A 288,358-nucleotide genomic window follows, 5' to 3' on the forward strand; every position below is an offset into this window, starting at 1 on the left:
GAAAGCAGATTAGTGCTTGCTAGGAGTTGAGGACAGAAGGGAATGAGGAGTGACTGCTAATGGGTTCAGGATTTCTCCTGGAGTCATGAAATAGTTTACAATTAGCTGGTGCTTATAGCTGCACAACTCTGTGAATATACTAAAACCATGCAACTGTATACTTTTAAAGGGTAAATTTAATACTACATGAGTTATTTCTCAATAAAACTATTATTGGTGGGATGTGCCTGGGTGGCTCAGTTGGTTAACGGTCTGACAGCTCAGAGCCTGCAGCGCGCTTTGGATTCTGTGTGTCTCTCTCTGTCCCACCCTCACTCGTGCTCTCTCTCTCTCTCTCTCTCTCAAAAATAAATACGGATTACAAAAATTAAAAAATATAAAGCTATTATTGGAAAACGAACACAATAATGAGAATGTTCTATCTGCTCCAGATTTTTATTTATTTTATTTAAAAAAATTTTTTTTAACGTTTATTTATTTTTGAGACAGAGAGAGACAGAGCATGAACGGGGGAGGGGCAGAGAGAGGGAGACACAGAATCTGAAACAGGCTCCAGGCTCTGAGCTGTCAGCAGAGAGCCCGATACGGGGCTCGAACTCATGGACTGCGAGATCGTGACCTGAGTCGAAGTCGGCCGCTTCGCCTGGGTGGCGACTGAGCCACCCAGGCGCCCCTGCTCCAGATTTTTAATCAGGGGCTTAATCTTTGAAGTCACAACACAACTCTGCTGCCTAGAACTTTCTTATCCTCCATTTTAATCAATTATACAATCATACAAATGTTGGAACATTTAAAAGATCTTTCTCAATTAACCCCTTCCTCACCTTATAGATAAGAAATCTGAGCTCCAAGAAGGACAAATGACTTAAACAAGGTTATGTAACTGGTAGTGGTGCCAGGGAGACCTCGCTCTCAGTCCAATCACACGTCTTTTTTTCTTAGTTGAATTGACATCTTCCTTCCTGAAACTCCCAGTTTTTTTTTTTTTTATTTAAAGAACAAAAATACATTAAAAAGAAGATCCATTTATCTTTCACATTAAGTCCTATAACTATTACTAGATTGTAAGAAATGTTTTTAAAAGGCTAAAAAAAATAAACAACTGCATCTTTCTGTTTCTTAGTGAAAAAGATAATTATTAGTATTTAAAGGTTTTACTCCTCAAAAATAATACTACATGAGAATGCATAGTAATAGCGATAGCAACAAAGACCATTCCTTCCCCCAGGAAATGGAAATAGACACTTAGTCAAAATACTACATATCTGGAAACTTGCATCTGATCCTTCAGAGAGAGGTCAAATGTAATCCACAAGAAAACGTCTTTCAGAATATCATATTCTGAAGTTCCCTCTTGGGACCCATTTTTTGTGGCCTTTGTCATAGCCAATGGCAGATATAGGTACAATAAGGTAAATTTTTATGTACTTATTCACTCAGGAGATTTTCTATGACAGTGAAATTTCCTTTGAAGTTCATATTTGTTCTTTTCACAACAAGCAGGACCTTTAAAAAAATTTTTTTTAAACATTAAAAATTGTTAATGTTTATTTACTTTTGAGGGAGAGAGAGAGAGAGAGAGAGAGCGAGCAGGGGAGGGGCAGAGAGAGGAGGAGACACAGAATCTGAAGCAGGCTCCAGGCTCCGAGCTGTCAACATAGAGCCTGACGTGGGGCTCTAACCCACGAACTGTGAGATCATGACCTGAGCCAAGTTGGACTCTTAACCGACTGAGCCACCAAGGCACCCCCAAGCAGGGCCTTTTAAATGGAAGAATTTTTCATTTGTTTCCACACATAAAACAAAACCAAAACCAAAACATACTAAGTTCCACTGATGATATATATATATATATATATATATATATATATATATATATATATATTTTTTTTTTTTTTTTTGCATTTTTAATGCATTATTCAGTGTTGACCTTCAAAAGCTCATTGTACAAAACATCATCATACAACTTACAGCCAGAGGGTTAACTCAGTGATTGTGTAGTGTACCATTTCCCCAACTGGCGTCCACATGTAGGCTGAGGATGGCACTTTTGAAAGGGAGTGTGGGGAGCTAAGGACGCAGAATTGGAGGAGAAAGATGGCCATAATGACAGATACTGCTACACACTCAATTTAATTTAGGAAATTCTGGGCCCGCATAAACAGGCTTATGCCAGGATTTCTCAGAGCTTCTAACATGCTAGTGTTGACTATATCGACCATACAAACTAGTTTGCTCGGACAGCTCCAGTTTGGAACTGCTGTTGATTGATGTTTCAGCATCAATAGCACTGTCTTTCCTTTCTGCCATCCCACCTATGGTTCTCTCAGTCGGGGAGTGTGAATACAGTGCAAAGATTTTCTTCAACTTATATGACCAAGGAAATACCTGTATCTACATTCCTATATCCATCTCTTAGAACAAGTGCACAGAACACACAGTTCAGGAAAAGCTGATCCACTCATTCTCATTTGATAGGCTGAGGAAACTAGGGACAGAGAATTGAAGAGACTCAGCTACAGAACGGCAGGATGGAGCTAAAGCCTAGACTGCCTGGCCCCTTTCTCTGATACACTTTCCTACATCACAGGTTGCTATACCAGAACACTCTTAACATGAAGTTTAAATATCCCATTATTAGATAGCAAGTATTACATATTTTCTCCTAATACAAAAGCAAGTCACCCAATTTCACATGTTATTTTTTTTTTTAATCGTAACTATAGAATGAACCAAAGGTGCAGCCAATGAGAAAACAGTACCTCGTAGTCAACTCTCCAAGCCTGTAAGCCAAGTTCACTTATTTCCTACTCTCTGCTTTCCCTCCACTGACTCTGGCAAATATGAGGTGACCGATTTCTTCATATCTTCAAAGATTCACTGGTCTCATAGGTGTGTCTGTGGGGGATAATTTTATCAACTACCAGACTTGCCGGTACAAAGTACTCTGTATAATGTTTTAATCCTATTTATGGTCCCAAGTGTGCTCTAACTAAGGATACTACTTTCTTGGGCCATTTGGTACCTATGACAACTCTAAAGAGTTTAAAATTACAACAAAATCCCTTTATTTTTTCTGAGTCTCTACTTGCTTACTAACAAAAGCTATCTTCTGATTCTGGCTGCACCACAAGATACGGCCTTAAGTGAAAATCATGCAAAGAATTCTATCTTTAAAAATCAGTTATTCACACTTTGGGTCACACATGGCCACTGCTATTTCTAGCTAACTGTTATATATTGTAGGTAACTTAGGTACTTGTTTTAGAGAAGAGGAAGTGAATGATTGTATAAACTTTAAAAATAAAGTTATTTCTTATTAGCTAAGAAGTATAAATTTTCTGCAGGGAGAAATAAATAAAAAATACTAGTTAAAATGAGGTTTAAACTCAGGAAATTCATTTCACTTCTATACAGTATATCATTTTGGTCATTATCAAGAAAAGGGAGTTAATATTAATCTTAGACAAGATAACTAATCAAACAGATGAAAATAAAATCATAAGGTGATTAAGGCAGGAGAGCATTTCCAGAGAGAATCTATTCTTGGATGTGTGGGTGGAGACAGGAGGTTACGGGGCAAAACAGCCTTTTCTCATAACCAGATTGGAAGTTGTGATGCAGTGTGGAGCTTTGACTTTTGGGACAGAACACTCTCTTCTATGATGAAGAAAAGGATTGCCTACAATCATTTACCACCTGAAGTAATGAACTTACTCACATCTAACTACTGTACTCAGAACCACCTTTAAAAAAAAAAAAAAAAAGAATACAGATATTGATCACATCAAACGTTTTCATTGAGAAGTTGACACAGACACCCATATGGTTTATCATGGATGGTCTCAGAAGCTTTCCTGGGTGTGAGAAACAGAACTACAGGCCTTTTTGTATAAGTTCCTGTATATCTTGTCCATGCTGTTCTCAAAGAGGGGTCGGTGGGATTTTCCTTTATAAGACGCTGCCCTGTTGGACCAGTATTCACCGTCATCCAAATGGAGAGTGTCATGTGGCCGCTGAAATGAGCTATAAAAAGGATATAAAGTATTAAAACTGGTGAAACGCAATGAGAGGTAGTATTATATAAATCAAATATTTACTGAGTACTTTACAGGTGTGTGATACTCTGGGCTATGAGAAATAAAAGACAATAAGGTCTGTGGCTTCAAAGAGTGACCTATTTGTATGAAACTATTACAATACAATAAAATGAAAATTGTGCATAAGAGACAGAGTTGCAAAGAATTCAGAGGAGAGAGATAGGTGTGGTGTGGTAAAAGTAGAGTGCAGATGCTGTGGTGTGGCCAGTCATGAGAGCACCTGGCCTCTAAAGTCAGGCACACCTAAAACTGAGGAACAGCTCAATCCTTTATAAGCTGGGGGACCTTGGGCAATTTATTTAATCATCCAGAGTCTAGGCTTCCTTTATTTTTGCAGTATTCGTTTAAAAATCAAAGATAACATGTGCAAAGTGCACAGTGCAGCACTTACTTTGCACATGGAAGTTATTAAGTATGAGGCACTAAACTACTAAGTACTTTATAGATATTTATCTAACAACCTTAGGAAATGCTGAAGTTGGTAACTGTGGAAACTAAGATTCAGTGAAGTCAAGTTACTTGCCTATGACCACTCAGCTAGTAACTGGCAGAACAGAAAGGAATATCATGTCTGTGGCCCTACGGCCCCTTCCACTATGGCATACTGCTACTGTCTTCAAGGAGGAGTAGAAAATTACCCTAAATATGAACCATTTTTGGAAAATGGAAAACAAGGTGGAAGAGTCTGTATTTGAAGTGATGAGGATCCAATCTTGAGGGTCTTGAAGAAAAAAGAATAGATAGGAAGCTATGAAATAGACCAGGACTAGGCTAGTTTTAATAAGAATAGAGAAGAAAAAGCCACTGTTTTCGAAGGTTTGATAGTGCTTTTTAAAACATACCAAAGTTACAATTTTACTCTCATAAACATTAAGTTCTGGGCTTAACATATTATTTGCTAGGAATAAAATGCTGACTTTTTCAAGGACTGAGTTTATTTTTTAATAAACAATTTACCTACTTCAATAAATTAATTAATTGTTATAGATAAGACTCTCAGGCATGTTAGAGATTGTGACATTTGTGTCATATAAAACTGTATGTTCTGGGGTGCCTGAACTGGGGCTCAGTCAGTTAAGCATCTGACTTCGGCTCAGGTCATGATTTCATGTTTCATGAGTTCGAGCCCCGCGTCAGGCTCTGTGTTGACAGCTCAGAGCCTGGAGCCTGCTTCAGATTTCGTGTCTCCCTCTCTCTCTGCCCCTCCCCCACTCATGCTCACTCTCTTTCTCTCTCAAAAATAAATAAAACATTTTAAAAAATAAAAAAAAATTTTAAAACCTCTATGTTCTGGTTATTAAATGCCACAGATATATTTTCTTCATAGATTTGGAATCTCAGTTCAAACAATTTCTTCCTTGACTTAACAGTCCAATGATGTTACTTCTATTGTCAACTGTGAAACAGGAAATCTTAGGGCTATATATCTACAAGAAGAATTGGCTATTCTACCTGAATAGCACCAGGTTCTAACACAGGAACACAAAGTGACCACGAAAAAAGGCATGGAGTAACCGGGTTATCATTTTTGCAACTTGACACGGTGTCAGTGAGGATGTAAAGTCATGAGAACATTTACACATTTACTTTGGAAGAGTTTGGCATGACCCTATAAGGTTGAATATGCAACTTCAAGCCAGTAATACCACTCCTGGCTACCCCAGTGAAATTCTTGCACATGTGTACCATGAGACATGTGCAAACTTGTTCATAACAACATTTTTTGTAACAAAGCTAAGAACTGGAAGCAACCTTAAATACCCATCTACATTAGAACACATGTGCATACCATGGTATATGCATACAATGGTACGGTATGCAGCAGAGAAAATAGGGAAAATTAATGATCTATAGCTACACGCATCAGTTGGGATGAAACTGAAAAACCAACTGAGTGGGGGAAAAAAGCAAATTTCAAACAATTACAGTTGTACTTACATTTATATAAAGTTTAAAACAAGAAAAATTAAACAACTTATTGCCTAAGGATAGATTCATGTGTGGTATAACTACAAAGGAAAAAAAAGAAGGATTAACAGAAAAGCTACACTAACAGTTACCTCCATGGAAAGAGAAGCAATTGGTTGGGAGCATAAGGTGGCCTTGTAGGTATGGACTGTGTTCTATAAAGCTGGATGGTGAGTAAATGGGTATTCATTTATTATTATTACTATTATTATTTATGATGCACAAACCTTAAATATATTTCTCGGTTACAGTTACTATACAAGTTCTTAAAAATTCACTTCTGTGAACCATGACAATAGGTTTCTCTACTTCCTGATGGCTTTGCTAAAATGAAATTCCACCTCATATCTCCTAGTAACACTTACTAGGTCTTGTGAAACTTTCTTTATACTTGGTGTAAAAAATTTCATGCTGGAAAATTTTGAAAGTGATATAGTCTCTGGGATAACAAAGGCATTTTAAAACATGATTATGATTACTTCTATCTTGTCCATTCAGTTAATGAGGGGTAATTAAGACAATTTTTAATAATGTCAGTATAATATTTAAAATTTTTCAGAAGGCTTTAGCCAAGTCTTAGTGCTATTGCTTTGATACAGAGACCACATTTCTTTCATTAGCTCTGCTCAAGAAATAGTCTACCCACTGAATACAATTTCTGATTTCATACATTTTTCACCAAGCCTAATTCCTGTTGTCACTTACAACTAACTTTTTTTTTTTTTTTGACAGTTTGAGTCAAGTGATAAAGAAATCACACACACAAATATGTTACTGGAAACATTTCTGCATCTCTTGTGCCTCTGCAACTGTACCTCCCAGCCTAGGCCCCCACATTTGCCTGTGTTCCCTCAGACTATGTTAGGGGTCCCACCAGGTTTTGTTCTGTTTGCTCGGTTTTTCTTTGTTGTTGTTTATTTGTTGTTTTGTTTTGCAACAAGTCATGAGCTAATTAAAATTTCACAAAATGCAGGTCTGTCCCTTATCTCCTTGTCCACAAACATCAACTTTACCACATGCTGAAGGCCAGATAATAACGTTTTTTTCCAAGCTCTGCATTGTGGTTAGCAGCCAGGCTAGCTCACTACAGAAAACCCACTCAACAGAAATTTGAATTTCCGACACACACCGCTACCTGGCTCTCAGAGGGGTAAGCAGAGGTAGGACCTGCTAACTTTAAAAATCATTGTGTAGACTATTTCTGAGATTGTAGACCAAATTCCTACCCCGATCATAAATTACTATATTTAATGTTATCTGGCATAGATCTGCAACAGCGGTGGTTCCATTAGACAATACTTTTTTTTTTCATGTCTCAAAGTTGCCTTAAAGTATCACCTCAGTGGCTTGCAATGAATAAATAAAATTCAGAAAGCTTTTTAGAAGCAAATGTGAACCCGATAAGGGTTTGTAAAGAAGAGCTAAAGCAGCCAAAATACACATTCTAATGCTTTTTGATCTTGTAAAATTTGGCAGGGAGTTTATTTCTATTTAAAACCGCAAAATTTTCAATTTAGTAAACAATATTGTGATTGTATGGAGAGAATGTGGGAATTAGTTCAGTTTGGGAGTCTGAACTGCAAAACATACATATGAACACATAATAGGGCCTAATACGGTCCACAGGTGCAAAGAGTACCAGAATCCTAAAGATGATATTTACTTCCAGACATGAAAGCATTAGCTCTCTAATGAACTATCAACATACTGAGTCAATTCTGATTTTCCATTACTGGGTACATTAATAAGTTTAAAATGTATAAGTGACACTAAAAAGTTTTATTATAGTAGTAGGCTTTTAAAAACTATACTTCTCTATTTTACCATGAGTATCTTCAGCATTCATTCATTCGAAGCATTTAGTGAGTTCCTACTAAACTCTAAAAAGTACTGCATTAATGCTATAGTAAAATGGTTACTTTCAAAGTAGCGATGATATTTTATTAGTGGAGTGCATTTTGTTTTTATTAACTTACTCTTGCTACTTAAGTAGAAGCCCTGTATTTAATTATGACAATACCATTAAGAAAAAAAAGACAAAAAACAACAGACCAGGATAATCCAAGAACTGGGCAGTTTCAAATCCTAAGTGTTGACAGAGCCTAGTTTATATGTCAAGAACAGAAAGGTCTTAGGTAGTTTAACATGAACTAGGAGACAAAGGACATTACTAATTTTTTGCTTAGAGAAGGGTAAACTCACTTGAAACCCTGATGTTTTCTACGTCAGTATCAAATGAAGACCAAGCGTATACTATTCTACACATAGTCTTCATAAAAAGTATCTATAAGGTGATATTCACTGAAAAGAAGGTCAAAGGTAAGATGGACATGCTACCCCCAAAATATTAATTCTAAGAAATAAATGGAAGGTCATGAGAATTATAAAATTTGCCATTTATACTCAGAGAACCAGTGCTGAAAGTGACTTTAGGGGCCCCTGGGTGGCTCAGTTGGTTAAGCGTCCAACTTCTCAGGTCATGATCTCACGGCTCGTGAGTTCGAGCCCCACGCCAGGCTCTGTGCTGACAGCTCAGAGCCTGGAGCCTGCTTCGGATTCTGTGTCTCCCTCTTTCTTTGCCCCTGCCCTGCTCATGCTCTGTCTCCCTCTGTCTCTCAAAAATAAATAGACGTTAAAAAAATTAAATAAATAAAAGAAGTATACTCAAATTTATTGAAGACTAATTACTTATAGGTCACTTATTTCTCTCCATGACTAAGAATGTGTAGAAATGAGCCACTGACAACAAATAAAGTCTGACAGCTTTCACTACTATTAATTCCTCTGTTGATTCCTTATCTAGAGATGTTATTAAATATCACAATCAAAAAATGACTTTACTTAAATAATAGTTTTAGCAATGTAACTGATCACTTTAATTAAGAACCCTATCTTAATATTTGAACTATTTTTCTAAGTTCAGCTCCTACTACACGTCAGAAACCTTGACGGGCAGTCAAAACCAAAGATAAGTAACATATCTGTGCCCTCAAGGAGCTCACATTTAATAAAAGAAGGCAAGATAAACACATAATGAAATAGTTATCATGAGAAAAATATTGCTAATTGAAATGAAATATATGAGAAGTAGTGGCAGCATAAGGAGAAAATGCCTAACAGTCTGCTGAGGTCATGAAAGATACCTCAGAAAAGAGAAAGACTTGACCTTAGTCCTAGAGAATAAGTAGGCATTCACTAGATAAAGAAGAGAGAGGTTACTCCAGGCATCATATTATATAACAGAATCAAGGCATAAAACAGCCTGGAATATCATGAAATGCCAGGCATATCTGGACAGGTAAGAATAAAATAAGATTTAACTGTTAGAAGTAAAACAGAATTTTGTCCTAGAGGGAATAATGAGCCTATAATGGAGGGATACAGAAGGGATTTCTACTATGAGTGGGAAATTGAATCAAGATTACTCTAAAGTCTTAGCCTCAAGTATTATTTTTTCCCAACTATTATTTTTAATAATATGTGTATAGGATACAAGTGGTCTTTATTTAAACACAAAATACAGTATTTTAAACTGATATTTTAAGTCATCCCTCTGGTTTCATGAATACAGGTTAAATTCAGTATCATTATCATGTCCATAGAGAATGTCTCACTTGTTTTTATTATTCTTTTCTGAATTCCTCCCCATACTTTGAGTAAAAAGAACTAGACATAGAGTTGATCTAATGTAGACAGAGTACACCTGTAATACTTTAGGATATTTGCATGCTTTGCCCTGGTTAAATAAAATAATGAACATATTTTTTACTCCTAAATTATCATTAAAGCTTAAACATCTGCAATTCAAGCATAATATGAAATACTACTTATTATGGCTCTCAGACCTAACTTGGGATTGCTGTTAGTGATCTATTCCATGTCATCATTCGGTCAGCCGTCCACCTATCTCACCTTATCTAGTTAAGACCATAATTACCTACTTGTTTATGAGAATGTCATAAAATCACAATTCTTACTGAAAGTTATATTTAATGTATTACTTTCTTATGACTTATTTAAAAACATTAAATTAGTCTGCCAAGAATTGCTAGTCACAAAACCATTCTAGTTGTTTAGTAGTATTCTTTAAGGGGGCAACAAGTTGAACTCTGGGCATGCCGTGGCATCAATATTAAGTCCAATTACCAAGGTCATATTTTTGTTTTAAAAAATGAATACAGGGGCGCCTGGGTGGCTCAGTCTGTTAAGCGTCTGACTTCGGCTCAGGTCATGATCTCACAGTTCGTGGGTTTGAGCCCCACGTCGGGCTGTGTGCTGACAGCTGGGAGCCTGGAGCCTGCTTCAGATTCTGTGTCTCCCTTGCTCTCTGCCCTCCCCGACCCGTGCTCTGTCTCTCTGTCTCTCAAAAATAAACATTAAAAAAATAAATAAACATTAAAAAAAAGTTTTTTAGATGAATACAACACTGCCCTGTCCTAATCATCAGAAACTTTTCTAGACCCCTAAGCTACAAATTTTACCCTTTGAAAAATCACATAAATATGCGGCACCCCTAATATTTCTGAATATAACAGAACTTCTAGACAAAAAGAAATTTTAAAGAAAAAGAAAAATTAAATTTCAAGTATTTAATGAAAAAGGATTTTATGATACTTGACTTAATAACACAAGATCCAATGAATTCAAATTAGATCAAGCAACATTTTCTCACTTGAAAATGAAAGCTTGTTCTTAGTTATTTAAGAGATTTTAAGTCTGTATATTATTTAGATTTTTTTCTTCCACTTGTTAACACTAAAGATAACTTTTTGGCTATCTATTACATCTTAGTAGATGCATCAGATTAATCAGAAAGTGACCAATAGGGGAGAGATGAAAACTACCATCAAGCCTGTATTATTTAAAAACATATAGTCAACTGATGGTTACCAGAGGGGAGGTGCTAGAGGGGATGGGTTAAATAGATGATGGGTTAAAGCAGTGCACTTGTGATGAACACTGGGTGTTATGTGGAAGTGTTCAATCACTATATTGTACACCTGAAACTAATATTACACAGTATGTTAACTGACTGGAATCTAAATAAAAACTTAAGGGGCGCCTGGGTGGCGCAGTCGGTTAAGCGTCTGACTTCAGCCAGGTCACAATCTCGCGGTCCGGGAGCTCGAGCCCCGCATCAGGCTCTGGGCTGATGGCTCAGAGCCTGGAGCCTGTTTCCGATTCTGTGTCTCCCTCTCTCTCTGCCCCTCCCCCGTTCATGCTCTGTCTCTCTCTGTCCCAAAAATAAATAAACGTTGAAAAAAAAATTAAAAAAAAAAACAACTTAAAATATATACACATAGTCAAAATTTACTCAGTTCTGTCACAAATAATTTCACAATTAAAACATTATATTGAGCATATTTCTGCTGTTAGTATCCTGAAAAATATGCAGAAGTAAATAGAAAACAGCTTATATCAATAGCTAGTTCCATAAAAGAAAAATATGGTTAAAAATGTCAGGCGATAGTCATAAAAGGCCAATTCATATTCTAACCATGAACTTAAAATTATTTTTATGCTTACTTCTCTCTTTTTGTGATCAACCCCCATCTATATGAAACATCACTTATGCCTGGTCTTTAATTAGGATTAATGTCCAAATAAAATAGTGATGACAGAAGTACACAACAAATATGGAGAATTTTCAACATCCTGAAAACTGAAGAAATTTTAAATATACATAGCAGGTACTAAAAAACATCCCAGGACCTTGGGAACTGGCAAGGCTACCATTGCAAATGTCTAAAATTTTCTAAAAGACAGGTAATATGCAAAAGAGAAGGAAGCTGGCACGGTAGTAGATTGTTTCCAAAATCTAGCTCCAAATTCCAAAGAACTTAAAGTAAAAGGTCACCTAACAACTCCCTGATAAGAGATTTCTTCAATATGAATTTCATACTCAAAGATGATGGAAGACATAGGACAATGAGCATGTATAGGCTGATGTGTACAAGATAACAGCACTCCAATTTCCCATTATGCTTTTCCTGCAGAAAACACTGAATCTCTGCTATACTCCATGGATGATAATCACAATATATATCAGATCACAACATAAAGTATTGAGTCCTGGGCATAATTTTTAAGCAAAACATGAAAGAAATTATTTTTATCTGTCAATATTCTCTATTTCATGAATCCCTATCATTATATATCCCTTTAATTCTTTTTGTAACATGATTTTATTATTATTATTTTATTTTTATTGTAAGTAGGTTCCACACCCAGCATGGGGCTTGAACTCATGACCCTGAGATCAAGGGAGGCATGCTCTACAGACCGAGACAGCCAGGTGCCCCTCCCTTTAATTATTTAGACATGATTTCCTTTAGTTCTTTGAACATAGCTACTAAATCCAATATCTGGGCCTCTTCAAAGTCAGTTTATAGTAACTTGTCCTTCAATTGTATGGGTTAGATTTTTCTATTTCTTACATGTCTCATAATTTTTTGATGAAAACAACATTTTAGATAAAAGTTGCAACAACTCTGGATTTTGACCTTACCAGGGTTTTGTTTTTGATTATTTGCTGCGTGTCCTGTCTGGATTAAGGCTTGAAATCTGTTTCCCTTGCCCTGTGTAGTTTCTGGTGTTCCTTGCTACTTTTCTTTTTTTAAAAAAATTATTGTTTCAACTTTTAAGCCTGGCCTCATAGGAACTGCCCTTGGGTCAGCATAGCTTGGTGACCAGCAAATGATTGGTCAGAAGGGCTTCCATCCTGGGGCACCTGGGTGGCTCAGTCAGTTGAGCCTCTGACTTTGGCTCAGGTTGTGATCTCCCTGTTCCCAGGTTCGAGCCCTGTGTCAGGCTCTGTGCTGACAGCTCAGAGCCTGGAGCCTGTTTCAGATTTTGTGTTTCCCTCTTTGTCTCTGCCCCTCTGCCACTAGTGCTCTGTCTCTCTCTCTCTCTCAAAAATAAACATGAAAGAGAGAAAGAAAGAAAGAAAGAAAGAAAGAAAGAAAGAAAGAAAAAAAGAAAGAAAGAAAGAAAGAAAGAAAGAAAGAAAGAAAGAAAGAAAGAAAGAAAGAAAGAAAAAGAAAGAAAGGCTTCTATCTTTTTGCCAATGGATCTATGTGTGGCTTGGAACATACATTCAAAATTTATCCAGTTTACAAGCTTGCCCTGGGTATTACTTTCTGTCTTCAAAAGGGCTCATATTTAGCTGTGGACTAGTGGCTCCCTAAGGCCCCTCCAGTTTCTCCTGAACATATTTGCAGCCTTATACATGCACATAATGTTCCAGACTACCAGGGATAATTACAACTTTATCAAGACCAATCTGGCTACCTGGTCCCTGGATCTTTGATGTCTGTCCCCACAAGTAGTCAGACCTCAAGTCTTCTCTTATTGTTTGCCAGTGGGATAATTATTGTTTATTAACCTCCTTGCATATGGGATTTCCCATGCTCTGCTTCATACAGTTAGTCTCTCTGGCAGCAGAGATGCTGGTCTTTCAGCATGACTGCCCCAAGGAGCTAGGGACTGGGAGTTCCAGGCAAAATGCCACTGAGTCCTACTGCCCTTATTGAGACTCAGTAGATTTTCTTGATAAATGCTTCTCAATTTGTTATATATGCCTTTGGTCAATTTCCAGAGTCCTAAAATTGTTGTTTTTGACAATTCTGTCTAGTTGTTGTCTAGTTGAATTGGGGAAAGGATTTGCTGAGCTCCTCACTTAGCCGTTCCAAGGGTCCATGCTGACTTCCTCTCAACCTCTGTGTCAATGTGTGTCTGCAAAGGGGTGATATTAAGCCAAGACCCCCAAACTTCCTCTTGATATCTGCTGATGGAAGCCTTAAGGCAAGCAAATGGGTGATTACTTTGTGGGTTCTCTCATCTTTGAGATGGAAAGTAGAATGAGAGGGACACCTTAGCCTAATATATATAATATGATTGAGGGATAAAACCAAAATAATACCCTGATTGTTTCAGTAGCTTCTGGAGCTAATATCACATATGTTCTTATAAAAGACCTTGAAGGCCTGATAACTCTGTCCTTTCCTATCAGTCTAAATATATATATATATATATATATATATATATGTATACACACACACACACACACACATATATATATATATATATATATATATATATATATATATATGAGAAGTAACAAGGAATATAAAGAAATCTCCAAAATGTGTAAACAGAACTTTTCTGATACTCTGCTTAACTCTTTCTTGAAAGGTACCAAAACAATCTCAGGTATTCAAAAGCTTAGCCATTAACATTGCTTGGTGAATTGGAAAAAGAACCAACACTGAGGTTTACAGCAAACTTTAAATAGACCACTGTTTTTCAAAATGTGGTCCTTACACAAGCTGCATTAGAAGCATCTATGACATTTCTTAAAATGTAGATTTCTAGGTCTCACCTCTATAGGTAAGGAATCAGAATCTATGGGGTATAAAGAAGAAATCTATATTTTAAAGAGGCAACCCAGGTAAATATTATGCATACAAAAGCATGAAAATCAGGTACTTTTCTTTATCAACCCTATCCATTCTTACCCAAATTAGAATTAAATATATGGATTAAGAACCAAAATTGGGATGCTAAATACATATAGTAGTAATCTAGAGCATAGAACTTTAAGTAAATAATAATAACAAAAGATAAAAATTCTTCTTCCTCAAGGTGTGGACTTTCTTGGATCTTCTTTTTCCTGTTTGGATTGGTTCTCCAAACTCACCTATAATATACTACTTCCCTTGATGAGATGTCCAGGTTGCCTCTTGGTTGGGAGGCAGTAGCTTTGGGAAAGGAGTTCACATTTATATTCTGTGTAATGGGCAAAAGAAGTCCTCACATGTTCACAGAATGTTTAGCCTAACTTACCAGGGTAAAAATCAGAAACTTCAGTCCAAAACTCAAATTAGCAATAAAACATATTCCATTATCTGGAGCTTGTTTCTTATACTGGCTTTTCAGGAAACTCAGGAAGGTAGAAGCCATATGGTAATCAGTGGTATAGCACCAAAGGATTCAGAGAACCTTCAGTTACATAAACTCACAATTTACATTCAATTTTTAATAGCACATTCTATGGCAACTGACATAGAGATTTAAAAAATCTTCATGAAATTTGCTACCATAATCTTGCAAAAATTTTACTATTACTAACACTTCTGAAATATTAGGCTAGAAGAACAACTTTTCTTAGGTTATTAAAAAAAAAAAGCTTAGTCATTTCCCAAAATTATGGAAACTATTGTTTGAATGAGAATGTGCTTGAAAATAAGTCCTGGATATGTGGGTTTGCAGGACAGACAAATATACTATAAATCTTAAATAAAATGGAAAATATCACCCTTAATAAAATATATTTGTTTTCCTTGAAAAGTTGCAGTAATGCAATCATTAAAGTATTTTGTTGTTGTCATTAAAGAGAGAGCACGCGTGCAAGCAAGGCAGGGGCAGAGGGAGAGAGAATCCGAAGCAGGTTCCATGCTCAGCACAGAGCCAGACATGGGGTTCAATCCCACGACCCCAGGATCATGACCTGAGCCAAAATCAAGAGCTGGAAGCTCAATTGACCTAACCACTCAGCCTCCCCAGTAATTTAAGTATTTTAATAAGTTTTATGTAGGTAAACATAAAAATAAATAATAATTATCAATTTATGTCTAAATTTCCCACAAATCCAGCAGATTAAAAAGCAGGTTATTTTTATAGAAACTGTGAGAAAGATCTCTACATGCTGCATTAGTCCAGCTCATACCTATACTCTGGGTCACTGTCATAGGCAGAGTCTCTGTATAAAAGACCTCTTTTCAGCTCCAGTTCATCTTCTTTCTCTGGGTCTCTCTCATCCTGAAAAATTTAAAGATTTCCATTAATTCATTTTGCAACTAAAATGATCTCTATGTTTCTTTGGGAAATGCTCTCCCTCTCCCCCATTATAAGAAATGAATTGAATGCTTGGATTTCTTAAAAAGAAACAAAAGGGGAGGTGAGAATTTGTTATTCTGTTCAATAAAACAAATATGATTTTATTCTATTTATGCTAATATGGCTTATCAAAGACTAGACATTGGTAGATATTTCTTGCATCAGTAAATGAACAGGAATGGGTACTGTGTCAAGATATGTAGTAAGATATGTAGCAATGTCTTACATATTGTCATGTGAACTCCTAAAAGATTGCACCTGCACTCTGAAGAATAAGTACCTGGGAAACTTATGTAGATGTAAGCATTCTAACACGTACCTACTATTCATAAGCCAAAATGCACTAACAAGCCACAAGAATAAAAATGAAAGTCAAGGCAGTTAGAATCAAAATACATAGCTACTGGGGCACCTGAGTGGTTCAGTCGGTTAGGCGTCCAACTTCGGCTCATGTCATGATCTCACAGTTTTTGAGTTCAAGCCCTGCATAGGCTCTCTGCTGTCAGTGCAGAGCCTGCTTTGGATCCTCTGTCCCCTTCTCTCTCCCCAACTCCCACCTGCTCCTGCTGTCTGTCTCTCTCAAAAAATAAATAAACATTAAAATAATAAATTTTAAAAAAAGACATCGGGTTTTGAATCCCAGCTGAGCACCCAGGAGGCACAGGAGAACTGTGGAGCAGGGCAGGCTCACCATTGGCACTACTCTGCACGGGCTGCCTGAATAGCATGGTTTGAGACTCCCAGTCCAGGGAGGAGAGATTGGGGTGTCACCAATACCAACACAGCAGGGCTTCAAGAACAGGACAGTGGCCCCCAGTGGAGGTGGGACCCACTAACACCAAACCCCACCCCTCCATGCCTGGTAACTGCTTATCTACTGGAGCAGGACTGACACTGACTGAACTAGACAGTCTCTCATCCAGACCAGCACAGTCGCCAATACCAGGTACCAATAGACAAGTGTCCTATAGTTTTATATATTAGTCTGTTTTTTTTTTTAATTTTTAAATTTTTCTCTTTTCTTTCCTACTCTTCTCTTTTCCCTTCTTTTTCTTTCTACCCTCCTCTTTCTTTCTTTTTTTTTCCCCTTTGGAATTGGACATAGTTTCTGGTCAAGTCTTACTTTACATATATATTTTTTTTTCTTTCTTTTCTTTCTCTTTCTTTCTTCTTTCTTTCTTTCTTTCTTTCTTTCTTTCTTTCTTTCTTTCTTTCTTTCTTTCTTTCTTTCCCTTTCCTGGTTGTTTGTTTCATCAGGCATTTTTACTCTATTCTTTTTATACCTTTTCTGTAACTCCTTCTTCTTTATTTCCCTATCTCTCACTGGATTAAGCCTTCTAGTTTTTCTAATTCTCTGACTGGTCTTTTTTTCTCTTCACCCTCTTCATTTCTGTCTTTGTATGAGATAAGGTTCCCCCCATTTCCTTTTTTCCAAGGTTACTTCAATGAACAAATCAAAGCACAGCTGGTGGAAGGTCCAAACAATCCACCACTATGAGCAGTGGGACAGAGCAGCCAAATTTGCAACAATAAAGTCCATGCCAACACATTCCAAAAACACTTCCTGAAAGCCAGGTGCTGGACGGTGTATGACCCCTTTTTAATACAGCAGGACTCGCAGGTGCAGGACACATAACAAGCTATTAAAACATGTAAAAGACAGAAACCTAGCCAAAATGATAAAACAGAAGAATTCTCTGCAAAAGAAATTCCAGGAAGAAATGACAGCCAGGGAATTGCTCAAAAAAGACATAAACAATATGTCTGAACAAGAATTTAGAATAAAAGTCATAAGACTAATAGATGGGCTTGGAAAAAAAAAAAGCATAGAAGAAAGAAGAGATCTACTGCTGCAGAGATCAAAGACCTAAGAAATAGTCATGATGAATTAAGAAATGTTGTAAATGAGATACAAATAAACTAGATGCAGTGACAGCAAGGATGGAAGAAGTAGAGGACAGAATAGGTGAAATAGAAGATAATATTGTGGAAAATGATGAAGCTGAAAAAAAGAGGGAAAGGAAATTACTAGACCATGAGGAAAGAATTAGAGACCTAAGTGATTCAATGAAACGAAATAATATCTGTATCATAGGAGTTCCAGAGAAGAGAGAGAGAAAGGGGCAGAAGGTTTATTTGAACAAATTATAGCTAAAAACTTCCCTAATCTGGGGAAGGAAACAGGCATCCAACTCCAAGAGGCACAAAGAACTCCCTTCAATATCAGTGAAAACAGGTCAACAGTATAACATAATATAGTGAAATTGACAAAATACAGAGAATTCTGAAAGCAGCTAGGGACAAACAGGCCTTAACCTACAAGGGTAGACACATAAGGGTAGAAGCAGACCTGTCCACTGAAACTTGGCAGGCCAGAAGGAAGTGGCAGGAAATATTCAATGTGCTGAATAGGAAAACTATGCAGCCAAGAATCCTTCATCCAGCAAGGCTGTCATTCAGAATAGAAGGAGAGATAAAGGCTTTCCCAGACAAACAAAAACTAGAGGAGTTCATGACCACTAAACCACCCCTGCAGGAGATCCTAAGGGGGGGTACTCTGTGAGTGGAAAGCAGCAAAGACTATAAAGGTCCAGAGATATCACCACAAACACAAAATGTACAGATAACACAATGGGACTAAATCCGTATCTTTCAATAATCACTCTGAATGTAAATGGACTAAATGCCCCAATCAAAAGACATGGAGTATCAGAATGGATAAAAAAACAATATCCATCTATATGCTGCCTACAAGAAATTCATTTAAGACCTGAGGACACCTGCAGATTGAAAGTGATGGGATGGAGAACCATCTACCATGCTACTGGATGTTAAAAGCAAGCTGGAGTAGCCATACTTATATCAGACAAAGACTATAACAAGAGATGAAGAAGGGCATTATATCATTAAGGGGTCTATCCACCAAGAGCAGCTAGCAATTGTAAATGTTTATGCCCCCAACGTGAGAGAACACAAAAATATAAATCAATTCATCACAAACATAAATAAATGTATAGATAATAATACTGTGATTGTAGGGGACTTTAATACTCCACTGACAACAATGGACAGATCATCTAAGCAGAAAAACAATAAGAAAACAATGGCTCTGAGTGACACATTGGGCCAGATGGACTTAACAGATATATTCAAAACTTTTCAACCAAAAGCAGAATATACATTCTTCTTGAGTGCACATGGAACATTCTCCAAAACAGATAACATACTCGGTCACAAAACAGCTCTCAACAAATATAAAAGGATTGAGATCATACCATTCATATTTTCAACCACAATGCTATGAAACTTGAAATCAACCAAAAGAAAAAATTTGGAAAGCCCCCAAATACATGGAGGTTAAAGAACATCCTACTAAAGAATGAATGGCTCAACCAGGATATTAAAGAAATTAAAAAATATATGGAAGCAAACGCAAATGAAAATACAATAGTCCAAACTCTTTGGGATGCAGCAAAGGCAGTCCTAAGAGGAAAATACATTGCAACTTAGGCCTATATTAAGAGGCAAGAAAGGTCCCAAATATATAACCTAACCCCACACCTAAAGAAACTAGAAAGGAACTAGCAGCAAAGAAACCCCAAAGCCAGCAGAAGAAGAGAAATAATAGAGATCAGAGCAGAAATAAACAATATAGAATCCAAAAACAAAACAAAACAAAACAAAAAAAAAAAAAACATAAAACAGTAGAACAGATCAATGAATCTAAAAGCTGGTTTTTTGAAAGAATAAACAAAATTGATAAACTCCTAGCCAGACTTAACAAAAAGAAAAGAGAGAGGACCCAAATAAATAAAATCACAAATGAAAGAGATCACAACTAACACCACAGAAATACAATTATTAGAGAATACTATGAAAAATATATAGTTATATGTTGCTATAGTCAACAAATTAGACAATCTGGAAGAAATGGACAAATTCCTAGATACCCACACACTACCAAAACTCAAAAGGGAATAAATAGAAAATTTGAACAGACTCTCCCCGCTTCCCTCAACCAGAGAAGAAATTGAATCGCTTATCAAAAATCTCCCAACAAAGAGTCTTGGGCCAGATGGCTTCCCAGGGGAATTCTACCAGACATTTAAAGCAGAATCAATACCTATTCTTCTCAGGCTGTTCCAAAAAAACAGAAATGGAAGGCTTCCAGACTCATTCTATGAAGGCAGCAAGCATTACCTTGATTCCCAAACCAGAAAAAGACCCTATTAAAAAGGGGAATAACAGGCCAATATCCCTGATGAACATGGATGCAAAAATTCTTAACAAGATACTAGCAAATTGAATTCAACAGTATATTAAAAGAATTACTCACCATGATCAAGTGGGATTCATTCCTGGGCTGCAGGGCTGGTATAATATTCACAAATCAATCAATGTGATATATCACATTAATAGAAGAAAGGATAAGAACCATATGATTCTGTCAATAGATGCAGAAAAAGCATTGACAAAATACACACGCTTTGTTAATAAAAACCCTCATGAAAGTCGGGATAGAAAGAACACACTTTAACATCATAAAAGCCATATATAAAAGACCCACAGCTAATATCATCCTCAATGAGGAAAAAAGAAGAACTTTCCTCCTGAGATCAGGAACATGATAGGGGATGTCCACTCTCACTACTGTTGTTTAACATAGCATTGGAAGTCCTATCCTCAGTAATCAGACAATAAAACAAGATAAAAAGACATCTAAATTGGCAAAGAAGTCAAACTTTCACTTTTCACAGATAAGACGATACTCTACATGGAAAACCCAAGTCTCCACCAAAAAAATGCTAGAACTGATACATGAATTCAGCAGAGTTGTAGGATATAAAATCAATGTATAGAAATCGGTTGCATTTCTATACAACAATAACGAAGCAACAGAAACATATCAAGGAATCAATCCCACTTGCAATTGCACAAAGAACCATAAAATACCTAGGAATAAACCTAACCAAAGAGGGAAAATATCTGGATGCTGAAAACTATAGAAAGCTTATGAAAGAAATTGAAGAAGACACAAAGAAATGTTTTTCATCCCAGGCTCATGGAATGAAAGAACAAATATTGTTAAAATGTCTAGACTACCCAAAGCAATCTACACATTCAATGCAATCCTAATCAAAATAGCACCAGCATTATTCACAGAGCTAGAACAAACAATCCTAAACTTTGTATGGAACCAGAAAAGACTCAAAATAGCGAAAGTAATGTTAAAAAAGAAAACCAAAGCTGGAGGTGTCACCATCCTGGACTTTAGCCTGTATTACAAAGCTGTAATCATCAAGACAGTATGGTATTGGCACAAAAACAGACACATAGACAATGGATTAGAGAACCCAGAAAAGAACCCACAAACATATAGTCAACTAATCTACTGCATGAGCCAATTCTTTAAAATTCCTCTTTGTCTCTCCATATATGCACATATGTATATACATATGTATATATATGTCTACACACACACACACACACACGCGCGCGCGCACACACACACACACACACACACAATGTTCTGTTGTTTCTGTTTCCCTGGAGAATCCTGATTCATACACTATGAGAATGAGAAACTCCTACAACATACTAGTTCGGAGACTTCAGTACTTTACTTCCACCATGGAGAGAACAGTCAAGACAGAAGATCAACAAAGAAATAGAAGACTTGAATCAACTAGACTTAACATTTATAAACACGCTACCAGAGAATAGCAGAATATACATTTTTCTCAAGTACACATGAAAAATTCTTCAGCAGAGACCTTACATTAAACCATAAAGTGAGTTTCAATGAATTTAAAAGGGCTTAAATCATACAAAGTATGTTATCTAGCCATAGTGAAATAAAATTAGCAAATTAAAATCTTTATTGAAAACTCTCCTATAAAGATGGGCTTATTTAAAATAGTTAAGATATGGGGCATGTAGGTGGCTCAGTCGGATAAGCATCCGACTTTGGCTCAGGTCATGATCTCACAGTTTGTGGGTTTGAGCCCCACTTCGGGCTCTGTGCTGACAGACAGCTCAGAGTCTGAAGCCTGCTTCAGATTCTGTGTCTCCCTCTCTCTCTGTCCCTCCCCGCTTGTGTGCTCTCTCTCAAAAATAAATAAACACTAAATAAATAAATAAAAGAAAATATTTAAGAAATAATCTCACACAAACTCTTCTAGAGAATGATTAGGAATATTTCCCAAATCATTTTTATGAGGCCAGCCAAAACTTAAGGAAGACATTACAAGAAAGGAAACTTACAGACCAATCACAATCACTAACTTAGATGTAAAAATACTCGGTAAAGCATTAGCAAATTGAAACCAGGGATATATATATTTTAAAAAGTTATGACCAAGAGTTTTGTTCCAAACATACAAGCATGGTTTAACACTTGAATAATCAAGTAAGCAATTTACCACATTTAAATAAACCCAATTTTTTAAAACCTTTATTTATTTTGACAGAGAGACAGAAAATGAGCTGGGGAGGCGCAGAGAGAGAGAAGGAGACAGAGAATACCCAGCAGGCTCTGCTGAGAACGAGGAGCCCAATACGGGGCTCGATCCCCACCATGACCTGAGTTGAAATCAAGAGTCGGATGCTTAACCGACTGAGCCACCCAGATGCCCCTTACAACATTAAATAAAGAGGAATAGCATATAATGACTCCCACAGATGCAGTGTCATAAAATCCATATACTTACAGTAAAAAAAAATTTTTTTAACTTACAGAAAACAAAGAATAGAAGGAACTTCTGTAATGTGGCAAAGAATACCCACAAAAAATGTACAGCATGCTTCATACTTAATGTTTAATTATAAAAAGCTTCCTCTTTGGCTGGCAAACAAGAAAGGATGCCCTGTATCACCACTCCTGTTTGATATTGCTTTGGAAACGCTAGATAGTGTAATAAGGCAAGAAAAAGAAATAAAAAGCATTAAGACTAAAGAGGGAGAAATAAAAATGTCACCATTTACATTATATATATACACACACACATAAAAAACAAAAACTACTGTCTATTAACATTAATATGTGAATGTAAGGTCACTGGATACAAGATTGTTGTATAAAAATATAATATAGTCATTATACCAAGAACGAATGGAAGATACAATTTTAAAGTATACAACTTATAATAGTATTAAAGTATCAAACATCTAAGAACAAATCTACCAAAAGAAATATAAGAATTCTAAAACTACAACATAATCAGGAGAAATTTAATATCTAAATTAATTTAAAAAGACACCACGATTGGAAGACTCAACATTGGTAAAATGTCAGTTCTCCCCTAGTGAAAGCACACATTCAATAAAATCCTGGCCAAAATCATAGCATGTTTTTTAAAACAGACCAGCTGATTTTGGAATGCAAATGGAAATTCAAAGAACAAGGAACAGTAAGCAAGAACACAGCTGAAAAACCTATGCTTTAGATATCAAAAGTTATCATAAACTTATAGCAATTGAGAGAATATGATGTTAGTACAAAATGAGTCAAATGAACACAACAGAAGAAAATCCAGAAACAGAAGCACATATATACAGTCCTAATGGAATAGAATAGAATCCAGGACCATCTCCATGTAAACAGGGTAAGGAAAAAATGGTCATTTGAAAAAAAGATGATGGACCATAAACATAGGGGAAAAAATAAACCTTCATCCAAATCTCACACTATACATACAAATCAAATCCACATGCATTATAGATCTAATGTAAAAGGCAACATAACAAAAGATTTTTTAAATAGGGAAATATATTCAGAATCATAGTTGGCCTAAGTTTTCCTATATGAATGTAAAGAAAGCACTAATCAAAATACCAACCAAAAGGAGAGGAAAATTGGGTTACATTAAATTAAGAAATTCTATCCACATAAGGACTCTTACTAAGAAAACTAACATACATGTCACAGACTGGAATATATTCATAACATAGCACATGCCCATCAGAAAATGTCCAGGAATTAAAAGACTTTAAGAGGTATATGGTACACAGACAACAAGTCTAACATGTGCTTTTTGAGAAGCACTACAAAGGCCAAACTGGATAAAAACAAGAGACAATCACAGCTAAGTGCATAATAGTAAACTGTTGAAAAGAAATGACAAAGAAAAAAATCTTAAGGGAATTCTAGGAAGATGTTAGTGACAATGTGTGGTATGCAGAATAATGGTTCCCAAAGATGTCCATGCCTTAATTCTCAGAATCAGTGAACATATTACCCTATATAACAGTAGGGAATTTTGCAGATTTGATTAAGGTTAAGGATCTTGAGAAAGGAAGATTACATCAGATCATCTATGTGGACCCAATCTAATCAAATGAGTTCTTAAAAGCAGAAAAATCTTTCATGGTTATGGTCATACAGAGGGAGATGTGATTAAGAATAAGGGTAAAGGATGGGATGCCTGGGTGGCTCAGTAGGTTAACATCCAACTCTTGATTCTGGCTTAGGTCATGATCTCACGGTTCGTAGGATCAAGCCCCATGTCAGGCTCTGTGCTATCAGCATGGAGACTGCTTGGGATTCTCTGTCTCCCTCTCTCTATCTCTCCCCTGCTCTTTCACTCTTTCTCAAAAATAAATAAATAAATATTAAGGAAAAAAAAAGAATATAGCCATTTGCTGGCTTTGCAAATGGAGGAAATGGCCGCATACCAAGGAATACGAGTGGTCACCAGAAATTGATCCTTCCTTGGAAACTCCATAAAGAAAACAGCTCTGCTGATACCTTGATTTTAGCCCAGTGAGACCCATGTCAGGTCTATAGAAATGTAAGATAATCAATTTGAACTACTAAGTTTGTGGCAATTTGTTATGGTAGCAATAAAAAAATAATAGCACAAATCCCCTCGTAAAAACATACAGAAATGGTTTTGGGGTTAGATGGAATAATTCATGACAGACAAATACTCATGCTGAAAACTAGAAAAGACAGAAAAAGGGGCTCCTGGGTGGTTCAGTCAGTTAAGCGTCCAACTTCGGCTCAGGTCATGATCTCATGGTTAGTGGGTTCGAGCCCCGGGTCAGGCTCTGTGCTGACAGCTATGAGCCTGAAGCCTGCTTCAGATTCTGTGTCTCCCTCTGTCTCTGCCCCTCCCCTGCTTGTGCTCTGTCTCTTTCTCTCTCAAAAATAAACATTAAATTTTTTTTAAAACAAGACAGAAAAAAATAAAAATTTATGTTTTAAGTTATTAGAAAGGTACAGAAAAAAAGAAGGCTAGTGATACATTTCAGAGGAGAGAAACTTTCAAACGTGGACTGATGATCTGCACTTCCATTTTTCTTCAAAGCATTTGCACATCCTGAGCATGGGCTAGATGCTGAGAACCAGGACTTAGATTAGATTAGAACAAGGGTCAATGCTGTGATGCAGAAAAACCAATAACATTTTTGATGGTTGTACGAGAGTGGAATGATGTAACTAGAGTATTACGAGGCCTTAGATGCACAATCAGTTTCTCAATTATGACATTTATTGATTTATGAAGCTGTGTAAAACTAGAGGGTATGAAGTTAACCCCAAAATATTGGAAAAGTAGAGTGAATGTTCCTACAGTTTCATGGTACTTAAGAGAGAAAGACCGACCAGAGTTAGAGGCCCTAAAACACAAGCAGCAAAACCCTGGAGATAGTATGAACACTTAAGAACCTGTAACTGTTTTTAAACTGGAAACACTTGACAATCTGGGACTAGCTAGGCTAAAAAAAAAAATCTGGTCTTGGCTCAGGCAAAGGCTATTTCTGGGGATGGAGCATCCAGCAGAACTTTTTGTAAATCACATCAAGCTCAAGAAGTAAAATTGAGAACTGGAAGAACCTCAAACACAGAAGTGTCTTGTCACAGTATTTGCCAAATTATGAAGCTATGCCAGGTTGGGAGCAATAAGCTAATCCAAAAATGACGGAAAAGTGAAAGATCCATGCCATACATTTAGATGGTAATTAAAAGACAAATATCTGTCAGGAAAGAAAACAACATCATCTATCCTGAGGGCACCTGACTTCTGGGAGGAGCTAGAACCAGTCACAGAGCTGGTGCTGGCAGACAGACATCTTGGTGACTATGTAGAGCTGATGTTACAAACACAGAGATGAGAGGGGACTCAAATACATTAATATTTTCTGATGGTTCCTGGTATCGAAGTACAAGGCACTGAGCCTAAACTTTCTGAGAAGCAGGACACAAATTGCCTCAGTTTTTTGGTACTGAGAAGACAAAGACCTGAAAAACTCCAACTTGAAAGCACCATAGGCTAATGACCAAAAACAAGGGCTGCTGAAGTGAGATTTAGCAAAAGTTTGATTAAGGATAAACTGAGATTTCCCAAAACATCAATATTGCCTCAACCCAGTTTGATCTCTTTTGAACAAGTTTAGCCCTGATGTTCCCTGCCTAGGAAAGGAAAGAGGGAACCCTCTCATCACCTGGAAAGATCTTAAGTTCTTTTAAAAATTGGGGCACCTGGGTGGCTTAGTCAATTGAGTGTCCGACTTGGGCTCAGGTCATGATCTCACAGTTTGTGTCTTCGAGCCCCGCGACGGGCTCTGTGCTGACAGCTCAGATCCTGGAACCTGTTTCTGATTCTGTGTCTCCCTCTCTCTCTGCTCCTCCCCTGCTCACACTCTATCTCTCTTTCTCTTAAAAATAAATAAATGTCAAAAAGATTTTAAAAAATGTCTAGAATTTAATTATGAAATAAATGGTACAGTCACGACAGTACAACTGGTAAGCAAGGGTAAAAAAGACAAAGAAAGCAGATCACAAATATAATCCAGGTACTGGAATTAGGAGATTAAGCACTTTAAAGTAACCTTGATCAGTATGTTCAAGAAAATAGATAAAAAACTGGACAAAATAGACACAAAGGTTAAGGATTTCCAAAAACACTGACATTTATAAAAATTAATCAGAAAGACATTTGATATCTAAACATAAATAGTAGAAATAAAGAATTTAGTAGTTGGGTTTAACAATGTATTGGAAACAGTAGAAGACAAGATCAATGAACTAGAATGCATGTTTCTAGGAAATGTTAATAAAAGAGAAAATAAAATGACAAATACAGAAAGAAGTGCAAGAAACTGAGGGAGATAATCAAAAGGTCTAACAGATGTAACTGGACCAAGAAGTAAGGAATAAAGGTATAGCACATTTGAAGAAATAAAGGGCTAGAATTTCCAAAATTAATTTAAGTCATGAATTTAGATTCAAGAAACTCTGATCAGGGTTAATACATAAACCAAATCTTTCAAAACCAAGGACAAGAGAAAATACTAAAAGAGGCCACAAATAAAAGACATTACTTTCAAGGAAGCAAGAGTAAGACTGACAACAGACTTCTCAAGGAAATAATGGAAGTCGTAAGATAACAAAATGATATTTTTATATTTATTTATTCATTCATTCATTTATTCATTTATTTATTTATTTAGTAGGCGTCATGCCCAGTGTGGAGCCCAATTCAGGGCTTGAACTCACGACCCCGAGATCAACACCTAAGCGGAAATCAAGAGTCAGACGCTTAGCTTCTGAGCCACCCAGGTGCCCCACAAAATGTTATTTTTAAAGTAAGGGAAGAAAAACATCTGCCCACATATACATCTATGCCCAGTGAAGAAAAATCCAACATAGATTTAGTAGATATGTAAATAAACAAATAAGTACTAAAAAGAAGTAAATAAAAATGAGAAAATTCTCCAACAGCAGGCCCATACAAAAAGCCCTAAGGGGAATTCTTAGGGCAAATGGGAAATGATTCAAAATGAAAACAGAATTCAAAACTAAAATGCAACCAAAAAAGGATGAATATGTAGGAAAATGTAAGTGAAGATTTCTATACAAAATAATAGTATCAACGCACTGTGGAATCTAAAATACATATAGATAAAATGTATCACAACAATAACTTTAAAGAAGCAAGGGATTTAAATGGAGTGTAAATGTTCTAAAATTATCAAAAAACTGGTAAAGAAAAATTGTATGAGATTACAATAGAGGATACAAGTATTTAATATATATACATATATTTTGAAAGAATAGTAAGCAAATATATACCCTATGAGTTAAAAGAAGGAGAAAAGGGAATAAAAATATCTTAGTTAAGGGAGACATGCAGGAGATTTCAAAATAAACATGAACAGATCTGTCAGATAGAAAAATAGTAAGATAATGATACAAACCCAACAATATCAGTAATTAAATGATAACATAATAATTAAATGATAAAGGGAAAGACTGACTACTATAAAACCCAACTATAAAAGACACACATCTTCAATATAAGGATACAGAAAGGGTGACTGTAAAAGAGTGAAAAACACCAATTAACATTAACCAAAAGAAAGTTGATAGGACTATAATAATATCAGACTAACTACATTTGAAGGCAAGAAGCTTTCCTAGAGGTAAAGACATTTCACAGTAATAATAGGTCAATTAACCAGAACAAAAAACACAATTTAACCTGTATGCATCCAAAACAGTTTCAGCATATGCAAAGCAAAACCATACTGCGTTACCAATTCATACCCTCTGGAATACCTATAATGGGAAAATAAAACCCAGAAAATACAGTGTGTTAACAAGGATGTAGAAAACCAGAACTCTCAACCATACTGAGACACTTTGAAAAACTCTTTGGCAGCATCTTCTACAGAAGAATACACATTCCGTAGGACCCAGCAATTCCATTTTAGGTATATATCCAACAGGAATACATATATATGTTCATCAAGGAACATATACAGTAATGGTGATAGCAGCACTATTAGTATTAGCCTCAAAAAGTAGAATTAACTGATAAATTTTGCTACTCTTATTGGAATACTATAAGGCAAGGGGTAGCAAACTATTAAGGACCAAATAGCATTTATGTTCAGCTTTGCAAGTTATGTGCTCTTTGTCATAATTACTCCCCTCTGCTGTTGCAGCTTGAGAACAGCCATAAATAATACATAAGTAAATGGGTCTATCTATGTTCCAATTAAACTTTATTTAAAATTTAAAAGTCTGGAATTCACCAGTGGGCCATAGTTTGCTGACTCCCGCTATACAGTAATAAAAATGAAACACATGCATGTCACAAACATAATAATCAGCCAAAGAGACCAAATATAAAAGAATATATACCATATGATTCCACTTCTGAAATGTTCAAAAACACATAAAACTAGCCTATATGTTGTTAGATATTAGAATAGTAGGTTTCGTAGTGACTGAGAAGAGGCACCAGAGGCATTTCTGGGGGGCTGGTAATGTCATGTCTCTGACCTGGATGCTATTCACCCACGAGGGTTCACTTTTTATTTTTTATTTATTTATTTATTTATTTTTTAGAGCATGTATCAGAATTTTATTCCATTTTAAGGCTGAATAATATTCCATTGTTAGGACATTTTTTGATTATTCCTTTTTTTTTTCCATATATGAAATTTATTGTCAAATTGGTTTCCATACAACACCCAGTGCTCATCTGAAAAGATGCCCTCTTCAATACCCATCACCCACCCTTCCCTGCCTCCCACCCCCCATCAACCCTCAGTTTCTTCTCAGTTTTTAAGAGTCTCTTATGCTTTGGCTTTCTCCCACTCAAACCTCTTTTTCTTTTTTCCTTCCCCTCCCCCATGGATTTCTGTTAAGTTTCTCAGGGTCCACATAAGAGTGAAAACATATGGTATCTGTCTTTCTCTGTATGGCTTATTTCACTTAGCATAACACTCTCCAGTTCCATCCACGTTGCTACAAAGGGCCATATTTCATTCTTTCTCATTGCCACGTAGTACTCCATTGTGTTTTTTAAAGACTCACTGTGCCACAAAACTTAGAATTAAAGTACATTATACTGAAATAAAATTTTAAAAATTACCTAGAAGAGCAGTACTAAAAATATCCATGGGAAACATCTGCAACAAAATTAAGGGACAAGATATTCCCATGAACCCAAAATATCAGGAGACATGCATAAATCTCCAGTAGATAATAGAGATGGTAACACCATCTGTTGAAATCAGAGGAAAGCATTGAGGCATCTGATAAACCAAATAACTTCAAAGTAACAAAACGGAGTATTCACTCAAAAGGCTGGTGGGCCAATTTAAGAACAGAAACTGAAATTGGAAGAGGTTTTCTCACTTTCATAGTGATGAGTACAAAGGATTTACAATAAATTCTGAAGGAGCTGGAGCAGTGAGATCCATTAACTCTCAAAACTAACACTCCAAAGTCACCTTCCAAGATAAAACTTTACATTGAGTATAAACATTTGGAAAAAGAATACACATTGAACAGGGGAATAAAAGCAAAGGAAAGAAAAATTCTATATAAAAGTTGGGAAGAAAAAGAAAGCCAGGAAATCTCAGAAACTAAGCTGCCATGCTTATTCTAGAATAAATGATGAGACAGAAAAAAGAGCTCTCAAACTACATATTTAGAAAAGTTAATCTAAATCATGTATCTCTTTCTAAAAGTTCAAAATAATCATTATAAATGGTTTAAATTTCATAAAAAGCTTTGAGGGGGGTGGGGGGAGGCCAAATAAGATGCCCTCAATGAAAACATGCCAGAAGACATGTTCACAAAACAGATGGCAGGAAAATGTATTACCTGTATCCTCATAACTTGACAATTTGTCTTCCCAAGAGTAAATGATCTTATGAGAGAAAAAGACAGAAGCTTCAATGTCTTTTTGATCTAGCCTCAGAAGTCATACACTGTTATTTTTGCAACAGTCTATTGTTTACACAGATTAGCCCCATTCATGTGTGGTGGGAGGTAACTACACAGGGGTGGGAATACTAGTAGGCAAAAAATCACTGGTAGCCATCTAAAAGGTTTATTATAACCCAGAAGTAAAAGAACAAAGCTAAAAGTCCTTAAAAATAGTATATTTTAAGAAATCAGAAAAAAAATTTAATGAGATGATAAAAGTCAGAAAAATAAGAAATTAAAGAAAAATAAGTTTGGAAAGGAAAAGTAAACTAGAAGATATATAAAAGTGAATGAATAATAATGTCATAAGAGAAAATGATGAAAAGGAAAAAATCATTTGATTTTAAGAAAAATAAAAGTATGAAAAGAATTTGAGACAGGGAAAAATACATATCATTTGCAAATAAGATCCAACATACATATAATGGAAGTTCCAGAAAGAAAGGCAAAAGAAAGAAAGAAAGAAAGAAAGAAAGAAAGAAAGAAAGAAAGGAAGAAAGAAAAAGAGGAGGAGAGGAGAGGATACAGGAGAGGAGAAGGAAACAGAATATATACAAAAAGTTATCATTTAAGAGGATGTTCATAAAAATATTGAAAATATAACAAAAGACACATGATGTACAATGGAAAAAAATCAATCCAGAATAATCAACACCATCATGTATGCTGCTATTATCACTAAACTTTAAAAATGAAGGAAAAAAAAACCCTGAATTTCCAGGCTAAAAATCCAAGTCACTCACAAAGGAAAGAAAATTGGATTTTAAGTAGATTTGGACAACAAGATTCTGTATCACAATCAATAACATATTTATAATAAAGAAAATGTAAGCCAAGGATTTTTATATCTAGCCAAAGTAACTTTGAGGCATAAAGACTACAAACAAAATATTATCATGCAACTCAGGTGACATTTATCCCATGAGCCTTTCCTTAGTAATCTATTAGAGAATGAGTTTCAGACAACTAATTGGAGAAGACACTGCCATAAAAGAGTAAACATTAAGTATTTAGATGTAGAACTCTAAATGAAATATATAAAGGAGAGAACATAGTATATAATGGAATATACATATATATATATATAATATAATGGAATGTGCTCTGAAAATGTAGATGAGTACAGTTGTGAAAAAGTGGAAAGCAGAAAATGTGGAAGGCATATGTAAAAAAATTCTTTAACTGTCTTCAATAATTATATCTTTGATGGTAATTTGCTATTTTTGTTCTGAGATCATTTTGTTAACAAAGTAAATAAGGACTTGGGTTAGATTCTAATTTTATTACCTTGAATGCATCTGAATTCATGACTCCTGGATTCCGGGATAAAGTCTAAATATCTTAGCCTGCCTTTCCATGATTTGGCCCAACAAGGACCTTCTGCTCTACCTAGATTATTCCTTACAATTTCCACATGGAGTTTTGTCTAAAAACATGCATTTCTGTACAGGACAGCCTGATAAGATTAAGTCACATTTACTCTTATTTTTCACTCTTATTTCTGCTATTTAAAGCATCTAGGCATTGGAATGGCTACACAGAGTGAGCAAGTGAGAGAGAATATGAATGAATCAGGAATTATGTGCCTGATGATGAAAGACATAGCATGACTCCACCTTTGCTTATATTTAAAAGGGATTTTTCAATAACTACATATTGGCATTTGTACTCAATGTGGCAATCACTGTGTTTAATTGTAATGTTTACTTTATTCAATGTACCTACTGAGGTGGTTGGGTATTAATTTACTGTTTTCTACTTATCCTACCTATCCTATATTCTGTGTTTCCCTCTATTACCTTATTTCTGTCAAAAGGCACTAGAGTCTGGAATTTTTAGATACACTAGCAAAAGGACTGGGGTCTTTGTTGAAGTGATCTTACATTTTCTTGAATAAATGTGAAAATCAAAATGGTGGGTGTTCGCTACCTTTTTAACTAGATTTTATTTTCAACTGAATCTTTCCTGATTAGACTTTCATTAGCTTGTTTGAAATAAGTTCTCTTGGGGCGCCTGGGTGGCACAGTCGGTTAAGCGTCCGACTTCAGCCAGGTCACGATCTCACGGTCCGTGAGTTCGAGCCCTGCGTCAGGCTCTGGGCTGATGGCTCAGAGCCTGGAGCCTGTTTCCGATTCTGTGTCTCCCTCTCTCTCTGCCCCTCCCCCGTTCATGCTCTGTCTCTCTCTGTCCCAAAAATAAATAAACGTTGGAAAAAAAAAAGTCTAAAAAAAAAGAAATAAGTTCTCTTAATTTTTTAATGATTACCAAACTTCCAACACATTATGTTTTACCTCTCCTCTGTACTAGTCAAATGTTTAGTGATTCATAAAGGACTTTTTCACGGTCTCAGAAGAGGTTGATATTTAAATAAAATCTTTGTGAAGTAAAAAAACAAAAACAAAAAAACACACCCTTTTTTTGTAAATTGTAAAATTCTTTGTGAAGTAAAAAATAAATTTTAAAAACCCTGATATTTACTTTTAAGATGGTATATCTTTGTCTATGAGTATCCTTCAAGTAGGACCAAACTGTGTTTTGATCTGACCTGTGTCCAGAGTGTGGCCACAATGTCTACATCTAGTATGTTGGTGTTTATTTGTTTCTGAACATGTATTCTGTTGACAGATCTTATATTTGCATATTTTACATGCTTATGTTTGGGCATATTATCGAACTAATGTGTGTCAGATTGTATTCTGTGTGTTTATTTCTGTAGATCTTAGTGGTTAAGATCAAAGACTATTACTATTAATCTAGATTCAAATCTCGGTTCCAATCATCTTAAATGGCTACATGACCTTATACAAGTCACTTAACTTTTCTGAGCCTCAGCTCATCTTTAAAATAGTAATTACTTTGTAAGATTATTGTGATGATAAAATGGAATAACACATACAGAGTGCCTGGGACGTAGTGAACATTTAATAAACAGTTATTCCGGGGCGCCTGGGTGGCGCAGTCGGTTAAGCGTCCGACTTCAGCCAGGTCACGATCTGGCGGTCTGTGAGTTCGAGCCCCGCGTCAGGCTCTGGGCGGATGGCTCGGAGCCTGGAGCCTGTTTCCGGTTCTGTGTCTCCCTCTCTCTCTGCCCCTCCCCCGGTCATGCTCTGTCTCTCTCTGTCCCAAAAATAAATAAAAACGTTGAGAAAAAAAATTAAAAAAAAAAAATAAACAGTTATTCCTAAGTAATCAATTTATTTCTCTCTGGAAGAACAATGGCATTATTTATTTATGCTTTTTATTCTTATACTTAATCATATAGTGTGCCACAGGTTTTTTTACTTTTATATTTATTTATTGGTTTATTAAATAATCATTGGATTGTATAAGTTCCTTATGGGCAGGAAATCTGATTTCATGAAAAAGACCCCCAGTGCTGTGCATAGTGCCAGACACACAGCATGCCAGTATTTGGTGGAAAAAGCTCAATTATACCATATGAATTAACACAGGCGGAAAAATATGACTAATTTTAAGAGCTTGTGTTCAGGCCACTCTTAGTGTAAAGCAATTTAAGATATTGACATTAGTGCCCAGTTTAAGCCAACATGAGCAACTTTACTGCATATATATTGTTTTTGTTTAAAGGCATTAGGAAGCTGCTTAAACAGTGGTATGAACAGTGCCACTAGTACTTCTGAGAGAAGAGGTGAACTGAAGGTCTGCAGCTCTGCAGCTGGTGTTTTCCTGGGGGCATTTGTGTTCTGAGCATAGAACAAAAATGTTGGGAATCGATGCTTTGTTCAACCACAGGTCCACTCCTGGAGCACAAAGAAACCAGCAGGATTTTGGCAGTCTTACTATGCTAGATGTACAAAACTAAAAGCCTGAGAGGCCAAAATCCATTGAGACATGATGGGTGCAAAACCAAGCTAACTGTTCCCTCAAGACACTAGCAGAATGTGTGAAACAGTGCAGGATAAAAGGACAAAAAGCTAAGCAGAAAGTGTTTGAAAAGCAAAAGAGATTTTCTGCTGTCTTGCCTAAGAAGAATTATACATAGTACCCTTTGAGAGGGAAGGGCCTATAATCACACTAGTTCTCAGTTAAAAGCCCAAAGAGCTGAAATTAAGAACTTAAAACAATTGACCCTTGAACATGGGTTTGAGCCGTCCGTGTAGGTCCACTTATAATGCAGATTTTTTACAGTACTGTAAATATATTTTCTCTTCCTTATGATTTTTTTTTGTTTTCTTAGTTAAGTTTCAGGGGGGTCAAAAAAGTTATATGTAGATTTCTGACTGTGTGAAGGGGGTGTGGTGCCTCTAACCCCCACATTGTTCAAGGATCAACCATAGTTTAACTTTTTATTTTTGAATATTTAGATATACAAAACAGTTGAAAGATAAAAGAGATCTTATACACAGGAACTTCACCCCTCACCCAGGTTGTCTTAATGTTAACATCTTATGTAACCACCATTCATTTCGCAAAACTAAGACATTAACATTGGTACAGTAATTATCTAAACTGAAATTTTATTTGCGTTGCACCAGTTTTGCCAGTGACGCACTTCTGTTCCAGGATCCAATACAGGATATCATGTTGCTTTTAGTCATTATTTCTCTATACTCTCTTCTAATCCATGACAAGTTTCTGTCCTTCCTCGTTTCTCATGACCTTGACAGTTTGGAAGAGTACTGGTCAGGAATTTTGTAGGAAGTTTCTCAATTTGATTTTGTCTGATGTTTTTTCATGTTTAGGCCAGGGTTATGGGTTTTGAGGAACAACCCTTCACATTACCTGATATCAAGGAATACAGGATATCAGCATGAGTTAATGATTACTGATGTTAAACTTGATCACTTTGTAAAGGTGGTGTCTTCCAGATATCTCCAAGTTACACTTTCTTTCTATTTTAAAAACAAATCATTAAGTTTAGCCCACCCTCAAAGGAAGAGGAATTAAGCTCCACCTCCTAGAGGGGGCAGTATCCTCAATTATTATTTACAAATCTTCTGTAAGGAAGATGTGTCCATTTTCATCCTTGGTCATTCATTGTTTCGCTTATGTCAATATATACTCATGGATATTTATTTTATTCTTTGGGTCATAATCCAAATATTGGTATTTATTTTGTTGCTCAAATTATTCTGACAACGGCCACAGGGACTTAAGATTGGCTCCTGTGTTCTTCTTATATGCCCCTATTCTCCTCACTCACTCCCCTCAGCCTTTTCTTTTTTAAGCAATTCCTCACTTCCCATACTACAAGATGTTCCATCCTAATCTTGTGTTTTCCCTGTCCTAGCCCCAGAATCAGCTATTTCTCTAAGAGTCCTGATAACTTTTATTGAGTGTAGGTATTTAGAAACCAAGATCTGGAAGCTGGGTGTGCTCACTGCTATTGGATTGTCACTCCTTTTAGGCCCTTTTGGAGGGCAAAACTAGGAACCATGGATGTGTATTAACCCAAATATACAATCAGCTCTGTATTTCTGAACCAATCTCTCTATATATATTAAAATAAATATGAATTAAACTGTTATTTTAGACAACAAATAACATCATGCAGTTCATTCCACCCCTCACCCACCTTGTTTCTTTGTCACTTATTTTCTGACACTGAAAAACCTGGCTGTCTTTATCTATGATATATTTACTTACTTGTCCAACTGTCATATATATATGTAAAGTCTTTTCATAATTGCTAATCCAATACCCTGTATAAAACACACTTATCTAGTAAAATGGGGGTTAACAAACTTCAACTCCCAGGCTAATTCTGACCCTTTGTCTGTTTTGGTAAGGCCTTAAGATAAAAGTAATTTTTACCTTTAAAATTTTTTTTTAAATGTAAATCCAAGTTAGTTAACATATAGTGTAATAATGGTTTCAGGAGAAGAATTTAGTGATCCATCACTTACATATAATACCTAATGCTCATCCCAACAAGTGCCCTCCTTAGTGCCCATTACCCATTTAGCCCATACCCCTACCCAACACCCCTCCAGCAACCTTCAGTTTGTTCTCTGTATTGAAGTCTCTTATGGTTTGCCTCCCTCTCTCTTTTTATCTTATTCTTCCTTCCCTTCCCCTATGTTCACCTTGTTTCTTAAATTCCACATGAATGAAATCATATGATATCTATCTTTCTCCAACTGACTTTTTTCACTTAACATAATACATTCTAGTTCCATCCAGGTTGTTGCAGATGGCAAGATTTCATTCTTTTTGATCGCCGAGTAATAGGCCGTTGTATATATATACCAAATCTTCATCCACTCATCAGTTGATGGACATTTGGGCTCTTTGCATTATTTGACTATTATTGATAGTCCTGCTATAAACATTGGGGTGCATGTGCCCCTTTGAATCAGCACTCCTGTATCCTTTGGACAAATTCCTAGTAGTGCAATTGCTAGATAACAGGGTAGTTCTAGTTAATTTTTTGAGGAACCTCCATACTATTCTCCAGAGTGGCTGCAGCAGTTTGCATTCCTACCAGCAGTGCAAAAAGTATTTCCTTTTCTCCACATCCCTGCCAATATCTATTGTTTCCTGAATTGTTCATTTTAGCCACGCTGACAGGTGTGAGATGGTAACTCACTGTGATTTTGATTTGTTATTTCCCTGATGATGAGTGATGTCAACACATTTTCATGTGTCTGTCTGCCATATGGATGTCTTCTTTGTCTGTTCATGTCTTCTGCCCATTGCTTCACTGGATTATTTGTTTTTTGGGTGTTGAGTTGGATTAAGTTCTTTATAGATTTTCAATATTAACTCTTTATCCAATGTCACTTGCAAATATTGTCTCCCATTCTGTTGGTTGCCTTTTAGTTGATTATTTCCTTCACTATGCAGAAGACTTCAATCTTGATGAAGTCCCAATAGTTAATGCTTGCTTTTGTTTCTCTTGCCTCTGGAGACATGTCTAATAAGAAGATGCTGTGGCCGAGGTCACAGAGGTTGTTGCCTGTTTTCCCCTCTAGGATTTTGATGGCTTCCTGTCTTAAATTTAGGTCTTTCATCCATTTTGAGTTTGTTTTTGTGTATGGTATAAGAAAGTGGCCTAGGGGCGCCTGGGTGGCGCAGTCGGTTAAGCGTCAGACTTCAGCCAGGTCACGATCTCACGGTCCGTGAGTTCGAGCCCTGCGTCAGGCTCTGGGCTGATGGCTCGGAGCCTGGAGCCTGTTTCCGATTCTGTGTCTCCCTCTCTCTCTGCCCCTCCCCCGTTCATGCTCTGTCTCTCTCTGTCCCAAAAATAAATAAACGTTGAAAAAAAAAATTAAAAAAAAAAAAAGAAAGTGGCCCAGGTTCATTCTTCTGCATGTTGCTGTCCAGTTTTCCTAACACCATTTACTAAATAGATTTTTTTTTTCCACTGGATATTCTTTCCTGCTTTGTCAAAGATTAGTTGGCCATACATTTATGGGTCCATTTCCGGGTTCTCTATTCTGTTCCATTCATCTATGTGTCTTTTCTTATGCCAGTACCATAGTGTCTTGATGATTATAGCTTTGGAATACAGCTTGAAGTCTGGAATTGTGATGCCTCCAGTTTTGGTTTTCTTTTTCAACACTACGTTGGCTATTCAGGGTCTTTTCTGGTCCCATACAAATTTTAGAATTTTTGTGCTAGCTCTGTGAAGAATGCTGGTGCTATTTTTATAGAGATTGCATTGAATGTGTAGATTGCTTTGGGTAGTATTGACATTTTAACAGTATTTGTTCTTCCAATCCGTAAGCATGGAATGTCTTTCCATTTCTTTATCTTCTTCAATTTCTTTCATAAGCTTTGTATAGTTTTGAGTACAGATCTTTTACCTCTTTGGTTAGGCTTATTCCTAGGTTATTTTTTTTTTTTAAAAAAGGTTTTTTTAACGTTTATTTATTATTGAGAGACAGAAAGAGACAGAGCATGAGCATGGGAAGGGCAGAGAGAGGAGACACAGAATCTGAAGGAGGCTCCAGGCTCTGAGCTGTCAGCACAGAGCTCAACATGGGGCTCAAACCCAACAAACCCCAAGATCATGACCTGAGCCAAAGTCAGATGCTTAACCAACTGAGCCACCCAGGTGCCCCTCCTAGGTTATTTTATGGGGTTTTTTTTTGGTGCAATTGTAAATGGGACCAATTCCTTGATTTCTCTTGCTGCTGCTTAATTACTGGTGTATATAAATGCAACCGATTTCTGTACACTGATTTTATATCCTGCAACTTTGCTGAATTTATGTATCAGTTCTAACAATTTTTGGTGTAGTCTTTTGGGTTTTCTATGTAGATTATCATGTTGTCTGGGAAGAGTGAAAGTTTGACTTCTTCCTGGCCAGTCTGTATGCCTTTTATTTCTTTTTGTTGTCTGATTGCTGAGGCCAGGACTTCCATAACTATGTGAACAACACTGGTGAGAGTAGACAACCCTGTCGTGTTCCTGACCTTAGCAGGAAAGCTCTCAGTTTTTCCCCATTGAGGGTGATATTAGCTGTCAGTATTTTGTATATGGCCCTTATGATCTAGAGGTATATTCCTTCTATCCCTACTTTCTTAATTTTTACCTTTTTAAATGGGAGGGGGAGAGGTTTCATGAATATCATATAAAATTCACATTTTAGTGCACATCGATAGAGTTTTACTGAAATACAGACACATTCACCTGTTTACCTATTGCCTATGTGTGCTTTAGTGCTACAACAGCAGAACTGAGTCGTGTGACAGGGACCCTATGGTACCAAAAATATTTACTCTCTGGCTCTTTGCAGAAAATGTTTGCAAATCCCTGCAAAAGAATATAGTAATTAGTTCTTTTTATCTGTAGCCTCACAGCTTTTTTATTTAGCAAACTGAATTTAAGACTCTCCATGTTGTATGAATTTATAGCTCACTCTTTTTTATTGCTGAGTTATATTCCCCATTGAGTGGCTGTACCATAGTTTGTTCATCATTTGCTTTTGAGGAGCATATAGATTGTTTCTAATTTGGGATAATTATGAATAAATTTTCTATAAACATTCACATATAGGTCTTTGTGTGAATGTAAGTTTTCAGTTAATTTGGGTAGACACTTTAAAGTAGGATTGCTAGGTCATATAAGTGTATTTAACCTTATACAAAACTGCCAAACTATCCTGTAGCTGTATCATTGGACATTCCCACTAGCACTGAATGAGAATTCCTGTTGCTCCATATCCTTGACAGCATTTACTAGTCTAAGTTTTTTTGGGTTTTTGCTTCAGTTTAACAATTCTAATAGATGGTAGTGGTATCTCACTGCAGTTTTAATTTGCATTTTAAGTAATGTTTAAAAAACTTATTTTGAGAGAAAGAGGGCACATTAGTGGGGAAAGGGCAGAAAGAGAGGGGGAGAATCCAATCTGACAGTGCAGAGCCCAATTTGGGGCTCAATCCCATGAACTGTGAGATAACGACCAGAGATGAAACCAAAAGTCCAAAACATAACCTACTGAGCCACCCAGGCACCCTTTAATTTGTATTTCTATGATTATCGAGCATCTTTTCATATGTTTATTTAGTGAAATGTATGTTCAGATATATTGACCATTTTAAATTGAGTTCTTTATTTTCTTATTATGGAGTTTGAAGAAGATTTTTTTTTTTAATTCTGGATGCAAGTCCTTAATCATAGATGTGATTTGAAAATATTTTTATCTAGACTGTGGCTTGTCATTCTATTCTCTTTAACAGTAACTTTCACAAACCAAACATTTTTAATTTTAATGGAGTTTAATTTATCAATTTTTTTAATGGGTGTGTTTGGAGTCATATCTTAAAAGTAATTTCCAAATATTAATAATTAGATTTTCTACCATGTTTTAGGTTTCTGATCTATTTTCAAATGTGTATTTTTATAATCCAGAACCACGCATTGAAAAGACAACAAATGCAAAGTCTCTGTTTTACTGACTTTGCACTTTTGCCAAAACTCAGTTGACAATATTTATGCGGATCTTCTTCTGGTGTATGTATTCTGTTCTTTTGACATGTGTGTCTACTATTTAGTCAATACCATACTGTCTTCACTGTTGTGCTTTACAGTAAGTCTTTTTTAAAATTTTTTTAATGTTTTTTTTTTTCCCCAAGAGAGACAGAGCATGAGCAGGGGAGGGGCAGAAAGAGAGGGAGACACAGAATCTGAAGCAGACTCCAGGCTCTGAGCTGTCAGCACAAAGCCCAATGCAAGGCTCAAATTCACAAACTGTGAGATCATGACCTGAGTTGAAGTCTAATGCTCAACCAACTGAGCCACCCAGGCGCCCCTGCTTTACAGTAAGTCTTAGAATTAGGTAGTGGGTCCTCCAATTTTGTTCTTCTTCAGAACTGTTTTTGGTTTTTCAATTTCCTTTGCCCTTCTATATACAATTTAGAATCAGCTTGTCAATTTCTATTAAAAAGTCTGATAAGGTTTTGATTATGATTGAACTGAATCCAGAGATCAAATTGGGGAAAACTGACATCTTCATTTTGAGTTCTCCAATCTGTGAACATGGGCTATATCTCCACTTAGTTCTATCTTCTTTGATTGCTGTCAACAGCATTATGTAGTTTTCAGAATGCAAACACTGAACATATTTTGTTAGAATTATACATAAACACTTAAATTTTAATGCTATTGTAAGTGGTATGGATTTTCTAATTTAAAATACCAATTATTCATTGCTGGTATATAGGGAAAAAATGGGCTTTCTTTCTATTTTGTGATCTTGCTAAACTTACTTTTTAATTCTGGGAGCTTTCCTGGAGATCCTGTGGAATTTCCTGCAAAACCATATCCTCTGCAAACATAAGGGTTTTTTTCTTACTTTCCAACCTATATCCATTTCATTTCCTTTTCCTTCCTGCATTGTCTAAGACTCCCATTATGATGTTAAATGAATGGTAAGAGAGGGCATCCTTGTTTCTGAATTTAGGGGAAAATATTCAGTCTTTCATCCATAAGCATAACGTTAGTTGTAGGTTTTCAAAGATGCTCTTTATTAGGTTGAGGAAGTTCCCTTCTACCTCAACTTTACTGAGACTTTTTATCAAGAACAGAGCTGGATTTTGTTGGATACTTTTTCTGTGCTTATTGAAATGACATACAGAAGAAATAAGCTTTTTCTTATCTACCCTGTCAATAGGATGAATTTATATTGCATTTCTAGAATGAGACCACTTGATTACAATGTACTTTCATTTTTATATACTGCTAGATTTGATCTGCTAATACGTTGTTGAGGATATCTGCATATATGTTCATGAAGATTTTGGTCTATATTTTTCTTTTCTTATTATGTCATCGACACTAGGGTAAATGTTGACCTCATAAAATGACTTAGGAAGTTTTCCTCCTTCTACTTTCTGTCTCATAAGACTAGTATTATGTTTTCCTTAAAGGTTTGGTAGAATTCACCAGAGAAACCACCTGGGCCTGGTGTTTTCTTTTATGTAAGATTCTTAACTTCAAATTCAATTTCAAATTCAAATTCAATTTGAATCTCAATATTCAATTCAATTTCAATTCAATTAAATTCAAATTCAATTTGAATCTCAATAACTATTGAGATTATCTATTTCTTCTGAGTTAGTTTTGGTATTTTATGCCTCTCAAAAAATTCTTGAAAGTTAATGTCTTTAAAAAAGTTTCAAGGGGCGCCTGGGTGGCGCAGTCGGTTAAGCGTCTGACTTCAGCCAGGTCACGATCTCGCAGTCCGTGAGTTCGAGCCCCGCGTCGGGCTCTGGGCTGATGGCTCAGAGCCTGGAGCCTGTTTCTGATTCTGTGTCTCCCTCTCTCTCTGCCCCTCCCCCGTTCATGCTCTGTGTCTCTCTGTCCCAAAAATAAATAAACATTGAAAAAAAAAAAATTAAAAAAAAAAAAGTTTCAAATAGTTTTAACATCAATGTAACCACAGAAGACAGGATTACCAAACTAGAGGATGTTTCTTTTTTTTTAATTTTTTTTTTTTAATGTTTGTTTATGTTTGAGAGACAGAGAGAGACAGAGTGTGAGCAGGTGAGGGGCAGAGAGAGAGGGAGACACAGAATCTGAAGCAGGCTCCAGGCTCCAAGCTGTCAGCACAGAGCCCGACACGGGGCTCGGACTCACGAACTGTGAGATCATGACATGAGCGAAGTCGGACGTTTAACCAACTGAGCCACCCAGATGCCCCACTAGAGGACATTTCTAAAGAAAATATCAAACTAGAGAGAGAGAGAGAGGAAAAGAAAAAAGAATTAAAAATATCAAAATAAGCATAAGATATATATGAGATACAGTCTAAAAATCTTATATAACTGGGAGTCCAGAGGAACGGGAAACAGATAATGGGGCAGAAGCAATGTTGAAAGAAATAATGGCTACAGGTTTTCTAAAACTGATGAAAAATATCAACCTCCAAATTTAGGAAGCTCTGAAAACTTAACATAGATTAACCCAAGAATACCACATCTAGGTATATAATGGTAAAATTACTAAACACAAAGTGGAAGAGTGAATTTTAAATATAACGGGAGTAGGAGGAGAAATACCTACATTACTTCAAAAGCGTAGGAGCTGACTTTTCAAGACATAAAAGAAGCCAGATGATGATGGAATAGCTTCTTTAAAATGACAAAGAGGGTTGCCTGGGTGGCTCAGTGGGTTTGGATCCTGGAGCCTGCTTTGGATTCTGTGTCTCCCTGTCTCTCTCTTTGCCTCTCCCCCACTCACGCTGTCTCTCTCTGAAAAATAAACATTAAAAAAATAAATAAAAAAATAAAAGAGAAGAAAATAACTACCAACCTAGAGTTTTATATCCAGTAAAACCATCCCACATAAAAGTGAAAACAAGATGTTTTCAAACAAAATCAGAATTCACAGCCAGGAGAATGTCATGAAAGAAGTATTAAAGGACGCTCTTCAGGCAGAAGGAAAATGACTCTAGAATCCATATGGGAACATGGAATTGCAGGAAAGAATGAAGAATAATAGAACAGATAAATAAGTGATTAGTATGAATAAACATCATATAAACAAAATTAATGTCTTGTGTGTTTTATACATGTAGAATTAAAGTACAAAATTAAAATGCAAAAATATGAAAAAAAGGGGACGGGTTAAATGTTTTTAGGCCCCAATACTGGTAGGGAGGTCAACAAAAAATAATTTGTCAAGTGTGCAAGCTGAAATCTCCAGGGCAGCCAATAATAGAAGAGTTAGAAAATGAATTAACAAGTTAATAAAAAGGAAAATAAGTTATAAAAATGTTTGCTAATTCCAACCAAAGACAATCAATCTACATAAAAATCCTAGATTTTAATTCTTCAAAAACAAAAACAAAACGTGCTACTCACAATATATACACTTTAAATACAATGATAAAAAGAAAAAAATAAAAAAATATATACCATTCATAGACTAGCCAAAATAAAGCCATTCTAACTATACAAATATCAGATAAAACGTACTACCCTCAAGCAAGGAGACGAATAGGGGCATTCACAATAAAAGGTTCATATCACAGTCTGAAGTCTATATCCAACCAATGACACAGCTTCAAAATATATAAAATTAATAAAACTAGAAAGAAATGTGGAGGCTTAAACCTTTCTTGGGATTTGAGATCTATCTACCATGATACAGAAAAAATAATTTTAACCAGAACATACATTTAAATGTGAAAAAAAACCAAAAACCCATTAGAGGAAAACATAGGAGAAAGTCTCGAAGTACACAAAATTTCTAAAAATGCTGATCAACAAATTAAAAATAATGAAATAGATTCATTAGGATCAAGAATTTTTTTTTTATCAAAGATGTCACTAAGAAAATAAAAAGATGAGGCATAGAGTGAGAAAAGACAAGAATTCATATCAAGGATCTATGTGGAACTCTGAACAAAAAACCAAAAGGAGACAATTCAGTACAAAAATTCACAAATAACCTGAACAAGCCTTCACAAAAGAGAATATCCAATGGCCAATAAACATATACATTAGTCATCAGGAAATAGCAAATTAAAACCATTATATGATAAACTACCTCTTACCAAATGCCAAAAGGAAAACTCACATAAGCACATACACACACACGTCAATCAAGTAGCAGTGAGGATGTACAGCAAGTACAACTCTCACACACAGGTAGTTAAAATCACTTGAAAAATTCTTTTGACAGCACCTTCTAGGGCTGAGTGTACACATAGCCCATGACTGGGCAATTCCAAATAAGAATACATACTCAACACAATGATACCTTCATTGCATCATTGTATTCTATATACGCATCAAGGTACACATACAATGCTTATAACAGCTTTATAAGAGCCCAAACCAGAAACAACCCAAATGTCCATTAACAGAGGAATGAATAAATCAACAGTAGTAGCTTCATAAAATAAAATACTGTATAGCAGCAAAAGTGAAGAACTGTTTCTAAATATAACAAGATGTCTGTAGCGCACGATAGTCTGAATTGCAAAATCAAAGTGAAACAAGTCAGAGAAAAAAAGTACATACTGAAGGATGTCACTTATATAAAGATTAAAACACATAAGACTAATCTTGCCATTAGACCTTAGGATAATGTTTACCCTTGAAGTGGCAGCAGCTGAGAGGAAATGCGAGAGAGAGGAAATGTCAGATTCCCAACATGACACTCATGATAAATGATTGTTTTTTAAACTGCTGAAACAAAAAAATCACAAAAAGAATGCACTGTAATTATTTCCCAGCTGCCCGTCATATATATGTTTATTTGCCTTACCTCAGAAAATATTCTCATATTGATGGTCTCTAATATTAAACCCAGTAAACCTGCCTGGCTCTTTTCCTCTTTTAAATAACATAAAAATCAGCTGGGAAGCTTCTTCAAAATAATTATTTCTCACCCCACCTCCCCTCATTCTACCATTTAGAATACAATCTATTTGCAAGAAATGGGATTGTTTTATACTGGGCCATAAAACAAGAGACCCCATACTTGGAAGGCAATGAAATAATTATCACAAAGTCACTACTTACTACGAGATGTGATCAATAACACTGTTTAGAGTTCAGATGATGTCAAACATTTTGCACAATGACTCAGGTCAAGAGGAAGTTAGAGATGTTGCCTTTAGCAAAACCACTGACTTCCACCAAATGGAGGTTGTATCTTTTTTTCTTCTCTTTCAGTGATTAACTATTACAGGCTTAAGCATCTGGAGTGGTTCTCTTGCCCAATTAGAAAAGGCCTTCAAGAGGAAATTTTAGAAACTAACATATAAACGTCTTTGATGAGCCTGATGTGATTTCAAGACATTTTTTACCCGGTCATGGATCTCATCGCAGTTTGAAGGTGAACACCAATCAGAATGGAATCTGTAGGCATAAAAAACAAAGGTGACTTGTAGCCAGAGGGAGAGAAAGATATCTGTCCAAATGCCAGACACCAAAAGCCATTGTTTTTTCTTATCCCGGTATGATGACACAGAAAGATTTAAATAGCATATTTTCTTCTTTGACCAAAGATGAGAAGCAGATGTAAAATCAGGCACTGATTCTCGACGGAAATATTTCGCCTTCACAATATGTGCAATAAGCAGTAATAATAACGTTTGATGTGAATTAGGGAGAGCACACCTAAGTAGTTAATCATTTTAATGATTTCCATACACAATTCTTTAGAGCTTTATCTCTAAATAAAGATACAGATTTTCAGATTAGAACAATAATTCCATGTATAGTGCCTTTAAAATTAGTTCTTATTTTCCAGTAATTTAATCACACTCTCTTAAATTATGTGGATAAAATGCCTTTATGTATACAGAGCAATAAAACTAATTTTATGAAACGAAACAAAATGTTCAAATAGATGAAAATATTATTTAGAATACAATCATGTTCTTACTCCTTCAGAAGATAGGGGGGTATCAAAATTGAAGGATTCCCTCTCAGCACAGGTATCAATCACTTCTCTAGTCTCTCCTATAAATGTGCTTTTTAAGTGAATATTGTAAAAGGAAAGGAAAATGAGACTTTTATGAAAATCTGAGTTTTGGAGTTAAAGAAGAAATAAAACAACCATTCCTCTTTCTTATTCCCACTCAAACTCAAAACTGGCATTCGTATTCTGAAGTTACTTTATTTTATACAAGTAATAATGAAAATTTCCAGGTCCATCTGATTATAATTCATCTATACGAAGTGTTATTGATAATTCTTTCATAAAGGAATGGGTACTAAAATGCTACTAGATTGCTTACATCTTTGCCTTTTTCCCTCCTAGCTTATTCTTACAAAGTTACAATTTTATATATTTACACAAGGTATAAACTCTTTAGCAGGATAAATGATTTATATAACCTGTTTTAAAGAATGTAATCACTAATGGATGATCAACTATATCTAAATTTTCATCTCCCATATTTGTAAAAGGAAGTGTTATTGAAGCTACACAAATATATGGCAAACGTTGTTATATTTGCTACATATGCAACACATCTTGAAAATCTGAGATCCAAATGTGCAGTTCCAAGAGGGTGTCTTCAGTGTGCTATGAGAGGGTCCACTAGTCTGTGCTGTGGTATAAGAAATGATTGCCTAACAATCTTTAACTTCATTTACAAAATTCAAAACGGTAAGCATGATTAAAAAGAGTATCAGCTCCTTTTTAATTAAATTTGCTAGTATTTCTTAGTCTGTTTTTAGTAATAACTTTACAGCCTAATACAAATTATAAGTCATAATATTAATATTTATACTTTGAGGAGAAAGCTGTTTCTGAAATGTAAGACTTATAATAAAGATTGAAACCATTTTATGTGTGTTAACTCTACTGAAGATATTTTTTAAATGGGCTTCAAGCAAAAGGCACCTTCACTATAAATAAAGAAATTTATTTGTTTACAGTCACTAATAAGAGTTTTATTTTTGAGAGAGAGAGAAACAGAGAGAGAGAGTATACGGCACGCAGGGGATGGGCACAGAAAAAGGGAGAGAAAGAATCCCAAGCAGGCTCTGCACTGACAGCATAGAGCCTGACACAGGGCTTGATCCCACGAACTGTAAGATCATGACCTGAGCCAAAATGAAGAGTCAGACACTTAACTGACAGAGCTACCCAGGAGCCCCACTAATAGTTTTTGAAAGTCTGTTTATTCATATACATGATTTAGGAGTCAACACTTCACAGAAATCTTAAAGGAAAACTTATTTCGTCTTAATGAATATTTAACCCAGATAACTTCTATAGCTTTATGTTTTGTCATGCTCCCAATTTTGCCTGGGACATACAATCTATTTTTACATCAGTTTAAATTGTTTATTGATTCTGTTGGATTTTATAAATGCCCTGTAAGTATACTGTTCAGTAATCTAAAAGAGCCATTATCAGAGAATGTCTTATATTTAAAGGTGTGGTACTGAGTGTGCTAAAAAGAACAAAATGTTTTTGTTCCTAGTAATATGTCTTAAAGACATTTTATTTTCCTTTATAACCAAATCTAAATCTTTTGCAAAACATACACTCAAAGTAGAAGTGTTCCACCTTAGCAAAAGTAAAAAAGTTTATCTACCCTAAAGAGTACCCCAATAAAGTTTTATTACTTTACTTAGATGAATTTAAAACTGAATTGCTACTATATTATTTTAAAAGCACCTCAACCTTGCTCTAGTCATGTAGGTAATGTTTAATATTAGAACCACTCATTTCCTTCTAGCAAAGACCTTACTGCATCTACTACCAAGCATCAGAATAGATGTGTTAAATGCCACTTGCTACTGGAAGCCATCACCTGCACTGGGATATGAAAAAGGGACAGTTGAGTTTAGCTGTCTTCAGTGAAGAATTTTTGAATACAGCCTCAGTGAAGAATTTGTCAACTTGGAAAAACAGACTTCAAAAGCCGGGATGAAATTAGACCTCAGGATACAATTACACAAGACTAAAATTTATATTGTACTACAGTGGTAGACAACTGGAGAGTTCTGCAAAATCTGTGAAAAAGCAGGAAAATAAAACAATATTCATAAAAACATTTCCAAGGAGATATAGATAAAAAATGTCTTGAAAACCTACAGAGATGGCAAAGAACCTAATCAACAAAACCACAAGTGCTTAATTCTGAAAGTCAGCAAAAAGAGAGTATCTGAACATCTGACCACTGGAGCAGATGTGGAAATTAAAGTCCCCTGGCAACTGCGACACAGGTTACCAGACTTCAGCAGAAAAATCTCTCTTCAAGACTTTCTCTGGAACTTTTTTTTTTTCAACGTTTATTTATTTTTGGGACAGAGAGAGACAGAGCATGAACGGGGGAGGGGCAGAGAGAGAGGGAGACACAGAATCAGAAACAGGCTCCAGGCTCTGAGCCATCAGCACAGAGCCCAACGCGGGGCTCGAACATTCGGACCGCGAGATCGTGACCTGGCTGAAGTCGGACGCTTAACCGTCTGCGCCACCCAGGCGCCCCTCTCTGGAACTTTTAAAGCCTATAGAAACATAGGTACATATCTCTCTATATAAACATGGAGATATATCTTTTTATCTATCCATCTGTCTGTGAACTCGATGATCCCACAGGCATCATTCCAAAGATTAGAGGCAACATTAAGCAAAATTCCCTATCTCAGGGTCTCCAGCAGACCTCCATACATCCATTTGAACGTTTATAGGGCTAATGGGGAAAGAAATCTATCTGTTTAGAATAGGGACTTTTTTTCTTTCAGAATAAGGATGTTTTAATACAGCTTCCAAACTGATACACTCTTGCTCAAACCATCAGTTTTGAGATGAACTTTTGACAGACTATACAGTTAGTGTAAATTTTATCAGTTAATGTCTGGTGGTCATAATATGCTATACAAACTGGGTGTGCTACTTCAGATTTTTGACACCACCTAAAGATAGATTTCATTTCCATGTTGTTGACAGAATGTGTGGCTTTCAAATATCTTTTCTTTTTTTTTTTAATATGAAATTCATTGTCAAATTGGTTTCCATACAACACCCAGTGCTGATCACAACAGGTGTCCTCCTCAATGCCCATCACCCATTTTCCCCTCCCTCCCACCCCCATCAACCTTTAGTTTATTCTCAGTTTTTGAGTCTCTTACGGTTTGCCTCCCTCCCTCTCTTATTTTTTTCTTCACTTCTCCTCCCCCATGATCTTCTGTTAAGTTGCAAGGACCATGAGGCATTCAAATTTCTATAAAAGTTTTAAACTACCTAGGGTAGGGTTGTTTGTTGTTTTTTTTTCAATTTATGACAACTGTTTTCTATGTTACTATTAGTGAGTGAGGCAACGAATTTCCAATTTGAATTCAACAACAACAAAAACAGATAAAGAGGAATTATTTCTTTCACATTCAAATTATAACAAGTATCTAACTTCAGTTGCCAAAGCTTTTTTAGAGGGAGGGCTGGAATTTTTACATGATTAAAATTCTCTTGGGGAGTTGGGGAGAGGTTATTTGAGGAAAATAAATACCATATACCAACAATATATAGCAGCATCATTATCACTAAAAGGAAAGTATAACCTATGCTATTTTTATACATAAGCCATGCCTATAATGTTAAATCCCTATGGATTTATTGAAAATAAACCATCATGCACTATTTTTCACTTTTAAAAACCATAGTATTGAATTAGGGTTAAAGTGATCCTAATTAATAAACCCATTAATAGTTAATAACTCACTTCAAGAGGACTGGGCTCGGGAGAAATATCTAATGCTATGTAATACGTACTATATTCTAAACAAAAACAAGTAAGCCTTTTAAAATCAAATTATACTTGTACAAATAATCAGTTCACATACATTATTTCTGCCTTCTCTTTTCTAATGATGGTTATTAAAAAAATCAGTACAGTAGGAAAGACTAAGTATTACCTTTCCCTGAGAGAAGCTCGATTAAGCACAGGACTTGGAGAATGCTTCGGCATTGTTGAGGGTGCTGAATGGACTAGTAGGGTCCTTGCTGAATTCTGGGGCTTGCTACATGACCTTGAGCTTAAATACTCATCACACCTTTCCAAGGAGTCATCGTAGTCTCTCCCATGGGGTGTCCTGATAACCTGTTTAAAAAATTATATTTGTATACACATAATAAATGTCCTATACATTTATTACATACATACACACATATACACACCACCTTAGAACATTTATAAGAATTAAAAAAAAAAAACCAAACACGTATAATGCCACAGCCATATATGAAGGTAAATTTTAGAATGTAGCAGTAATCGTTACCACCATAAGAATAAATATTAGGGGCACCTGGGTGGCTCAGTCAGTTAAGCGCCTGACTTCGACTCAGGTCATGATCTTGCATCTCACAGTCTGTGAGTTCAAGTGCCGCATCAGGCTCTGTGACAGCTCAGAGCCTGGAGCCTGCTTCAGATTCTGTGTCTCCCTCTCTCTCTGCCCCTCCCCCACTCATGCTCTGTCTTTCTCAAAAATATATAAACATTAAAAAAAAAAACATTAAATACATCTAGATTGTTCATTCCACGTCTAAAATTTACAATTTTCAATTCCAAAGGCTTTTGAGTAGTGGTAGGGTAAAGATAGGGGTGTATATATAAAACAAAGGACAATACACAGAAACTAATGACAGCCTAGTTTAGCTATCAGGCCAATCAGAACAGATTTCTACCCTAATACTCATTCATTGATTCATTTGTTCTGAGGACAGACAAATGAATGAATCAGGATAAAAACATTATATAACTACCTTTATATGAGGAACTTATATTCTAGTAAAGTTTACATACTACTATGGAGAGGGAGTTTTAAACACACACCCTAAGATAAATAGGTAAAATACATAGTATGTTAAAGGATGGTGAATATCATAAGAAGAAAATAAAGCAGGAAAGGAGATAAGAGGTACTGATGGGTGGTGTGGGAGGGGTATATAGGGAAGGAGATGCAATTTTATTTTATTTCATTTCACTTTATTTTATTTTTTTATTTATTTGAGAGAGAGAGAGCATGAGAGAGAGCAGGGGAGGGACAGAAAAAGAGGGAAAGAGAGAATCCCAGCAAGTTCCACATTGCCAGTGCGAAGAACGAAAAAGGGCTCGATTTCATGAAATGAACGTGAGATCATGACCTGAGCCAAAATCAAGAATCAGACACTTAACCTATTGAGCCACCCAGGCATCCCAGGAGCTGCAATTTGAAATAAGGTAATCAAGGGGGACCTCACGGAGAAAGAGAATATCTTAGTAAAGACCTAAGGAGTAAAGGCCTGAAGATCTTACTAAAGACCACAAGACCTAAGTCATGGGGACATCTGTGGGAAGATCATTCCAGGAGAGAAAAATAAACACAAAGATCCTGTGGGATGGGGTGGAAAGCACGCCTGATGTATTAGAAATAGCAACTGGGTGGCTCAGGTAGTTAAGCATCCAACTTCGGCTCAGGTCATGATCTCACAATTCATGAGTTTGAGTCCCACGTTGGGCGCTGTGCTGACAGCTCAGAGCCTGGAGCCTGGAGCCTGTCTTCGAATTCTATGTCTCCCTCTCTCTCTGTCCTTCCCCTGCTTATACTGTCTCTCTCTCTCTCAAAAAATAAATGAAAAAAAAAAACACTTAAAGAATTAAAAAAAAAAAAAAGAAATAGCAAGGAAACCAATAGGGCTGAACTAAATAGTAGGTAATGAGGTCAAAAAGGTAGTTTTAAGGATTTAGGATTCTATGCTGTAACTTTTTTTTTTTTTAAATAAGATCTCACTGGCTACTTTGTTAAGAACTGTCTATAGAGTGGCAGAGACAGGGAAATCAGCTAGGAAATGATTATAACAAAATATGGAAAAGGATGCTGGCTTGAATAAGAATGATACCAATGGAGGTGAAAAGTGATCAGATTGAAAAGGCATTTGAAAGATAGGGCCAACAGGATTCGCTAATGGACTGGATGTCAAAGATAACACCAGTTTTTTGGCCTAATCAACCAGAAGAATTGGGTTTATATGATTTAGTTACACCCTTCCAACTGGAAGGATAGAAGAGTAAATATTAGGAGCCTGTTTCTGCACATGTTGAGCTGCTTATACCTATTAATTTATTAATCACCCAACACATTAGAGTAGAATTCAGGAGAAGAGTCAAGGATAAAGATATAAATGGTATTTAAAGATAGGGCACTAGGTGATATCACCAAGGAAGTGAGCATAAGTAGAAAGAAGAATACATCTGAAGACAGAGCCCTGGGGAATACTCCACTACTGAAAGGCTGAGAAGATAGCAAGGAAACATCAGACTTAGGAGTGAGCAGGGAAGAAGGGGAAGAAACAGGAGAATGTGTGGTCAGTTGAAGAATGCATTTCAAGTAAGGGGAGTAACTAACTAAGTTAAATATGCTGATAAATCAAATTGGAAAAGACTGAGAATGGAACTTTGGATTTTAGCAATTGGAGAGTCATTAGTAACATCAACAAGAGTAGCACTGATGGAGTGATGGGAGTGATAATCTGGAGTTGAGTTCAAGAGAGAATGAGAGAGAGAAATTGCACTCATTTAATAAATATTTAATCTCCAGTCATTATTTTAAGTGTTGGGACTACAACAGTGAACACAACTAAGTCCCTGCCTTTATGAGCAAATGTTCTAGCAGTACTATTTGCTAAATATCTGGGCTTTAAGAAAGATACCTTATCTTTCTCAGACTTATTTCCCTCATATGTAGAGTTAATAATCACTATCTTATAGATTTTCCATAATTTAAAGTATGTTATAGAACATCTAGGTGTGTGAATTAGTTATACAATAAATATAAGTCATTTATTATTAAAACACCAGTCCAACACAACTTTTTGCTTCAACACTACCACAATTTTCACTGCTTTCCAGAATTAGAGCAACATATGGTGACTCAGCAATCAGCTAAGAGAACCAAGCTTTCATCCCAGAACCAAATAGCACATGGTTCAAACGGCTCAGTTACAGTACCAAATAACTGACCAAGAAATATATGATCTAGATTGAATAAAAATTGGAAATTATTTCAATGTTAGTTGTTCACATAAAGTAAAAGCACAGTGAATGTCAAAAACAAGATCAAAGATGTCCGTAGTCAACAAATGTTAAGCATACATGTGAAGAGACTGATAGGAAAGAAAAAAAGTGCTGTAATGCTGTTTCTAGAATTCTATCCAAATATGAGTCTCTTGGCTTATGGTACAGATTATTTTCTCTTCATTAACTTCAATGCCAACTGAGTCATGCTGGTTAGCAGACCACTTCATTTTTCCTTCCCCCCTTTTTTTTTTTTACTAAATTTTCTCCCCAAACTAGTCAGCAATATTTTAAACACAGCCATGTTCCTCTATTTATAAGAATATTCACTGACAATCTCTTGCACCACGTTAGCTAATACTCATATCTAGAAAGGTATAGGGGTTTGAACTTACAATCCAGATGAGATGGGGCATAAACACAAAGATAACTGACAACAAGATAACCTGCATCAAATACATCATAATGACAACACAGAAAGATATTCAAAGATTTTGGTCTAAATGGTGGAAGTCTCATGGAGAAGGTGGGACTGGAATCAAGGCCATTAGTAGAGAAAAGGAGAAAGAGCAGTCAGAATGGGGGAAAAGGCACAAGGAAAGAGGACCACAGACGACAATAACTTGGCTATCTCTATAGGAAACTAATAGGAGAGACAGTATCTTAGAGGTGGAAAGGAGCACATTGTAGAGAAACTTAAGTGCTGTAACTCAATACTATTCAACATTTTCTAAGCATATTCTATGTATCAAGTACTAAACAAGGGAGGAGACAACAATCACAAATAAATGTAACAGAAGACCTCAAAGAAGTTATAATCCATGAGGGCAGACATGAAAAAACAAGTAATGATAAAATAATGAGGAAGGAAATTAGAACTGAATAGATATAATAAGTGTGCCATGGGACCACAGCTAGGATATATTCTTTCCATGGAATTACAGCAAATATTTGTTTGGTAAAGTTTTATATCTGCATGGGGGACTAAAGGTATAATGAGGGAGTAAGTCTTGGATAAGAATCCATTTCAAACTTTCAATCTTAAGCCTTAGCTTAAGACATTTCCATAGCTCTTGTGAGTTTTCCATAGGTTACTTATTTACTTCAAAACCACATGGAATATTATCTCTTTGGCTCATTACAGAAGAGTTCCATCTCTTGGACAATTCTTCAAGAACACTGGCTTACAGTCCAAAGACCTGGGTTCAAATCCCTACCAATTATGTGACCCTGAGTGGGTCATTTCTTTCCAAGCTTTAGTTTCCTTATATACAAACTGGGGAAATAATCTTGCAGATTTGCCACAAAAATGTGGTAAAATTGTGAAAACACAAAGCAGAGGGCTTAGTTTATGAAGAATAATAGTTATTTCCTCTGTTTACAGTAATCTTCATATTTCAGCAAAAAGATTTTTTTTCTTTTTCTTTTTACATTTATGGAAATCTTTAAATGTCTGTTCTAAGATCTCTAGTATGTAACAATTCCAATATTACAAATGTTAAAATGTATCGAGATAAAAAATCTAGTATTTTTAAACCACTCTAAAACTGTTACAAGTAGAAAAGTTTCATACACAAAATTCATTGTAATTCCATATATGCAATTATACAAATGACACACTTCTCAAATTTGTGATATATAATGGTTTGGTTATACCATACTTATGAAATAAGATTCCTGAAAAGTTGTTTACATGATAAGCTGATAAGTCATATTTATGGCCATAAAATTTTATGGGAACTTCAAGGTCCAATTAATAGAAGGAATAATTAACTACTGAGTATAATGGGAAACAGGAAATCACTTATCCAACAAGTACCTGTTGAACTGACTTAATGCCTGGTATAAACACCACGCTCTAAAACTTCTTCTTGGTCATGGAGCATAAAATTTAAGAAACAAATACAAATAATTCTAATGGAATTAGCTGGGAAGTAGTTGAGACTAAGGATTGTAGGGGGAAAGTGCAGTATAGGTACTACTTTTAGGATGATAAGAAGAAAGTATGGTTCTCATTCAAAAGAGAGAGAAGCAATTTCTCAGTTTTGCCAAGAACATTCCTTAGTGAATCCTATTTCAAGTGAATAATCAATTCCTATCTTACCCAGTTTAAAAATCCATATGCTCAGCTATCTGGATTGGTTTTAGAAAGATATACTTTCTTTACACTGGAGAGAATTCAAGAAATTCCAAAATAATGCAATGAAAATCGTAAGTAATTCCTAAATAGATCAATCCTTGTGTGTATGTGTGTGTATGGAGGGTTCCCTTCTTAGACCACTGTTCTATGCATTTATATAAATAACTTGTTTAATCGCCACAACAACCTTATGAAATATTTTGATTCTGTCCACTTCATAGGAGAGGAAACTGAAGCAAAGTTAAATAGCTATTAAGTGAGGGGGTCTCAGGCTAGTGACACATGAGAGATCTACGGCAGATCTCTCAAGTGGAAAACTCCAGAGCCCAAGCCTCCCAGGATGCCTGAAAGAAAGTCTCACAGAAGATGGTCTCACAATCTGATTTACTAACAACCAAATTACAGACCTCAGGAACAAACTGACAAACTGTTCTCAAAGAAGAAAGAAAGCATACCCAATTAATTTTATGATGTGATCATAATAAAGCTACCAAACCACTCATGGAAAGTAGAAGGGTAATTACAGACCACCCTCACTAGAAACCATATGTGGGAAAGGGTTAAATAAAGTATTAACAAATTAAATTCAGTAATGTTAAAAATATATATATAACATGACCAAGTTGGGTTTATTCAAAGAATACAAAGATAGGTGAGCATTGGAAAATCTATTAATTCACTACGAAAAATATCAGTATCAAATCAATAGATGCTGAAAAAAATCCATTTGATAATATTCAACATCCATTCATAATTTAAAAATATTCTCTGCAAACAAGAAATCTCAAAAGGAACTTAGTTAACTTGCAAAAGGATATTTAACAAAAATCTACTGCAAATAACATTCATAGGTGTGAAACCTCAGACATGATCCTATCTATCAAAGACAGGATCAAGACAAGAAAACACTGTATTAGGCTATGCTGCGGTAGCAAATTAAATTTGAAATCAGTGGCTTAACATAATAAAGGTTCATTTTTCCCCGTGCTTTATGGTAACAGAGGTTAGCAAGAAAAATTACACTTCACAAAAACTGTCTAAGGACTGTTTTGATGAGACACACTGAGCAACTTACAGCTGTATGATCTAGAACGTGAGGCCTCATTGTCACTGAAACAAGAGAGGGTTCAGATCAATTCATCTATGCTTCACCCTGGAAGGGATCCACATAATTTTCATTCATAGCCCATCGGCTAGAGTAGGTCCTAAATAACTGCAAAAGGGCTTGAAAAGCTGGAAGAGGATACAAACAGCCAATAAGCAGTAACTGTCCCTGCCACGTCCCCTATCACCACTTTTATTCACACTGTACTGAAGATATTAGAAAATTAAGACAAAGAAATATTTCGAATGGCATAAATAAAATTCATTTCGCAAATGACAGTTTCTTCTATTAAAAAATTCAAGAATATCTATGACAAAAATGTTATACAAAATCAGCTTCAAACCTATATATCAGTAAAACACACAAAAAATGTAGTTTACAGTACATTCCTATTTACAGTAGGAACCAAAACTATAAGGTTTCTAGGAATAAATCTAACTATGTGTAACAGATTAATGGAAAAGCATACATATCTTTACTGAGACACGTGAGAACTGAGACCACCTGCATTCACATGGCTTAAATATCACATCTAAGAACTGAGACCCACCTACCTCAATGTGACTTTACCACGAGTTCAAGGAAATTCTTGCCCAAGAAAACAATGCTACAAACCAGTAAATACCATCATTTGCTTCAGGACATTCCCATAAATCATTTACCTGAACAAACGGTCTGCTCAATCATCAGTCAGCTCCCTTCTTGAAACAACAGATTCTTAATCTGGGCAAATAATTCCCTTCTCGGAAGAAAAGATCACCCAACTGGACAAATCCTTCCTTATCAAATCAAGTGTTTACTTATCAAGACTCGCTTTAAGAACCCAATCTTTGTGTTCATTAATCCCAAACTTTTATATCACAAACTTTGTCAATTAGATTCCCTCATTAAAAGCCCTACCTTAAAACACTGGAGCTCAGACCCCAAAACCCTATACATATCTGCCCCTAACCTTCTCCTTTCAGAGACACTACTCAGACTGTCCAAGTGGTGGCGCTACCTTAAAGCATTATGTCAGAAACTCAGCTCTGCTTGGTATCAACACATTATTTAGTTATTCTGGTGGTTTTGGTGAGTTGGCAGTTGACAATCCTAACAGTCTACTAAGATATAAATAGACACCCACATGCTGCCACAGCTAAAACCTCCAACTTAGAAACTGTACTCTTCTGAGACTTTGTGAGCTTCCCTACTGTGAGTCTCTGACTGCAGTAGTAAGGTGAATGAACTTTGGTGTTGAGTCTGGACTCTGATTTCCTTTTGTTAAACTTCCCAAGTGCTTAGTTAGTTCGTCTCCTGGGATGCAGAACCTTTTACTAATCTTGTCATTATATGATCGGATTGGAAAATTTGGATCCCGGTGGATGTCTGTCTTTTTATCAACAATACTAATATATCTCTATCTTTGTGACTTTTTGTTGTGAGTCTGTGAGAAGAAGATCATAGGAAAATGAAAAAATGTCGAGCTACCAAATCCATCCTCAAGTTAGGCCCATGGATGAACAGGCTCTGAAATTCTCATCACACCACAATCCTCATAATAAAAACTCTGCCGTGGGTCACTTGTCAAAGTATCATGAAAACTTCTTCAGTGTTTCCTTGTTCTCTCCATGGGAAAAAACTGCTGTAGAAGAGATTGCTTCCAAACCTTCCATCCTCCTAGAAGTGCAGACTTGTCAGGTCTCCCATTTGAGACAACCGCTAGGTTGGGGCACAAGACACAAAGCACGCAAGCAGCACACGGACCAACATTACCAGACTTGTATATTGGTTTCCATTTAGGTCCATGTCCCCTCCAAGTTAGATTCAAGCTTCTTACACCTATTCACACTGTAATTTTAAGTCATACAGTTACTATTCTAAGCAACATAATTTCACCAATGTCTATGCAAAGAAATACCTCTGCTGTCAGGGCAGCAGGGTATTCACAAAGCTCACCTGGCAGGATTCAGCACTGTTGCAGACTGAGAACTGCTCTTTACCCTCTAGTTTTCCCTTGTTCAAGTCAGGGCACCCAGGTCCCCACCTATCCTGCTCCTCCTCTAACAAAGTAGATCAGAAATGGCATTCAGGTAGGGTGGGAATGTGAGATAGGGAAGAGATCATGCCAATTCACAGGTCACCGGATCATAAGAAGTCCTATCTACATCTGATGGACTGGCCTGTCCATCACCCCAAGATCCTGGCCTTCAAGCTACATTCAAGTGACTTCAGGGAACTCTGAGTGGTCTTTCTTGAGGAGGACATGATTATGTTCTATGTGAGGGAAGAAAGGTATGCAAAGATATTTGGGGGTCAGAGGGGCAGACTGTGTCAGATATGGTTAGCTGTCCACTAAAATTTGTGTCCCCTCTTATGAAGCATAAGATTAGTGGGAATTGGCTGCCTACCCAGGATCCCTACTTACTAGCTACTCTCCTCCCTGTGCTTCTAGATATGGCCATGTGACCAGTTCTTGTCAATGGAACATAAGAAGTGACTTAGAGCACTTCCAGGCTTTTAAGAAACAGATGCACTGGACTGTTAATGAGAAATAAAACTTACGTTGTGTTAAAACATTGTAATAGTAAAGTTTCAGAACATCTGGCATTACCCTAATACATTGAGTGAGTTAAAATCCAGAAGTAGAGGGGCGCCTGGGTGGCGCAGTCGGTTAAGCGTCCGACTTCAGCCAGGTCACGATCTCGCGGTCCGTGAGTTCGAGCCCCGCGTCAGGCTCTGGGCGGATGGCTCGGAGCCTGGAGCCTGTTTCTGATTCTGTGTCTCCCTCTCTCTCTGCCCCTCCCCCGTTCATGCTCTGTCTCTCTCTGTCCCAGAAATAAATAAACGTTGAAAAAAAAATTAAAAAAAAAAATCCAGAAGTAGAAATGTAGACATGACCTAGATAAGAAAGACAGTGATGACATAATGGGAACACAAGGAGTAGGAGCAGCCAGATTATAGGCAATACAAAAATCTAAGCAGAAAACTCTGACTTTGATGTGATATTCATTCATAAATTCAAACACGAGTTAAGTATCCACCAGATACCACACACCTAGCTACCAAAACATGAAATTACTTTCACGAGTTTAGGAAGACATATAAAATCCATATTCTGCCAAATGAAAGAGGCACCCAGTGTAATAAGGCAATGCTAAGGCATGTGAGGATGTTAAAAGTGATGTTAAGGCTACCAGAAATCAACCATATATCCCACGTGTATTTCACAATTTTGCCTAAAGCAAGGTCTGCTTCTTCAGTTCCACAAAGGTGATTTCCTATCTCTTTTTAAAAAAAATTTTTTTTCAACGTTTATTTATTTTTGAGACAGAGAGAGACAGAGCATGAACGGGGGAGGGTCAGAGAGAGAGGGAGACACAGAATCTGAAAACAGGCTCCAGGCTCTGAGCTGTCAGCACGGAGCCCGACGCGGGGCTCGAACTCACGGACCGTGAGATCGTGACCTGAGCCGAAGTCGGATGCTTAACCGACTGAGCCACCCAGGTGCCCCCCCATCTCTTTTAAAGAAACAGAAGGACTCTTCAGTTTTGAGAGTTCTCATAAAATTCATTGTCTCCAAGTAGTTTAGGAGTAATGGATAAAGAAATGGAAGCAATGTTCACTTGAATGTCTAACAGTGAAAGGAGGGAGAGAGGATGATAAAGACACAGGGATGCAGACTGAGCTCTTTCTCAGATTTGCAAAATTTGTTTTCTGTCATTTAAGACGGGGGTAAAAATTCCTGTTCAATTTATAAGTCTGCATATAATCCAATTATATAATAAATATGAAAAGCTTTAAAATTGGAACCCATTATACAAATTTGAGTTGTTTTTTATTATTATGCTTTATGGTCAAAATAAATAAATGCAAAGGTGTTAACATGATTAAGAAGGCAGAGTAGAAGGAAAAACAAAGTGGAGATTAACAGGAAGACTGAAGTAGAGATGAAGAGAACTGAGAAAAATTCCATCCACAACTGACATTTTCTTTGACGAAGTAGAATATGAAGTCATGTATAGAAAATGAGAAGTAGAACTTAGAAAGTCTAGACTATGTTACAGAATCAACAAGAGAACAAAATGATCAGGCAGCACTGAAGGCCAAACTGAAGCTAGAAAGGATGTATTTTTAAAGGCCCAAGTAAAATGGGTTCTATAAAGCTTTCCAGAAATATTCTGTTATTAGATATACAGCCATTCATTTATTCAGATACTGATTATACATGGCATCATTGATTTTTCAACCTTTAGTCCAAAAGCCCCTGCATAGGACAGAACTGTGTCTCCCCAAAATTCCTATGTCAAAGCTCTAACTCCCACTGCGACTGCATTTGAAGTAAGGAATTAAGTAAGGTTCAATGAGGTCACATAGGTGAGGTTCTAATCTGAAAGGACTGGCGCTCTCATAAGGAGACCCCAGACTTTGTGCTCACATGTGCACACACACTCTCACTCTCTCTGCTATGTGAGGATGCAGTGAAAAGCAGCTTTCTGCAAGCTAGGAAGAGAGCTCTCACAAGATACCAGAATGCCTGGCACCCTGAGCTCTTCTACTGTCCAGCCTCCAGAACTGTGAGAAAACAAATTTCTGTTGTTTAAGGCACCCAGTCTATGGTATTTATTACGGTAGCCCAAACTAAGACAGCCCTCATGTTAAAAATGAATACTTTGTATTGCCGTCTTTTATACACCGAAATTAAACGTATTAAAAATGTAACTTACAGGGGCACCTGGGTGGCTCAGTCGGTTGAGCGACCGACTTCAGCTCAGGTCATGATCTCACGGTTTGTGAGTTTGAGCCCCGCGTTGGGCTCTGTGCTGACAGCTCAGAGCCTGGAGTCTGCTTCTGATTCTGTGTCTCCCTCTCTCTCTGCCCCTCCCTCACTCGTGCTCTGTCTCTGTCTCAGAAATAAATAAACATTAAAAAAAAATTTTTTTTTTAAATGTAACTTATGGAGTGCCTGGGTAGCTCAGTTGGTTTGATTTCGGCTTAGGTCTGATCTCATAGTTTGTGAGTTCAAGCCCCACATCAGGCCCTGTGCAGACAGTGTGGAGCCTACTTGGGATTCTGCCTCCCTCTCTCTCTGCCCCTCCCCTGCTTGCTCTCTCTCTCTCTCTCTCTCTCAAAAATAAATAAAACTAAACTTAAAAATATTTTTAAAAATTAAAAAAATAAAAATGTAACTTCTTACATACCCACTTTCCAAAAAAATAAATCAATGAATTGTCTTAATTGTAGTATAGAGAAATTAATGGAACATGACTTAATTTTTTTAATGTTTATTTATTTTTGAGAGACAGAGTGAGAGTGGGGGAGGGGCAGAGAGAGAGGGAGACACAGAATCCGAAGCAGGCTCCAGGCTCTGAGCTGTCAGCACAGAGCCTGACGGGGTGCTCCAACTCACAAACCGTGAGATCATGACCTGAGCTGAAGTCCGGTGCTTAACCAATGGAGCCTCCCAGGCACCCCTATGGAACATGGCTTAAAATACACACTTCAATACATAAATGCCAAGTATGACTATTCTAAAAAATATAAAGGATGTTTGCAATCACTTACATAAATAAGTTTGAAGTTGAAAAAAAAATTCTTTTTAACATTTATTTATTATTGAGAGACAGAGAGAGACAGAGCATGAGTGGGGCAGAGAGAGGAGGAGACACAGAATCTGAAGGAGGCTCCAGGCTCTGAGCTGTCAGCACAGAGCCCGACGTGGGGCTCAAGCTCACAAACCCAGAGAGATCATGACCCGAGCCGAAGTCAGACACTCAACCGACTGAGCCACCCAGGCGCCCCAATAAGTTTGAAGTTTTAAAATGTAAGTAGATCATGGGGAGCCTGGGTGGCTCAGTCGGTTGAGCATCCAACTCTTGACTTTGGCTCAGGTCAGGATCTCACAGTTCGTGAGTTCAAGCCCTGCATCGGGCTCTGTACTGCAAGCTTGGTATTCTCTGTTTCCTTCTCTCTCTCTCTGCCCCTACCCTGCTCACGCTCTCTCTCTCTCTCTCTCTCTCAAAAATAAATGAACATTTAAAAAGATATAAATAAAATGTAAGAAGATCATAAGCCATTCCATACAAGAAAACCAGGAAAATAAATAAGCTGCTGTATACTTCATCATGGTATAATACTACACCATATATTTTTAACAAAACAAAGTATAATCTTTATAATATATTTGTATTCCTACAATATATGCTGTATCTCAAAACAATGTAAAGGTACTTTTGTTTTATGTAGAGTTAGACTGGTTCTGATAATTATGAACATGTTTTTCACCTCCATTATGGATGGTGAAACAGCTGAAAGCCATGTAGGACATAAGAATTCCTCATTGTTTGGAACAGTCCCATTATTGGTAGAATACCTCATGTCCCTGATCATTAAATATATTTTTAACAAAACAAAGTATAATCTTTATAATATATTTGTATTCCTACAATATATGCTGTATCTCAAAACAATGTAAAGGTACTTTTGTTTTATGTAGAGTTAGACTGGTTCTGATAATTATGAACATGTTTTTCACCTCCATTATGGATGGTGAAACAGCTGAAAGCCATGTAGGACATAAGAATTCCTCATTGTTTGGAACAGTCCCATTATTGGTAGAATACCTCATGTCCCTGATCATTAAATATTAAGACTACTTCCCCTCAATGACTGTAATAACAGTCCCTGTTAATGTCTAAAATGCCACCTTGAGAGTAGTACAATGTCTACTGAGAACCAGTGTATTAAATGAATGCCTATTATACACAGGCACATGGAAGTACACATAGGGGAAAGAAGCAGCCAATGATTCAGGTGGAATAATGGTAGAACAGAGGAGACATGAAACTAAAAGAACGTGAGTGTTTATGAGAACAGCTGGTTATAATGCATTCAGGGTAAAGAGAGTTGAGTTTGGCCAAAAGAATATACAATGACCAAGCAACTACAAATATTAAAAAGGGAAGCAGCAGATTTAAAAGATAAAGAAAAGTAGGAAAAATAGAAAATAAGGATGTTAAAAAGCCAATATCCCTCAGTATACACCTTCCACTCAAACGAGACTAGTAGTTTCTCTTTTCTCCCAGGACACTGCACTTATTCCAAATCCCAAGATGTTTTCGCATTGCTTTCCTTCTCTTGCCTATGCAAAATATATTTCTCAACAGAATTTAGGCAAAGTTCCATTTTTCTAGAAATTTTTTTGCAAGCACTCCCACATTTATGACATTTTTCCTTGTAGAAATCCAAGTGCTCTACTACCTGAATATTTATTAACCAGCTACTATGTGCCTATAAGAAGAGCCTTTATTCTTTCCATAGAGAAGATAGCAGTGCTCAAGACTATATATACATTTCTATGAAAATCTACCCCTTGAATACAAAAATAATCCTGTGACCTTACTTACCACCCACTGCCTTACAAGGGTAGTATGAATGATCAATTTCTACTCTAACCCTAAAAGTAAAGAATCCAGAGGTGAAAGTGGGACAGAATTAAGAAGTTCAGTTCTTTCAAAGAATTCATTTGGAAAAGAAGATTGCAAACATATACACCCATCTTTAAATGGACCAGCCAACATACAGCTTACTTTATAAGCCAACATGTAGTTACTTTAGGATAAATACTGGTAACCTGTAACTTTATCCCTGTCTCTTCATTCTGTATTTTTATATATTTGGTTTGTTTATTTTTATATATTTGGTTTGTTTATTTTCTGTTAATAATCCACTCACACAATACACATTTTTAGGAATCCACACCATACATCAGATAATATGCTAGGTACTAGCAATTATCGATAAGCTAGATCAATAAGGTCCCTATCGTCCTGGAACTCAGAGATTAGTAAAACAAGCGGATTTTAAACAAAGATGCAAATAAAGATGAAAATAAATATATAATTATAAATCGTGAAGCATAACTTGAAGGAAATGTACAAAGACAGGCTTATCCCTTAAGTAGGCCAACTAAAGTGACTTCCCTGAGCTCCATGCAAGACAATGAATATTATACTTTTTGACTTACATGTGTGTGCACATACACATATATAACACACATCAGTGTGCATGTACATGAGTGTGTGTGTGTGTGTGTGTGTGTGTGTGTGTGTGTGTTTGAATATATTCCACATAACAGAGCAGGTCTGCATCAGGTGAATTATGCCAAGCCATACTCCTCTAGTGGCAGCCTTAAACAAGGGCACAACTATATATAAATGCTATACAAAGGGCAGTTCCATCAATACAAATGCTATTATATTCATAGTCATACTAGTGGTTCTCAAATGCCAAAATTTGGATTGATGGCCAAGAGAACTGCATCAAAACCACGTGGAAACTTGTCAAAAATAAAAAAATTTCCCACTCTCCATTGTCAATAATTTCAATTTAGTACCTAGAATGAATTTTTATAAAGTTCCATCTACATAATTATGATACTGTTAGATGTGAGTCTTTAGTCAGACAGTGCCTTGACTCATTACTTAACTGTTCCATAGTTCTTTTATCATGCTCAAAGCCTGGCAAAGTACTCAAACTATGCTATTCAGTGCCAGTAAGCACAAAATAAATTATTTTCAAATAAATAAGCAAAGATATTGTAAGGAAAGTTATGATTTTTTTGTTCTTGTTGTTTTCTCAAATACAATGACACGCCTTATCAAGAAACTTTCACTTAGGAAGAGAAACGACAAACTCTGAGACAATGCTTCTCAAAATGGAGGACACAAACTACGAGTGGTATAGCAGATAATTTAATATGGTACCCCAAGTGATTTTAGATGATATACAAGATTATTTTACATGGCACATGGACATACACTAAATTACACTGAATTACAAAGAAAAAAAATGTATTATCTTTTCAATTCTCTTTCAGTTAGTTATTGTTGTGTCTTCCACACCTATCACTGCTTATCTCATTTTAAGAAATAGAGAACATGCCTCCAAGCCTTTGGAAAACAACTGTTATCTAGCCTGAACTTAGTAACATTGTTTTGTTCATTGTATCCTTTAGGACTATCATCCATTTAAAACATAGGATACTGATTTTTCATTTATAGTAGTGAGATAAATACAAAAGTGAATTTAAAGAGAATAGCATAAATTGCATGCAGATCCTGTAAAAATTATAAGGATGCTCTATAGATGACTGAAGTTTAGAAACAGTACTGTGTGGGGCGCCTGGGTGGCTCAGTTGGTTAAGTGGCCGACTTCGGCTCAGGTCATTATCTCGCGGTCCGTGAGTTCGAGCCCCACATCGGGCTCTGTGCTGACAGCTCAGAGCCTGGAGCCTGTTTCAGATTCTCTGTCTCCCTCTCTCTCTCTCTCTCTGACCCTCCCCCATACATGCTCTGTCTCTCTCTGTCTCAAAAATAAATAAACATTAAAAAAAAATTAAAAAAAAAAAGAAACAGTACTGTGTGAGGTATTACTAAAAGTTACAATCAATTTCTCTATGTCTCTCTCACACACATATATACATATACATACACAAACACATTCAATAAGTAATTAATCTAAATGAATAATCAAAAGCCACAAACTGTTACAGGAAGATAGTCAATGAAAAGTCTATTCTACCACTTAACAATGTAGCCAAAATAATGATATTCCATGATATGACAATTACTGTTTGTATATTTCCTCGACGAAATGATTATGATAATCTCTGACTACACATATAAATAATGTACATATGCTTTTAGGTGAAGCCAGGAGAATTACCATTCAGTAATTTATACTACATACCTTATAATCCTTGGGTCGGTAGCAACCAAGATGAGAATGATCTGTAAAAGGGTGTATCAAAGAATTAAACAATAAATATTTCATACTAAAAAGAAGAAAATTTGGGTTCATTTTTGGTTTTTGCAATTCTATGTCTATGATTATAATTTCATACAGCAGTTTTCAGAAATACCTTAAAGTCCATTAACAACGTTTTATAAGTAAAGATGATATAACACAAGTTAAAATCTGTGTCAGTTCTTGGGGCACCTGGGTGGCTCCTACAGTTAGGCACCTGACTCGATTTTAGCTTGGGTCATGATCTCACAGTTTGTGGGATCAAGCCCCACATGGGGCTCTGTGCTGGCAGCATGGAGTCTGCTTGGGATTCTCACTCCCTCTCTCTCTGCCCCTCCTCTGCTTGTGCATGCTTGTGCTCTCTCTCTCTCAAAATAAATAAACTTTATTTTAAAAATCTGTATCAGTTCTTCAATAATTAAGTGATTTCACAAATACTATTTTCATTAGAGTAAGATATATCAGAATATAGACCGGAATAATTTTTTTGTTGCTAATCCAATTTGCCTATATGAAATGGATAATCTTAATTGATAAACCAGTTTATGACAAAATATAATTTGAATGTATATATTTGATAGATATCATCAAACTGTATGTGAGTCCATGCTTGATTTGAGTGAGTATAATGGAAACAGGACCAGCTTCAGAGTGTGGTAGCTCATGTGGTAGCATAAGTGTATAGACCTTGTTGACAAATAGATCTGCATTATGGTCCAGTCCCCAGCACCTCTTGTATAACTTCAGCCTCATTATTCAACCTTTCTAAGTCTCAGATTCCTCAGCTATCTCATCATAATTTGCTTTAAATATTATATTAGAGATCACATGTAAGGCATTAAAATAAATGTTAGCTACTATTATTAACACCATCATCAACATCATTACTGTCAAATTCTAAGTCAACAAGCCCAGCTGCAATTTCTGACTCTACCACTTATCGAACATATTGCCTTGATCAAGTTATAGAATTAATCTGTGTTTCTTTCCTCATTTTAAAAGTATGAAGATGGGGCGCCTGGGTGGCTCAGTCGGTTGAGCGTCTGACTTCGGCTCAGGTCATGATCTCGCGGTCCGTGAGTTCGAGCCCCCCGTCGGGCTCTGTGCTGAAAGCTCAGAGCCTGGATCCTGCTTCAGATTCTGTGTCTCCCTCTCTCTCTCTGACCCTCCCCCCACTCATGCTCTGTCTCTGTCTCAAAAATAAACGTTAAAAAAAATTTTTTTTTTAAAAAGTATGAAGACAATGGCTACTTTGCTTCACAGAGTCATAGTAATGATTAAATTATACAGCTTATAAAAGTTTCTAGCACAGTATCTGTAACAAACTGGATTATAAAACTATTCTAAATCTCTCCCAGGGTAAGGACCACTATATTACACATGCAGATTTTGGGTTTTTACTCATTACTTAAAGAAGTCAACATTTAACTACTATAATCTCTATATATTGACATTCAAGCACATCATGACCACTACTTCTCATACATTCTAGTCAAAAGCACTCTAACATTCTATATTTTACTTTCCCATGCCATCATATAAAAAAAAAAAGACTATATAGAGACCTAGTCTATATTCAGTCAATTAATCACCTATCTTTTACGGCACAAGATCTTGTTTGTTTTCCAAGTGTCCTGAATCAGCATAGAGAATAGCTGAAACATCAATGTCTTTCACACAAGGCCAACTTCACCATGTAATTCAGTAAGACTCAACTTACTTCAAGAGCTTTTCAAAATTACAAATAAAATAAATCCCATCTCAACTCCTCTTCCATAAAGTCTAATAATGTACAGCATGGCCACAGGAGCAGGAGAAATAAAAGAATAAGGACATAATGAACCTAATTCTCCACACATGTTAACTTTGAAAATTAAGGTAATAATTTCTGTACTTAGTATATGTTCTTTCTTGCAGCTAATGCAATATGAAAAGTATCAGCGTATTAAAACATTTATAAACTTACCCTAATACGACAGATTTGTAATTTTTTTATTTTTAGAAATCAAGCTGTTACTGAGGTTCCCAATGTTTGCTCTAAATCACTCTTACCAATAATTACTCACTAACTATCTTCTAAAAGCAGAAGATAAAGGACATAAAAAGTCATGGCCCACAGTCCTAAAATGCTTGTACTTTACTTGGGTTAAGTTATACAAAGTTGAATAACAGCATCGTATAAGAAGAGGTGAAGTCAGAATGGTACAAGCAATTAATGCAATTAGTAAGTCCTATCAGAGATAAATCTCTCAAAACTAAAGCAATCAGAAAAAAATTCCTAAAGTACAAGAAAGCTAACCTGGACCTTAATGCATGGGCCACACTTAAGAAAACTATGAAGAAAAATTAAAAGCTAATTCAGATTAGTGTGTGTAATGTGATGTGTGTGTGTGATCTTGACCAACTTTGACTTTACTTCTTTAAACCTCTTCATCTGTAAAATAATAGTTTCTAACATTCTTGAGGTTATCTTAACTAACCAATAAAATAGTAGTACTTAAAATAGAGGCCAGCAGAAAATACACATGCAATAAATGTTAACTATTATTTGATTCTCTAATAACCTCATGAAATAGGTGTTATGAACTAAATCCTCCCAAAATTGATATTTTGAAGCCCTAACCCCCAAGGTGATGGTATGTGGAGATGGGACTTTTGGGTAGTCATTAGGATTAGACTGGTCACAAAGGTAGGTCCCTCATGGTAGAAAGAGTGCCCTTATAAGAAGAGACACCAGAGGGCTTGCGTACATGCATGTGCTTGCTTAAGCAAGCTTTGTGCTTGCTTTATTTATTTATCTGCATGTGCAGAGCTTGCAACTCTGTATCAGCTAATTCCTTCTATCAACTTAATTCTTGAGCCCCATTCTGATGGTTACTGCCAACATGTGTTCCCTATGAGTCAATCCCTATCTTGGCAACCTGTATACTATCCTACGTTGAAGGGTACTATCATCTTCCTTTTTCCTAATTTCAAGGAATTGAACTCCATTCTGGTAGTTAGTGCTACTCTATTGCAAAACATTCCTGTTGGCAAATATGTGTACCTATGAACCTTCAAAGAGCATGCCCCTGGAGTCCTTTATCAGCAATTACCCTACTGTTATCCCAATGCCCACACAACACCCTAAGGTTGGCTTCTGCTCTCCTGTGAATCTTCATGGAGCACACAGCCATGCATTTGCTATATGCCAGTCTCTATTACTGGAAGCAAAGCTAAGAAGTCCAGCTTTATAAAATAAAACCAGCATTTAATATCCCTCAGGGGATCCAACCTTCTAAAAAGGAAAGACACATAACATGTGTTTTCTATCTCTGGTTCACTTGTGATACATTGACCGGAAACTGTTTACTCTGACCTCTGATGTTCTCATCTTTCTTACTACTAATTTTGTCTGAAGTCTCAGTAGCAAAAGTCTCAGACTTTCCCCCTCACTATTTTTTTCTTGTCTGAAGTTTAGCAAACAGCAAACTTATCAGTGATTGGAAGGGTGATGGTCATCAAAAAAAATAAATAAATACCTAATAAGCACATGAAGAAAACATTAAATGCCATTAGTTAAATATAAATTACAATTGCAGTGAGACAAAGGGAATAACAAGTGTTGTCAAAGATGTGGAGAAATTGGACCATCATACACTGCCGGTGGGAATGGAAAATGGTACAGTCATGTTGGAAAACAGCTGGCCATTTCTTAAAAAGTTAAACACAAATTTACCAGATGAACTGGCAATTCCATTCCTAGGTATCTATTCCAAAGAAACAGAATGATGTATCTATGCAAAGACTTCAATGCAAACGTTCAAAATAGCATCCTCCATAATAGCCAAAAAGTGGAAACAATCCAGGGACTCAGGTTGGGAATATACATTTACTGCCAATGGGTATGAGGAAACTCTTTTGGATGATTAAAATATTCTAAAAATGGATTGTGGAGATTTTACAATGGTGCAAATTCAAAATCCTTCAGTTTTGTGCTCAAAACAGCTGAATTTTATGATATATAAGGTATAGCTTACTAAAGCTGTTAAAGATGTTTAATAAATAATAGAGAAATGAAGAAACTAAAAAAGGAGTTCCCAAAAATGACACAGTTCAGATGCCCACTAGTCTATGGGAGGAGGAGGCACACATGTAATTAAAGACAAAACAAAATATTTTGTTAATAAGTATAAACATGATGATGATATGCTATTTTACTCAGAACAGTAAAATGTTACCATTTATTGCTATTTATTCAAATTATGACATATTAGGATTTGGAATGTAATTTCCAATTTATTTTACAAACAAAAACCATCAAACATAGGGATTAGTGAAAGCTCATAAAGGATTACAATTTTAGGTAGAAATGAAACTCAGAAAAGAATCTTCAAATGAAGGTAATAAGAGAAGTTTCCTCCAAGGAGGAGACAGAATCTAACGGCTTTTCAAATTCCAAGCAAATAAAAAAGGGACCAGGATGATGCCTTCAATTTCCTTTTCAAAAACATCAATGATTGGATAAAGCTTAGAAACATTCTTGCAGCACAAGACATGTTGCATCTCTTCAAAGGGACTGCACAAATTACAATTAGAATGATCCACTATGGAAATGCCAAAGAAAGAAAAAATGTGCTTGAAAAATGTATCTTAAAAACAAAACAAAACTGAGTGGAAGTAGAGAAAGTAGTAGGAGGGTGGGAGGAAGGAAGTTGTGGTGAGAAGCCCTGGACCCCAGACTGACCAGGGCTGTTCTGGAACTCTTTAATAAGCCACTTAACCTGTCCAGGCCTCTCTGTCATTTTTCTTGATCAAATATAGTTAAATTCATCCTCACGCAATTATTATGATGACTAAAATAGTCAATGGTGGTGAAATGGTATCCTATAAAAACTTAAAAAATTTTAGGCAAGATGATTTGGCAAGAAAATGTTTAAGAATTTCCATTAAAGTAATATTAGTCATTAGTGAAAATTCACTCTTTCTTAAGAGACTCTATCATAAGAAATTCCCACATGTATTTATTTATTTTTTAATTTTTTTTTCCAACGTTTTTATTTATTTTTGGGACAGAGAGAGACAGAGCATGAACGGGGGAGGGGCAGAGAGAGAGAGGGAGACACAGAATTGGAAACAGGCTCCAGGCTCCGAGCCATCAGCCCAGAGCCTGACGCGGGGCTCGAACTCACGGACCGCGAGATCGTGACCTGGCTGAAGTCGGATGCTCAACCGACTGCGCCACCCAGGCGCCCCTCCCACATGTATTTAAATAGTCAATGAGACCCCAAAACACAACCACTCAATTGTCAGAAAGGGGGAAAAAAGGCAGTCAAAAGAATAGGGACTTTAAAGTAGAGAAATGAAATGGAAAAACCCTTTCTTTAAAAGACAAGTAATAAATGTACAAAGAATAGAATTTTTAAAAATCACTGTTTGGCAAACTTTCCAGTAATAAATTATTTCAAGCAAGAATCATCAGTATATGCTACAGGGGTCAAAGTTGAGGAATAACAGGATATAATAGTCTCAGAGTATCTCCCCACTAATTACAAAGAGAAGAAATAGCACCTTTGTGACAGAGAAATCTAGCAGACCCCATCTTAATTAAGAAAGCAAATGAATATCACCAGTAACAAAGCAATGTGACATACTTCCTGGCATGTTGCACGCATCGCTTCTGTTGTATTCTCGGGGGAATGAATAACCTAAATCTAATCATGAGGAAAAATCAAACAAACCCAAACTGAGAGACATTCTATCAAATAACTGTCCTGAACTCTTCAAAATTATCAATGTCAAACACAAAAAAAGATTAAAGAATTGATCCATTTTAAAGAAAACTAAAGACACACGGCGACTTAAGGCCATGCGTGATGTGGAATTTCTTTTGCTATAAAGATATTAGGACAAGCGGCCAAATGTGATTTAGGTTTATAGATTAGCCTATTATTATTATTATTATTATTATTATTATTATTATATCACTGTTAATTTTCTGCTTTTCATAATTGCATCACATAAGATAATATCTGTATTAGTCTCCTCGGGCTGCCATAACAAAATGCCACAGACCAAAGGGATTACACAACAGACATCTATCTCTCCGTTCTGGAGGCTGGAAGTCTGAAATCCAGGTGCCAGTGCAGTCAGGTTCCATGAAGAGCTCTGGCTCTGGCTTGAAGGTAGCCATCTACCTACTGCCTGTGTCCTCACAAGGCAGAGAGAAAAAGCAAGATCTCTGGTTTCTCTTCTTATAAGGGCATTGATCCTATCATGAGAGCCCCAACCTCCTAACCTTATCTAACTGTAATTACCTTCCAAAGGCCCTATCTCCAAATACCAGCACATTTAGGGTTAGAGTTTCAGCATAAAAATCTTGGAGGGACACAATTCTGTCCATAGCAATGTACTTGTCAAAAGAAAGTTAATACACAAACATACATACAGATATGGAGGCAGGGAGGGGAAGGAGATAGAGAGGAAGAGGGAAAGCAAATATTAGCATTTGAGGATTCTAAAAGGTATAATGGGGATCTTTTTATTATTTCAACTTTTCTTTAAGTCTGAAATTATGTCTAAATAGAAAGCTAAAGGAAAAAATGTGGACCTCACTAATGACCTCTCTGATTGTACTTCACATAGGTAGCTGGCTGCGTCGATCAAAAGTTACTGAAACTTTAACAGTTCTGCTGGCAAATATATTATAATTGTCAAGAGACATCAGACGCTTCAGTGCATTCTAAAAACATCTTCCAAAGAAACATCTACATTGGAGTTATTTTCGATTTTCTTAAACCTTATTTTCCATGGCCATAAATTTCTTCCAAGAGGGGAAACAAAGTATAACATCTGTTCCTAATTTCATATAATCTGCTACCATGGTAATAAAAGACTTATTGATTACCACATCTATCTCCCTGTTAACGCTAAAAAAGCTAAATAAATGAGCACAAATTCTGCATGTTCTCAGAGAAGAATGTTTCATTTCAACATTAAAAAGGGAAAGAGAGAGAGAGATTGCACACTACAGTTTAGAAACAGAAAGAGATGGGAGCTCACTATAAGTTATGATTGTGTTTTTTTTTCACTCTGTCTCATTTTTCTTTTTCTATGCCTTCCTCAGTGTGTAATGAATTCACTTAAAGGCTGCTGGGGAATGTTGCTGACCGACCAGTCAATGACTATAGATATGACACTCAAATATCCCTAATTATAAAATACTATTTAATCTTCTTCCTAAAAGTCATCTTCATTATCACATTGAACTTAAGTAGTAATTTATCTAACCCTTAGAACCAGGGCCTACAATAAAAAAGATTCTTATAAATTAAACATAAAAGACATTATCTCTTCATAAATATAATAATAAATAATTATTATATTGACAGCTGAAATTTACTAAGGCCTGTGTGCTAGGGCATTTTACATGGTCACATTTACTGGGTTATCTTCACTTTTTTTTTTTTTAATGTTTTTATTTATTTATTTTTGGGAGGACAGAGAGACACAGCATGAGCCAGGGAGGGGCAAAGAGAAAGGGAGACACAGATTCTGAAGCAGGCTCCAGGTTCTGAGCTGTCAGCAGAGAGCCCAATGCAGGGCTCAAACCCACAAACCGTGAGATCATGGCCTGAGCCAAAGTCAGATGCTTAACCGACTGAGCCACCCAGGCGCCCCTCTTCATTCTTTAATATACTGATTATCAAAGTAGTTAAAATGATTTGTTCAAGAATGCCCAATCTATAAATAAGTGACAGAGCAAGTATTCAAATATATGTATAATTTTATGTCTAAAACCCATAACCTTGAACTTTTTACTATGGTGCTTTCCAAATCTTTTCTACAAACTAAGGGGTATATGTTAAGGTAGGAAAATAGTTCCGTAGTCAAATAATTTTAGAAATTGTTGAGCAAAACAAAATCAAGTTGTTTTTTTTTCCACTAAAAGGTATTACTCTTTAATATGCTACTCTGTATGTTGAATCTCAAAGAGAGAGATTAGTTTATGGCAGCACAAAAATTCTATTATTTTCAAAGTACCTATATAGGTGTCCCACAAGTTGTAAAAAAAGTAGCATATGCCTTACTACCTAATAATACAGCAAAGATTCTATTTTAGTTCACTGATGTCAAGTTAAAGGCTTGACTGTAGCCAAGGCAAGTAAAGCAATGAAGAGAAATAACTTTTAGCTCACCATTGTGCATCCTGGACCATCCATCTCTTTCACAGTCTCTGCCAGGAGAACCAAATAAAGCATCAGCCCTGGGACTTGGAGGGTCGACCTAGAAGAAGAAGGATTTAATAAAGTCAAAAAGAACTTAAATGTTCTTCCAGTCTCATGGCACCAGAAAATCAACTCAAGTACATAGACTGTTAGTCATCAGGTTAATGTGATAGTGCCTATTATGGTTCAGGCATATCCCAAAGACAGAGCTTAGTTGAGTATTTTGCTGTTCATGTTTAAATAAAATTGAAATTAAACTTCAGAAATCTCTAATTATATACTGAGTCTACTTTCAAATGAACAGATTTATAGTTAAAATGCCCACTACCCCATTGTGTAGGTGGCTTTCCATTACAAAGTTACAAAAAGAGGAATCTATTTTGCCACATCTAAAAATTTGCCACATTTGCTACTTATATAGATGTTGAATCCAAACAGTGTCATTATTTGGCTGTGTTCAGAGCCCAGCATGCGCAGTGCTTCATAGCCTACAGTTAATAACAGTTAAGCATGTTTTCTAATGAAGAATACAAAAGTCAGAGTGATGTAAATAATAAAAAAGATAGCTCTATTCATCAAAATTAAAAACTTAGTACATTAAAAGGACGATATTAAGAGAGTGAAAAGCAACCCTTGGAATAAAAATAACTTGCAAATAATTATCTATTAAAGCATTAATATCCAAAATATATGAAGAAACTTCTACAACTTAAAAAAAAACCCTCAATTAAAAAGTGAGCAGAGAACTTAAATACACATTTCTCCAAAAGATATACAAATGACCAATAAACACAAGAAAAAATGTTCGATATCACTAATCATTAGGGAAATGCAAATCAAAATCATAGTGAAAGATACTACTTCATGATATAAACGTACTTAACACCACTGAGTTATACTTGAGTTTTAACTATGGTGCTTCCCAAATCTTTTCCACAAACTAGGGAGTATATGTTAAGGTCGGAATACAGTTTCACTTAATCACTTAAAAATGATTAAAATAGTAAATTTTATATTGTATCTTACCATAATCTAAAAAAAATTAATTTTTAAAAAGGAGAGTGAAAAGACAAATATTTATAAATTATATAAGTATCTAGAATCCTAATATATAAAGAAAATTTACAATTCAACAACAAAAAGATAAACAACTCAATTAAAAATGGACAAAGGACCTGAATGAATGTTTCTCCAAAGGAAATACAGAAATGCCTAACAAGCACATGAAAAGATGCTCAAGATCATTACTTATGAGGAAATGCAAATCAAAACCACAATGAGAAAAAAAAAAACCCCACAATGAGAGACCACTCCACACCCCCCTAGGATGGCTGTAATAAAAAGAAAACAAAACAAAATAATAAGTGTTAGTGAGAAGGTGGATAAAGTAAAGCCTGAAACACTGCTGGGGACAAGGTAAAATGGGACCGCCACTGTGGAAAACAGTTTGACAATTTCTCAACAAGTTAGAAACATGCATAGCACATACCACGTGACCCAGTAATTCCACTCCTAGGTATTAAAACAATAGGCACTAAAACAGGTACTCAAGTTGAAACTTGTGTATTAACATGCCTAGAAGCACTATGCACATAACCCAAAGGTGAAAAAAGCCCATCCATCAACAGATGACCGGATAAACAAAATGCGGTACATGTCCATACGATGAAATATTAGTCGACCAAAAAAGGATCAAGTACTGATACATGCTATACCATGAATGAAAGAAAACACTGTGCTAAATGGAAAAAGCCAGACAGAAAAGTCTACATTTTGTAGGATTCCACTTAGGTGAAATGACAGAAGAGGAAAATCCACTTCCTGATAGAAAGTAGATTAATGGCTGCCAGGGGCTGAGGAAAGGGAGAAATGGTGAGTGAATACTTAATGAGTACAGGGTTTCTGTTTGGGATGATGAAAAAGTTCTGGAACTAGATAGGAGTGACAGTTGCACAATATGAATGCATTTAATGACACTAAATCATATACTTTAAAATGGTTGAAATGGTAAATTTTATGTTACAAGTATTTGACCACAACAGAAAAAAAAAGATCCTATTCTGTATAAATGAAAAAGAAAATAATTCCATTTAACTTTTCTGGAATGGTTGTGCCAGTTAGTTGGGGAGCGTGTTAGTTGCTTTCTTGAAACTGCCCCTTACTCTTCATGACTATTTTTCACACAATGTATGTAAAACTAGAATGTCTTTCCTAAAAGTATTAACTTTTTACATGTGCATGTGTGAAATTAAAATGTTATCAATTTGTTAAATGCTTTTATTTATTTATTTATTTATTTATTTATTTATTTATTTATTTATTTATTTTAATGTTTTATTTTTGAGAGAGAGAGAGACAGAGACAGAGACAGAGTGTGAGCAGGGGAGGGGCAGAGAGAGAGGGAGACACAGAATCCGAAGCAGGCTCCAGGCTCTAAGCTGTCAGCACGTGGGACTCGAATCCATGAACTGTAACATCATGACGTGAACTGAAGCCATCAGATAGTTAAAAATTTTTTTTTTAATTTTTTTTTAACGTTTTATTTATTTTTGAGACAGAGAGAGACAGAGCATGAACGGGGGAGGGGCAGAGAGAGAGGGAGACACAGAATCTGAAGCAGGCTCCAGGCTCTGAGCTGTCAGCACAGAGCCCGACGCGGGGCTCGAACTCACGGACGGTGAGAATGTGACCTGAGCCGAAGTCGGCCGCTCAACCGACTGAGCCACCCAGGTGCCCCTCCTTCAGATTAGAATTTAATATATCCTTTCTTTTCAAAATAATTTACAACTGTAAGCAGTCATAAAATTAAAGGTTTTCTGAAACTGCCATCAAACAAGCAAATGAATCTTATCTGGATATTGTTTGAAAAATAACAAAAAATGTGACCAGAACCTATAAACAAATTCTATAGAAATAAGACAAATGTAATCACAATCATCTCAATAAAATATTTGCATTTAAAAGTAACCATTGTAAAATTTAAAAAATCTGTTACATTGGGGCGCCTGGGTGGCTCAGTTGGTTGAGCGCCCGACTTCAGCTCAGGTCATAATCTCATGGTTCGTGGGTTCGAGCCCCACATCAGGCTCTGTGCTGACAGCTCAGAGCCTGGAGCCTGCTTAGGATTCTGTGTCTCCCTCTCTCTCTCTGTCCCTCCCCCACTCATGCTCTGTCTCTGTCTCAAAAATAAATATAAACATTAAAAAAATTTTTTTTAAATCTGTTAGTTTAAAAGAATAAAGGATTCATAGTCAAAATATAAAAATGGAATGAAATGTTGCTTAAATGTAATTAATTTTTTTTAGATGTCACACAAAAAAACTAACCTTTCAGGTGGTGTACTTTTAAAAAACCCATTAGACCATCAAAGGAGCATATTTACATATTTACTAGAATTAAAAAAATGAATTAAAGTCAGAAATAATTTTAGGCACACTGAGGTGGCTCAGACGGTTAAGCGTCCAACTCTTGATTTTGGCTCAGGTCATGACTTCACGATTCTTGAGTCCGAGCCCTGTATCAGACTCTTGTGCTGACAGTGCAGAGACTGCGTGGGATTCTCCCTCTCCTCCCCCTCACTCTTCCTCTCTGCCCCTTCCCTGTTCGTGCTCTCTCTCTCCCTCTCTCAAAAATTAATAAATAAACATTTTTAAAGAAAAGAGATAACTTTATATATAATCCCAAAAGGCATTTTGCTTCTACAGGCACTTAAAGCTTAATGTTCATTACTATTATTAGATATAATTATGAGTAATTTTTATTAATTTGTAGGTCTTTGTTAAAGAAACACTTTTAAGATAAAAATTCTTTGCAAAAATTCAAGAAACTATGAGAATTCTAAGAAGGTCCTTTATTACATATTCTGAAATATTACAGACTCTTAAAATTAGCCAAAGTCTACTTAACTATCACATGAACACAAGTTCTAAGCTTAAACCATATCAAAAGGCTTCTGTGTGGAAAGATTAGAACTATACAACCCTAAGTTAACTCTCTTCACTTTCAAAGGCCTTCCCATCCTCATCAAATAATGATTTGCTTCAAAGATCCATTATATAAGGTTTATCCAAGGGACATAATATCAAAGGGAACTTACTTGCCATTATAATTTTCAAAAAGGCTAGAAAAAGGGAGTCTTCTTTTTTCATAAAGAAAAGTTGGTCCTCTTTTAACACCCTCCTCTGCCATTCTAGTCCTAATGTCAATTATATCTAAGTTCAATTTGTAGAGTTATTACACTGTCCAGTGTATAAGAAGAAAGGAAATGGGTACTTAAAAGACTTAACATGGCATTCATAATGGAACTTGATCTCTGTCAGGTTTAAAGACTGACAAAAGAATGTTCTTTTACTCTAAGCTAATTTTCCATTTTAGATTGCTAGGCTAACAGTTCAGGAAAAAAAAAATTATTAATAGAAGGTAGAAGTGAAAGAAGTTTCAAGAATAATATTTTAGTGAAAGAATAGATTAGATCAGTTTCCAATGGAAATGTTTAAGAGAACACATACATGTCTAATCACAAATGGAGGTTTATCTGTTTCTTTTTTGAATTCATAGGGTCCCAGATTTAAATGGGCCAGCCGCCGCCTGGTGTCTTCAGATAGCTCACACATGCGTCTTTTTGTGTAGGGAGATGGAGAGTGTGATTTTGAAGAAATTGTAGGCTGTTCGTAGTTTTTTGCATTTATGCAATATTTATTTCTCTCAGGTGACTTGGATTTTTTCTTCTGTGATCTTGATGTTCTGCTTTGCAGTCTGCCGTGTGATTTTTCAACTGGAGCCGTATGGTAAATAAATTTATCCTAAACATACAAAATAAAAGTTAACTTAGGCAGAAGACATATGTAGAAATATATGTAGATATATCTATCTATATATAAACTACAGGTAGGAAAAAATTTTTTAAATTAATTTAAAGCACACATAATCTATCAAAGCCAACTAGATTAGTCTTTCCTATCTATCCTAGATAACTCTTTGTCTAGTAGTTAATAAAGTATATGGTATTAAGTCTAGCAAGTCCAATATTTAATCATTTGAAAAATCTAAGAAACAAGGTCAGAAAAATTAGTTTTCAGTATATTAAAAAAAGAATGTAAACATTGGTTTACCATTTATAATTAAAAGTATCCAAGTAACTGACTATAGAGTTTAAGAGGACTCTCTTTAGTAATGTTACAAATACGCATGGCTAATTAGTTGCTTATGACATCTTTATGGAGAAAACATAAGTTTCACTTATACTGCTATGAGTATATACATATGTATAATGTAAACATCTGAAAAAGAGCTTTATACATGTTTTCATGAAATGTATTGTTTGGATTATACAAGGTGATTAGTATTTTAAGATCTCTTTCAAACCAAAACTTTACAATTTAATGACCAATAGTCATTCCATCTTAATTCTGATTCCATATTTTTATAAATGTAAGAAGACATGAAAGACACATATAAATGTTAATGACTAGTATTCTGCTAGTAAAATTGGTTAGCAGTCTAAGTTTTTAAAAACAAATGTTATATTTCCAAACTTTTTTGTGTTATTAGGATAACATTTCATTTAGTCCCTGCCTTACAAGTGCCTTAAAATTTGGATTACTAGTAAATAACATAAGACCTCTTGACTCATTATCTAGAATTATAAGATTTCCAATATTAGAGAAAATGGACAGTGAGAGAATCTTTGTATTTCTAACTTTAATCATTTTAAAAACCTATCAATCCTACCTCCCTCTCTACTTTCTCAACCCCTCCCTTCCCTGCTCGTTAAGGGTATTTATTCTAAGAAAATACAAATGTGACATAGAAGGGAAGAGTCAAATATTTTTAAAAAGTAAACAGGAAAAAAAAAAGTAAACATGGGTTTCATACAAACCAGCACCATCCGATTATTTCTTCATCTTCCTTCTGCAGCTATTAATATGCTCCCACCTTCTCCCACCTTGTTCAATGACTTCAACAAGTCATTCAGAATTTTTCTACCTTATCACATTTCATCCATCTCTATGACATCACACTGATGCACAGAAGCAGGAATGTTAGCACAGGCAAGGACCTTTGAGGTTTAATAAAATGTTCAAGTAGTGAAGATTTCCAAGACCTTGGACTGAGACTTCTGTTTCTCAGCTTTAAATACTTTTACTCACCTCATCTTAGATTTCGTCATTGTGCAGATCCACTGCATTCCAAACTCTGAAATCCCTTGCTGACCAAAACTACTTTTCCTCATGGTACTTCTTTTATTCTCGCTGAATATGCTACTTGCCCTCATCACCTCCTCACTCCCTGGACTCTTTTCTTCAAATCTTCACACATTTTTAATATCTCTTACCTCCAGACACAGATGAACCACAATCATCTCTTTCAACAGTGCTATAAAGTTGCTTTGATTATACCAAATCTAAAATAACTAACCTCATCTTTCTTGGTTACAGTTTTCGAATGTTGAATACTAGCAGAGGAAGTTATAAACTAAGATATATCTAGTACAGACACATGCTGTCTAACCCTATCCAATCCTTAATGCATCCTGTTCCTTCCCAGTAGAGCTGAAAATAGTGGTTGTTATATGCTGTTAACACAGTGGGTCCCTCTGACCAACAGGGTAATAGCATGTGACATAAGGAGAGTCTTGAAAAGTGCTCAAGTCTTTTACTCCTCTTTGACAACCATCCTGCCTCCATGTGAATGAGCCAAAATTAGGCTACTAGAAGACGAAAGTATTGTGGCCACCATTCCGGCTAAAATCAAGCCAATTACCAGGAATATAAAGTCCTTCCCAGACCAGAAACTCAGCCAACTGCCAGACATGAGTGAAGCTATCCTAGATCAGTCAGCCCCAGCCTTGCCAGTTCAAACCAAAAGAACCACTCAACCAATACACAGAACTGTGAGAAACATTTCATTTTAAGCCACCAAGTTAGCGTTGCTTTTTACACAGCAAAACCTACCCGATATAGCAGACTAACACACATATTAATAAAACTACTACTGACATTTAACTAATTCATAATAAAGCCTACCTTTAGTAAGTAAAAAGTGTAAGTAGAAAACTAGTTTTATTTCAGAAATTCACAATAATATGCTTAATTTTTTCAATCCATTCAACTGGTGACAAAACATCAATTTGAAAATAATGTGCCAAAAGGAATAGAGATCATTACAAGTATTTGTAAACTTAAATAATTTTATAGTTTCTTTCACTCATTCTCTCTTAAAAACCAAAATGGTTTGTCTTATTCTTATGTTTGAACCTGCAAATGCTGCTTTACAGCCATTAACATTTTAATTTTAACCAATATTCAGTTTTTAAAAAGTAGATTTATCACATTTTCAAATAAGGGCAAGTAAGATTAAAATCCTGGCTGATAACATTCAAAATTTTAATGTGTAAGTATAGACTCTGTTGTGCCTACCAATGTTTTCTATCTTGTATTTTACCTATTGTCTTCCCTCCCAATTATCTTTAAAAAAAACTTCAGTAACAGTCACCAAATTAATTAGTTATATGTTATGTGCCAGACACACTGCATATATTCTCTAATTTAATATTTAAGGCAGCCTGATGAGGAACTTGAACCCAGATCTGATTCTGAGGCATATTTTCTTAAACAATGTCTGACACTGAAGCCTATCATATTATATCTGTTCAATAAATAACAAATGACAAACACTGAAATAGCAAGTTAAAAAAATAGCAAGTTAGAAAATGGCAAGTTAAAAAACTTCACGGAGGAAAACGTTAATTCCTAAGTCTGATGAAAGTCCTAATGGGGGGATAATTTTACATTTAGAAAGGACTCTTCACCAAGCTGTACACTTAGAACGTGTGTACCTTTCTGAGCATATGCTCTACTTCATACTTTTCTACCCACCCACCAGAAGGGCAGACCCCGATGAGGAGAGAAAAAATTTGTCTGAGTCCGGGTAAAACATTTTTAACAATTTACAAAAATGCACAGTACATATCTCAAAACAAGTCAGTAACATCTCTGCATCTGGCAAGCATAGGTTGTTAGATCTCTACTAGCTGCATTTCAGCTTGCATTTCAAAGACAAATAACTATAGCCATACTATGTATCTTGTCAAACAACGTAAGAATGAGCCCCTTAATAATTTCATATAAACCATGCTTTACCTTCTTAGCTTACGTCACAGTTATCATCCTTAGCAAATTTACTCTAAAACTGAGAGTACAGTAAATTAACACTCCGCTCTTGCCACCATGGGCCCAGTCCTGCCTCGTTTGGATCCTCAGGGCTTTATATGCTCCTGGCTCCTCATCCATCACAGGCTGTTCATTGTTACCTAATCATAATGCAACTGCATATGAGTGATGCCTAGACATTATTAGATAATTTGTGGACAAGGCAGTAAGATGATCTTGGGGACTCAGTGAAAAGTTAGACTGGAATGAAATACCAGGTCCATATAACTTAGTTGACTAAAGGCAGTTTTTACAAATACACAAGGTACTTAGGGTGAAGTGTCCAAGCTTCCCTTAGTCTGATACCATCAGTGTGGCCACCAAACTGAGCAAGAATCATTTAAGGAATGAGAGAGACTCAGGAAACCATACTTAGTAAACACCAATATCCCCGCATGAAAACCTCTGGTCACATTTGCTAAAAAGAATCCTCTGAACTTTTTGCAGTCATCTGTAACTCCTATAAGATTTATAGAAGCCTCCCATCTAGCTCTCTGTAAGGCTTCTTGATCTCAACATCTTTCTGGCAGACTGATTTCTTTGCATTAAAAAAAAAAAAGGCCCATGGCATTACAAATGATAATTGCATCGTGGCACCGCCTATCGTGTGTACCAAACTCTTCACTCTCACATTTAAGATGCAACTGAACTGCTAAATACCTTTGATAATTGTTTTGCTTACACTCCAGATTGACCCAAAAAAATGAAATGAGCTACGGTCAAAATGAAAGCATAATTCTCTCCAAATGCCCATAACTATCAACAAATAAGTTAAACCATTAAATAATTTAAATAAATGATTTGAAGGGCGCCTGGGTGGCTCAGTGGGTTAAGTGTCTGACTTTGGCTCAGGTCACGATCTCACGGTTTGTGAGTTCGAGCCCCGTGTCAGGCTCTGTGCTGACAGCTTGGCGGAGCCCAGAGCCTGCTTTGTATTCTGTGTGTGTCTCTCTCTCTCTGGCCCTCCCCTGCTCACACTTTGTCTCTGTCTCTCAAAAGAAATGAATAAACGTTTAAAAAAAAATTTATAAATAAATAAATAAATAAATAAATAAATAAAAGATTTGAACCTGAGTGCGGCACTTCCTTGAGCTTATCAGACATTCAGTTATCACTGAGGTCGTAGAAAATTCCAGCTTTGGAGCAATTCCCTGAGTAAAAAAATTATAATAAAAAAAGGTATTATTAATTATTTCAATTTCTGAAAAAATAGAACTATTAGTGATAAAACCATGACCTGAAGTAACAAACACTTATCAAGACTTAGCCGCTTCATTTGTTAGTTTGACCTTCCTACTAAGACTAAAGACAACACAGTGATGCTAAATGTTAGCAAGTAACAGTTTCATTGCTGATGATTCCCTTACAAGTGATTATATTACCTTTATGTAAAACATAATGCTTTTTCCATTTTCCAGTATTTCCCTGTCAAATTATTCTAAGATTTTTAAACTATGATACAATAATACTAAAGTCAGAAATATATAAAAACACTTAATGGATTTGAGCTCTTTTTACTGTTACAAATTAACTTACTTAACTACACAATCAAGAAGTACTTTGGTGGCGCTTAGGTGGGTTAGTTGGTTAAGCATCTGACCTTGATTTCGGCTCAGGTCGTGACCTCATTGTTCGTGAGATGCAGCCCCGCACTGGGGCTCTGAGCTATTAGCTTGCAATGCTTGGGATTCTCCCTCTCCTCTATCTCTCTGCCCCTCCCTCCTCCTCCTCCTGCTTGTGCTCTCTCTCTCTTTTTCAAAATAAATAAACTTAAAAAAAATACTTTGGACACTCTCCTCATGTTAAAAAAAATTACACCTTGTAGATATGCAGTTCTTGAAACAGAAGAAAGATAAGTCTCTACCAACTCCGCCAACATTTCTCCCCTTAATGTATGAGTTACATTCAGATCTATGAATGAATCTGGCTTCTATTGCTCGCAACATTTCAAACATCAGCTTTAACGCTGTTTTGAAATAAGTGGAGACAAATGGTAAAATTCAAAGGAACAGTCACAAAGCACCTGCCGAAATATTTGGAAGCACACAAATCACACATTCACCAAAACATGAAAAGATATTGTGTATGCCCAGTGCAACTTCATTCTAATGTAGAAGTCAGATATTCGTCCTCTACAAACCCAGCCTTTGACCTACTAACTTGAGAATTTCAAACATCACACATTACAGAAAAGGTAAATATGAGTTGCCTGACAATTAACCAAATGATTGTTTTTCTGCAATTCTCTTTTATTAATGATGCCCACCATGCCTATTTATTAGTTATCTATTGCTACACAGCATATTACTTAGTAGTTTATAACGAAATGTACATGCTTATTATTTCACATACTTTCTATGGGTCAGGAATCTGGCAGAAGCTGAACTGGGTGGTTCTTGGCTCAAAATCTCTCATGAGATTGCAGTCAAGATGTTTGGGCTGCCGTTATCTGAAGGTTTACCGGGGGCAAGAGGATCTGCTTCCTAAGAAGGCTCATTCACACAGCTGTTGGCTGGAGGCCTCAGTTCTTTTCTAGTTTTTAGCAAGAGGACTCAGCTCCTCAACACATAAACATCCTGAGTGTCTTCATGACACGGCAGCTAACTTCTCCCAAAGCAAAGCAAGGAGAAAGCCACAATTGTTATTATGACTTACTCACCTAACTCTAACACTGTCACATCTATCTCATTGTATTCATTACAGCCCTGAAGTACAGCCCACACTCAAGGACAAAGGAGTTAGACTTCCTTTTCAGCGGAGGAATGTCAAACATTTGTGGACATATTTTATTTCATTTTTTAAAAAATTTTTAAATGTTTGTTTATTTTTGAGAAAGAGAGAGAGAAAGAGAGACAAAGCGAGCGGGGAAGGGGCAGAGAGAGGAGACACAGAGTCAGAAGCAGGCTCCAGGCTCTCAGCTATCAGCATGGAGCACGACACAGGGCTCAAACTCACAAATGGTGAGATCACGACCTGAGCCAAAGTCAGACACTTAACCAACTGAGCCACCCAGGCGCCCCTTATTTCATTTTTAATGTTTTTATTTATTTTTGAGAGAAAGAGAGACAGAGTGTGAGCAGGGGAGGGACACAGAAGGAGGGAGACACAGAATCTGAAGCAGGATCCAGGCTCTGAGCTATCAGCACAGAGCCCGATGTGGGGCTCAAACCCACAAACCATGAGATCATGACCTGAACCGAAGTCAGATGCCACCCAGGTGCCCCATGGTGGACTTATTTTAAAACCACCAGTCTACCCTCTGACCACAAGTTACTTAGACTCCTTTCATGTGTAAACTAAACTCATGCCCTATAAAGAAAAAAGAAAAAAAGAAAAGGGAAAGAAAGAAAGCAAAGCAAAGCAAAGTCTCATCCTTTTACAACTTCAGCTTGAAATCCAGGATGTTGGCATCTAAGTCAAGTCCTTATTCAACCTCCACAGATGTGGTCCTTTAAGAGCAGTTCTGACAATACAGTCCCTCACAGTTGGAAGACTTGTGAACCAAAGAGACAAGATGTCTGCCCCACATATACCCAAAATACACATGTACAGCAGGCATAGGATAACCACTACAGATATTCTTATTCACAAAAGGAGAAAACAAGAGGCAAACAGGAATCACTGGTCCATTGAAATTCTAAAATCCAGCCAGGAAAATGTTAGAAGTTCCTTGATTAGAAGTTTAGCCCTGTTCCTGATCAGAAATAACTATTCTCTGGGCTCCTCTGGGCTCTTGCTTCCATCCTCTAAATTATCATTCCTTCCCAATGAGAGGTAGACCATATGTTAGAGCTGCACAGTGTTCTGAGTGTGAGTCCTGTCAACAGAATTCTGGGGGTCCAATTTTCATTTTGTGAGGTCTCTCTGCATTGCAGACCAAGCTGGCGGTATTTCCAACAATATAATGCTCTTTATTTTTTTTTTTAATTTTTTAACATTTATTTATTTTTGAGACAGAGAGAGAGAGCATGAACAGGGGAGGGTCAGAGAAAGAGGGAGACACAGAATCCGAAACAGGCTCCAGGCTCTGAGCTGTCAGCAAAGAGCCCAACGCGGGGCTCGAACCCACGGACCGCGAGATCATGACCTGAGCCAGAGTCGGACGCTTAACCGACTGAGCCACCCAGGCACCCCAATATAATGCTCTTTAAAAACATGTGTGGTGGGGCGCCTGGGTGGCGCAGTCGGTTAAGCGTCCGACTTCAGCCAGGTCACGATCTCGCGGTCCGTGAGTTCGAGCCCCGCGTCAGGCTCTGGGCTGATTGATGGCTCAGAGCCTGGAGCCTGTTTCCGATTCCGTGTCTCCCTCTCTCTCTGCCCCTCCCCCGTTCATGCTCTGTCTCTCTCTGTCCCAAAAATAAATAAACGTTGAAAAAATAAATAAATAAAAAAATAAACACATGTGTGGTTCTCCTATAAATCTTATTGCAGTTCACTCCATTAGACCAAAGCTGCACGCTTCTCTCCACTGGGCTTCTGCTGAGACTGCCCTTACGCATCTTCAAAAAAACCTGATATTTGATTAAATTATTTTCTAAGACAACATCTTGGATCTTTCTGAGATTTTAATGAAGGATTATATAGTCACACCCTAGGTTTCACCATCAGACCACAATTTCCCAAAAGTGCCTGGAATGATTTTTGCTCAGAAGTCAACCCTTAATTTTAGCATTATCTGCCATTGGGAAAAGTGGGGAATCTTCAGAAACAGTAAGTTCCAACTCCTTTTTGCTAAACAGCCTTTCCTTTTGCTTATCTCTCTCCTCTCATACTTTGCTATAAAGCAGCAAGAGAAAACTAAGCAGACCCTCTAACAATCTATCTGAAAGTCTTAGACCACTCATTTCCTTAAATATTTCTCTACATTACTGCAGATGACTATATGGCTAAATTTTCTGCCATTACATCACAAAGATTCCTCTTTTTATTTATTATTTATTATTTATTTTTAATTTTTTTAATGTTTATTTATTTTTGAGAGAGAGAGTATGAGCAGGGCAGGGGCAGAGACAAAGAGTGAGACACAGAATCTAAAGCAGGCTCCAGGCTCCAAGCTTTCAGCACAGAGCCTGATGCGGGGCTCAAACTCAAGAACGGTGAGATAATGACCTGAGCCAAAGTCAGATGCTTAGCCAACAGCCACCCAGATGCCCCAATAAAGATTCCTTTTAACCCTAATTCCAATAACATTTACCTTACTTTCTGCAAACACGCATCTGACAGTTTCTTCAAGACCTTTCAAGCTTTTACAAACATTCTAGCAAAGCCTTCCCAGCTTCTGCCCTCTCTGTACAGTTGCTTGAGTATCTTCACACATGGCAGTTGGCTTAGCCCAAAGTAAGCGATACAAGGGTGAGTGCAAGAAGAAAGCCACAATGCATTTAAAGACCTGGTCTCCAAGGTCCAATACTGTCACTTCACCACATTTTATCTGTTAGAGTCACTAAGTATAGTCTGTAGAATTAGCTCCACCTTTGGAAGAGAGAAGTATCAAATCATTTGTGGACGTATTTTATAACTACCATAGCCTGGATTGCAACTTATCACTTTACCCTTCCCCATATATTGCTGGTCACATAGTAAATACTCAGTGTTTTAGCCATTATTTTCACTGATCATTCAAAACCATTGTGTATCAGCTGGGGTTCTCTGGGAAAACAGAACTAATAGGAGAGGGAGGGAGAGAAAGAGAGAGAGAGTGCGCAAGATTTATTTTAAGGAATTGGCTCATGTAATTATGAGAGTGGCAAGTCCAAAATCCAGAGGGCAATCCAGAGGCTAGCAACTCAGACAAAAGTTGATATCACAGTCTTGTGTGTGAAATCTGTATGCAAGCTAGCCGGGTAAAATTTAGGTTGTATCTCTACCTTATAGTTTTCAGGCAGAATCCCTTATTGTTTGGGAAACCTTAGGTTTTGCTCTTCAGGCCTTCAACTAATTGGATGAGATCCACCTACATTGTCAATGGTAATCTCCTATACTTAAAGTCAACTGTTTGTAAACATTAATTACATCTACAAAATACTTTCACGGTAACATCTAGACTAGAGTTTGACGAAACAACTGGGCACCAAACCTAACCAAGTTGATGCCTAAAATTAATAATGACTCCATGTCAAATGTCAGTTCCTCTATGATGTCTATAAGATGTAATTCATTCATTCAATTCAATCAAGAGGCATTTGAGTACCTATTCCATGCAAAGTATTGTGTGAACGCTTAAATTTAAAGAAGAGAAAGCCACAGATCCTGTTTCTATGGAGTTCACAGTCTCCATAGGAGACTATCATCATCATCACCACTGTCATGATCTCCACAGCCATCATCATATCACTAACATTTATTGAGTGTTCTCTGTGCCAGGTACTGCTACAACCATTTACAAGGTTTCATTAATCCACCCAACAGCCTTATGATATCTTAATATTATAGTGCTTTGCTCAAATTTAGTCAGGTAGTCTGTGAGAGTGCCAGGATTTAATCTCAGATGTGATTGAATTCTTGCCACAGCAATGGGTTCAGGAAGACAGCCTAAGACTCAGACAGATGTCATAAGAATTCTGAGGAAGGGTACACTGTTGTCTGCCAGGACAACAAACTACTGATTGGAGTGTTTTATCCACTCACATTTAAAAACACTGGATACGACTAGATTTATATCTGCCGTTTTGCTGTTCAGTTTATACACATACCATGTATCTTTTGATTCTTCCATTCATTCTAGGGGTCTCACCTGTATATACATAGCTTAGTGGTCATCCTATGAACCTGTAAGGGTTCCACTCTGTTGATTACCTGTGTGTGGCTTGGGGAATACATTCAAAGACACAGCCAGATCTGTAGTTTCTACCGAGTTTCACTTTTTGCTGGGCTCGCACTGTCTCTCGTTTGCATATGCATAGTTTCACAGTCAGCCAGGAATGAGTGGAGAGCTGACCTCAGCCCTCCCTTACTTCTCTGTGAAATTGCTCCCTTACTTCTGTGAACCTTCTGGCAGATGGCTGCTCAATCTAACTGGAACAGCCTTCGGCCTATCAAAACTATGTGGTTTCTTCATCCATTTGCATCCAAATCCACCACATTTAGTTGGTGAAAACACACTGTTTGCCCTTAGGATTCTGACACCAATTCCCATGTGTGGGTTTTCCAACATCAGCAAGCAATTCTCTGTGACACCAGATAGGGGTCCTATAATTTAACTCAGTTCTAACACTACATGGGGATAGTATCAGATCCCACAGGTTAAGGATCAGTCCTACGAGACTGTACCTACCCCACTTCAGATGTCATCCTAACTCTAGGTTGTCGCCTGTGTTTCTGACCAATCAGCTATAATTTGGAGGTCTCCATGCCCTTCTCCCCTGGTTCAATTAATTGGCTAGAGAAGCTCACAAAACACAGGAAAACAGTTTACTGTTTACCAATTTATTATAAATGAATATGATAAAGGATACAGCTGAACATCCAGATGGAAGAGATTCATAGAGCAAAGTAGGTGGGAAGGGACATGGAGCTCCCATGCCCTCTCTAGGCACAGAACTCTCGCAGCACCTGCCTCAGACGTTCACCTAAGAGCTCTCTAAACCAAACCCCTGTGGGTTTTTGTGGAGGCTTCAGTACTATATCCACAATTGATTAATTACTGGCCATTGGTGTTTTAATGCAATCTCCAGCCTCATATACCCTCCCCACAGGTCAGGGTGCTGGAAGTTCCAACCCTCTAACACATGTTTGTTCTCCCTGGCAATTAACCCTATCTATCTAGGCTATCTAGGGGCCTTTCAAAAGTTACCTCAAAAACATAACAAAACAAGTAAAACACCTTTATTGCTCCTACCACTTAGAAAATTCCAAGGGTTTTGGAAGTTCTGTGCCAGAAAAAGGATAAAACCAAATATATATTTCTTAGATCAATGAAACAGAATAGAGAACCCAGAAATGGACCCACAAATGTATGGCCAACTAATCTTTCACAAAACAGGAAAGAATATCCAATGGAATAAAGACAGTCTCTTTAGCAAGTGGTGTTGGGAAAACTGTACAGCAACATGCAGAAAAATGAACCTGGACCACTTTCTTACACCATACAAAAATAAACTCAAAATAGATGAAAGACCTAAACGTAAGACAGGAAGCCATCAAAATTCTAGAGGAGAAAGTAGGTTAACAACCTCTCTGACCTCGTCCATAGAAACTTCTTACTTGACATATCTCCAGAAGCAAGGGAAACAAAAACAAAAAATGAACTATTGGGACCATCATCTGGACAGTGAAGGAAACAACACAAAACTAAAAGGCAACCAACAGAATGGGAGAAGATATTTGCAAATGACATTTCACATAAAGGGTTAGTATCCAATATCTATAAAGAACGTATCAAACTCAATACCCCAAAAATAAATAATCCAGTGAAGAAATGGGCAAAAGACAAGAATAGACACTTTTCCAAAGAAGACATCCAGATGGCCAACCGACACATGAAAAAATACTCAACATCACTCATCATCAGGGAAATACAAATTAAAACCACAATGAGGTATCACCTCATACCAGTTAGAATGGCTAAAATTAACAACTCAGGCAACAAGAGATGCTGGCGAGGATGCGGAGAAAGAGGATCTCTTTTGCACTGCCAGTGGGAATGCAAACTAGTGCAGCCACTCTGGAAAACGGTATGGAGGTTCCTCAAAAAGTTAAAAATAGAACTACCCTACGACCCAGCAACTGCACTACTAGGTATTTATCCAAGGGATACAGGTGTGCTGTTTCAAAGGGGCACATGTACCCCAATGTTTATAGCAGCGCTATTGACAATAGCCAAAATATGGAAAGAGCCCAAATGTCCATCGACAGATGAATGGATAAAGAAGATGTGTTATAAAAAAAAAAAAAAAGAAGAAGATGTGGTATGTATATATACAATGGAGTATTACTCAGCAATCAAAAAGAATGAAATCTTGCCATTTGCAACTATGTGGATGGAACTAGAGGGTATTATGCTAAGCGAAATAAGTCAGAGAAAGACAAATATCATATGACTTCACTCATATGAGGAATTTAAAATACAAAACAGATGAACATAAGGGAAGGGAAGCAAAAATAATATAAAAGCAAGGAGAGGGACAAAACATAAGAGACTCTTAAATATGGAGAACAAACAGAGGGTTACTGGAGGGGTTTGGAGGGGCAATGTGCTAAATGGGTAAGGGGCATTATGGAGGACACTTATTGGGAAGAGCACTGGGTGTTATACATAGGGAGGAATCACTGGAATCTACTCCTGAAATCATCATTGCACTATATGCTAACTGACTTGGATATAAATTAAAAATAAATAAATATTTTTTAAAAATTACAACATCACAGTCTTACTGCCCAAACCTGATTCCGACCCCTCTGGCAGCAGAGCTGTTGATTTTTCTGCCCAACCCCAGGACTGGTGAAGGCACAATTTCTCACTGGCCAATTAGGGTATGGAAGCTGTCTCAGGCAAGAAGGCCACATGTTCCTGCCATTTTTATCCAAATCTTTAGCCATTATTTAAGTATAAACACTTAATCTGTCTTTTTTTTTTAATTCCAGTTAGTTAACATACAGTGTAATATTAGTTTCAGGTGTACAATACAGTGATTCAACACTTGCTTATAACCTTAAACAGGCTTAATCTGTCTTAATTGCCAGTTTTCAGTGTCCTAAAACTGGTGCTTATGACAATTTTGTCCAGTTTTATACTTATTTTGTATGGAGAGAGGAATAGTCAACCTCTTCACACCACCATTACCAGAAGTAATTATATGTATGTGTATACATATATATGTGTGTGTGTGTGTGTGTGTGTGTGTGTGTGTGTGTGCGCGTGTGTGTATTTTTTGTCTTAGTAATCCAACATCTGAATGTATGTAAAAGTAACCCAAAGTAAATGAAGAAGATACCTATTAACGGTCCATACTTTTATGTTTATATTGTCAATTTGGTATAATATAGCCTTTTAAATTTCTTTCAAAACACCATAATTTTTTTTAAATGTTTATTTACTTTTGAGAGAGAGAAAGACAGAGCATGCATAGGGGAGGGGCAGAGAGAGAGGGAGACAGAATCTGAGGCAGGCTCCAGACTGCATGCTGTCAGTACAGAGCCTGACATGGGGCTTGAACTCACCAACCATGAGATAATGACCTGAGCTGAAGTCAGATGTTTAACCAACTGAGCCACCCAGGTGCCCTCAAAACACCATAATGTTAAAATCAGATTTTTTTTTCATTGCAGGCTTCCATACATTTGCTGAAACACTCTTTGAAGGTTTTTATAATAGAAGATAGCTAACTGACACTGAAAATATCTCAAAGGAAGTATATTTTCATAGATTTACTAGTCAACTTTTACACTTCCAGCACGCTGAAGTTGCTATTTCCAAGGACAGAGCGTATCATAAATCTAGACCTACAGGGAAAACTATTTAATTCACCATATTGGCTCAAATATCACCCCATTTCCCTTACTCAAACAACTTAAACATTTTATAAAATTAGTAAAAAAATGTTTGCCCAAATTATTTGAACCTATACATCTTTTGCTTTTTTCTTCTTTGAAATAGCAGGGTCTTCTCTCAGCTTCTCTAAGTGGAAGACATTTTCAGGGATAAAAATATGTGTAAATCACCCAACAAAAGTTGAACGGAGTTGGAGGAAAGGATGGAAGAATTGGCTATCACATTGTAGCTTTCACATTTAGTTATATGAATATATATTTCCATGACATGAACATACAACAATCTATCCAAACTCCTACTAATGAACATTTAAATTATTGCAATTTTTCACTATTATGAACCATGCTATCAGTGAACACCCCTAGAAAATCTCTTAGTATACCAGACAGAATACATCCCCCAGGTACACACCAGAAGGCAACAGGCTATGAGAATCTTTGCCTTTATTAGATGATTCTGAACTGTGGTAGTTTTCACACTTCTGATAGTGTCAGATTTTATTAAATTTTACCAATCTTATGGCTACAAAAATGAAATCATACGGTTTTTTTCATTTGGATTTCCCCATATGCTGATGAGATTCAGCACCTTTTCAAATGTTTATTAGTCATTCTTCTGAGGGAATAATAAAAGAGAAAAGAGAGATAGGGAATGTGGGGAGGCAGGACGCAGGTGGCAGAAGGAAAAAAGAGAAATCTGAATAATACAAGGCAAAATAACACTTGTTAATTCTAGATGAAAGATGCATAGGTTCTGTTATATCATTTTCATTCAGATTTATGTTTAAAATAACATCATAATTTCATTAAAAATTATGTTTTGAACCAAATTAAACTTTGAATCAGTTCTTCACATTTCAGGTATTAAAGGCTATATGGTGCTTTTAACAGTGATCCCATATCACAAATTGATTCCGAAAATAGTAAGCACTTACTCGAAGGCCAGAAATCCTCCTCATGGTAACCTGGCGGTTTGAATCATGGTGTCCAGAAATTTGGTTTGGACCCGGGAACATGAAATCTCGTGTATTTTCATCATATGTAGACAGTGTTTCACCCACTACAAAAAAGATATACTATGACTCAAACTATAACAAAATATTCTATTCAGAAGCAAAATCATCAGGTACAAAAATATATAGTGCCTGATGCTTTACTGAAATATCTGCTTCATGTCATGTTTGTTTGTTTTCCTATGAAAGGAAAATTTAAAGCAAGTTATGTTAAATGGATTCCTTATTCAGAAATGTAGTACATAATGACATTCTCCTTTCCCTTTATAGAAGGGAGATGTTCATGTAAATTTTATGAGTACCTACATGTTTCTAGAGAAAAAAAGTCCTTGTAAACCTATCAAGTTGGTATGACATTTATACAAACCTGAAACTTAATTACTATCTCCACAAATTTTTTCTACCTTCCATTCCTTTCTACCTGACATTATAAGACATTACGGTACATGTTGGAAAAAAATGTAGACATTCTCTAGAATTTATGGTTACCTGAATTATGTATATATGTAATATTCAAAATCTTTAAGATTACTAATTTTCATTAACATATAGTTCTCCATTTTTCACATAAAATAATTATTTAAGGTAGATTTTTCCTATAATCATAGAAGTAAATAACAAAAATCAAGCCAGTCTCCATATTTTAATTCTACCTATCCCAGAGATTTGTAGTATTTACTAAACAGTTAAGGTTTTATTCCCCTCCATTCCTAGTAACAGTCAACACACAAAAAAAGGATAATTACTTTATCAACAAAAAAATAGAGTTTGGGAAAAATCACAAAAACTCAGAAGTCAGTTTTTATGAATGTCCCAAAATATGCTAGAATGATAGCATGTAATTTTCCATTTTCCATTATTACTATTTATTCAATCTTAGAACAATATGTTCAAATACTATTTATGTCAATCTTTCTGAATATAGTATTTTCATCTATTGACATTTTACATTTATGGACCAATACTAGAAACTCAACATTGTTCTTAATTTGGGAAGGAGGGGAAAAGATGGTATTTTTAAGAAGCATTCTTTTAAATGGGTTTGCACATCAATTACCTTATCAAAATATAATACAGTACCTGGTGGAACTAGTTGAATCAACTCAAACAATGCAGTATCATCTGAAAGTTTAAAGAAAAATTTCCTTAGACAAATTAATAATAAACAAAAATTAGTTACTCTAATCACAAGTCTCTAAAAGTCAAAGTAATTGCCAGGTAGACTACATATATGTTTATATCTTAGTATACTGTGTGTGAAAATATATATATACGTATACATATGTATACATATGCATAAATATACATATGTATATATACATATATACATATGTATATGTATACATATGTATATATGTATATATACATACATATGTATATGTATACATATGTATATATATGTGTGTGTGTGTGTATATATATATACATACATATATATTTTGGTTGCCATGTCTCTTAGGGCTTTACTATTCTATAGTGGAGATTAACCCTTCAACCTCTCTGGAGTTTTTCTGATTTTTTTTAATTTTATTTTTTTAGAGCAGTTTTAGGTTTACAACAAAACTAGAGAGGGAAGTACAGAGATTTCCCATATATCTCTGTCCCCACACATGCACAGCCTCCCTACTATCAACCTCACTCACAGGAATGGCACGTTTTTGTTTTGTTTTGTTTTGTTTTTACCAAGGATAAACCCCCATAGTTCCATCATAATCACCCAAAGTCCATAGTTTACCTTAGGGTTCAGTCTTGGTGATGTATACTCTGTGGGTTTGGACAAATGTATAATGACATATTCCATCGTTATAGTATCACCCATAGTATTTTCACTTCCCTGATTTTCCTCTGTGCTCTTGCCTATTCATCTCTCTGTTCCACTTCAATTTGCCTCCACAAGCAACCACTGATCTTTTCATTGTCTCCAGTTTTGCCTTTTCCAGAATGTCATGTAGTTAGAATCATATAGCATTCAGGTTTTTCCCATTGGCTTCTTTCACTCAGTAACACACATTTCAGGGTCCTTCATGTTATTGATGGCTTGATAGCTCATTTCTTTTTCTTAAATGTTTATTTATTTATTTATTTTTTTGGTCGGGGTGGGGGAGGTGGCACAGCAAGAGAAAGAGACAATCCCAAGCAGGTTCCATGATCTCAGCACAGAGTCCAATGCAGGGCTCAAACTCACACACTGTGAGATCATGACCTGAGCCGAAATCAAGAATGGGACACTTAACCAACTGAGCTACCCAGGTGCCCTGATAGCTCATTTCTTTTAAGTGTTGAATAATATTCATTGTCTGGATATACCACACTTTATTTATCCATTCATCTACTAGGGAGCATCTTGGTTGCTTCCAAGTTTTGACAGTTATAAAAAAAGGCTTCTATAAACAAGCTTGTGGAGAAAGGAGTTCAGGTGGTGGAGGAGCAGGGAGACCTTCAGCTTGTCTCGTCCCTCAAATAAAGCAAGTTATCGAATAACTCTGAACACCCAAGAAATCAATCAGAGGTCTGAGAGAACAAAAAGTGCAAATCTACAGGTAGAAAAATGACCACCTTCTGGAAGGAGAGAGTTTAGTTGGGGGAGACATAGCTGTGGGTACAGAGGCTGTGAGGGAGCCTGCTTACAGAGGCTACTGCAAAGTATTATAAGCAGCAGAGTACAAAATCTGAACTTTTAGAAGTCCACTACCATGTGGGATGTGCCTGGATTAAAGGTGCTCAGGTGACAAACCAGGGCAGAATCCCAGGAGTGACAGCATGGTCTGAGGATCCGCTGAGTCACAAGAAAGACGGGTCAGGCCAACCTGCTGCACTGTTCCCAAGCATAGGAGTGGGGACTCGGGCTGAGGGCAGTGAGCTAAGGCAGGGTGCTGGCTTTCTGCTCTGTTTTGACATAAACTCTGAACCACTGCGGGGTCTGTGACTGCTTTCCTCACACTGGATGGCAAAGGGCAAAAGCATAGCAAGATGCTCCCCCAGGGGAACAGCTTGGGTCCCTGTGCAGGATTCCCTAAAATTTGTGTAGTTTTGAAACTTAGTCGTGTGCCTGAGATAAAAAAGCTCAGATCAGGCAGGGTGAACGCATGGTTCTCATGAAAACCAGGTACACAAGAGGGGTGACTACTCTTCTGTGAGGGTTTGTTGAAGAGTGGGAGGTGTGAACTTTCAGCTCCAGGGCTAGGGAGCTGTGCATCCTGTCCATCTGAACTGAAGCAAAACAGCGCCACCTAGTGGAGGATGGAGCCACGTACACAAAGCACAACCCCCTCCTTTTCACCCCGTCCCGGCCCATTTTCCCTGAAACAAGTCAGCCTGAAAATCAGCACAGAAGGTCGGTCCCCCAGAAGACTAGCACAAACAACTCAACACCAAGTCTATTGATCATAGAATGTTGCAAAGCTTCAGCTCTAGGGGAAACGGGATCTAACTTCCTTTTTACTTTCATCCCTTTTTATTATTATTAATTTTCTCAAGTATCTTCTTAGTTTTTCTCAAGTTCTTTTTTCTGTTATCTATTTTCTCTATTCTATTCTATTTTATATTACTTATACTTTTGGATCTAGATTCTTTTTTTAAAATATTTATTTATTTTTGAGAGAGAGAGAGAGACAGAGCACGAGAGGGAGAAGGGCAAAGAGAGAGGGAGACACAAAATTCAAAGCAGGCTCCAGGCTCTGAGCTGTCATCACAGAGCCTGATGTGGCTCTCAAACCTAACCCATGGACCGTGAGATCGTGACCTGAAGTCAGACACTTAACCAACTGAGCCACCCAGGCACCCCTAGATCTAGATTCTTTTAACAAGCAGAACAAAACACACCACGGATCTAGTTTTTTGATTTTGGTTTTTGTTTTTTTGTCTTGGTTTTTTTTTCTTTCTTCTATTCTTTTCTGGACAAAATGATGAGACAGAAAAATTCACTCCAAAAGAAAGAACAGGAAGTAGAACTCACAGCCAGGATTTAATCAGTACAGATATAAGTAAGATGTCTGAACTAGAATTTAAAACAATGATTATGAGAAATAAATAAATAAATAAATAAATAAGTAAAACAATGATTATGAGGATACTAGCTGAGCTTGAAAAAAGCATACAAGACACCAGAGAATCCCTTTGCAGAGATGAAAGAACTAAAATCTAGTCAGGCTAAAATAAAAAATGGTAAAACCAAGATGCAAACCCAAATGAAGGCCATAAAAATGGGGATGGACGAAGCAGAGGAGCAGAGTAATATAGAAGGTAAAATTATGGAAAATAATGAAGATGAAAAGAGGGAAAGAAAAGTAATGGATCACAAAGGTATACTCAGGGAATTCAGCAACTTAGTAAAATGTGACAAAATTCATACAGAAGGAATCCCAGAACATGAAGAGAGAGAAAAGGTGGCAGAAGGTTTATTCATAAAAATTATAGCTGAAGATTTCCCTAATCTGAGGAAAGACACAGACATCAAAATCCAAAAAGCACAGAGAACTCCCATTAAATTCCATAAAAGCCAACCATTGCCAAGGCATACAGTCAAATTCACAAAATACACAGACAAGGAAAGAATCCCAAAAGGAGCAAGGGAAAAAAGTCCGTAACCTACAAGGGAAGAAAAATCAGGTTCACAGCAGATCTATCTACAGAAATTTGGCAGGCCAGAAAGGAGTGGCAGGATATATTCAACGTGCTGAATTGGAAAAATATGCAGCCAAAAATTCTTTATCCGGCAAGGCTGTCATTCAGAATAGAAGGAGAGATAAAGAGTTTCCCAGACCAACAAAAACTAAAGAGGTTTGTGACCACTAAACCAACACAGCAAGAAATTTTAAGGGGGACTCTTTGAGTGGAGGAAAAAGACCAAAAGCAACAAAGATAAGAAAAGACCAGGGGCGCCTGGGTGGCTCAGTCAGTTAAGTGTCCTACTTCGGCTCAGGTCATGATATCATGGTCCGTGAGTTCAAGCCCCACGTCGAGCTCTGTGTTGACAGCTCAGAGCCTGGAGCCTGCTTCAGATTCTGTGTCTCCCTCTCTCTCTGACTTCCCCCGTTCATGCTCTGTCTCTCTCTGTCTCAAAAATCAATAAACATTAAAAAACATTAAAAAACATTAAAAAAGAGAAGACCAGAGAATGCCACCAGAAACACCAATTCTATAGGTAACACAATGGCACTAAATTCATACCTTTCCATAATCACTTTGAATGTAAAAGTTCTAAGTCAAAAGACCTAGGGTAACAGAATGGATAAAAACACAAGATCCATGTGTGTGTGTGTGTGTGTGTGTGTGTGTGTGTGTGTGTGTGTATACATACATATATATTCCCCCTAAGCAGAAAACCAACAAGGAAATGATGTCTTTGAATGGCACACTGGACCAGACAGACTTAACATATATTTGGAACATTCCATCCTAGGGGCATGTGGGTGGCTCAGTCAGTTAAGCATCTGACTCTTGATTTCAGCTCAGGTCATGATCTCATAGTTCATGGTATCAAGCCCTGTATCAGGCTCGGTGCTGACAGCATGGAGCCTAGCAGGCTCCTAGCAGGGATTCTCTCTCACCATCTCTACCCCTCCCCCATTCATATTCTCTCTCTCTCTCTCTCTCTCTCTCTCTCTCTCTCTCTGTCTCTCTCAAAATAAATAAATAAACTTTAAAAAATAAAGAACATTCCATCCTAAAGAAGCAGAATACCTATTATTTTCTAGTGCCCATGGAACATTCTCCAGAATAGATCACATTCTGGGTCAGAAATCAGCCCTCAACAAGTACAAAAAGATTGAGATCGTACCATGCATATTTTCAGATCACAACACTATGAAACTTGAAATCTACCACAAGAAAAAAAATTGGAAAGCCCTCAAATACATGATGGTTAAAGAACATCTTATTAAACAATGAACAGGTTAACCAGGAAATTAAAGAAGAAATAAAGAAATATATGGAAGCAAACAAAAATGAAAACATGACAGTCCAAAACCTTTGGAATACAGCAAAGGCAGTCCTAAGAGGGAAGTATATTGCAATTTAGGCCTATCTCAAGAAGCAAGAAAGGTCTCAAATATACAACCTAACCTTTTACCTAAAGGGGCTAGAAAAGGAACAGCAAATAAAGCCCTAGTCAGCAGAAGAAGGGAACTAATAAAGATTAGAGCAAAAATAAATGATATGGAGAGCCTTTCCCCTACAGTAGGAATGAGACAAAGATGTCCACTCTCATGATTACTATTTAACACAGTACTGAAGTCTTAGCCTCAGCAATCAGACAACAAAAAGAAATGAACAGCATCCAAATTGGCAAGGAAGGAGTCAAATTTTCACTATCTGAAGAAAACATAATATTCTGTGTAGAAACCTGAGCAATTCCTATCAAAATAACACCAGCATTCTTCACAGAGCTAGAACAAACAAACCTAAAATTTGCATGGAACCAGAAAAGCCCCTGAATAGCCAAAGTAATCTTGAAAAAGAAAACCAAAGCATCACAATCCTGGACTTCAAGCTGTAATTATCAAGACAGTATGGCACTGGCACAAAAACAGACACGCATATCAATGGAACAGAACAGACAACCCAGAAATGGACCCACAAACGTATGGCCAACTAATCTTTGACAAAGCAGGAAAGAATATCCAGTGGAATAAAGACAATCTCTTCAGCAAGTGGTCCTGGGAAAACTGGACAGCGACATGCAGAAAAATGAACCTGGACCACTTTCTTATACCATACACAAAAATAAACTCAAAATGGAAGAAAGACCTAAATGTAAGACAGGAAGCCATGAAAATCCTAGAGGGGAAAACAGGCAAAAACCTCTTTGACCTTGGCCACAGCAACTTCTTACTCAACACGTCTCTGGAGGCAAGGGAAACACAAGCAAAAATGAACTATTGGGACCTCATCAAAATTAAAAGCTTCTGCACAGCAAAGGAAACAATCAGCAAAACTAAAAGCCAACCAACAGAATTGGAGAAGATCTTTGCAAATGACATATCAAATAAAGGGTTAGGATCCAAAATCTATAAAGAACGTATCAAACTCAAAACCCAAAACACAAATAATCCAGTGAAGGAATGGGCAAAAGACATGAACAGGCACTTTTCCAAAGAAGACGTCCCAATGGCTAACAGACACATGAAAAAATGCTCAACATCACTCATCATCAGAGAAATACAAATGAAAACCACAATGAGGTATCACCTCACACCTGTCACAATGGCTAACATTAACAACTCAGGCAACAACAGATGTTGGCGAGGATGCAGAGAAAGAGGATCTCTTTTGCACTGCTGGTGGGAATGCAAACTAGTGCAGCCACTCTGGAAAACAGTATGGAGGTTCCTCGAAAAGTTAAAAATAGAACTACCCTACGACCCAGCAATTGCACTACTAGGTATTTATCCAAGGGATACAGGTGTGCTGTTTTGAAGGGGAACATGCACCCCAATGTTTATAGCAGTGCTATTGACAATAGCCAAAGTATGGAAAGAGCTCAAATGTCCATCGACAGATGAATGGATAAAGAAGATGTGGTATGGTACATATATATAATGGAGTATTACTTGGCAATCAAAAAGAATGAAATCTTGCCATTTGCAACTATGTGGATGGAACTAGAAGGTATTATGCTAAGTGAAATTAGTCAGAGAAAGACAAATATCATATGACTTCACTCATATGAGGAAGTTAAGATACAAAATAGATAAATACAAGGGAAGGGAAGCAAAAATAATATAGAAGCAGGGAGGGGAACAAAACATATGAGACTCTTAAATACAGAGAACAGAGGGCTGCTGGAGGGATTGTGGGGGGGTGGGCTAAATGGATGAGGGACATTAGGAATTTATAAATAAAAATAAACATTAAAAATTTTTTAAAAATTAAAAATAAATAAAACTAAAAAAAAAAAAGAAAGAAACCTGAAAGACTCCACCAATAAATTGCCAGAACTGATACATGAATTCAGCAAAGTCGCAGGGAATAAACCAATGCAGATATCTGTTGCATTTTTATACATCAATAATGAAGCAACAGAAAAAGAAATCAAGGGCTCTATCCCATTTACAATTGCACCAAAAAACATAAAATACCTAGGAATAAACCTAACTAAACAGGTAAAAGATCTGTACTCTGAAAACTAGAGAGCACTTATGAAAGAAATTGAGAGGACTTAAAGAAATGGAAAAGCATCCCATGCACATGGATCAGAAGAACAAACATTGTTAAAATGTCTATATTATCCAAAGCAATCTACATATTCAATACAATCCCTATCAAAATACCACAAGTATTTTTGCAGAGCTAGAACAAACAATCTTAAAATTTGTACGGAATCACAGAAGACCCTGAATAGCCAAAGCAATCCAGAAAAAGTAAAGCAAAGCTAGAGGCATCATGGTTCTAGGCTTCAAGCTATATTACAAAGCTGTAGTCATCAAAACAGTATGGTACTAGCACAAACACAGACACTTAGACAAATGGAACAGAATAGAAAACCCAAAAATGGACCCACAACTATATGGTCAACTAATCTTTGACAAAGCAGCAAAGAATGTCTAGTGGAAAAAAGACAGTCTCTTCCACAAATGGTGTTAGGAGAACTGAACAGCAAAGTGCAGAAGAATGAACCTGGGCCACTTTCTTACACCACACAAAATAAATTCAAAATGGATGAAAGACCTAAATATGAGACAGGAAACCATCAAAACGTTACAGGAGAAAACAGGTAGAACTCATCATCAGGGAAATGCAAATCAAAACCATGATGAGATACCAGCTCACACCTTTCAAAATGGCTAGAATTAACAACACAAGAAACAACAGGTGCTGGCAAGGATGCGGAAAAAGGGGAACCCTATTTGCACTGGTGTAGTGCAAACTGATGTAGCCACTCTGGAGAACAGAGTTGAGGTTCCTCAAAAAACTAAAAATAGACCTACCCTATGATCCAACAATTGCACTTCTAAGTATTTATTTACCCAAAGGATACAACAACACAGATTCAAAAGGGTACATGCACCACAACATTTATAGCAGCATTATCAGCAATAGCCTAACTATGAAGAAAGCCCAAATGTCCATCAAATGAATAAAGACATTGTATACACACAAACACACACACAATGTATATATATATATATATATATATATATATATATATATATGTACACACATACAGTGAATATTACTCAGCCAACAAAAGGAATAAAATCTTGCCATTTTCAACTATGTGGATGGAGCAAGAATGTATTATGCTAAGCAAAAAAGGTCAATCAGATAAAGACAAATACCATATGATTTCACTCATATGTGGAATTTAAGAAACAAAACAGATGAACAACATTTGGGAAAGGGGGTAAAAAAGAGAAGAAAGGGAAACAAACCAGAAGATACTCCTTTTTTTTTTCTTTGATTTTTTTTTTTGATAGAAAGAGCACACGTGGTGGGGGAGGGGCAGAGAGAGAGGGAGAGAATCCCAAGCAGGCTCTGTGCTACAGCACAAAGCCCGGGGCAGGACTTGATACAAACCAAAAACACAAGAGACTCTTTTTTTTAATGTTTATCTTACAGACAGAAAGAGAGCACGCTCATGTGTGTGAAGGACTGGGGGAGGGGCAGAGACAGAGAGGGAGTCACAGAATCTGAAGCAGGTTCCAGGCTCCAAGCTGACAGCACAGAGCCTGACACAAGGCTCGAACTCACGAACCATGAGATCATGACCTGAACCAAAGTGGAACACTTAACTGACTGAGCCACCCAGGTACCCCACCACAAGAGACTTGTGAGAGACTATCTTAAGGATAGAGAACAAATTGAGGTTGGTGGAGGGAGGTGGGTAGGGGACAAGCTAGATGGGTGATGGTGTTAAAAAGGATACTTATGTGATGAGCACTGGGTGTTGTATAAAGTGACAAATCACTGAATTGTACTCCTGAAACCAATACTGTACTGTATATTAACTGACTAAAATTAAAAACAAACAAACAAAACCTTGTGCATGCTATTGTGCAGGTTTTTATGTGGACATAAGTTTTCAACTCCTTTGGGTAAATACCAAAAGGAGTAGCTGCTGGATTGTATGTTAAGACTGTGTTTGGTTTTGTAATAAACTGCCAGACTGTCTTCTAAATTGCTGTTCCATTATGCATTCCCACCAGCAGTATATAAGAAGAGTTCTTGTTGCTCAGTATCCCCACCAACATTTGGTGCTGTCAGTGTTTTGGATTTTGGCCATTCTAGGTTTTTGGTGATAACTTGTTTTAATTTGAATTTCCCCAAAGACATATGATGTGGAGCATATTTCCATATGCTTATTTGCCATCTTTATATCCTCTTTGGTGAAGTATCTGTTAAGGTCTTTGGCCCACTTTTAAATTAATGTTGTTATTTTATTACTGAATTTTAAAAGTCCTTGGGGTGCCTGGGTGGCTCAGTTGGTTGAGCGTCCAACTTTTGGTTTCAGCTCAGGTCATGATCTCACAGTGGGTGGGACTGAGCCCTGCATCAAGCTCTGTACTGACAGCATGCAGCCTACTTGGCATTCTCTCTCTCCCTCTCTCTCTGCCCCTCTCCCTCACTCTCTCTCTCTCTCTCTTTCTCAAAATAAATAAATATTGAAAAAAATGACTGGATACAAGATAAACATTTTTTGGTCACTTTCCTGTATATCAACCACACACACACACACACACACACACACACACACACACGAAAAAAAGAAAGAAAAGTGGGTGAAGAGCCTTATTCCCCAAAGTCACATAATATATAACCAGTTAGAAATATAAGAAATGTATGGCAAGTACATACACACATACCCCCAAAACCTTAATGTTATACACAAGGAAAACATAAGTTTAAAAAGTCAATATACATTGCATATCTAAGTGGGAAGAATGAATAACGTAAAAATGCCAATTCCCCCAAAATATAATTGAAATTAAAATTCAAAGAGATTTATTTTAGACCTGAAACATGATTCTAAGTTCACTTACAAAACTAAACATGTAGGAATATGAATATGTGTATATCAAATGAAAATATGGATTACACAAATCTGTGATAATTAACCATGCAATATCAACCAAATAATAGATACTTAGAATAAACAGACATAATGAGGGGAAAAAGGAATGGGAGACTACACAGAGACAAGATAAGGGTAGAAAGAATATTAATGGGGAACAGACTTCTACTTCAGATAATGACAATATATACCAAGCACACCAATCATCCTACTAGGAACATTTTAAAAATCTGGTCAAATGATTTTTAAAAATCTGCTTGCAGGCACAGAGAAGCAAATAAGACAGTTTAGAATTAGAGTTTAGAATCCTGAAGAAGAAAAAGCCAGGAAGATGAACCAGACATTGGAGCTGTTTTCTCTCTAGGGGCATCTGCTAATTTCAGAAAAGACAAATGAAGGATTGATAAATTTAGCTGAGGTTTTTATGGTCTCACAGACCTAGAAGCAAAATATGACTTCAGGGCCTACCCAGAAGGAGAGATATTCATAAATTCTCCACACTTTAGATAGTCCCCTGAAAGAGCCCGGGAATAGAGATGAACTGTAAATAACCTGGCTTTTACAAGAACTGAAATCTGGCTTCAAATCACCTTAATCTGTAACATTAGACTGACATGATCAAGGATTGCTAGTGTACTAGCAGCCTGGAACAGGCAAATAAAAACAAATAAAACCTATCTGGAGAACGAGAGCATAATTCCATGCCCCAAATTATTTCTGCAATTTTTCGCATAAAATGTTCAATATCCTGAAACAACAAAGAATGGTTACAATTATTTGGGGGGAACTGTTAAGCACTATTAACTAAAGCTAATTATACATGCACTCTATGACCCAGAAATTCCACCACTAAGAATATACCAAGAGAACTGAGTATATACGATTACCAAAAGATACTTATAAAAATATCCATAGTCGTTTTATTCATAATAATCCAAGGCTAAAAACAATCCTCATCAACAGGGAAGTAAATAAATTACAGTATATTCATATAATGGAATACCAAAGAGCAATAAAAAAAGAATGGTTTACTGAGATACAACAACACAGGTGCTTCTGACAGACATGAGCCATACTCAAATGAATACTTATTCTATGATTTAATTTACATGAAGGTCAAGAATAGACAAAAGTAATCAATGTTGATAAAAGTCAGAATAGTGATTATCTTGAGGGGAGTATTGACTGGTAGAGACACAAGGAAACCTTTCTGAGCAATGGAAACACTCTATGTCTTGGTGAATGGTGATTACTGATATACACAAAAGTGACTAATCAATGATGAGTACACAGGGTTAAAATTATATGTTAGACACTTTTGACACAAAAAATAGCTAAGACAATTTCCAAAAGAAATAAATCTGGAGGGCTCAAACTACCAGATATAAAAACTGAAGTTACAATAATTAAGAAAGCATAGTATTTATGCAAGAATGAACAAACGGGGTGCCTGGGTGGCTCAGTCAGTTAAGTGTCCAACTTCAGCTCAGGTCACGATCTCGCGGTTCCTGAGTTCGAGCCCCGCATCAGGCTCTGTGCTGACAGCTCAGAGCCTGGAGCCTACTTCGGATTCTGTGTCTCCCTCTCTCTCTGCCCCACCCCTGCTTGCACTCTGTCCCTCTCTGTCTCTCAAAAAATGAATAAACGTTAAAAAAAATTTTTTTTTAAAAAGAATGGACAAACAGACCCATGACACAGAAGAGAGACTAGAAAAAAATTCACATATATGTAGGCACTTAACTTATGACAAAGTAACATTACAGACTGATTATAATAAGGAAAGTCTTTTCACCAAATAGCATTGCACACACAGATATACATAAAAAATGAAATTTTATCCTTATTTCATACCATATATAAAAAATGAAATCCAGGTGGACCATAAATCTAAATATAAAAATTAAAGAAATAAGTCTTTGAGATTATATAAAAGAGTATCTTCATAACTTGGGGCAGGGAAAGAATTCTTAAACATGACCAAAATTAGCGCTAAGCATAAAGAAAAAGATTAATAAATCAAACTACATTATTAAATTAGACTATATTAAAAATAACTTGCTCATCATAAGCACAAGAACCACTAATAGATGAAAAATGCAAGCCACAGAATGGGAGAAGATATTTGCAACACATATAATTGACAGAGAGTTTGTAACTAGAAAATATAGAAAATTCATACAAATGAATAAGAAAGTAACAACCTGATACAGAATTGAGCAAAAGACAAACATTTCACACCCATTATAAAAAGATGTCCTGAAAGATTGATAAACGTATGAATTCTTAGTCTACTTCATTTGTCTTCAGGGAAAAACCAAATAAAAGCATTATTCACCCATCATAATGATAAAATTTTTAAAAATCCAGCAATCCCAGGAGTTGGGAAGGATGTAGAGAATAAAACTTTCAATGGCAGAATACATATTGGTAGAGCAACACTGGAAACTGCATTGCCTATTCATGCTGACCCTAAGACTTAGCAATTTCATTTCTATGTATCTACCCAATAGGAATGGGTGCTCATGAGCATCAAGTCATATAATCAGGAATGTTCAGAGCAACATTATTCATAATAGCAAAAACTATAAACAACCTAAATGTCTATCGATGTCCATAAATAACAGAATAAATAAACTGGAGTATAGTTGCATAATGAAATACTACACAGCAATAAGGATGAATGGATTAGTTACTCACAACAACACAAGGCAAATATCTCCAGCAAAATGCTGAAAAAAAAAGTCAGGCACAAAAGATTTTGCACAGTATGATTCCATTTATTTAGTGTTCAAAAATAGGCAAAGCTAAATTACAACATTAGACATTAAAAGGGAAATTCTTTTGTGGAACAGAGAGGAAACAGTGATTAGAAGAGGGTATGGGGGGCTTTCTGAAGTTCTAGCAAGGTGTTCTATTTCTTGACCTAGGCTTTAGTTACATAGGTGTTCACACTGATATATTTCAATGAGTATAAACAAATACTTGAGTTAAATGGTAGGTTAAATACGCATTAGCTATGGTCACCTTCTGAACTCTCACTAAAAGAACAAATAATTAAACACACACACACACACACACACACACATACACACTCCCAATGGCAAAACCTGAGAGGAAAAATTTGAACAGAAATGGTAACTTAGTTAACAGGAAAAAGGCTCTTAAGCCAATAGACCGGAAAGCTTAGGAGCAACCCCTTTTGTACTCGAATTCCTAACAGATTTAGTGATTGGTAGTGCCAGCTACCTCTGCAAATGACAGAAATCAATGGGGCTAAAAGCCAGAGCAGTTGAAAATTTAAGAAGCAGTCAAACCCCAGATCCTCCCTCCAGTTTACACTGCTAGGAAACTGCATTTCCCCATACCCAGGCAGGTGGTTGGAAGTTCATTCTCTGGAGGAGGTGGGACAGGGAGAAGCAGGGGGGTGGGGGCGGGGGCCGCTGAGAAGGGAGGGAAAAGGAGGAGAAGAAGGAGGTATGGTAATCTTCATCTTTGTCACTGTTGTCCTTGGAATGGAAATAGTAGGTACGGTTGACAGCAGGGGTACTATATGAAAACAGGGAGATTAAGAGTCTGGGCTACATACTGATACTTTACCACAGCTTCTTCTTCCACAAGGTTCTAAAATCAGTAGTAGCCAAGTTTATAACCTCTAGGAGAAAGATGGGACTGATTTTTCTACTGAATATGATCTGCCGAAGTCAAAATACATAAAAAGATGCTGACATCCTAAGCTTTTCAGTAAGATGGCCCAGAGAAACCACCTTACAAAAAAGTCCATACTGACAATTTCTATCCAAGAGGAATCCCCAATAGATTTAGTAATTAGTAGTGCCAGGCACCTCTGGCACATAATTTCTAAAAGCATTTTAGTGTTCTGCTATTAAATATGAACAGATGGGGGCACCTGGGTGGCTCAGTCAGTTAAGTGTCCGACTTCAGCTCAGGTCATGATCTCGCGGTTCGTGACTTCAAGTCCCACGTCGGGCTCTGTGCTAATAGCTTGGAGCCTGGAGCCTGTTTCAGATTCTGTGTCTCCCTCTCTATCTGCCCCTGCTCCGCGCGCACACACACACACACACACACACACTCTCTCTGTCTCTCAAAAATAAATAAACGTTAAAAAAATTTTAAATATGAACAGATGGCCAATAATTTGATGGCATCCTCTAACACGAAAGACAAGCAAAATCACAAAATAGAAAATAAAAGTAGAAACAGCAGAGTTTATCTCCCCAGATCTCCCCTTAAAAACAGACATAGCAATTAAATAGCAAAACCATAAACCTATGGACAACATCTATAATAAAATAAGGGGATAAGATATCCCTACAAACCCCAAAATAAAACATATGGTGACAAACAACTCACAGTCACAAAACCTATGGGTACCAGCATCCACGCAGGAAGAAACAGAAGGAATGAAGGGGCTATCGAATGACCTGGGAAGAGAACTCCAAAACAGCCAACAGTACTCACTAGGAGGCACAGGTCAATTTGAGAAAGGCAGCTGAAACTGGGAGAAGGTCTGCCCATTCCAATAGCAGGTAATTCAAAAGATTTAAGTGAAGTTCCAAAGGTGGTAGTCTGGTGACCTGTAAGAACTATAGAAACTGACCATCCAGGGTTCCCAGGCAGAACAGAGCCCAAGAAACCAGGAAAAACTATAGAGAAGAGAATACAAATTAAACAGGATTTTTAAAAAATAGAAAAGAGAAACCAGAAAAAAGTAGAATGGAACAAAGGCAGAAAATCCCAGAAGGCAAGCCACCATATACGTATGCTAAACACTATAAAAGGAAGCTCAGTGAGCCTAAAAAGTTTTCTTCAATCATGCTTCCTTCTAAACATTTAGGAAAAAACTAAATTCAATTAATAATGAGCAAAGAGGGGTGCCTGGGTAGCTCAGTTGATTAAGAATCTGACTCTTGGTTTCAGCTCAGGTCATGATCTCAGTTTGTGAGTTACAGCCCAGTGTCAGGCCCTGCACCGACAGATAGAGCCTTCTTAAGATTCTCTCTCTCCCTCTCTCTCTGCCCTTCCTCCTCTCTCTCTCTCTCTCTCTCTCTCTCTCTCTCTCTCTCTCTCTCTCTCAAAATAAATAAACTTAAAAAAAAAATAAAGAATGAGTTGGGGCACCTGGGTGGTTCAGTCAGTTAACCATCAGACTTTGGCTCAGGTCATGATCTCACTGTTTGTGGGTTCAAGCCCCATGTCAGGCTCTGAGCTAATAGCTCAGAGCCTGGAGCCTGCTTTGGATTCTCTGTCTCCCTCCCTCTCTGTACCCCTCCCCTGCTCATGGTCTGTCTCTGTCTCTCTCTCTCTCAAAAATAAACTTAAAAAAAATTTTTTTTAAAGAATAAGTAAAGAAAAGGTTAAAGGTCAGATGTACACCAGGTTCTTATATAAAAAAATAATAGTGAGAAAAGAAAAAAATTCCTACAATGAAAGTAGCCAAAAAGATATTTCAAAAACAGATCATAATTATAATCTACTACTTGAAAAATTTTAAAGTAATACAAGGTATTGAAGAACTAACTAAATCAAAACAAAATCAGAAACAAAAAAGTGAGATGGTATAACTCAGGAAAGAAGCAGAAATAGGGAAAGTCATTTCAGAAATGAAGATTAAACTAAAACAACAGAAAATACCTTAAAAGAAATAAAAGGAGATTTTTTTTAATCAAAACGAAACCAAAAAATATTTTTAATGAGAGAAAATAACAAATACTAAACAGACAAAAATATCCAACATACAATAATAGCATTATTCAGGAAACTTCACAGGAATGAAAATGGATTAGAAACTACAAATAAGAAACACACACTGTACTTAAGAATAGCAAGTGTCTGGGTGGCTCAGTTGTTAAGCATCTGACTTCAGCTCAGGTCATGATCTCAGTTTGTGAGTTTGCGCCCCACCTTGGGTAAGCATGAGTCCGTCCCTCTTTGGATGAACACAAGCCCCACTTCAGGTAAAAACATGAGCCCTGCTTCTGGAGAGTCCTGCTTTTCTCTCCCTCTCTCCCTCTCTCTGCCCCTCCTGGCATTCTCTCTCTCTCTCTGTCCCTCACTCACTTGTGCCCTCTTTCTCTCAAAAGAAAAAAAAAAAAAGAATAAGAAACAACTTCAGGATATATTCTAAGTAAAACTACTAGACTTTAAGGATAAAGAAAAAATATTTTAGGTATTTAGGCAAAAAAAAAAAAGACAAGTAACATTAAACTTTAAGAAAATGATTTAAATATCTGAGGAAGAACTGGGTTAAGTTAAGCAAAAACTAAAATAAACTACAAAACTAAGCAAAGTAAAGAAAATATTAAATTCAAGTGAAAACAGAATTCTTGCCAAGAAAAGTAACTATAATATATTCACCACATGATTCAGCTAAAAATACTTTTTACATGGTCATAATATACAAAACAAAATTGTGAGTATAACTCTATTAAGAGGAGAGAAAGACAGAAAAAGGGCATATATATATGTTTTCAGGGCAAGCAGAGAATATATGAAAAGTACTTACATCCTCATATTCCATAAGGAAAAGTAGAGATAATGTCTAAAACTGAAAAAAATCAAAATGTTTCGAATGCAATATAAGTATGTTAGAGATATGTAGGTGAGTACAAAGAAAAACAATAAAAAATAATAAAAATAACCTAGTTCCTTGGGGAGTCAGAAATGATGGAAGAGAGGGATGTTACAGGATCACTGTTTTGGGAATAAGTTTTGTAGACTATATGTAATTCCAATATTAAAGAAAAAAATAACAATTATATAACCAATTAAAATAATTTCAATGTAAGTAAAAATCAAATTTAAAAAGATATCACATTAATAGTTACATATATGCATGTATTTACATATGTATATATATGCATGTATATGTATGCACGTATACATCTTGTCTGAGAGCAAGTCCTAGCAAACAATAAAATTAATTGCATATGTGCATAATATGCTATATGTGCATAATACCCCTTCCATTTCAAAGAACTTGCCTTGTTTTGACAGTGTAAACTCAGTATTTGCAAATTTGAAAAAAAAAGAAGTTACACTTTCTTTTCAAATAACACAATTAAAAATAAAAAGCATTTCACAAAGAAAAGTAAAAGGTTAAAAGTAAAGTCAAGGAAAGGGGTGCCTGAGTGGCTCAGTTGGTTAAGCGTCCAATTCTTGATCTCAGCTCAGGTCTTGATCTCAGGGTCATGAGTTCAAGCCCCACATTGGGCTCCATGTGAAGCCTACTTTAAAAAAAAAAAAAAACAGCCAAGGAAGGAATCACTCTGTCATCTAAGTAAAAAAAAAAAAAAAAAAAGTACCCCACACTAGCCAGAATCATTCTGGAATGGGCCAAACATGTAAGCAGAAAATGGCCAATAATACATTCATGAAAATCTCGCATGGGTATTTAGCATGGTCAGTTATTATTTCTGTGAACCATTTCCAGTGAAGAAAGGAAAACAAATGCAGCTGTTAACAGAGTAATTCCAATTGGTTCCCTAAAGATATCAACGGTGTCAGAAGTAAAAATGATCTTGGAAGGAGTATAAAGTTTAAAAACAAAGGGTTTAAATAGAAAACAAATCTAAGATTTATGTCAACATACTAGATACTTTGCGAATCTACCATCGACTCCATGAATAACTGCCACACAAAGTGAAATAATGAAATAAACCATCCAGGTGGCACTGTTACTGCAACTCCTCAGCTGTAAAGACATGGCCTAAAAAGTAACTGGGTTTGTTTGATTTATATTTTATCATAAGAACCTAGATTAACATTTACTGAGAAAAACTACTTGCTAGTTTCTATAAACAATTTTCTATTCTTTTATACTTAAAAAGTATATTTTGGCAAAAATACTTCAGGAAGAGAGACCTTAAATTATTAAAGGGAAAGTTAAGTAATGCTGCTAAAAAACCAAACAGCAAGTTAATGTAATTACATGTACTGAAACATGTAGCATAATTAACCTCAAATCATAGATGCCCTTTATCTTGTAACTAAATAAAGACAAATTTCCTCATTCCTCTATAAAAATTCTCATCTTCACACGCACTTTTAGCGTGAGTTACGAAGTAAAAGCACTGCAACACTGCAGAAATACTACTCACATATAGCAAATCAAAGGCTACAGTAAATACCTTGAGAGTGCCAGAATGCTGTTAGCCTCTGCACCAGCAAGAACAATTACTATAATAATATCCTCTGAATGCCTATTTACCTGCCCTAACTACAAAGATGAACTGGTGGAAGGCATTTGTCACTATGGATTTAAAATATGAATCCTGAGTCTTACAAGCCTCCTTGAGGATTGAGGCAGGGACACTCCCATTCATAGCCTTTGAAGGATATATTCTCAGCCTTTAAATCTTCACCTGAAAGCATTTTCAATACCCCAGACACCAGGTAAGCACTAATTCCCAGGAGCTTGAAAAGCAGGAGCTGTAATGAAACTGCAATGTTTCTCTACAGGCAAGAGAAAACAATATGGACAACTACTAATCCACTACAATATAAATAAAAATCGTATCTGTTCTGTATCCAAGTGTTGAAGGGAATGAGGTCAGAGAAGGTATTAATTATAAATTTTTAAATACAAAATACATTTCCTAACCAAAGGATTATAACACTACAAATAGCTATCTCTCAATTGGATAGTTCCAACAGTCATAAAAATAGTAACGAGGCAGTTATATAATGCATTATGATATTTTATTAACTCCCAACTATCAGATACCTAGTATGTGCCAGGTATTGCCATATGCATCAGAGACATGGCGGTAAACAAAACAGAAAAAAAAATCTCTACTCTTATGAAACTGCCACTCTGTTGAAAGAAAAAAGAAAAAAGAAATAATATATCAGTGCTAGAAAGAAAAACAGGAGGACCATTCATTCCTATTTGCCCTATTCAAATACCTGTTGTCTTGGTGGAACTATTAAAAGCATATTCTTTTACTCAAAATATCCTGGGTATATAATAACTCTAAAGATAATGGGATAGGTACATAGCAAAAGGTGCTATTTTAGATACTTTGGTAAGAAAAGGCCTCTTTTTTTTTTAACGTTTATTTATTTTTGAGACAGAGACAGAGCATGAACGGGGGGAGGGTCAGAGAGAGGGAGACACAGAATCTGAAACAGGCTCCAGGCTCTGAGCTGTTAGCACAGAGCCCGACGCGGGGCTCGAACTCACAGACCGTGAGATCATGACCTGAGCCGAAGTCGGCCGCTTAACCGACTGAGCCACCCAGGCGCCCCGAAAAGGCCTCTTATTATGATGATAAATTTCAGCAGTGACTGGAAAGAAGTGAGGGAGCAAGCAATATGTTTATATGTAAGAGGATCTTTTCAGACAGGATATACTCTGTGTGTGTGTGTGTGTGTGTGTGTGTGTGTGCGCTCGTGCGTGTAGAAGAGAATCTGTAAAACTTCACTGAGAAAGGATGAAAATCCATAGTTTCAATAAAGAAGTCTATGAAGTAGAAAATTTTTCAGTCATTTCTTGCCTAAAAATGGTTGCGAAGGTACAGTTTCAGCCATCAATCAGTTAATTCTGGTAAATTCCAGAATTAGAATAGTTTCCCTAAAGAGAACGCCTTCTCTATGAATATAAAATTACCTTATTATGGCTTTTAATACCATTGACACTTAATGTCATTTTATATATCATATATTTCCCTAGACCATAGGTGATTCTGGACCTCTGGTGTTTCCTTAGAAATGCAGATACGGTGTGAAATGGAATTGGCAAATTCCCTAGTAATAACACTAGTAATGATAACAACACACCATCAACAATAATAAACAAGGGACATTTTAAGTGTTTAGTGTGTGCCCAAAACTGTTCTAAGCATCTTAACTGAGTTACTCATGGATCTGGCCATTTATCAGACTGTCCAGTTAAGGGGGTCCTTGGATCTCCCTGGGCATTTTGACCATGCTCAATTTGCTCTTAGATGACATAATCTTAATTAACAAATATTGGATTTTAGACAAACAAGTACATGTTAGTTTTATATGTTACACAATGGAAAATGATATATGTGACTCACAATCCCAAAAGTAGAATACTACTGGTAAGTGGAAATTCTGGAACAGTCCACAATTGTTTCAATTGTTTCAATTCAATTCATTACTTGAAGTTCTTCTCTTTGCTTCCATTGACAAAAAGTCTACTTTACTTCTATGGATTCAATTTTATATCTTATTTAAAGGATCTGTTTCTACCATTTCTACCATCATTCTGTGTTTAAGTTTAAAGGCTTGGCACTGTGGAGGCTCACTGTAAGGACACCTATGAGAAGTCTCTACAGCTTTCCCCTCCTTTCCCCTTCCATTAGAGACCTATGTGGCTTTTAGAAAGGTTACACATGTACCACTTGAACCAAAGTACATGTGTGAGTTAAGTAAACAGCATATTGTATTTCCCCACCCAACTGTCATTAGAATAAATCTCAAAACTTGATGAAAATTACGGAACACAGACCTCCTATTCTTAAGAATATCATAGGAAGATATGAGGCCTGAAGCTACTGTAATTTTGCTACCATGAATTTTACTACCATAAATGAGGTGAAGATTCAAAAAGATATAATGATTATGAATGTACAAACAATTAAAACAGAGCTTCAAAATAAATATAGCAATATGGGTCCAATTATGAGAGAGAAACCACACAAGGATAATTAATATAAAGAACTATTAACTATAATGGAAATTAAAATAATGAGGGATTATCTAGCTATAAAGATGTAAAGAGAACTTAAAAGAACTTAGGAATAGAGCGCCTGGGTGGCTCTGTTGGTTAAGCGTCCAACTTTGGCTCAGGTCATGACCTGTGCTGACAGCTCAGAGCCTGGAGCCTATTTCAGATTCTGTGTCTCCGTCTCTCTCTCTCTCTCTCTGCCCCTCCCCTCTCTCTCTGCCCCTCCCCTCCCTCTCTGCTCAAACTGTCTCTCTCTCTCTCTCTCAAAAATAAAATGAAAATATTTAAAATATTTTTAAAAAAAGAACATAGGAATGACAGATAAAAGAAACAGTCATTATTCCTGAGGCTCAGAGGACCCAATGAAGGGTTCTTTCTCCCCAAGCTCTCCTCTCCAGTGCTGTGATCCAGAACTTGTTAGAGAACAAACAGCCTTTGCTCACTGAAAGAAGAAAAGTTGCTCACTTACTAGGAATCTACCTAAGGAACTTGCCAGAAATCATTCAACTAGGGTGCCAGGGAGGTTATTCACAGAGGTGTTTAACCAGAGGCACTTCAATACAAAATGACAAACAATACACATTACAAACAGGGACAGCTAGAGGAAGCTGCTGACAGCCACCCTGTACTGTAACACTAGAGCACCAGGGAAGTTTCAAGGGCCTCAGGAGTCTGGTGCTGGAAAAAGCCAACTCAGCACAAGATAAACAAGCACACCAGCACCTGGAAGCAAAACCATTTTCCTCTGTACTTTACTCCAGGGCCCTCTACTGCATGAAGCTTCAGTGCCAGCTGAGGGGGGGGGGGGGGGAGTGGGAATTAAAGTTACCAGATCAGGGAAAGGAGTTAAGATGGTGGAGCAGCATGGAGACCCTGAACCTGTCTCATCCCTGAAGCGCAGCCAGATCAGCACCAAACCATTTTGAACACCTAGAAATTGATCTAAGGATTAACACAACAATCTGCATAAGTTGAGCAATGGAACTCGGCAGGTACGCAGTGCAGAGAGGTGAACCGGGGGAAAGAAAAGCCATGGACTACAGGGAGCTGTTCCTGTGGAGAGAGGACAGAGAAAGAGAAAGGGGGAGAGAGCAGCACTCTGGGATAGTGCAAGAAAAGCACTCCCCTGAAAGTAGCTGGAGAGAAAGAGAGAAAAAGAGTGAAAACATATGCAGGGAACCGAACAAGAAATCTGTTCCCCAAAATCATTGACAGGAAGAAAGGAGTGGGTTTCAATACCACCTGGATTCTATAAAGAGTAGAGCACAGAGTCTGAAGTTGCAGAGCTCAGTGCCTGGTGGTGATCTGGTGAGGAAGTAGGGTGAATCCCCAGGAGCAGGTAGTGGGTTCTGAGGGGTCCATGGGCCACATGGTGAGAAGCAGTTCACCAGCTTGGAGTGCATTTGGTAGAGGCCATACAGCCTCCCAAAAAGCAAAGGCCCCAGCAGACCCTGGAGAGCAACCACATTTGCTGGTATTGGGACAAAGACACAAGAGTGCAGTGAAACTTGATGCCGGCTATGTGTGATTTGCCATAATCTCTGAACCTCTGCCACTGCAAGACCCCATGAACATTTTCTGGAGTAAGCCAGCACCAGCCATTGCTCAGTGAGACCCTCCCCCAGAGAGTCAGCATGGGCCCAAGCCATGAGGGTCTCTGAAGTGAGGGGTTTTGAAACAACCCCATCTGAGATAAAACTGGAGAGAGGTGCCACCTGGCAGGCAGACAGCTCAGACACAGGCAGGGTAGAGGCAGGGAGTGGATGGAGGCCTGACACAAAGGAGGGGTGCTTGATCATGGGGCAGTGAGAGCATGAAGTTTCTGTGCCAGAGACTAGGGAATTGGGTGAAGCCATTTCCACCCTCCGCACACATGCAAGCTTACATGCACGCCATACTTATCTACCCCAGTAAGCTAAGCAGAACCGCCTAGTGGAGAATGGAGCCGTTACACCAAACCCCACCCAACTGCGCCCTCCAAGCACATCCCCTACAAGACCAGCACAAGACACTCCACCTGCTTGGTGTACGGACTATAGAAGGAATCATAGTTTCAGTTCTAGGGGAAACTTAACTTCATTAAGGTTTCATTCTGTTTGCTGGTTCATTTATTTGTTCATTATCTTTGCTTCTGTTTTTGCTTAAATTGTTTTTTTTTCTTTTTTTTCTTTATTTTCTTCCTTATTCTTGGATACAGAAAGAGAAAAATTTATTTCTATTTTTATTATTTTTTCACATTATTTTTTGTTTTGATTTTTATTCTATTTCATTTTCCTTATTCATTTTTTCTAATATATAAGTTTTTTTAAGTTTTAAACTTTTTTACCTTTTTGTTCTTTTGTTTCCCTATTTTCTCCATTCTATCCAGCTTCTTTACACAAGCAGACCAAAATAAATCTAGGATATAGCTTCCTTTATTTGAATTTGTGTTTTGTTTTTAATTTATTAATTTTTTTCTTCCTCCAAAATGAAAAACAAAGGAATTCACTCCAAAAGAAGAGGAAGAAATTATAACCAGAGGCTTAATCAAGCAAGATGTCTGAACTGGAATTTAGAACCACAATAATAAGAATACTAGCTGGGGTTGAAAAAAGCATAGAATCCCTTCCTGTGGAGATAAAAGAAATAAAATCTAATCAGGATGAAATTAAAAATGCTATAAAGATGCAATCTCAAATAAATGCCACAACAGCAAGGATGGATGAGGCAGAGCAGCGAAACAGCAATTTAGAAGATAAAATTATGGAGCATAATGAAGTAGAAAAAAAAATAGGGAAACAAAGGCAAAGAGTACAAGACTTAGAGAACTTAGTGACTTATTAAAAAGAAATAACATCCAAATCATGAGAATCCCAGAAGATGAAGAAAGAGAAAAAGGGGCAGAAGGTTTATGTGAGCAAATTATAGTGGAAAACTTTCCTAATCTGGGGAAGGACACAGACATCAAAATCCAAGAAGCACACAGATCTCCCATTAAATTCAACAAAAAGCAACGATCACCAAGGCATTTTCATAGTCGAATTCACAACTACACAGATAAGGAAAGAATTATGAAAGCATCAAGGAAAAAAAAAGTTCTTAACCTGTAAGTTAAACAGATCGGGTTCGCAGCAGACCTATCCACAGAAACTTGGCAGTCCAGAAAGGAGCGCCAGGATATATTCGATGTGCTGAATCAGAAAAAAATATGTGGCCAAGAATTCTTTATCCAGCAAGGCTGTCTGTTATTCAAAATAGAAGGAGAGATAAAGAGTTTCCTAGAAAACCAAAAACTGGGAATTCATGACCACTGAATCAGCTCTGCAAGAAATTTTAAGGGGGACCCTTTGAATGGAGAAAAGACAAAACAAAACAAAAAAGACCAAAGCAACAAAGACTAGAAAGAACCAGAGAACATCACCAGAAACACCAACTCTACAGGCAACACAATGGTGCTAAATTCATATCTTATAGTACTCACTCTAAATTTCAAAGGACTAAACATTCCAACCAAAAGACACGGGGTATCAGAATGGATAAGAAAACAAGACCCATCTATATGCTGCTTACAAGAGACTCATTTTAGACCTACAGTCACCTTCAGATTGAAAGTAAATGGATGGAGAACCATCTAACAACACAGTATTCATGGTCTTTTCAAAAGACCAAAAAGTCTTTGACATTCCAAAAGGTCAAAAGGAAAGTGGTATAGCCATACTTATATCAGACAACTAGATTTAAAAATGAAGACTACAAGAGATGAAGAAGGGCATTATATCTTAACTAAAGGGTCTATCCACCAAGGTCTAACAATTATAAATATTTATGCCCCCAACGTGGAATAACCCAAAAATATAAATCAATTAATCACAAACATAAAGAAACTCATTGATAATAATACCATAATACTAGAGGACTTCAACACCCCACTTACAGCAATGGACAGATAATCTAAGCAGAAAATCAACAAGGAAACAATGGCTCTGAATGACACAATGGACCAGATGTACTTAACAGATATATTCAGAACATTTCATCCTAAAGCATCAGAATACACTTCTTCTCAAGTGCACATGGAACATTCTCCAGAAGGGATCACAAACTGGGTCACAAATCAGCCCTCAACAAGTAGAAAAAGACTGAGATCATACTGTGCATATTTTCAGACCACAATGCTATGAAACTCGAAATCAACGACGAGAAAAAATTTGGAAAAACCATGAATACTTGGAGATTAAAGAATATCCTACTATAGAATGAATGGGTTAACCAATAAATTAAAGAAGAAATTAAAAAGTTCATGGAAGGGGCGCCTGGGTGGCACAGTCGGTTAAGCGTCCGACTTCAGCCAGGTCACGATCTCGCGGTCCGTGAGTTCGAGCCCCGCGTCAGGCTCTGGGCTGATGGCTCAGAGCCTGGAGCCTGTTTCCGATTCTGTGTCTCCCTCTCTCTCTGCCCCTCCCCCGTTGATGCTCTGTCTCTCTCTGTCCCAAAAATAAATAAACGTTGAAAAAAAAAATTAAAAAGTTTATGGAAGCCAATGAAAATGAAAATACGACAATCCAAAACCTTTGGGATGCAGCAAAGGTGGTCATAAGAGTGAAGTATACAGCAATCCAGGCCCTCCTAAAAAAAAGAAGAAAGGTCTCAAATACACAACCTAACCTTACACCTAAAAGAGCTGGGAAAAGAACAGCAAATAAAGCCCAAAACCAACAGAAGAAGGGAAATAATAAAGATTAGAGCAGATATCAATGATATCAAAATCAAAAAAAACAACAACAACAACAACAAAACCCAAAACAGAACAGATCAATGAAACCAGGAGCTGGTTCTTTGAAAGAATTAAAAAAATTGATAAATTCCTAGCCAGACTGATCAAAAAAAAAGGACCCAAATAAATAAAATCACAAATGAAAGAGGAGAGATCACAACCAACACCACAGAAATACAAACAATAGTAAGAGAATATTATGAGCAATTACATGTCAACAAATTGGGAAATCTGGAAGAAATGGATAGATTCCGAGAAACATACCATTCCTAGTTCACTACCAAAACTGAAACAGGAAGAAATAGAAAATTTGAACAGACCCATAACCAGTAAAGAAATTGAATCAGCAATCAAAAATCTCCCGACAAACAAGAGTCCAGGGCCAGGTGGCTTTCCAGGGGAATTCTACCAAACATTTAAAGAGGAGTTAACACCTATTCTTTGAAACTGTTTCAAAAAATAGAAATGGAAAGAAAACTTCCAAACTCATTCTACGAGGCCAACATTACTTTGACTCCAGAACCAGACAAAGACCTCACTAAAAAGGAAAACTACAGACCAATTTCCCTCATGAACATGGATGTAAAAATTCTCAATAAGATATTAGCAAACCAGATCTAGCAATTCATTAAAAGAATTATTCACCATGATCATGTGGGATTTATTCCTAGGATGCAGGGCTGGTTCAATATCCACAAATCAATCAATGTGATACATAACATTAATAAAAGAAAGGATAAGAATCACAAGATTGTCTCAATAATAGATGCTAAAAATGCATATGACAAAATACAGCATCCTTTCTTGATAAAAACCTTCAAAAAAATAGGAATAGAGGATCATTACCTCAAAATCATAAAGGTCATATATGAAAGCACCACTGCTAATAATATCCTCAATAGGGAAAAACTGAGAGATTTCCCCCTAAGGTAAGGAACACGACAAGGATGTCCACTCTCACCATTGTTATTCAACATAATGTTGGAAGTCCTGGCCTCTGCAATCAGACAACACAAAGAAATAAAAGGCATCACAAAGAGCAAGGAGGAAGTAAAACTTCTCACTCTTCACAGACTACATGATACTCTATGTGGAAAACCCAAAACACTCCACCAAAATCCTCCTATGACTGATACATGAATTCAGCAAAGTAGCAGGCTATAAAATCAATGTTCAGGGAAACAAAAATAATATAAAAGTAGAGAGGGAGACACACCATAAAAGACTCTTAAATACAGAGAACCATTAATGAGGGTCGCTGTTGGGGTGTTGGGAGGTGTTAGAGGTTAAAGGGGTGAGGAACATTAAGGAAGACACTGGTTGGGATGAGCACTGGGTGGTTATATGTAAGTGATGAATCACTGAATTCTATTCCTGAAAACTAATTAATTAATTTTCATAATTTGCAGAATTTACAGAAATCGATTGCATTTCTATACACCAATAATGAAGCAGCAGAAAGAGAAATCAAGGAATTGATCCCATTTACAATTGGACCAAAAACCATAAAACACCTAGGTATAAATCTAACCAAAGAGGTGAAAAATCTATACACTGAAAACTATAGAGCTTATGAAAGAAATTGAAGAAGACACAAAAAAATGGAAAAACATTCCCATGCTCATGGATTGGAAGAACAATATTATTAAAATATCTATACTACCCAAAGCAATCCACATATTCGATGCAATCTCTCTCAAAATAACACCAGCATTCTTCACAGAGCTAGAACAAACAATCCTAAAATTTGTATCGAACCAGCAAAGACCCTGAATAGCCAAAGCAATCTTGAAAAAGAAAACCAAAGCTGGAAGCATCACAATTCTGGGCTTCAAGCCGTATTACAAAGCTGTAATCATCAAGACAGTATGGTACTGGCACAAGAATAGACAAATGGATCAATGGAACAGAATAGAAAACCCAGAAATGGACCCACAAACATATGGCCAACTAATCTTTGACAAAGCAGGAAAGAATATTCAATGGAACACTCTCTTCAGCAAGTGGTACTGGGAAAACTGGACAGCGACATGCAGAAGAATTAATCTGGATGCACTTTCTTATACAATACACAAAAATAAACTCAAAATGGATGAAAGACCTAAATGTAAGACAGGAAACCATCAAAATCCTAGAGGAGAAAACTGGCAACAACCTCTATGACCTTGGTCGCAGCAACTTCTTACTCAACATGTCTCTGGAAGCAAGGAAAACAAAAGCAAAAATGAAGTATTGGGACCTTGCTTCTGCACAGCAAAAGAAACAATCAACAAAACTACAAGGCAACTCATGGAATGGGAGAAGATATTTGCAAATGACACATCAGATAAAAGGTTAGTATCCAAAATCTATAAAGAACGTATCAAATTCAACACCCAAAAAAAACAATCCAGTGAAGAAATAGGCAAAAGACATGAATGGACACTTTTCCAAAGAAGACACCCAGATAGATGGTTAACAGACACATGGAAAAATGCTACCATTAATCATCAGGGAAACACAAATCAAAACCACAATGAGATATCACCTCACACCTGTCACATTGGCTAAAATTAACAACTCAGGCAACAAGAGATGTTGGCGAGGATGCAGAGAAAGAAGAGCCCTTTTGGGGCACATGGGTGACAGTCAGGTAAGTGTCTGACTTTGGCTCAGGAGTTCGAGCCCTGTGTCAGGCTCTGTTCTGACAGCTCAGAGTCTAGAGCCTGCTTCAGATTCTGTCTCCATCGCTCTCTGCCCCTCCCCCACTCACACACTGTCTCTTCTCTCTCTCAAATACAAATAACATTTAAAAAAAATTTTTTTAAAGAGGAACACTTTTGCACTGCTGGTGGGAATGCAAACTGGTGCAGCCACTCTGGAAAACAGAGGCTATGGAAGTTCCCTCAAAAATTAAAAATAGAATTACCTTGCGATTCTACCCCTAGTAGAATTTCACTACTAGGTATTTATCCAAAGGCTACACGAGTGCTGATTTGAAGGGCACATGCACCCCAATGTTCATAGCAGCACCATTGACAATAGCCAAAGTACGGAAAGAGCCCAAATGTCCATCAACTGATGAATGGATAAGGATGATGTGGTGTTTATATATATATAAACAAAAAGAATGAAATCTTGCCATTTGCAACCACGTAGTTGGAACTAGAGTGTATTACGCTAAGCAAAATAAGTCAGTCAGAGAAAGACAAATAACATACGATTTCACTCATATGTGGAATTTAAGATAGAAAACAGATGAACATAAGGGAAGGGAAGCAAAAATAACTGCTCATTTAGTATGTTTTTAATTTTTCATATTAATAAGGTTATTGGGCATTGAGAGAAACTAACACAAAAAAAAGTAAAAGAAAAAGGGGGCCACAGCTCACAAGGGAGGTCAGAGATAGACTCAGGTGGAAGTCATCAGAATATAGGAAATACATGAAGCCATGTCTTAGGTGAGTAGAATATAAGGAGAAAGTAGAAAATAAATAAATTAAGAGATCAGAGAGGTAAAGCCAGTGGAATAATAATACTTAAAGACAGAGAAGAGAAAGATGAGTTTGAGAAAGATACCAAAAAGTGGAATCAGTAAGGTACAAAGGGACCTAAGAGAAAAACCAAATCAGGAAAAGCAAGGCAAGAAAGTTTCCAAATAATAAAAACCAATAAGTACTCTTATAGACCCAAAATTTCAAATCAAATAGAAAGAAAGGATTATGTTTTTAACAAGACAATTTCAGAATGTTGAAATTACTAGACAATTTCAGAATGATGAAATTACTACCTCATATTTATGTATAACAATATGCACATGGTACTAGATAATACTAGAGTTTATATTTTCTAGGATACACAACACAATTGCCCAGATACTGAAGAAGATGTTCAAGAAATATTAAAAAGGCATTTACCCACTGGCACCAAATTGCCACCTAGCTAATCTGCCACAGTGAAAGAATATCAAGAACTAGAACATCTATAAAAAAAATAAATAAGATGTTAACATTGGCCATAAAGAGTTCTCTGGAGAATAATTATTAAACTGTAAGTTTCATGAAGATAAGACAATAAGCTGGCCCTATTCCTCCCCATATGCCTAGATTCCAGCATGGTGCCAGGTTCCATGTTTCTACACAGCTAACATCCCAATGGATGAAGGGGGGAAGAACAGGTGACACTGATGATGCCCAATTTTGTCAGTGTTTTGATCCACAGTTCCATGTTAGACTAAACTGGTGATCCCAGATCTCTAATTACAAGGATAAATAACAGAGCTTTTCATTTCATACCCAGAGCTTGAATAACTTATTCCCAAGTATGTATACATGCATTGCTGCTCTCAAAAATAGTTGTATCTTTTTATAGTTGAATCCTAACACTTTGAGGAATTTACTATTATCCACAGCCTTGAAAATGTCACTTCAAATAATTTATTAACATATTGGATGCAATATAAAACACAAGTCATATATACTTCAAGCTACCATTACTTCAATCTTCTATTATTTACTCTATGAATTTGTAATACATTGAGGTTACAGGCATATGCTTGTTTGCAGGGCAAAGCCCCACACAATGTGAATCACTATCTTTACATCAAAAACACTTCATATCATCTAAATCAATATAAAGTTCAAGTAAGTCTCTTTGATTTCCACACACTTAACATAGAAAAAGGAAAAATTCCTAGTCACTCTGCAGCACGTGTACATTTTATTATTTCCAGGTATATTCTGACAAACATTTAAAAAGTGTTTTAGAAGTCTCAACTCAAGATTTCTAAAATCCTTCATGGACTCTTTTTTTAACTTTTATCTAACCCAGGATTAAGCAGAATTCTAAAATGTCCTAGAAACAGGAATTAAAAGTTACAAACTTACATTCAAGCTGTGCAACCACATCTCCAGGGTCTACTGCTTCAGGGAACACCTACAGTGGGAGAACACAGAGGGAAGCAGGGTGGAGAAGAGGAAGTGAAAGGAACATACACATAAAATAGTCTTTGTAATTCCCCTCTCCTTCCCAAAATATTCCTTTCTCATCCATAGAAACTTTGGACATTATTGAGAACTGTCACTTCCTCTCTGCTTCCCACGATCACTATGGAAGCTCTGACAATCAAACAAACACAAATTATGGCTGGCTGGCTCTCCCTCTCCAACTTCACCAGGGCTGCTTCTTCATCTCAACTCCTCCCCTGTTGGTCACCATGGTCATACTGGCCTTCTTGGTGCCCCTCCAACTCATCAAGCTTATTCCCAGCAAGAAGTCTTTATATTTGCTATTCCTCTGCTTAGAACGCTTTTCCACTAGACCTTCAAATAACTGATAACTGTCTCATAATTCAATTCAGCTTAAATGTTATCATCTTCTCTGACCACCCTTTAAAACAGATAATCCCCTGAATCCCTCAGTTCCTCTCTGTTCCCTCACTCTCCCTTTATTCTTTTCATGACACTTATCACTATCTAAAATTATTCTATTCCTGTGTTTACTTCACTATTGTCGGTTTCTCCTATTACAGGGAAAGCTCCAGGTGGGGAGGCTGTTTGTCTTGTTTACCCAGTGCCTAGAATAGTACATGAAACAGAGCAGGAAGTGGGTAATTATCAGAAAAGGAAAAGGAAAAGGAAAAGGGAAAGGAGAAGGACAAGGAAGGAAGGAAGGAAGGAAGGGGAGGACAGGGAAAGAAGGAAGGGGAGGAGAAGGAAGGAAGGAGGAAAGTAGAGAAGGAAAGAAGGAAATAAAGTGAAGAATATGATTGGTAATAACCAAAAGCAGCAGTTTTAGGGAAAAACAGAAAAGAAACTCACAGAAAGAAGTACCAGAAGATAGCCAAAAGTAAAATAAAATCTATTTTTACCTATTAATGTCTCCTCTTTCTCTTTGTTGTGAAAATTATTATTTAATATTCAAGATGCTCTATTTTACATAGAGCCCACTAACACAATTTTAGAAATAAACTGATCCATTATGAAAATGAGGCAACTCATTTCATGAATAATACAATGAATATTTCTTTTCAAGCTTCCAGATTTAAGTTACAAATCTCCTTTTCAATGAAATCAAAGTATATATAGTCAGTAGTAATTTGTCTTTAGGGCTTTAATTAAAAATTTGGAAGTACACTGATTATTTGTTAATATTTTGATCTGTCACTTGAACTCACCTTTTCAAACACCATTCTGGCATTGAAGACCAGTGGAAAATTGGCTGGGACACATTGTGTCTTTTTGTATTGGCCAAACACACAGATGCTAAGATAGATGTCCTCCTTGTCTTTCAGCACCACTCCTGGGCAAGTTACCTGAACAAAATTCGATAGAGAGATGTAAATGCTTTATGAATTCCCTGAACTATCCTACTGAAATAACTTACATGGCATTACATAAAAACACTAGTCTGCTAAGCCAATAAAAAGACGCACAAATTAAAAGAGATTCTCGTGTTTACAGAGTTAAATGAAATGCCTTTATAACTTCCATCCCTCTGAGAAATCTATGATTCTCCATTTGGTTATTTGTTCCACATTTGAAGCTCTGTGTACTGGCTCTTGGGACAGATACTAACAGTTTTAAACAGTCAGCCTTAGGCACCCACTTTATGCTGAATGCTGACATAAACTTATTCAGCATCATTTAATCACAAAGGATTAAGACTCAGCAGAAACAAAGCACTATCCTAGAGGACAAAAACAATAGCAATAAAAACCACAAATATGACCTGTATAACCCTAAATAGCAGCCCATATACACCCTCATCAAACGCAATATGACGGACTTTCAAAGCTAGTGAATTATAAATTTCTAGTCCAATGATACATTTTTTAAACATGAAATTGCACTTCATTATCCTCATGATTGACACAAAGTATAGGCACAAAATATGGTGTTTCTAAAAAGTCCACAGCACAGATTCCCCAGTCCCAGTCATATTTCACTGTCAGTGATCAACCACACCCTTAAAGAAATATTAAAGGCTAAGATTTGAATCCAACCCACCCACATAGTAACATTACTCAACATCCCCCAATAATACAATCAAAGTATATTTTTATTGTTCTCTAAACATACACATTACTGTCCTACCTTACATTCTTCCATTATCTGGATTACTACTCCTTACTACTCCATTCCATCTCTGCCTCATTTATACTCACCACCTTCCAAGGTTTACATCAACTGCGTCTCCTACACAAAACTCTGGACTCACCAGCTACCATTATTCAATTCAATCTAATTCAAACATTTATTATGAATTTACCATATTCAAATAAATACGTTTTAGATTCTCATAGCATTTTGTAGTTCTCTTAAGGCCTAATTATTATCTCCCTGCATTTTAATTAAATAGGTACAACTCACCTCTTTTATTTAATTATAAATTCCCTGAGGATAGAAATTTTATTTTCTCATCAATGTATCCAAAACACAGACTTTCAGTATTAAGAAGCTCCGAGATTATCAAATAGCTTCAGATTTCTTACATACAATAACCACAGAGCCCCAAGAAAGTATAGGTGATTTACTTACTTAAAGTGACACAGAAAATCAATCAATACAAAAGTGCTTTCAAAAGTGCTTAGAAAAGTGCCTAACAGAGCATTCAACCAATACCAGCTATAGTTATTGTTAGGCTGAAAATCACTACATCTGTCATCTCAACACAAATTACTGCATTGAATAAATGACCAAGACTTCAGGTCTCTTTGTATGTAGCAGTTAAGATTATTTTCCATGCCAGATATTTATACTCCATCTCCCTCTTATTCTATTTTCCAATTTCCGTTTTGATATATTCCCTACTGATTATTAAAATCTATTAAAATCAAGGTCCTCAGCAAATATAATGTTGTCCATCACCTTCATTTCCTACTCTGCCTCATTAAAATCAAACCTGTTATAATCCCTCTAAATCCATGTTATCCAATATGGTAGCTGCTAGCCACTTATGTCTACAGTTGTGGCTGGACCACACTGAGATGGACAATGAGTATAAAATACAAGATTTTGAAGACTTGTTCAGAAAGATTTTGAAAACTCATTATAAAAACAGCATAAAATATCTCATTAATAACTAACACTTTGAAAACATTTATTTAAATAAAATTATTGTTAAAATTAATTTATCTACTCCTTTTAACATTTTTAATATAGCTGTAAAAATTTTTAAATTGCACCTTTGGCTTAAATTTGTGGTTCATATTATATTTCTACTGAGTAGTGCACCGGCTCTAATTGTCCTACTGGAACCTACGGACTCTCTTTCCAATGTGTAATATATGCAAGAAGGCATGACTTTTTCTCATCCACAATTCTACAAATTCTGCCATGCTTTAAAGAACACCCAGTAGCTTCCCAAAAAGAAAGCAAGAGAGGGGGGTGGGGGTAAAGAAAATCAGATAAAACAAATAGAAAATAAAAAGCAAAGAAGTTGACTTAAAACACCCATATGGATAATTATACGAATGCAAATATTCTAAGCATTCTAATTAAATGGCAGAAATTGTCAGATTGGATAAAAAAGCAAGACACAATATGCTGTCTGCAAAAAAAAAAAAAAAACAAAAAAAAAAAAAACCACGTTAAAGACACACATAGAAAAAGTGCTTTCAGAATGATGGAGCAAATATCTCCAAACTTCAGTCCCTCTATAAAAGCAAAGAGAACACTATGAAAAACTGTCAAAATCAACTTTTTTACAGCTCTAGAAATTAACCAGAGATTTGCAAAAATATGAAGAGCATTTGGTCAACTAACCAAATAGATGAATTTTGGTTAAAATAGTGATATTGTGGTGTGTTAACATATTCTACTCCCAACCCCCTCTACTCAGGTCTTCTGTAACCTTGAAAACCAAAATCCTTACAATTAGAGTAGTCATAAAAACTAGCAACCCCACAGACACTGGAGGAGAACAGGTTCTGTGCTACCCAAAAGTCCCATCTCTAGGGAACTGCCATTATTTGCTCTGTCTCAGAGTATCCCGGAAACCCTCATTCACAGGAATTCTCTACTTGACCTGAATTAGAGTTTACTCAAACAGCCTTTCTCCCTAAGGCAATTGTCAAAAACAATCAGCAGCAATTGTTTAACACCACAGATGCCTGAGGCAGTGATCCCAATTGAGGCACACCACAAGCTGATCAAAATACTTAAAAGGCAAAGCTGGAAAATCATGTGTATGGGTGTATGGGGGGAGGCTGTTTTTGACAAGCTATAATATATTCTTTGCAATTCAGAAGATCATGCACATGTGCAGGGCTGTGCACATTTGCAGAAATGACCTGATGAAACCCTAATCTCTTACTTCTGGATGACCTTGAGGCTTTGAGATAGTTGGAAATGAAGGCTAAGACAGAGTTGTAAATTGCCTGCGGTACATAGAAAGCATGCCCCAACAAGCACACAGAGATCCTCAGCAAAGATTGGGAGACTTACTGGTTCAAGACATTTAAGGATATATATATATCCTTAATACCATCATTAGCAAGCCATGAAGCTAACCAGAGACTTTGGTGGCCACACGTGACAAAGAATACAGACTTTAACTCAGTAAAGTACCTAAACAAACAAAAAGCAACAGCAAACAACAGCAAACAATAAACCCTGAGAAATAGGGAGTCTGATTTAGAGTTCCTTATTATATTACTCACAATGTTCAATTTTCAATAAAAAATATCACATGCAAAGAAACAAGAGTATAAACCATACACACAGGAAAAGGTAATCAATAGAAACTGTCTTTGAGGAAGCCTAGAAGTTGGGCTTACTAAACAAAGACTTTAAATCTATTATAAATATGTACAAAGAGCTAAAGGAAACCTTGTCTAAAAATCTAAAGGCAAGTATGGCAACATAGCAATGATGTCTCATCAAAGAAAGAATAACAAATAAATAGAAATTATTTTTTGAAAGAACCAAACAGAAATTCTAGAGTTGAAAGTATATGACATGACATGGAAAAAATCACTAGAGAAGCTAGCAGAAGTAAGAATAAGTGAACCTGAAAACATGGCAATTGAGATTCTTCAGCCTAAGGAACAGAAAGAAAAAATAAAAATGAACAGAATCTCAGAGACCTGTGGGATACCATCAAGTACAACAACATAGATATAATAGATCCACAGAATGAAAGGAGAAAGGGCCAGAAATATTTGAGATAATGGACAAAAACTTCCATAATTTAAAGAAAAGCAATCTACATCCAACAAGCTCAAAGGACTCCAACCACATACATCATAATCAAACTTTCAAAAGACAAAGATGAAGAACCTTAAATGCAACACAAGAGAAGTGATTCAGTAGGTACCAAAAATCCTCAATAGGATTAACAGGTGCTTTTTTGTATCAGAAACATGAAGCCAGAAGGAAGTGGGATGACTTATTCAAAAATGCTGAAAGAAGGCTTTCTTGAAATAAGAATCAATATTGAGAAAAATTTCCCTTCAAAAAAAAAGGAAAATTAAGACATCCTTGGATAAACACAGATAATTCATCATTAGCAGAACTTCCCTACAAAATATACTAAAGAGAATCCTTCATTGGAAATACAAGGACACTAGACAGTAACTCAAATCCACATGAAAAAATAGAGCATCAGGAAAGGAACTGCATATATAAATATAACAACAGTACAAAAATTTTTTGTCTGATTTCTCCATCCTTATTTAAAATAAAATTACATAGGGGTGCCTTGATGGCTCAGTTGGTTAAGCATCTGACTCTTGATTTCGGCTCAGGTCATGACCTCACAGTTCTTGAGATCAAGCCCCACGTTGGGCTCTGTGTTGACAGTGCAGAGCCTGCATGGGGTTCTCTCTCTCCCTTTCTCTCTGCCACTTACATGCATCCTCTCTCAAAATAAATAAATATTTTAAAAAATAAAATTAGATAAAATTACATAAGGCAGCAAATATTAAGCTACGTTGGTGAGGCTTGTATGTATAAAGATATAAATTGTATGACAATAAAGTCATGAAGAAGACGAGAATGGAACTCAACAGAAACAAAAATTTTGTGTACCATTGAAATTAAATTGGTATCAATCCATACTAGATTGCTATAATAAATGGAGATGTTAATTGTGAGCCCCAAAACAATCATCACTAATAACTAAAAAAATATAGTAATAGAAACAAAGGAATTAACATGGTACACTAGAAAACAGTTAACTCAAAAGACCTCAAGGCAGAAACATAGAAACAAAGACATAAGACATGCAGAAACCAAACAGTAAAATGAAAGAGGCAAATCCTACCTTATCTGTGATTACGTAAATTAAAGGTAAATTGACCAACTACTCCAGTCAAAGGGAGAACCTGGTAAAATGGATAAAAACTATAATCCAACTATACATTGTCTATAAGAGACACACTTTAGGGGCGCCTGGGTGGCTCAGTCGGTTAAGCGTCTGACTTCAGCTCAGGTCATGATCTCGCGGTCCATGAGTTCGAGCCCCGCATCGGGCTCTGTGCTGACTGCTCAGGGCCTGGAGCCTGTTTTGGATTCTGTGTCTCCCTCTCTCTCTGACCCTCCCCCGTTCATGCTCTGTCTCTCTCTGTCTCAAAAATAAATAAACGTTAACAGACACACTTTAAATATTTTATTTTTAATTTTACTTGAGAGAGAGAGAGAGAGGGAGAGAGAATGAACAGGGGAGGTGCAGACAGAGAGGGAGAAAGAAAATCGTAAGCAGACTCCAAGCTCAGTGCACAGCCCAACATGGGGTTCAATCCCATGACCCTGAGTCACGACCTGAGCTGAAATCAAGAGTCAGACACTCAAGCAACTGAGCTACCCAAGGGCACTCTTGTAGGTGCCCCTACAGGAGTCACACTTTAGATTCAAAGAAACAAATGAGTTGATAGTAAAAGAATGGAAAAAAATTAAGCAGCAATCAGAGAAGAGCAGCAGTGATTATGCTAATATCAGACAAAATAGACATTAAAACAAAAATCGATTCTAGAAACAAAAGGACATTTTATAATGACATAACAATTAAAAATACATATAAGACATATTTCAAGAAGACATAACAATCACAAACATACGTACACTTAACAGAGCTCCAAAATACATGAAGCAAAAAAAGACAGCCATCTCTCCAAAGAAGATAAACAAATGGCCAACAAACTCATGAAAAATGTTCAACATCATTAGCCATTATGGAAATATAAATCAAAACCATAATGAGATACCTCTTCGTATCTGCTATGATGACTACAATCAAAAATATAAGACAAAAACAAGTGTTGGGGAGCACGACAAAAAAATTGGAACCCTCACACTTTGCTGACAGAAATGTATTGAAGGCACAGCCACTGTGGAAAAAAGTCCAGCAGTTTATGAAAAAAACTAAACAGAGTATAAGATTCAGCAATTCCTGGGTATACATCCAAGAGTGCTGAAAACATATGGCAACCCCAAAATACATACAAGAGTATGGCAGCATTATTCACAATAGCCACATAGATACACAATAGCCACAAAATAGATACAATCCAAATGTCCATCAACTTAAGAATGGATTAGCAAAATGTAGTATATCCATACAACGGAATATTATCTGACCATAAAAATAAGCACTGACAGATGCTACATGAATGAACCTTACAAACACGCTAAGAAGCCAGACACAAAAGGCCACATATTGTATGATTGATTCCATTTATATAAATGTCAGAAAATCAACTAGTGGTATCCAGGGCCTCAAGGAAGAGGGAGAATGAGGAATGACAGCTCACAAGTATGGGATTTCTTTATAGGGTGCTGAAAATGCTCTGCAATTAGTGGTGACTGTTTTACAACTTTGTGAATATGTTAAAATTCACTGAATTTACACTTTATTTTTTTACTTTTTATTTGAGAAAGAGGGTGAGCACAAGTGGGGAAGAAGGGCAGAGGGATACAGAGAGAGAATCTTAAGAAGTCTCCACACTGAGCGTAGAGCTCTATCGGCATGGGGCTCGATCCCACAACTCTGGGATCGTGACCTGAGCCAAAATCAAGAGTCGGATATTCAACCGACTGAGTCATCCAGGCATCTGTGATTTTACACTTTAAATGGGTGCATTTTGGGGCGCCTGGGTGGCGCAGTCGGTTAAGCATCCGACTTCAGCCAGGTCGCGATCTCGCTGTCCGTGATTTCGAGCCCCGCGTCAGGCTCTGGGCTGATGGCTCAGAGCCTGGAGCCTGTTTCCGATTCTGTGTCTCCCTCTCTCTCTGCCCCTCCCCCGTTCATGCTCTGTCTCTCTCTGTCCCAAAAATAAATAAACGTTGAAAAAAAAATTTTTTTTTAAAAAATAAATAGGTGCATTTTATATATGTGGATTATATCTTAATTTTTTTTTAATTTAAAGATTCATGATAAAAGCGAAATGATATAAAAACGTATACCATGCATTCACTAGTCATAATAAAGCTGGAGTGATAGTCTTTTTTAAAAAATTGTATTGATTTTGGGACAGATATAGAGAGCAAGTGGGGGAGGGGCAGAGAGAAAGGGAGACAGAATCCCAAACAAGCCCTGTGCTATAGGCACAGAGCCCCAGGCAGGGCTTGAACTCACAAACCATGAGATCGTGATGCTTCACTGAATGAGCCATCCAGGCGCCCCAGTAACAGCCTTGATGTGACATAAAGTAGACTTCAGAAAAAGAGAAAGATTACCAAGGTTAAAGTGAAACATTACATACTGATTAAAAAATTTGATTTATCAAGAAGATATAACAAAATTAAATGTGTAAGCAATTAATAATGCAGTATCAAAGTAAAGGAAGTAAAAAGTACAGTATATAACTGAATTTCAATACCTTACTCTCAGTAACTGATAAAATAAGCAGTCAAAAAAATCATTAAAGGGGCGGCTGGGTGGTTCAGGCAGTTAAGTGTTTGACATCAGCTCAGGTCATGACCTCAAGAGTCTGAGCCCCACATGGGGCTCTGGGATGACAGCACAGACTCTGTTTTGGATACCTGGTCTCTCTCTCTCCCTCCACACTCCACTCCTCAATCATGCTATCTCTCAAAAATAAACATTTTAAAAAGTTTTTGAAAAGATCATTAGGGGTGCCTAACCAGCTCAGTCAGTTGAGCATCCGACTTCAGCTCAGGTCATGATCTTGCATTCATAGGTACAAGCCTCTCATCATGCTCTGTACTGACAGCTCAGAGCCTGGAGCCTGCTTCCTCTCCCTCTCTCTCTGCCCCTCCCCTGCTAGTGCTCTATCTCTGTCTCTCAAAAAATAAAATAAAACGTCAAAAAAAAATTTTTAGTTAAAAAAAAGATCATTAAAGGTATAGAAAATGTGAATAACATTCAAGTAATTTGACCTAGTGACGTTTACTTAATATTCCAGCCAACAGCAGAAGGATACACATTTTTTTCCAAGTGCACATGAAAACATTCATCAAGAAAGAGGATATTGTGAGCCATATAAATCTCAATAAACATAAAATGACTGAAATCATGCAGATTATTTTCTGTAACCCCATTAAACTGGAAATAAATAAGAGGAAAAATATCTGGAAAAAATCTGAATATTTGGAAATCAAACAACATATTCCTAAATCACTTCTATGAGTCAGAGAAGAAATTATAAGACAAATTAAAAAATACTTTGAACTGCATGAAAATGAAAAGACAAACATATAAAAATGTGTTAGATATAATTAAATCACTTCTAAAAAGTGTATTATAGCTTTAATCTTGAAATTTCCTTCAGTTCTTCTCCTGCAGAAAAAGCATTTGACACAATTAAGCCCCATTTATGATGAAAGCTCTAGCAAACTAAGAACTGAAGGAAATTTCTTCAATTGATAAAGAATATGAAAAAGCCTGAATTTGATGCCACACATAATGTTGAAAAACTGAATGCTTCCCCAATATCAGCAAAAAGGTTAGTATGTCCATGCTCAACACTTCTATTCAGCAGTGTACAATAAATAGGTCCTGGCCAGTGCAAAAAGACAAGAAAAAGAAATTTTAAAATAAAAGAAATAAGGGGCAGCTGGGTGGCTCAGTTGGTTGAGCGTCTGACTTCGGTTCAGGTCATGATCTCGCAGTTCGTGAGTTCGAGCCCCACACCAGGCTCTGTGCTGACAGCTCAGAGCCTGGAGCCTGCTTTGGATTCTGTGTCTCCCTCTCTCTACCCCTTGCTTGCTCATGCTCTGTCTTTCTCTCTCTGTCTCTCAAAGATGAATAAATGTTAAAAAAATAATAATAATTAAAAAATAAAAATTAAAAAAAGAAAAGAAATAAAAGGTACACGGATTGAAAAGTAAAAAGTGAAACAGTATTTGTAGACCACCTAACTGTAGTCTACAATCTACAAATAAACTACTAGAAATAAGGAAAGAATCTGATGTCACAGGATAGAAGTTCAATATGCAAAATCAACGTTATTTCTCTGTACCAGCAACACTTACAAAATGAAATTTTTTAAAACAGCATTTACAATTTGATAATAAAGTATATTTAAAAAATTAAAAATAAATTTAAAAAACAGCATTTACAATAACATTAAAACCTTAAGTATGTAGTACTTAGGTATAAATTTAACAAAGTATGTGTGAGGAATGTCCACTGAAAAAGTTCATACCATGGAGAGAGAGAGAAAGATATCAAACATTCAAATTACAGTAAAACCTTGGATTAAGAGTAACTTGCTCTACAAGTGTTCTTCAAGATAAGCAAACATTTATTATAAATTCTAAGTTGACAAACGAGCCATGTTTGTATTTACAATACAAGTAGTACATGATGTTGAATGTCACATGATCACAACTGGGCCAACGGTTCATCTCTCTCTCTCTCTCTCTCTCTCTCTCTCAGTCTCTCTCATTACGGGATTATGGGTGATCGTCTCCCATGCTCAAATGCTCAGTCTCAGGCTGCAGTGTTGGGCAGAAATCAGTGATTTTTCAGAACACTGGAAGATGCCCACAACTGGCACTAGTGTATTATTTGTCACTTCAAAGCACCTATGGACAGTCCTTTGCTTTTCCATACAAGAGTAAAGTGAGGAATGCTTTGCTTCATTCTAGGTCAGGCTGCTTACAGATATAGACCTTTTCCTCTGCTGCCTTATTGCCAGTTTCATTAAATATGGTATATGACAAGAGTTTATTAATGCTGTACTGTAGTTAACATTCATGCAAGCATATACAATGGCCCACCATATACAATGGCAGGAAAAGATTTCATTAAGCCAACAGATAGCAGTGACTCCATTAGTGATAGTGAAAGTCATCTTACAGAGTGACGCTCCTCTCTCGTCTCCCTCACACCAGCCATGAAGGTTTTCAAAGGTAACTGCAGGTTAATTTCTTTATTTTTCTTTATATTTTGTATTTTCTTTATTATTTTGTATTATATTACAGCATTGTAATCATTTCTATATGAATATTTTTGGGTTGTGGAACGAATCATCTAAGTTTCCATTATTTCTTATGGGGAAATTCGCTTTGATATACAAGTGCTTTGGATTACAAGCATGTTTCCAGAACAAATTATGCTCGCAAACCAAGAGTTTACTATATATTGTGATAGAAGTCATGATAGTGGTTACCTTTGGGAGGGGAGGTGACAGGAGGAATGGCTGAGAGGGATGGAGCACAAGGGCACAATCTGGGGTGCTGATGATATTCTAATTATTGATCCAGGTGGTAATTACACACATAGGATTTGTGTACTTGCTGAACATAGAGTTCCATAAACAGTTAACTTAAAAAAAATCAATAGCATTCTTTGTTTACCAGTGACAAAGAAGAAAAGAAAAGAAAAGAAAAGAAAAGAAAAGAAAAGAAAAGAAAAGAAAAGAAAAGAAAAAAAGCTATTGCTAAAGACAGGAAAAACAAAGTAAAAAAGTTCAACTAGAAGATCTTTGAAATTTACATTACATATAACCAATAGGCTACTATCCAAGATATATTCAACAAGATGGAAAAAAAAGAAAAAAACCTCTGGGATTGCTAAAGGCAAAGGATATAAACTGGCTATTCACAGAAAATGAAAACGCTGGGATTGGAGGTTGGAGTTATACAATTGTAATCCAAGAAATGCCTAGAGCCATCAGAAACTGGAAGAACAACCTTCCCCCAACCCCACCTCCACTTCCAGGTCCTTCTGAAGGAGTTCTGGGCCCTGCTGATAATTTTATTTTGGACTTCTGCCCTCCAGAAGTGTGAGCAATGTGAAGACAAACTTGGCTTAAGACACCAAGTTTGTGGACATGTGTTATAGCACCCTATGAAACTAACACAATTTCCTGAGCCCCCGTAGTTCCATTTCTAAATCTAGTGCCTAGAGCACTGGGCCTGTATCTGTAAGATTCAAAACCCTCCTGGGGCGTCTGGGGGACTCAGTCAGTTGGGCGTCTGACTTCGGCTCAGGTCATGATCTCACAGTTCGTGAGTTCAAGCCCCATGTCTGGCTCTGTGCTGACAGCTTGGAGCCTGGAGCCTGCTTCAGATTCTGTGTCTCCTTCTCTCTCTGCCCCTCTTCTGCTCATGCTCTATCTCTCTCTCAAAAATAAATAAACATTAAGAAAAAAATTTTTAAAGATTCAAAACCCTCCTGTGCAACACTGTGCAATTTACCTCTACGTGTGACTAAAAAAATAAACCAATGCCCTAACTGAAAAAAAAATTATATGTATAGAAAAATAATGTATAATAAAATATCTATTTCTACATGTCAATGCTCAGGCAGGACTAAGCTAGAAAATATAATATTTACACCTATACACTGAGTCTACATAATACGGATAGTTTCAAAAGCAGAATGATAGGCGCCCATGTTGGCAACTCAAACACAAGCAGTGCTGCCGTTGGTGCCTTGATTTTCCGAAAAAAGTAAACTCTTCACAAAGTTCCAAACAAAACAAAGTATACTCTCCTCAATTTACACTACAATTGTATTCCTGGAAAATTCACTGTATTTTACCACCTTTCAAAAAAAAAAAAAGAAAAAAGATTTTGTGTTTATACATAAAACAAAGTTAGATTCTTAACTTCCAATAATTATATACAGGTTTTCATCTACATATTCAATAGGACATTCAAGTCATACAGAATACTAGACAATGAACACCAACAGGACCCCCCAACTACTAAGGCAAACAAAGGTAGCCCAACAAATTTCACTGGCATTTGAAAGTCTATCAATAATAGACGGAGGGGCGCTTGGCAGCTCACTCGGTTGGGCGTCCAACTTCCACTCAGGTCATGATCTCGTGTTTTGTGAGTTCGAGCCCTACATCAGGTTCTGTGCTGACAGCTCAGAGTCTGGAGCCTGCTAAGGATTCTGTGTCTCCCTCTTCCTCTCTGCCCCTCCCCCACTCACACTCTGTCTCTCTCTCCTTCAAAAATAAATAAACATTAAAAAAAATTTAAAAATAATAATAGATGGAAAAAAGACAGTCTCTTCAGCAAATGATGTTGGAAAAACTGGATGGCGACACACAGAAGAATGAACCTGGACCACTTTCTTACACCATACACAAAAATAAACTCAAAATGGATGAAAGACCTAAATGTAAGACAGGAAGCCATCAAAATCCTAGAGGAGAAAACAGGCAACAATCTCTCTGACCTCAGCCGCAGCAACTTCTTACTTGACATGTCTCCAGAGGCCAGGGAAACAAAAGCAAAAATAAACTATTGGGATCTCATCAAGATAAAAAGCTTCTGCACAGTGAAGGAAACAATCAGCAAAACTAAAAGGCAACCAACAGAATGGGAAAAGATCTTTGCAAATGACACATCAGATAAAGGGTTAGTATCCAAAATCTATAAAGAACTTATCAAACTCAACACCCAAAAAACAAATAATCCAATGAAGGAATGGGTAAAAGACATGAATAGACACTTTTCCACAAAAGACATCCAGGTGGCTAACAGACACATGAAAAGATGCTCAACATCACTCATCACCAGGGAAATACAAATCAAAACCACAATGAGATACCACCTCACACCTTTCACAATGGCTAAAATTAACACCTCAGGCAACAACAGATGTTGGCAAGGATGCTGAGAAAGAGGAACCCTTTTGCACTGCTGGTGGGAATGCAAATTGGTGCAGTTACTCTGGAAAACAGTATGGAGGTTCCTCAAAAAATTAAAAATAAAACTATCCTATAACCCAGCAATTGCACTACTAGGTATTTATCCAAAGGATATGGTTTCAAAGGGGCACATGCACCCCAATGTTTATAGCAGCACTATCGACAATAGCCAAAGTATGGAAAGAGCCCAAATGTCCATCGACTGATGAATGGATAAAGAAAATGTGATATCACACACACACATACACACACACACACACACACACACACACACACACACACACACACAGTGGAATATTACTCAGTGATCAAAAAGAATGAAATCTTGCCATTTGCAACTACATGGCTGGAACTAGCACTAGCATGTATTATGCTAAGCTAAGTAAGTCAGAGTCAGTCAGAGAAAGACAAATTATCATATGATTTCACTCATGTGGAATTTAGATACAAACCAGATGAACATAAGGAAGGGAAGCAAAAATAATAAAATTTAAAAAAAATAGAGGGGAGACAACAAAAGACTCTTAAATACAGAGAACAAACTGAGGGTTGCTGGGGGGGGGGGTGGTTGTTGGGTGTGGGGAAGGGGTAAATGGGTGAGGGGGCTAAATTAAGGAGGACACTTGTTGTGATGAGCACTGGGTGTTATATGTAAGTGATGAATCACTAAATTCTATTCCTGAAATTATCAAAAATGAATAAACATTAACTAATTAATAATAAAATTATTTATTCATTTATTTACTTAAAAATTTTTTAATGTTTATTTATTTTTGAGAGAGAGAGAGAGAGAGACAGACAGAATGTGAAATGGGGAGGGACAGAGAAAGAGAGGGAGACACAGAATCCAAAGCAGGCTCCAGGCTCCAAGCTGTCAACACAGAGCCCAATGGTGGGCTTGAATCCATGAGCTACAAGATCATCACCTGAGCCGAAGTCAGACGCTTTATCAACTGAGCCACCCAGGCGCCCAATAATAAAATTTTAAAAAGTCTATTAATAAAGGAATAAAAATTAATCACCATCATAAAAATAAACAGTATTATATAGCAATTAAGGAAATGAACTTGATCTGAAAGAATCAACACTGACAAATTTTAAAAACTGAACTGGAAGAAACAGGTATGCAGGATACATAGTAAAATACCATTTGTGTAAAGTTTTAAAACAAAACAATAGTATAAGTAGCACATAGACATACACAAATATATAGTAAAAGTACAAAGCCAGAATGAAAAGAATACGCTCCAACTTCAGGATATTGATTACTTTACCTTTAGGAAGGGAAGGAGAAAAACAGGAGTCAGAAAGATATACAAAGGGGGCCTTAACTATATCTATAACATTTTATTTCTTAAAAATGAAATCTGCAGGGGCGCCTGGGTGGCGTAGTCGGTTAAGCGTCCGACTTCAGCCAGGTCACGATCTCGCGGTCCATGAGTTCGAGCCCCGCGTCAGGCTCTGGGCTGACGGCTCAGAGCCTGGAGCCTGCTTCTGATTCTGTGTCTCCCTCTCTCTGCCCCTCGCCCGTTCATGCTCTGTCTCTCTCTGTCCCAAAAATAAATAAACGTTGAAAAAAGAAAAAAAAAATTTTAAAAAAAAATAAAAAAAAAATGAAATCTGCAGCAAACATGTAAAATGTAGCATTTGTTAAATCAGGGTGTGGAGAGGGTGGAATCATAGTATTCAGTTTTATTTTTCCTGTAAGTTTGAAGTATTTCTTACGTAAAGTTTTTAAAAGTCTATATTCCAGGGAAATTTCCCCCAACTGTAGCACAATTGTGAGACACCACTCCACAGAAACTTAGATGAGGATCACAAATGTTTAGATAAGTAGCGACTGAGAAGGAAGGACCCAAATCTCTTTGCCCCAATGTTCTCCATAATTTGAGTGTGGTAAAGAGGTGAAGAGAATACAGAGAAGAAATATATATATAATATATAATATAATATAGATATATATAATATATATATTATATATTATATATAAACTAACCCCAAACTGACACTATTCACGTAAAGCAAACTGGCTGGTTTCACTGCCCAGGCATTGGGCTTTATTTTTCACTCTCCAATTTCTTCCCTTCTCCCAAATAATCTCATAAAAATTGAACCAGTAAATAACAAAAAGAAGGTAGACAGAAGCAGCAGCACAAATACTTCCTATATCATAGAAAGGATGTTTCAACTATTAAAAATGTAACTGGTGGGAAATATAATTATTTTGCTGTTCTTTTTTTTTTTTTCAACGTTTATTTATTTTGGGGACAGAGAGAGAGCATGAACGGGGGAGGGGCAGAGAGAGAGGGAGACACAGAATCGGAAACAGGCTCCAGGCTCTGAGCCATCAGCCCAGAGCCTGACGTGAGGCTCGAACTCCCGGACCGCGAGATCGTGACCTGGCTGAAGTCGGACGCTTAACCGACTGCGCCACCCAGGCGCCCCTATTTTGCTGTTCTTTAAAAACAAGTTACTTGGCCTGTTATACCATTCTCCAAAAATTCATTGAGAAAAGTCACACTTTCTTTCCAGCAATATATTTTCTCTCTAGTCATACGGCTCTGTGGAGCAACATAAGATGTGTTATACACCAAAACCTGTCATGTTTACTATGTGCTTGCTCTCATATTACCACCGTATTAAACATGAGGTTGCTACTAATACAAGACTGCAGCAAAAAAAACACTTGTGGAGGGGGTGGGGGAAGAGGAGAATGTAGTTTCACACTTTCAAAAGACAAGGAAAGATAAAACATCTGATTTCCAGTTTATAGGATCTGGGAACAAATTAAATGTCACCACAAAAGGAAACAATTCAGACAATAACACAACATGGGATATTCAATATCTGAGTACGGGCTCTTCAAAAGGTAATGTGCACAGGAAGATTTTTACAAGAATAAATGTTCACAGATTTATCCATGACAACCACCACCTGGTAACAATCCAAATAATCATCAGTAAAAAGAATGGCTAAAAAATGTTGCAGTATACACATACAATAGAATACAACTCCTCAATATAAAGGAACAAACTACTGATACACACAGTCACATGGATGAATCTCAAAAATATGCTGAGCAAAAGAAGCCAGACACAAAATTTACAAACTATATGGCTCCATTTAATACGAAGTTCACGTACTGGCAAACTCATCTATAGTAACAGAAATCAGCATAGTAGTTCCCTCTGCAGGGGGCTTGACAGGCACAAGGGAATTTCATGGCTTGATAGAAGTATTCTAAGTCTTGACTCAAGTATGATTACATGAGTGTATACATTTATCTAAATCCACTAGAGGGGAAGAAAGGAAAGATCATGGGGAATGAAAAAGTAGAACAGTTCTATACTAAAATGGACTTAGAAGACCTAACAACCAAATGTAACATGTAAACCTTGATTGGATGCCGGTTTTTAAAAATTAACTATGCAAGTTATTTTTGGGACAACTGGGAAGACTTGAATATGGGCTAGATATTAAGAAATTGTCACTCATTGTTTTAGGTGTGATAGATAATAGCATGGTGGTTATGCAGAACAACGTCCTTGTTTTTAGAAGATGTTAAAGTGATTAGGAGTGGCGTACCATGATACCAACAATTTACTTCCAAATTTTCAGCCAAAGAGCCACATTTATTTTATACATACACACACATACGTACAGATAAATCAAATTAATGTTCATAGGTCGTGGCATAGGTTTTCATGGTACTATTCTTTCAACTACCCTGTATTCTTGAAAAATGTCAATAAAAAGCTGGAAAGTAAAGATGACAACTTTTATAGATAACAGAGTGATCTCTGAGATATATCACATGAAGGAAAAAAAGCAAATGTGCAGAATAGTTTAAATAATATGCTACCTACTATATTAAGAAAAGAACCAAAGAAAAAAATATATGTGAGGGGAATGGTATGTGTGTATGTGTATATGTACGTGTATCTGTTTGGTTATATTATAAAAGGAGATACTAGAATAAATCTGAAACCAGTATGAGTATGGATAGGAAGTGGGTTTGAGGAGATAGGGCTGGATGTGAAACTGCTCTGAGTATATCGTTTTATGGGTCTTGACTTTTATACCATGTAAACATAAAAAAATTAAGTTGAAAAGAAGAAATTAAAATGTAAAAGATGTTAAAAATATCTCTGGTCATATAATTCATCTATTCAATCAAAGCCAAATTAATCAAGCTTAACTTGAATGGTTGCTAATGATCATTTTTGCTCCTTCTGAGCATCAGAGCTATTTAATAGCTTTTTGCTGGTCAGAAAAATTAGCATCTTGTTGCAGATCTGCCCCTAAATAGTTGTGCAACTGTAAACAAATAACTAGCCACGCTAAGCTTCACCTGTACAAAGGAATAAATCGAATGATATCTGGGATCTTTGGAACTGTAAAATTCTGTGACTCAAGTGTTTGATGAAAAAAGTTACATAGGGATGTTTCCACCTGCCTAATTTCTTTAGCCTCAATGAACACAAGGTCCGTTATACAGTCATTCACCTCCTGCAGGACAACTAATACCAAGAAAGGGTACTGACATTAAATATATTTCTGCAACTCCTTCAGGCAGTAATCAGTCACAACAAAGTACTTCCTCCTAAAGATGGGTACTGGCAAAGGAAGGGGAGCAGCAGCCAGTCGTGGGGCAACTGCACTCGCTGGGCATCTACACCCCATTGGTTAGCAGCGGAGGAAGCAGCAGCCAGTAGCAAAGTCAGGTGAGGCTGCACGGCCGAGCGAGCGGTTTAGGAAGCTGGGACGCTTCTTATATTCTTTTGCTAAAGGAATCTTACTTTACAAAAAAGTTGCTCGACTTTGGCAGCTGTGGGATGAAAACATCTGAAGCTAGGGCTGTGGCTTCCCACACAGCAAAGTAAAATCTCTGCAGGCTTAGATAAACCAAGAGTGCCAGAAACTTTCTTTCCCTCCACCCTCTGCCTCACACTTTGCCCTACCCAGGCTTGCCTTCTTTAAGACCTAACAAAAGACCTAGAAGAGTCTTGTGACTTGGAGTTTCAGGGACAGTGTTGCAGAGGCCTCATTCTAATTCGAGGAAGGACAGCCAGGAGAGCAGGGGTGGCCAAGGGTGGGTTAAGTCCAGAGAGAGGCCTGCAGGCAGGGTGTGCAGGGTGTGCAGCAAGCAAGTGGGGAGGGCTTCTCCGGGCAGCACTCAGAGGCCTGGTGTTGGATATTTAAAGACACTCACATACACATACCTGCCCCCAGTGTTGCTGGGAGATCAGAGTTGAGACATAAGAGGGCTTAGGAGGGGTGGAAGGAGAGAAAGGGGGCCGAGTGGGGAATTTTGGTTCCAAGCTGCTTGCAGGTCTAAAATGGGGGTATGGAAAGGCTCTCTGGGATTTCCTCTAAAAGAGACAAGCTGGAGCTTTCATCTGAAGACGAAAACGAGAGGACTCTGTAAAGAATGAAGAGGAAGTAGTTTTAAAACCTGCGGAAGGGTCTTCCGAGATGATTAAAAGGGATGGAGTTTTCTCATACCATGGAGAGATCCAAGCCCCTTCCCCTGAGGAAGCACAAGGGGGTTCAACGCCTCAGCTGGATTTCCACAGCAGGTTGGGGGACAGGATCCTCTCGAGCCAATCTGGAGAGTGACTGGGGGTGGGGTTGCTGCTCCTCTCCAGCAAGTTCACAGAGTGAGCAGTTTCTCTGTTAAAAGCTGTTGCGTTTCTTGGCGTGACAGGAAGGATAAGGGATAAGGGATCCCTCTCACAGCCAGGAGGGTCCTGAAATGATTTCTGAGGACAAGGCAGGGTGCTTTGTGCAGTGCTGACACAGTTTGGTTGCTGGGTGTGAGGATTCCACACTGAAGGCTGAGAGTAAAGGCCCCTTCACGAATCAGAAGCTTGCAATTTGTCCGAAAGAACCTGCCCGCCGTGATTTGGGAGGAAACGTACCCCCTTGGAGACTGGGGAGAGAGGGGGCCAGTAATACTCTTTCTAAGGGAAGAGGAATGTAAAGAGAAGCCTACCACCGGATTCACTGGAAAGTTAGGGGCAGGGCGAGGAGGCCTTTGGAAGAGGAAGTGGTTTGTAAATGATCTGAAGGAACCCCAACTGGAAGCTGGGATACAGCGAGGAGAACGGAGGTGGGGGTGGGGACGGTCAGAGCTCTGCGTGGCTGGAGTGGGAGGGCGTTCAGGATTTTGCAGAGGGAGGAGACCCAGGGGCCACGGGTCAAGGCTCCCGAGGGATGATTCAGAGGCTAACGTAGCTTTTGAGGTGACTCGGGCTTCAAGGAGATGAACGAGGGAAGCGTCCCCGAGTAAACGCCGGAGACTCGGTGACACCCAGGCGGCGGGGGTTGTGGGGGCGACCGGTACTCACGGAGCGGATCTCCAGCGCCAGAGCGCATTGCAGCGCCTTCACCTTCGGCATCCGCGCGGGGTGGGGCGGCGGGGACGGACCCCTGCCGCGGGCCCGAGTAAGGCGAGGAGACGCGGGGCGGGGCGGGGACGGGGAGGAGCGAGGTGGCGGCGGTGGCAGCTGTGGCCCCCAGGCCGGGGCCCGCGGTCCAGCCTGGGTCCCGCCGGAGCAGAAGCTGTGCGCGGGGCGTGGACTCGTTGTCATGGCAGCCAAGAGGGGCGGGGCCGGAAGAGAGGCCGGACGGGGACGCGCGGGAGCCGCCACTCTTCGGCGAGCGGCTGGGGGCGGGGCTCGGAGAACGCCTGAGGCGGGGCCACGCGAGGAGGCGTGGCTTCCGAAGGAATGGGGTGGGGCGGGGCTGTTCTGTGACATCAAAAGATGGGCGCACAGCTGGACAAAGGCGAGAATAGCCTGGGGTTTGTGTAGTGGGACAGTGCCGAGGTCAGGGAGCTGGACTCAGGAGCCCTGAGTTCCAACGTGGCGATGACACCTTGGGCTATTGGAGTCCCAGTGAGGCCTCAGTTTCCACAACTGTAAAAGAATAATAATTAATGTTGGTTTTCTTTCTTTTTTTTTTAATGTTGGTTTTCTATTTGAATTTCACAGTACAGTTTACAAAGCCAGCATGAGGAAATTGAGGATTAGAGAAGAGGCTTGCCCAAGTTGAAGAGAGAACCAGGACTGGAACTCAGGACCTTTCATGTAAAACCCCAATTGCGTCCCTGACAATTGGGGCTTGAATCAGATCATCATGTTCCTCTTCCTAGACTCCTACTCTATGATTCTATTAGTGCATCCCCGTCTTTCTTCAAGGTTCCCTAATCCACTGTGTATGCTTAAATTGAACTGTCAATGCAGGGCCAACAATAAATCCAGTTGGGAAGGGCTTGGGCCATAAACCATCAAAGATTAAAAGAACCTAAGAGATTGGCCCAATCCAGTCATTTTAAAAATCATTTTTAGTGTGAAATATATTACACATACAGAAATGTATAAAACACGTCCATCTTAATAAAGCAAATCACTGTGCAACTAATACCTAGATTAAGAAATAAAACATTACTAGAACCTTAGAAATGCCCCCAACCATTGCATTGCCTTCCCTGCCCTGGAAGTAACTGCTACCCTGACTTTTGTTACAATAATTCCCTTCTCTTTCTAAGTACTTTTGCTATTCAAGTATGCATTCCTAAACTAGATATTTTTGTTTCCTGTTGTTGATGCTTTATCAGTGAAATTAACACTACTCGTGTTTTCCTGTGACTTGCTTCTGTCATTTACTATTATGTTGTGAGACTCACCCAATATTGACGCTGTATAGCAGAAGTTTTTTTCCATTGTTGGCTAGTACTCCTATATATGAATATTTATTTATTTATTCTTTTAACTATTGGTGGTCACTTGCACTGATTCCATTTTTAGCTATTATTCACGTGTTGTTATGAACATTCTAATACATGTCTACTAGAGCGCATGCATGCTCCAGTGGGAGTGGATTGACTCGGTATTAGGTTTTGCACATGGGATTTTAATTAGTGGTGCCACACCGTTTTCCAAAGTAGTTGTACCAATTTATGTTCCTGCTGAGAGTGTATAAGAGTTCTTATTTTCCCACATCTTCACCAACATTTGGTATTGTTTAGGTGTTTAATGTTGTATATTTGGGTGTATGATCTCATTGTGGATTTACTTTGCATCTCTTCTTACTATTGAGATTCAGCATCTTTTCATGGTTTTATTAGTCTTGCCATGTTCTCTTTGTGAACTGCCTACTAGTTCTCTTACTATTTTATTAAATGGTCTCTCACTCACTCTCTCATGCTCTCTTGCTCTCTCTGTCTCTCTCTTTCTCACTGATTTATAGGAGTTCTTTATATATCCTGGATGCTAATTCTTCATCTATATTACATGTGTTACAAATATCTTCCCCAGTTTGTGCTTAAGTTTTTAAATTTTCCACATAGGGTGTGATGAACAGAAGAGAAACTACATCAAGGAGTATGAATATTCTTAGTTTGACCAAATAATTCCAAGTTGCTATCCAGAATGCCACACCAGTCTACACTCCCACCATCCAGTGAATCTTCCATTTCAGTTAACATATTACTCAGTTCTAAAATTTCCATGTTGTCTTTTTCATTAGTTTTCACATGACTGCTGAGATTCCCTATTTGTTTACTCATTAGGGCTCTATTTTCCTATCCCCTTTGACTATATCTTTATTTCTTTGAAAATATTTACAATAGCTGCCTTAAAGTCTATATATGTTATATCCAACATCAGTGCCATTTCTGCTTCTCCTAACTACATGTTTTCATAACTATACACTGTATTTTCCTGTTTCTATGTCTAGTGCTTTTTATTATTGAATACTAGATATTTAATAATGCCCTATAAGAACATGGATTCTATGATCTTTCTCTAAAGACTATTGATTCTTATTTTAGTAGGCAGTTTAATTATGGGGCGATTACCTCAAACTTGTGCAGACTTAGTGATATACTTTGCTAGTGCAGATATGTAGAAAGCCCAAGATGTTCTTAAAGCCCATGTACCTTGGTAGGTCCCAACTTCCAAACTCTGTCTCTCCCAAACTTTGTCAGCCTTCGTTGTAGACTGTTAATGTGAGTCTAGTGCAGGCCTAACTATAGGATATGGTTCTTTCTGCTAGAGTGCAGACTTTCTGATGTATCAGCTGGATTCCAAGAGTGTTATACAAAGTGTTAAAAAGATCTCTCCACAGTGGAATGTTCAGCACTCCAATGTCCCCAGTACTGTCTGATCCCAAGCATCTCTGTTCTGCTCCCAACCCTAAAGCAGCTGCTGACTGGCATGTCTCTGGTCATCTCATCCTGTGTATGTAAAGCTCACCCCTCAGCCTTGAAGTTTTGGGGAAACACCTCATAGGTTTCTGGGCTCTCTCCGCACAGTGCCTGTCTTTGTCAGTTTGGGCTGCTATAACAGAACACCATAGCCACCACAGTGCCTTATAAACAATAGAAATTTATTTCTCACAGTTCTGGAAGTTGGAAGTCAAGATCAGGGTGCCAGCACACTTGAGTTCTGGTGAGAGCCCTCTTCTGAGCTGCAGATGGCCCTTTTCTCATTTTATCCTCACAAAGTGAAGAGGGTGAGAAAGCTCTCTGGGGTGTCTCTTATAAGAACACTAACTTCATGAGAGCTCCACCTTCATGACCTAATTACCAACCCAAGGCCCCACCCACAGCTACCACCACCTTGGGGGGTAGGATTCCAACATATGAATTTGGAAGTCTATAGCAACTAATTTAAAGATGTTCTCCCTCCATTATAGCCTTCAAGTTTCAGCCTCATACAAAAATTCAGCTGCCAATTTCTAAACCCCAAGCATGAAATTTTGGGTAAAAATTCTAATTGGCCTGAATGGCAGCATTGTGAATGGCATCACTATAATTAATGATGTCCCAGGAAGATTTATAATCACACGTTACAGATAAAACAGAAATAGTACGCTTCTGCACTTCCCCTCCTTTTATCCTTTACTAATTTTATGGGAAATAAGTCCAATAAAAAATATAAGCTCTTAATCTTTCCCAGAAATCCTACCTCATTTGATGAATACTTTGAGGGAATAAATTAGAGTCTTTTTTTTTTCTTTTATACAGTCTACTTTGCATTTATGAAGTGAGGATGGTAACTCAGGTTCCCTGACCAAATGGTCAGAAGGTTAGAAGCCTTTTTAAAGACTTCTATTGTCTTCCTTCATGTTCAGTCTCCATAAGGTAATTGATTTCCAACAAAGTAAGTGTCTTCATTAGTCATAAGACTATTAACAATAATAACAGCCACAGTAACCATTCAGTGACAGTTCATTATATATCAGGCATTGTACAAGGTACTTTAAGTAGATAATTATAGACCTTACACATCTCTACAAGCAAAGTATTGGTATCCCCATTCAATAAATGAGGAAACAAGCTCGCAGTAAATTAACGTGCCCACACTCACCCAGATAGTACCTGGCACAGCAGGAGCTTGAACCTAAGTCTGCTCTTCTCCTGCTATAAAATGCTGCCTCTCGTTATTTATTGTTCTAATATTATCAGTAACAAAATACCAATCAGTTTAAGAAACAATACAACCCAATAAATATAATAGCAATAATTGTTATATTAATAGAGGTTGTATATAATATGCCATTATCTTGCATTTGAAAAGATATTTCTGTTCCTGAAAGCATGTTTCTGTCATCTAAATTGATTCTCAGGATGATTCTATATATTTTAAAGTGCAACTATTTCTAAACTTCTAACACTTGACGGTGGGCTTATTTGTCACTGAGAATGGTATGGAAAGTTTAAGAGAAATGAGACTTTAAAAATCTCTGATATAGTTTGAAATAAAAACATAAAGCAGGAATCACTCTATAATAAGAATTTTTTTATATTGGGTAAACTATAATTAAAAACAAAGAATTTTGGGGCGCCTGGGTGGCGCAGTCGGTTGAGCGTCCAACTTCAGCCAAGTCACAATCTCGCGGTCCGTGAGTTCGAGCCCCGCATCAGGCTCTGGGCTGATGGCTCGGAGCCTGGAGCCTGTTTCTGATTCTATGTCTCCCTCTCTCTCTGCCCCTCCCCTGTTCATGCTCTGTCTCTCTCTGTCCCAAAAATAAATAAAAAACGTTGAAAAAAAAAAAGAATTTTCTTTTGTGAATTGTACCTCTTGGAAAAATGTTCGAGCTTGAAATGTACTACGTAACTCAAATAACACATACGCAGAAGACCATTTTGTTTTATTAATCTTGTCTCTCTATGTATCATATGCTAGTCCAGTCAATAATAACTAGGTCTCCATTCTTCTGATTGAGTCTTAGAAAGTAACAAGTAAATGAGGAATCATTTCCCATTTCTTGTATAACATCTTTATGGAATATGGATGTGTAATAGGCCAGCTTGCTGGGAGGAGGGAGTATGAGGACGTACTATAAAAGTTCTGAGCCCTAGTTGCAAACTGGGTCTGCTGGAATTGGGCATTGCTTCTAGCCTGGTGGATGGTCTCCTGAGATTCGAGCCTACTGTCTCCATTTCAGGAAAGAAAGGGCCTGGGCCCTCTGCACAAGGCTGCCTAGAGGGCTAGAAGTATTGCAATGACCGTAAGCTACATCCATCCTAAGGAAGAGTTTCTGCATGAAGGGTCCTCTCATGGTGTTGGAGCCACATAGTTGTGGGAGGAAGGTGATTCCGACGTAGGTACCATTTATTTCTTTCCATAACTAATAAGCTGTAAGCACCTGGAATACTGACTACTTGTGCTAAACTGACCAATGGTCTCTTGAAAATGTCTATATCTGAATTCCCAGAACCTGTGAATCCTACTCTCTATGGCAAAAAAGGATTTTATAGATGTGAACAAGATAATGACCTTGAAATGGGGAGCTTATCCTGGTTTATACAGGTGGCCTTGGTGTAATCACAAGAGAACCAGGAGGAGTCAGCATCAGAAAGAGGGTAACGTGATAATGGAAGCAGAGGGAGAGAGATGATGTGATGTGGGGCCATGAGTCAAAAAATGAGGACAGCCTTGAGAGACTGGGAAAGGCAAGGAATGGATTCTCACCTAGAGACTCCAGAGGAACCAGCCCTGCCAACACCTTGATTTTAGCTCTGTGAGATTCGTTTCAGACTTCTGACCGCCAGAAGATAATTATATTATTATAAGATTATAATTATAATTATTATAAGATAATTCAGTTGTGTGTTAATCCACTAAGTTTGTGGTAATTTGTTACAGCAGCATTGGGAAACTACTTGATCTAGTAAGAATCTGCAGGTGAGTTAGAAGTTAAACAAGCTGATTGTAAGTTTCGTAAACTAGTCCAGAATTAATTTTGCAACAGAAATTACAAATTTAAAAATCATGACACAAACAGTGACCTCAGAGGACTTTTTTTTTTCCTTTCCCCTCAGAGGCCTTCTTAGGTCATGCTCAGGAAATGAACTAGTCCTCTGCAATGTCTGTTGGGGATGGGTTTCTCAGCACACTGATAAGCAACCCCTTTCAGTCCTTTCTGGGCCACCTGCAAATTTCAACAAAATTAAATTCTAATACCAGTCCTTGAAAATGTATCAGGGCTATTAATTGAGAGCGAACACAAAAAACATGAGGGCATATTGGTACCAAGTGACTCCCACCCCTGGGTATTCCATTCTGGACATTCTTCCCCAAACAGCTGTGGCTGCCAATGCCTTTGTGCGTCTCCATTTCCCATTGTTGTTTTAGGGAGCAAGAGTGCAGATGAGTTGGGTCTCTCCCCATTTTCTGGACAAAATAGGAAGCCTGAGCCCTATACTGAAGACCCCCTTTGACATTACTCCTCTCTCAGCTTCAACCCATCAGAACAAGTTTGGCTTCTCATCTCTCCCTCAAAGTTCCAAGACTTTTTAAAAAAAATGTTTACTTATTTATTTTTGAGAGAGAGAGAGGGTGTGCAAATGGAAGAGGGGCAGAGAGAGAGAGAGAGAGAGAGAACCCCAAGCAGCCTCGGTGCTGTCAGTGCAAAGCCCAACGTGGGGCTCCATCCCACGAACCTGTGAGATCATGACCTGAGCTGGTATTAAGAGTTGGACCCTTAAACCGCTGAGCCACCCAGGCACCTTGCCCCTAGGGGCTTTTTAGATAGAGAAAGTAAGAAGTTTTTCTTTAACTGGTTTAACCAACTCTTAGAGAAATCATGGTTGACAACACCTAAAATTAAAAGCATATCTGGTCCCACCCCATACTGATTAAATCAGCACCTTTGGGAGTGAGGCCTAAGCACCTATAGTTTTAAGATTTTTCCAGGTATTTATAGTCAGGATTGAGAACCACTGGTTCAAGCCAGCCATGAACAGCCTATTCTTGGCCAAATTTTAATCACCAGTATTATTGGCTGAATTGTGTCCCCTAAGATTCATTCATTGAAGTCTTAACCCCCAGTACCTCAAAATGTGACTGTATTTGGAAACAGGATCTTTAAAGAGGTCATTCAGGTTAAATGAAATGATTGGGGTGAGTCCCAATCAATCCAATGATGCCTTTATAGAAAGAGGGGATGAGGTGGAGGCACCTGGCTGGCTCAGCCATTTAAGCCTCAAACTCTTGATTTTGGCTCAGGTCATGAATTCACAGTTTGTGAGTTCGAGCCCTGTGTCGGGCTCCACACTGACAGCATGGATCCTGCTTGGGGTTATCTGTCTCCCTCTCTCTCTGCCCCTCTCCCACTAAACACTTAAAAAGAGAGAGAGAGAGATGAGAACACACACACACACACACACACACACACAGAAAAGACCAAGCGCACGCAGGGAGAGAAGACAGCCACCTATAAGCTAAGGAGAGAGAGGAGGGCGTCAGAAGAAAGCAACCTTGCTGGTCCTGGGCTTCTAGCCTCCAGAACTGCAAGAAAATAAGTTCCTATATTTGAAGCCACCCAGTCTGTGATACTTTGTTACGGCCGCCGGAGCCACTTAGTACAATCAGTAAAAAAATTGATCTCACATCCATTGCACATTTTCATTCTAGAGACACTCATTTTCAGAGCTCTGAACACAAGCATGGGCTGTACTTCTCTTTATTTGAGGGGATAAAAATCATAATAGCTTTCATCATAAGAAGATATACCCGGGTAAATTGCTTTTACTTGCAAATAACAGAAAACTCAATTATTGATGGCTTAAAAAGTAAAGATTTTTAATTATCCCATATACCCAGACGTCTGGAGAGAATTGGAGGGAGGGGATGCTGCTGAAGCTCACCTGGTTTGAAAGGCCAGGTCCTTCCTATTGTTCCATTTCACCACTTTTTTCTTTTTAATTTTTTTTTAACGTTTTATTTATTTTTGAGACAGAGAGAGACAGAGCATGAACGGGGGAGGGGCAGAGAGAGAGGGAGACACAGAATCGGAAGCAGGCTCCAGGCTCTGAGCCATCAGCCCAGAGCCTGATGCGGGGCTCGAACTCACGGACCGTGAGATCGTGACCTGAGCTGAAGTCAGCCGCTTAACCGACTGCGCCACCCAGGTGCCCCTCACCACTTTTTTTTTCTTGTGATGCTGATTGTCTTTAGACTGGTTGTCCACATTCCCACCAGGAAAAAATAGAAAGGGCAGCACCAACAAACTGGAAAGTCATGCCTGTCCCTTTTTATAGAAAAATAAAAGCTTTCCGGAAGCCTTCCAACAGACCTCTGCTTCTAGGTCACATGACCTCCTGCAGCTATAGAGGAGGCCAGAAGCATAATATTTCATGAATGGGAAAAGGATGTTCATGACTGAGAACCAGTGGTCTCAATCCTAACCAGATTCATCTGGGGAAATTCAAAAACTATAGATACCTGGGCTTCATTCCCAAGCATTCTGATTACATGTATATGCACGCATGTATATATAGATTCTGACTATTACACATATAATGATTATATTATATACATATGATGTATACACACTATTATACATGTATATTTTCACATACAATAATACATAGTATAAATATACCTTTATTTTATATATATTACATATTTTAATTACATTTAAATATATATGTTAACTATACAGGTGATTCCACTATGCAGCCAGGTTGAAAACCACTGGTGTAGACCACACACAGTTTATACCATGATATCACCTGAAACAAAGCTGGGACTTTGCTCAGCAAGCAAGACAGGAAAAATAATAGGATGAGGATTGATATCTTGTGGCGGCCACAGCTAGAAAGCATTTGCTCATAAAGCCGGGAAGATGCATCTGGATTTGGGCATGTGTGGACACAAGCTTAAAATGAGCAGTGTCCTCTGCTCTCCCCCTTCCTCCTCCACCTCCCTTCCCTCTCCTCTCTCTCCTCCTCACCTTCCTCTCTCTCCATCTCTCAGCCTCCTACTCCATTTATTTCTCCCCTTCCCCTCTTCTCCATCTCTAACACATCTTTATAACCCAGGTTAGATCATTATAACCAGGATTATTTCCTACAAAATCAAAAGCGATTCTCCAGTCATTGGTTGAATGCTTCCGGTAACAGAAATCTCACTGTCTTACACAGAGTTACTGCATTAAGACAGTGGGAGTTATGCTCTGCACTAGGGCACCAGCCTGAAGTAGAGAGCTGGGCTGTGTCAGGTGTCGGCCAGCTAGGAAGAAGCACACTTTTTTCTAATTCACATGAAGATGCCCTATGGGCTAACAGGGGTCCTGGTGTTAGGAGGTTACCCTTCTCACTGTCACGTGACTGTGGCTATACGAAGTCTTCTTTTACGATGGGACAAAATCGCCTTCCTCAAAGATTCCATTCAGTGATCCATTTGATGGTTTGGAGCCACTTAGAACACATTTGCTCCCTCCTCTGTGGTCCGCATGGCAGCTCCCTCCTCTGTGGTCCCCATGGCATCTTTTCTCTTCTGGCTTTCTCAGCCTTGGCTCCCCCAGATGTCCTGCTCCAACATGACTCCGACTTACCTCTGCATTCCCCCTTGCTCGTGTTTAGATACACCGTTGAGTGGCCCTCTTATGCTGCAGCGCTGTAACCTGAACATTGTAAATGGGAGAGTCTGCCTAGAGAAGGGGTGACTTTATTGTCCTTGACAGGGAGAAAGAGGATGTGGAAAACAAAATCCTCTATTTGCAGAAATCACCTTGCTGCCGGCCATGACAGAGACAGACATGGGTAGGCACAAGAACAGGTGACAGAGCTTAATGTCACGGAAGCCAAGGGAGAAAAGAATTTCAGCGATAGGGTGATGACCATCAGTGCCCCATGCTGTTATGAGTTGGGTAAGATAAGTACTGAAAGTGCTTAATGGATTTGGAAACCAGTCATCGGTGACCTTCGTTAGATGAGTTTCTCTTAATGGATGGATGGAGAGACACAGCAAGTGCAGAAGAAAAGAGAGTGTGCAGATGGCAGTTATAGGGGAATACAGTCCAGGAGGTGGTGGTCAGGGGATGGGGAGGGGAATGTGTTCTAAAGGATGGGAGAAGTTTGAATACGGTCACAGGCTGAGCAAAAAGAGGAAGTAGGTAGTTAGAGGCTGAAACCCAGGAGCAGGAAGAGAATTATTGGAGATCTGTTCAGGGGGACTCGGGAGGCAGAGGTGGAGGGATTGGGCTGGAACAGGTAGACTAACACATCTTCCTTAGAGCCTGAGGGAAGGAGAAATAACATGTACACAGAAAAGTGGAAAATTCCTTTGAAATGAAGACACAGAAAGGTTTGGGGAGATGGCTTTTAGACAATGAAGTAATCTCAGTGCTAATATGTCCTTCCATCTCTTTCTATCCTCCCTTCATGGAATATTTATTGAATTCCCGCCACCTAGCATTGTGGATACTGAGAAGAAGACAAAGCCTTCAGACTTTGGACAGAGATGGCTCTGGTCTTCACCTGGTCACTCTCCACTACCAACAGCACCCAGACCCGAACCACACATCAGCCAAGGATTGGAGAGAACTCCCTTCCTCACAGCCCACCATTGCCTTCAAATCTTTCTGTATGTTCTCAATTTCCTGATCATTTTGTCTAAGCCGCACAGGAGAGCACAGCTCACTTGGGATGGTCAGCTGCAGGAAGAGAAAAAGGAATCAGGGATAAATCAAATGGGGGAGAAATAAATGACCTTAAAGCATTTGGCCTAATTCCTCTTCTGGAAAGAACTGTGTTTGGAAATAATTTTAAGACATCTCTACAGGTATGAACAGGGAAACCCAGAGGACATAAGCAGGAGAGCCTAGTGCAATTGTGAACTGCACACTGGAGTGGAATGAGTCCTGAGGTTTAGGTGTGGGCAGGAGAGAAGTCTGAAAATGCCTCAGATGTGAGAGGGAGAAGTGAGAGTTGAAGGCACCACGAGAAAAAGAAAGGTACATAAGCCCGGAAAAATATCTGAATAAAAAGAAAAACTGAGTTGGAGGTAGGAAGTGAGGTAAGGCCCCTAACTTCCTGGTGACACTTTGTGATCATTGTTTGTGTATCTGACTGGCCCAGTGGCTTGTGATCGCCTTGAAGCCCAGAGCCAGGTGTTGGCAATTCTATGCCCACTAGCCATCAGGTTTTGTGGAACCTGAAGCTAATATAATTTGGGGAGGGTCCTTTAAGAATTTATTAATGAAAAATTAAGTAATTTAAAAGTGAATATTTATTTAAAAAGAGGGAACAGAGGTGCCTGGGTGGTTCAGTCAGTTGAGTGACCGACTTCGGCTCAGATCATGATCTCACAGTTCATGGGTTCCAGCCCCACGTTAGGCTCTGGGCTGACAGCTCAGAGCCTGGAGCCGGCTTCAGATTCTGTGTCTCATTCTCTCTCTGCCCCTCCCCACTCGTGCTCTGTCTCTCTCTGTCTCTCAAAAATAAATAAATGTAAAAAAATTAGATTAAATTTAAAAAATCTCAAAATCCAGAAAAATCACATTATATGAACTGCCTGAGATACCGCTATCAATCTTCTTGTATTTCCTATATTTTCTCTGTTTATTTTAGCTTCCCAGCTCCTCATTGGTCATGTCTGGGAGATTTTTCAGGCTCTTTTTTTTTTTTTTTTTTTGGAAACCTTTGTCAAGTTTCTGCCCTAAGAATTCAGGCCATTTTGCATTGCCTTGTGCAGTACTAATCCTTTATACTCTGAACTGACAGTACTCACTCATTGATTTGTTGCCGATGTCTCTGTTGTAGAGGCCTCACACCTTTGGGTCACAGCGCTGGGTGAGTCAGTACTATGGGCAGTAGCAATATTCATGGAAGCCATTCCTTCACCAGAGATGGCTAGCAATAACTGAATTTTACTTGGGAAGTGACTGTGAATCGCAAACAAAACACACTAAACCCAAACTTCAACATGACTGCCCTTTAGGTGGATGCCCCAAATTCCTGTGGCCGCCATAGGTAAAGGCAAGTAAGGTGGAGGGGAAATTGGAGTGGAAAGAGACCAGGGTCTTTGAAGACTGCAATTAAAATCTCACCCGGGGAATTTGCAAAAACATGTGACCAGTACTCAGGGCAGGGCTGGTGCAAGTCAGGGTCCTGAAGCCTCCTGAACTTTGTCAGATATTGGGCACTCAGTGAATGAAAACACATGAAAGGGAGGGAAAGGAAGTGAGCAGAAAACATAGCACTCTTGCCTGAAAAGAAGGAGATTCCTGATAGTACTGGTTGTTGGTGAAGTATCATCAGTACCCCAGCCTGACCTCAGCCGGAAAATTCGCTTTGCTCGGCCACTGGGGTTTCTGGCCGCCTGGGTAGGCTGCCTGTGTTCCTCCTTCCTCTTTACCCCTAGCTTTCCTAGCCACACAAAGGGCTATATTCTCATCACTGTAGCAGGAAGTTTGCCAATCACCAAGCTTCCCTGTGTGCCTCTTTGATTTGCAACATTTAAAGGGCATGAAGAGATACATTCAGAGGCAGGCTTTTAAATCTGAAGTTACCCTAGTGTGAGTCCCAACTGAAACATCCTCACTGGCAGTAACCGCTGAGCACAGCTGGGCGGATGGCAGCTTTTGCCCTATAAAACATTTGATACTTTGCCAATAAACTATAAAGAGGAAAAGAAAGCCCCTGTCTAGTTGGAAGTTACAGGGCAGCTTTGGAATGCGCTGACCAAAGCAAAATGTGCCGCTTGTTCCTTCAGTTTCTAAGTACCCCAGCCCTGCTGATGAATATATTAGAGCGTATTTATCAGTAATTCAGGCCTCTGACTCAAGGGTCCCCTCAGCAAAGCCACTAGGATTTCAAGGCCTGCCCCAGTCCCTTCCTTCCCCACTGGGGCTGGGTGGTTAAGGGAGTCCCCAGGATCCACCGAAGCTGTCCGGCCACGGATGCCGCACTAACTACTCTCTACTCCACGTCTTTGTGGCCTTGTCACTGGTGCTACTACCTGGCGAAAGAATGGGCATCTGCTGCCATTACTGTCATTCTTCAGAGCTGTTTCTTCCCTTGCACCCTGCGTCTCTGTTCTCCCTCTGACAAGGATCCCCGGAAGGGAGTCTCTCCGGCCAGAGAAAACACCCGCTCCGCCAGACTTCAGAGGGTCTGGCAACCTACTAAGAAAGGTTAGTTATTTATAAAGCTTACCAAAGGTAAATGCCCTTTCTGATTTTCATATCCCTTCTTGACAAGCGTAGGTCATGTTTTCCAGGGCCAAGGTGGAAGACAGTTGAACGGTAGCATCCAGTATCAAGTGCAAAACATGATTCCTCCCTTCCAACCCACAAACCTGCAGAAACTCCAAGACAGGAGTCATAGTTTAGAATGAGTTCCTCCTAGTTTAGAATGAGTTCCTCGGAAACCTGCGGAACCCGCTTGAAGCCATCCTGTGATATCCATTTTACCTCAGGGTCAAGCTTCACTCACTCTCTTTCCCCAGGAGGCCTAGGAGATCTTATGCAAAAAGGATTCTGGAAAGTTCTGTTCTCTCTGAGTTGCTTTTGGGTTCCTCCAGAACCCTCAGACAATTATTTGAGTAAAGTGGTTTACTAAGGTGATGACCCCAGAAACACTTCTCAGAGAGGGGCGCCTGGGTGGCTCAGTCAGTTAAGCGTCCAACTTCAGCTCAGGTCATGATCTCACAGTTCGTGAGTTTGAGCCCAGTGTCAGGCTCTGTACTGACAGCTCAGATCCTGAAGCCTGCTTCTGATTCTGTGTCTCCCTCTCCCTCTGCTCTTCCCCCATTCATGTTCTGTCTTTCTCTCTCAAATATAAATAAACATTTTAAAAAATATCTTAAACACTTATCAGAGAAGGAGGCCAATAAAAGGCACGTTATGAAGCCAATTACCATTGTGGGAGACTGGAGTTCAATCCCACTCAGACCCAGTGTGGAATATATACCTTAGCATTATTCCATGCCATCTTAGGTCTTTATCTGTGCATTCCCCTCAGCCATTGGTTGAGTGTTAATTCCAGTCTTTCTTTCCATGTGGTGGAGTGGGCTTCAGGAGCTGGGGAAAGCAGAAAATCAGGTGCTGGCAGGTGTTAAGTCCAGCCAGTGAGTACAGACATGGTACGTACCAGGTAATAGGAGTGGGGCACTGGCATTGGAGACCACAGTTCCCCAAGTGGACAACCAGGACCTTCTCATGATCAATGGGGAGATCCACAACCAAGGAACAGCAGTTTGCCTGATCTCCAGAGTGGGAAGATAGTTTGTGTGAGAGCCCTGAGTAATCTGTGCAGTCAAGAGCAGCTATGAAGACAGATGTAGGGTCCTACATCCCTAGGTCACGGGGCACTGGTAAGAGGAAGGCAGGGAGCTGGGGTTCGGGACAGAATTCTTAATTCCCAATGGAATTGGGGTCAGAAGGAAGGGAAACTAAAGCATAAATCTTCATTGCTCTAAGAAGAGTTTATCACGTTGTAGGTGTTTCAGAAATATGTGGGTCTTTTAAAAATGGCTGTCACAATAATTGGGGAGGTGCTACTGGCATTAATGGAAAATATTCAGAAATGCCAGGTGGTCCTACACAATGAGGAATTGTCCAGCCTCCCCCAAATCCTATCCATTCGCATATTCTCATGAGTGAAAAACTTACTTGTAAATATCTGAGTCTGTAGCCTAACTTCATTTCACACATAAACTTGAAGACTTCTTTGTGTAATTTATATACAGGGTAGTTTATCCAGAATAATGCAGCTTTTTTTTTAAATGAAGAGAAGACTATACTTTATTTTGTTCAGAACTCTACTGAGAGTTGTACCAAAAGGAAAAGAAAAAAAATGAAAAGTTGTCGACAGGAGTTTAGAAAAGCACATCAGTCTCAGCTAGTGGTAGTGTTTGAATCACCGGTTCAACATCCCTGACTGAGCCAGTTTCATTTGCAGTGCTTTCATTCAGGTAATTTTACTTATTATTATGATTTTTTAAATGTTTATTTATTTTTGAGAGTGAGAGAGACAGAGTGTGAGCTGGGGAGGGGCAGAGAGAGAAGGAGACACAGAATCCGAAGCAGGCTCCAGGCTCCCAGCTGTCAGCACAGAGCCCTACATGGGGCTCGAACTCAAGTACTGTGAGATCATGACCTGAGCTGAAGTCGGAGGCCTAACGGACTGAGCCACCCAGGTGCCCGTATTCAGGTAATTTTATATGGCTTCATTACATCTTTTTATGTGCCAGCACATTGACATATGGAAATACATATAATTTTATTATACATTACGTCTCTTATTTCTCCTTTATCTTACACATCGACTTATAAGATGTATTTCTAAAAGTTGAACACGTAGGCAAGTTACATTTTCTGCGAATTTCATATGAAAAGGAAGTTTTACAAAATATGTGTAATAAAAAAGGAGCACTGGATCTGGTAGGGCTGATACTCACTGCTCCAAACTTATCAGATAAATACCAAGAAATGCAAGTGAGGTGAGGTGAGGACCAGTTATTGCTATCTGATTTCCTCCTTCACCTTGCCTTGTGTTGACCAGTTCTGGAGTTTGCCTTCAGATTTTGGTATCTGCTTTTAAAAGACCATGGATAAGTCTGATAACTTCCAGACAAGAGCGGCTAAGGTGTCAATGGATCTGAAAACCTCCACACCACAACCACCGCCCCTCTCCAAAAAAAAAAAAAAAAAAAAAAAAAAAAAAAAGAAGAAGAAGAAAGAGGGATTAGAGGTATTTACCTTGAAAATGAGCTTCAGGAAGGAGCAAAGGTAGACCAAGGGACCTACATCCTATCACTTGCTTTCTAAAGGGCTGACATGAAGCAGAGTGGTTCTAGTGGGAGAGAGGGGAAAGCTAGGACCAGTGATCATATAACTGGAATGAACACTTCTAAAATGTTAGGCTGCACATATGGTCACTTTTTTTCCCAATTAAATAATCAAAAAATTCTCCCTTCCTTCGCCTCTTAGATGAGTTATTTTCTGGAAGTCCAGTATTTCTTTCCTGAATCTTCCTTTCATTCTTCTAAGGATCAAATTCAAACCGGGGTCTTGCAGGCTTTCACAGTCAAATGGAGACCCAACCAAGGGCCTGTATTTGTCTCCTGCTGTTGCGTCTTGCTCCCACATGGTGGCACTGTTGAAGACAGCCCGACAGAGCACAAAAACTGCGGCCGGCCAGCTGCGGAGTTGATTGATAGTAATGATTGCCATGGTTCTCTGAGGAAAGATGACCGTAACCTAGAGGAACCCTATACTTTGGCCCTAAAGTTTTCAATTCTCAGCATTTGCTCTTCCAGCTTAAACACCCACCCACTTTTCAAGGAACAAGCCAGCCCCATTTGCACTGTGACTGGTGTCTGACTCTTCAGACCTGAACCCCTCACCTCCCCTCCTCTAGTATTCAACTTGGGATATGGCACTTTTCCTCTTGAACCCTCAAAATATAGAGTCTCATTCTCCCTATTTCTCAGACCATTTTTCTTTCCTTTTTACAGTTCCCACCTCATTTCTATTTCTGTCTTTTCTGTGTGGTCAGTTTCTCATACCGCACAATTATAGTTATATAATAATTATAAGCCTAGCAAAACATCCTTGAGCGGGCACCTACCACAATTGGTTCAAAGAGGGGGGCATATTTTAACATAAGAAAGAACTTTTAAAATCTAGAGCTCATAATGTCTGCCTCAAGAGATGGTGAGCTCTTCTCATCTCCGGAAATACTTAGAAGAGGCTTTTTGTACAACCCTCAGACCAATATTCCAACAGGCGTGCTGCTATCATGATGTGGCTTAGGACAAAGCTTGCCTATATTAACTGTCAAATCCCCCGAAACCCCAAAATGTGCCCACGATCACCGATCACCGGTTTCCCTCTTTTGTTAAAACTAATGCATCACTCGAGTAATGTTTTTCTGTGACTCTAAAACCATTTTGCTTAATGAGGTACTAAGTCTTTATAATTAGGCCCAGAAGGAAACGAGGACGTGGCCCTTAAGAGCAATAATTATTTCAGTTATTTATGGTAATAAAAAATTGAAAATAGGAATTCTTCCTCAGAATGCGACTATTTATTCTTTTACATATTGCCTAACAGGCAATTACCCTATTAAGGCAGCGTTTTGTTGCTAAAGACATTAATTGAAATGTAAATTAAATGTAAATCAGCTAATTAAATTGATCTGTAATGAACTTGTCAGGCGGGCCTCTCTGATCAGATGCATTCCACTAATAACTGAGCAGTGCAGCCGGCCCAACACACAGCTGGGGCAAAGGGGGCCTGAGCCGTTCCCCACCAGACACTCTGATGAAGAAGAGAGGCTCTACATCATGCAGATCTTCAGGAAGAAAGGACAACAGTTCAGTCAGGCCCTTGGAAACATTTTCCTTGGAAGATTTTCCTTATGATACTCTCTGGGCCTCTTTTCATGGTTTCAGATGCAAAACCCAGAAAATTCAACTCAAATTGAGTCAGGTGAATGGAGTACCCAGAGCAGGATGAGTTTGAGAGACTCCTTCAGGGATGCAGCTCCATTTGCCTCTGATTCTTTCATTTGTGTGTTTTTCCCTGAGTTGGCTTCATCTTTAGGTTGATGTCTTCCTGGATTACACACTTACCACATGCAGGGCTTGGGGGAGGAGGGGGGAGAGTCGGCCTGTTGTCTCTATAGTTACTGAAGGGAGATGTTGAGGATTGTGCCAGTTAACCTAGGGCAGCTTTGCAGTTGGTGTGCATTGGTACAGCTGTACCCGTTGTTAAACTAGTGAAACACTTCCATATGTTGGGGAGGAAAAATTTCCCTCTACCCTTCAAGGGTCTTCTGGCTGGTTTAAGAATTAAATCGACATAAAACAGATTAACAGTAGAAAAATAAGCAAAAGTTTAATAACCTGTACACCTCTTGTATACATGGGAGAGACCCAGGAAAAACGAGTGACTCTGCAAAATGTCTAAAGACAAGGAAGATGTGAGGGGCTGAGGTGAAGAGTCAGTTTTGAGAGATTACCAGGAAAAGCACAATAAACAAGAGTAAGGTTGTTATGCAAATTTAAGCCCCTGCCTTCTCTACTGATAAGAGTTTCTGGAGATTTAGTTATCCTTTTCTTCCTGGTATAGTGAGAGAGACATCCTTACTAATAAAGATTTCCTGTATATAAGTAAATGTCTCTTACAAAAAAGGATAACTTACACTTAATTTTCAGAGCTTCTCCTGTGTTCGCAGCTCCCTAAAAATAACCAGCTTAAAAAAAAATAATTACTATGCCAAAAATAATTACTATGCCAAAGAGATGCAACTTGGGTGGCAAAATTTGCTCCTCTCCATATGCAGTTGGTAAATAGCTACTTCCCCAATAACTGCTTCCCCCATACACGTCTCTCCCTACCTGGTGTCTCTGGTTCTTCCCCCAGAACTCTGTAGACTTTTCCATGATTTAGCAGGGAAAGGATTAGTGCCTGGTATAAGAAGAAGCCTTTAGAACCCTGCTCTGGTGCCATGACTGGCACCTATTCTCATTGGTTGGGGTCCTTGCTCTGCTGGTTGTTCAATATTTTGAAAAATTTCCCCATATTGGATCATTTCCAAACCAATCCTTGTGATTAGGGCAATTCTATTTCCTGATTAGCTACACCCCTGAATTTAACTATACCCCCCGTGGCAAAGGGAAGAATTTTTCTTGATTAGTCAAGACTCTAGAGCAATGGTGCTCAAACTTGAGTGTACAGAATCTCTTTGAGGGCTCATTAAAATGCAGACTGCTGAGTCCCACTTCTGAGTTTCTGATTCAGGCTTTGGTCCTGAGACTTTACAATTCTATCAATTTCCCAGATGAAGTTGATGAAGCAGGACTAAGGACCACACTTTGAGAATCATTGCTCTAGACCTTTGACATACTTGGAAGAATTGAGAGCATAGCCATTCAAATCATTTTTTGTTGGGTAGTTCAAATGAGGAATGTGATTGAGAAAGGCTGGTCTAAGTTAGGGGTCAGCAAACTATTGGCCACAGACCTACCACATGATTTTGTAAATAGAGTTGTTTTGGAACACAGCCATGTTCATTTGTGTATGGATTGTCTATAGCTGATTTCATGCTACACTGAGAGAGTTGAGTAACTGGGACAGAGATCTTACGGCCTGAAAGGCCTAAACTATTTACTAACTGGCTCTCTCAGAAAGAGATTTGCCCATCCTAGACTAATCATCACCCATCTCTAGAATTGAAAGTGGGGGTAAATCATCCATTAGCCTGGCTGCTACAGAGCTGAAGACACATGAAATGTGATGTGGGGAACAAAGGCAGAAAGAAATGCAGATAAAATTAAATTTCCTTATAACCTGCAGACTATTGACAAATACTTGAAACAGGCAGAATAGGACATTCCTCCAGGAACTCCCAACGGTCTTAATGTTAATGCCTTGCTAGAGGGAAAAACAACCTTAGCTTGACAGTAGCTAGGCCTCCAGGATCCTATGTCTTCTTTAATATACGAAAGTCCTTTTGGAAACTTCCCCTTGCCTTTACCTCCCTCAACACCCAAGTATACAATCAGTCACTCCTCACAACTCCAGGGAAGCTCTTTATGCCTATAGGTCCTGTCCCCATGCTTTAATAAAATCACCATTTTGCACTGTAGATGTCACAAATTCTTTCTTGGCCTGTTGGCTTCAAACCCCAATGCTTCAAACCACATCAAAATGAATGGGAAGAGGGCTGCCCAGGTGGTTCAGTCGATTGAGCCCCAGACTTCGGCTCAGGTCATGATCTCACAGTTCTTGAATTTAAGCCCCATGTTGGGCTTTGCACTGACAGCGTGGAGCCTGCTTAGGATTCTCTGTCTCCCTCTCTCTCTCTGCCCCCTCCCACTCGCATGCACTCTCTCTCTAAAAAATAGACATTTAAAAAAAGGAATGGAAAGAAAACAAACCATGTCCACCATAGTCCTCATCTATTAAAGGGTATAATAATCCTTGCTGTAAAGAAGTTTTATTATTGATGTGCCTGGGTGGCTTGGTCGAGTGTCCAGCTTTGGCTTAGGTCATGATCTCACAGTTCTTCATGAGTTTGAACCCCACACAGGGCTTGCTGCTGTCTGCGCAGAGCCCGCATGGGATCCTCTTTCCCCCTCTTTCTCTGCCCCTCCCCAACTCACACTCTCTCAAAAAAAATAATAAAACGGTTTATTATTTTGCAATCAAATGATCAAGTTTAAGCAAATATTAGCAGAAACAAACAGGCTTATTTAGCATCGAGAATACAGGCATGAAATGTAGCATTTTTTAGTATAGTACCCTTGGCTATCTGAGAGACCCGTTCACCAAAAGACCAAACTCTCAGCTGTATCTGCAAATCTAGAGTCTCTCAAGCTGTAAACTGAAAGAGTTAGGGGTCCCCAGGAAAAGAAAGCTGAGACAGAGATTTCCTGACAGAAAAGAAGTTGTTTTAGGCCCCTAGCTGTTTTCCCTATCTATGCCCTACGGGCTCTACTTGCCTAAGCACAACTTCCTTGGAGGTGTCAGAATTACAAAGAAATGCAAAACCTCAGTAGTTAAGGATTTTAAGGGAACAAAGGGAATGCAAAAACTATCTCTACCAGGCCAGGAAATAGCCTAACCATATCAGACACAATAAATCAGTGGTGAAACTCCCAGTGCTATTTCAAAAATAAGCAATGCCCTGCATTCCTTATCCCAGATAATGAGCCCAGGACCCCAACCGGTTTATACTGGCTCTCAGAACGTGCCTATAAGCCCTTTCCCCTCATCCAATGTTACCTCTACCTCATTATATTGCTAAAATCTTCTCCCAAGGAGGGCAAATGTCATTAACATAACACGCAATGTATGGATAGGCATGTATCCTTAAGATGCATTCGTGACTTTATGCCCACCTCTACAGGTGATGACAGAGCTCCCCTTTCTGAATATTCATCCTAAACCTTAAATAAAAAGAACCCACTCACCCCTGCTTGGGGAGTCATGGCTTTGGAAGTTATTCTCCCATGACCTCCTTATTTGTTGCAAATAAAGTTTCCTTTGATACAACTCCATGGGGTATAGTCTCCACCTTTAAGTCACCAAGGAGCAAACTTATGTTTGGTTACAAAGGTCCAGGGAACCTAAAAATCTCTCCCAGCCTTCTCCTATATATCATGTTGTGGGGAGTGAGACACAATGGTTCTAATCAAGACAAGACATATTCTGAATACATTCATTCATTCATTCACTCAATCATTTAACAAATATTTACTGAACACCGACTTCAAGTAAAAACCATTCAAGGGACTAGGGACTTGGCAGTGAACAAACTGGATCATCCTACAGTAAAATTCACTAGCATTTGAGCTTTGCCCATGCCCATAGACCTTCTAATCCATCTTTTAGTTGCCACCTCTCTTAAACTTTTTTCTTTTATATAAAATATAACACATCCTTATAAAGAAACAGAACATTTCCAGCATCTCGAGAGCAGCCTCAAAACCTCCCACCCCTGGGTTCTTGCATCTAACATTCTCCTCTCCTTAGAGGTAACCATTATCCTGCCTTTTGTGAAATCACTGTCTTGCTTTGTTTTATACGTTTCCCACCTACATATACCCGCCTAAACTATTTAATTTAGTTTTCCTTGTTTTATAACTTTATGTAAATATAATCACACATTAGGTAATTTTTTTTGTCACTCGGTGCTTTCAATTGGCAATATGTTAAGATTCATCCATATTTTGTGAGTAGCAACATTATCATTGTTGAATAGCATTTCACCATGCATATATGCCACATTTGAAATATCCATTCCATAGATGGTGAACACTTGGGGTGTTTCCAGCTTGAGGCTATGGCAAAAAAAAAAAAAGTGCTGTTCTAAGCATGCTTGCTCATGCCTCCTGGTGCCCTTGGGTATGAGTTTCTGTAGGGTATATACCCAGGAGAGCAATTGCTGGGTCACAGCATAAGAGTAACCACAACAGTATTAGATAATGCCAAATTGATTTTCAAAGTTGTACCAATTGACATACTTAACAGTTGGAGAGCATTTCTATTACTCCATATCCTTGCCAACACTAGATATTATCAGACTTTTTTTTAAGTTTATTTATTTATTTTGAGAGAGAGAGTGTGTGTGTGTGTGAGCAGGGGAGGGGCAGAGGGAGAGGGAGAGAGAATCCCAAGCAGGCTCTGCACTGCCAGCATAGAGCCCTATGCAGGGCTCGAACTCACGAACTGTGAGATCATGACCTGATCCAAAATCAAGAGTCAGATGCTTAACCAAACTGAATTACTCACGTGCCACAATAGATTTTATCATACTTTTAAATTCTTGCTTATCTGATACATGTGTTAAGAGTCATCTCATGCAATTTTCAGTAGCATTTGTCTGATTACAAGTGAAATTCAGCTTTTCATATGGGTTTTGGCCATTAGATTTCCTTCTTTGTGAATTGCCTGTTTAAGTCTCTTGACCATTTGTTTACCAGGCTGAAGTGCTGGACATCTTTTCCTTACCCCTCCAGATTCACTCACAACTTCTTCACTGTGCTCCGTGTCCCCAGAGGCCAGCCCATATGGAGCAGCAAGGAGCAACCCGATCCTCTGACTTCAACCAATGGAGAACCTTGGAGGCATGTGGCAGAAGGAAGTTGGGGTACTTAGATCCCCACTTCTCTCTCTGCAGAGTCACTAGGGGCTGACTGCATTCTGTAACCCAAGACCACAGTTCCCAGCAGGGAGCTCTCTCCAATAACTCTTTCCATTTCTGAGTTCTAGGAACTGTTACTTCTCCGTGTCCTTTCAGATATAGAGGGGTACAGATATATTGTGGTGTCCCTACACCTTATTCTCAACTCTGTAAATTGTCTATTCATAAGGCTTTTCACAAATTTACCAATATGAATTTGCCAGTTCTTTCCCAACATAGATTACTATCATTTTATAAGGAATTTTCAGGGTTTTTTTAAATTGTGTTTTGGATTTACTCTTTTTTTTGGTTGTATGTGTACAAATATCTTCTCCCACTCAAATCCTTTTATTCATAGGGGCTTGAAAAAAAGCTATTACAAAATAAAACACAGATACAGAAAATTACATAAAATAAGAAAGAGCTTAATGGATTGTTTGAGGCAAACATCCTCATGAACACTATCAAGTCAAGTAATAGAATTTCACCAGCTAACTCAAAAGCCCTCCATCCCAATCAGCCTCTTCCTTCCCATCTCAAAGTAACTGTTATCTTTATTTTTCATAGTTATCACTCCCTTGCCTTTTTTATAATTTTATCACTTAGGATGAAACCCTAAATAATACAGATTAGTTTTGCCAGTTTCATAACTTTCTAATCTAAATTCTTTCCCTCCTCCCCTACCTTTTTACATGTAATTTACTCATGGAAGAGCCTAGGTTATTTGGCCTTTAAGTGATGTAAGCCTGGCTTTTCCCTGCTTCCTCATGGTACAGGTAAATATGTTCCTCTGTCCTCTGTATTTCATGGAAATCGGTAGTTGAATCTAGGGGCTTGATCAAATTCAGGTTAAAAAAAAGTTGTTGTTTTTCAAAATTTAAGTGGTGGTGTATTCTTTCAACAGAAGGCACATAAGGTCTGTTTTTCTCTCCTTTTGACGTGAGCACATTTTCCAGCTCACACAGAAAAGACAAAATAAATTTTTCATTTCTTCCCTCTATTTACCAGTTTTCAAGATAATGAGTTTTCTTAGATAATGAAGTTTCCTATTGTTCTACAAAAGTGGGCTAGTTTTGCTTTGTTTTTTAATGAGTAAATAATGTACTTAAACATATTTGCTGTTTTCCAGCCATTATAGTTGTTATCCCATTGAAGCTCAAACTGTCTCTGTTTAATCACTGGCAGCCTCATAAGTTGACTCCTGAGTCCTTTTGACTGGATCCTAGCACTATTTGCTGGCATTCTTTTCTCTGGTATGACAAGATGTTCCAGGCTCATCTAGTACATGTCCTGCCTCCACCCCAGGATCAGCCATTTATCTAAAAAGGACTGATTGCTCTTAATAAGAAATGGTATTTCAAGACCACAATATATAAGCACCAGGGATACTCATTGTTACTGGGTCTATCGTTGTCTAGGTCTATTTGGTGAAGAAAAAAAAATCCACACTAGGTGCTCTTTATCAGGTTTGCTAATGGTTTGCTGAGAGGTTTTTATTTTTTGGTTTTAATGATGAACAGGTGTTGAATTTTTGTCAGTGCTTTCCCTGTATCCAATAAGAGGATCATACAGATTATCTTTTTTCTACTAATATAGTGAGTTATACTGATTTCAAATGTTAAAAACCAAGCTTGTATTCCAGGCATATACTTGACTTGATCAAAAGGGTTCATCCTTTTTATATAGTGCTGTGCTTGATTTGCTAAACTCTCATTAGGGATATTTATGTCTGTATTCAAAAGACATATTGATCTGTAGTTTTCTTTCCTTAAATATCTTTGTGTTGTTTGTTTTTGAAATCAGGGTAAGATTACCTGCATGAGTGAATTGAGAAGTATTGCTTCCACTTCTACTTTCTAGTGGAGTTGGTGAACAACTGGTATTATCTCTTCCCGAAATGTTTGATAGAATTCACCAGTGAAACCACCCCAGCCCGCAGTGTTTTTGTGGCCAGGTTTTTAACTATAAATTTGATTTAATAAGATACAGAACTAGTTGGGTGATCTGTTTTTCTCTTGAGTAAGCTTTGGTAGTTTATGTTTCTCACAAAATTTTTGGATTTCATCTAGTTTGTCAAATTTGTTGATATAAAGTGGTTCATAATATTTCCTTATTATCGTTTATTATTTTAAGAATCTGTCCTCATAGCCTCTTCTTCAGTCCTGATATTGATAGTTTGTATCTTCTCAACTTTTCTTTTTCTGATGAGTCTAGCCAGAGGTTTATCAATTTTATTGATTATTTTCAAAGGGCCAGCTTCAGGAAACAAAAAGATTATTCACTTGGTTAATATGTGCCACCACAAACTGAAAGAACATAACTGAAATGCATCCTAAAGGACTAGTGTGATGGGGGTTCAGTGGTAGTTGAGTATAAGACTGGATAAGAGAGGTTTTATCGGTATGGAGAATTAACCTGTGACTTAAGATTTAGCAACCTCAGAAGACACTGAAGCCAGTCCTAATATGCTGCTTATGGCTCCTTTAGTCTTGAAAACACACACACACACACACACACACACACATACACATACACTGGCCTGCAGTAAATGAGGAAAGATGCTACGAGTACCCTGGCAGAGTATTGAAACGGGCCAAAAGGTGCGAAGAAGCGATCAATGCCAAAATGGATTTATCATGGAAATCTGAGAACTCATCAACTGATTGTATTACCTATGAGGGCCCTGAAAGTGGTCTTCCCTAATGCAGTAAGAAATGTGCTGGTGAAAGGGACCCCAGCATCCCTAAGTGCTCAGTGTTGGCTATCCTCTGTTGGCTGAGGTAACAGTAGGGGACACTGCTATGAAACTGTTCCTAATATTAATGAGCATCACAGAATTCTGGAAGAACAGACCAGGTTAATACGTGACTATTCAAAGTGAAGGTAGATGTTTTTGCATAATGGACACCAAAGCCACAGTGGTGACTACATGGTCTTGACCCACTGGAATCTGTGGCAAAGAAGTGAGATGAATGGACAGTCAGTAGGGGTTTTTCTTGACTTAGGCAAAAAAGATTGAGAGCACATGTGCAGAAGGCTGACGTGAACTGCCAGAAGGAAAAGTCATAATTCCTCGCTCAGTTTCCGGGCTTCAGCCAGTTCTCAAATCCAGAGCTCACTGATGAAAGCTGAAGCCGGGTTCCCTTTAGGAAGGACCCGATATCACCACTGAAAGTGTTTACCCCAATCTTTGTCCAAAGGGACCTGTGGCCATTTTCCAGGGTACTGAATACCAGAGAGTGAGGAGTACTCAGCTCTTTTGAGGGCTCCTAAATACTGATCTGAACTGATGTGTTTCCAGGAAACCCCAAATACCAACGTGGCTTCTTAGAGTAGAGGCCTAGGGAAGCCAGGAATTAGTAGAGTTCTGATCCATTTCATGGTAAATGCAATGTGGTCATTTCCTAAGTACATGATTGAGATGGATGTACTCAGAAGCCTGCAGAAATCTCACATTCATTTCATGACCTGTGGAGCAAGAGTCATTATGGTGGGAAAGGGGAAGTTGATGCTCCTAAAATTGTATCCCACCCCAGCAAGGTAATAAACCTAAAGCAATGCTGCTTCTAGCGGAATGGTAGATCCTAGAAGATGTAGGAGTAGTAGTCCTCATCATATTCCAGTTTAAGTCACCATTCTGCCTCCTGGAAAAAAAGAGATGATTGTGGAGGAAGATGGGTCACTGTAAACATAAGCAAATGATAGTCTAATAGTGGTTGTGCAGGATGCGGTGTTTACTAGAACAGGTCAAAACAGTCTCTGGCATTTGGTATGGGATACGGACCTGATAAATGTATTCTTTTCATCTCCACCAGAGAAAAGAATCAGAAGCAAGTACATTCACTTAGGACAGCAGTACATATTCAGTCTTGCCTCAGAGCTACATTAATGCTCTCATTCTCCATTACAGTATAGTTAGGAGGGGCCCTGAGTGTTTAGACAGCCCATGGAAAGTCACATTAGTCCACTATATTTGTGACATCACAGTAAACAGACCCAAAGAGCAGAAAATGTCAAGCAGTATGAAAACCATGGTAATATACATATGCTGAAGTAGACTAGGTAGCCACAGTTGGTTAGTTGGTGTTGGGTGTTCAGGGAAAGGCTCTCTGAGGAGGAAACACATAAGCAGCAACCAGGGGAGGGAATAACTAGTGTAATAGTTGTAAATCCTAATGAATATGACATGTTTGAGAAACAGAAGGCCAATGTGGCTGGAGCACAGAAGACAAAGGGTGTGGGGGATAGTGAGAGTAGATGTTGAGAGGTGGTTAGGGGACCACATAATGTAGGGTCATTGGTCCCAAGCTAAGATGTGAAAGTTGTAACTGATCCATTTGAATTTGTTCTTGATCTAAGCATAATGGGGGGGGGGGGGATGAAAGGATTTCAGGAAGGAAATGATAATGTCTCAAGTCTGTTCATGTTGCTATAACAAAATGCCATAAACTGGGTAACTGATAAACAACAGATTTATTTCTAACAGTTCTAGAGGCTGGGAAGTCCAAGATCAAGACGTTAGCAGATTTGAGGGCTGGTGAGAGCCTACTTCTCAGTTCGTAGATGGGCTTTCTGGTTGTGTGCTTACATGGTGGAAAGAGACTAGACAGCTTTGTGGGTCTTTTGAGAGGGCACTAATCCCATTCATGAGGGCTCCACCCTCAGGACCTAAGCACCTGCCAAAAAGCCTCACCTCCTGACACCATCCCATTGGGCATTAGATTTCAACATATGAATGGGGGGCAGGGAACACTTTCAATCTGTGGCAGATGATATGATTTATAGTTTTTTTACAATACTTTTTTAAGAAGTAATCTTTACACCCAATATGAGGCTCAAACTCATGACCCTGAGATCAATAGTCAGATACTCTAGTGACTGAACCAGCCAGGCACCCTGATTTATGTTTTTTAACAAGAGCACTTTGGCTGTGTGTGGAGAATGGATTATGGAAGTGCACACAGGATCCTTTGGAAGGTTTTGCATTCACACAGGCTGGAGATCTTGGCACTTGCTCTAATGGCCATAATGGAGACTGAGAGATGTGGATGGACTTAGGGTGTCTTTTATAGGCTGTTACTATATTAAGTATCTTCATTAGGTATCAAAAGGGAAGCATCATGTATAACAACATTTTTGGTCTGGGCAACCAGATGGCAATGCCTTTTGGATGGATAAGAAAGATTGAAAGAGGAGGAAATTTGGGGCAGAGATAAAAAATATACGAAAATAAAAAGTTCTATGTTTGAAATGCTTGGTAATTGCCTCGTTATATAAATCTGAATTTCTGGGATGATATTAGGCCAGAGATGAGGATCTGGAATTGTTGGCCCAATTCATGTTTTTTTCTTTTTTTTTTTTTTAAGATGTCAAATGGTTTGTTTGTTTCTTTGTTTTCTTCCAAGATTTTATTTAAATTCAAGTTAGTTAACATACAGGGTAGTATTGGTTTCAGGAGTAGAACCTAGTGATTAACCACCTACATATAACACCCAGTGCTCATCACAAATGCCCTCCTTAATGCCCATCATCCCCTTAGCCTATCTCCCCACCCACCTGCCCTCCAGCAACTCTCAGTTTGTTCTCTGTATTTAAAAGTCTCTTATTGTTTGCCTCCTTCTCTGTTTTTATCTTATTTTATTCTCATTCATGAGTTTTATTATCATTCACGAGGTTGAGGAACATCTAGACAGTTGGAGGTGGTGCTCTGGTGTCAGAGTGTTTGGACTTTGAAGCCAGACCGAAGTGAGTTTGAATCCTCTTTCTACCACTTATTAGTGATGCGGCCCTGGTTATGTCACTCTGTGTCTCCATTGCGGCCCTGGTTATGTCACTCTGTGTCTCCAACTCCTCTTTTATAACATGGGGACTGTACTACCTTTCTCTTCCTCTTAGGGTTGCTGGGAGGATTAAGAGCATATGTGAATCTCCTGGCATTAGTAGTAATAGTGTTGGAAACACTGACACCATCATTCATCAGTGAAAGCTACTTGAATTACAGTCTTAGTGCCTAGGAGTAAACATGCCAATTTTATAACCCAAATCTTTGGAATATGAACTCATGTTCCATACTATTAAAAACAATCTAGGTAAATGCTTATACCGGCCTGGGCTAGTAGGGTGTAGAAATCTTGAGGTAGGTAGTACCACGTAGGAATGGTTCTGGGCAACTCATTCACACTTGCTTTCCAGTGGTTGGTAAAGCTGCAAAACATCGTCAGCAGATGAACACTTACGTGATCTTCTGGAATGAAATGGATTTTGACGTCAGGGTTCAAATCTCCAGTCTGTCTTAGCCTTACCCTTAAGTGTGAACTTCAGCCATGTGGGAGGGCTGCAGCAACACGGACTTCGCATCTGGAACTTCACTGGCATGAGCAACCCACATTGGCTCCTTCGGGATCCGCATATTTAATAAATATGTCAAATGCCATCTTTGTCATTTTTACTTTAATGCAGCTCGTCAGGAGCTTAGCATTGAGGAGCCCTTGAATTTGAAGCTTACAGAGCAACTAAACTCCCTCCTGGGAGAATCCAGACTTGGAGACTGTCAGTGCGTAGAGATGATTAATTGTGTATCTGTCTTCCCCTCGCCAGAACAACAGAACACTCCATTGTTCACCCCATACTGTACTTCGATGAGCCACATGTACCTCGCATACTATGCAGTGAAATCTGAGAAACTACTCATCTAATAAACTCAGGGACCGGCCCATCTTCTATTAATTTCTTTTCATTAACCATCCTCAGGAAAGCACTCAATGGCTGCCTGATGTGATTCCTGTCCACCTTATGGGAATGATCAGTACTGCTGAACCAACGATGGCCTTGCTGGTAATCAAAGTGCCAACACATCCATGCTGTCATCTTATGACAGCACTTTGAGTAAGAAATGGCCGATAGCATTATCCCCATCAGATCCTGGAGCTTAGAGAGATGAAGTGACATGCCCAAGGTCACTTTGTTTCTCTGCAAAGCCAAATCATTAAAGGAAAGGGCTCTGGAATTAGGCATACCTGCATTCAAATCCCAGCTCTGTCAGTTACAACCATGTGACTGACCTTAGAGGCTCTGCTCAATGTCACCCTCATCCCCTTTCCCTCATTGCTGTGGGCAGCACTGCCTAACTCGTGACTGCCAGCACCTGCGTTGATGTGCCCCCCAGAGCCTGCTTAGCTCCCTCCCCGACAGCAGTTCAGAAGTGACCGGGAGAAGTGACAGGGCTCCTTGGGAACAGCTGTGACCAAGACTGATTGGAGTTTGTGAAAACAACCCAGCTCCCTCATCCCTCGTGTGGGATAATTCCGAGAGGAGAGTACACTGGCTTCTCAAGTTTCCCCAGCACAATTAGGCTCCGCTTCTCCACAGTGGCAGCTTGCTTGGTAACAAACATGTCATTGGCTGTCCTGCTTTCCTCGTCTCATTTCCTCATTTTCTTCCTCTTAGCTTGAGACTCTTTTTAATTTTGTTTAATGTTTACTCATTTTTGAAAGACAGGGAGAGACAGAGTGTGAGCAGGGGAGGCACAGAGAGAGGGAGACACAGAATCTGAAGCAGGTTCCAGGCTCTGAGCTGTCAGCACAGAGCCCGACGTGGGGCTCGAACTCATGGACTGTGAAATCATGACCTGAGCTGAAGTCGGCTGCTTAACCGACCAAGTCACCCAGGCGACCCAAGATCTCATTTTAAATAAATCCATTGCATTGAAACCATATTTTTTTGGGTTCTGTTTCTGGGGAACCTGAACCAAGACTGTAACCTTTGACAAATCACTGAACTCCTCTGGAATCCTCAGTTTCCTCATCTGTAAAAAGAGTCTATATACTACTCACTCCCCTCACAGGCTTGTAGGGAAGTTTAAAGGACGTATTTCATATTAAGGGTTTTGTACAGTTCTGTTCAAAATTTATAACAAAAAATTGGGACCAAAATGTCCAACAAGAAGGGAATGAGCAAATAAATTAGATTCTAATGGTAGAATATTACATAATCAGTAAAAATTAATGTTTTCAAAGCATATTCAAAACATGAGAGCTGTATAAGAAAATTATACATTACACAAACCAGCTGAAAAGCTCAGTGGGGGGGAAATATCTAAAACTATACATATATGTATATATATATATATATATATATATATAATTATCTCAGTTTTGTTTAAAATGTATTAAAAATACATTAAAAGTTATTTATCTCTTGGTGGTGGTGTTATTTCCTTACCCTTTTTCCTTCTTTTTGGATTTCAATATCTTATTTTTTTTTTTTTAATTTTTTTTTCAACGTTTATTTATTTTTGGGACAGAGAGAGACAGAGCATGAACGGGGGGCGGGGGGGCAGAGAGAGAGGGAGACACAGAATCGGAAACAGGCTCCAGGCTCCGAGCCATCAGCCCAGAGCCTGACGCGGGGCTCGAACTCACGGACCGCGAGATCGTGACCTGGCTGAAGTCGGACGCTTAACCGACTGCGCCACCCAGGCGCCCCTATCTTATTTTTTTTTAAGTGTATTTATCTGGAGAAAGAGTGTGTGCACGAAAGCAGGGGAGGGGCAGAGGGAGAGGGAGAGTCCTATGCAGGCTCCATGCTCAGCACAGAGCCAGGCGTGATCTTACAACCATGAGATCATGACCTGAGCCAAAACCAAGTCTGACACTTAACTGACTGAGCCACGCAGGCGCCTCTCAAATTTCAAAATTTTCTAAGTGAACAATATTATCAGGACAAAGAAAATGTTAATCATAGAAATTGATGTTAACCTCAAGATTTCAACTATAATAAGAAATAAAGATGGTTGAAACCAAAATATGTATAAAATCTCAAACACTTTGCTTTTGTTTTCCCTTTTCCTGGTCAAATGCACTAGTTATTAAAAGGCAATTCAGCTCTTATGAAATATCAACATGGACCGTTAGTAAGGGTAAGGTTTTGCAAAGGCCTGAGGAGTGTTTAAAACTCGAGTCCTTTGAGTCAAAGCCTAGACTACTGGGTCTTCCTGGGCCCTCTCCATGTTGGTCCTGCTCTGAGACTATTTTTTCTCACAATTTCAGTTCAGGTGTTCTCCTGGCTTCCATTTGTGCTGTTGAGTCCAAGCTGAAGTACCAGTTTGGGGCAACTCCATCAATAAACCAGCATCAATGACTCGTTTGGCCCCACTTGCTTGAGCCAGCTCTAGAGTGATTTCTTCTGAGGACTTCTTGCCTTACCTGCCCCTGCCCCATGTTGAATACCCTTGCACATCAAACTCCATCTGCACACCCAACCTTCCACAACCTCCATTTTTCCCCCACATCTGTAGGCAGAAATTTTTCTTACAAAGGAGAAGACTGATCCACCACCCATACATCCATCCAACCATCCACCTATCCTTCCATCTTTGCACTCAGCAAATAATCACTGTGTGTGCAACTCTGTGCAGGCACTGTGCCAGATCCTTGGGAGGCCGAGTTAACCTGGCCACTGTTCCTACCAAACTTCCCAGCCACGAGATAGCAAAGACAAGGCACTCATGCCTCACTTGGCTCTCCTGTGCCCATGTGGAGCAGATGCTTGTACTGCCTGTCTCCCATCTCCTCAGCCCATCTGATTTCAGTGCAGCCTTAGTGGACAGTTCTGTGTATTTGGCCAGCGTCTTTTTTTTAAGCTTATTTACTTTTGAGAGAGAGAGAGAGACAGAGACAGAGTGTGAGTGGGAGAGGGGCAGAGAGAGAGGGAGACACAGAATCTGAAGCAGCTCCAGGCTGTAAACTGTCAGAACAGAGCCCGACACGGAATTCAAACCCACGAGCCATGAGATCATGACCTGAGCTGAAATTGGATGCTTAGCCCACTGAGCCACTCAGGTGCCCCAAGGGGGGGGGGTCATTTTACACTATTTCTAAGACCCCTAGAGGGATTGAGTCCCCTTTCCCTTCAGTGGTAATTAGCTTATTAGGACACCTGTTACTGCATTTTCTCCCTCTTCTGTCTCAGTTTTGCCTTTTCCTTACTTCTGCTTCCAGGTATCACCTGGAAAGTACACTGCTTGCTCTCAGTTGCTTGTCCTAGTCTCTGCTTTTGGAAGAACCCAAAACTAAGGTACATGGTACCTTTTACAATGGTAGACATTATGAATGAATAAATGAATGAATGAATGATGATATTATAATGAGAGGGGAGGAGGACGCTGCTGGAGGTGAACAAATGACCACCAGCTATTGATAAAGAAAGACCCTGTTACCCCACCATCCATTTACAATGACAGACCATAGCTTCCAAGTATATGTACCAGGGTGGTCGCTTGACTGACCACCTTAGAAATACTGAGCACACGAGTAATGTGAATGTGGCAAATAATAATAGCTATCCTTGAAGCCACACTTCCATTTGTTCACATCGTGTTATTTATTCTTCACAAACTTCCTGTGACCCAGGCATTAATTAATCCTATTTTGTAGGTAAAGAGACCGAAGTTCACAGAGGTGGTTCAAGGTCACATGGTGGCAGAGCTGATCTCAGCCGGATCTGTAAGACACCAGAGCCACACTCTTGTGCCCACCTCTTCACACAGGTCTATTACAACACCCAGGCAGGGTCCCAATACTCCAGTTGCTTGGCAAGCAATTTATAATGCACACCCTTGAAATCAGGGTGTGCCTTTTCACGGGGTCTAGGGCCACCATAGCAGGTCTGTGCAGTGAAGTGTAGTAAATAATGCACAAGTCTGTTACTCACTGTTAACCAAGACTTAAGATAAAGCATTGCTTTATTTATTCTGTCAGGCAGCTCAAGCGTGCTCCATGGTGTCTATTACACAGTGATGTTAATTAGGTCCGCAGCACTGCACCTTCTGTATGCAAGGTTTGCCGTGTCACCCGCTGGTCTCATCTCTCCAGAGGTGTCTGGTTCAGCATCAGGTCTGAGGGCAGAGAGAATCTTTGGGAAGCCGGCATCACCACCATGCTGCTGAGCCAAGTATGAAAATTTACTACCTAGACATCCTGCCTATAGCATTAGTATCTAGTAACTTGATGTGTTTCCAAGGTCACTATGAGACCATCTTTCAGGGTAGGAGATTGGATTAGGAGGAGGAGCTCCTAGAATCCCCAAATGGCAAAACTCCTCAGTGATCGTCTCCTTCAACAGGCTCATTTTATAGATGGGCAAACAGGCTTAGAGAGGGAGAGTGACTTTTCTAAAGGTGTGTAAATGCTAGGGGACTGGAATTAGATATTTTTTGCTTCCATTTCTGGCTCTATCTAATGCATCATTTCAAAGTCCCTTGCCCTCCTCCCCTCCTATTGTATGTAGAATGGCTGTATACAGAGGATGTTCACTACAGCCATTTCCCCTGAAGTTCCTGAATGTAATCCTGTGGATCAGGAAGAGCAATCAGTCCTTTTTTTTTTTTTTTTAATGTAGGCTTCATGCCCATTGCGGAGCCCAACGTGGGGCTTGAACTCAAGACCTGAGCTCAAGACCTGGGCTGAGATCAAGAGTCAAACGCTTAACTGACTGAGCCACCCAGGCTCCCCAGAAATCATTCTTTCGTTCCATTACACAGGTAAGATTGAGGCTCAGAGGGCAAAGATGACGGCCGCTAACTCAGGCTGGAATCCAGGTTTCTGGGTTTCTAACAAACCACTTGGCCTGCCTAAGGGTGAATGAATGAATGAATGAATGGACAAAAGAATGAGGGAATAAATGTTAAACTTTACTAAAGAATGAATTTAGGCATGCGTGATGAACGAGGCTTCATGCAGGAAAGTCCCCATCCTGCGTATTTGCATTTCAACAAAGTCAGAGTCTCCAGCCTCCTGGAGCTGCTCTATGGGCCAGAGCAATGAAGTATTTATTTCACAGCTGTGTACCTCCATTCGGACCACCACTCAGTATTCAGCTCTGCTTAGAGCAGACCCTCAGTGAGTTGAGTGCTTCTAAAAGGGAACAGAAACGAGCGTGCTGGAGCCACAGCATTCAGCAGTCCGGGAGAAATTTGGAGAGGTGCCGGGAGGGGGGAGTTAAGGGAGCAGCCTCTTCCTTCCTAACACCACACCACACCAGCGTTGTTTTGTTTTGTTTACCTTTAATCAAGGCTGGCCTGAAGAAGGAGAAAGAGAGAAACAGGAACACCAAGGCTGAGATACAGGGAAGAGATCTAAACATGAGCTCACCCCCGACGGGGTCAGGCAAAGGGATCTTGGCGAGCTTCCCACCCCAGGGACTGGCCTGGCTGGGATCCACATCAGCCTTCCCTGCGACTGGGGAGGAAAGGTGGCCTTGACATCCTGCTGGGCACAGTCCCAGGGAGGCTGGGCATAGGCGGTGACCCATTAATATGAATGAAATGTTGAGAGATTAGATAGAATTTCAAACAGAAGCTTAACCTAGGACCTCTGAGTAGGAGTTGATGTAAAAATGTGCTTAGAATCTGCAATGATATGTCACTTATATTCAGTAAAGCACGCATAAACATTCACAACTATGAAAAACCATGCATTTTCATACCCAAACATTAAAAAGTTATAAAAGCCTTACACACAATGTAAATATATGTGTTCTCTCTCTCTCTCTCTCTCTCTCACTCACTCAAATCCTACATAATTGATTTCTCTCTTTCACCTCTCCCAGCCTCTCCCCATCCCTCTTTCTTTTTCTCTTTCTCATGGATGCCCTTAGCCTTAAAGTCCGACAGTTTCCTGTATGGGCCTGTGAGCTAGGTTTGTTCCACTCTGCCCAGAGGTGTCAGGGCTTGACCTTATTTACGAACTTCTAGAGGAAGGGAGAAGGGGTGGGCATCAGCCTTACAGAAATGTTCTGCTCAGAGAAGCCACCCCCAGCTTCATTCCCAGCAGCAGCAGCAGCAGCATACTGCAAACTCTCAGGGAAGGGTTACTCTCTGCCTGGCCTTGTGCTTGGCCTTGGGACCTGAGCAATGAGTGAGACCCCAAGAACAATGCAAAGTTGAGCTGGGAAGATAGAGCTGATACACAAGAAAAGTGAAATACAAAGCTATTACTAAGTGCCAGATGAGATGTTTAGACAATAGTTCTCTAGCAGCTCAGAGGAAGAGTTATCTATGAGGGTTGGAAGATCAGGGAAGACTTCCTGGAGGAGGAGTCTTGAAGGATAGGTAGGTATCAGGGCCTCAGAGGAACGGGAAACGACTGGCAAACATAATATGTTTGGTATATTTTGTTGGATGAATGAATGGCAGGATGATCCAGGTCAAAGGCAAGGCATAGACAAAGAGGGAAACTTTATAAGATGTTAGTTCTTAGAAGGGGAGAAAATAGTAGGAAATATTTTTTCACAGTACTGTACTTTCCCATTCTTCCTGTCCGGATCCTCACAATACCCAGGGGTAGGTTGATTGAGGACTATGCTCCCATATCAAAGAATATGAAACTGAAACCAGTCGAAGCTCCGGGATAACTCAAGACAGGGCAAGACGTTTATGTAAAGTCACACGGCCAGACAGTATCAGAGCTGGGAGCAGAACCGGTTTCCTAATGGCTGTGTCTTTAAAGCCTTCTGACTTTACAGTTTGATTTCTGGGGGTGGGGAGTGGGTTGGGGTGGAGGGAGAGGAAGTCTTTGGGATATTTAGAAGGACAAATGCTTGTCGCTGGTGACCAGTCCCTACTTTTTAATGCAGGAATAGGGTCAGGGGTGTGCTAACAGAGGGGCTAGGCCTCCTCTCTACTACCCCAGGCCGACATCTCTCCTGCCATTACAAGTCCAAGGGTAGCTCTCTCTCTGCCTGTTAAGACATTTCGGCAGTTGTTCCAACGAAGAGACTCCGGCCTGGAGGACACGCAGGGACATCCAGCTACGGAGGAGAATGCTAGGGCTGGGCTCAGAGGAATAGGCAAAAGGAGGCCACGACGGGAACAAACACGAGCCAGTGAGCTCCCCGAGGCTTTTTATAAACCAACGCTTTACGTAATTAAATATCCATTGTCTTGTCAGTCTTGGGACAGCACACAAGAAGGTGGAGGGAAAATGGAAAGAACAGAAGCCCCGGAGGCTGGTGACATCCAGGCACTGCCACTTCGGCCAGATTCCTTCACCTCCTGAGCTTCTCCTGGGAGTTGTTGTGAGACCGCGGAAGACAAAGCAACCGTGCAGGGCCTGGGACTGAGCGGGTGCTCGGTAAGGGCAGAGCAGCAGCAGCAGAAACAGTAGCCCTCGCCGTAGATCGGCCGCGGCAGTACTTGCAGTGGTGGTGGGGGTAGTAGTCACAGTCGTCATCACAGTAGTAGTTATCGTAGTAGTAGTAGTAGGTGAACAAGAATAGTAGTAGCAGTAGTAGGAGCAGCAGCACCAATAGTAGCAGGAGCAGCAGCAGCAGTGGTGGTGGTGGTGGTGGTAGTAGTAGTGGTAGCAGTAGTAGTACTAGTGGTAGTAGCAGTAGTAGTAGTAGTAGATGGTGGTAGTAGCAGCAGCAGCAGCAGCAGCAGTAGCGGTGTGGTGGTAGTGGTGGTGATGGTGGTGGTGGTAGTGTCGGTGGTAGTAGTAGATGATGGTAGTAGTAGATGGTTGTAGCAGCAGCAGTAGTCGTGGTAGTAGCAGCAGTAGTGGTGTGGTGGTGGTGGTGGTAGTGGTGGTGGTAGTAGTAGTAGCAGTAGTAGTAGATGGTGGTAGTAGTAGTAGCAGCAGCAGTAGTGGTGGTGGTAGTAGTAGTTGTAGCAGCAGTAGTACTAGTGGTAGTAGCAGTAGTAGTAATAGTAGATGGTGGTAGTAGCAGCAGCAGCAGCAGCAGCAGTGTGGTGCTGGTGGTGGTAGTGGTGGTGGTAGTAGTAGCAGCAGTAGTGGATGGTGGTAGTAGTAGATGGTGGTAGTAGCAGCAGTAGTGGTGGTGGTGGTAGTAGCAGTAGTAGTAATAGTAGATGGTGGTGGTAGTAGTAGCAGCAACAACAGTAATGGTGGTGGTAGTAGTAGGTGTAGCAGCAGTAGTAGTGGATGGTGGTAGTAGTAGATGGTGGTAGTAGCAGCAGTACTGGTGGTGGTGGTTGCAGCAGTAGTAGTAGTAGTTGGTGTTAGTAGTAGTAGCAGCAGCAGCAGTAGTGGTGGTGGTAGTAGTAGTTGTAGCAGCAGTAGTACTAGTGGTAGTAGCAGTAGTAGTAGTAGATGGTGGTAGCAGCAGCAGCAGCAGTAGCGGTGTGGTGGTGGTGGTGGTAGTAGTAGCAGCAGTAGTAGTAGATGGTGGTAGTAGTGACAGCAGTAGCAGCAGCAACAATAGTTGTCTTTGTTGCTGTAAGAAAAAATGGTCCAATTGCCTTGAGCTCTGAACAAGAATCTGGCCATCAAGAAAGGACTAGAGACGAAGTAAATCTATTTCCTCCATCTTCCCCCAGTGAGTATGGCCTTGAAGACTGTCCAGGACTCCAGGTCCAAAGCACTCGCTCCACCACACCACGCCACCCTTCGTGCTGAGTTGGAACTCTGTCCCACAGGTAAAGGGAGCCACGGAGGAAGTCTGAGCAGCGGAACGTCTCCAAGAGCTCAGTGCTCTGGGAAGAGGAGTCTGTAGTCAGGATCCAGTTATGAGGAGACGCTCAGGATGGTGTTTGGGATTTGAGACTCGTTCTCTCTTTTATTCTGCTACACTCACACTGAGTGCCTCTGATGTGTCTGGAACTGTGGTAGGCGCTATAAGGGGTACAGAGATGAGAAAAACCCAATCTCTGCTCTCTAAGAAATGAAACGATACTGGGGGAGAGGACAGTCGTGGTAGTGGAATAACTGATAAATAGAGACATAAGTGCTGGGGACACGAGGAAAGGAGGGACTTAATTCCAGCTGAGGGGACTGGGGTGGATGCCACGGAGCTGGGATATCCGAGCTAAGTCTTGAATGACGAGAAGAATTTTCTTTAGTTAAGAAGAGTAGAAATGGTGGATGGATCTGAGAGACACTGAACAGACTGAACCATCAGGATGTGGCAGCTGATCAGAAGGGAGGTTGAAAGGCACAAAATTAGGATGACATCCAGGTTCCTGAGTCAGACATTTGATCTGAAAGAGGTGCCACAAACGTGGGGTCACATTTTATAGAGATCCTGTAAGCACCTCTGGAGAGAGAGTGAGGAAGTTAGCAGGACAGCATCGGGAGGCAGGATGGGGAAAGAGGGGCTGTTACAGCAATTCAGGTAGGACATGATGGCGGGAGTGAACGGGAGGGAGTGAATGGGAAGGCAAGGGGAGTGGAAGGAAGATGCACAGCAAGCCTGTCGGAAGTGTTTCTCCATTTTAATGATGAGGAAAGTAAACTGCTTTAAATGACTCACAAGGCAAAAATTGCAAGTGGTGGAGCTGAGATTAAATCTCAAGTCTAGGGACTCCAGAGTCACTCCCTTACACCGCTTGCAGGCAGACATATCACAGAGGCAGAAGCAGCGGGCTTTGGGGCCTGGCTGGCCGCGCGGGGAGAGGAAAAGAAGGGAGTTGAGCCAATGGCAAGGCTTCTGGCTGGGGCGACTAGGTGGGAGAAGACATTAACCCAGACAGACGATGCCAGGGAGAGAAGCAGATTTGGATTGAAGATTGACATAAGGTCAGCCAAAAATAGATCCCAGGTCTTTGGGGACAAGCAAATTCTGAGCATCAAGGAGCTAGAAGAGGCGTCACAAGGATAACTTTCTGAACTGGCCAGGCTTAGCACTGAGGTTTGGCGTTGAACCAAAGGACAGTGGGGTGTGGCAGAGGCGGGCTGCTGCCTTGGCCCTGTCCTACTTATTTCCCAGCTGTGGACCACAGTCAAGGGACTTTACTGCACTGATCTGTTTCTTCATCTGCAAGATGGGGAGTAAGCCCTGTGCTTACCGCAAGTGCCGGGAGCTGGGTGACAGCAGGAAGAGGTACCAGAGGGGAGAATGCTCAGGGAGGTCTGAGTTGCAGCCAGCACGGCACATCGGTGTGAACTTCAGAGACCATCCCTGAGAAGGTGCGTGCAAATCACAGACAACACAGAAAGGGCCTCTAATAAATCCTGCTAAAAATCTTTTGTTATTTTAATAAAACAAGATATCTCGCAGAACCTATACTCCTTTCTCTTTTTAGTTTTGCCAGTCCTGCCTCATTTCAGGTTTGGGACCGTTGTGCCCAACACTATCTTCCCCTCTTTTTCAGAGCCCCAACTTACAAAGCCTCTCTCCTCTTCCTCACGGGTTCAGGGCCCTTGCCACTACCCCACTCCCAACATTTGTTCATTCCACACTCAGTGAGCACAGCCCCTGGTGCATGATCTCTGTTAATGCTGAAGCCACGATGATGAATAAAACCTAGGTCCCTGGCCTGACGCTGATCCCTCAGCGTGACTGTCACTTTTCTGGACACTTCTCTCACCCCTGTCCTCTACTCAGGAAGAATTTTTACCCCTGTCTGTATGTCAGTGGAGCATAAACAGAATTTTCAGCTCCAAGAGAAGGGGTTTTCAGCCTTAGCAAGCAAGTAAGGGGCAAATAGGGATGGAGTTGTTTTGAGGAAAGAGTTCTACTCTATGCCAGGTATTTTATAGGTGTTATTATAGTTTTTAGACAACTTTCACTGAGGTATAATTGATATAGGAAAACTGCACAAATTTAATGTATACTATGTGATGAGTTTGCACATATGGAAGCCTCTGTGATACCAGCTCCAATCAAGGTAATGGACATGTCCGTTGCCTTTAAAAGTTTCCTTGGGGGTGCCTGGGTGGCTCAGTCGGTTGAGCGTCCGACTTCAGCTGAGGTCACGATCTCGCGGTCCGTGAGTTTGAGCCCCGCGTCGGGCTCTGGGCTGATGGCTCGGAGCCTGGAGCCTGCTTCCGATTCTGTGTCTCCCTCGCTCTCTGCCCCTCCCCCATTCATGCTGTGTCTCTCTCTGTCTCAAAAATAAATAAATGTTAAAAAAAAAAGTTTCCTTGTACCTCTTTTTTGTTGTTTTTTGTTTTTGTTGTTGTTGTTACTGTTGCTATAAGAACTTAACATGAGCTCTACTGTCTTAACAAATGTCTAGGTGCACAATACAATATTAACTACAGACATTCTGTTGTACATAGATTTCATTACATTAATCCTCACAATAACTACGGGGGTTAGATTATCCTTCCCAGGGCTTAAAGAGGTTAAATTCTTTTCCCAAAGCCATACAGCTAGTTAATAGAAGAGCTGGGATTCACATTTGGTTTTATCTGAGTTTTTAAACCCAGGCTGCTCTTATGACATTATAACGTCTGCCTTCTTCTGTCTGCTCTGGTGCCCCTCTGGCTAAGCTGAGCCATGAGGAAAGGATCTCTACTCTTGGTGCCCTTAAAATGCTCGGGAGGCAGGACTCAGTGGAAGAATTCTGAACAACAATTGGGGGACACTGTAGGGTCAGCTCACACACTCCAGAAGAAAGGAGATTATCTGCATGGGGTTAGTAACCCAGAGGGTGCCTGGATGGGTCCTGCAATGACTACCTAGCTGAGCTTCCAGAAGCCCTGGGAGATATAGAAGTCTCTGCATGTCAAGTGATAAATGGGCCACTTGCCCAAACCCTACCTTGTTGGGTGTGCTCAGCATGAACTCAGGCAGGTGTGTGGGAGCGAGAGACAGGAAGAAGACAAGGTTTCAGCAACAGGTGCTAAAAAGTCCTGAAATTCTTACTCATACACCGACCTAGAAACTTACGTATTTCCTGCCTCTCTCCCCATTCCCTGCTACATCTAAGTGATGCCATTGGTCACTTGTTATTCTGCTTTCACCTGTTCTCCTGTTTTGACCTGATTTTCCCTAGAGACCAATGGAGAGGGCCCAGTATAGAGCAGTAGAAAGGGAGCTGGTTTTGAATCCAGATTTTCACAAGATGAATGGTAACAAAGGATTTTACTTTTAGGAGCCTCAATTTTCTCACCTGGGCAAAGTGAAAAAATGATACCTCAAGGGACCGTTGGGAAAATTAAATAAGACAATGGATGCAAAGGCATCTAGCACAATGTGTGGCACACAGCAAATGCCCAATAAATACTCGGCAGGTGTATGAATTGAGGCTCAATGAATGTTAATCACTCCAGACTTCCATGGTTGGCATTACTCTTACTACTTAGGAAAATGAGCCAGAGTCCTCTTACATAGGTCTTAGGTATGTCATTTATCATTGGAAAGGACTCAAGCTCATCCCGTGCCCCTGCCCCAAAGGCAACCGGGAAATCTGTGAGCTAAAGGTCCCCTCCTGCCGCGGGCATTGTCACCAGAGGCAGGTGACTCAGCATCTGCTGTGAGCTTCTGCACAATGAATCTGGGTGGCCTCTGGCTTGCCTACCATAGCTTTTGACAATAAACAGACCTTTAGTCCTGTCTCTGAGCCTCTGGTCTAGAGGAGAACAAAGTTGGCAGTGTTCACGGAAAAATGTGTGAGGGCCGGGTAGAAGACCAGTATGTCTCTCCCTCTCCACCCTTCCTTTTGGCGGAGATATCTCACTTTCCTCAGAACAGTGGGTCGGTAGCCCTTTCTACCCACTTGTGTCTGGATGCAGAGATGAGGGTGAGCAGGCAAGAAGAGAGGCTGGAGCGCCCCCTGCTGGGGCTGGGGCAGCTAGTAGCTTCTGGCTGGTTCACCTGCCAGATGGGCGCTGTCTTCTGTCTATCTCCTTGCTGAAAACCTTCTTGTGTAACGTGAGACCATAGTTATAACTTGGTCCAAGAAATCTGGGGAGTTGCTGAACAGGCCAAGGTCACAGGGAGGTCCACTGGCAACCCCTGGTCTCTTGGATAGCCCTTTCCTCTCTGCTCCACCAATGGAAAGAAGCAGTAATCCTATTGCAAACATATCCTACAGTCTGCCTCATAGCTATGCATTTTTCCCTCTTAAGGAATTCTAAATGTTGGCAGGGTCCATATGCTGTAATTCAGAGACATTTAATATCATTTGTTTAGCATTAGATGATACTTTTTATACTGTAAACTCCATTCTTTGACATCAAGAATGTAACCACCTGCCTCATGCCATTCCCCTCCAGAGTTACAGACCAGGAGATGATGCCACAGAGCATCCAGCATCCTCCCAGGGAAGGAGCCCCTTCCATTTCTTCCATGAAAGATGTTCATTAAGACTGTTTGCACACATCTGATAACGGGGAGCTTGCTGTCTCCCTACAAAGCACATCCATTGGCCAGAAACTATTTGCTAGAAAGTTTTCCTCATATTTTGAGCTGACATCTGTCTTATTGAGACTACCTCCCTGGATTTGGTTCTTACCTTTGGCAACACAGAACAGGTTTGTTTCTTTTGGACAAAAAGAACATCCAAGATGTTCTTTCAGCTTTTTAGACATTGTGATCTCACTTTCCTACTTCCGCTCCCTCTTATTTTTCATCTCAGGGATAAACAGCTCATCTCCTCATCTGTTTTCAATGGGAAATTATTTGCAGACACCTCACCATCTTGGTCATATCCCAAATAATACAGCTGTCTCTTACTGACCACCCTTGCCGACACTTCCCAGCCCTCAGTTTGTTAAACCTACGTAACAACTGTAATAAGGCAGGTCTCACTGTTACCGTCTTACAGGTGAGGAAACTAAGATTCAGACAGATAAAATAGCTTGCCCAAGATCACACAGATGTTAAAAGGCAGAAACAGGGTTTGGATGCAGAGTTAGATCCTAGAGTTTTAACCCGCCAGCATGCCTGGGGTTGTGAGGCCTGTGATCCAATTAATGAATGCAGTTTTTAAAAAGTGGGGGGCCTAAATATGGCCACAACATTATGGAAACAGTCTGACCAGGAAAAATAGATCTGGACTGTCACCATGCCTATTTTCTGCAGCCTGCCTCTGTTCATGCTGTCTCCAGAGACGCTGTCATTTCTGAAAGACCTGCCATGCTCTTGGCTCACATTGAGCTGGTTGCACTCAGCTAAACTCCCCAGGACTCTGACACAGGAACTGCTGGAAAGTCAAGTCTTGACTGTTCATCCTCATCCTGATGACAGAGACCCTGACAGCAAAGTGCGAGTTACACCAGATTGGGTTGGCTGGCTGGTTCTTGCGGGAGTGGAAGACCTAAAGGGAAGGGCGCCAAGAACGTTCAGAGCAACAGAAGAGCTGCATAAACCACTTTATTTGTGTCCCTCTGGACAATAAGAACCCAGAGGAGAAGCTGTATATACAACACAACATTTGTAGCCAACTAACATGTGGTTCTTTGTTATCATTTCTGAAAACCAATAAGCAAAGAGAGAATAAGCTTTGCTTTCCATTTTTGCAACAAACTTTAAAAATCTCCAACCCAAAGCAAAAGAATGCTTAACTGGAGCTTTGTGCTAAAGGCCCTATCTCCCTTGAGCCTCCCTTCCTCTCCCTATCTCCAAATCCTCATTTCCGGGAGGTCATTTTAATTAGCAGGCTGTCATGGTGACTCAGCCTGCTGCTTCACAGACAGGAAGGGAGCAGACTCCCCTGGACCCATTCATCATACAAAGGCACTTTACTCTTTAGAAAAATGCACAAGATTTAGCTTTCCCACCTTGGGAATTGCTACTGCTGCTGATTTATTTTATCATCCCCTTGCCTTCGCGGGGCCGGGGGGGGGGGGGTGCATTCTCTCGCCTTCTACATCTCCTTTACCTGGCGACCAGCCTCCCCCCATCGCAGAGTATCCATGCCCACGTCTTCAGTGGCCAGGTGTGACACTGGAATCTGGCGATGTGAACCATGATAGACCTTTTGGAAGCAGTGACCAATACTTTTTGTCTTTGGAGCTAAGGTTTCAGTTAAGCTCCCCAGGTCATTGGGAAATGCATGCAGCTGATAGGCACAGTGACAATATGCCTCAGACCGCTGCGATTTCAAAAATTCTGTCCCATTGTTCCCAGCAGTACATTCGTCTTTGGGTTGTATGTGTTGTTGATGGTGTTTTGGATCAGTGAGCACGGACAGTGCACTTCTAAAACTGTAAACAACCGTCACCTAGTCCCAAAGTAGCTCTACAACTTTAAAAGGTAAAGGGGCTTCAAAAGCACTGACCTGAGATGTGACAAACCTCTCAAAAGGGGTGTGTAGCTTTTCCTCTTCCTGTGAGGATCTCTGTGTTGTGGAAAATAGCATCTGTACTTGAGTGGTTTGAGCCTCCTATTTTGTTCCTGAGCCTTATGCTGAAGTCCCACAATTGATTTTCCATTGGTAAAAGGGAAAACTGATGACGAAATTTCTCATATTTTCCTTCCCTTTCCCTAGCTTATTCATTATCTCACACCCCTTATTTTGGAAACTAGAGAAGGGTGATTGATTTCATGCCCCAGCAGAAAATGCATGCTCCCACCTCCACAAGACCTCCCTGGACCCCATGTCCTTAAAAAGAGTTTGAAGGGTCTTTGTGGTTCACTGAGCTCTTCTTGTCCCCTTTGCCGTTGGGGTGGTTCCTGGCTGGGCCCCGCGTGAGTGGGTACTTGTAGGGAGGGGGCTTTTCTTTCCTGCAAAGAGGAGATAACAGAAAGAGAGAAGAAAGACAGCACATACATACACCAGATTGAAATCTTTTCTGTGCGTGTCTATCTCCCCCACTGAATTTTGACTTCCTGGGAGCAGTGGCTTGTCTTCCTCTTCTCTGTGTCCCAGAAACCCAACCCAGGGTCTGGTTCAAAGCAGGCATCAAAACTCAACAAAGGACTGCTAGATGGATGGATGCATACTTGAGTCTCAGGACCGAGCACCCAACACAATGCCCTTAACACTACTCTTCAGTACCTGCCTTCTCTCTGTTAGGCTCACCTGCTAGACTATGAGCTCCTTTGCAGACAGGGACCAAGTTTTATCCATTTTTGCATTTTCCCTCATATAGGACCTTGTTTGTTATGTTGTTGGCTGATGAGCTGATGTGCCATTCATTCATGTATTGGACTAAGATTTGTTTGCAGTGGAAAGGGTAGGCTTTAGAGCCAGGAAGAACTCACTAGAGTTCCCAGGTCGGCTATGTAGGAGAGGTGCTATCTTGGGAAAGTTATTTAACCTCCATGGGCTTTATTTGTAAAATGGGGATAAAATATTGCAATCTTGCAGGGCTGTTGTGAGGTGAAATGATATGAGTAAATGTACCTACAGCAGTCTCTCTTTGCCTGCTGTAATTTACAAAGTCATGGTGCTGGATATTAGGTATGGTCCCATGGCCTCTGGAGACGACAAAGATGAGTCAGACATTGATGTTGTCATCAAGTTGCTTACAATTTAGTAAAGGAGACAGTTGCACAAAATACACAAAATAAGAATTACAAAGCACGAAAAGAAAGTGGTGAACACCATACATATGGAATCTCTCTTGGGCTGTTTGAGTTAGGACTGAAGAAGCAACTTTCTGGAGCCCCTCACACTCTGACCTTGGGGTACCCATTTTCCTTCATTGTTGAGGAGTCATGAATAAGGTCAAAACGTAAAAGGTGGCAGTACACAAAAGGGACACCTTGCCCCAACATCTCTCCCCGACCGGGAGACCTCGCTGTTGGAAATTCCACTCACTGCAGGACCCAGCTAACCTGCCAAAGCTGTCTAGCATGGACAAGATACTCCTAGGCCTCAGGACCCATTTACAACCCAGAGTACACGCTTGTAATGTTGTTTACAGGCAACGTGCTCTTGAAGTCCCCTCCCTTCTCTCTATCTTCCGTTTCTTCATTTCTAAAATAGGGAAAAGAGCCCATGTCCTTCCTGCCTCATAGACTCTGGTAAATAAATGGGTGTTAGGGGAGAGCTTTGCAAATTACAGGGTGCCATTCATATGTCATTGAGGGCTGTGGTTCTTAATACCAAAGGGAGCATGAGAAGTAGATGGGTATGTTTTCATGGGGGTAAAGGAGGGTGTACTTCCCCTAGAGAGGCAAGCTCAGTACAGTCACAAGTGGGGCAGCCCTAGGTAGATGGTGGCATGGGAGAAGGCATGCAGTGGCCATGGAGGAGTGTGAATGTGCAAATGACTGATAAAGAGCTTCTGTAACTGAAGATGGGGGCAAAGAGAGAGAAAAGGCATTGGAAGGCAAATACCCCATACATCCGGGCCTCTGTTCCTCTTCCTATAATGCCTACTTCCACCTCTCCAGACTCACTTGGGAAGCAGACTTCCCAGAAAATAAGCTCCTTCCTCCTCAAGGCTCCTGCAGTACTTTGTGCCTCACCCTTGGTACACCATTTTCTAGGTAGTTCTTTTCCTATCTGTTTTTCTCACTAGATTGTGAGTTTAATGCATTTGCTCTTTCTCTAGAACTCCTAAGCAAAATTCAGGCCTGGCATGGATTAGGAGCTTGAGGAGTGTTGGATGAGTAAAAAATGAACTTTTGGTCTTCTCCTTACCATCTCCATTGCTCTAAACATCAGAATGTCATTGCCTCAGAATGTGTCTTTTTAGGCCCCACCTCCTGCCTTCCACCCTATCTCCAACATGGAATACCCTCTCTCCTTTTTCTGTTTCACCCATTTAAGAGCTACATGTCCTTTAAAAGCAATTTCAAACCCCACTTCCTCCCTGAAGCCCCCTTGGGATAGTCCTGCTGGCTGCAAATGCTGGCCAGATGGGAAGGGAATTTCTGGTTGGCTGTCACTGTTCTTTCCTAAACGTGAAGGGGCTGAAGTCAATAATTCTTAGGGGCTTCTTCAGTTTTACCATTCTAGAATTCATACATTTGGGGCTTATTTAGGGTTTACTCCCTGCTAGGCTGTGCACGGTGCACTAAAGATACAGGAGTGACCCAACGTAGCCCCTTAAGGAGAAACCTGTCTAGTGGAGAAGCCAGATGTGCAAAGTGCCATGACAATACTCTATGGGACATGCAATGCTACAGGTGTGTGCAAAATGCAGTTAGGTATCCAGTAAAGAGGAAGCAGGTCTATCTAAGGTGGAGAACAGGGACAGTGAAGCAGAGGTGTGATGTTTCCACTGGACTTGAAAAGTATATAGGAATTCACCATCTAGAGACAAAATGGAAGAACATTCCAGGAAGAGGAAAAAAAGGATGAACAAAGACATAGAAGCATGGACGCAGTTGATCTGTTCATACTGAAGCATGAGGTGTAAAGTGGTAGGAAGCAGATGGGGTGGAGGGGGTGCTCACAGGGGAAGAGGTGTGCTGGCAAGCTGTGAATGAAACTCAAGTTGTAAGCCAGAGCTTTGAATAGCAAGAAGAGGAACTGGAACACTACCCTGAAGGTAATGGGGAGCCTTGGAAGGTTTTTGAGAGGGAGTATAACCTGATATGTAGCTGAGCACTTTCCCACACTGTTTGGTATCTTGTCATGTTACATGCCTTTCTCTGTAATCTAGGCTCCTGATGGGTGGGGGCTCTCTATGTCCCCTAATACCCAGGGCACAGCCTGGCACATGGTGGGCTCCAGTGTGTTGAAGAGCTGATCATTCCCACCCATCAACATACACATTAAAACTCCACCATGGATCCGGCCTTCCCAGCCTGTCCCTGAGCCTAAGCCCACCCCACACTCAGAGACCAGCCCACCTTCCACACTCATGCTCTGTCTCCCCACAGAGGCTCACCTGTCCTGTTCATTTTTTCTGATTTTCATCCACCTTGATGGGACCTTTTCAGCTTTAGTTCTGTAGCTATGTTACTGTGGTCCAGAGAAGTGTGTGGTCTCAGCTTTGGTCATCAAGGCCACATCCCTGAGGCTATGCTTTTGGGCCCACACTGCTGACCCACCCAAGGGACCCTCTCTGAAGGGTGGCCTGGCACCCAATAGGCTCCCATCAGCACATGGGTGTAAACTGACATATTATGATTATCCACAGAGATGAGAGAAAACAAAGATTAATTTTGAGTCAAAACATGTAATTTTCCTTTAAAATCAGAACTACTCTTCCACTTATATTATTTGATGCTTGGGTGGAAAATAATACCAAAAAAGGGGACAAGCTCAAGTCCCAAATCAGAGCCTGTGTCCTCCTGGCAATTCATTTCTCAAGGCCTGCCGACCAACTGAGGGTTCAGTGATACTCATAGTTTGATGAGACCGAGGTGTGAGATGTGAGGATGGAGAGGGAGTTTGTTTTGTTTTAAATTTAAGGGTGGGTGCGTTTACCTCAAGTCTTCAAGGCTGGTAATTTTGAGGAGTGAATCTCCAGCTCTTTTCTAAAGAGGCTCCAAAGCTTAGAGCAAAGAGGTCCAGTGAAAGGTTGAACCCAGGGCCCCGAGAGTTCCTTGCATCCTTTCCATCCAGTTTCAGGTTCCCACGTCCTGGCCATCTGGAGGAACTCTTTGCTAACTGATGCTGAGAACAGCAGCCTGGGGGTCGTGGGGCTGGGGCTCTAGTCCTGGTTGTGACCAGTGCTGTGTGCCCCCTGGGCCTCAGCTTCCTCATCTGCATTATGAAGAGGGCCTGAACGATTGCTAGTCTCCCCCAGTGTCAACACCATTTCACCGACAGTGCAACAAGCTAGAAAGAAGTCTAAGGGATCAAAATAATTTTATTCAGGCTGACAGAGGACCTGAAAGAGACAATCCCCAAATTAACTTGTAAATGAGATTCTAAGAATTCTTTTGAGTGTTCTAAAGCTTTGAATTTTTGAGAACTTTAACCAATCAAGAATGACTTCTAAGAATGAACTGAGCACTTTACTCTAGAGGTGAGCTCCTCAAAGGCAGGCAGGGTCATGCCCTAATCACTTACTCATTCAAGCACCTCTCTCCCCCCAGGGCCTGGCATAAAGTGCTGGTTTTCCTGAGTGAATGAATGAGGGAATGAATACAGGCTCAGCATGCAGGCTCAGTGCGGTCTAGGCACTGTGGAAGCACAGAGAAGAAACAGACACGATCCTCCTGAGGGAGTTTTTAATCCACCAGGAATAGGATGGGGGGCACAAATACCCTAGATGATTAGCGAATAATCTGAGACACAGTATGAGCCAGAGTACGTTGTTCTGTAGACTCTGTGTGGAGACATGGGACTCACATCATGGTGGAAGGTAGCCCTGAGAGAGATCTTCCAGCCCAACCAGAGGAGTCCAGGGACTTGCGCCAGGCCATGATAAACTGGTTGGACATCTGGGGTTGCAACCCAGAAGCCAGAGGAGACAGAAACATTTATTGAGCAGCTATGGACTGCCAGGCACAACACCAAGCTTGCATCTAATTTTTAAAACCATCTTGAGAGACTTCAGTTATTGCCCCCACTTTATGGTAGAGAAAGGTTTCAAGAGGCCAAGGAACTTGCCTAAGATCCCACAGTTAGGATGAGCCTGAGACAGAATTTGAACCCACATTGATAGTGACAAAGACTTCCTGCTTAAGCTGGAACTTAACCCGATTTTAGTCTAGCTTTGGAATGAAAAAAAATCCTAGGTCAAATCCTGCCTCTGCCAAAATCTCTTTGACCTCAGACAATTCTCTTCACCTTTCTGAGCTTTCTTTTCCTCATTTGTAATATGGGGAATATAAAATATATGAGGAATAAATAAGATCATGTACAAAAAGTGCTTTGCTCAATAGATAACAGTGATTAATATTGTTTTTCTTAATAATAGGGTGTGGAGGAAGGTGCATCAGTGCAAAGGCCCTAAGGCAGCAAAGCATATGGACAAGGTCATGGGCAAGGTCAGTGGGAAGACTGGTCTGGCAGAAGTAAGTTGGACATCATTCTGTCCTTTAGGGAGGCTGGATCACTAGAGAGTAGGAAATGAGGCCAAGAGGTAAGGCAGGGCCAGCACAATTCCAGATGCCATTGGATGTCACTGTCCAAATGCTCACTGGGCTTACTTCCAGGAAGCATGGGAATGCCCAGCACTTTGGGCTCTGGTCTAGCTCTCCAGAAGGATACTTATCCCCTGACCTTCTCTCCTCACTGGCCCAAAATATTGACTCCATCAGAAGACCTGATGTAAAACTTCTTAGGTGTATGTCCTTCCCAGCCCTAAACCTTCGCATCTTGAGGGACTATCATGTTCTAAGGGGATATGTGTATGTCTGACAATATGTTAGGGTGCTTTAACACACATCTCATAATAACCTTCCAGGTGAGTGCCACCGTCCCCACTGTACAGATGTGAAAATGGAAGGATCAGAGACTTTATGAGCCTAGATGAAATAGGAATTCTAGAGGATGAGCAACCAGATGAAGTAGCACATGGAGACACCCAGACTAACTTAGAACAATAACTGCGCTCGGTTCCCCAGCAACTCCCATCCCCGTGGACTCCCATGTTAGACCCGGAAACGCGACCACCCCACACTGTCTGACACTGTGACGATACTTTATAGTCAGAAAACATGCTGTTAAATTCTTCTGCCCCATACACTCTGTGGCAGAGCAGGGATTATCTTTCCCATGCCACCGATAGGAAACTGAGGGCCAGAGAGAAGCCAAGGGAAGTCGACCCTGGACACAAAGCTGGTTCAACAGAACGTGAGCCACACAGTTCTGCCCTGTCACTTACCGCAGCCTCGGCATGGGAATTGCCACTCTCTCGACCAGGGGGTTCAGCCGATAATAATCCAAAAATGTTCTTGCCACATTCCGTCCCAGCTTCATATCTGCAATAGTGTGCGTCAAGGAGCAACTTTGAAAGGAGACCGAGTCAGAAAAAAGAGGGCTGGTAATAAAAATGTTAACAGTAATAGAGGCAGCAATACCACCTAGAATCACCATTCTAAGCTTTTTCTATGTACTGCCTTTTTTGATCTTCACACAATTTTCGACACTATTCTTTTCCTCATTTCACAGATGAGGAAATCAAGGTACAAAGAAGTTAAATAATTTGCCCGAGGTCACAGGACTAGAAAGGAGAGGAACCAGGATATGGGTCTGGGTCATCTTACCTCAAAGCTCTCTTCCTGGCTTTTGGAACATACTGTGTCCCTCTGGGGCTCACTGGGCTTCCGCGCTCTGACTAGTGTTCGCGGAACAGTGAAATGAGTTTCACCACCGTCTTCAGGAAGTCCCCAGGCTGGGGTAGGACATGGCCCAGGACATGGAAAGTAGCATTTATGGAGCACCTACTATGTTCCTGGCATGGCACTACTACTTTGTTTACTTATACACTTTATTTTTTTTTTTTTTTAATTTTTTTTTCAACGTTTATTTATTTTTGGGACAGAGAGAGACAGAGCATGAACGGGGGAGGGGCAGAGAGAGGGAGACACAGAATCAGAAACAGGCTCTAGGCTCTGAGCCATCAGCCCAGAGCCTGATGCGGGGCTCGAACTCACGGACCGCGAGATCATGACCTGGCTGAAGTCGGATGCTCAACCGACTGCGCCACCCAGGCGCCCCTACTTATACACTTTAAACAGTCCTGTGGGGAAGGCATCTTAATCTCCCTTTTGCTCTGGGAGGTTAAGGTACTTGTCCAAGGCTGCCTAACTTAGGCAATGGTAGAGCCAGGACTCCAGGAATGTCTGACTCCAGAGCAGTGAACGTTCCACCACCCTGGGCTGTTTCCCATCCTGAAGGCACCTTTTCTGTCAAGGGCTGAGTCATCCCAGGCCAGTGCCTGGTGGGAGGAGGAAAAACACCAGACAAGTCGTTTATGACACTGAGATGTGCTGCAGGCTCGCTGTGCTCTGGGGCCGCCACCTGCTTTCTTCCTCTGCATGTGATCGACCTTCTCTGTCTCCTTCTTTAAAGAGTTCACAAGCTGGCATTAGGCATGGCCTCTCCAACCAGCAGACCCTGGTCTGCTCCTTTTAACCTAGTCAGGCTCCAGCTGGCTTGGGGAGACCAAATCACCACTGTGTGTGCTGACAGTAAGACTACAGGGGTGCAGAGGAGAGGAGAGGTCCCTGTGGACTGGACTAAAAAAGTATAGCAGAAATCTTGGAATCAGATGCATCTAATCCAAATCCTGGCTCTGCCACATTCTGCGTATGGCACATTGTATTTTCTAAAAATGTCTGCAACGATATTTCCTAGCTCACGTGTTATTCTATGCTATGACTTTGACCCTCCTTCCACCGAGAAGTGTGGTCTATGTCTCCTCTCTTTGGACCTGGGTGGGCTTGTGACTCACTTGTGACCACAAGAATGGCAGAAGTGGTCAAAGTGACACTGTGGGCCTTCTGAGGCAAGGTCAGTAAAGGAGATGTCACTTGTCCTGGCCTGCTGGACTACTCCAGCTAGGGTCCTGCACCTCCATGCAAGCAGTCCTGCTGCGCTGAGGCCACCATGCTGTGAGGCAGCCCAGACTAGCCCACAGAGGGGTTGCAGGTGGAGGCCCTGCCACTGTGCGGTGACCCGGCCAAAGGGAGACTCCCGCCAGCCCACGGTGCCACCAGCACACTGCTGTTCCCGCTCCAGCAACTGCGCCGCAGGCTCCAAACTAAGACCACTCGATGGCGCCCTCCGCAAATTTTGGACCCACAGAAAGCATGAGGGAAGAGCTGGTGTTTTAAATGCTCCATCTGGGGGAAGTGTGTTACACAGCAGGAGAGCCCTAGAACAGTCTCCTGTAAGCAACTCCGTCCTCCTGAGCCTGGGTCCCTGCACCCATGAAATGTGAGCAAGAGCCACCTCACGGGGCCTGTGCTGCGGTGCGTGACTGACACGTGGGTGCTGACGAAATAAGCGAGACCGTGGGGGACGAGGGAAGTGTGAGCCCATCCTCCCCAGCCTGCCTTGGCAGCCAGACTCAAAGCCACCCTAGAAGAAACCTGCATTAGCAAAACTCTTGAACCTTGCAAGGAAACGGAGTCAGGCTGCCAGTAAAATGTTCCCCTGTGAAGTGCTGATCGTTTTCAGATGAGCCCTGTTTGAAAGACAGGGTTTTAAAGGTGGACTTGTCTGGGGCACCCTCTTTCCCTTTGCCTCTCCTACCATGTTACAGATCCCTCAAATCCTGAAGGTCTCACGCCAGGCTACTTACTGCAACGACCCTGTTTGAGTCAAGCAAGATATGGGACCTGGGTGGGAGGAGGGGAGAGACGAATCAAACATCTGCAGTTAAAACAAGCTGTCTTTGGACAAGGATTTAGGACCCAGACAAGGAGAGGGCACTAACTCTTCTGGCTGGAAGCCTTTCCAATATATTGCCCAATAGAGAGAGAGAATGCGGAGCTCCCGACTTTGCATTGCCAACAAATATCGCCGGATAGCCTAGACGCTGACAATGTCATCTTCCGCATATTCTTCTGTGGCTCACTGATCTGTTTCTGGTGGGGGGTCGGAACAGACGGCAGGTGGGGTCAGGACCCCCAAATCACAGAAGCAGGGGGGCTTGGCTGGGATGGTGTGAAACCCAGACTGATTTGGGGACTTCCACTCAGAGCTGTTTTAACTAAGGGGCAGGTGTCAGTAACTCTGGTACTTCCGGGACCCTGTAACAGGTAACAAGGGTTTGGGCATATACTGTTCACTCCCATTCATTCATTCATTCATTCATTCTAACATTCGTTGGGCTCCTCCCATATGTATGCTGGGAGGAAGAGTGACAGGGATGGGGTTAGAGAAAGAAGAATTAGATGAGCACAGTGGCCAGTCGGGAGGAGGAAACTAGCATGTCCCACTGACTATATCACCGAGCAGGCTGCTGCCTTGTCACCTTCACAACCGTTTATTTTAGCGCTCTCCCCGTGCGCTGCACAGTGTAGTTACTATCGCCAGTCCCCACCACAACCCTGCAAGGTCAAAGTACCATTCTACACATATTTTGCAGAAGAGGACACTGTAAAGAAGGAAAATCTGCATAAGTGACCTGGAATCCTGTGGCCTGAGAGTGAGGTAGGTAGCATGTGAACCTGAGGGTCTTTTAACAAGGTGCATATGGTTTCCCCTCTCTTGAGCGTGATTATACATTCCAACACTAAACTCCGTGGACATGTAGAGGGAGTTTGAATCCCAACTGGGGGAATTGTGGAAGGCTTCATGGAAGTGGGTATATAACAGAGATTTGAAGCACAAGGATGAATCGCAAGGGGGAGGAAGAGAGAGATGGGATCAGTGGCAGCACGGAGGTGGCCGGGGCATGTGACCCCGGGCCATAAAAAAGACAGAAGAGGGATCAAGGGCCCAGGCCACCTCAGTGTAGAGCAAAAGGCGAGGCTGCAAGGCAAGGCTGTGGACAGATCAGGAGAGGCTTTGAATGCCAAATTAAGGAATTTAAACTTCTATTCCATAGGCAATTCAAAATAGTTGATATGGGTGTCTGTGGTCGTATCTATCATTCGTCCACTCAATATATAGTTATTGATCAACTGCTATGTTCAGGCTGTCTGGAAGTCTCATGGTATACTGTGGTAAACAACAATAAATAAATAAAACAAAACAAAACAACCAAGACAATGGTTCTTAAGTCTAGAAGTGGAGACAGATAACAAAGCAATAAAAACCCAAACAAAGATATAATTGCGATTGTACTAGTGTAGGATGAAAATGCGCAGGGTCTGTAAGAGGGAGTGATGGGGTGCTGCTTCAGACAGGGGATGTGGGCGGGCCTCCCTGAGGAGGACGTGTGAAAGAGCGGACAGGGGCAGTGGGAAAAAGTCCTTGGGTCGGGGAGAGGGTCTGAGAGCGGGCTGGCGTAGAGGGACAGGCAGGGGAGAGATCACGTGGAGCCTTATTCTGGGTCACCTGAAGGAGTCTAGATTTTCTAAGAGAATGGGAAGCTGCTGAAGAATTTTAAGCAGGAAAATGAGACGGTCTGATTTATAATTTTAAAAGGTCACCGCTGTGCTAAAAATAAGGCAGCAAGAGTGGGAGCAGGGCAGATGGGCCAGGAGAATACTGCAGCGGGTCCGGGGTAAAAACGAGGGAGGTCTGGACCAGGACAGAGGCAGTGGAGATGGGCATATATGTTTTGGGAGAGGAGCTGGCAGGTTGGCCATGGGGTCTGCGGAGAGGCAGGGGTGAACGGCGACCTCCTGTGCACTTAGCCAGAGCAGCCGGGTGGATGGGGTGCGGTGACTGGGAATGCAGAAGTCTGAGGGTGGTGGAGCAGCCTCAGGGAAGAGACTAGGAGTCAGTTTGAGTTCAAGATGCCACTGAGACACTAAGCAGCCATGTCCTACGGCAGAAACAGGGAAAGAAGCAGATCATGGAAATGATTTCTGAACTGCCAGTCCTCTGGGATCATGCAAGCCGCAAACTTGCTGACTGTATGGCATGAATGTCCCACTCTGCCCAGCTCCCCACCTCCTGTTCCTCCTCTCAGCATCCCGAGGTCTCTCGGAGAGGGGCAGTGGCTGCAGGACCCTCTGTTCTCCTGTCTCAGGGCCTGGATCTGGTGCATCGAATGAGCACGTAAGTGGGAATCAAGAGACCAACCTGGTTTCAATCAGTAACTTGCCATGTGACCGTGGCCATTTCCCTGCTCTGGGCTTAACTCCTCTGTGGTAAAAAGTACAGTCTCTCAGGTCCTTTCTAGCATTAATGTGGTGTGTTCGATACAATAAACTTATGAAAAATCCCATCCCAATTCTTTCATTCAACAAATGTTTACCGAGAACTTGCTCTATGCCAAGTAGTTTTAGGCATTTGGGATATACAGCAAACAAAACTCACAAGGATCCCTGTCTTCATGGAGCTTTTGTTCCAGTTATGGGAGACAAACTGTCAATCCTACACATTTGTAAATTATTGAGAATGCCAGAAAGTGAAAGTGATTAAGTGCTATAAAGTAAAGATAAAGGACAGTGTAAGGGGAGTACAGGGGGCAGGGGGCACATTGTCGCACTAGGTACAGTGGTCGGAGGAGCCTCGCTGAAAAGGTGGGGTTTGAGCGGGCTTGGAGGAGGTGAAGGAGCTGGCCAGCACCCAGGATCAGGATCCCCCTCATCAGAAACACAAGCCCTGACCAGCAATTTCATTTTTGGCCTCTTGCTTGGCCCAGCCCAATCCCACTACTAGGGACAGTAGTCAGCCTTGGGGATGAGTTCCCCCTGAAGGGAGTCAGAAACACCTCCTTCATGACACATGGCAGCTTCCTGAGGAAGGTCCTCCCTACGTCCCTGAGCAGCCCCAGAGGGAACGCATCTCACACATGCCTTCCTGCCTGGCCTGTGGCTTCCCTTCCCCATCCTGTTCCTTCCCCTTCATCTCTGCTACCATCTCCACACTTCTCACTCTCTGCAGCTCTTCCAGAACCATCAGTGAGCCCACCTGGCCTGGCCGGCCCTGAAGGGAGCCAAGGTCCAGCCCCACTCATCAGATACCATATTTCACTCCCTCTTTCCCCATAGCTGTGTGCTGCGGGCAGGTCTGATTACCGTCCCCATTTTGCAGATGAGAACTTGGAAGTGACTTGTCCAGTGAGGCCCATCAAGAACTGGCACAATGAGGACTGAAGCCCATTCATTCATTCATTCATTCATATATTTAGCAAGTGTCTTTTACATGCCAGATGCTGTTCTGGGACACAGGGAAGAGAAAAAGTCCTAGTCCTCATGAAATCTTTCCTTGCTATCATCCTGCCTCCAAATAAGAAAATTTAACTCCTACTGGCTCCCTGTTTTAAAAGCCCCGCCTGGATAGCCCTGCTCATACTCCTGCCCCTGCCAGCAACAGATGATCATCGTTAAAGGGGAAAGATTAATTCTGCAGAGTGGTAGGCCAAGGAAACGTGATTTCTCCTCGGCAAGGCTGACAGCACTGCTGGAATGTTAAGAGGCACCTGTCTAGGGGCCTGTAGGTAAAGCCAGAAGAACAATGCGACAGTGAAATATCTTTTGCCTCTGCCTCCTTCCCCCATCCTCCCATGGTGGCGGACAGTGCGTGATAAACAGATGAATCCTTCTCTGAAGTGTAGCGTGGGGGGCGCAGAGGTCATTGCAGAGTCCTTTCCAATAGCAGGCGAGTCCTGATGCACCCCTAGGTGAGGACGTCTGCGAATGTGGGAGGGAGACAGAGACAGAGAGAGACAGAGAGAGGGAGGACATGGAGACACAGCAAGAGGGAGGAAGAGACAGAGAGAGACGCAGAGGCAGAGACCAAAAGAGAAAGAGATGCGAACAGCCAGGAAGATATGAAGAGAAACCCATCAGGATGGAGCAGAAAGGAAGATCATCGGAGGGGCTGAGAACAGCTTGAACTTGAAAAGTGGAGAGAAATGGAGGGAGGGGCAAAGAGAAGAATAGGAAGTGACTGGCAAAGGGAGAGAATCAGAGAGAGAGAGAGAGAGAGAGAGAAAGCGAAATGTAGACAACGGGGAGGGAGAAAGAGAAAGGCAGAGTGGAACAGAAAGAGTCAAAAGCAAGCAGGGCAGGGCGCCTGGGTGGCTCAGTCAGTTGAGTGTCTGACTTCTGCTCAGGTCATGATCTCGCGCTCAGTGAGTTCGAGCCCCGCGTCGGGCTCTGTGCTGACAGCTCAGAGCCTGGAGCCTGCTTCGGATTCTGTGTCTCCCTGTCTCTGCCCCTTCCCCACTCATGCTCTGTCTCTCTCTGTCTCTCAAAGATGAATACATGTTAAAAAAAATAAAAAAAAAAAAAAACAAGCAGGGCTACACAGGCTTTGGAGGAGAGACAGCACATGACAACAGGGAGACTAAAATAGAGGCAGAGGCAGAGACAGAGGAGGGGAGAGACAGGTGACAGGAGGGGGGGGCCTCCTCTCTGACACACGAGAAGCAACTCAGGAGGGTAGGAATTTCGTGAGAGGAGAGGGGAGATGAACACATACACAAATGGTGGGGAGGATGCCCAAATCCTCCAAGAGGGAACCCAAGGTGGGGATAAAGGAGGCTCCAGACTGGATTCCTACAGCCACTATAATTCACCACCAACTCGGTGCCTTAAAACAACGGACATATATTCTCTCACAGTTCTGGAGGCCAGAAGTCTGAAATCAGTTTCAATGGGGGCGAAAGTAAGGTGCTAATGGGGCCACACTCCCTCCAAAGGCTGCAGGGGAGAAGCTGTTTCTGGCCTCTCCCAGCTTCTGGTGGCCGCTCTGCACCTTGACTTATGACCTCATCACTCCAGTGTCTGCCTCGTGGCCACACTGCCTTCTCCTGTTGTGTGTCCAGTCTCCCTCTGCGTCCCCCTTATAAGGACACATGTGACTGCATATTGGGCCCACCCCAAGAATCCAGGATAAACTTCTCCCTCAAGAACCTTAACAATAACATCTGCAGAGGCCTCGTTTTCATGTAAGCAGACACGGATAGGTTCCAGGGGTTAGGATCTGGATCTGTTTGGGGGGTCCTCATCCAGCCTCCTGCATGCTCTCAGAGTTCATCTGGGTGGCTAAGAGCAGAGGTTGAAGACACTGCCCAGGTGTCGGGAGTGCAGTTCTGGCTCTGTGCTGTAAATCTCTCCGGGTGCTCACCCCCCATCCCTCCCCACTGCCCCTCAGTGCCTCCTGCACAAGCAGCAAGTGCATTTCATTCACCAGATTGGGACCCAGACACGCCCAACTCCAGAGTCCTTTTTATGTACAGTATTTGCTCCAGAGTCCTTTTAATTTACATTATTTGCAGGAAATACCCGTATTGGACTATACGCTGCCTATTTTGCCTCCTAAACATATTGCAGACCTGCCCTTCCTCCTCTCCACTACTATTCCTTTACTTGAGATCCTTTTCTCTCATCTGAACTATGGCTCCAGCCTCCTAATTGGTCTTCCTGACTCTAGTCTTCTTGACTGCATTTTCACTGAGAGAGATGTTCTCATAATTGCTGACCTTGTGACTTTCTGACTCATGACTCTATGCCAATTCCCTGCCACCTATAGGGTAACAAGTAAACTTTTAAATCTGGCATTGACATCCTTCCATAAGCTAGTCTAAGCCTTGTCCCCTGACACTAGATTCCACTGTGCATCTATTTGGAATGTGGGGTTAAAGTCCGAAAAGCATGGGTTTTAATATTGACTCCTACACATTTAGCTGTATGATTTTGGGCAAGATATTGAACTTCTCTGAGCCTTAGTTTTCACATCTCTAAAAATGGATAATACTACCTACCTCGCAGGACTCTCATGTTGATTAGAAATTATATATCGAAAGCACTTAGCACAATACTGGCAGGTAGTAGGTCTCTTTAGTATCATTATTATTTATGAACCTGTCATCTTCAACAAAGCCTAAGCTCTTCAAGGACAAGGGTGTGTCACATTCAAACTTGTTTCCAGAGCCATTTAACACAGGTTAGGACTATAACAGAGACAAGGAAGAAACAAACAAACCAAAAAAACCAAGATAAGGTAAGAGGGAGACAAACAGGAAATAAGAGATGGGGAGACAGAGAGATGAAATTATTTTTTTTTAATTTTCTGGATGTTCAGGGATAAGGTCTTACAGGTCCCTTCCATACTGTGTGCCTCAGTTTCCTTTCTGTAAAATTGGCTAGAGGGTGATCTCTGGTTCTAATCTAGTTCTCACTCTCTCTGCCCCTCCCTAGGAGGAGAGGATACCCTTTCAGGCCACCCAGATCAGTGCAGACTTCTCAGGCATGGGAGCAGTACCCACCACTCTGGTGGGGTATTTGGAAAAGAAATCAGGCTGGAGGCTGGCTAGGCTAGAACAGATGGAGATTTGACCTTAGGAATAACGTGCCTGAGTCTGGACAGGATGTCCTTGGGGGATTTTTGAACTTCAGACCACGTTAGGCAGGTTGTCATTCATTCATTATTTGTTACTCGTTTATTCATTCAACAGACACTTTTCAGGCACCCCTGTGTGTTGAGCCATGTAATAGGAATATAGACTACACTGGGCAGATAGAGTAAACAAAACAGGAATGGTTCTGCCTTCACGCTGCTCACAGTCCAGGCACTATTGACATCTTGGGCTGGATGATTCTGTTGCAAGGAGGATCCTTGGCTTTTCCCACTAGATACCAGCAGAACCTTTTCACCCTGTTGTGACAACCCAGAATGCCTTCAGACATTGCCAAACATTCCCTGGGGTGTGGGTGTGGGTGTGTGTGGAATTCACCCCTGAGTTAGAGACACTGGTCTAAGGGGTGCACGATATCTGGTGGAGTGCAGCAGGTGAAATGGGGGTGGGGCACAAGCAGGAGTTTTAGAAGCAGGCGAGAGCTTGACTGGGAGAGGCCCTGGTTCCCCAACCTGGGGAAATGTCATCCCCGAGTGCTCCTTGGAGACAGGCGAAGGGGAAAGGAACGTGACTTCACAGGCTGTATTGACTACTAGGATGGTTGCTTCAGCACCTCTACCCATCACTTGGGCAGGAAGAGTGGCCTCCCTCTGTGTCCCGCACCCCTCGGCCTCTGAGATGCTTCTCACTTCCCTACTTGCCCTGGACTGCTGGTATTTACGGCCCATCTATCTCAGAGCCATTCCTCACTCGAGAGGAAAGTTCGTTTCTCCCCGCCACCTCCCACACTCCAGCTTGTTTCGTGACTCCCCCGCTCTCCCTCCGTTCCATGCCGGGAACTAGCAGTTTCCCAGCAGTGCCTCCCTTTGCCCACTGATGGCTGACCACAGCTCTGGAAATTCGCTCACGAAGTCTGCTGTGCCTGCCCAGCTGAGCCCCACTCAGCAAATGGGGGGGCTTGGACACGGTTCAGTGCTAGAGGAGGCTCTGCTTCTCTGAGATGCTCCTAGATATTTTCAGAAGCTTCCACTGACACACAATATAAAAACAAGACTAAAGACCAAAGTCAATATTTGTGCAGCAGCATCTTGGAGCAAGCGGGAGGCAGGGACAAGAAGCATAATAAGTGGGAAAAGCTCCAATGAGTCCTGGCTCTGGGCCTGTCTGGGAGGTTAGGGGGAGGGGCTACGTGGCCTTGTGTGGGACAAGTGTCAGTTTTCCAATCTGGAAAGTCGGGGGAGGGGCAGACTTGCTGATGTTTTGAAACTTTCAGCTCTGTGATGTTTTGGGAGCCTCTAGATTCCAAGTTCCTACCTGGGGAATTAGGGGCTTCCTGGCCCCTCCTGTATTACGGGCAAAAATTTACGTGTATGTGTGAATTTTCCTAGGGAGGATATTCATAATTTTGCATAATTTTCAAAGAAATCTGCATCCTTCCAAATGTTAAGAATCTCTGCTCTAAATTTGGACAGTGATCCTTGAGTTTATCATCACCTTTAGATAATAATATTCCTTCTCATCTTCTGACTCATTCACTTTTTATACCGTGACTCTTCTGGGATTAGTGAGAATCTGGTGGTGCTGGGGAGTGCAATCAAGTTAGGCTTGGAGCACAGTTAATAGTAGGTAGACTCTGTCCTCAGTACACCTGCATTACCTTAGAGGAGCTCAGAGATTCTGGTGGTGCCAGTCCACTGGAGGGGCCAAAGGAACAGCTCAGCTAAGCAATGGGGGAGCAAAGTAATAATCACAACTAGCCTAGAATTTAAGAGGCCCACCAAATGGTTTGCTGAAGGGACAGACTATAGGGTTCTTGATCTTTAAAAGAAGGTCCTTCCCGGTTCCTTGTTTCTTCATTCCTGACTCAGCCTGAATCTGAAGCACTTACATGCATTAAGGGAATGAACAATATCCTGTGAGTCAAGAGACCCATAAAAGAATGTCAGCTTTAACCAAATTGCTGTATGACCTGGGCTGGGTCACTCACCCCCTCCTGGGCCTCACTTTCCCCATTTGTATAATTAGGAGGAATTCAGCTTTTTGCACGATTTCACCTGGGGATGGCTATAGTACAGTGAAACTCCATTACAATACCTTACTCTTGGCTACCTCCTTACATTTAATCCTCATTTGGGGACATTTTTGTTCCATCTTAAGCAAAATAGAAATGATCCCATCCTTTAAATTCCAATCTTTAGGGCCCTACTGGCTCCAATGTTTTATGATTTTCTTTCCTGCCCTTGTGTTATTTTCTTTTTAACTGTTATCTCAAACCTGAAACTCAGGGGATGGAGCTCATGTTTATGATCATTTACTACCTTCTGAGCACCGTGCTATTTACTATGTGCAAACGAGGTAGATTTTATTATTCCCATGTTACAGGTTAGAAAACTGAGGTACAGAGATATCACTTGTCTAACATCACTCAGTTAGCAATGGGAGGTAAAGACTCAACTCAGGTCTGTCCAACTGCAAGGCCTAAGGTTTTTGAGAATTATTATCATGCTATACTTATATAATTAACTGTCTTAAGATGGATTTATTCACTTATTCAATATTTATTATCTGTTGTGTAAGGCTCTGGGCCGAATGCTATGGATTTGGAAATAAGTCAGTCTCGGTCCTGAGCAGCCCTTAGGGAAGACATGTAAATAAAAACTGCAGTGCAGGGCAATGGTCTCGATGGCAGAGGGAAGTAAGGGAATCGGGAAACAGAAAGTCAGACTTAATGTTGGAAGGACCCCAGAAGACTTCTCAGAGAAGGTAACACTTGTGCTGAACTGAGTGGGGGGCTTTTAACTGAGATGAATCTGCATTAAGTAATTCAGTCAACAAGTAATTGAGAATTTACTATGCACCAGGTACTTTTCTAGATGCTGAGATACAACAGTGCACATGTGCTCATGGGGCTCACGTCCCAGTAGGGGAGATAGTCAATAAAAAGAACAAATGTAGAATGAGGTTGGAATCTGGGGGACTTGACAAAAGAGTAGGAGCTGCCTAGGCAAAGAGGGGATGACGGCATGGGAAGGGATCCCTGAAGACAGGCAGAGGCATGTGCATGCTTCCTGAGGCACAGTGATCCCGTCAAAAACTGTAAGACATTTGGTTTGGCTGGAATATCTTCTACAAGATGAAGTAGGAAGCAAGATAAATACACAAAGACAGGTCATGAGTGGCTTGTGTGATGTAATGAATGTGAACTTTATGCTGTAGGTAATAAGGAACCATGACAAAGTTTTAAGGGAGGGAGAGAGAATGTTAGATTTGGCTTCATAATGATTATTTCTGTGGCCCTGGTAGAAGATGGTCTGGAAGGGACAAAGACTGGAGACAAGGATAGGTCTGGTCTGGGGAGGATGAGGAGGACCTAAGCTGGGACTCTAACAGAGGGGCAAGAAGGAAGGGACAGAATTAGAAATACTTGTCACATAAAATGAATGTGAGCTGGGCATTTAATGTGGGGTAATCTGGGAATGTGGGGTTCTGGCAGAGGTGGCTGGACTAGAAAAAGCATCAAGGATAGCACACCAGGTTCCTATCTTGGGGAATCAGATGCTGGTGTCACCAGTGATCCTGGATATGAAGTCTGAATGTGGCTCCTAGAATCCAGGGAGCTCTGTGTTCCTTAGAGTCCCTTCCATGGCACTCTTCTCAATAGGACAGTTGCGTAATTTTATTTTGCTGCACATTTGCGTCAAGTGACTCATGATTCCTACTTTGAAGCTCCACTGTGATGCCTAGTTACTGGCATTTCCTTACATCTCATGCTCTTTGGGGGACATCTTGGTTTCTTGTCAGGCAAACCCAAAGTGAGCCCACAGACAGGATGGGTAAGAAGCTGGGCTTGAACTCCCCACGAGACTAACGCATTTACCCAAATTTTAAAGGATAGAATCTATTTTCTCTGGAACTTTTCTATTCTCACTCTCCCACACCTCTGATGGGCCAGCTGGCCTGTCTGCTTGTCTGCCTGACTGTGTCCCTCCCTCTGACAAACACTAATCAGGATCTGCTCTGTGTCAGGATATAAAACATGCCTGTTCCACGTCTCATTCAATCCTGCTCTATTTTACTAACAATAAGACAACAAGTCATATTGTAACCCATGCTGTCATTGAGACCCTTGAGAACAGGACTTCCTCAACCAGGTAGATGCCACTTCACACCCTCCCTTCACAGCCTGTGCCTGAGAGGCTGTCATAGACCGTCTGCCTCGCTGCCTCTAGGTAATGTCTGCTCATGCGTCAGCCCTCAGCTCAAATTCCACTTCTTCAAGAAAGGCTTCCCTGACCTCCTGGACAAATCAGTGGCTGCTGTCATATACTTCCCAGGGCCCCTGGCACCCCTTCATATAGGCCTCTCGTGTCTGTAACTTTACGCACCAGTGTGGTTTTTGATAAAACCTCTTCTACTAGACTACCAAGTTCCATGATTGCAAAAACTGTGTCTGTCTTGTTCACCATAATCCCCCCTCTGCCTGGCAGTGTATGACACACGTGGTGTTCAATCAATATTTTGCTGCTAATTGTGGGAATTTGGGGAGAAATCTAGGTGTTTGAGGACTTCATTAGGAGGAGAAACAGCGGTTACTTCCTAGTGGTTAATGGTGAATGCGATTTTAAGAATAGAGATGCTAAGGGGTGCCTGGGTGGCTCAGTTAGGCGTCTGACTTCAGTTCAGGTCATGATCTCACGGCTTGTGGTTTTGAGCCCTGGGTTGGGCTCTGTGCTGACAGCTCAGAGCCTGGAACTTGCTTCTGATTCTGTGTCTCCCTCTCTCTCTGCCCCTCCCCTGCTCATGCTCTGTCTCTCTCTCTCTCACAAATAAATAAACTGTCAAAAAAAAAAAAAGAATAGAGATGCTAAGCTGTGGGAGTTTGGCACAAGGAAGATTGAAAGCAAGCATCACAAACTCCAGAAGGTAAAGTGGCTTTGTTCTTCTGTCACTCCTAGGAAAGCAGGGTCCCTGGAAGAGGGACTATCTGATGAAGAGAAGAAGGAGACTATCACTGTACAATACATATTTCCAAGGAGCCCATGTAAGGTCAAAGATTCAGAGATGAAAAGGTTATGTGGATGAAACGATTCCCCTCTAGTCCCAGGCAGGTGGAACCTGGGGTCAAGGGGTCATGTTTCTTCCACAACTAGCTACTTATAGCTAGAAGGTGAAAACAAATGAATACTTCTGGGCCTCCAGGGACACACCCTCCTCTTGAGCCAAAGATTCTCAGAACAATATCCCACCTAGGCAGAGCTGGGAGCCCTGGCCCTGGAGGGGACAAAAAGGAGGAAGGCCTGGGAGCCAGCAGGAAGAGCTGGGTGTCAGAACTGAGCTAACTCCCACCAGGCTGGGACTGCACAGCTCTTGGCCTCTCTCTTTCCCACTAGACCATGAGCTCCCAGAGGGCAGAGCCTGTATCTTCCCCATCCTCGGTTCCCCACAGCCTAAGATGACTCCACTAAAGAATGTTTGTAGGAAGAATACGTAAATGAATGAACACATAAAGCCTGGGCAAGTGTGCACCCCCTAATCCTACATTTTCTTATCTGTGAAGTGGTAATGACTCCTAACTAGAGTATTGTGAAGACTGAATGACATAATGAATGTGAAAGCACGCGGTCAATAGGGACTCTCACATAAAGTAGATGTTCAAACATACTTTATCCTCTCTTTTGCCTTTAACCACACCTCCTGACTTCAAGTACTCCCAGAACTTCACTGGCCTTCATATATTATAGGCTGAACTTGACAGTGCACCAAATGGCTAGAGAATCATAAAATACCTGAGCGGGGGTACCAACAGCAGCCATCAGTCTTGTTTTGTTTTCCTGCTCTTAATCAATTCCCCTTTCACAACACCCTGTTTTTCCATATTGAGCCTCCAATCTCAGTCTCTGTGTCTTAGGAGGAGCTGACCTCACCCAGACTGTCCAGGAGGATATAGAGTCAATCTGATTGGGACCAATCTGAGTACTGAATGACTCTTGCCACAGTGATCAGTTGGGTGTACATATGTCCAAGGTGACTCAACTCTGGGACTTGTGAAAGAGGGAATCAGGGAATCCCCCTTAACCCTGAGAGGATGGGATGTCCACCAGGAGCTGCTGGCAGTCATTTTGCGTCCACAGGGGAGAGAGCCTGTCAGAGAATGGTATCGGTGCTCAGGGAGCAGCTGCAAACCCTGTCCTGACGACACTGTCTCTAGATCCAGGCATGCTTAAAACCAATATTCCTTTGGACTTTAAAGTTTTGCATGCAAATTAATTCTCCTTTTTACTTAAGTAGGTTTGAATTGGGTTTTCTGTCACTTGCAACAAAGAAATTTGACTAATACAAGACCTTGACGTTTACCTCATCAAACCTCCTCATTTTACACGTGGGGAAGAGATTTGCAAAATCACATGGCCAGTTTTTATACACAGCCAATTTTCCAAATAAATCTATTGCCTCACTTCCTTTTATCTTTACTGCTGACCAGAACAGGAGCTGCTTGTCCTTCTGCCTGGGTAGGGTCATAGAATATTGATTTTGGTCACAGAACGCCTAATCTTTCTCGAACAGAGAGAATTTCCTAATTCAAGTCCTCAGCAACCAGTTTTGTTTTGCATTACAATGTTTTTATCCCCCAAGCGGAACTGCTGATGACCGTCCTTTCCCTTCCACACAGTGTAATCAGCAGCAATTAATTCTAATCACAAAGAGACAGCACGAATGAACAGAGCATTAATTGGACGGAAGTAATCAGAATCTCCTTAGCCTGCAGTTGGTACCTGTATGGAAGCATATGTGATCAGGCTCGTGCATTCGTGTGTACACACACGCACACACACACGCACTCCTCCCCCCTCCACTCCAATCAACCAGGGCACAGGAGAGGGTATAGACTGAGCATACTGTCTGGTCACCACGGTGTAGTATTAAAAAATCAAGGACTTTGGAGTCACAAAGATTCTACCACCAACCAGTTGCTTAAAATTGGCCTCCTCATTTGTAAAACAAGGATACACAGACCTACTTCAAAGTGGTTTGGAAGATTAAATAAGTATATTGTATATAAAGCACTTCTTACTGGTTTTTAGCAGGAGCTCAGTAAGTGCTAGTTTTCTTTCCTTCCACATCAAACACCTTTTATAGCTGGTAGAGAATAAAGGCCTAACGTGACCTGAAATTTTAGATAGTTGACTGTTCTGGACTGGGTCAAACAAACTTGATAGTCCCTTCTGATCTCCCTTTAATCCTATACCACCACCCTCCCCCATGTATCTACCCCAACACACACACACACACACACACACACACACACACACACACTCAGTCTGGTCATTCTTCAAGGCTTAGCCTAGACTGCACCACATACATCCTTCATGAAATTTTTGAAATTTGTTCCTGAGAGCACTATTTTCTTTGAACTCCATTCCTTTTTCATGATATAAAGTGTATATGGTGATATAAAGTGATATATGGTGTCTTTGCTTCCCTATCTCCTCAAGTCCCTTCACTCCATCATTGAACCAACTTCTTGAGCCAGTAGATGCATGGGCATATGACTTGGTCTGTGTCCTAAGACATTCAGGTTCAAACTAGTCCTTGAGCACAGCAACTGTGTCTGACTCATTTTGCTATCCCCCAGGCCTTGAGCTATGGTTATCCTTAAATATGTGATAATGGCAATGGGTTGCCCAGGAGAAAACATCTGAGCTGGGACATCAATAGGTCTTGTGAGGATACCCAAAGCCAATGAGCTTTCTAAGATTGGGCACGGATTCTGCTGAGCTTTCTGAGGGAAAGAATTCAGTATTACAGAGAGAGATCTGGGGTTAATTAGCCATGTCCCTAGATCATGTCACACAGGATGCATTCAAATCCAAAACCTTGAATCAGCTGAGACCTGGTGCCCAAGGATATATGATTTAGTAATATACCTGCAGAAGCTCTGGCCTGGGATCAGGCCCACCTTTGCCACCAGGTTTCACAGTGATGTTGAACAGTTATTTACCCCTTCTGGGTATCAGTTTAGCCACCTCAATTTTAGTCAGCCAACAACTGTGAACACCTACTGTGTTCCTCATCCTGGAGATATAGAGATAAATCTGATATCATTAGTTCCTTTCAAGAGCTCATTGTCTAGCAGGAATTATGAAAAGGAAAATCAAAGAGAGATGTTGTAACCTCTTTATATTGTGTAGTTCTTTGTTTTTAAAACCTGAAGAAGGCTCCTTAGTGCCTGTAGGATAAATTGCCAATCTCCTTTACCTGGAATCACAGCTTCTTGTGATGTGGCCTCCACCTGCCTATCTAGTCTCTCCTTCTCCCATATTGATCCTGTGCCCTGGCCACACTCTAGTGCCCATCACTCTCAATGCTCCTTTATCATTTGTGCCTTTACCCATGTGATGTCCTTCCAAAATTCTCTTTCTGCTAAATTTCTGATGATCCTTTAATACAAAGTGAAAGTATGAAGTATGCACAGAAGTAGCATCACATCTGTAAATTGGAAATAGTTCCAAATGTTATGGTTTTATGAAAGCTTTCTTTTTTCTTTTTTCTCTTCCCTTCCCTTCCTTTCCTTTTTCTCTTCTTTCTCTTCTCTTCTCTTCTCTTCTCTTCTCTTCTCTTCTCTTCTCTTCTCTTCTTTTTCTCTTGTCTTTTAAAGGGAAGATTAGATTAGCTCTACCAACACTTTTAAGATGCAATCACTCATTAATCTTCATATTGCATCTTTGGAACTCATGATCAATCTTCTCGAGCTGTACCTCTCCTCATGGTGTTTGAAAACATCCCAAGTGCCAATTAACTAGACTGCAGGCTATGGGCTTGTCTTCCTAAAGAAAGTTCCTTTCAATGGTGAGTGAGGTATCAAGTCAACTTCACCACACCCAAACTTCCTATTCCTAGATTTCTATTCCTGACCTTGATAATAGTTTTCTCCCTTATTTTTTTAAAGAGATTTTTAATTTTTTTAAGTTTATTTTTTTATTTGGAGAGAGAGAGAGAGAGAGAGAGAGAGAGAGAGAAAGAGAGCATGTGTGCGTGAGCAGGGGAGGGGCAGAGAGAGAGGGAGATAGAATCCCAAGCAGGTTCTGTGCTGTCAGTGCAGAGCCCAGCTCAGGGCTTGATCCCACGAACTGTGAGATCATGACCTGAGCCAAAACCAAGAGTCAAATGCTCAACCCACTGAGCCACCCAGGCGCCCCAAGATTTTAATTTTTTTTTTACTAATCTCTCCACCCACTGTGGGGCTTGAACTCACAACTCTGAGATCAAGAGTTATATGTTCTATCAACAGGCAGCAAGGGGCCCCTAAAGTTTCTCTCTTAAAAGATGCTGTAAGAGATCACTTAGGTCTCTTATTTCAGAGCATTGAGGTGCTCATCCACAGCTCTGGGCTTTCAGGCCCTTGTGGAATGTCTTCCTCTTTCCCTCTTGGTGAATGCTTAACCACCCTTGTAAACTCAGCTCAAAATCTGTCCCATTTAGGAAGCCTTCTCAGATTCCTTAAGGCTGAATTAGTTGCTTACTTAATCTGTTCTCTGTGTTCTCATGGAATCCTGAACCCATCTTTTCTTTAACTTTAATTACACCGTTTTATAATCCAAACCAGGTAAAGAGACAGGTTAGGCAGATTAGGTACCAGGTACCATGTGTGATGGGATGATAAAACATCAATGAAAATATAGCAAGCTGAAGAAAATTATATTAGAACTGTTTACTAAGATGTAGTTGGAGGGAAATTTGAGGTGTTCAGGCGACATAACTTGCTCAAGTCATCAAGCTAGACAATGGTCTAGAATGGTTTAAATGGTTTGAATCCAACTCCAAAATCAAGGCTTGTGTTGGTTATTCACTCAGTCATATATGTTGGATGCTGACTGTGTGTCAGGCACTGTGCTAGGCACCGGGGTGCAACATTTCAAACATGGCAGACAATGGCAGAGCAGAGCCTAATTCCTTATGTTGGTTTCCAGTGTTAAGATCTGAGATCCTTCTGAGCACCTGGGTGGCTCAGTTGGTTAAGGATCTGACTTTAGCTCAGGTCATGATCTCACCGTTTGTAGGTTTGAGCCCCATGTCGGGTTCTGTGCTGACAGCTCAGAGCTTGGAGCCTGCTTCGGATTCTGTGTCTCCCTCTCTCCCTCTCTGCCCATCCCCCACTTGTGCTCTGTCCCTGTCTTTCTCAAATATAAATAAGCATTAAAAAAAAAAAATCTGAGATTCTTCAGTCCCAGTGTGTGATTTCACCAGTTGGAAGCTCCACAGCCAGCTTCCCAGCTTCAGCCCCCTCTCCAGGAACAGGCAAGAAACTTCCTCATAACAACCCCTGCCTCTGCCCCCAAATCTTTGGCTGTGCCCACTGTGGAAAGAGAGCCAAGGCTGCTTCCAAGTTCATTAATAATTTTGGCTTTCTGGAGGAAGGAATTGGATTGCTTTGCTCTTCAAATATCAAAACATCCAATTAACACAGCTAATTAGCATCACTAGCAGCAGTCAAAAGAATGGCAATTTAGATGCAGGATTTCAAAGGTTTCCTAGTTGTAGGCCAAGGCAACCCATCACTTGCTAATGACAAGAGTTCCTTGCTTAGGCAATTCTATAGCAGCCATCAATTAGCCTAGCCACCAGGCAGAGATTGGCCCCATCCCTGAGTCATTTGTCTAATCAGAACTGTGAGGAGAGAGAAAGAGACAGAGTTGGGGAGCAGGAGTGAGGGGGAGGGAGAGAATGAATTAGGAAAAAAGGGAAGCACAGAGAGAGAGAGATAGAAACAACACACAAAGACATAGAAATTCTCAGAGACAAAAAGAAACACTGTGTGAGAGAGATGAACAAAAAGGCAGCCTATAAATAGATAGCAATCATAGAGGCACAGAGAAACAGAAATAAACATCTTAAGTATAGAAAAGATAGGACAAAAAACTTCCGGCCACCAGTAGCCTTGGGAAAGCGGCTGATCTCTGGGCAGCCCAGCACTCTGATTGATAATATTGGGCTGAGCTGTGAGAACAGATTACAATTTGGCAAAATTTGGCTGCTATGGTGAGACTCGAAGATAAGAGACTGAAAGACCCCACCTGAACTTCTTGTTCCCCCTCACACTGAATGTTGGCCTTTCATGAGCCTTGGTTTCTCTTTAGAAGGTTGGGTATGAGGTCAATGTTCCTCTGTTTGTGTACTTTCTCCTGTGATCAACACCCACCACACCCCCCTTCCCTGCTCCTGGCACCAACAACCAGGCCTGTGATCAACTGGGAGTTCTGTTGTCTCCCTCAAGGAAGGAAACAGATGGATCTCCTACTGAATTCACTTCAGAACTGACTTTGGAGTCTTTCCTCCTCCCCACTGCACTGCCTCTGCCCTGGTTCAGGCTTTATGGTCACACTTCTAGAATGTCACAACAGCCTCTGCTCTCTCCTTACTGCTGTCCAGTACAATTCATGTCACTGTTGCCAGAGTGACATTTCTTTTTTTTTAAATTTTTTTTAATGTTTATTTATTTTTGACATAAAGAGAGAGACAGAGCATGAGTGGGGGAGGGGCAGAGAGAGAGGGAGACACAGGATCTGAAGCAGGCTCCAGGCTCTGAGCTGTCAGCACAGAGCCCGACGCAGGGCTCGAACTCACGATCCGCGAGATCATAATCTGAGCCGAAGTTGGACGTTCAACCAACTGAGCCACCCAGGTGCCCCTGGAGTGACATTTCTAAGACTTGGGTAGGACTATGTTTCTGATTTAACCCGCCCCCCCCCCCCCCCCTTTTTAAATGTTTTTATTTATTTTGAAGAGAGAGAGAGAGAGAGAGCTTGAGTTGGGGAGGGACAGAGAGAGAGAGGGAGACACAGAATCCAGAGCAGGCTCCAGGCTCCTAGCTGTCAGCACAGAACCTGATTGGGGGCTAGAACTCATGAACCATGAGATCATGACCTGAGCTGAAGTTGGACGCTTTACAGCCTGAGCCACCCAAGCACCTCTGACTTAAACCCCTTTTTAATGGGTTCCATATTTTCTCTAGGTCAAGCCCAAGCCTGTTAAACATGGTATTTAAGGCCTCCTTCTGGGTGCTGGCTTCTGCTGTCTCCTCTGCAGCCTCTCCTGACCCTCCTCTCTCACCCCCCTCTACACTCACACTCCAACCACTCGAGATGACATGGGGACCCCTGGACACTCCACACTGCCTTTACCTCTGGGCTACACTTCATCCTGTCTGGCCCCTGCAGTACCTAACTGATTCCTACTCTTGCTCTGTATCTTTCTATGTCTTTGTTCACACCCTTTCTCTGCCTTTAAATTTGTTCTTTTCACCACCTCATCTCTTACCTATCAGGTATACAAGGGTCACAAACTCAAAAGTCTTCAGAGGGCAGGCTCATAATAGAAATATGTGCAATGATAGTTGTAAACCAATAGGGGGATTAGTGGCAAATTGGACAGTAAATGCCATGCTCAAAGCCCCTCACACTCAACATTAAACCAACCAACCTACCAAGTCACCAGCCAGCAGACATGCTCCTGGCCAAACCCACCATCTGCCGAAAAGAATCAGCCGCGGGCCACCAGTTGGTGACGCTCCATCCGTATCTTAGACTGGGAGTTTAGCTTGGCCTACTAGGCCCTCCATGTTCAGACTCCCTTCCATCCCTTGCCATCTCCTTGCATCCGGTTTCTGTGTGCAGGGGTATTTTAGCAGCCTGTGCCTCTCCTTCCCTTTGGGCCCTGCAGGGGTGTTAACTGTGTGTAAATAGCTGCAAAGAGCCCTAATGGTTACAGTGACTAGGCCAATCCCATCACAAGCCTGGCCCAGGCAAGATGTTATTAATCAGCATTTTAATGAAATCTAGTTACAGCAGACAATACCTCCCACCAGGTAAGACAATGGTTACAGATGGGAGCAAACCAGGAAATCTCGGCCCTCTCCTGGGCTTACTCAAATCATAGTATGGAGGGTTAACTCGGGAAGGACTGGACAGCTGTAGGGACAAGAGTCCAGCAGAGGGCCCTGCTAGCAGTAAGAAGTGCCTCCTCCCCCAGTGCCAATATAAACAGTCGGGACAGTGAGTGGAGCTGGGCTTCTGGCTTGGGATGGGTCTGGCACATGATGACGATCTCTTCTGAGATCTCTTCTGGCTGACATTCTGTTTTTCTAGATATGACTATGTCTCTGCTTCCAGCACCTATTCCTGAGTCAGACCTTGGGTAAGGCATCCAAGTCTTCCAAAAATGACCATTGTTTCCTCAACTCTTTGTTTTCTCTCTTTGTCCCTCCATTTACTCTTCTTTTCTCCTTACTACACTCCTTACAACAGGACCCCTCCTAATCCACTGGCTCCTGTCACACAGAGATAATCTGGACTCTGAGATCAGATAGTCTCAGCTGTGTGACCTTGGGAAAGTTATTTTCAGCGTCCTCATCAGTCAAATGAAAACAGTAATCCTGTCCTATCTTCTTCACATGGTTGTTCAGGGAAAACACCTAGGGCAATGCCTGCCGCTTAACCAAGTCTCTTTCTTTTCTTCTTCTTTTTAAAATTTTTAATGTTTATTCATGTTTGGAGAGAGAGAGGGAGAAAGAGAAGGAGGAAGGGAGGGGCAGAAAGAGAGGGACACAAAATCCAACGCAGGCTCCAGGCTCTGAGCTGTCAGCACAGAGCCCAACATGGGGCTTGAACTCACGAACTGTGAGATCATGACCCGAGCTGAAGTCGGATGTTTAACCCATTGAGCCATTCAGGTGTCTCCCAAGTCTCTTTCTTAATTCTGTGCCTTCACTGAATAGTCAGTAGGTGGGAGAAACATTGGGCCCTTGCTGGTTGTTTCTTGACTGGGGAATGAGTATGAGATCTACAATACTCCCAAAATCATTCTAAGGGGAAGGAACACTGGTCTAGGGTAAACTAACCTGGCTCCCCCTTTCTATCTCCTCCTACACACACCATCTCTTTCCCCTGTTAATACAATTATTTCCTCATGCTATTTTCTTGCTCAAGAACCTTCTCTGGCTACCCATTGCCTATAAGCTAAAACCTCAAATTAGTACTATGGCCCTCAAGGCTATTATCTGGCTCCAAAGGACTATTCCAGCTTTACTTCCTGGGCCTCTCTTGTATGAACTTGCTACTCCAGACAGGCCGATTCCTGAACATGCTCAGTTCTAGCACTGCGGCTTCCTTTATTCATGCTGATCCTGTCTCTGGAGGGTCTTCCTTGTGTCGCCACTAGACTGTAAGTTCCTTCACCAGACTGAGAGTGGATGCCATTTTGTTTCGTTTTGTTTTAAATCTCAGTATTAACAGAGCTAGATACAACGAAGACCCCTCAATAAATATTTGTTAACTTGGACTAAATGACATCCCTTCAAATTCTTCTTTTTTAAAGTCTGGGATATTTCCCTTTATGTGCCATGATGTGATCAAGTTCAAGATCTGAAGCCAACAGACCTGGAGTCAAACTCAAGCTATGCCACCATGATGGCTAATTTTATATATCAGCATGGCTGTGACATGATGACCAGATAAGTGGTTAAACATTATTCCAGATGTTTCTGTGAGGGATGTTTTGAAAGGGATTATCACTTAACGTGGTGAACTTTGAATAAAGCAGATGATTCTCCATAATGTGAGTGGGCTTCGTCCAATCAATTGAAGGCCTGAATGGAACAAAAAACTGACTTGCCTCGGAGCAAGAGTGAATTCTGCAATGGATAGTCTTCAGATTTGAACTGTTAAATCTGCTCTTCCCTGGGTCTCCAGCCTGTTCACCTACCCTGCAGACTTTGGATTTGCCAGCCTCCATCATCATATGAGCCAATTCCTTAAAAGAAATCCCCCTCTCTCTATATCCTATTAGTTCCATTTCTCTGGAGAACCTTGACTTATACAACCATGTTATGCATTTCTGTCAAGTTGTTCTACCTCACTGAGCCTTTGTTTTCTAAACTGTAAAATGGGGATAATTGTTTCTCCTTCACAGAATTGTTGTGACGACTCATTGTGACCCTGTGTGTGTGAAAGCCCTGGAAACTGTGAGCTACTGCACCATGCTAAATCTTACTGCAAGGCTCACCACCCTCTAGGAAGGCAGCCCCACCTGATCTAGCCCTCTTTACACTCAGACATTCCTGTGCTCTGAGAGTAGTCTACGCCCATACAAGCTGACTCTGTCCTTTTACTATCTAAGTACGTGCGAGGCCCAGAACTGGAGGGAGATGGAGTGGGTGGGGAAAGGGGTCCCAGTACAGGCGAGTCTGGGGCAGCTCTCAAAGCTAGCGCAGAGGCTGCTATAAAGGATTCAGACATGATGCTGCAGTCGGTTGGGTCCTGAATTTAAATGCAGCCCATTGCTCTTTGTCTTGACAAGGTAATAAAAAAAATCCTCAGACAGTATATTATGGATGCAAAGGTGCAATGCAGGCTCTCTGCTCTCTGTACGCCATCTGAGAGAAGCAAGACATGTCTGGGCCTAGGGGGGCAGACCTTGTGGGGAGGGAAACAGGTCAGAGTGGATGGCACATCCTTGGCAGCACAGGGAGGGCCTAGACCCCCTCACACTAGGCCAGTACTTCACGATCCTTCATGCTGTGACTCACAGAGAAGATGCTATTTGTTTGCACAGCAAAGGGAGAAGTGAGGGGCTGCTTTCTGCTTGAGGTTACGGGCCCCAGAGCCTGGGCCACTCCAGCCTTGTGAGGCTGTGCACAGGCTGAGGTATCAGTATCTTGGTGTAGCAGCAACTCACCCAAGCACCGAGGGAAGGAGTCCCTGGGATACACTTTCCTTCTCAGCTGGGAACACAGAAGATGCTATGGTGCTTATAGTAGACCTGATGGAAAACTCAGCTAGGAAGTCATAATTGGGCCTCCAAGCTCCAGTGGATCTTGTGATTGCTGTCTCTCTCGGTGGGTGGAGAATCCCGCAAATCTGATCATGTTGTCCCTCAGTCAGAATGACTAGCACATGCGCTCCTCAGTAGGGTACATAAAACAAGGCCCCCACCCTCCGTGCAGCCCCATCGTTAAGCACTCCCTACCTTAATAATTTTATCTATTTTTCAAACAACATCCGGTTTTTCTCATTCTTTCTTTCCCAGGTATGGATGTGGCTGATTTGACTGCCCTAGGATAAACTTGGCCAAAAAGTAGGACTCCAGGCTGCCTTGGCTACAGGATGCAGATGGGTACCCAGTGTGCATTCTAGGGCTGGGGTGAGGTGACAGTGGCTCCCTATGACGTGCTGTTTCCTGGAGGACCACTGCAATAGCCTGTGTCAAGCCAAATTGCACGGGCACAATGAAGACCTCCATCCAAGTCAGTTTTGTTAGTATCACATTCACCAAAGCAAGTCACCCAGATACACCTTACAGCAGGGGGCAAGAAAGAATACTCTGTCCACTGTCATTTCCAGCACTTGAAGCTCTAGACATTTCCAGCTCCTGAGCCACCATGTTGTGTCATGTCTCTGGGCCTTGGCCTGGAATGTTCAGCAATTGTAACATCTGCACATCAACTGTTCCATCAGATTGTACCTTGGAACACAGGGGCCTCACGTGATCCATTTCTGGGTCCCCAGCCATCCAGTATGGGACCTGACACAGAAGGAATGCTCAGAAAGACCCATCATCTGTACTACAGTTGCAATTTCAGTTCACAGAATGCGTAACAGGAAAGGACAATAGAGATTCCCTAGTTCAACTGTCCCCTTCAGCAAAGATGCAATGCCTATTAATCTTTGATCCCCAATGCCCAGCACAGGACCTGGAACAGAGTACGTGCTTGATAAATATTTTTGCATGAATCCCCCTAACACTTCTATAGATAAGAAAATGAAAGACCAGAGATGCAAAATGAAGTCCCTTGGTCACACAGGAAGTTTCTGGAAGTCTGGATTCCCCTGATTCCCAGGATGCCAGAACCCAACGGACCTTTTCTAAGGCCTTGTTTCTTGACACAGACCTAAGGTTATGTGAAGGAGGACTTTACTTCTTCCAAATTTGTCTCTGATCATTGACGGATCCAACATAGATGAGTTTCTATTGATTTAAAGCCATGAAGGCAAAAGGCAATTGCTGTAACAGCAACAGAGCTGGCTTTGGAGGCTGAGAGACCTGAGTTTGGGAATCAGCAGAAGCACTTGCTGACTACATGACCTTGTGTAAATCCCCTGTTTACTCTGTGCGTCAGTCTCCTCCCCCTACTTCCTGCACCCCGGGGACCAGGATGCCTATATTTCAGGGTTAGAGTCGAGATCCCCGCTAATGTGTGCGCTTACCTAGAACATATTAATCATAGGTGGCCTCTCACAATGACATTGTTTCAAACTGTGCTTCAAAGCCGGCCTGCAAGCACCAGCTGTCACCTTTGGAGATGGTTTGCCCTGACAAAGACTCCCAGTCTCGATGCCCTGCCATCCCGGTATTTTAATATTCACAGTGCCACTGCTCGCTCTGGAATAGCCACTGACCATAAAGTTTGACATTTTGAAGATTAAAGTGCTTTGAATTAGTCATGCACATGTGATGTCATTGTTCCTCCTCATCCTGCTCTGGAATCTAAAAATGACTTTCAGCAGAGCCCAGTAACTTTCCCTCAACAATTACCCTCTAGTGCAGAGAGGTATGCAGGAGTTTCGGCCAAGTGAATACTCTCTGTCACTTGGGAGAGAGCCAGACCAGAGGAGAGATGGTGTGAGTCCACATATTTGGAGGGAGGGGTCTGCTCTGCCAGGCCTTGGTGCCCTGCTTCCCTCTGGAAGGGGTGGGGTGAGGCGGGGCAGGTGCAATCTCACAGCAGTCTTGCTGAGAGCACAGAAGCAGAGCAGGGGCTGTGAGATTACAGGGCTTGGGTTTGGAGCCTGGCTCTGCCCCTCACAGGTTGTGTGACCCTGGGTAAGTTAACATCTTGAGCAACATTTTCTCACTTCCAAGACAGGAATGGTGGCTCCATCATAAGGCTGCTGTGAGAATTACATAAGCTAATAGAACACTTAGCACAGTGCTTACCACATGGTAGGCAATCCGTAAATATTTTCCTTCTTTTAAGAGCTTTCCAACTTTCCAAGACTCGGATATCTCGTCATGCTTTAAATGCTGTGCGTTCCCAGAATCCCAGAGACATCCACTGGCACATATTACTAAAACACTTAGGCAAAGGGAAGTGAGTTTGGGATTTTCCAGCCTGCCCTTACTACAAATAAGTAGGGGCAGACTCAAGTCACAGTTTCCTTGTGAGATAAATCAAACGAAGAATCCCCTTTGTTTTAAAACTAGACTATGGTTTTACAGATGGTGTGAATGATTCTCCATCTAGACAGGAAGTCTGATCTCCAACCAGCTAACCCCCCAGCTACCTACTCAGCAGGCCCCTGACCTACTGGGATGGCCATGAAGTGATCATACAGAATTGTAATGTGTGAAAATAGTATCCCTTACTAGGAGCCAGTCAGGGTGTTAAGTACTTACATATGTTCTCATTTAACCTCACACAAACCCTGGGAAGTTTGTACCATTATCTCTATTCTCCAGGTAAGGAGTCTGAGGTCCTGAAAGGTGAAGGAATTTGCCCAAAGTTGCACAGGGCTTAGAAATGCCACAGCAAGGATCTGAAACCAGACATGCATGATTGCAGAGAATGTGGGCTCCTAACCACTGAACCATACCAGCTCAAATGTATACAGTACTGGCCCTTGCCTGAGTCTGGACCAGTTAGCTGTCCTGGCTTCCATATAGCTGGACTGAGAGACACCATATTCCCTGAGGATGGTATAGAAGATGCAACCTGTGTTCGTGTAGCAGCCAGCTAGACCTCAGACGGCTGCAGGTTTGGAGCCAGTTTTGGGATTGTGCCTTTGGTTCTCACCAGGCAACAATATGAGAAGCAACCCCATGATGCTGGTCCTGGCATATGTGGAAGGAATGCTTAAGAGGCCAGACAAAGGTCATTCCTCCCAACATGGGTCCCTGGGTGAGATGTTTCCTTAAGAGTTCAGTGCTAGGAAATGCTTTGAGGAGCTTTATTGAGGCATGTGCCTTTGTGGCAATTAGCCCAAATGGTAAATAAATGAGCAAGCAAATTAGAATAGCTAGTCCATGGACACATACACCAGGATATCATGTGGGGCCTCAGGGGATGACTCCTTCCTTGCCACAAACCTTCCACCTTGGATGCTCTGGGAAGGGAGACTCTCCTTGACATTCTCACACCCTCTGGTTGTCCTTAGCTCAGTTCACAGGCCCGGATCACACACTTCATCAAGAAGCCATTCTGTCTGCCGCCATGGAGGAGGCAGAAGAGAGAAACAGTGATCCCTGCAAGACAGTTTCTTCAAGGTGAAGGTCAAGTCCTTGTTTTTTTAAAAATCTCAATAAATGGCATTTGAATCTGAATCTGAACTGAGGTTTGAGGAGAGGAGAAAGAGGAAGGAGAGAGAGGACAGAGGACTGAAGAAGAAAGGAGAAGAACAGAAAGGGCCAGCCGGCACGATGGGGCTGTTGGCAGGCTGGAAGGGGAGGGCATTCTGAGGCGGGCCCTGGGCAGCCACCTGTTCAGCCCCTGCACAGGGCAGAGCACTGAGCACCCACTCAAGATGCTACGAATGGAGAATACTGGACTCAGATGTGGCTTTGGGTGCAAAATATTTCCACTTTTTGCCACTATTTGCCTTAAGACAGGAGGGAGCTAAGGAGGAAGAGGAAGGGAGAAAGGGAAAGTGGGAGTGGGAGGAAGAGAGGCCGGAGGGGGAGGAGGGAAGAGAGGGCATACTGGAGATATGTGTGTGTCTGTGTATATGTATATGAGAGTGAAATAGACACATGGACAAAAAGAGAAAGAAAAAATGGAGAATGAGAGGGAAGAAGAAAGAAATGGGTAGGGAGGATTGATGTTCACGGGGAGAGAAACCTGGGAGAAGGGAAGGTGATGTCCCCCTCCCCCTTTGCCCCACCAAGGTGGCTCAGGCCCCTCAGAGCTCAGATTCCAGCCCAGACAAAGGACTTGGTGGCCTCCCAGTCCTCTGCCAGGAGGAAGCTAGACTCTCAAAGGCAGCCATGCACCCTGGGGGCCAGGAGAGGGCACTTCAACCTCAGGCAACAGCAGCAGAACTGCAGCTGGCGGTCCCGCAGAGCAGGCAGCAGGAGGCAGAGAGCCGGGAGGAGAGGCCAGCCTCTTATCAGGCTGGTGGGTTACCAGCACTTCTCCAATGTAGCCAGGTCCCCATGCACAACCCTGTGGACACGGGACCGGCAATGAATTGGTTTGGGTGTCCCTTGGCTGCCTCTACACTAGCCCAGCACCTGCTCCTGCCTTCCCCTGCTCTGATCCTATTCCAGATTTCCGTCTTGAAGAGCAACATGCCTCCAGCTTCCTCCCATGTCCCCTCCTCCTCCCCCTCACCAAGAATCACCCCTTCCATGAGTGCAGGCGGACTAATCTTCAAAACCATTCCTTACACACTATGCCCTTTGATTTACACAGCCATTCACAAAGTGGGCACAGCAGGGAGAATGGGAAACTGAGGCACAGAGATGGAATGTTAGTGGTTTGACATCACATTAAACAAGTAAAAATCACTGTGCTTCCCAGTTGTTATATTCCATGAGGAGAACCTAAATATCTTAGCTGTTGACTGTGATGTTCCTTCAAGACCAGTGTCAAGGAAGGCTTACGAATGTTGTCTCTGACTACCAAATACTTAACTTTGTTCCAGACTAAGTCTTGGCCTCAGTCACACATCCTGACTACAGACCAAGCCCGGCTTGATCATTAATGACTATGTTCTGGTAAGAAGTTTTGAATTATGCACAGGAGTAGAGATAATGGAGTCTGATTCCACTGGGGTATCTGAGAACTCCAAACACTTTTAAGAGGATTGCTCTTTAAGAATCTTAGGAATCCCTTAAGAATCTTAAGAACCCTTCAAGGAAGTTTCCATCCCACTCAAGTCTACACTGATTTCATCTTTTCCTGATGGCCCAGAAATTTATTACTTAGATTTCACCCAATTCAGTACTTCACTGGTAACAGTAATAATAAAGCTATCATTTATTGAGTGCCTACCATGTTCCAGGTAATCTATTAGGCACCTGAGAATTTTGTTGTTTCCATCTACTTGAAACAACCCTATGAGGTAAGTTTCATAATCATCATTGCTATGAAAGGGCAAAGTGAGGCTCAGAGAGATCAGGTCACTTGCCCAAGGTCATAAAACTAGCAGATAGCAGAGCGGAGATCTGTACCCAGGTGAGCCTGGCTTTAAAGGCCATGTCCCTTTTTATCCTACTACTGCATAATGGCAGCTGTTACAACTCAGCTATTATAGCTCCTCGGCCACATGACTGGTTTCTTTAAAGAAAGTGTCCTCTAGAGGGGCAATAAAGTTTGGATTTGATATCAAAAGAAATAAATCCAAGCTCCTGGGAGGGCATTGCTCCACCACCTACAGACTGCATCACCTGACACAGGCTGCCTCCATCTGACTCTCACTTTGCATACTTCGGGAGTTGGGGGCTGGTTGTTTCTTTGAGTAGGCATTCAGGGTCAAGATGTACCTCCTGTGTTTATAAAACACAGATAATAGTACTCACCTCTCTGGGTGGTTGTGGAGGATCAAACAAGATGATGGCTCTGAATGCACTTTATATACTGGTAAGTGCCATTCACTTCCTGATAGTCTACCCAGGGCTCAGCATTCTGTAGGAGCTCCGTAAATACCATGAATATATTTTTGCTTTGAATTGAAATCTAATCATTCTCTGTCTCCTCACGCCTCTCCACAGACTCAGGGCAAAATCTGCATATAATGAGAGCAGGTCCTGACCCTCAGGTTTTTCATCCTCCCAGCCATGACTCCTACCTCCTGCCTCTTGAGACACATCAACAAGCCAAGCACGGGCACAACCCCAGCTAAAGGCCCTTGTCTCAGACAAACTTGGCAGCTGCCTCCTCTTATTGGCAGGACATTTATCATCTTGAGGAAAATATTGATGGATAAGAAACCCCAGACAGGCAGTGCGTCTCATTGGGCATGCAGCCTGCTGCTTGGGAAGTGAGATTTGAGGTGCTGGTTCCAGGGCTTTCTGGAAGAAAAGGAGGGTTGGTGATCCTGTGGAGAATGGCCCATGCTCTCTAGGGATGACTGTGTCCAGTACATAGTAGATGTTCAATAACTGAGTTAGATCCGGGTTCAGTAGGTTCTTATATGAGATCTGGAGGTTGGAGGACCTTGGTCCAAACTCTTAATTTCCCAGATAGGAAAGTGGGATCAGGGAAGGCTAGTGACTTGCTCAAGATCACATAGCAGGTCAGTGGCACAGACCATATTACCAAAGTCCATGGCTCACGAATCTCCCATGGGAACACTGACCATTACACAATGATACTGCCAGGAGATATCTCAAAACCTCCGGTCAGATGGAGTAGTCTGGGAAGCTGGAACTCTGGGTTACCTAGGGAATCCAGAAGACGGGGATTCCCTTAATTACATGCAGAGCTGTTCCCAGGGAGCACATCTTTTTAAAGATGAGAAGAATGGGAATAAGGCAGGTTGGGTGTATTATTTGGAGAGGTGGTGTGACATTGGTCTGTGCTGTAGTCTATCTCCAGTTGTCCCAAGCCACCATGTGTCATGGCACTCTCCCTGAAACCACCTACTGGTTCCCACAGCCTTCTCTAGCCTCATTGCCTCTTACTCCCTACCTTGCACCCCAAGGCCTAGATTTGTCCAAAGGAGGGAAGCAACTCTCCTGGTACTCTGGACTCTGCACACGCTGTTCTCTCAGCCTGTGAGGCCCTTGCATAGTACCTTCCTCACTCCACCTACTCCCATTACTGAGGCTGGGATTGATGCTCCTTCTAGCCACTGCCTGTGTCCCCCTCTGTCACAGCACTATACTGCGGTCACTCTCCTGCCTGTCTATACCATCACACTGGGAACTTCTCTAGGCAGAGGCCATGACCACTTGATTCTGCCTCCCTAGAAACCAAGCCAGACCCTGGTGCACAGTAGATGCTCAGTGAGTGTGGCCCTGCCATCTTCCACATAGAGCTTCAAGATGACACTGCTGCCCCCCCCCCCCGCCCCCCGCCCGCCACGGTTCTTGTTCTGACCTCTAGGGCCACATAGAATGGATCTACTCCCTCTGCTCCATGATGGCTCTTTAGAAATTTGACCAAAGCAAGGCCTCTAAATGTCTTCTTTCCAAGGAAAATATTCCCAACTCCTTGACAAGTTCTTCACAAGTCATAGCTTTGGGTAGGGTAACCAACCATCTTGGTTTGCTTAGGACTCTCCTGGTTTTACCACTGGAAGTCCCCTACCTCAGGAAACCCCTAGGTCATAGGCAAACCTGAATAGTTGGCAAACCTCGTTTTGTCTTTCTTTCCCATGTCAGTCCTTCAGAGGCCTTGCACTATTTTCTCAATGTCCTGTATAGAGTGGTGGTCGGAAAAAAACATAGGGTTCCAGGAGCCCAATGACACAACAGAACAAAGAAAGTCTAGCACCTCCTTGTTCCTGACATCTGCTTCTGTTAATGCAGCCAGTAAACATCAATTTTGGCAGGACAGTATGTGGTGGATGTGGGGGTTGATACATTTGCCTTGTTGACCAATATCAAGCTTAATAGTGTCAATTAAGATGCCTCAACCATTTTACTACACAGAAAACCTCATTTCCCTGAATCAATACTTTTCAAAGCTGCTTTTGTTTTGTTTTACACTAAAGGCAGAAATTAACACCTTTGTTCTTAATATTGCCTAAGTCCTCCAAGTGTTCAAGGCATTTGGCCATTCAACAATTATTTGTTAAACACCTGCAGTGTGGCACACAGTCTTTGGCCTTTGAGCTGGTCAAAGTTATGTGCAACTCTGCAACTGATGTGAACTGATCTTGGGTAAAATTCTTCCACTCTGGGGGCTGTCCCCACATTTGTAAAAACAAGGGGGATGGGAACACAAGTAAGTGTGTATGTAAGTGTGCAAATGACTAGGAGTATAAACAAACAGGTTCAAGTTACTTAAGAACTAGCCAGCTAACAGCCATAATCCTGAAACAATATCAACTCTTTTTATCATCAACTTGGTTTCCATGGAGGCTCACAGTGCTGTTAGTGAAGGCTGACAGTTATCACCATAAAGAAACTTTACAACTTTGTAATTTGTAGCTCTCTGCTGTCAGTAATATTAACAGCATTTCGAATTATGGCTATAAACTTGACAACAGCAGATAAAACCCTTAGAAACCTCATTTGTGGGGATGAGGGAGGATGGGGGAAGGTAATGACATTTTGGTTTCTAGCCCTGGAGAGGAGGCACGCTTTGATATGGAGGTGGGAGGCAACAGGGCCAAGGCAAGACTCACAAAAGGCAAGGCAGCTCAGCTCAGGCACTGCAGAGTGGGGGGCCTGGGTGGCATTTGGGTGATCAGGAATTACAGACACATCAAGGCCAGGGGTGAGGGTTACAGAGAGCAGGGCTAGCAGATGGACAGGGCTGGCTGGTAGGTCCCAACCTCTGTGGGGTTCAGCAAAGGGCTTTTGTCCTACAGGAAATGGGAGGGAATCTGGGCCAAGTGCAGAGCAGGGAGGAAGGTGAGACAAAGCCTACCAGGCAGGATTGAGAGAACAACCTTGGGCATGTTATTTGACTTTTCTGGACTTTAGTTTCCCTATTATAAAATGGAAGTGCTTATCTCAAAGGCAAAAAATGAAATGATTCTTTCTGTTTCTGTCTGTCTGTCTATCGATCAATCGATCGATCGATTGAGAAATCCTATAATTTCATCTTCTAATCTAAAGATAAGAAAACTTGAACCCAGAATGGGGAACATATCTTTCCAAACCAGCACAATCCTCCAGTACAGGGATCCTGACCCGTCCCATGATGAACATCGCAATATTATTATTTTTATCATGACTACTGCTACTATTAGCCAGTCATTCATTCAGCCAGTCATTCAGCAAGCATTCATGTTTAAAGATCAAATTCTAGTCTACGTCTGCATGGAGGAGAAAAAGAAACTCACAAGCCTGAGTTCAGTGTTGTTTTCTGTTCCCAAAGCTCTCTGATTGAAGCATTTTTTGCTTATGAATTTTAACAAAGGCTTGATCCTGGGCATGACAATCAGGGACTGGGAAGTACCTAGGTATTTATACATGCGAACCAACAGGTCAGACCTGACTGCTGCTTACTCTTCTGTCTAAAAAGTGAAGCCTTCTTACCAAGAAAGAAAACCCAGGCAGTACCCATACCAACCCCCCCTCCCAGCACCCTCCCTCCAACAGCCCTAATACACACTTCTATTCTGATAATTCCTCTGAGCAACACAGATCACATCACCCATTGTCCTATTACTGAGCCAGCTACCCGATGCTGGTGAGGTTGCTTCCATTGCATTAATTAATTAATTAACTCATTCATTCATTCATCCATCCATCCATTCATTCATTGGCATTCCCTGAGATTCTACCTAGTATCAGACTTTAAGCCAGAGAGATGAAGTGATTTAACCAAGGTCACACAGCTTTATGAGGGACACAAGGGGCAAAAGGCCACACTAGAATGGGAATCCTGACTCCCAGTTCAGCATTCTTTTCTCCAACTCATCAAGGGGGAGTCTACCTTGACTGTGCACACCAAGAAAAATTCCTCCCTTCATTATGACTCTACAGTACCTTATAGAAAAATCTATTATGACCCTGCCCAAAGCTCAGGCCTCTCTCCAGAACTTCAGGGTCATATAGCCTAATAAGCTTCTCACATGAGCCTCCTACACTCAATACATTCCAGAGCTCAAAATATCCCCCTCCTCAATCCTTTTCTCCAATTTAAGTGATTGGCCCCACCATCCACCATGTTGTTCAAGTCAAGAAAATTGGGTATCTTCCTTGACTTCTTCCTTTACCAAGCAATCACCAAAAATACTCAATCCTACCTGTTAGATATCATAACATGTTGCTAAAATGGAAGTATCTTTGTGTTTTTAGTCTTAGTGCTCAGTTTTAGCGAAGATCTCAAGTCTATAGCTACTACATTTCAATGTAAGGCATGAAATCACCAGGCAGGACTTGCAAAGGGAAACCAGAAAGCCACTTTTGCACTCTTTAGCTCACCTTCAGACAAGAGGGCTACTGGAGGGGTATAGTGACCCAACAGAAGTAACCACCAGATCATCAGGGACTGAAGAAGGATCATAAACAACTGGCCTGAGCAGAGGGACTTGGCCAACATCAACAGATATCCAGCACAAGGGAAGGTATGTCTGAAGAAGCTGACGAGGGCTTGCTAATGCCATCTCACAAAAGTACCCATCACCCAAGACCTTTCCTGTTCCTTTCTTCCTCTCCTTCATCCCGCTCAACCTTGGAGGGCTGAACATCTGGGGTTAGCCAGATGGGGGAAAGGGCTGCAAGGCAAGCTGGAGAAACACAAGTCACCTTGAGCTTATTTGAGACAAGCCTGAGCTAGAGGATGGGGTGGTTTTTACTTTGAAGAGCTTTTATGGCTTTGACTGGATCAGATCTGGTGCTGAACTGAGACTTTTTTGTGACCAGAGTTAATCAGAAAACTTTTAATTTCCTGAGACTTATTAGAAAGTCATGAGGCCTGCCAGAGTTTTTACGCATCTAGGTCTAGATCTATAATTTATGTACATCTATCTGTAGGGTCAACGGGGGCCAAAAAAATACTTTATAATAGCACCCTGTGGGCACTGCTTATTCAATGTACCTGTTACATAGTTCCCATCTTCACCATCTGGGTCTGCCTATGTTTCTTTATCACCTGCTGCTTCTGGCACAGCCTCAACTACCCTCCAATACCCTGGACACACATCCTCTCTCTCGCATTAGGGTCGTCCCCTGTACGCCTACCTCTGCAGGAAGGTTCCCCCCACCCCTTCTCCTACCTGCGTGCCTTTTGTCCTGGAGGTTTGAGACTTACTTACTTTTTCTTTCTTCCTTCTGCCTCCCTTACACTCCCAAAGGGTTAGGTGACTCCCATGTGCTTCCCTGACCAGCAGAACTCCCCTCTGCCAGAGCATTTATCCTCTGATACTGCTGTCTCTACCTTTTCCCCTCCTTCCAAACTGTCTCCTCCTTGAAGGCAGTGCCTGGGCCTTATCCATCTATTTCTAGTGTCCAATGAGTGCTGTTTGATGGACAAGTAAATACATGATATCTTTAATGCCTGATGCATATTTCAGAGGACCCAGTGCAAGGCTTATAGTAGGCTCTGAATTCAGATCAAGCCAATTAACTGAATTCTATATCTCTGCATCTTCTCTGGGCCATACCAGCCATGCTCTTCTCCCAGAGCCAGCATTTTCTGATTTCAAGGTGCCCACAGCTTATAAGCCTGTGTGGAAACCAGTCTACTCAGGACCCAAGGTCTCTGTTCCCAGTGTTTTCCTCATCCATTATGTCAAAGAGCTATTTCTTTAGCTTGTAGCCAAACCATAAACAAAGGCCAGAGGAGCTCTGGGTTATTTTATGATTCCAGTTTAGCTTTTCTCTCTCTCTTTCTTCCTCTTCTTCAACTGTTTCTGCTGCTTTTTTTTTTTTTTTTTTTTTTTTTTTTTTTTTTTTTTTTTTTTTTTTTTGTAAATCGTTTCAACAGAGCATATTTATTATCTGGCAGGCCAGTAAATTGTAAATAGGGTTTGTTGAAGAATGGTACAAAATTCTCAGGAATTTATCATTTCACAACAACACAAACAACAAACCACATGAAGGAAAGGAAAGGGAACTAATATTTAATGGCACGGAACTTTTTTGGTTAATTTGTCTGCATTCTTCCACATAACCCTCAAAACAACCCTGTGAAGCAAGTAATATCCTCACTTTACAGATGAAGAAGCTGAGGTTCAGAGTGGTTACATAACTGGGTTAGGGCCCTCAGCTAGAATGATGCAAAGCAGAACTGACACCTAAGACTCTGACACCAGAGACGGGAACAGAGACCATCAGTCAGGGCAGAAGCCCCTGGGATGTTCCCCTTTTAGATTCTGCTAAAAGCTATGTGTCTTTTGGGGCACCTGGGTGGCTCAGTTGGCTGAGCATCTCTTGATTTCAGCCCAGGTCATGATCTCACAGTTTGTGGGTTTGAGCCTCACGTTAGAGTCCTTGCTGAGTATGGAGACTGTTTGGGATTCTCTCTCTCCTTCTCTCTCTGTCTCTCCCCTACTCATGCTCTCTCTCTCAAAATAAATAAACGTAAACAAAAGTTATGAGTCTTCCTTCCAGAAAATGACCTATGCGTCTTTACTCACAGTTTACATAAACCATAAATAGTTCATAGGCTCTTCTTGAAGCCCATCCATAAGACCCTCAGTTAAGAACCCTTAACTAAAAGAATGAAAGTAGCTATGGGCTTAGCCTGATTGGCTGTCTAGGACACTTTTGTATTGATTTTCCTTATTAGATTGAACTCTTACACTCATGGAATCACTCCACATTAAGACTCTTCCAACCACAGAATTGTGGATTGTTAATTTTATAAACTCATCTAAGCATGGAATTATAAAATTTTAGATTTTAGATTTCAGAATCAGAAAAATCTTAGAACATCATAGCTGGATGGGACCACAGTAGAAATCAAGTCCACCCATGATTTCGTTCCATGGCTCTGACAGGTGGAAGTACTTACTGGACAATGAGGCTAAGAGATGGTCAGGACTTGCTCAAGGTTACCTAGTAATGGTGATGGAGTCAAAATTCAAACCCTGGATGCTGACTTCAGAGCCAGATCATCAGGTTAAAGCCTCACCCAATAAAAGGAAAGCCATGCAGTCTTCATGGTGAGGGGAGGGGAGAAAAATGGGGGCAGGAGGAACATCTGTTGAGTACCTATCATGTGCCAGCATTGCCTGTGGGTTGGAGACACAATGCATCATCTCACTTTCCCATGAATCCTACAGCATGAGTATCATTACTATTTTCATTTTACAAGTGGGTAATTGGCTCAGACTGGTGAGGTAACAGTCCAACGTCACATGGCTAGGGAAGGATCGGTGACTGCATCCATTGTTGTATTTCTCTGATGGAGTGGAGGAGGAAAGTCAGAGAACACCCTGATAAAGTTTAGCTGGTGCTTTTCCAGGGAGAAAAATTAAACTGACAAATACATATGTTCTGGTGGGTGGAGAGGCAGACACTATTGCTGGCCTGAGTGAAATACCCCTCAGGCCTCCTGTAGTCCTTCTCTGGTCTTAGTCTCTCATCCAGCATGCCCCGGATAACTAACGTGTCCTCCACGTACCCTGATGCTGACAAGGGCTGTTCTAGATAGCAGACATAAAAACCTGCCATGGGAACTACACAACTGCTACTCTGTGAACCGTTGGTGTTGTGAGGTCGGGGCTGTCAACTGTGGTGACTCTGCTGAGACTTTGCCCCATGAACCCTACCAACACAGCCTCAGCTCTCTTGTTCTAACAACCCCTTCTTAACATAAATGCAGGTCCCCATTCACAGTCACGTAAGCTTTATGATGTTTTAACCAACAGTCACTTAATATTTAGAGCTGACAGTGCATGCTCATATACATTATTTCATTTTAACTCCTTGCAGCTCAGTAAGGTTAAGTGTTATGTTCTCCTGTTACAGAGGAGGACACTGAGGCCCAGTCAGGTGACGAAACTGGACCAAGGTGACACATCTAGCAAGTGGCTGAGCCAGGATTCAAACCCAGATTTGTTTCAGTTGAAAGTCTGCTCTTTGCTTAATAATCACACTTCTTCATGACTGTCTCTATTTAATTCCCATAAAGGGGATTAGGAAAGCAAAGGTTTGTAGTCCCTCTGTGAAGGTGATGGGCTCACCTTGGGGAGGTGAGGACTTGCTGAAGGACACTCTTTGAGATGGCGCTGGTGCTGTCATCAGAATCCAGGTCTCCTGACTCTCAGTCTGGAGGACACTTCCTCCCAGACCATATTGCCATTGCCATCAGACTGTGTAATTTCTCTTTCTGATCAGGACGTGGAGCCAGCAGCCAGTGAAGATCAAACTCCGTCTGCCTGAAGTCTCCCTCTCATATGAGAGGAGACACACATTTCAAACAAGAACCAGGTTAAATCGCTCTTAGGTGGTGAGCTGGTCTGGCTTCCCTGGTGCAACTTCTGGGTCCTCTTCTTGTACCCAGATGACGGGACAAGGCAGGGTGGCTCTGATGGCATTTGGTCCACTTGGCTCATGCACCACCTCACTGTCCACTCCGAACTCCTCCCAGTCACTAGCTCCTGCTCCTCACTGACACCCCCATCCAATCACTTACCAAATCTACATGTAAGTGGTTCCCCATTCTACATACTCCCTGGAAGCACCCAGGTTTAGGCCAGAATCATCTCCCACCTGGATTGTCAGAACAGCCTCCTATGTGTGTCCTTGCCCAAAGTCTTGGCCCCTTCCAATCTATTCTTCCCACTGTAGTCAGAGTGGCTTTCCACCGTGGTGTGAAACCCTTCTATTGTTCTCCATTGCCTTCATATTTAAGTTCAAATTCCTCACAGTCTGCCACTTCAGTGTCATCTCTTATATCTGAAGTCCTACAGCCATCCTGGACCACCTTCTTCCTCCTGCACACCTTCCTTCCTCCCCTCTATCTGTCATGTCCTCCCTCCAACAGACCCCAGTCCAGTCTGGCTAATTTCTACTCAACCTTAAAAACTCAGCTTAGATGTCACTTCTATTGGGAAGCCTTCCTTGACCTCCCCAAATTGTGCTTGGGTCTCCTTTTACTCCCATACAAAGACATATTTGTCATTAATATGTTCACTGCTACATCCACCATGCCTAGAACTTACCCTAGCTTCTGACAGACACTCATATGTACTTGTTAAGGGAAGTTCCCCATGGCTCTCTGGAATCCCTCCACTACAAGACTCACCATGCTCTATTATAATTGCCTCTTTCCTTTTCTGTCTCCCCAAAAGCTCTGTGAGCCAGGGACCATGCCTTTTGGTTAGTATTTTACCCTGGGTGCCTAGTATGATTCCTGGCACGTACTGACAATGTGTTTATTTTGATGCACAAGGGCTGGGTGTTGAAGAGAAAACCTGGGCCTGGGGCAAGGGAGGGGCATTCTACTAAGAAACACATTTTCTTTCAACACAAAAGCAGGCGAGGTGCTAAGAAAGCACCTCTGACATCAGAAATCAATAGCAGACTAAGTGCAGGTCTCCTCTGGAGGGACCTACGGCTCACTGGGAACAAGTATGTGGAATCCCTTTGGTACGCATGCTCAGATACTTCTTCCAGGCAACCCTCTCGATCTCCTTTGCCACAACATCCCGGGAGAACAAAGCAAGTGTGGTGTGGAACGCCACCTATACATGTATTACAGGTGTTAGCAGGTCCTGGAGAAGTCATGGGCACACACCAAGTGTGTGTGTGGGGAGGGGCAACGTGACACATAGAAGTGGCCAGGATCCTCTGTCTCACAGCAGAGCCTACTCCCTTGGCCTTGCTAGGCCAAGTAGTTATCAAAGCAGATTTCAAGGTGACTGTCTCAATCTTGGTGACTGCAGGGAAGGGACTCTCAGTTCTTATGATCTCTCCAGTGTTCCACTGGATCCAGAACACTGCTCTAACACCTGGCCTACCTGCTTCTCACCCTTTGGTCAGGGGCCATCGCCCTGCCTCCCATGTTCTCAGCAAGGTAACTGGACCCCCCAGGGCCACCAGGCTGCAACTGACTGGGTGGACTAGTCTTGAGTCATGCCCCGACCAGAAAGGATGCTTTCCTGAACAAAATATGGCAGGAACTCCATGAACACTCATCAAGGGTTGAACAAGGGCTAAAAGGAACACTTCTACTTCTAGGGAGAGAGAAGTTATACATATATAGAGTTAATATCATCCCTTTCCATTTTGTTCCATCAACTATAATGCTTTCTCTAAGAAAACTAAGTGTTAGGAAAGGAGAAATGGGTTGATCCAAAAACAAAAGGATAAAGGGAAGCAAAAACTGTCACAATCTGTCACAATCCTTATGTATGGACCTTGACATTAAAATCAATACCCAGGAAACTAGAATGACTAAATAATCCCTAGAAATTCAAGGAAGCTAGAAAGTAACCTCTAATAGTTTCATTATGACAAGCATGGGGGATTTTGGAGAAATTGTAAGAGGAAGCCAAGAGGAAAAGCAAATTGGGGAATGTCAAAGCAGAGAGAAAGATGTGCAGAGGATGGGAAGGAAGGCAGGGAAGACACAGGGGAGGCATGGGGAGAGAAGGAGAGGAGAGGAGGGTGGGGAGAAGAGAGAATCCAGGAGGGAGGGGAAATAAGAAGCAGGGAGAGAAAAACACAGGACAGGAGTGGAGGGGGAGCTAGAGGAGAGAGGACAAGGGGAGGAAAATGGGTGAACAGAGAGGAGAGAAAGATGACACAAGCGTAAAAAGGTGGGAGGTGAAAAGACAAGATATAGTTTTACATGTTCAGGGTTAGAAGGAGTCCAGACCACCCAGGTCGTCTTCAGCAACCAGGGGGATGGTCATTCTCCAGCCCATGTGCTTACATACCTTAGATGGTAGAAGACGTATTCCCTCGTGAGGGTGTGGAGGGAGATAGAGATGGGAGCAGCAGAAGGCCGTCGCGGAGCCAGTTGGGATGGGGTGTGTCCATTAGAAGGGCAAGGGGCAAACAGGACAACCCAAAGATGCCACCAGCATAACCAGCCTCCATTCTCACCCCAGAGCCTCAGCCCTCACCTAAGCTGAATGTCGGATTCCTGCCCGCCCATTAAATGTTGCCAGACCTGGATACTCGTGGCTAGATGCGGGCTGGCCCAGGCCTGGGGTGGGGGTGGGGGGAACCTGCCAAGGATACAGGCTTCTTCAGTGTAGGGCACAGCAGCTGTAGTGCCCCCGATGATGTAGCTGTAGAAGGAGACCTCGAGGGTGTAGCAATAGGAAGTATGGTCCAGTAGCCCACCAAGGAAGCGACGGCCAGTTCCTGCTTTCACAGCATCCCGGTTAAAGGACGTGCTGGACTGGGAAAGACAAAGTAGGGAGGAGAGAATCAGGGCCAGGCACCTGCTGGCTATCGGATCTTGGGTCTTACTACACCTTTGGGTCTCAGCCTCCTCATCTGAAAAGTGGATATTAACCACACATCACAGAGTTATTATGGGGACTGATTACATAAACAAACAGAATTAAATGAAAGCATCCAGCAGAGTTCTTTGGATAGTAACTGCCATTTAACAAATATTTGTGGGAATTTGAATGGGGACAGATGGAGCAAGGAAACGTAGACGGAGAACAATAAGCAATTATATTGTGATGATAATCAAAATGAAAATTTGGGCAATGCTTGCAACTTTGTAATGTTGCTTCCTACTTGGCATCTCATTTACACTTCAAAATAACCCCTTGACATAGGTGTTGCAATTTTGCCCCTCTGGGTGCGAAAATGAGGCTCACAGAGATGGAGCAGGCAAGTGATACAGCACAGATTTGAACCGAGGATTAAGTAACTCCACAAGCGCTGACACTCCTTCACAATGGCTCCCTCCGCTGGGGGCAGCCGAACTCCAGCTGGATATCACCAGAGGGTAGGGATCATGGCTGTTTCTCCACAAGAGTGTCAGCTTCACCCATGGAGGTGGACAGAGAGAGGACAGAGCCAGCGGGTCAACATCTCAAGTCCTCTGTTCAAAGACAGGCGAGATGTTGGGCAACTTGCCTTATTTGGTTTAGCCTCAGTTTTCTCATCTGTAAAGTGGAGGTGATAATACCATCTCTTTCACAGAACTGTGAGGTAATTCATCTGAGGTTAAAGGACATTCCCTGCTAACCCACAGAGATCTAAGGAAATAAAGAGACTGTGGTTTTAATAAGAGAATGTGTGTCTTGTTCAGCAGAGTATAAGAGAAGAAGGAAAAGAGGGAGAAAGAAAATAGCAAGACAAGGCAGAGATTTAAAGACACATTTAAAGGAAGAGAAACTATGTGTGCATGCACGTGCGTGTGTACATGATACGTGTGCATGTGTGTGTGTGTATGTGTGTGTGTGTGTATGTGTGAATTCTGAGATAAAGCAAGGGATCAGAAAATTAGAACGTCACGTCTGAAAGGACCCTTGAAGTCCATGCAGTGAAATCATTTTAACGTGGGATACTGAGGATCAGAGAAGAGACAGGGACGGGTGAGGACAGATTACTTTGACCCTGGTCTTGAGCTCTTAAGATGGCTGCAGTGCAGGAACACCATCAGCCAACGCCAAAAATAAAACTCCTAGACAGAGCCCCTTTTGTTTGCCCTGGAAACCTCACCCCTGTGAGGGTCTCTGAGGCCTGTGGCCCAGCCTCCCAGAGAATGTGGATCCAGGAGACCACAGCCTGCTCTGAAATTGGAGTGGTTTCAAAAAGCCTGGGGCTAGCCATCCTATGGATTCCTACAGAAACAAGCGTGGTTGTTTCTACCCCAGAGATGTAAATGGGGAGCCACCTGGGTATCTCTTGGGTGCAAAGAGGAGACTGGTCCAGTTCCTTCCGGGTCTGGCATTCAGAACTTCTGAGATTCAAAATATCTTATCTCATGGAGAAATTCATCATCTCCACTAATGTCCAGGCCTGGAGTAATGGGCAGGCAAGCCTTCAGCTCATCAACTCAAAAATTGCTATGACCTTTGTGGGCCTCTCCCACTCTGGCCATACAGAAATAATAGGCCTTAGAGAATTAGTATCAGAACAAAGGAAAATGTGCAGAAACTCTCTCCCATGTCCCCACACCACATGCTGACTCTACTCCTCATCCTCTCTCCAATACTGCTTCTTGCTGCAAATTATTCTAGCTGCCAGTCCACGGCCGCTGCAGTCTTCTCGGTGTGTGAGGTGGTAGCAACAACCAGCCTCTGGAGTCTGCTGAGTCCTTACTGTCTGCAGACTCCTTTGCCGTCTATTGCTGTGTTTGTGCTCCCAGGAAGCTGTGATGCAGGCAGGGCAGAACATTATCACCCATGAATTACTGACAAGGAAATTGAGACCCGGAAAGGGTCATGGAGGGAGACAATGGGGAGCATACACTGTCCTCCCCGCTTCAGCAGGTATGTTAGTCTCCTACTAAAAGGGCTGGTGAAAGTAGGCCCTGGGGCAGGGTCCGGTCTGGCACATGGTGGTGGTGGTGGTGGTGGGGGGGTGCTTAGTGAGTCCCCTGTCTTGCTACTGCTGGGGTCAGACCAACTGAACAAAAAATGCCAGCTCCTCAGAAAGACCACATGCTGCCTTGGAGTCTCCCTCCTGACGCAATGGGCTGCTTGAGGGCGTGAGCGGAGCTCGTTCACCTCTATCTTTATCGCCCACACAGGGCCTGGCACAGAGCTGGCTGGTGGTCTGTGAATGTTAAACCCAGCTGAAGTGAGTGAAGAGGAAGAGAGGTAGGCAGTAAAAGGGAGGGGGCTGGGCAGGAGAGGGGGCGTGCTGAGAGAGAACCCTCGACTTACGTAGGAGAAGTCTTCAGCATTCTGGCAGAGGAGCTTGGGGAAAATGGCCTGCCTCTGGAACCGTTCCTCATCCTCAAAGATGTTGCCGTACATGAAGCCATTCATCATGGTGGAGTGGGCATGTATGTCAATATAAAACTCCAGGCTTGTTTTCTGTTGAGAGAAAGGATGACAAATGAGAAGTCTGGGGTCACAGAGCTTGCCTTAAAGGATCAGACACTAAACATGGTGCATGAACGTGCACACACACACACACACACACACACACACACACAAACGCTCACATACTTCCTTCTGAGCCGGGCCTACGTGTCAGCAGGTTTAGCAGCCGTCTGCAATGTGATTGGAGGGGTTGAAAGCCGTGAGGATCAATTTCTCCCCACTTTTAACACCATCTGCCCCCCAAGGTCTGAGAACACTATAGTTAGTAGCATCCTTCTTTAAGAGGTGAGGGCTTTGTTGGGTTAAGGCTTAATGTATGCTTACCCAGAACAGTTAATACATTCATGACTAAAGGCACTAGCAGACTTTGTTTTTCCGATCAATGAGAAATACGTTTTAGGTAACATAATTGCATTTACATTGGGCTTGCTTATAGTTTTGGCCTGACTGGGCCATTTCTAGCTGAGGAGGTCTGGGGTAGATCACTGCCCTACTCTGAGTCTCAGCTTTCTTATTTAGACAAATGGGTATTTTAACTCCAACCTCAGAGAAGTTATACTGGGAATCAAACACTGCAATAAAAATTACTATCATTTACTGCATATTTAATGCATGCCAAGCACGATTCTGGGAGCTTTATGTACGACATATTAATTCTTTTATTTAACCTCATTAGATGTTACCACACCTACTCTCCAATAATATATAAATAGTGCATGGAAAAAAAAAACAATACACACTATGCTCTGTAATCTGTAAAGATGACTTTGACTAGTCTTTCTCTGCTCTCCACTTATACATATTTAAGGCATTCCCTAGCCTGAAACGGTATTATTTGCTAGTGTTTCCACCAAGGAACTCCCTGAAGGTAGGGAGATGTCTCTAAACAGCCCAGTGCCTGGACATGAAGGATGATACTCAGGTGCCGTATGCAGAATGACTGCACAGGCAACCCCAGGGAGATTGCCCTAGACACCAGAATGGACTGGCAAGAATTAGGGAATTTTTTGGCTCATAAATCTTTCATGTTCCTCAAATCTGACTTTCTCTTCCAAGATATCAGCACAGTGTATACCTGATAATCCTTTCTGAGAGTAGCAGAGGCTCCAAGTATGAAAGAGACTTGTCCAACCTGGCATAACTAAGACTAAAAAAGCCCAGGTCTCCTGATCCCTGGTGCAGTTAACTTATCGCCATCAATGGCCAACTCTAGAAACAGTCACGGAAAAATCTGGCCACCTTTCCATTCCTTTTCTAGTGTGTGTTCCTGGGAAAGAAAGTCCACACTTAGAAGAGCTCTCTCTCTTTGGGACACTTTGAAACGAAGTTACCACCAAATGAAAACCATGTTGCTTCTAGAATGTGGGCCTGGTGACTGTCATTTCATTTGCCTCAGAGTTGGAGTGAAAAATTACGTCTTGCCGAGCTCCCAACTCTCTGGGTAGCGTAAGCTGTCTTTTGAGAGATACAAGATGCACTGCTCTGTGTGATATTAAACTCATCATTTTCAGCTTTGGAGGTGGAATACGCAACGATTCAACAGGAGCCCTATAAAAGTCATCTTCACAATTTTATTTTCTTCAATTGTCTGTCTTTTCCTCTGAGCTTTTGATGAGTTGCAGAGGAAAGGAGGAGGTAGAGAGATGACTTAAGAAATGTGTAAGGAGAGGCTGCAGTTTATATCTCTGAACACCCAAACTGGAGAGGGTCTTAGACTCCAGCTGCTTTGACCTTGTCTGGCTCAGCGCTGTGTGGGGAGCTTGCTTGTGTAGGGCTGGCCAGCGAGTTAGCGAAGGAGTAAGAATTAGAACCTGGTTCTTCTGATAACATTCTAGAGTGGCTTTTACTGCCCTATTCTGACACCTGGCACCTAATGTGATTTCACTTTAAAAAACCAGCAAATACTATTGATTGATTTACATGGTTCAAAAGTCAAAAAGGTATGAAAGAATTTATAGGGAGAAACCTCCATTATCGCCCCTATGAATCTCCAGGCACCTAGTTTCACTTCCCAGAGGCAATTCATGTTAGTAGGTTCTCACATATGCCTTTCAGAGATACTTTATGCACAAACAAGAAAATATCCACCCTCTCCCCAACATTCTCAATACACACACACGGTAACACGCTAAACACACTCTTCAGATCTGATTCCTTTCTCTTAACATGTCTTGGAGGTATTTTTTCTCAGTACATAAACAATTACTTCATTCTTTTGAAAAGCCCTATATAAACTATTTAGCCAGCCTCCTATTGGCAGGCATTTAAATTATTTCCAACGTTTTCCTGTTACCAGCAATGTCTTGGTGGTTCACTCTGTATATACGCTAGCTCACCTATGTAATTATATGTAAGATAAATTTCAAGAAGCAGAATTTCTGGGCCCCTGTGCATTTGCAGTGCTGATCAACACTGACAGACTGACTCTCTCAGAAGGACCAATTTATACCCCTAGCAAAATATTCAATGTTTCTTTTGCAATTACACTGACAAGGGTGGAATGAAACTTTTTGATATTCGTCAATTTGGTGGGTGAAAAATGATATTGAAGATTAGCTTTAATCTGAATTTCTCTTAGTATAATTCTCTTTTATTACATGGTTAAGTGTCTTTTCATATGTTTATGAACTATTTGCATTTTATTTTCTTTGAATTGTTAATTTTATCTGCCCATTTTGAAAGCTGGGTTGTTGGCTTTTATGTGTGGTATAAAAATATTTTTGCTCAGCTTGTCATTGTTCTTTGACTTTACTTCTACTGGTACTTTTTTCCATGCAGAAGTTTTTAAATGCTAATTTAAAAAAAATTTTTTTTTAACGTTTATTTATTTTTGAGACAGAGAGAGACAGAGCATGAACGGGGGAAGGTCAGAGAGAGGGAGACACAGAATCTGAAACAGGTTCCAGGCTCTGAGCCGTCAGCACAGAGCCTGACGCGGGGCTCGAACTCACGGACCGCGAGATCGTGACCTGAGCTGAAGTCGGCCGCTTAACCGACTGAGCCACCCAGGCGCCCCTTTAAATGCTAATTTTTTATACAGATTTATCAATCTTTTCTTTTGTGGTTTCTGGGATGAATTCTTTCATTGTTTCTTCTATTATTTTTATCGTTCTACTTTTTATAGTTAAAAATTTCATTTCAATTTTGATTTATGTGGACGTAGGCTGTGAGGTAAGATTACACTTTATTGTCCCACACTATTTATGAAATTGTGTATCTTTTCTCCACTGACTTGAAAAGCCATCTTTACCATATACATTTTTTTTGTACGTATCTGGGTTTATTTTTGGACTTTTCATTCTGGTCTAATCATTTCTCTATTCATTATAACACAGTTTTAATTATATTAAGTTTATAATGTATCTTATTTCATTTACATGTTTAAGTGTAGTTATCACCTGTCACTATGCAACACTATTACAATACCATTGACTATATTCCTGATGCAGTCCCTTTCCTCCTCATTACTTATTCATTCCATAACTGGAAGCCTGTATCTCCCACTCCCCTTCACTCATTTTGCTCACCCCCTGCCCCAGGCAACCACCACTAGTTTGTTCTCTATATTCATGGGTCTGTTTCTGGGTTTTTTGTTTGTTTTGATTTTTAGATTCCATATATAAAGTGAAATCATGTGGTATGAGCTCTGACTTATTTCACTTACATAATGCCCTCTAGGTCTACCCATGTTATCATCTGTTATCACAAATCCCAAGATCTCAAGATCCCATTCCTTTCTATGACTAAGTAATATACCAGTTATATATATATATATACATATATATATATATATATGTATATTATTATATTGGTATATATATATATCAATTATATATATATATCTTAAGAGAGATATATATATCTTAAAAGATATATATATATATATATATATATATATATATATATATATATCTTAAAACTTTTTTTAATGTTTATTTTTGAGAGAGACAGAGACAGAATGCGAGTGGGTTAGGGGCAGAGAGAGAGGGAGTCACAGAATATGAAGCATGCTCCAGGCTCCAAGCTGTCAGCACAGAGACAGACGCGGGGTTGGAACTCACGAGCTTGAGATCATGACCTGAGCTGAAGTCAGACACTCAACCGACTGAGCCACCCAGGCACCCCTATATATATATATCTTTATCCATTCATTTATTCATGGACACTTGGGCTGCTTCCATACCTTAGCTATTATAAATAATGCTGCAATAAACACAGGGTGTACATATCTTTTCAACTTAGTGTTTTATAATGCATTTTAGGGGCGCCTGGGTGGCGCAGTCGGTTAAGCGTCCGACTTCAGCCAGGTCATGATCTCGCAGTCCGTGAGTTCGAGCCCCGCGTCAGGCTCTGGGCTGATGGCTCAGAGCCTGGAGCCTGTTTCCGATTCTGTGTCTCCCTCTCTCTCTGCCCCTCCCCCGTTCATGCTCTGTCTCTCTCTGTCCCAAAAAAAATAAATAAACGTTGAAAAAAAATTTATAATGCATTTTAATATTTGAAAGGCTATTATCACCTCACTATGCTTCTTTTCCCAAATTTTCTTTACTGTCTTGCATATTTTTCTATGTGATCTTTATAATTAGCTTGTTTAGTTTTTTCTCCCCAAACCCTGTCAATATTCTCAATATTTGAGAATACTATTCTCAAAAATATAATCATATAGGATTTTTATATTACCATAGGAAGAATTGACTTATAAGTTGGAGCCTTCTAATCCACGAATATGTTTTGACTTTCCATTTATTCAAATTTTCTCTTGGGTACAGTAGGAAATTTTCAAAGTTTTTGTTTCTGTTTTCATATAGACCCTGAACATTTATTTTTGATGCCAAGGCAGTTTATATTTTCACTCTCTGCTGTAATTACGATGTTTTCTTCCATTAACTCTTCTAACTGATGGTTCTTTATAAATATAAAGGCTCTTGTTCTCGACATATTAAATTTATATCCGACCCCTCACTAATTCTATTATTATTTGCAGTAATTTGTTGTTTAATTTTTTTGGATTTTCATTTGTTTATTCAACAAATAATCACTGGGTGCCTACGATGTGTCAGAAAGTGTTCTAGGCATTGGGGTATGCACCAGGGAATGTGCTGGGTGCTAGGGATAGAGCAATGAACACAACAGAAAGTTCTTGAACTTGAAGAGTTTATATTCTTTGAGGAGAGAAAGGAAATAAACAAATCAATTAATAAATATACAGGATGTCAGGAGGCATTAGGGCCACAGAGACAAGTAAAGTAAAGAAATGGAATAGAGGTCTTGAAAACTAGCAACATGAATGGAGCAGGAGAGGTAGTCTTGAGGCTATCAGTTAGAAGAGTCTTCCAGGTAGAAGGAGAAGTCAATGCAACATGCCACATAATGTGACACGCACTCGGCATGTTTGAAGAACAGCGAGGAGGTGAGGATGCCTGGAAAGAGGGAGTGAAGAAAGGGGACATACTTTCCAGGTTTGTAAACTTATTACTTGCACATAGGAATTCTATCTCATTTCCCCAGTAGTTTTTATGCTTCTAATTTCTTGTTCATGTACTACATTGAGTAGTACTTACAAAACAATGGTAAAAGATTAGTTTCTAAGACCACTTCCCACTCTGAGACTCTAGGGGCTAGAACTGGAGTAAAAAAAAAAAAAAAGGAAATTTATCTGAATAGGGGTCTAAGTTTGAGGTCTTAGTTTTTTTTCCTCTCCACTGCACATATCCACCACTTTGTTGGGAATACCAAAGACCACAAATACTAATTCCAGCCATGTCCTTATTATGTTCTCTATCTAAACTGGCTTTATGGACTCATGTGGTCCAGTTAGATGGAACATGGAAGGCAGGAGCAGGGTTTCTACACAATCTGTGACTATGGAGAAGTGGAAACTCTTCACTGTGCCTCAATTTCCTTATTTTATTTTTAACTTTTTTCATGTTTATTTGTTTTTAAGAGAGAGGCAGAGTTCAAGCGGGGGAGGGGCAGAGAGAATGGGAGACACAGGATCTGAAGCAGGTTCCAGGCTCTGAGTTGTCAGCACAGAACCCAAAGAGGGGCTTGAACTCATCAACTGTGAGATTTTGACCTGAGCTCAAGTTGGATGCTTAACTGACCGAGCCACCCAGGCGCCCCTCAATTTCCTTATTTTACAAGTGGTTGTTGGATGAGACAGAGGTGCTATGACTTCCTTAAACTTGTCATGATTTCTTCTTGTCCTCAGTTAAAATAAATCCCTCATTCTTCTTCAAACAGCTGCTTGCTTGGGCCTTGGTATCAGTACTTGTTATTCTATACCTAATCTGGCTGATAAGTATGTCTGTGAGTCTGTGAGGACAGGGACCACGTTGGATCCAGGTCTCATCACCTTTACCTGTTCCACTACAATAGCTTCTTACCTGGTTCCCTTGCTGTTCAGAGTGATTTTTTAAAATGCAAATAAATGTCACTTCCCTAGTTAAAACTGTTCTGTATTTTGGGGAAGCCGGGTGACTTAGTAGGTTAAGTATATGACTTTTGATTTTGGCTCAGATTACATGAAGCCCCGCGTTGGGCTCTGCACTGACAGTATGGAGCCTGCTTGGGATTCTCTCTCTCCCTTGTCTCTGCTCCTCCCATGCACACATGTGCTTGCGCGCGGGCATACACACACACACACACACACACACACTCTAAAAATACATAAGTAAACTTAAAAAAAATTGTTCTGTATTTCTCTACTGCTCACATGATAGAGTCCAAGCCCCTTAATAGATTTTAAAAGGGCCTGCGTGATCCAGTCGCTGTCCCCTGTCTAGTCTCAGCTCTTGACATTTCTGGTCTCACACTGTCTGCTCCAGTCCTGTGGAATGACCGGCAGTACCTCGCACTGCTATGCTCATGACTCCGGCTTCACATTTACACACAATAAATATCTCCTTTGCCCGGGATACAGTTTCTCTTTATCTGGCTAACTTTGATACAAGCTTAAAATGTGAGGCAGAAACTGAATGGATGCTCATCTGTCTCATTGTCTTTTCCTGGACCACGGAGGACACTTCCCAGTCTCCTTTGCTATTTGGCTGGGATCAAATGGGATGTCAGCAGTGGTGACAATTGCCACTTCCAGACCTGACCATAACACTCATACACAATCACCCACATCTCTCTTGTTCTTATGCATGGAAGTTACATGTAAAAACAATGGTGTCATAAGAAGGAAGAAGCCTATGTCCCCGAGTCACCACTGGGAGGAAAGTGGCCACGAAAGCCTTTTGATCTGCATCAGACTATGATGACATTTCATTGTATTAAGCCACTGAAATTTGGGGATTGATTATTATAGCAGCTAATATTATTCACCTGACTAGTATAAAATCTCAATTCAAGGGCACATGGGTGGCTCAGTGGGTTAAGCATCTGACTTCAACACAGGTCATGATCTCAACGGATCATGGGTTTGAGCCCTGCATGGGGCTCTGTGCCAACAGCTTAGAGCCTGGAGCCTGCTTCGGATTCTGTGTCTCTCTCTCTCTCTGCCCCTCCCCTACTTGTGTGTGTGCTCTCTCTCTCTCTTTCTCTCTCAAAAATAAATAAACATTAAAAAATAAAAATAAAATCTCAATTCAAATAGCCTATTTTATTCCTCTGGATGAGGTAACAGCCTCCTTTGTGCTCTCATAATTCAAGGTACAGCTCTCTCTCTCTCATGAGAGAGTGGCATACAAATGCTTTGTTTATTCCCATCTCCCATTCAGGGCAGGGACCATACATTGTCGGGTTTTTAAATACACAGGACTAGAACACGGCTTGGTGTATGGTAGGTTATCTTTAAAGGGTTGGCAAAGGAATGAATAGAAAATAAAGTGATGGAAGAATAAGTGAATTATATGACCAAACAGGTGCATCTTAAGTTTTTCCCAGCAGTCAAATGAGGTACCTTTCTGTGGCCAAGCCAGAGCACGGGGTGTGTTGCTAATACAGGGCCCTTAATTACAACCTGGGACTGAGATTAGAAGTGAAAGAAAGCATCTCTGTTCTTTCCTTCCAAACTTAAGAACCTTAATTAAAACCAAGTGATGAAGGGCCATCCCCTTGCCAGCAGCCAACAGCTCATCCTGCTATCAGGGGCCTGAAGAGTAAATTAAAATCAGTACCAATAAAATTAAAACTACCTTAGGGCATATTTGCAACATAATTTAGTGTGGGGTTTGCTTCCTCCTAGACACCAGGGAGGAAATGGGTTGTTTCTTCCCCCCTACATTCTGAGCTGCTTCCCTGCTTCTCAAATCTGAGCTTGGTGCCGTGCTGTGGTGCTGACTCCTTCACATTTGAACAGCTCTTCAGGGTTTATCACATATTCAGCCCAGCAAAGGAAGGGAAATCGGACCCAGGAAGGGCAGCGGGGTTTCTCTCAGGCTTGGCGAGCAGAAAGGAACTGAAGCTTGGCAGGGATAAGGACAAATGGGAAGGGTGAGCTGCTTTGTCATCCCTTCTCAAGGAGGAGGGGGCTGAAGCTCGCAGAGCAGGGAGCCTAAGTAGCCAGCCCTGCATTATGCAGCAGGAAGTGGCAGAGCAGGGGCCTGGGTCTTTCTGGTTTCCAGACCGTGCTCTGCATCCTGCTGTGCTCTCAGGGGCTTATAGTCGAGCAAGGCAATCACGCTGATCTTAGGAGGGCAAGACCTCCTAAGACTATGCAGTTTCCTTCATCCCTGGGCTGAGGGGCTGGGAGGTCTGCGGACTGATCCTCACAGGCTCAGCCTCTAGGATGGCACTGGGAAGCTGGGTGGGGGGGCAAGCAGCATTCCAGACCTTCCAGACAGCTTCCTCGCTGAGATGTGCCCCAGGGAGCTGTTTCCCCATGGGCCTCAGGCAAAAAAAAAAAACAAAACCCAAATCTATTTATTATCAACGAAAGTATTTCCCTGTGTTTTTTAAAGGCAAAGTAGGAAAAAAAAAATTCAGCACAATAAATATGAAGCTAAAGGAAAATAAAAAAGGTAAAGCAGATGTTTATGGAAGTCAGGGTACATGTCCTAAGGCAGAAGAATTTTTCAGAAAAACGGAGAACTTTTTCTTTAAAAACAACTGAGCAAATCAAGCACACAAAACAGTGTCACTGTCCTTTATCATGCATAATCTTGATCTCTGAAGCAGCACATTTAAGGCTTCTCTGCTCAGGTGCACCCTGAATATGGCTGGACAGCACTTCTAGTCACAAAAACAGGATTGGTGAGTCAATGGGGGGCAATAAGAAGAACAGGTGCATAGGACGCCTGGAGAGCTAGCCTAGGGCATGGGGGATGGGCTCTGGTACTTCCTTTCCTGCCTTTCTCCATCTTCTGCTCCCGCCCTACCTGCAACTTCCCCAGCACACATTCTCCTACTCCATGCTTCTGTGCCTGCCATTCCTGCAGGTGGGAATGCCTGTCCCTCCCATCCCTTTCCCCCTGATGGTAACAGTTTGCTCATCTTTCACTACTAGGCCCAATGGCTCTTTGTCCAAGAGGCCTTCTTTGACCCTCTCAGGGACAGCAGTTCTCTTTTCTGGACTCCCATAGATTTTAAAAATATCCCTGTGATAAAGTATTTGTCATCCAGTTTATTCATTCATTCATTTATTCATTCATTCATTTGACAAATATTTGCTGTGAACTTACTGTTTCTAGGACCCAGAGTTGAACAAAACAGACAAGGTTCCTGACTTCGAGGAGCTAATGGGGATGAAGACTGTAAACAGCAACTAAACAAGGTGATCCCAGATTTGTAATACACACTCGGAATGCACTAAGGGGAGCCGCAGGATGGCGAGTAACCGAGTGGATGGGGACCGGGTCTACTTTAGTTGGTGTGATCAGGAAAGACCTTTGACATGTGAGCTGAGCCTTGAAGGATGATAAGAATGAGCTGTTCAATGAGGCTGGTGGGAGAATTCTGGGCAAATAAGGACCTGCAAGCAAGGACGAGTGTGGCACTTCCAAAGACCAGAGGGATGGCTCACGGAGGGATTGTGATGAACACTGAAGGTGTGCCTGGGGAGGTTCATAGGGTACAGCTCACTCAGAGCTTTGTAGCCTGGGGTCAGAGTTTGGAGCTTGTCCTATGTACAATGAAAAGCCATTTTAACAGGGAATGTTTAACAGGGATTCCCTTGCCTGTAGTGCAGATAATGGATTTTAGGGACCTGTGTGGAAGCTTTTGAACAGCTCCCTCTAGAAACCATAGGAGCTTAAATGAGAGTGGGCTGGTGGTGATGAAAAGAGAAGGGAATATTTGATCAATCTGTTGGCCTCACCTCTGTAGGACCTGTGCATGGATTGTATGCAGGAGAATCAAAGACAGATATAGGGTTTGTGACTTGAGCAACTGAGAGATGGAGAAGACTGGGACGGGGACCAGCTGGGCTGGTTGTCAGAGATATCTCTGCTGTTTGAAGCGGCTGGTGGACACCAGACTGGGCGTGTCAAGTAGGCAGTAACACACAAGACCCTGGGGCCCTGGAGAGAGGGCTGTCCTAGAGGTATGAACATAGGCCTGGTTAGCACAGCGGTGTCTCTGGGGCCCCTTAAGCTGAGAGTTTAGGTAGATGATGAAGTGAAGGAGACCATGGAGTAGCAGGGAAATAGGAGGGAACATGGACAGTGTGGTTTCAAGAAAACCAAGAGCAAAAAAAAAAAAAATGGTTTTAAGAAGGAGGGAGTAGTTTGTGAAGAACCCACTAAGGTCTAAGACCATGCCTGGTTCACTCCTGTATCCCCAGGGTGTATCGTAGGGCCTACCACACAGTAGGTACTCAGGAGACATTTGCTGAGTGACTAAGTGCATCATGAATGAATGAATCCAGGTATCCTGGCCTCAGAGAAAGGGGCAGAGGAAGAGGTATGGTATTAGGAGTTTTAGGGCCTAGATTCTAACTCAAGGAGGTATGAAAGGAAGATAGTAATAACAACATAGTGCTTACCACCACCCGTTTATTCCTGCCACAACCCCCTCAGATAGAAACATCATTTACAAATGAGGAAACTGATGAATAGCAAAGTTGAGGTAACCTGCAAAAGAACCCCCAGGTTACACAGTGGGAACTGGCAGAACCCAAGCTGACTGGCTCTGTGGTCCATGTTCTTAACCATGACATCATCAAAAGCAACTGACATTTATTAAGTGCTTCCTATGTGTGGCCTTGTAGCAATTCTGGTAACAATCCTATGAGTTAAGTACTGTTATAATCTCAGGAGGAAAACAAAGCAAAAAGCTTGCAAGTGGCAGGGTTGAGATTCAAACTCAAGTCTTTCTGACCCTAGGGCTAAGCTCTTCATCTCTAAGCTACTTATAAAGGCCCAGCCTCTCCATCTGAGGCCTCTTTCAGGACAAAGGAAATTTGTGAGTCATGCATGCGTGTAGGGAAAAATCACCAGTAGCAGCAAGATGAGGAATAAAAACATTTTCCTACTTCCAATTTGTCTCTTACAATCCTACCCTCTTTAGAAGTGAAAAGTAGGATCTGCATGTAAATAGAGCCATTTCTGCATCTCCTCCTTCTAATAACCTAGAAGAAAGCTTTCCTCTTTTTCTACTTCCTCCTTCACCTTTGCCCTAAAAAAGGGAGAGAGACCAGAGACTCAGCACAGATGGTCTGGGTTCATAACAGATCTTCCCAGGGCAAAAAAGTCCTGGTCTGTCTCCTACTCTCCATAGCAGTGATTGGTGAACCCAACGTTGACCGTCACAATGATGATGATGACAGAAGAAGTGTAGTCATGGAGTAGGGTGGTTTGGAGTTCTGTAGACTTGGCTTTAAGTGTCAGCTTAGCCATGGGTGAGCTTTAGGACCTGTAGAAGTTACTTTCCCTCTCTGAGCCTCAGTTTCCTTGACTAAAAAGTGAGGATGATATTTCCAACCTCAAAGGATTGTTATGAAGTTAAATGAAGTACCTGGTTTTGTGCCTAGCAAAATGTCTGGCAGTTTATACACTTTTAATACATATTTTTCAATTATACAGTGATAGATACTATGAGGAGGTGCTGTGCATGGCACCACAGATATGGACCTCCTTGAGCTCAAAACCCTGCAAGGAGGATGGACATTTCAAAACTGTGTATACAATGGAAGATTTGAAGAGACATACAGGAGTTATAGGAACACAGAGCTGAGCGGTGGTTGGGGACCCAGTTTATATAAATGTAAATTTCTTCCCTGTTCAATGGGATGCCTATTGACGATAACCATTGTCTTACACATTTGTAGAGTTTATAAACCATTCTCACACCAATTAGCTCATGTGATTCTCTCAACAATCCACTGAAGTAAATGGGAGCTTGGTTTCTCAGAGAATCTCAGAGCCAGGCTTCTCAAAATCTCATAGCAAAAAAGGAACTCAACTGGATTCTAAGTTACATCTCACTGCATCCAAAGCCTTTGCTTGCTCCTTACCCTTGGGGGTCACCCCAGGTGCTCACACCTACATCAAGAGTGGACACAGATACAAGTGGAAAAACCAGACCTCCCTGCAGAAAGCCCCAGTCTGAGCAGAAAGACAAACTAAGAAGAGAATGGAGATATAATATGTAAGCTTGTGAGAGCCGAGGGACATTTTAATTTCATAATTAAAAGTTAATGTTGCTTCATTATAAATCAAAGGCTGATGAAACTAGGGCACCCCCAGGAACATGTTAGGAACTCAATAAATATGTGTGGCCTGAATGCTTGGAGACATCTCCTGTAGGAGGTTGTTAGCTGATCCAGGGAGATAAAAATATATGTCTAATCACTGAGCTGGGGTTTGGGAAGTCCTCAGTAAATCTTAATTCTTTTCTTCCCAGGAAACTCATCTTGGCTCTCCTACTAACCTGCTCTGTGACCCTAGAGAAGTTTCTTTCCCTCTCTTCAATTCATTCATCCCTCTTCTTCATTCATTTAGAGAATGGATTTGGTGACTTTTTGTGGCCCATTATACCCTGAGAGTCATATCTTTCAATTGTCTGATCTTTCTGCTTTGCACTGTTTTTTTGTTTTTTGTTTTCCTCTCCTTCCTTTGGCCTCTGAGGACAGATTCTGTCAGTTTCCCACCTTATCTGCTTCAAGACCTGAGTCCATGGTCCTTTTCCTTGGCATGGCCGTGTGGTGAGAGCCTACTGTACGACTGAAGTTCAAGTATTTCCCCATTAAAATGAAGTATTCCCCTTTGGCAGGGTAGGCATTGCTGTTATTCAAAGAAGTGTTCAGGGGTGCCGGCATTCCTGCTGTAACTATGTACTTTATCTTGGAGAAAAATAAAGTGGTTCCTGGCTGCTTTATTCAGCGTGGGTGGCTGAGGATGGGGTGGTGGGGAGAAAGGTGCAGACAGATCCTGTATTTGTTCCTCTGTTCTTTCTCCTCCTCTCTCATCTTGCCCCTCTTTCTTCTCTCTTTTCATCCCTTCTCTCCTCTGGTCCCCCCTTCCCACCTCTTCCTTTCCATAGTGTGGTTGGGGGGAAAACAGGTAAGGGAACAAGTACATCAGCCTTTCTTTCAGGGACTCAGAGAGATGTATGTGGAGACTGGGTGAAGACACAGCTGAAGGAACCATCAACTTATTGGGTGGTCAGGAAAGACTGTGCAGAGGAGGTGGCTGTTGAACAAGGTATTGAAACACAAGAAGGTGTTCACCAAGTGGATGAAAAGGAAAAGAGCCCCCAATGGGAAGAAAGACATTTTAGACAAAGGGAGCTATGTGAGCAAAACTCACAGGACCCAAACCACCCGGCCCACTAAGGGACATATAACGTGTTTGGCATGATGGAAGAGTATGATGAAGAGGCTTCCTTGGACTCATCATGGAAGGCCTTGTAAGCCACTAAGGACTTTTCCTATAAAGTAGAAAATATAGAGAAGTATTTTATGAAAGTACAACTTGATTATGTTTGCACTGCATTCTAGAAAGATTTTTCCGGAGGCTTTGTTGAGGAAGAATAAGAGGTTATAAGACTCAAAAGCATGTGGAATAGTTAGGACATTTCTGTTATAGTCCAAGTGGGAACTGACTGAAAAATAATAAGCTTCTGAATTCAAGCAGGGGCAGGGAGGGAGAGAAGAAGGGTACGTATTTGAAACCTATGGTAAAATAAGACTGACAATGCTGGACATGGGACCTAAATTCAGACAGAAACCTAAATTCAGGTTTCTGGCTTGGGTGGCTGAGTGGAAGGTGGGGCCATTCCCTGAGATTGGTGCTGCCATCATCTTTCGGTGTGATGGAGGTTTGCCTCCTAGGTACTTGTCTGCAGTTGGAGGAAGATGCTGTCGGAAGGTCTATGGTCTTGGATTATGACATTTTGATACAAATGAATTGATTTTTCCCTAAGCATGGCTATTTGAGCAAAAGAAACATATTTCTCCATGTAATCTATGTGTTGCCTATAAAACTGGAGCTCCTTATCAATACAGTTAAACATAAGCATTGTGCATTTTCATTGCATATAAAATCAGAACAAGAGTTTTTAAAAAAACCAAACACCTAAATACACATATTCAAACACTTGGGTGCCCCAAATGGGATGAGAGCTGGGGTGTTCTCAAGCCATTCCTTTGCTACAGGTTTTCTTTCCCTCTGAACAGAAGATTTTGATTGTTATGGACCACATCACTCAGCCAGAGAGCAGCAAGGAGGGAGGGGGCAGTTTGAGAGTCAAGCAATGGTTGGACAAGGAGGTATGGGGACAAACCAGGCTTTATCTCCTGGTTTGAAGGCAAATGCCAGAACAGGGCAGGCTCCTTCACCCACATCTATATCCACATGAAAAGCCTTGAATAAAATCACATAGAATTAGTTTATGGCTTCTCTGGTTCTTGAATGGTCTGGAGTTTTGCTGGGTGGATCCTTTCCTTTGACACATGAAATACTATACAAGCGACACAACTTGTTTACAGTCATTGGCTCATTTTGTCTCATTGTCTCATTTCCATTTTACAGATGAACACACTGCTCGAGATTACACAGCGAGGAAGCAGGGGAGCCAAGGATAAAACCCATATCTTCTGGCCACAGTACAAGTTACTCTGCTATATCATTATGCTTTGATCCTCTAATTTTAGGGTCTTAGGGGAGCCCAAAGGGTGAATTAACACAAGGCATGGGAGGTGTCTGGGTGTATGAGTATCCAATCCTCAATGACCTGCCTCCACCTCCAACCTCATTTCCTGCCATCTGCTAACAGGAATCCAATGCTTTCACCATGCCGAACTGACAGCTTCCAGACATGCTCTTCTGTGCCTTCCAAAGTTTCCTTATGTTGTTCCTCCAGCTGAGAAGGCCTTGCTCTACCTAGCCATTCTCCAGGGCCCGGTACAAGCTTCTCTTTTGCTGTAGAGACTTCCTTAACCCATCTGGATATGTTTGACCATGCCCTCTTTCATTGACATCTCACTCGGCCCTACATTTTTATTATACTCATCTCATGATGTCATTCTTATGGTGGTGGCACCTATATCGTCCACTGGGCCAGGCAGTGGTCAAGACCGGAAATCTCTGTGCTTCTAACCCCCAGCACAGTGCCTGGCACATAGTAAGTGCTGAGGAAATCCTTGATGAATGAGTAGATGGTTGAGTTAACAATGGAGAAGAAAACATTCCTGAGCAGAGACCACCCCCACCCTTGATCTTCTGGGAGAACTGCCTTTGTAGAATAGGGAACAAAAAGGGCAGGCATCAAAGGGATACAATGGGTAAAACATTCTTTCCTGTTCTCTCTGGTTCCTTCCTTTTTATTTTTCTTCTTGCTATTGGAACAAAAATGAAGAGTACATCATAAGCAAAGCTGTATTTTCTGTTTATTGCCACCAGGTTAATAACAGTAATGGTGCAGGAAGAAAATGAGGTGTTATGTAAAATCCTGCATTGCAGATTTTGCTGCTGATGTAAAGAACTCAATAAAGTGTAACACTTTAATCATAGAGATAAAAATCACACAGCAGCTTTCCCACAGGCTCCAGGAGCCCAAGACAAAATAGTTGTGGGGAAATGAGAGATGAGAGAAGAATATTATCAGCCATCGGAAAAATTATGTTTGGGCTTTTGTGTGTGTGTTTTTCCTTCATCTCTAAAAAATGGAATAAGATTTTTCTATCTTCTTCTAAGACATCTTGTATGAATTTCTGTATTCTCTGGAGGCCATACTCAGATTTCTGGGGGAAGATTTGCTCATTCTTTGTAAAAATTGATTTGTTTAGGGAGAACTGAATTCCTGCCTTTTAGGTGATTCTGTGGCCTTTAAGAAAACAGGGGCTGTCTCTAAAAAATGAAAGCAGGATTGGGATGGAGGCAAGAAGGTTGGTGATAGTAAAATCTCTATTTTTACGATGGTCTTGCAATGCAGAGGAAAGATCATAGCAGTGGACAGAAGCTCTTGTTAGGGAACTTGGCCAAACTTCCAAAATGACCTTCTTGCCTCTGTGCCCCAGTTTTATCCTTCTTCAAACAAGGACTCTCACTAGATGCAAAGAACACTCTAAAGGTTGTTCCAGCTCTGATGCTTAACTATCTGTGAGGCTCTGGGCAAGGAGGCCACCAGCTTGGCTTACTGACATTGGCTATTGTGGTTCTGAACTCCTGAGTAGCCACCCAGCTGACCTGTTTGCACTCCAACACCTCCTTCCCTCCCTTAGCACCCAGATCCACTCTCCATCCTGTAGCCAGAATGATCAATTTATAATGAGAGAAAATGATACATACACCTTGGAGTGAGACTGGGGTAAGTGCCAATAGGAAGCCCGTCAGGCAGGAGCATGCCTAGAGAGTTCACTGAAGAACAAGCTAGCCAGTGTCCCCAGAGAAGAGTGAGTAGAGTCATGGGAGACATGTAGACAGATAATGGAGGGCCAGATCAAGTGGGTCTCACAGGCCATTGAAAGGGTTTCACTGCCCCATGTGCAGTCCCTGAGTGCCCTCGGAGACAAAGGGGGTGTAGCTGATGTCTGCATACAGGAGACACTGCTATGAGGCAGCATGAGCAGAGGTCATGAAAAAAGAAGGGTTTTGGAATTTGAGATCTAGGCTCAAACCCTGAACTGGCTGTGTGACATTGAAGGAGTCTCTTCATTTCTCCAAGTCTCAGTTTCCCCTTGTCGGCAAACAGGAGGTAATGATAAGACCACTTCCCTCACAGGGCTGACCTGGGTTAAATGAGTTAGTGTGTGTCCAAGTGCCTGAAATGCCGTAGGTGCTCAGTAATTTTTTTTTCATCCCATCGTAATTACTTCAAACCACAAACAATATTCTATTTGTTTGATTGTTTGATTGTTTGATTGATTGTTTGATACTACAAACAATATTCTAGGGCCACACTGTCCAATATAGCAGTCACATGTGACTATTTAAATTTAAAATAATTTAAATTAACTTAATAAGAAGTCAGTTTCTCAGTTGCACTAGTCACACTACAAATGCTCAATGGCCACATGTGGCCAGTAGCTAGTGTCAATGGACAGTGCAGAAGAACATGGCCATCATTACAGAAAAAATGCTATAATCTTAGCAGTCATAAGTGGTACATTAGAATTTAAAATATGTATCCATATACAACTACACTTGCACAAGCACGTCTGATTTCATACACACAAAACACACACATACAAAACCACAAACGCAGGGTGTGTAGGTTAGCAACAGTATCTTTCATCACTAAGTAAAAATAAATCTGACTCTTGTCATGAGCCAATTTAATGAGCATACAAGAGGTCAGGTACTGTGCTAAACACTCTGGACATCATATCACTACATCCTTACAACAACCCTAATAGGAAAGATTATCCTGATCTTGTTGATTCTGACATTGACGCCCAGACTGCCTGCGTAACGTGATTATAGTCACAGAGCCTCTAAGCAGCAGAGCAGGACTTGCTCCCTGTGCCACAATACTTCTTCTTAGAGGACATTTCAGAGACAAAGGGCTTGCAGAGCAAAGTCACCACTCACTCTTTACAGTCTTTGTTAAAGATGAGGATGTTTGGAATTGCCTGAGGACTATCTGGGGACTAGCTGGCGATGAGTCACAGAAACTGTAAAATTCAATGAAATAAGTTCCTTAAGGTTTTCAACCTAGCTTTCTTGGCTTATGGAAAGTGGCAGTGTCCAATCCATGTAGGATCAGCTCAAATCTTCAGGAGAGTCCTGGAAGTCAAATGACTGGGTAAAGAATACACCCTCCAAGTCATCTAGAGCAGTGGTCTCTTTGCAGCTCATTCTTCTCTCTTCATAGACAAGGGCTCTCTAACACTTCATGGTGAAAGGTGGTCCACAATAGGGGTGGGAGTCGCAAATGAGAGCCAACATGACCTAGATGGTTCTGAATCAGTGACTATCTGTGAATACATATGTAAGCACAACTAGAGAGCCAAAACAACCAGCGATCCAGAGAGAGAGATAAGGATGGATGGATGGATGGATGGATGGATGGATGGATGAACAGGCAACTAGACAGATAGATAGGCAGCAAGTTAGAAACATACAACAAAGCTTCTATTTTAGCTTTTTGTGTGCTTCTACTACACTCTGATCCCCTAGAAGGATGGTATTGTTTCTGATTTATTGTAAACTCCCCCTCTCACCAGATATACAAAAAGGTGCCCAGCCTAGACTGGATACTCAATGAATGTTTGTTCAAAAATAAATAAGTAAACAAACAAACAAACAAACAAACAAAATGTAACACCTGAGAGAGACATAGCTAGATAACAATAATCCTTCACGTTTGTATGGTACTTTGTAATATAACGTGCAGTATCAGCCTTAATCCCCAATCTAACTTTTTGAGGCTGTCATTATGATCCTCATTTTATTGATGAGCGATGCTTGTCTCAGAGTGGTGAGGTGTCTTGCCTAGAGCTTCCACAGAGAAGCTGAGGACCTGGATAAACAGGCAGGTCAGATAGAGGTAGAGAATGATAATGGGATATAGGCAAACAGAGACAAGACAGACCAGAGGAGACCAAGGCATGGAGAAATGATGGAGACAAATGGAGGTGGATGGACAGATGCTGAGAGTACCTCCAAGCTCTCCACCTTCCACTCAGCCTCTTCACATGGCTGGAGACAACTTTCCTAAGCACAAGTGTGACCCTGTCCTGTACCCACTCTATAAAGCTCTGTTACTTCTCCCAAAGACTTCAGGATAATGCTCTACCATGAAGAGCCTTCTTGACTTGGCCCTACCCATTTCTCTACCTTATATCATATCACTTTTCTCTAGCACTGTTCACTCTAGTCACAGGATCCTCTTCAAGCCCTACAAAAGCCATGCCATTGTCACCAGTACACGCTTATCACCTCATCTTCCCCCTGCTTGTGGATGCCTGGCCAACCTCTGCTTATCCTCTAAGACTCAACATAACTGTTGCTCCCTTTGGAGAGCCTTTCCTGATCACCCTTCCAGCATGGGTTCATTTTCTTCTCTCTTAGGTCACCCTCTTCTGTACAGGAGTCAAGAGAGTAGGATGAACCTGGACTTGGAAATAAGAGATGTTTATTTAAACCCTGTTCACCCACCTATCAGCTGCAGGACTTAGGGCAAGTCATGTACCTGCTTAGCCTTGGTTTTCTCATCTTTGTAACATACCTGATCATATCTGTTCTAGGATTATTTGGGGATTAGGGATAATGTAACAAAACAAAACACCTGGCATAGAGTATGTGTCCTACACGTGGAAGCTGCTGCTGTCCCTGCCTGACTGCTGCGGGGGCCACAATAATCTTCCATTGGATCTGCCTCACCCATTGGACTATGAGCTGCCTGAGGGTAGAGGCTGGGTCCACCAGCCTCTGCACCCCCAGTGCTCAGTGCCTAACCCATGACTGGGCATGCTGAATCTTCCCTACCCACACTGAGGCTGCTGGGTAGGATGTGCTTCCAGGCACCAGAAGGCACCACCTATAGTCACTCTCCAGAACTGCTGAGGCTGGGGAGGACGGCTGGAGAGGTGGTGTGGGGGTGCATCCCTGAAGAGAGATGACTGAGACCTTTGACAGGTTCATGTTGCATGTTGAGGTTTTGGTTGTATGTATTTTGAAGATGAAGATAATGTTTAAATAAAATTAAGAGGCTGCTTTGTTCCCTCACCTACAAACCTCTGGAGCAACTATGTGCAGTTTTGACTGTCACCAAGCATGTTTAGGGGGAAAGTGTCAGATTAGGTGGTCAAGAGTATTCTATACACTTTCTTTTCTCTCTCCAGTTTCCTTCATTTCCCTCTTTTATTTTCCCAGTGGATTCAGATTCCTTGTAATTCCCTTCCTTATCCTCCCTTCTCTCCCCACACTCCCTCCCTGTTGGCCCCATTCTCTACCCCAGGAAACCAGCTTCCAGGTGGATGATGAGAGATCCCTCCTTTCCCCTACACACATGCATGTACACGTGCACACACAATCTGGAAGAGGGGGGCATCAAATGTAACTAAACAGCTCTCCACATGCTTGAGGACAGGGAACCAGCCCAGATCAGAGGAGCAGGGGCTGGCAGCTGGGCCCTGAGCCAGCAGTATTGACTCTCCTCCCTGACTGCCAGGGCAGCACCCCCACCAACCCCCCCCACCCCCCGCCGCCAGGTCATAAACACCCACTATGAGTTGGGCCAGAGCCTTCATTGAGATTCTGTTCACAGGGAACGCCCATTGCCAAGCCTGCCCAGCTCTGTCAGCTGCCCTGATATCTGTGTGTGAAAAACTGATGGCCGCCGGGCCCTCTGGCAGCCTGACAAATGGCTTAGAAGCAGGCCCGAGGCTCCCTGGCAGAGGCCCAGGGCTGCGAGCTTCAGTGAAGGGTAGGAGAGAAGGGACTCTCCTGTCAGATGGCCTGACTTCAAGGCAGGGAGCAGAGAGAGCAAGAAAGAGCAGGGGGCGAGGAGAGGGTGGTAGGGGAAGGGGCCCAGACTTGCCAATGCCTACCTTGCCCCAAGGGTAGAGAGCTGTAGGGACTAAGTGCACACTCTGGTGACAAGTGTTGTCTGTAGGACTACAGGGATAATGCATTTGTTTCCTCACTCATAAAATGGGGATAGTAATCCTAATATCTATCTTGTAGTGGTGAGAATGCTAAACACACACACATATATATAAACATGCATGTTTATATATATATATGCATAATATATATAATACTATATATATATATATATATATATATGCATGTTTACTATATATATAGGTGTGTGTGTTTGTGTGTGTGTGTGTGTGTGCGCGTGTGTGTGTTGTAAACCAGCAATCCTCACCATTTTATGAGATGAGACTGTCAGGTATTGTTCTATATTTTACATGCATTTCTCATTTCATTTTCACGTCAGTTAGAGATTTACATATTGTCCTCATTTAAAAGATAAAGTTTCAGAGTGGGTGCCTCACATGCCCAAGGTTACACAGCTGAATGAGACAAAGGATTTAAAACCAATCTGCAAGACTGCAAAGCATATGCCCTTCATCAGTAGGCTGTACTATAGATGAGCATTTTATTTTGTGTGCCTCTTTGCCTCTATGTATCTCTACTGATGTAAGGGGAATAAGAATCTTTTAAAAACTTTTTAACATTTATTCATTTTGGAGAGACAGTGCATGAGCAGGGGAGGGGCAGAGAGAGAGAGGGAAACATAGAATATGAAGCAGGCTCCAGGCTCTGAACTGTCAGCACAGAGCCCAATGCAGGGCTTGAGCTCACAAACTGAACCGTGAGATCATGACCTAAGCCGAAGCTGGATGCTTCGGCGCCCCAGGAATAAGAATGTTTTTTTTTTTAATTTTTTTTTTCAACGTTTATTTATTTTTGGGACAGAGAGAGACAGAGCATGAACGGGGAAGGGGCAGAGAGAGAGGGAGACACAGAATCGGAAACAGGCTCCAGGCTCTGAGCCATCAGCCCAGAGCCTGATGCGGGGCTCGAACTCACAGACCGCGAGATCGTGACCTGGTTGAAGTCGGACGCTTAACCGACTGCGCCACCCAGGCGCCCCAATAAGAATGTTTTTAAACTCTCTACTCAGAAAGAAGCAAACACAAACTCAAGAATAAAATCAATCCCCTTATTTTTAAAGTTTAAGTGCTGCAACATTCCACAATGGGGAAAAGAAAAATAAACAGCTAGGCTCAGAAACAGGGAGCTCTCTTAGCCCCAGGGAGCCAGAGAGAAGCGGGAGGCAGTGGGAGCTGCAGGGGACTGAAACCAGCAAACACAGTGTGGAGACAGCCCAGGCTCCATGCCCTGTCAGGGGGTCTGAGGGTTGGCTGCCTAGCTGCTGCAAGGCTGCTCTTTGTGGGAATCGGCCACTTGCTTGGACGGAACAGAACCAACAGAACCGCATTCATTAATTCATACAACAAATGCTCACAGAGCACTTTTGTGCAGCAGACCTGAGCTGAGTGCTGGAATAAACAGATAAAGAAGCCCTAGTTCCTGCAGCAGGAAGGTGCACTCTCAGGCAAGAGAGAGGCAAAAATCAGGCAACTCCACTGCAGGGTGATCAAGGCTGTGACAGCTTGCACAAGGGCGGAGAGCGCAGGGGAAAGCCGCCTGGGGATGGCTGGGGCATGAAAGGCTCCCTGGAGAAGTGGGGTCTACAAGGACAGCATGGGATCCACTGAGTTACATAGATGAAAGTGAGGAAAGGCAGGGGTGCCATTCCCTACAGAAGCTCAGAGCCGAGATCTGAACACAGTTGCTGGTCGAAGGTGAAAGTTAAATCACTTGAAATCCTATAACCCAGAAACAACGATTACTAACAGTTTCCCATATGCACAGACAAAACAATACATAGCTGCTGGCCAAATAGATGCCTAAATTAGAAAGCTTTTATAAAAACAGAATATACTATAAATATTTCTATTTAAAGAGGTACTGAATTCAATTTTTCTTAAATTTAACAGAACTAAAAAACTGTTCCCTCACATGAAACATTATTTTCTAAAAGATATTTCTAAGCTTAAAAAAAGGAGAGATTATGAGAAATATTAAGAGGTTGAGGCCATTCTGGCTTTTCTTAACGCCAGACTTGAATTTTAGTAGAAACACATGAAGACATGGAGAGAGGTTAAATAACTTACCTAAGATCACACAGCTAGTCTGTGTTATAACTGGAACTTGAACCCAGATATATCTGATCCTTTCCATTACATTCTTTGCTTCCCTAAGCCAACATCCTCATTTTAAAGATAAGAAATTGGGGCACCAAAAAGGGCAAGTGCTATATTTTGATTGGGCAACAAGGTAATTTCAGTCCTTGTTCTTGACTCTCTCTCTTGCTGTAACAAGGGATCTCCTGCTGTCATTTATTTGCCTAAGAATCCAAGTGGAGTCTACATATATCCCCACCTCACTGACTTTGGCCTTGGCCTTGGGATATGCTTTGGCCAATGGAATATGAACAGCCGTGACATTTGCCACTCCTGTGTGGAAGCCTTGAGCAGGATTGTATTTCTGCCCTCTGCCATGAAAATGGCCCATCCCAGATGGGGAAATACTCAGCCTGGGCCCCAGATGAAAAGCAAGGATGGGGGTGTGCACAGCCCGGCAGAGCTGCGGCTGACTCCCTCACAGCCCTCGTGTAGCACGGGCACGGAATAAATGTTTGCCGTGATAAGCTCCCAAGCTCTTGGGGTCATTACCACAGCAAAGCTGATGCAAAGGGCACAGTTTCTTGTAGAAGTCTGTTCTTCTCATGGTTGAAGTTGCGTCTAATGGTGCAATGATTATGAATTCAGACCATGCAAGTAAGGGCTGTGTTTGTGAGCATTTTAAGCACTCAGTGGATTCAAAATAATTAGAGAAAGAGTTGAAAAGTATATGGTACGGGAGGAAAAACCAGCACCTTCTGATGAAAAGAAAATGGCGGTGGAAGTCCACCTTTTGGCAGAGAGACAAAGATGAATCAGACGTGGCAGTTTCTTTCTCGGACTTCTGCCCCATGAAGAACCAATGGCACTAACTACAATATGTATTCATCCATAGGCACCTAGTTCTGAAATAGAAGATGCTACAGGAAAAAGATGCAGTAAATGCCAAAAATCAATCTATGCCACCAAATTGCTATGTGACCTTGAGGAGGTCACTTTCCTTCTGGCATTAATTTTCTCATTTGTAAAACGAAGAGATTTGAATGAGGATCTCTCATTTTCCTTCTGGCTCTGACATGCTAGGATTTGATTGCCTCTAACTCATCAGTCTCAACTGGCTTGAATGGGACCCAGTAGTATTGAGAATAATCATAGGAATCCATCAAAACATAGCCCAAAGAAGGTAATCTTGAGACTCAAGTGAGATAACCCAGGGAAAGTGTTTTGCATACACTGAAGGGCTCTAGTGCTTGCTCTTCCATGGAAAAGAGGTGCGCAAATGTGCATCCGGTCCCCTAACTTGCGTTCCCCTAGCATCCTTCCCCCCACTTACATCTAGCAGTCATCCGGGCCATTCTGCCCACCTCACCCTCTTTCCTCTCACCATGAAGAAAAGTAGCTCTAAACCAAAGGAGGGTATGATGATACAGTAGGAGACATAAATAACATGCTGGGGGAGGGCAAAGGACTTTGGAATGCAACAGATCTGGGTTGGAATCCCCATATCTCTTTTTGCTCATATATAAAATGGGGGTGACTCTTCCTTCATGTGGTTTTCCTCGGAATTGAAGGATATAAAAAAGCTTGTGGGCCCACATAAGCCCTCATTTATATCTGGGACAATGACAGAGGTCTTCCTGGGAGTGGTGGTGCAAAGACAAAGCTGAAAGCTACATAGAATCCTGAGAGCTGGGAAGAGAGAGGGAAGGGAATCACTCAGAGAGGAGTGTGTGGGGTGAGGGTGCAGGGGTGGGTATGGATGTGACAAGGGTGGCCTGTGAATGTGGGTGAGTCAAGTGTCCTTTAGTAAAGGAGGAACAGGCAGAATAAGAGTAGAAGTTTCATGCAAAGGAACATAAAGGAAGGAGTCTAAAACTTTGAATGTCAAGCTGGAGGCTCTTAACCCAGAAGGTAATGAGAGTCCCTGAAGGGCTTTGGGAAATTAAACCTTAGGAAGTTGTAAGTGTGCTGATGCATCTTGGTAAAGAAGCTGCAACCCCACACAAACCAAGGTGTGGGGAGGGAAGGAGATTGTCACCTCCCCAGAGGAGCTCTGTTGCTACACTCCTCTGACATGGAAATCTGAGCTATGGGGAAAACATCAGAATGCACCTTGAACTAAAACAGATGTGGTTACGACAGATAAAATGTTTTCAAGATTTTAAAAGTTCAATTTTCTTCCTTTTACTCTCTCAGGAGAATCACTGGTTTTAAACCCAGTGAAAATCCTAGGTAGCAAAATGAATGCAGAACTCCATTTGCTGACCAGATCTGAGTTAGACTGCTTTTATTGCTTGCTTTTCTTTCAGGAACCCTAACCCCACAACCTCAGTGGGTCCACCCTGGGCCCAAGAGTTTGGTCCTACCATAGGTCATGCCCTTGCTACTCAAAGCAGAGTCCTTGAACTAGTAACATCAGCATCACCTGGCAGTTTATTAGAAATGTAGATTCTCAGATCCCACTCCAGACCTTCAGAACAGAATTTGAATTTTAAGAGTTTGAATAAGAATACCCAGATGTTTCCCGCACATTAGGTTTGGGAAGCACTGACTTACACCATGCCTTCAGATTGCAAGAGTTTCCTTATAGCCAGAGGAGGTCAGGGTTGGTCCAATCTCTTCATTGAACTAACAGGGACCTAAGATCCAGACAGAGAAAAGGACTGGGCTTTCCAAGGTTACCCAAGAAATAAGTATAATTGGTATAGTAAAGTTAATAACAGTAGACCATGTAATATAATAAAAAAGAAAGAACTTTCTCTAGCTAGCTAGAGATGAAGCACAGTATGTTGCAGTCCACTCCAATTTTGGAGTCAACTCAATGTGCAAGATTTACAACCCAGGTGGGCCAAATTATTTCATCTCTCTGAGCCTCCTTTTCCTCTTTTGAGCAAGTGGGAACAATACGAGGCTCTTGATAAGGATGTGAAGGTTAGGTGAAACAATGTATGTGGAATACTTACTACAGTTGAGGCGCTCACTAGCTAGTAACTGTGCTATTTCAGAGATGCAGCCAGAATCCAAGGTTTCAGGATCCTACCTACTGTCTTTTCTCCTAATCACAGAGTCAACCCAAGTCCTACTAATGGGCATGGTTTCCTAATTTAAAAAGAGTTCCCTCTGCAGAATGGATAGCCCCTTCTGTTTGCCCCCTTGGCTCTCAGCTCTTTCCTTTCATGGCATTTAGACACATACAATGGCTGGTTTCCTTCTCTGACTTCCACACTAGAGTGTGTCTTGTCTTAGAGCAGGGACCATGTCTTTTATCTCTGTCTCCCCAAAGCACATCATCGTGGATATGGTAGCAGATGGAAGGAGTGAGGGATAGAAGAGAGAAGGGAGGAAAGAAAGAAGGAGGAAGGGAAGGAGGGAAAGAGGGAGGGAGCTGAGAAGATGTTGGGTTTTGGAAGGTAACCATTTTACAGCATGATGGATTCATTCAGAGAGTAGCCTGACAGCACAGAATTCATCTTTTTATGACTGTGACAACACTAATACATTTATTTCCCTTCTGAAATTAACTTTCTAATATTAAGAAAGGTCAAGATGAACGGCAGGAAAATGAGACATTTTGTCATTTTTAACAAATTATACCAAAGCAGACTGTCAGATTAAAGGGGTCACCGTTTTGAGGTCTAAACGCTGGTCCTGATTGCATAATCAGAGCTAATGCTTGTTTTTCCACACTTTCCCTGCCCACAGACCTCCAATAGTTCCCTTTGGCCCAAATGATAAAACTCAAATATCTCAGCCTGGTGTTCTGAGGCCCTTTAGAATCTGATGACTTTTTAAAAAATCCATTCCTTCCCCAAAGGGACATCCTACATCAGCCAGACCCACCTCTTTCCTGCTATTCTCTTCTTCCTATGTGCCTTTGCTCATGTAATATTTCTTGTCTTAACTGTCATCTCTCCTACCGATGCCCACAGAAAGTCTCTCTGCCCTTTCTCTGCCCGTAGCCATCCAACCCACTGGCTGGCCCTTTGTTCCTCAGGATTTGACTTGTTCTGGCCTTGAGCCTGCTACTTCTGCAAGGCAACTTTTTAGCCTTGAGTTGGTCCTGCCCATTGCTTGGACCCTGAGCTCCCTCCCTCACCCACTCATGCTCTACCCTCCTTCAGAGGCTTTTGGGGAAACCTTGGAGGTCTGTGAGAGGACACTGAATGTGGGTGTTTTGAAAGGAAGAAAAGAGCCATAACCTTTTTTCCTGTTCCTCCTGCTCTCTTCTTCCTTTGATATTTGTGTGCTTGGCCCTGGGCTGGACTGAGGGCCATCTGGACTCGGAAGAATGAAAATTAAACCCTGACTCTGTCTCTTCAGAAAATTACTTAATAATTGTAGGCCTTAGTTTCCCCATTTGCAAAACAAAACACATCATCTCTACCTCACGACACTGCAGCCACCATCAAACGAATGCTTGTATGTGACTGTGCTCTGAAAACTATACATTTCTGTGACAAATTAGTGAAAATAATTGTAACAAGACCCATGTGCTAGTGATTCATCCCTAGCCTACAGTCCATCTGCTCCAATCTGACACAAGTCATGAGGACCTGAGTGTGAGTCCCAGCTCCACAGTACTCTCACTGTGCAACCTTGGGCAAGCCAGTTTCCTGCCCTGGGCTTATGTGTTCTCTCTCTATATTCTCTTCCTATGGAAGATTAGTTTGGAGCACCTCTTTGGTTTTTGCAGCTTGAGTTTCTCTGGCTCCACAAAGGGCAAAGTAAGCTCTGAGGCCCCAGAAGGCTGGAATTAAGTTACTAATTCAAGGTCAAAAGTGGCCAAATCAGAGGTTAGGAATGTGGACACCCTCAGGTGGTGCCCACACCCTGTGGATAAAGAGGAGACATCCTGAGGTGCAAACCTCTTGACTGCATTGGTATCAGCCAGCCCCATTTAAGACCTCAACTTCTGGGGCACCTGGGTGGCTCAGCCGGTTAAGCATCCGACTTTGGCTCAGGTCATGGTCTTGTGGTCTGTGAGTTTGAGTCCTACATTGGGCTCTGTGTTGACAGCTCAGAGCCTGGAGCCCGCTTCAGATTCTGTGTGTCCTTTTCTCTGCCCCTCCCCTAATCACACTCTGTCTCTCTGTGTGTCTCTCTTTCTTAAAAATAAATGAACATTAAAATTTTTTTTTAATTTTTTTTTTTAATAAGACCCCGACTCCTAATTCACCTGTCATGTTCAACCCATGGAGTTCATTTTGGACTTCTCAAACTAAGTGCTCCTCAGGGAGGGGCAGGGTATCCAAAGTAATGGACTAAATCTGGAATTCCATTTACAACATCAACAGAATCAAGACAATGGGGACGATTCTGAACATTTGCTACTAAAAGGTGTCATCATATTCAAGAAAAAAGTAAATCAATAGAATGCCTCTTTTCTAGGTTCTCCATTTACATGTGTTTTAAAAATGAAAGCGGAGACCCCCTGGGAAATGTTGAGCCTCCTGCAGGCTGCTCTTCCCCTGGGGAGCAGCTCACCCGAGGCACTACAGAAGTAGGCCCTGGGCTCCTGCAGATCTTCTGTTTCCAACTGCTACTACCAGTTGCCATGACCTTGCAGGTTCTGACCGCTTTTCATTTGTTCCTTCTTGCGACTGACATTTTCCTAACGTGTTAGGTACTGTGCCCTGGGCAAGAGACCACAGAGGTGAGAGATACAGTTTTATCCTTCAAGGAGTTCACAGCCGAGTAGAGAAAACAAGCACATAAACCAATCAGTGTGCTGTGGAGTGATAAATGTGTGCAACAGGGGAGATTATGGTTGGGGTGGGGAGTTGTGGAAGGTGTCATTCACTTTGAGCCTCAGTTTCCTCACCTGAGAAACAGGGATAATGATGCCCATTTCATATGGTTGTTCTATGGATTACATGAGACAATGACTAAACACTTAATACCTGCTCAATAAATAACAGCGCCTTCCCTCTTTCCTACTCCCACCCCCACCCCAAGGTCCTGAAAAGCTGTCTTCATTTGTCCCATCCACTCCAGAAAACCCAGTCACATAGCAAAGATGTCTATTAAAGAACATGCCTTGGCAGGTAGAGGATTTTTCAAGGTTACAGCCTGGAGCTAAACTCCAGCAGAAAGAAAGTATCCATTTGTGAATGGGAGCCTGAGTAAGTCAACTTTTCTGACTGCTGAGTGTGTGTGCTGGTCGTGCCAGGAGTTTAAAGAAAAGCTTTAGCCTCGACAGGCCCTGTAGACACAGCCAGAGAGAGGCCATTTCTGTCAAGTAGACTTAGCTGCCAATCAGGGTCCAAACTCCACCTTCCAGCAAGCCCAGGTCCTGAGCCTCAGCCCCTGAAAGCAGCTCCAGGCCACACTCAGGGTCTGGAATTGCCCCAGAGGGTTCCTGAGGGTCACGTTTCCGGTATTCATTTTGGAACCATCCTTGCTGTTGTCGTCCCTTAGGGATTATACACAGACGTGCGCACATACCCAAACCCTAGAAGTGACAGACATCTTGCCTTCTTGCCTTCTGAAGGTTAAACTGCAAAATTCACCCAGAATGGATTAGAACGGACCAATACAGGAAGCCCTGAGAGAGAAAGGCTCTCACCCCTGGAACTGAGCTTACTGTCATGCAATTAAGGGTATTAGCTCAAGCTGAAGAAAAGACTCACAGATGGGAGGGAGTTGGGGAGTGGTCAGAGAAGCCCAGAGAAAAGTGAGGGCTTGCTCTCTTTTAAGACCTACTTGCAATGCTCTTTTAATAACCAGAGCCATAGCTATTTTTTAAATACTACAGTTTATAGATGGTGATAATGTTCTGAAATTAACATCGAAATTGTGAAATTAACATTGAAATATCAGTTACCGTATACTACTAGATTTGAGTTTATAATAAGAATAAATGCTAACATTTATCGGGTGCTTATAATTTACCAGCCTTAGAAAATACCACACTACGTGTAGTGTCATTTTCTAACCTTATAATGCCTCTATGAGGAAAGACTATTACCCCATTGCACAGATCGGGCCACAGAGTCTGAGAGAGGTGAGATGGTAGGTAGTGCAGGAGCTGGAGGCTGGTCCAGCTAACTGCTCAGTCCTTGCTCTAAGTCCCTAGGAGAGTAAAGGGTCTGCCCCCTGTCCTTCCTGCTTACAGGGTGGTGCTTAAAGGCCAAGGTACTTAGCAGAATGAGAACAAAGTAGGAAGAAAGGGGTGGTGAGGTCCCTGTTACACTTACCAAGAGGGCCAAGAGTTGGCAGACTTCCTAGGATGTTATAAGCCTGGACGTGGGTGCCTCTGGGATAGGAGTTGTGAGCAAAGGGTAGTAGAGGTACAATGGATAGATGGTTGTGTGGAAAGACAGACAAAAGGATGGCTAGTCAGAAGACAGATGCATAGATAGGTATCAACTGACCCCAGTTTCCTTCTCTAATGTGGGCTGGGCTGGCTTCCTCAGGCTCTAATCCTAGGGACTGGCCCAGCACCAAGTAGCTGTCTCTGAGGGTTATTTTATTTTATTTTATTTTATTTTATTTTATTTTATTTTATTTTATAAAATGAGGTCCCTCCTCATATCTGGGGGGCCAGCCTCCCTCCTCATTCCATACATTTTTTTTTCCAGTTTTAAAGTTAAAATATACTTGTGGAAAATTGTTGGGAAATATACAAAAGCAGAGAGGAAGGAAACAACCCTAGTACCCAGAAATGCCACTGTTAACATCTACTTTACATCCATTCCTTTGTGTGTGTGTTAAACCTAGTTGTTATATGTCTTAACACATAATACACATGTAATTTTGTCTTCTGATTCTTTTCATTTAAAATTATAGCATAAGCATTTTTATAATATTGTACACTCTTCATAAACATCCATTATACGAATGTATCGTGATTCACTTAATCAGTTTCCCACTGTTAGGCATTTGGATTTTTTTCTTGGTTTTTCACTATTTATAAATAATGATTTGGTGGACTTTTTTTTTTTTTTTTGCATAAATCATTATTCACACTTCAAATTATTTTAGTCTAGGTTTGTAGTACTACAATTGCTGGCTCAAGGCTACAAACAGAACAATGTATTTAAAACCCCAGAAAGTCAGAGTAACATTTTTTTTTCCTCTCCCTTTTGAATTCCGTGTCCTTTCTACTCCCTAATAGGGAGCTCCCTGGATTTCAGGATAAAGCCCAAGCTTCCTGGGCTTTATGACTGGCCTCTGCCTACCCCCTCTCCTCACCTCCCACTTCTTCTCCATATGCTTCCCCAGTCCAGCTCACCAAACTCCTTAGGATTCTGAGTATAGTCACCTGATAGGTGTATGCTCACACACGCTGTTCCCTCTGCCTGTAACACTTCCCCAGTCTGTCTAAACAGCTCCTCGTCTATCTTCAAAACTCACCTCAGAGGTCACCTTCCCCAGAAAGCCTGGCCTGACCCCAAGTCCAGTGGCGATGACCTGTTTCTCCCACGTGGCACCCAGGCCCCTCGCCTGTCATAGTGCTCAATACCCTGGCCTGCGGTCCTCAGCCTGAGGCGGAAGTCCTAGACCAGGGGTTTGTGAACTTTCTCTGGCCATGGAATCCTTTATTCAAACACGTTTGTCATAAACTGATAAAGGTTAACATCTGTTGAGAATATCTATCCCTGGCAAAGTGCCTTCAGCAAGTCACAGGAATCACTTCTGTTAACCCTCACAACAACCTCTTACAAAGGAGGAAGCAGCTGCTTGCAAAGGTAAAGGACGTGCCCAAGACAGCAAAGCTATAGAATGTTGAAATGAGATTTAAACCCCAGGCCTGAACCTGAGCCCTTAATCACAAAATTCTACCGCGCAGGTGAAAATGGAGAGGAGCTACCCATGGGAGCCCCAGACCTCTTGCAGTTTTTCTCAAAACAGTTTGAAAACCACTCTCTATTCTGGATCATCGGTTCCTTGAGGGAAGCGACTGTTTCCTGTTTGCCTTTGTCTTCCAGTATACGGTGCCTGGGCTCTGAAAATGTTTTTTGAATGGATAAATGAACAACCTTTTTCTTTTGAAGATTGCAGGGAAGTTACTCTTTTATCTATATACTTTACTAGTCTTGGAGTGAGAACAAGAATATGAACCTGGAATGGCTTGCTGAGTGGGATAGCACGAAGCCTCATTGGCCAGAAGGTCAGGCTGTGTCCGGGCTGATAAGACGTCTCACAGCCAGACACCTGGGACCAGGACAGGGCTTGGGAGGTGGGCATCAGAACTTCTGGAGGATAGGGGCAATTTCTGGATGAAAGGTTAAACAGTTCACCTCTTGCTGGAAGCAGTGATTAGTCTGGTTCCTTTCATCAGAATTCAGCTCTCTCCACCACGGTAAATAATGGACTAATTAGGCATCTGGCTTACTTGATTTCCCATGGCTAAGGCCAATTTCTAAAATGCAATATGCTATTTGATGTACCAGCATGAATTCTTCCTGGGCTCGAGAGCCTCCCAACAGCAAAAGCCAAAAATAACGCTCTGAGAAGTTCCTCAAACATCGAACACAAAACATCTTAAATGTGACTTGTACGTGGTAATAGGATGGTCAGGCTGAGAGTCTAAGGTGGTAACAGGCTGTATGCTGATCCTAACCTGCTCAAACCAGGGGCCCTAAAGGGAGGAGTTTGCTGGGGGGTGAGAAATGGATGGGATAGGTTACTGGGAACTCCTGGAAGAGATAACATGGAGGTATACCAGACGAGAAGGGTAAGTGAAAAGAGATTATTCTGGGACTGTCCACAGAGACTCCCTTTCAGCTCATTGTGGCTGGATAGTTGGGTGATCATGGGATAGGGAAAATGGAGAAGCAAGCTTGGTCTAATTTAGAAATCAGGGTAAGTTAAACATATATTGGTAGCAGATCCTACATGACTAGATTCTAACATTCTAGAATTTCTGAATTTGTGAGCTTGAGAACAAAATTCCATACATGGGAGCTCTTAGTGACAAGGGATCAGCAGGGGCAAAAAATGAAGGAAAGAAGGTGAGTCAACAGAAATGCAATACAGTGAGAGAGAAGTGTAGGGGTTTGAAAGTTGAGGGTGCCATGGATTTCCCTGGGATGCTTTCGTGCTATCGTTCTGGGAAACACTGTGTCAGATGAGGTGGCTAACAAGATTTCCCTAAACGTTCATCAAGGGCCTACTAAGTAAGGGTGGGTCCCTGCCAGGTAACTGAGGTATAAGCTGAAAAAGACAGAATTTCTGTCCTTGAGAAGCTCAGTCTAAAGGAGGCAGGAAAACCACCGCAAGAACACAGCAGGATGTGTGCTTAACCAGGGGTGTACCCAGCGCTGTGGGATGCATATAGAAATCCTAACAACCACCCTCTAGAGAGACTGCATTTTAATCAGTGCTGAAGAGGTTCTCACTGAGCTACCAGTGAGTGGCCAACCCTGCCCAGGGGAGCAGGGAGGTAAAGGCAGATCCTTGGCTCTGAAAGGGTTTGCAATTTAGCTGAGAAACTGGAATCCAGAGGAAGTCAGAGGAGATGCTACTATGGCACCAAGCCTACAGAATACACCCCCTGTGTGTTTACGGAATAAACTACTAGATGAAAGAAGCAAAGTCTGATGATAGAAGAACAAAGCAACAAAAACCTTTGTGGGCCAAAGGGTTCAGGGAAATCTTAGAGAAAGTGGGCCTGGAGGTGGGTTCTGAGGATTAAGTAGGATTTGGAGAGTGACTTAGTGGGTCTCTTGACTTGAAATACTCTTCCTGCTCTTGACTCAGCAAATTCCCATCCATTCTTCAGAACCCTGTTCAGATGTTAATTCTAGGTCTTGCTGAGCCGATTTCTTCTTCCCTGCCTGTCTTTCCTCTCTCTCTCACCCAACACACATTCATGGAAGGCCTGTGCCCTGGGTATCAGGGATCACAAATGGCTAAGGTGAAGTCTAAGACCTCAATGGAATCACAGTCTGTGGTGGGGTATGGGAGCTGGGGACAGTGGGAACAGTGAGGTAAGTGCTGTAATGGCCAAATGCATAAAATACTAGTGGCTCCATTTCTCATATACCTACCATTGACAGCTATTTATATACATACTATCTTATCCTGAGAGAAATCCCATGGGATGGGCATTGCTAATCCCAGTTTACAAATAAGGAACATGAGATACAAGAGTTTAGTTGAGCTGGCTCAAAGAGAAACTTCTGGAAGCTTTGCTGATCTCCGTGCCATTGAAACAATATGTACCTAGTTACTTGATGAGAAGTATCCAGAGTCTTTCAGGATGAAAAGATGTTAGAGAAATTGAAGGAAACAACCACCCTGACAGGAATATTACTCTGAAGTGAGAGATCCCTTTCTACCCTGCTTGCTGCCAGAGTCAAAGTTATGATCTAGAGAGATAGAAAAACCATGCCTTTTATCACATATGGGAGAAGTTGCCCTTTAGAAAAATAATGATTTTCCCTTAAAATTTCTTAAAGTTTCAAAACCGTCTCAGACTATTGTAGGAAAAAACTGTAAAAATTTCCGGAACCCAAAGTCCCCTATGTTCTCAGAGCCCCCTGTACAGTATTATATTTACCTTCATTCTTTACTTCCACATTGAACCTTTCCCCTGGTGGCTATTTACTGATTTCCTGGGCCATGTTGGTAGGTGTGGAAAGATAGCTGAGTAGACTGGCGTGTGTGATCTATGGCTGTGGTGTGAGTGCATCTAGTCTATCCCTTGTGAAACTTCTGGCAGCTGGCTGTAGTCTGGACACTTCAACAGGGCACTTCTCTTCACCCTACCCAGGGCAATAGTCCTTCTTCACCTTGATAAAACGCTTTACATTCGCACACATCGGATCTCTCCATCCTGTGGGTAAACAGGCCAGGGCTTATTCTTCCCTTCTACCTGATGGACACACTGAGGCTCAGGAAACAAATGCTTACAGAACATCTGCCATGTGCTAAGCACCTTCAGAGGCATTCACTCCAGGCTGTCCTTCTCTGGCAGCAGCCAGACTTTTGTGCCTTGTCATGGAAATCTCACCCATCAGGGGAGCCTTCACAACCAACAGACAACTCCAAGATGATGCAGAGACACAGACTGTTGGAGCCAGAAGGGCCCTGGGGAGTCTATCCTTCAACCCCTACAGTGTATAGACTGGGGTGGGGTGAGGTGGGGTGGGAGCGGGTGTGGGGAGTGAAAGGCCCAGAGAAGGGAAGAGACTTGCCTAAGAGCACCAAGCAAATTAGTGGTTCTGCCACTCTGGTGGGGGGTGGCTAGTATTCTCAGTCTCTCTTCACAGGCTTTAGCTGCTCCCTGCAGGGGATCTTTGGGGTAATATAGCCAGAGACATGGGGATGCAACAAAAGCTTGGGAACCTACAGTCCAGATTCCTGAGCTCCTGAGGCCTCAGGGAGACAGTCTGCAAATGCCCTAGGGATGTGGTACAGCCTCCTCCTAGGGGGTGATAAGCACCCTGCCACAGGGGGAGTATTTTCCCAGCCCAAGGCCATGGCTGTGGCCTCCTTTCCTGGTTTGCCCCTAAGTGTGTATGTGCGTGGGGATGGAGTGCCCCCAACCTTCTACCCCCCTGCTTGCCAAGGTGGGTTTACCCTTTCCAGCAGCAAGGCTCCTCTCCCAGGCTGTCAGGTATGAACACACAGGCACCCCCTGGTTTCTAGTGAGGAGCTACCGTCTCAGGGCCTTCTGGTCTGGCGACCCGGTGAAACCTCTGCCCATGCGAAGAGCAGACCTCAAGGGCCGCTTCCTGCCATTTTGACTTGGTGGGGAGACTGCCTAGCTGTGTGTTTGTGTGTATGTTCCATGTGTGATCACGTATAACTTGACACCTATCTATGTGTCTGTCTTGTATGCACCGTGTCCATGGTGCTTTTATGCATATACTTTCTGTTTTCGGTATGTGAATGTAGGCATTTTCTGCACATCTCCACATTGTGTGACTGTGTGAGTGTGTGTGTGTGTATTTTCTGTGTAGTATGAATGAGTGCCGGTTCTGTGTGTGTTAGATGACCATGCCACCGGCTGCTCTGTTTGTCATGCAGATGTGTTATAACTTATTTATTTATTTGACAGAAAGAGAGCAGCTTATCTTGAGGACTACAGGAGGCAAGCAAGGGGGAAAAAAAAAAAAAAAACCCGGCCCTGTGTTGCTCTATTTTAAAAACTGCTCCATGTTGTTATGGCAGCTAATTTTCCTTAAATGATTTAAGGAAACAGATCTGTCTAAGAGCTACAGCCAAGTTGTTATAGCAACACAGGCCGTTCTCCTCCAGGAGAAAGGAGGAATCCCCACCACCACCCCCTGCCCCCCACCCCTGGAGCATAGAAGCCCCTCGCAAAAGCAACCCTTGGGTTCTTGGGGGACTCGGGGGCAAAAGAAAGAGCAGGAGGGGACCCACTCACCTCCCACTGTCAGTCCTTAGGGAGTCTTCTTAGCAGCTGTGCTCACCACTCTCCAGTTCAGATCTCATTGTCCTTCACCTGCACTACTGGAATAAGCACTGAACGGGACTCTCTCCTTTCGTTTCGTCTCATCTCCTTTGATCCACTCTCCACACTGCAGCTTTCGTAAGTTTCTAAAGCATATGTCATTCAACATAATATTCTCTCTGGTGCCATGTTCTCTGTTACGTGCTGGATATGCATGAGGCATGTCTTTGAATAGCACTCCTGGAACGTTGGCCTTTATTCCACAAGTAATAGGGAGTCATTGAAAAGTCTTAATCAGGCGGGGAGAGATCCAGTTGGATTTAAATTTTAGAATGACTTAAGTTTTTTTTTATTTTTATTATTTATTTATTTATTTATTTATTTATTTATTTATTTATTTTTGGGACAGAGAGAGAGAAAGCATGAATGGGGGAGGGGCAGAGAGAGAGGGAGACACAGAATCGGAAACAGGCTCCAGGCTCTGAGCCATCAGCCCAGAGCCTGACGCGGGGCTCGAACTCACAGACCGCGAGATCGTGACCTGGCTGAAGTCGGACGCTTAACCGACTGCGCCACCCAGGCGCCCCATAGAATGACTTGTTTTTAAATTGGGGGACTGAGTGGATGGAAATACTATTCATTGATCTCTGTCTCCCTTGCTCAAGTGTTTTTGATGGCTCTCCATTGACTACACTGATTCTTTTTTTTCAACTTTTTTTTTTTTTTTTTTTTTTTATTTTTGGGACAGAGAGAGACAGAGCATGAACGGGGGAGGGGCAGAGAGAGAGGGAGACACCGAATCGGAAACAGGCTCCAGGCTCTGAGCCATCAGTCCAGAGCCTGACGCGGGGCTCGAACTCCCGGACCGCGAGATCGTGACCTGGCTGAAGTCAGACGCCTAACGACTGCGCCACCCAGGCGCCCCGACTACACTGATTCTTAAGATTGAGAGAGGGTGTGTGCTTGGAATATTCCTAACAAGTGGCGTTTTGTTCCATAGCTTTGTTTTTTTTTTTTAATTCAATCAAAAATCAAGCCAAAAGAGGGCCTAAGACTTTGATTTTAATGAGAAGAGAGCACGGGGCCATAGGAAGAAGCCAAATTCCTTTGCTCCATGTTCACTCACCCATGAGCTTCTTCCCATCTGCCTCTCACACTGCCCTCTTGCGCTGCCTGTCATAAATCCTGCATACCAGCTCAGCAGCTGAGGCCTCTCTCACTTCTATGAGAGCTTTCCCTGGCATGCCCTCTCCCCTTTCCCTGTAACCTCCCTCACCCCTAAACTACAGCCGCCATTGCTAGAGGCCCAGTCCAAAATCCTTGAGAAAACCATCCTTCAGATACCACACATATTGGATGAATCTCTCCCAACCCCATATTTCCAAAGCATTGCATTTTCTCTACCATAGCACACCTTCCTGGCTGCCCTGGATTAAAATTGTTCTTAAGAGTCTGGACTTCCCATCAGATTATGAGTTCTTCCTGACCTGAGATCCTGCCCCATTAATCTCTATGACCCCAGAGGTTACAGAGGGTCTTGCCCATGCATTGAGAAATGTGCATTTCATTCAATTAACTGAGCATTTTAAAGCAACACCTGCTTTTTTGTTTATCTTTGCCGAACACTTCTCTGGGTGTGCCTCTCAGATCGTTAGGTATTAGTAGACTTATAGATGGGTGGTCCTAGGAAGCTCATTCGTAAATGGGCTTAACTTTTTAAGATTGTAACTGGACATAGGTGAGAGAGGAGGGCTCTGTGTGTGCTCTTGTGTGCAAGTGGCTCTGGTTGTGTGGCTGATGGTGCGTGTGCCAGGATAAAGCCAAATTTCCATGGGTAGGGGTGAGCTCTCACCTGAAAGGTGATGTCATTTCTGGGGCTAATTACCTGGGGAAGAGGTAGAGTACTCAGACCTAACTTCAGAATGGAAAGGAGAAACCTGGGTATAGAGCAGAGATGGAACTGGCTCCCCTGGTCTTCACCACTGAAGGTGATGAAATGTCGAAGAGCAGCTCCCGAGTAAGACATGTTTGGACGGTGGGAAGACTGAAACCCAGGGATCTGAGGGGGCTCTGGGTTGTCAGAGAAAGCCAAGTTCAATGGTGGGTAGAATGGGGTGGGCACTGAGGCTACTAATGGAGCATATTAGTGAAGGTGACCAGAAGCCTGTGTCGTGGGAACCAGAGCAGGTAATACCATCTCAGGTTTTGTCCCTGAGAGTTTAGGACAATCTCAGCAGGTTGCAGGGAAACCTAGGAGAGGCTTTATGTCCATACACCAGAGTCTTCAGGAAAAGAGGACACATGGATGGTGGTGGCAGCATCCGGGACACTCTGAGTGGGAGGTGAGACTGGGGAGAGGTAATACGGCCCAGTTGCTTCTTTTCATCAGGGAAATCATATTAAAACCAACTCACAGAGGCTCTGGTTTACTTCATCATTTTCTCAGCATTTACACTGAGTGCCTGCTCAGAGCTGGGTCCCTGCTGGGCACTGGCGACTCTGAGATGAATCAGCCAGACTCTGCCTAGGGGACAGTTCATCACAACTGGTAAACAAAGGCCAGGCTGTCCACAGGGAGCTGTCCCAGGAGTGGGGCATAAAACACTTTATGTCTGAGATCTAGTACAGTCCTCTGGGTGAAACACTCCATGGTCAAGATCATCACTTAGTTTCCAAGACCCATAGAGTGGGGGAAAGAGCTTAGTGAGCAAAGGGCTAGGAAAGCAGCCTTTGAAGTAAATGCCATCATCAACACAGGACACCAGGCTCCTGTTGTCAGGTGGGGACACAGAGGAGCTCGTGCCTGAGACTCATAGTGTAGTTTGGACATGTTACTTTTGCTCAACTTCAAAGTCAACATGTCTAAAGTTTGTGCCCAGGCTCGCTGCCCCTCCTGAGTTCCCATCTCAGGAAGGGTACCACATCCACTCCACTGTCCAGGCCAAACGATGGGCATCATGCAAGACCCCTTCCCATCCAATCAGCCAGGCACTAAGCTGCCCTCATCTCCCTCCATAATACCTCTTCAAGCCTATAGCAGTAAGCTCTACTGGTCTCCAGCCTCTAGCCTGGCCCCCTGACCCTCCAAAATGGCCCCCTTGTAGACACCAGAGGGGTCTTTCTGAAATGCGAACCTGATTCTATCATTTCCCTGCTTAAAAGTCCAAATTGCATCCTGTATCATAACCCTCTCTGCCCTTCTGTCTGATCCTAGTACTAGCCACACTGAATGACTTGGAAATCTCCTGAGGGTGCCTCCCTCTCAAGGCAGATGCACAGATGTCTCCTTTTCCTGGAAAGCTTTCCCTGCCCTGGGAAGCTTTCATGCATCAGCTCAGGCGTGGTCTCCTGGGTTGGGTTCCTTCCATGGGCTCCCACAGCCCCTGTGCCTCCCTCTACAAATGCACCTGGAATAACTGCCTGTAAATACCTGTCTCTACCAGGCTGTGAACTCCTTGGGGGTGGACAGCTGCTCTGATTATTCCCAGCATCCAGCTAGAACCTGAAGGGGTTCGGTGAGGAACGACGATGCTCACAGACATAGTCCCTGCCCACCAGTGAGGGTCTGCTGATACCCTGCTTGCTGATTCTGTCAAGCAGAAGGCCACTGGGATGAAGGAGTGAGGCTGTGAGCATTTAGAAACAAGGCCAGAAGCTGTCCTGGCAGTTCACACAGCTTTGGGTTGAGTGATTATGATGATGTGCGCAACAGTGAAGGTCAGGAGTAGAAAGCATTTAAAGCTATTAGGGCAGATGCTTTTGGGTACTGCAGTGTCTGCAATTGGACACAATGTCCCTTAAAGTCAAATGTGACTTTTAATCCAATCCAAATAATGTTTGTTGAGGATCTACTACACACGAGGTACTCTGCTAAGTGCTTTTACATAGCTTTTAAGTAGAGAGACGGTATAATTTATCATCCAAACTGGGACACTTCTAAGATCGAAAGGGGGCACTGTTCATACTCTAGGACAACAGGTATAAGTGGGAACTGCCCCAGGCAAGCCAAAACTTATAACCATCCTACCCACAGGTTACATTCTCGGTGCTTTTTTCTCCCCCCGTAACTCCACACACAATTTGTAAATCTGTATTTACCAGTATTTACTTACTTAATGTCTATTTCCCTGTAGATTGCAAGGGTTAGGGTTTTGTTCACTACTAGAAAAAGCCTCAATGCCTAGTATGTAGAAACTACTTGATAAATATTTGTAGAAATAAGGAAGGCAAGACTGGAGTAAAAGCCTGGGCAGGGAGAGAGGGGTGGGGAAAAGAGAAGAGGTGGAGGGAGCTGGGATCCTTGACTCCCAGGTTAGTGCTCCCTGTTCTTGCTTAAGACTTAAAGGAGTGGACTGTCAGGAACAACACAGCTTATGCAACGAGCTCAGCCTCCCCATGTGTTTATTAAGTTCCAGCCAGCTGATGAGCAACCTATTCATGGCACAGAAAGTGTCTACATATCTCTGTCACTCATTCTTGCCTGATTTATGCTCTATAGCATGGACGAGTGCCCAGTTGTTTGTGAGCAAACCAATGACTTCCAATTGATGATAGCAATGGCAGGCTGAAGCCTCTTCTCTTTAGCAAACCTAACCCCCTTCGCTTTGGTTCCTCCTCCATGCCTCGCCCCCCACCTCTCTCCTCAGGGATTCATCTAAAATACCATTTTGTTCGATGGCTCCTACCTTATCACTGTCCCATGTCTTTTTTTTTTTTAAAGCCATTCCTCATAGTCCCCTCAGTGAATAACCGTTTTCTATCTATAAACCACATTACAGTTGGCATAACACGATTTGCCATAGTTAATCCAATTCAATTCAACCAATAGTTATTGAATATCTATAACCAGCCAGATCAGAAAAAAATTTAGGGGCTATGGAAATCAAGGGATCATTAAATCACAGTCATCAAAGTTAGAAGAGACTCAGATGCCATCTCACTACAGCGTCTTCCAACTGAATCTCCTCTATATGCCATTTTGACAGTGTCATTTAGCTTCAAGGTGAACACTTTTAGTAAGGCAAAGTTCACAGCTCCTACACCCACTCTGGCTCAGGCAGCTCTAAATGTTAAAAAGTTCTATTTCTCTACAGGCCTTACCTCTACCTTTGGCCTCCACCCAGAAGATGTCTGTCCTGTCCTCTCTGATAGCTCTTCAGAGATAGAATGACTATGGTCGTCCTCCTTTCTCTAACCTATGAAACCCCAATGTCTTCTCCTATTTCTTAAAAGTCTTACCCCTATGAGAAAACTCAATATGGACACCCATTGTTCTCCTTCTTTCTGGAATAGCAGGCCCTCTTCTCTGGGAACAAGTTCACTACCACCACCACCACCACCACCATAGCCCCTAAGTCCAACCATGTGGTTCCAGTGAGGCTGTCCTGTCTTACATACGCTTGCCTCTGGGGCCACAGTTGACTTGCCCAGTGGTAGCATGTCCTCCCAACTAGGCCAGTCATGGTCCTTTTGGAGCTGGAACTAGAAAATGAGAGCGAATCACTCTCCAGCGATGAGAGCAAATCACTCTCCAGTGACATCTAGTGTCACTAGATGTGACACTTGACACCTGTCTCCTACAGGGGAAGAGGGCCAGTCTACAGTATTCTGGGACTCTTGTAATAAATTCTCTATTTTGCATATTTCAAGTTGTATTTCTTTTGCTTGTAGCCAAAGAGCCTTGACAAATGTGAATCTGCTTCAATATATTTCCTTTATCCCATGAGACCTCCTGAACCCAACTGAACCCAGTATTTGTGAAGGGAGGGGAAGCTACTCATTTAGAGATGAGACCAGCAGGCCTAATACCCACCCTGGTTTGACCCTGCACTCCTAATTTGTAGCTCCTAGTAGATATCCCCAGCACAACGCTGCCCTTTCCCAGATTAAGGCATAAAACCAGCAGGTGCTGAATGGGTTTGGTTACTCACTGGGTCATTGTACATCTGGATGATGAGCTGTTTCACTCCATGCAGGGTAGGGTGGGCCCACGGAGAGGGATCCAGCCAGTGACGGTTCAGGTCAAACCCCATTAGAGAGCACCTGGGTAATACCCAAAGTCAGAGTCAGTAGGAACAGGACAAACCAAGCTTCTCACTTACCAAAATACAGTTAGGAGTAGGAACAATCATTATGTCACTTATCTAGTCTTTATTTTTTGCCAGAGACAGTTCTAAACATTTTACATGTATTAATTCATTCAATGCTTTCAACAACCCTATGAAGCCACTACTGTTATAATTCCCACTTTACATAAGAAGAAGCTGTCACAGAGAAGTCACAGAGAAGTTCAGATATTTCTGTCGATGAGTCTGACTTCAGTATCTACTCTCTGAGACTGCAGATATATGTACATGTGTTACACAGAGCAGTAGAAAGAAATGTTCAGGCTGAAGTCACTGGTGTCCCTATTATTCCTCTCTGTCTCCTACCCATAGGTAACCCATTGTCTCTACCTTCAAAATGTATTAAAAATCAATACCTTTTTATCACCTCCATTGATATTACCTTGAGCTTGGACCAAGGTCCCAAGTATTGTAATAATCTCTTACCTGGTCTTATTTCCATCCTGACATGTTCCCAGCCCACCTCTCACCTTATCTTCCCCTTACACCCCCATTTTCCACACAACATCCAGGGTGATCCTCTAAAACATAAGTAAAATTATGTCCCTTTCCTCAAATGGTCCCTATTAGATGCAGAGTAAAGCCCCCCACAAGCTGCAAGTCCCCATGTGGTTCTTCTCTGCCAACCTCTCTGACTTCAGCTCCTACCACCATCCCTCTTGCTTCCTCTGTGCCAGATGCTGGAGTCCTCATTGTTCCTTCAACACACCAGGTGCATCTTGTCTCAGGGCTTTTGTACAGACTGTCCCTCTGCCCAAATACTCTCCCTCCAGATATCTTATGACTCATTCTTTCTTATTTAAAATCTGTGTTCAAATGTCACCAGCTCAGTGGAGGCTATCCTGACCACCTTCTCCATACTCTCCCTTGAGCACATTAAAGAACCTCACTAGGACAAGTGCAATCATGGCTTCTGGTTCTCTTCTCTTCCCTCTTCCTCCTTTTCTCACTTCAGATCTACTCAAAGCCCTGCTTAGACTTGGGAAGAGATGTCACCTCCAGGTCTCTGTCCCCATGCCACCATCCACCAGGCCTTCACACACTCTAGGTACTCTCCAGCCCAGCCCAGGCTGAGGTACAAGTTCCTGAAACTCTGTGCTTGCTCACAATTCTAATTGCCACTTTCCTTCTCTCCAGGCCATCCTATTCTAATCCCCAGACTGTCTCCCACACAGATCTGACTGGCTTGCTTTCCTAATCAAGATTCATCTATGGGTCTTCATCATCTACAGGATAAAAGTCTGCTCTTTGCAGATTTTTAACCAGATTCAAAACTGATGGGTATCATTCTCTTTGTCTTCTGGGCCTCAATTGTCCTCCTTTTTCTCCTCTATCCCTATGATTCACTATTTTACACCCCCATCTTATCCTTCAAGCTCCTCTCTTTCCTTAAGCAATATAGTTTAACCCCCTCTCAATTTATTAAATTTCTATCCCCCATCTATCACCCTACTCAGAAAAATAAAGGATTGTACTGGGAATCTATCTCTCCTTCAAGATGGTTGGGGTAAGAATGGGGGGTAAACATGGGGGAAATAAAAATTTCCCCTTGTCACTTAAAATAAGCATTGTCGGAACCCTGTAGGAGAATAGCTAATGTTTCATGAGGCACATGGGGAAAGGCATCATTGAGGAGAAGTCATTTGAGTTGAGCCTTGCTGGATGAATAGAATTTTTCCAGGTGTTGGGGGAGAAAGGAAATATAGAAGCAAAGAAAGGAACTGTGAATCCACCCAGGATACTGGGGGAATAGTGGACAGTTTGGTTTGGCTAAGTCATAGAGTATGTAGTGGGGAGGTGGTGACGGTAAGGCTATAAAGGGAGGTGGCGGTGAAATGTGAAGGGCTTTGAATTCCTGGCAAAGAGTTGTTTTATTATTATTATTATTATTATTATTATTATTATTATTTTGTATTGCTATGTTGAGATCAACCTGGTGCTGATGCTGGCTTTTTACTGCTTGCAGAGTAAGAACAGAGATAGGCCTACATCTAGGTTACAACAGCATCACCCAATGAAGCAAACACAATCAAGAGAACATTTGCTGACATTACTCTGGTCTCAAGAACTAAGTACTTTACCAAATACAAAATACGTAATTGAAGTTAATGTTATGAGGGTGGTGCTATTACTATTCCCATTTTGCAGATGTGGAAACTGAAACCCAGAGAGGTTACAAACCAAAGTGCTTGAGAGAAAAGAGGTGATGTCAGGACTGGTTCACAAGCAGACTTCATTCCTGGCCTTTAAGAACATAGGCTAACAGGAGAAAGAAGATATGCTCCAGGCTTATGTCCACTTATAATTCAGGACAATATTGTGAGGATTAAATGAGGTAAACACATGTATTGAACTTAATTTAGCATGGGTTCTGACATATAATAACAACTTTAAAATGTTATGTTGTTTTGTTGAACATTTTATTATTGTTTTATTTTTATTTTTATTTTTTTTTAATGTTTATTTATTTTTGAGAGAGAGAGAGAGAGACAGACAGACAGACAGGGCATGACCGGGAGAGGGGCAGAAGGAGGGACGTACAGAATCCGAAACAGAACCACGAGATCATGACCAGAACCAAAGTCAGACGCTCAACTGACTGAGCCACCCAGGTGCCTCTGTTATTATTTTGTGCTACATCCTATAGGAGTGACATAGACTAATAAGTTTGCAGTGTACAGGGGCCTGGAATGGGCAGTAGACAGCAGTGGTCAGGGATACCCCATATCTTTTCTTCCAGTCTGGGAATCAGGCAGATCAGAGTGCATGTCCATGTTCCTAATGTAGTAGGCATTTGCCCATTTTCTTTGGGGGAATGCCCAGCGTCTAACCCTATGATTAGATGGGACAGGGTTGGGAAGAGTATGCTCCTCCAACATTACAGATGATGAGACTATGGTGGTGCCTTTTTTCCTCCCACAGAAGACCAGATGAGCCACATGCTCTCTCTTTGTGATTTGCCAGCCAAGGCAGCAACAGGAAACCAGACTCGGGCAACAGCCACTTCCCCCAGGATTTAAACTTGGACTAGGTGATGCAGGCTGGAAGTCAGGTGTACAGCAGTGCCACCATGGTACAGAAGTAGATTACTTCTGCCAAGAGCCAATTTTCTGCCTCCCAAAGCCAGTCTATTAATTGTTTGTTTTCCAAATGTGATCTTTCCTATAAATTCCCTTTTTGCTTAAGTGGCTGGAATTAGTCCTTGTGTCTTTAACGGAAAGCATCCTTAACCATATAACTCTGTAGCCTAATTTATAGAAAACTCCAGCAGGCCCCTATATTGTTCACTTCCCAGTGGCTGGTCACCAAGAAGATGGAACCATGGGTCTGGGTGTTATGCTCCCAGAGTTCTTCCAGCTTCCACTGAGCATCTAAAAACTTGGAATGGAACATTGTTGTTAATAGGACTTAATCACAAACGACTGTTCCTTAGAGAAGGTTAGCTTACTTACCTCTCCTCTGCCTCCAGATAAGAATGCCCTAAGCAATGTTTTAGCCAAGTCACCAGCTTGCTCCATGATATTTTTATGACCTGGTACTCACCACCTCCCCAGGCAGCTTATCTCATTCTGGGACAGCTCTGCTAGAAAAGTCTTTTTTCTCTTTAGCTGAAATTTGTCTCCCAGTGACTTCCTCCACTAGTCTCAGCCTTGCCTCTGAGAGTCACACAGACCTGTAAGGCAGTGTTGTGAAGACCAGAAGATTTGGAAGTCACAGTTGGGTTTAAGCTTTGGTTGTACTCCTTCCTAGCTATGTGATCTTTTTAACATTTCTTTTTTTGAAGCCTCTTTTGCTTCTGTTTTATCATAT

General features: G+C 40.9%; 2 protein-coding genes and 2 long non-coding RNA genes across 11 annotated transcripts in view; 2 read left to right on the forward strand and 2 right to left on the reverse strand.

Annotated features, from left to right (window-relative positions):
• Window positions 1–3,778: 3,778 nt before the first annotated feature.
• Window positions 3,779–146,920, reverse strand: SPATA6 (spermatogenesis associated 6). 5 transcript variants are annotated; one of them, XR_006584260.1, is made up of 14 exons: window positions 146,452–146,920; window positions 127,202–127,339; window positions 125,913–125,961; window positions 95,650–95,691; window positions 94,492–94,616; window positions 84,139–84,219; window positions 79,367–79,660; window positions 74,829–74,916; window positions 66,595–66,635; window positions 50,484–50,668; window positions 45,917–45,968; window positions 43,162–43,349; window positions 15,796–15,887; window positions 3,950–4,026 (listed from the first exon to the last, which is right to left on the reverse strand). XR_006584260.1 is itself a non-coding variant. In XM_045035804.1 (13 exons), the coding sequence occupies exons 1-13, from the start codon at window positions 146,860–146,862 to the stop codon at window positions 3,846–3,848; spliced, it is 1,779 nt and encodes a 592-aa protein (XP_044891739.1). In that variant the 5' UTR covers window positions 146,863–146,920; the 3' UTR covers window positions 3,779–3,845. The 5 variants fall into 5 exon arrangements, 2 of the variants coding, with proteins under 2 accessions (XP_044891739.1, XP_044891738.1); XR_006584259.1 differs by having other exon boundaries at window positions 45,869–45,968; XM_045035804.1 differs by lacking the exon at window positions 43,162–43,349 and having other exon boundaries at window positions 3,779–4,026.
• LOC109502302 lies at window positions 146,847–147,526 on the forward strand. The gene is made up of 2 exons (XR_002160843.3): window positions 146,847–147,000; window positions 147,097–147,526. It is a non-coding gene; the product is annotated as an uncharacterized LOC109502302 (long non-coding RNA).
• Window positions 147,527–179,772: 32,246 nt separating this feature from the next.
• Window positions 179,773–288,358, reverse strand: part of LOC101099137 (AGBL carboxypeptidase 4) — a 1,457,496-nt gene continuing 1,348,910 nt past the window's right edge. Inside the window, exons 9-13 of one of the 4 annotated variants that reach the window (XM_023258671.2) lie at window positions 284,354–284,465; window positions 241,870–242,022; window positions 239,255–239,417; window positions 197,402–197,498; window positions 179,773–179,931 (exon numbers count right to left, since the gene is read on the reverse strand). In XM_023258671.2, coding sequence (XP_023114439.1) covers window positions 179,823–179,931; window positions 197,402–197,498; window positions 239,255–239,417; window positions 241,870–242,022; window positions 284,354–284,465 — 634 coding nt within the window. In that variant the 3' untranslated portion in view covers window positions 179,773–179,822. Of the gene's footprint in view, window positions 179,976–190,076; window positions 191,448–195,783; window positions 196,014–197,401; window positions 197,499–239,254; window positions 239,418–241,869; window positions 242,023–284,353; window positions 284,466–288,358 lie in introns of those variants that run through there. The other 3 variants (XM_023258674.2, XM_023258670.2, XM_023258672.2) reach the window with 3 other exon arrangements.
• LOC109502305 lies at window positions 250,965–257,992 on the forward strand. The gene is made up of 3 exons (XR_002160849.3): window positions 250,965–251,226; window positions 251,664–251,746; window positions 256,944–257,992. It is a non-coding gene; the product is annotated as an uncharacterized LOC109502305 (long non-coding RNA).

This window comes from Felis catus, chromosome C1, assembly GCF_018350175.1.
Source record: "Felis catus isolate Fca126 chromosome C1, F.catus_Fca126_mat1.0, whole genome shotgun sequence".
Classification (NCBI taxonomy): domain Eukaryota; kingdom Metazoa; phylum Chordata; class Mammalia; order Carnivora; family Felidae; genus Felis; species Felis catus.

Bases quoted from the DNA above. Each gene is read 5' to 3' on its own strand.
- SPATA6 (XM_045035803.1), bottom strand. From the start codon at position 146,862: ATGTCACAGAACAGCCCCGCCCCACCCCATTCCTTCGGAAGCCACGCC. The intron at 95,692-125,912 runs GTAAGTTTGTAA...TTAAACTTTCAG, and splicing joins TGTGGTTGCACAGCTTGAAT to ATGATACTGCATTGTTTGAG. The intron at 15,888-45,868 runs GTTAGTTTCTAA...TAAATTTTTCAG, and splicing joins CTCATCAAAGACGTTTATAT to GATGAGAGAGACCCAGAGAA.